Raw genomic sequence first — 288,358 nt, forward strand, 5'->3', positions numbered from 1 at the left:
ACCCTGATGAGACGCCGCATCATGCGGCGTCTCATCTGGGTCTACTTTGTTTGCCAAGGCCTTTTTTCTAGACGCTAGGCATAAATGGGTTAAGATAATTATAACGTTATTTCAATACACAACAGGCGTCTTTATGAGGTTTTTTATGTAATTATATGCTCATAATTTATTTAAATAGCGATTTAGATGTCCCAATCTTTAATTATGTTTGGCATAGGCATGACTGGAACTGATGTTGCCAATTGTCTGTTCTGATTTTGAGATTTATTTTAAAGGGGCCTTTTCACGTTTGGGTTAATTGTCAAAATTGAAAATAGTTGTTTCAGATTCTCAAATTTTCGTTTTAGTTATGATATTTGTGAGGAAACAGTAATACTGAACATTTACCATGCTCTAAAATAGCCACTATATGCATCTTTTAACGATTTAAAACCCTGAAAATTATAAAGCGTTGCAACGCGAAACGAATGAATAATTTGGAGAATTCTGTTGTTGTCGTTATATATTGTGATACTACGAGGATTGCTTATATGAAGTATAAAATACATCTTTCATTGTATCAGGAAGTATGGCCGAGTGGTCTAAGTGGTAGGCTTTTTAATCCGGGACTCCAGGGGTCAGTGGTTCGAGCCCTGCTGAGGGTTACTTTTTTCTTTTTTTCTTTTTATTCTTGATATTTTACTGGAGCCTTTTAGATCTAATGTTTACATTTATCAATATAAAGCATTTAATGACAAACTTCAAAACATGCCAAAATCTGTGAAAAGGCTCCTGTAACAAAAAGTTTCTACGAGCAACTTAAACAGTCTGATATCTCGTGATTGTTTGGTTTTCATACATGTACGAGATTCATACATTTGCAGTTATGAGAGTGATAACATCGTTTATAGTTTTGTTATGGTTAGTCTCATGGGTTTTTTAATTGGTGTTAACCTGATTTAAGGTTATAGGTAAGGTTCAATTAAACAACACTTTCATATTCCACAATTTGATGAATCGATGAACCTGTAAATGTAAACATTGATGTTTATTAGCAATACTCATAATGTGTTTATTAAAATGAATTTCAAACAATACAAACAGGCCAATGCTACTGGCGAAGATTTATGACATACCAACATTTAAAGTATACAATTTGTTAAACTTGTATGTGTACGTTTCAAACAATACTTTATTTTTCTTGCGACAAAGTTTATAAACCTAAATTATATAGAAAATACAACATTTGTGTATGTTCTTTTGCACATTTTATTTCAGTTAGTGTTTTAGAATAAATCATGAGCTCAATTTATTTAACCCATTTATGCCCAGTGGACTCTCCCATCCTTCTAAGTTGGATCAATTTATTTCCAAAATTAGGGATGTCAAGTATATTTATTTCTATATTTAGAATATTTCATAAAGAAATTCATTTAAGCAAACAGCGCAGACCCAGATGAGATGCCGCATTATGCGGCGTCTCATCTGGATCTACGCTGTTTGCAATGTCCTTTTTTCAGGACGCTAGGCATGTATGGGTTAAAATTTAGTTTGCTAAGGCAACCTATATTTGCTTCAACTTTGAAGTACTCGTATTGAGTTTATGCAAAACATATGATCATATTTCATGATCGTGCATCGTACACACTGGATTAGCAAACGAGAACAACGCATTGAAACGTATGTTTCCATTGAAATAAATTGATTTGTAAATACAATTTATTAAAAATTTAAAATGTGTTACTGTTGCTATGTTGGAAAGGGCAAACAAACGATATGTATAGGAAAAATACGAATTATCAAAGTAACTGATTCAACAACACAAAAAGCACAATGGCAACGGTATAAAACATAACAACAATAGAAACAATATAGAACGTTATAAAATATAGCAACAATAGAAACAATATAATCGCATCGTCAACAAATATCAACAGTGCAAATATAAATACTGATTACAATTTCTTTTCGGTTGATGCACAGTTGTAAGATAAAAAAAAATGACAACTGTATTAATTTAAGTTTCAAAAACAAATGTACTTGCCACTAATCAATAAGTAAATTTTTGTCAAAACAATTATTGGGATGAAAAAGTATCGACATTTTACCTGTAATAACTAGCGCATTGTTATTCAATGCAATCAACTGTCTCAAATACATCCGAAAAAAGCCTTCCAAACAGAAACGCGTAAATATAAACAGTTTTGCTATTGGTTAGTGGATATAACAAGATTTGCAATGCAAGTGTTTGCCCGCAAAATTTCAGCGTTATCCATTCTGGACCTTAAATAAATGTCACACTGTGCTTACATAGGAAGAATTCTTTACGGAGCTTCGGAGCTACAGTCACTTGTACACGTAAAAACTCGAGCCCAAGATTCATATCTGTTCCTTATTAAGGACAAACCCCCATCCTTTGTATGTATCAATACGTCAAAACTCTCATGTAACGTGCTGTACACCGGCCTGAAATACTCGTGATGGTGCAAACACTACACTGCATGTGTCTGACACAATCACGTAGTCAGAAGATAGCGTCGCTAATCACGTATTCGATAGATCTTGTCACTATTCACGTGGTAAGTAGTTCACGTCGCTAACCACGTGATCAATAGATCATGTCGCTGTCGTTTGAGCTAGTCTGCGACACGGTTGTCGTCTCCTTCAGGGACATCTGCTTCGCACGCTGGTCGTCAAACCGCCGCATGCTGAAATCAGAGCCAAACTGAAGGTGAAATCCCTGCGTTCATGCATACTATATACCAGAATCATCTTTTACTGCCTTTTCATAGTGAAAAGTGGGCGTTCGATGCAAGCAATAATATTTATCAATGAATTGTTCTGTAGGATAATATTATAGTGGATTTTCATTTGGCGCCCGATTCGCCTAGTTGTCTGCCATGATTCCTCACACGATACCGTGAGTATGTGTGGTAAATGTAAACACTTCACTTCTAGTGGTTTCCCCTACTTTTTTATCAGGAATCAAATATAACATGTTAATAAATGTTTGTGCAGCAGAAATGAGAACTAAATTAAACATTTTATGTCGTTATATTTAGGACTAATGCGGTTCTGTGTTCGTGAATAAAACTTTTATAAATAGGTAGTTTAGCGAGTGCTTATAGAATAGAAAGTATCGTTATATACATTATCCAGTTAGTTCCCCTTATTTGTTTCACGCATAACGCGTTACAGAGCAAGTTCCTATTCGATATTGTACTGTATAGAGATGTTATTTATCATCATGAGCCCATACTTTCGTCTCGCAAACCAGATGTACTCAGTGTAAGAGCTTTTAATATAACGTTCATATTTCTCCTCCCCTCACCCGGTCTACCCTAACTCCTTATAATGATATACCTGGTATATCGTTCTGTCTTGTATTTGCTGAGGATGTCCATGTAGCTCTTTGAAACCTGCACGGCGTTGTTGTTTGACGTCATCAGCTCCATGGCGCGCTTCCGCGTCCAATAAGCCGACTGCTTGGTCAGACTGGAGCCTGAATACAAAGAGGTTTTGGGTATATCTGATTTTGATGGTGGCATATCTTCAGCCGACTTTAACATTTACTCCCTCCCACCGATCACTGGGATATAAACCCTCCTTTAACGTTTACACTCGGAGCCGAAAGCAGCCACGGCACATTAGTTAATTTCCCTGATATGGAAACATTTATACTCCTATGTGGAGAGGATCAAGCGTGAGATTAATTTTTTGCCCAGAAAAAAATCAAGTGGTCCTTTATGGCGGGGATCAAGCGTGTAATTATTTGTTTGCTTAGACAAAATTCCAGTGGCCTGAGCGGGATTCGAACCAGGGACCTTCCGATTCATAGACCAAAGTCCAATCAATAGACCACTCTTCACATATACATGTAACATGTGAGCAGTAAGTGTCAGGAATATTCTGGTTGTCCATAATAGTTGGAAGGCTAGTCGTCTACATTATTTCATAAATTAATAAAATGTAAGCAAGACTGAAACCTAGGTACAGTCGACCGGGTTGTCTGTTGTTCAGTCACGTTTTCGGGTACGTGCATTTGCTATATTTTTTTGATTATTAAATATCATGTTATATGTTCTTACGGAGCTTTTTTGTCATTACCTACCCAAATGCATATAGTGCACACACAACGAACTATCCATCGTTTGCTGTGTTTTCCATCAAAGTACGATACTGTCGCGTAAGCTCACATCAGCGGCCTCGTGCATATCATGTAAGTTGTTTGATTAATTTAGTGCAAGTATGATTTTAATGGGCATATGCTTATATCTGTCCTGTTGTCTCTTTTCGGAACAAAGGTATGTCGTTTTTTTAATACTAGGGCTTGCTTGTTTCTTTATTATAAAAACCATGTTTGTGGATTATACGAACCTTGTTTCGTAATTATACAAACCCTTTGATTATACGATTCGTCTTTCTTGATTATACGATTCATCTTTCTTGATTATACGATTCGTGTTTCTTTATTATTCGATTCGTGTTTCTTGATTATATAAACCTTGCTGATTATACGAGCCTTGTTTAAGTGTCTCTTACGAACCGTGTTTCTATAATGTGGATATATTCTGAATTATGCTAACTGAATTTCTGAATAAAACGAACCGTTTTTCTGAATTAAACGAACCGTGTTTCTGAATTAAACGAACCGTATTTCGAGATTAAATGAACGATTTTTAAAATAAAACATATAACGTTTAGGCGGCTCCTAAAGGGTTCTTGGTGATCCATGGAAACTGCGATATTTGCGACATCAACATTCAGGCTTTCATGTCGATATCAAACTTTGACTTAACGATATTTCATTTCAATGGAACCAAATACTTGAATAAAAACATGTCATAATAGCGGACTATGACAAACGTGCATACCTAGAGTATTAACCTCCTGTTGATATGGAATGCCATACAAAATCGGTTTTGCGATAATATTGTGTATTTCTTCAAAAACGCTTACATTTTATTAGAGCAAAACAATGAACAATACGGTATAGTTGACTGAAAGCGTGAAACATGAGTCGCGCTCTGCAAAAACTGGGCTTAATTCATCATCGAAATGTATCATCCTAGATTAGCCTGTATACAGTCCGCACTTGCTAAGCAGTGACGACACTTCCGCTTTTATTGTATTTTTCGTGTAAATGATGTTATTCTTATTGAAAATCCAGTTTAAGAGGAAACTGCACAAGCTTATCTGTCACGGCAGTTTCCTGGCATGCATTAAGCCTCGTTTTCTGATAGTGCGACTCATATCAGTACCGAGCGGGTTCATGTCTCGCTGCACGGAGGGAGGCCGCTGTCGGGGCGGGGCCTGGTACTTCTCGCTGGACATGTCCAGGGGGTTCAGGCAGATGTTGTCGTGCATAGACAGGAACAGGGGTATGTAGCACATGTAGTCCAGGAACGAAATCTGAATAATAGTTAGTCAGGCATTCTCAGGGAACTTTTTGACTTATACAATGTAATAATCCTTATGAACATACTAGTATTACATTCTGTCTTTTTATTTGTATGGCTATACAAAAACTTAATGTGTAGCTTCGGGGTTTTCCTTATTGTGTAAACATAATACATGATGTTTTACTATCCCTACAATTAGGAATTAAATATATGTATATAAATTATGGACCTCGCTCTGTGAAAAGGAGGTTTAATGCATGTGCGTAAAGTGTCGTCCTTGATTAGCCTGTTCAGTCCTCACAAGCTAATCAGGGGCGACTTTGACCGCCTCTACTGGATTTTCATCAAGAAGACACTGCATAGGCAAATCTCGGACGACACTGTACGCACATGCATTAAACCCCCTTTTCATAGAGCGAGGCTGATAAATATATTTCTATCAGCGACTTGCTACTGGTTACCAATGTGTTAACATCTTAACAGATACCAGCAAAATGTTTGTGTATCACGTTGAGAATTGCGAATTTAATTTTGAATCAAAAACATTACATAAAGCCAAAAAATGCATATTTAACATGTATATAAACCAGGCTCTGTGAAAAAACGTGGTTTAACGCATCTGTTTAAAGAGTCGTCTCTTATGTAGCCCGTGAAGGCCGCACATGCTATTCACAATTTTAAGATAAGTTTCGTGCAACGAAAATCTCTTCTTATCGTTAATCCAGTTTAGGCGAAAAGTGTCGTCTCTCATTAGCCAGTGCGGACTTCACAGGCTAATCAGCGACGACAATTTACGCACATGCAGTGAGCCCCATTATCCAAGAGCGTGACTCATATATTAACGGGAATGCCAATGATTCGATAGCCTGCTCAGACGTTCCCACAATACGTCCGTTTTTCAAGCGGCGTATTATAATTATGGACAGGAATACTTAACAGTAGCTCTTTGTAGGGAAATACTAATTTGCCTTACATAAAAGACAATATAGTAAACATAACCGGATCTTTTTTTAAATATAATGAAACAAACTAACTGTTAAATGGTGTAATTCCGTTGTATAGGGCAGAATTGATGGTACCCATCGTTTTTAATGCAAATAGTACACCAGACAAGAGCTTGTCAAATAATACACACCCTACAATAATGAAAACCTTAGAAAACCACATTACTATTAAATACTACATAAACGCTCGTTCGGCATCATAAACATACGTCTCTGAAGTCGTTGGGCTCCATTTTCTCCATGATGTAATGTTGCTGCTTCCAGTTCAGGCCGCCAGCGATCAGCTCAATCTTGAGCGACTCGGAGGTGATGAAGTTGGCGTCCCGGTCCGACTGCGTGTTCGTGTAGAACATCGCCTTGTACAGGTCCAACTTCCGCTCGATGTCGGCGAGGTTACAGATCTCCAGCAGGCGCTGACTCAGGGAGCTGCAGCAAATAGGACGGCGGTGGTTAGAATGATTATTAGGCTTATAAATATAATGTGTAGCTTTGGGGTTTTCCTGATTAGACGAACCATGCGTCACTATCCCGACAATAAGTAATTAAATACATGTATAAAAATATGAGCCTCGCTCTGTGAAAAGGGGTCTAATGCATGAACGTAAAAAGTCGTCCGCACAGGCTAATCTGGGATGATACTTTCCGCCTAAACTGTATTTTTTTAAGAAAAGACTTTCTGTAAGATAAAAAATACCATACAAAGTGTGGTCGCTGATTAACCTGTGCGGACTGCACCGGCTAATATGGGACGACACTTCACGCACATGCATTAAAGTGTCATGTAGTTGTATTCACCTCCATATATAACAAATTGTACTGTTAGTTTACAAGTCATGTAAGTATGTAATATGGGTTCTGTAACAAATCAGTCAACTTGCAGACACAATCACACATTTTAAACACAAGGAAACAATAAATGTTATGATAAAATACAACGCCGTCACGAAATGTGCGTGACGCGTAATCTCAACGTCGACACAAAATACAACATGTGCGTGACGCACCCATACAACACCGTCACGAAATACTCACTCTATGTTCGTGAGGCGCCCACACAACCTCGTCACGAAATACACACTTCGTGTACGTGACAGCCCATACAACGTCGTTGCGGTCTAACGACCGTAAGGTCAAGGGCTGATCCCAAACGTAGGAACGTTTTTTAAATTTCCCCCAAAGACACAAAGTTCTGGTTCTACCCAGGAAACGGACTAAGGGGCGTTTCAATAAGACTTTGGCTTTATATGCAATCAAACTTATATATAAATTGGTTTAATTAAATACTCACTCCATGTGTGTGACGCGCTCACACAACGCCGTCACGACGGCGAACATTCTGAAGGTCAGTCGCGTCGCCTCGTCAATCTTGAGCACGCGCAGCACGTAGTCCATCTGCTTGGTGGTCATATGCTGGATGGACGGAACGCCGTCTAAAGCGATCTTGGCCTCCTGTGGGTATATATGAGCTGCGTTCTGAGAAAACTGGGCTTAATGCATGTGCGTAAAGTGTCGTCCTAGATTAGCCTGTGCAGTCCGCACAGGCTAATCAGGGACGACACTTTCCGTCTAAACGTGATTTTCAGGAAGGAGGGACTTCCTTGAAACTAAAAATACCATAAAAGCGGAAAGTGTCGTCCCTGATTAGCCTTTGCGGACTGCACAGGATAATCTGGGACGACACTTTACGCACATGCATTAAGCCCAGTTTTCCCAGAACACGACTCATATAATGTGTGTGTTGGTTGAAATTTATGAGGTCCTCTCGCGCCTGAGGCTGCATTATTAGGGCCAGGAGTGTGTCCCCTGCACTCCTACCTAATTAAATACTTGACTCACGAACGTTGGGACGATTTTGTAATTAAAGTTTCTTTAGTTTCATCGATTCCTATTAATTCGGTATCCCGCTTATTTAGAAAAGTATGATATATTTCTGATAAAAATTGAGTTACTTGTATTGATTTAGAAAATTCTTTGGCATGGAAGTTGTTGTTTTTTGGTTCAAAACATGTGAATTTAAGATATTGTTCGGAAAAAACTATAATTTAGCTCAAATTTTATTAAAATTTGCTACATATGTTCAATCTCTTGCACGACGGTTACATTACATTCACCTCTGTGTTGGGCTCAGAACGGACTATTGTTATGAAAGCGTCTCATTCATGTCATTATCATTCCAAGCGTTCATCATTGGGGTTACAGTATACTTAACAATTGCTTGCATGACGGTTACATTGCATTCACTGCATTAAAGAAAACCATCTCATACCATGATATCTTATATCAGTCTTAATTCATTATTATAAAATTGATATGGTTTTTTGATGTTAAGAAACCAACATACATACACACGTCGAAGCAATTCCTAACGTCACTCAATAAAAATTATGTTCAATTGTTTACATTTGTGAAGTGCGTGGAATGATTCCATCTGCGTAAATGAGGCAATAAAATAGTTCCAAAGAGTTGCCTTAAAACTCGCAAGTTTTTGCACGATTTATCGTACAGTTAAAAGTCATATTTCTTAATTTAATGCATGCGATCTTAAATATCCAATCAAATATACATTGAATGCGTTTGTTCGGTTTTACCTATTTTATAAGCAAAATGGCAAGCTGAGCATTTCGCAGAGTTGTATGTGAGAGCAAGGAACGACAACTTTGCGTGGAGATTGACATATGTTGTGTGAATGCGAATATATTTTTTAATATTCTCTGTTCAACATTGATGTTTGTAAGTCTATTAGACTATTGATTTTGATGATTTATATCAAAATCATTACATAAAATAGTGTTTTCCTATAACAACGATGACTTTATACATTGACAGGAAAGATATGAACACATAGGAGTTGCTAGAGTTCCTGGCTAGAATCGGAATGTTATTAAGGAAATGCTTGTATAAATTTTTGTGCCTTTATTTTTTGTTAAGTTGACGGTGACGGTATAACTTAACGCTACTGACGTGTTGGTTGAGGACGGTATAACTTAACGCTACTGACGTGTTGGTTGATGACGATATAACTAAACGCTACTGACGTGTTGGTTGATGACGGTATAACTTAACGCTACTGACGTGTTGGTTGATGACGGTATAACTTAACGCTATTGACGTGTTGGTTGATGACGGTATAATTTAACGCTACTGACGTGTTGGTTGATGACGGTATAACTTAACGCTACTGACTTGTTGGTTGATGACGGTATAACTTAACACTACTGACGTGTTGGCTGATGACGGTATAACTTAACGCTACTGACGTGTTAGTTAATGACGGTATAACAAAACGCTACTGACGTGGTGGTTGATGACGGTATAACTTAACGCTACTGACGTGTTGGTTGATGACGGTATAACTTAACACTACTGACGTGTTGGTTTATGACGGTATAACTTAACACTACTGACGTGTTGGCTGATGAGGTATAACTTAACGCTACTGACGTGTTGGTTAATGACGGTATAACTTAACGCTACTGACGTGTTGGTTGATGACGGTATAACAAAACGTTACTGACGTGTGGGTTGATGACGGTATACAAAACGCTACTGACGTGTTGGTTGATAACGTTATAACTTAACGCTACTGACGTGTTGGTTGATGACGGTATAACTAAACGCTACTGACGTGTTGGATGATAACGGTATAACTTAACGCTACTGACTTGTTGGTTGATGACGGTAAAACTTGACTCTACTGACCTGTTGGTTGATGACGGTATAACAAAACGCTACTGACGTGTTGGTTGATGACGGTAAAACAAAACGTTACTGACGTGTGGTTGACTGACGTGTTGGTTGATGACGGTATAACTTAACGCTACTGACGTGTTGGTTGATGACGGTATAACAAAACGCTACTGACGTGTTGGTTGATGACGGTATAACTTAACGTTACTGACGTGTTGGTTGATGACGGTATAACTTAACGCTACTGACATGTTGGTTAATGACGGTATAACTTAACGCTACTGACGTGTTGGTTGATGACGGTATAACAAAACGCTACTGACGTGTTGGTTGATGACGGTGTCGAGATCTCCGTCCTCAACGACGAACGCCCGGGCGTACGTGTCAATCTTGGAGGGGTCCACCAGGCGGTAGTGGGACAGGAAGTCGATATCCGCTGGAAATAACATATAAGCTGCGCTCTGGGAAAACCGGGCTTAATTCATGAGCGCAAGGTGTCGTCCCAGATTAGATTGTGCAGTCCGCACAGGCCAATCAGGGACGACACTTTTCGCTTTCATGATATCTTTCATGTAAAAGAAGTCTCTTCTTAGCGGAAATCCAGTTTAGGCGAAAAGTGTCGTCTCTGGTGAGCCCGCGCGGACTTCACAGGCTAATCTGAGACGGCATTTTAGGCACATGCATTAAACCCCGTTTTATCAGAGAGCGGCTTATATTTAAGTATGAGCCTGCACATTCATAACCTCTAGACCGTAACTTTAGCTAAAATATTCATTTAACGAAATGTTGCATCACTCGGATTAACGAGACAACAAAGCGCGAAGTCGTTTTTCAATGTAGTCAATTTAACAATTATCTCACACCGAAAACAGAAATCTTGGATACAGAAAACGACACAAAACAAAACACACTGTAAAAATAAAACTTTGCGTCAAGATACTTACTACCGACCGGACATCGGACTAGCCAGCGCCGACAAGTAAAACCTCATAAATTACCTATACGGGCGTTAACATCACCCACTGTTGGTCGCCTGACGTATTGGATATGGTGTCCGCTTAGCGACCGGTAGGTTAAGGGTTCGACCGACCCTCACTGTGGGAGCGTTCTAAAGATCTCCCCAAAAGACACCAAGTACTGGTTCTATCCAGATAACGAACTCGAGAACGTTTCAACGAGCCTATAGCTTTCGATGCAATCGAGCCAAAATAAATAGGTTTAAACTAACACCACCTCTGCGGGCGGTAAGATGACTCACCTCGCTCATCGAGGTCCTTGGCGTACTCGTCGACAAGGCGACTCAGCTTGATGACCTTTTCGAGATGCTCCTGCAAGGCCTGCCCTCCCCGCCTCATGATCACATTCACTCGCCGCAGGCCCGTCACTGGTCACATGGAGGTAAAGGTAAATGCAGGGGTTTATAGTATGATAATGATGGCATATTACATTATTCTTCGATAAACACCACGTTCAAAAAATTCATTTTACACGATTTTGGTTTTAGCGTTTGAATAAAAAGATCCTATTTCATGTGACGTCACCACAGAGTTATGTGAATTGCATTTCATTTTGTGTATGTATATTTGTTACACACTTCGTTACAAAACATACACATTCTTTTAAATTTTTCGTTCAATATAATTATGCTAGGATATTCCGACGTTTTTAAATTTAAATCCGTGCTTAACCGAAAATCTCTAAATAACATGTCTAGTATTTGAATATCTCAAGCGCATAGGTTCTTGACCTGAGCTAAAATTCCCCATTCTAATCTGGTTTTACCTGTTATAGTTACTTATCCCTGTACGTTGACTTAATTATGGATTGGTCTATCTTGGTTTCACTGTTTGACATGCTATACGAATACGTTGACGCAGAGAAATCAATTTGGTTAATACAAAATTTTATTCAAGAAAATCATCAAATGATTGCTATTGGGCACAATTAATTAATACGTTGTTGTCATACGTTCACTATTCAAGCTACTGTTTACTGAAATATATTGTTGCTTCGATATGTCAAGGACAATAATTTCAACTGAGACACCATGATGTCAATGGACTTTAAACTTATGACGTGTTTATTTGTTCCACATAGTTTTAAACGTAATCATTACCGTTTATCAATTATCATTTGCTATGTTTATTAATTCAGTTGAAATTGTGTTCACCTATTTAAACTATAACCAACAAAGCTAAAGCCCGTAATATGTCAAAAGATTTCATACACAAATGATATAATAACGTGGTAAAAAAATAGGATCTGGTTCAAAATATTTTTTGTCAATTACACTTACGTGAATCAACGTCCAGATTGGGATCCCTTGCTAAAGTGTCGTCGCTAACGGTTCGGCTATACTCGTGGACACCTTTCGTTCCTATGGTTACGCCGTCCTTGGTAATAACGAGGTCATTGCCAAATATTTCCTGAAATGAACAACCAGCAAATGCGTTATTAAATCAGATCATTCACATTTTAGGCATCCCATATACAGATATATCTGTTCTTCTTAAACTGTGGTCCCGTCTGGGACATATGCCGCCGGCCTGCTTACTTAAGGCGTCTCGGTTATGGACGAGTCTCCCAGCGATTCCCGCGTATTTTCTAACTGCTTTGCCCCTTTTTATATGACAAAAAGAATACAATGTCAGATGTTACGATTAAGAATTTCGATGAAAATGCGAAAGATAAACCACAGTGTATGTCTATGTCAGCACTAAGCAAGTGATTTCCGGACGGATTGAAAAGAATAATGTATATCAAGGACAAATTTGCCATACATAATGTGTGTGCGGTCGAATAGCATTAAGCTTTTTGGGAGAAAAGGTCTCCAAGTAGAGCATATATGTGAAAACATCAATACAACTCACCTCTTTTGGCTACATTTTGACAGTTTTCCTGTCAATGTATGTTTACCCTGAAGTACAACTTATTATTTCAATTGCATCCATATTAGGGATTCATAAATTGGTTTAGCGAGTGTGTATTAGAGTATGTCATAATTTTATTGCAACATCCTTAAGAGAACAATGTCAGGCAGTATCAAGGAAAAGGGTTAAATTCAGAAGTTATAAAGTTTTTGATGAAACCAAGTTTAATGAAGACCTATCAAATGTCCCATTTCATATTGCCCATGTATTTGATGATATAGATGATATTTACTGGACTCATGAACACTTGCTAAAACAGGTTAACACGCTCCGATTAAAGAAAAGGTCCCCAAGAAACACCCCCCACCATACATGAACTCCCAATCCCGAAAAATTATATACAAGACCCGGGAAGCAAAAAATAAGTATCAGGAAAATAAGTCAAGCGAAAACTGGTTACAGTACAAAAAACTCAAATCCAGGTCAAAACGAGAATCAATTTCAATCTATTTCAAAGAAAGATGTGATGGGTGACCCAAATCCAAAGACTTCTGGCCCACTATAAAACCCTTCTTATCCCAAAAGCCAACACAGAAATCAGACAGTCAAATTATTCTTAAAAACACTGAAAATAATACACTGATTTCTGATCAACACCAGGTAGCAGAAAAATTAAACACATTTTACATCAACATTGCTAAAAATATAGGTATAGAAAACAAAGTCCCAGTAAATGAAGAACACCCTAGCATTAATACAATAAACAGTAAAACTAAGGTCAAAACTTTCGAATTTAATAAGGTTACGGAAAAGTGTATTAGTGAATGTATAAAAAATCTAAACCCCAAAAAGGCCACTGGTGTTGACTCAATTCCTCCTAAAATTATCATAGCAGGTCAAAATAGCCTCAAAACCCCATTTACAAATATAGCAAACGCCATTATAAATAAAGGTCAATTTCCCGCTAAACTTAGGCAAGCGCAGGTTACACCAATATACAAAAAAGAAGATCCTTTCAGTGAAACAAACTATAGACCAGTTAGCATCCTGCCCACAATGTCAAAGATATATGAAAAAATCATTAGCAACCAACTCACTGAGCATTTTAATGATAATGTCTTCCATTCTTATCTATCAGCATTCAGGTCATCTTATGGATGTCAAACAACTTTATTAAAACTAGTAGAAGATTGGAAACAAGCCCTAGATGAAAACAATAATGTAGGAGCTGTTTTAATGGACCTGTCTAAAGCGTTCGATTGCTTACCTCACAATCTAATTGTACTAAAACTCAAGGCCTATGGATTAACCGAGCATGCATGTAAATTAATGTTAAACTATCTATCAAACAGGTCTCAAAGGGTTAAAATAAACAATTGTACTAGTAAATGGCAAGAAATCATTAAGGGAGTGCCTCAAGGCTCTATACTCGGTCCGTTGATCTTTAATATCTTTATCAATGATATTTTTTATGTTATAGATAAGTCAACCCTGTATAACTATGCAGACGACAATACCCTTTCCTTCAGTCACAAAAACTTAAATAGCTTTAAGGAAACTATTGAATCAGAAAGTAAATCCCTGATACACTGGTTCAATATTAACCAAATGCAAGCAAACCCCGATAAATTCCAGGCAATATGTGTAGGTAATAAGACTAATATAGAAGTTAAATCATTTACTATAGGTCAAAATGAAATTAAATGTGAACAAAAAGTAAAACTCTTAGGAGTGGAACTTGATTACAAATTAAACTTTGATCCACAGGTTACAAATGTATGCAAAAAGGCAGCCAAACAATTAAATGTTCTCCAAAGACTAAGCAAATTCCTGAATGTAAGCACTAGGTTAATAATCTTTTATCCGATCAAATTTTAATTTTTGTCCCCTTATATGGCATTTTTGTAGTAAATCCAACACAGAAAAACTTGAAAAGATACAGTTCAGAGCCCTTAGAGTTGTTTTTAATTACTATGAATCTAGTTATGATACACTACTAAAAAAGGTTAACAGTACTACTCTTCACTTAAACAGGTTACGCTTCATTGCGTCAGAAACATTTAAATGTATACACAATCTTTCCCCAGAATATCTTCAATCCTTGGTTAAAGTTAAATCCTCTGCCTATAATTTCAGATATTCAAACATCCTTGAAACACCACAAGTAAGAACAACAAGGTATGGCAAAAATTCCTTTCGTTTTGAGGCTGTACAGGTGTGGAACAGCCTCCCAGAGGATATTCGCACAGTCGACAAATATAAAGACTTTGTACGGCTGATCCGCACCTGGACAGGTTCAAAATGTAAATGCGCCATGTGTGAGTAACCTGCTTCTCACATTTTTTGCTTGCTTGCTTGTCTTTTGCTGTCCTGCTTATATTATTTATTTATATGTCAGTTAACCCCTTGTTTATTATCCATGTATATAGTGTATATGAGTTTCTTGTGTGTTTAAAAAAAAATAATAATAAATAAAAGTAAATATGTATATATGTGTATATATGTGCTATGTAGATGTTTTTCATGTGATTAAATAAGCTTTTTTATACTCCCTTCTTGTGTGTTTTTAAAATGTTATAAACATGTATATATGTGTATATATGTGCTATTTATTTGTTGTACTATGTAGTTATTGTGCATGTGCTTGTATATGCTTTTAAACATGAATTGTGTGCTATACTTGTTGAATATTTTAAATCTTAATATAGGTCTGCAATGCTTTGTTTGTACAACTTATAAGTGTATAACATATGTTTTAATTATGAACTATGTAAAAACAGCTCCAATATAGTTCTTAGGTATATTTCCCTTTGTCATATCTATGTGTAACTTCAAAATATTATACTTTTTAATGAACAATTTTTACTAAATTTTGTGTTTTATATGCTCTAAATATGTCCTTGTAGTATAAATGCTTATATAATATGCTTAATCTTTCTTTCTTTCAGCTCATTATACACTTGTTATATATATACAATTGTTTTGTCGGGAAATAGCTCATGAGCTAATGTTTATTGTTATTCACATCCGACGTTAAATAAAGATTCTTGTATCTTGTATCTTGTATGTAAGCTATCCATTACTCTCATAGTATCGGCCCTGCTCATAGTACCGTGCCATTTAACGGAAAGCCTTCGAGAAGTGCTGACAAGTTTTTGTTTTGTTTTTTCAATTTTTAGAAGTTGTAATTTATTTCATAGTTATCCATGACTATTACGACGATCATTCTCATGATTTCCGGTGTTCATTGGAAAGTGGGTCATGTTTATTCCAGGGTGATGCTATGATTTTAAATTACGAAACAAACAATTATGTTAGTTTGTTTATGGATTAATAGTAGCTTTATCAAATGTTTTATACGCCGCTTATTTTTTTAATAAAATGTAAAAATATTTTAAGACCAACATGAGCAAGTGTTTCGTCTTTCCATTAAGTTACTTTTTTAGAACAAGCACATGCGCATAGAAACAAATCTTAGCAACCAATCAGAAGGGTCGATACTATGAAACAATTGTACATGAAACAGATTACTACAGGGAGCTAAGTCTAGCCGGTATTTTGTTAAAACATTGCCGATATAAATGCATGTTTCGTTGTTATGTCCAAGAATACACATTTAACTATAGATTGACATATAACACATGCGTGTTTTTGTATAAATTCACTTCCAAAATGCGTATGTATTCATTAAGAGGGCCGATACAACGGATAGACATGCTATACCGCATATTATACCGAGCATGTCATAAATAGTGTCACTGGTCACGGCAACTTACCTTAAGACGTTTGGCAATCTCTTTCTCTGACAAATTCGGATCTATACCAAGAGCAAGCAACTCCTCTCTGGTAATTTTACTCAAGTCTATTTTCTTCGTGTTATTTCTCAAAGTTATTTTGCCGTCCGCTCCAATTTCAAAAATCTCTGTTCCACCTGAAAAATAAAATCTTTACTATTTACAGAATCCACCTTCTAATCTTAGTGATATTATATTCGTTTTGCATAAACACGAGTTATTATAAGAAACTTTTAAAGGACCGTACTTGTTTTGTATTAAATTACAAAAATTGCAGATTTTTACTTCAGATGTTATTTTCGAAATATTACACTTCAAACAATAACGCAATCAAATACCCCGTAAAGCTTTATTTATGTCATTCAAATTTGTCATTTTTCTACACATGTTACATTTCGTAATCCTAACCTTAACATGGGGGAAAGAAACAAGAACAATGGTAACTGAGGACAATTGGATCAATAGCAGAATAAAGACATTGACGAACCTGTTACTGGTTTTGGAGGCTCCTCCACTTTCGTCTTTTCCTTCACATCTTCCTCGTTACTCTCATCCTAAAAGAATGTGCGTTAATAATGAAATGTATGCACATTTATACCTAAAAGAATAAATCCTTTTCATTTCTTTTTGTTTGGAGTGCTTATAGCCAATATATTAACATTAACATTTTTAAAACCACTTTTTGTGTTATTGTTGTTTTTTAATGAAATAAAGTTTTCTTTCACTAAAGGCTGTTAGATTTAAGCTTAAAATTCATAAGTAATGAATTTTATTCTTATGTGATGACCTAATTAATTTGTTGTTACCTCTGAATAATTCTTGCATCTCTCCCTCTCAATTTCTTCGTCTGAAATAAACACCACACATAATTTTATAAATAAAATGAAACTTGTTTCGAAGAATTTGTATTTTACCCTAGTTAATAGTTTTGATAAAAATCACATCGTGTTATGCAAATTAAATTGATATTGTATTTGTCGGACTGCTTTTTTCAGTAAATTTTCAATTAGTAATTAACACTTATAGTAACGAGATGAGCGTTATGTCCAAACGTAATGCATGTGCTCACATGCAATTTATTATGCAAGATTCGACTTGAAACAGCGAATGGAATATGACAGATAGGCAATCCGAAACCGCATCATAAACTCATATATACTTCTAATGAAGTTGTTTGTGATACATAAGGTCGATAAATGGAAGGTTAACAGTCGACAGGTGCCACACTTGTATCGCCGTGGATTAAAACCGTATTGCACGACGACTGTGTAGGACACTCGGAAATCAGTCCTGTGCCTATTTACCCACAAGTAACCGACCCTGTGGCATTTTCGGAATAGGCTTGAATACAGATATGAACCCGAATTTACCAACAATTCTTTAGCAATTCTTAGACTTGAGAATAAAGAAAGTTAATATTTTGTCTAAGAAAAACTTCTTAAGTCTAATTCAGGAAGAAATATTGCTAAAGAAATTTCTCAAGAATAAAGAAATTTCTTTGGAATTCAAAGAATACTTCGGGTTTCATGAATACGGACCCTGTTATACAGTAACCATTTTACTATTTTGAATCCCTTCTTACGACCGAAGCTTTATATCTGCAAGCAGAGGTCGATGTTTTGTGCATATCCCTCGTTCCTACTCAACATAAGGCGTAGTGAATATGGTGTCCGTCTAGCGACCGGCAGGGCACGACGTCTATACCCACTGTGGGAGCGTTCTCGCGATATCCCTCAAAGACACCAAGTACTGGTTCCACCCAGGAAACGGACACAATAGCGTTTAAATAATCGTTGACGGCTGTCGATGCAATCGAACTTATATAAATTGATTTCACTCTTTAACAGACTCACCTTCAAGTACGCGGCCCTGTGGTATGGTCGGGAGGGGCTTTAACATGGTCGTCTCTCGGTGCAGCTTCGGGGCTGTCTCGCTGACATCACTGGCTGCATATCGAACAGACAGAACTCATTGATGTAATATTAATATAAATAACGTCATTGGCTACAAACGGTACATACAGAACTCCAATACATGTTACCGGTCAATGCTTTTATAAGTTATTATCATACGCATGACGTCACTGGCTTCATAGGGTACGTGTAGAACTAATTGTTGTTGTAATCATTAAAATGATGTCACTGGCTGCCTCGGACACATACGGGACTCATTTATGTTGTAATCATAAAAAATGACGTCACTGGCTGCATATGGAACATACGGAACTCCTTGATGTTGTAATCATAAAAATGACGTCACTGGCTGCATAGGGAACATATGGAGCTCATTGGTGTTGTAAATAATAAAAATGACGTCACTGGCTGCATAAGGAACATACGGGACTCATTTATGTTGTAATAATAAAAATGACGTCACTGGCTGCATAGGGCACATACGGGACTCATTGATGTTGTAATAATAAAAATGACGTCACTGGCTGCATAGGGCACATACGGGACTCATTTATGTTGTAATCATAAAATATGACGTCACTGGCTGCATAGGGAACATACGGAACTCATTGATGTTGTAATAATAAAAATGACGTCACTGGCTGCATATGCAACACACGGAACTCATTGATGTTGTAATCATAATACGGACGTCACTGGCTGCATACGGTACGTGCAGAACGTATCGTTGTTGTAATCATAACAATGACGTCACTGGCTGCATAGGGAACATTGATGCTGTAATCGTATTATCACTCTTTACCAGTCAAAACTTAACATTGTTGTTATTTTATTATGTAGCAAATAATATGATTTTTTCAAAACATAATAGAATTACATTGAATTACAACTGCGGTCATTTTTAACTTCATTCGAATCAATTATTAGAGAAGATATGTAAATAAACCTACCTACTTTAAATCTATCTAAAAAATAACATGATTATTTTTTAGTTGCTCGCAAATAGAGAAGATTCACTTTTTACATGGGCTTGTTCATATATTTCTTAATAGTGTCATAAAATTATTATGTACTATAACATTATAACCCAACCAAGAAGATTGACGAAACACTATTTCTAATTTATGTCTTAGGTATTGGCGTTATGTTGCATGTTTGTTCTAAATGATTGCTTTATTGTAATTTTGCCACTCTGTTGACCGGTCCTAAAATTGTTTACATGAATAATACTTACCATCACTTCCTTTTCTTTGCCTTTTATCGCGCGGGCCCCATCTGAAAATATTCAAAACAGTTTTTTATACATGCAGAAAAAATACCATGTGAGCAGCGTTCAAAACCTTTTATATTCAATAGTAAATACTAAATCTTTATACATGGTCTAGCAACAACTTTTGTTCTGTTTATTGATAGGCATATTGAAAATCACTAATTTTCAGATATATTGTCTACTTTTTGTTAGCAAAATTCAACTTTAATATTCTTTAAACGTATATATTAATTGAGTAAGTGTTAACAATATAGTAATGTTTTATGCGATTAGATTTTTAGTAAACTTAAATCCGTTTCTTGTTAAATGATTTCCGAACATTAGTTTGTAAACTACTGTGAAACCATTATTATTCGTCAGGCATTAATTTTCGTCTATTTCGTAAGTGGAACGATTGACAAATTAAGATCCTAACGAATAAACATGTCCAAAGTTTTTACAAAACTATGACTGAATTACCGTAGGTATGAAAGGTATATTAACCTCAATTTTAAAATGCCTAGTTGACCATGCTTATATACAACTTTAAATGCAAATATTTAACACTTGAAGTATCCAAATCAGACAATCCCGCTGCGTACTCGTTGTGAGCGAGCCCTATCTCCCGCTTGTCCTCCTTGTTGGGGCCAAGGTCACGTGGTGGACCCTTGTCATACGTAACCATGGATTTAGGACGCCCGCCTTGACCACCCTCTGAAAAAACGCAAATTCAGAACGGTCCTGGGAACTAAAAGTGATACGCGCTCTGGGGAAACGACGCTTAAAGCACGTGCTATCGTGCTTTCCCAGGTGAGCCCATGCATTTCTCACAGGCTAATAGGGTACGACACTTTCCGCTTTTACAGAATATTTCGTTTTAAGTATTTTTTCGAAAAACCAATCTAGGCGGAAAGTGTTGTCCCTAATTAGCCTGTGCGGACTCGACTCACATGCATTAAACCCCGTTGTCCCAGAGCGAAACTTAAATACAATTGATCAAAGTCTCGTCAAACGCATTAACTCGTCTACACGACATTGTACCAATCACGGTTGGTAGGAAGCTACGTACTGACGCTGGACGCGAGGCTAGGGCGACGGCTGGTGGGCGGCTTCTCGCGCTGCTCCTTCTCCTTGCGTTCCTTCTCCTCCGCCTCCCTCTCCTCGATCTTCTTCCTTAACTCGTCGTACTTTTTGCTGATTCGAATCAGAATGAGTGGTCGAATTATTTCACCCATTTATGCCAAGTGGACTCTCCCATCCTTCTAAATTGGATCAATTTATTTCCAAAATAAAGGATGTCTAGTATATTAATTTCTATATTTATAAAATTACTTACAGAAATTCCTTAAAGCAAACCGCGCAGACCCTGATGAGACGCCGCATGATGCGGCGCCTCATCAGGGTCTACGCTGTTTGCCAAGGCCTTTTTTCTAGATGCTTGGCATAAATGGGTTAAACAATTACATTACTATCAGTGTGTGTGTGTGTATTTTTTTTTTTTATAGATTTGGCACGCATTATTCTAACATGACTGCATCTTCTTACTATCCTAGGAATGTAAATGGCTAATGTGCGTTGGCGAATAAAAAATAAACATTTCTATTATGATGTAACACTTCTTACTGTTGAAAAGTATTTTAACACGTTAACCATGAAAAACTATTTAATCAAATGTTTCATATTTTCAAGTCTGAATACACGCTCTATTTTTAATTTGTGTAAGATGAATACATAGTTTTAATTTGAGAGAAGACGCCGACTTGTCTCTCTCATGGTCTTTTAACGAGGAAAAATGACTAGTTAATATTTAAGACTAAAATCATAAAAGGCTTTGACGTTACCTATTCTTTTTCTTCATGATTTCGTCATATTTATCGCCATACTTTTCCCGACGTCTCTCCTCGCGTTCTTTACGTCGGCGTTCTTTCTCCGCCAGATACTGACGTCGTTGCGCCGGCGTCAACTTGGAAAGGTCTATATCGTCCTCTGTGGTAGCGTCACTGAAGTCTGACGGAATTTTCGCCTCTTCCTCGTCCAGGATCTTTTTCTCTGTGTCTGCCAAACCCTCGCCTGAAACACGAAAAACATGCTGAGAATTGCGCCTTGTGTCATGGCTCGGTGGTGGATATAAAATTAAAGTTACATCTACAAGACAGTACATATGAATATGAGTTTGAAGCCTCCAAAAATTTACACCGAATAAAGTGGAATAAACGACCTGGATTAGAAGTTGTTCACCGACGCTGCGCTTTTGTGGTTGTTTGGATCAAAATGCCGTGTGTGTGAGTTTTTTGTGCAAACAAATAAATAAGCTTTTGATGTCTGTTACTTTGAATGAAAATGACCAACCAATCGTCTTAAAATTGGTCACCTGATCTATTATATTATCAACTTTGATAGAACGACTTGTGTTTAATAAAATCATTCAAAATCTGCGTCCACTTTGCAAAAAAAGAACAAGACGGTTTAAAACAAATTCAAACAATTAGCTAAAGTCAATTTCGAAAGCGTTTCCATTCATACCGGGCCATTCCGGATTAGGCGGTACCAGCGTCTCGCCCTCTTGTCGCAGGTTGCTCAAGCTGTCTGTAGTTGCCTCCCTTAGCAGCTCTCCGTTGCGCTTCTGCTGGAGGCTGGTAAGAGCCTCGTTCTTGTCCCTTTGAAGAGTCAAATGCATTCCGGGAATCAATTTATTTTAGAGTCTATTTTTTAAATAAATAAAAGTGTTTTGTGTGTTTTTTTTTAACATAAACACCAACAGTCTAAAAAGCAATAAACTCCTTGATTGTCTATATTTCTTTTTTTTTAATGCATGTCCGTGATAAGATTGTCGGAACCAGTCTAAAAATATTAATATTTCTTGCAATCTTGCATTGATATATTAACGATGAGTTTAGCTTAAATTAAGCACGTTTCAATGATAAAGCTGGATATTACAAAATAAAAAATACGAAATGAAGACAGACTTTGTGCAAATGGGATCAATGTGATTATGGAAGGTATATTTAATAATAATGCAGATTAATAATGTAATTCAGCGTTAGAACGGTTATGATCCTATATTTGAACACGTTCCACTAGATTGGGTGTTTTATTCAAGCGATTTCCCAATAGTATTTTTAGCTTTATAAAAAGTAAAGAAAATGTTAAGCAACAAGTTGTTATTGTTAGTGGAAAGTGCAAAGAGGCATGTCTAATGACAATTAGTTTAATGACTACCTGTCTGATCCTAAAACAGAAATATGAAGAAACGCATCATTGACAGTTCATCTCAGAGGGGCTAATCACGTGGCAGTAAGGATGGCGACGTCCATGCCGAGACAGGTAATGTTCGCCTTTTATTCCCTCTATTACTTTTTTTTAAATGCCGCTCACTTTCCAACATTATCAGCAAGAAAGTAACTCATTTCGTATTGATATTCACTCTATATATCACTTTACTCACTGCGAAATTCCTTAGCGGGATGACCTAGATACAGCTCAACTAAGACAATTCGCATCGAGTAAAGTCGAGATATAAAATTAATTTTAATACGAAATAAACGCTAATCACTTTCTTACTTATAAAGCTGAAAAGTTAGCGTAAATCAAAACATTAAACCAAGTAATAAAGGGTATAAAACGGCAAAAAATACCTGTGTCGGAATGGACGTCGCCATATTGACTATCACGTGATTACCACCTTTAATCTAGGCTACGGAGTTTGATTAAAGCGTATTGCTCCCGAAATATTATAACGACAAACTCGAAAATATAAGATTATAACGATTATGTTTTATGAGTTGTGTAGGACAAACGTTTGCAAACCAGAACATTCTCAATACATCCAAATTATTCATGCTCTTAATACTTTTGATACTTTTATAGCATATACAGTTGTGTAACGTAATGCTTTACATAAATGTAGGCACATTTGCTGAAACAATGCAATTGAAGGAGTAAGCTCTTTACACACAAAAACTGCATGTTTCCAATAAGTTTCTTAAAATTGCTCTTTGGTTGCCATTTTTGTTATCGGAACCAATCTATACACCAACTCAAACATGTTTTTTTATCATAAATACCCCATTCGGCCGTTGGCTAATTGATTCCAGATTTAAAAAAAAAACAATTATTAAAATTTACTCAAAAACTAACCAACATCTGCAGTGTTACTTTTTCTTTAAAAAAAACACACTTCGACCAGTTGATCATTGGTCGGATACCTTAAGACAAGATGAAATTAATAAAAAATGAATAAATACATTTCAAAAACTAACCAGCATCCCCAGCGTTTGAGGTTTTCCTCTTGGCCGGTTCCGCTTCACCGTAGCCTATGACGTTGCCGTCGGCGTCCCTGATGCGCTTCTTCTGCATCTCATGGCGGGTCCCTCCCTCGCTTACCACGCTGAATATACTGACATCCGAGTCCCCTGAAATGCATTGTTCCTGCAGTCATTAACCAGACTAAAGATATAACCATGCTAGTAACTTGAGTCGTTTGTGCGGGAAAATGTGTGCAACTGACAGGTCTGTTGAAATGAAGGAGTTTCATTTTAACAAGACAGATGAAGAATTTAAAGTATGAAATACTGCTTGTATGGCATTACACACTACTATTTCTTAGTTTACATGCATTCCTATTTTATTTCAAATTGTATCAATCTATTAATGATACTGATCCCTTTTTTAATTGACGCATCTTTTCCTGTTTCGCAAACAAATCCTTCTGCTAGTTACATACCAAACAGCATTGAATTGAAAAGTTACGTACCTTCACTGACATCATCTTTGTCATCTTTGTCATCGCGTTCACTATGGTAACTCTCACTTCGGCTGTACGTGCCGTCCTCATGACGTTTACGGCGTCTGACGTGCCGTGTCCCACCTTCACTTACTACACTGTAGTAGCTGTGAGCGCTGTCGGCTCCGTGTTCCCTGTCCCGACGGCGACGGCGTCGGCGTTCTTCGCCGCCTTCATCCTGGCTCATGATAATGTTTACTTGACTTTCCATGAACCAAGTGTTATAAACGTAACAATATGTGTCGTGTTCTGTGAAAATTGGGCAAAATGCATGTGCGTAAAGTGTCGTCCCAGATTAGCCTGTGCAGTCCGCACAGGCTAATCAGGGTCGACACTTTCCGCCTTAATTGGATTTTTGCTAAGAAGAGTCTTCATTTAAACGAAAAATGTCATCAAAGCGGAAAGTGTCTTCCCTGATTAACCAGTGCGGACTGCACAGGCTAATCTGGGACGACACTTTACGCACATGCATTATGTCCAGTTTTCTCATAACGCGACTCATATAACTATGTTTCATGGTTATATAGTTCGTTTAAGTACATGGACTTGAAGGAAAATGTTTTTCGCATAGGTTGTATAATTGCTATTTTGCTTCGTCTTGCCGAAATTAAGGAACTGATTATTAATTCAAATAAAGAATGTTTTTATGCAAGAAAACATCATGTCTTACAAACATAATGTATTACTATTAAGGGATTGTCAATATAATTTAGTCTTGCCCCTATGGTAACTCTTATTAGGTGTACGGTGAGTTTCTTTGCAATCTTTTCGAGCTGGAGTAATTATCCTGAGCTCACATTTTGTTCGGATCATAAGGCTTTGGTTACATTTAAATTGACAAAAGAAGTGATCGTTTTATATAACAATTTAAAAAATAAATAATTCATTTTATCCTCGCTCTGAGAAAACGGTGTTTAATCCATGTGCGTAAATTGTCGTCCCATATAAGCCTGTACATTCCGCGCAGGCTTTTCAAGGACGCAACTTTCCGCCTTAACTTGAATTTCGTTAAGAAGAGACTTAATTCAAACGAAACATTCGAAAGAAGCGGACTGCACAGGCTTATCTGGAACGACACTTTACGCACATACATTAAGTCCCATTTTCCCAGAGCGAGGCTTGTTAATTGAGTGGCTGGATACAAGCCCTACCTGACTGCTGTGGTAGGAGTGCTCCGCGCTGTACGTGCCGTCCTCCCTCTTCCTTTTCCTAGCAACGTGACGGGTCCCGCCGTCGCTCACGTAACTTCTGTAGCTGAACTCGCTCTCGCTGTCTGGGTCCCGCTTCCCCTTCCGGTACTGCTCTTTCTCTCCCTTCGTCATCTTGCTCAGTTTTTTTGCGGCAGCGGCTTTTTTAGCCGCAGCGGCCTTTTTAGCCGCACTTCCGATCTTCTCCGTTTTCCCGGCTCCTCCCTTTTTCTTACCCCTTAGACGATTGGGAAAGGATTGTTTGGTATGTTGTTTGAATGGTGATAATATTTTAGGTTTTATAAAGACATTTTTTTAAACACTAGCAACCTATCGTTGAACAGTTGTGTATTGATTATGCATTTTCTCACAAAATGTTTGCAGTAACATGGCGAAACAGTTATACTTAACTTCATAACTTCGCGATGTGAATTACTGCTTTATTTCTTTTCCACGTTATTAAATGGTATGCTGTTAGATCTTATTATGTTAAAAGTGTGTACTTGGGCCACTGCAAAGTGAACCATTAGTTATCGGGTTATTCTTTTAAAATAATGGATATTGTGATGCGAGTGTTTACTTATAATAAGTTCACTTATATTAATGTTTGTTTTTTTTTCCTTGAGCTTCATCTTAAAATAATATATATAATTCAATAGTTAACAATATGGCAAAACGGACATAAATCGCGTATCTGTGTAATAGAGCCTAGACAATTTTAAAACCAAGGGAGGGAATTTCATCAATATTTACAAACGGTTATACCGTGATGTCAAATACCAAATCTCAAAGGTGTGTGCTTGTGAGTTTCAGGAAAAAAAGACCCAAATTATTCAATATTTCCAGTTCACAGTTTCACACCCACGACCCCTTTTGCGGGACCAGTTTTGACCCAGGGACCTTTATTTGAACATATCTTAATCAAGAACAACTAGACGATGTAACAAAACCAAATATTAAAGCTATGGCACTGCGGTCATCATGGGAGGTTTTACAAGTTATTTACCATATAAGTGTATATTCCTCAAGTGACCATTGAACATGGCCAGTTTTGAACCAAACCGCATGATTTTAACAAACTTAGTACATTACCACTGTACGATGTTTCACGCTAATTTATACTTCTCTTGGTCAGTTTTAACAGTAGTGCCCCTAAAAGAACAATCATAGAAGAAGGAAAGTGGACAAAGTAACGCATTAAACGTCAAAGCCATGACCCCTATGGTTTCAGAGAACATATTTTAGGTTATATACTTCATAGCTCTCTATATACCATGGTGACTGATCATTTTTGACCCAATGGGTAAGATTTGAACAAACTGACATAAGAACCAGTAGACAGAGTTTCACACCCAATAGTTAACCTCTGACCATTGTGTTGCCAGAGAATATGTGTATAGTTATTTACTTAATAAATCTATATAAATCATGTGACCACTCGGGCGCGGCCAGTTTTGACCCCAGGAGCATGGTATGCACGAACGTTGAAGATGACAACTACACGATAGTTCACATCATGAATTAAACCATTGGCCCATGCGGTATAAACGATTTGTATTATTATTTACTACATAGGTCTATATAAATCATGTGGCAAGTTTTGCATCATCTGAGCAAATTTGTAACAAAAACTCTTTCGTATGTTCCATTCTAAATATAAAAGCTCTAAGACTTGTGGTTTCAAAGATGTTTACAATTTAAGTCTACACAAATAATGTGATCGCTATGGCGTGGCCTGTTATGAGCCCCAGGGGTTTGGTTTGAACAATGTTAGTACAGGAAGGTAAGTTAAACAACAATTTACACTAGTTATGTGGGCCTAAGGATATTGAAAATAGTCATCTAAGTCAACAATTATTTACTAAATAAAATAAATAGAATAAAGCTTTAAAAATGTTCATGTCATTTTGATATTTAGTATGTTTAAAGTAAATGTCTTGCTCCAAAAAATAGTTAACTACGTTTGGTCTTAAAGCGAGCTCTAAACGTTCGGGTTGTTGTTGTTGTTTTTTTATTTAAGAAACCAGCAGCTCGCGTACCGATTACACAACAATTACGTGTGGCCTATGGCATATATTTATCGTGATTTCACAGGTACTGGTTTGATTAAAGAACTTGAAGAACGCTACATAATTATTAAACACTTCGGATTTCCAAGAGGACCAATGTGCAATTCAGATGACATAAAAAAGCGCAAACAGCCAAAACAAAACCAGTTGTGAGACACTATTCGGGTTTACAATAATTTTGATATAGATGCTTATTAAAATTGACAACACTGTGGCTATTATTTAGATGAGCTCGTTCTTAGACGACTACTTTGGAAGTCAAACACAGGAATTTGAAGCAAACATTATGACTGTGCGTTTTCGAAACGCGCGGGAAAATAAAGCAATATTTGCTGTTCTCCATCGGAACCAACGCAACTGTTGTTAGTGGTTAAATTGTGAAAGGAAACATTGTGATTATTCGATACGTGTTAATTGTATATCACTGAAAAGGATAGGTTGGTGGGAAATCTCAAACCAAACTCTATAATACAATAGTGTGCTCATTCTGTTACTTAAAACGACATTAATGGCTATATGTGATGGGTTACACTGATACGTACTTTTGGTTTGGGTTTTCTGTAAAACAATCGGAAATAATGCAGTTCGTTTAATCACATCCGTTCGTTGCGTAAATGCTTCAGTAGCCCGTTCACCGTACACTGCCATTGCGTCCATGAATGGGCATAACGAGTCACTAGTTGATTAGATACCGTTCCACTTAACTTACACAATAAAAACATTAACCCATTTATGCCTAGTGGTCTCTCCCATCCGTCTAAATTGGATAAATTTATTCCCAAAATTAGGGATGTCTAGTATATTTATTTTTATATTTAGAATATTTCTTACAGAAATTCCTTAAAGCAAACAGCGTAGACCCTGATGAGACGCCGCATCATGCGGCGTCTCATCTGGGTCTACGCTGTTTGCCAAGGCCTTTTTTTCTAGACGCTGGGCATAAATGTGTTAAAATACACCTAACTACAACTTACAATATACATTCCACACTGAAGGGTCAAATATTACGATTGTCATACGAAACGTCAACAAAACAGACGTATATGCTTTATTTTCGCCCAAACAAGCTTAATTTACATTATCAACTATAGCTATCTAACAATCAATGACTACACTTGGCACATTATGGAATCATAAGGACCTAAAGACCCTTTAATCATGAATATGAACTGAAAATGTTATAAATCCATCACAGGAAGTCTTTAAGTACATATATACAGTCATACGCGCCTTTCTCACCAAAACAATCACATTTTTGCACCAAACATGTACTCAAAAGTATAAAATGATTTAATATATATTCGTTGTATATTTTAAATAGAGTATGCCGATAATTATTAAAATAATTATATAATTGGTTAAACAATAAATAAAAAATGATCGGTATCTTATGATATCTTATTTTCACATACTAGTATGTAAACTAGAAGTATAATTGAAATTATTCAGCATGTGGTAAACAGTAAATACGATTTAAGTTTCATTAATCTTTGAAAAAATCCATTATTTACTGTTTTGCAGATCAGTGATTGGTTTTAAAATCGTTTCTTATGTTGTTTACTCGATAATCCGTTTATAAGTGCGGAATTAAATCATTTTAACAGATTCCACCTCTACCACCTGCGAAATTAATTTATATTCAATCAAACGATTGATAGAATCAAACAAATATTATGCCCTTTGTTAAAGATGTTAGATTTGATGCATGGATATTTCCACATGTCATTTACACATGTTAACCTTGAATACTGGTAACAAATAACAAACCAAAGCTAAGTATCCTATTTCACACATGAAGTTACGAAACATAAAGACTATTTACAATACGTATATAAGAACAGTAAACACATCTTCGTATAAGTTTGCATCATACAACAATTATTTTTTCATTTGCGTATCAGTATAAGTATGCAGCACTCAACAATTATTTCCAATACATAAATCCAATCTTTAGTTAAGTAACTGCTCTCCATAGGCTTTTAGTCGGTTTCTACGTGTGTGGTTCTGTATAACAAAGTCTTCTATCGAATGGTCACCGTCAAGACCAAATCATCGGAGGGGGACTGTCTGATTTGATCTCAATCTTCTCGTCTTCTATTAGTTTCGGTAACCTAAATATAAAAGATATGTGTTGGATTCGGTGGAATATCCATTTTAAATTACGTAGTAAAAGAGTTAAACTGGAGAATTTCGATGGAATAATGACGTCATTTCGTCAAAAAATGACGTCATTTCACATTACATCAGTGAAAATTATCGATATTTTTCAGTGTTATTTACACTGTTTATCGGTGAAATTTAGTGAAATATCAGTTTTAAAGGGGCCTTTTCACAGATTTTGGCGTTTTTTTAACTTATTCATTAAATGCTTTATATTGATAAATGTAAACATTGGATCGTAAAAGCTCCAGTAAAAAATCAAGAAAAAAGATTAAAAAAGGAAAAGAACATTGCCCGGAGCAGGTTTCGAACCAGTGACCCCTGGAGTCCTGCCAGAGTCCTGAAGTAAAAACGCTTTAGCCTACTGAGCTATTCCGCCGAGTACACATTCTAGTCGTATTTTATACCTTATATAAGCAATCTTCGTAGTTTCACAAAATTTAACGACAAAAACAGAACTCTTCAAATTATTCAATCGTTTCGCGTTGCAACGCTTTATAATTTTTAGGTTTTAAAATCGTCAAAAGATGCATATAATGGCTATATTAGAGCATGGTTAATGTTCAGTATTACTGTTTCCTCACAAATATCATAACTAAAACGAAAACTTACGAATCTGAAACAACTTTTTTCAATTTTGTCAATTTACCAAAGCGTGAAAAGATCCCTTTAATTCACTGATATTTCTCTTTAAACCACCGGAAAGTATAAAATTAGAAAGTTATATGAACTACCAACACTACAATAAATCAACATGTATTGATAACAGCAGCGTTCAACATCGCTTAGCCGAGAGTCAAATGATGAAAAATGCTATGCTCTCATTCAAATTTTTAACAAATACCAAATATTGTTTACACACTATGTTCAGTACAGTTTGTGGCATGAACTAAACTTGCTTAAGTTCAATATATATATAAAATATTAATATTCAAGCGTTGTTCAGTTTTGATTCCATTTAACAAACATATTACGTTGCAACTTTTTCCAACAGTTTTCGCTGGTCGTCCTTCAAGTCCTTTGGGTCTATTTTACCGTCCAGGAGATCTTGTGCTTGACTTCTTAACTGGAAGACGGACGCTTTCTTCAAATGGTGTCCTGAAATAACTCAGCGTTCAGTCATACACGGTATGTGCGCAATCGTGATACATCGGCTATCTCCGGACTCCTCCGTAAGATAGATTGAGTTATGGAATAAATCGTCTGCTGATCCAGAGTGGGTATGTGCAGCGTTTGTATAACAGTTAGCACTGGTACACGATAGCGTTAACCCATTTATGCCTAGTGGACTCTCCCATCCTTCTAAATTGGATCAATTTATTTCCAAAATAAGGGATGATAGTATATTTATTTCTATATTAACAATAATTTTTTACAGAATTTCCTTTAAGCAAAAAGCGCAGACCGAGATGAGACGCCGCATCATGCGGCGTCTCATCTGGGTCTACGCTGTTTGCCAAGACCTTTTTTTCTAGACGCTAGGCATAAATGGGTTTATCAATATTTTGCAATAAGACACAATCCGATAACGCAGTGTAATATATGTTATATTTAACACTTTTTCGCCTTAAATCTAATGAATTAACTACAAAATGATGCAAATATCACTTGGATGTATATGTAGCGTTTATACAGATGTACAACCAAAAATAAACCACCGTATATCGTAAGGTCAATGCCATACGACCGCAGCATGAGTCTCGCTATGGGAAAACGGGGCTTAATGCTTGTTCTTTAAGAATCGTCCAAGATTAGCCTGTGTAGTCCTTACACGCTCATAAGGGACGACTCATAACTTAATATAATTTTTCGTTTAAGGGAAACTCTTTATAGCGAAAATCCACTTTAGGTAGAAAATGCTATCCCTGATTTGCCGGTGCGGAATACATGGGCTGATCTGGGACGACATTTAACGCGCAAGAATTAAGCCCCGTTTCCCTAAAGCAAGGTTCTTATATACTTAATTGTAACCCCAACATTTCATTGACTGGCGCATTTTTTTCAAAATCAGAAATTGGCAAATTTAAGTGCTGAAGAAATAGTCTGTTTTTAAATGACGAAATTTCGTGCTGACGAAAATAAATGGTTTCACAGTATCTATTTTAAGCCCCTTACCTAACGGATTCATGTCCCTCTGCCGGTGACCGCCGGACGGTTTCCGCAGCATGCGATCGTACTTGTCATCGCGCATATCCAGCGGGTTCTCCACGATATTCTCGTGCATGGACAAGAACAATGGCACGTAACACAAGTAGTCCAAGAAGGATATCTGCGAAAATACATAAAATATTAACGAGAAGCGTTCTGAGAAAACTGGGCTTATTGCATGTGCGTAAAGAGTCGTCCCAGATTAGCCTGTGCAGTCAGCACAGGCTAATCAGGGACGACACTTTCCGCTTAAACAAGATTTTCGGTAAGAAGGGACTTCCTTTAAACAAAAAATACCATGAAAGCGGAAAGTGTCGTCCCTGATTAGCCTGTGCGGACTGCACAGGCTAATCTGGGACGACACTTAACGCACATGCATTAAGCCCAGTTTTATCAGAACGCGACTCAAATAATGTATTACTGTTTATGTTTATGTTAACTTTTGAAAATTTAACGTTTGTCATTCACCGGAAATCCACGAGGAGCAAAGAAACTTTACACATGTAATCCAAAAAGGATATCTGCGAATATACATAAGCTATAATTTATTTTTGTTTATTTTAACTTTTGAACTTACTTACGTTTGTCATTGATACAAAATGAATGAGGATCAAAGGAACGTAACACAGGTAATCCAAGAAGGATTTCTACGCACATACATTATAAATAAAAAATAATAATATTGACTTATGTTAAACCTATGGTAAACCATCAGAAAGTGTGCCGTTTTCGTAAAATCGCTGTCTAACAACCAGACCGAACGAAAATAAAAAAAAATGGCGAAGGTAAACAAAGTTATGTGAAAATAGCAATGCATTATTCAACATATGATATCATTACCTCCATGAAAGCATTTGGTTGCAGCCTGTCCATGATAAAGTCTTGCTGTCTCCAGTTTAGACCGCCAGCGATAAGCTCTATTCTCAGGGACTCTGCCTTGATGAAGTTCGAGTCCCTGTCCGACTCCGTGTTACAGTAAAACATCGCCCTGTACAGCTCCATTTTTCTCTGTATGTCAAGGAGGTCACTGATTTCTAGAAGGTATTTGCTGAGAGGGCTGAAGTAGAGGGCATTTCTTTCAAAATAAAGTCGATGATGTACACAATAAAAATGAGACATTCAGTGATTTGTTAAATTGAAAGGTAACAGCAGCATAAAACAATGCGAAATATCATTTGAATCTCAACTTAAATACTTGTGTATTGAATTTCAATTTCGAAAAAAACGTGTCAAAAGCAAAATATCAGGTAGTATGATCCCTTATTTATTGCATTACTGATCAATTTTATAATTAAAAACTTACAATAATTAACACGCACACCACGCATAATCTCTGTTCTCGCAGAAAAAATAACTCAAACAATTAGAAGAAATCTTACTCCATTTTGGTGACTCTCTCACAAAGCGCCGTTATGACAGCAAACATCCGGAAGGTCACCTGAGACGCGTCGTCAATCTTCAGTACCTGAAACAAGCATTTGTGTTAAAATTAAGTCATGAATACATACCTTATTGATAGTTTATCCTTACTGCTTTTTTAAGTATTATGGTTCTTCTTTTTAAAATCGAGGTTACTCTCTGCTATTATATTGTTTCGAAAATTCACTGAATTTACAAACAAATATATATTGCATCATCGACTGAAGTTATAATTGTTTGTATTAAAGACGATGTGCATATGTGTAAGTATTAATAAACAGTCTGTTCTGTTCAGTGCCTGAAACACGCATGTGGCCAGCATGTTTAAATACAACTTGAATCTTTAAAAAGATCTTTGCAAAAATACATTTGTTTCACTTAAAATTCAATATGTATGTAACAACTAAACTTCAAAACAGATATTGTCCGATCAAGATTTTTGTGTACATTTCAACAATAAGGTTTACTTACTTTAAATACGTATTCAAATTGCTTAGGTGTCAACAATAAGGTTTACTTACTTTAAATACGTATTCATATTGCTTTGGTGTCAACAATAAGGTTTGCTTACTTTAAAGACGTATTCAAATTGCTTTGGTGTCAACAATAAGGCTTACTCACTTTAAATACGTATTCAAATTGCTTTGGTACCAAAAAAAAAGGTTTACTCACTTTAAATACATATTCAAATTGCTTTGGTGTCAACAATAAGGTTTACTTACTTTAAATACGTATTCAAATTGATTTGGTGTCAACAATAAGGTTTACTTACTTTAAATACATATTCAAATTGCTTTGGTGTCAACATTAAGGTTTACTTACTTTAAATACATATTCAAATTGCTTTGGTGTCAACAATAAGGTTAACTTACTTTAAATACGTATTCAAATTGCGTTGGTGTCAACAATAAGGTTTACTTACTTTAAATACATATTCAAATTGCTTTGGTGTCAACTGTTGAACGCTGGGAACCCCTTCCAGGGCTTGACGTGTTTCCTGAATTCAAAGTTAAACTTAGTTTCGAAGTCGTAGAAATCGTTTGTCATTCGCTGATAGATATCACATGATTATCAGTGTTCTAATCATTTGGTTTAATTTAGTTTCGTAAACACAAAAGAAGAATACAAAACACATTAAGTTGCTTGTAATTCACACGCTCAGAAAATGGATAAGCTCGGAAGAAGTAAAAAAAGATCTTCTGCATAACCAATATTTTCATGAAGTTTTTGTAACTTTAATATTAAGGGCAAACATGTGTTTGGATACACCTAGAAAAAATAAATAAGCAGTAGATTATGGTTTAAACATAGAACCTACAGACGACGTGGGAAGGTTTGATGGACGATATTGCGAGACATGTTGTAGAGAACAAATAGAATGAAGGAGAAGTGGGGGAAGAAGGGACAGTTAATACCAAAAGAGCTGTTTTGTAAACATAACAATCAAAATTAAAGCTGTTGTTGTATTGTTGTTGTCTTTTTAACCCAGTCATTGAATGTAAACGTATGGTTTATATCAAGGTGTCAAATCAATATTCTATTGTAAATACGGTTATGTGGTCAGTCCCCCGTCAACTGTTCTCCTATAAATTCGCTGTGCAGATCTTAATAAAACTTCACAGGAATGGTACTTGTGTTGCTTTCTTTGAAAGTTGTTTAAACCGTTCTGCATATGTAGATTATCAGAGCTAAAAATGTATGTTTTATTTGTTCGACCATGTTTACCTTAGCTGATATGACTGTGTCAAAGTCGTTATCCTCAACTACGAAGGCCCTTGCGTAGGACTCTATCAACCCTGGGTCGACCAGCTTGTAGTGAGTTAGGAAGTCGATGTCGGCATCTAAAGAAGCAAATGTTTTAATATTTATGACTAAATTTTCAATTCATTTAAAAAAAATCAGATTATGCCGTTATTTGCATAATGTAATTACAATATTTTAACAGTTCCTTTTCATTTAATAAATCTTTAATTTATTTAATGTCGTTCAACAAATAATTCATCAATAAATACCTTTTTCATCCAGATCTTTTGCGTAGTCATCTTCCTTTAATTTGCTTTGCTCTAAGATTTTTTTCATATGTATTTGTAGCTCAGTCCCTTTTTTCTTCCATAGAACGTTTACCTTTTTGACGCCCCTCACTGAAAATTTACAAAGTCAAATGTCAAAAGTAAATTAAAAGGCATCACAAATTAAACATGTTATGGGTGGGATGGGGTCACTTTTTTCAATAATATGAGTACTCTTAAACCTATTTGAATCTCGTGTTGTTTAATTAACGTATAATGAATGTTCATGTATGTAAAATAGTCCTTTACGTACTAAAACACTCGCATGTGCCGTCCTCAAAATAACTTAACATATCCATAGCTGATTTTATTTCGTCCAAACGGTTTAGGTTGTGTTTTAAAAATACAGCTGCGTGTGGTTTTATTCAGTCTGTTGTGCTGCACGATTGTAAGTTTCTTATCAGTTAAAATGATCAATAGCTACAGCGAAAAGATACACCTCCTGAACCGACATTAATATCATTCTCCTTTGCTGACAGCTATTGCAAACAATCCAATCTTATGTTGATTGTTCAATTCGATTCCAATTCAAAACGATAGAACCCAAACTCTTATTTTAGAAGAATAATTATGGACCAGTGCAAATTGAAATTAAATTGATTATTTTAAGGGACACGTTGACATTGGTAATATTAAGGGACATGTTCGCATATTGATGACATCACATTTCTCCGTCATACATTTCCAGCATTCAATAAGTGCATATAAATAAGCCCAATTATATTACGAACAAACTATAAATATTGTAGTGTAAATGAGTATTAATCACTTGTAGTACACTTACTCGGGAAAGGACTATATTTTTATTCCATTAACCTACGGGGAACAACAGCACTAAGCCTGCTTCTTGGCCAAACATTAGATTTGTAACGCATTCATGTACACGGGTATGCTGCACGCAACGTGAAATTTTGGCACCAGTTTCAGACGTATTCAATTATTTATTCTTAAATCTTAAGATATCGACACAAGCTGCAAGAAAAGCTGTCTTTTATGCACTAAAGATTTTTTTACAAATGTAACTTGAGATATTTGTAAAAAATAAAGTCCTCTACGGTGCGTTTACATTCTGTCCAGCACGTGTGTAACCCATGTGAACCCCGTTGATCCTGCACCCTGCTAATGCTAAAGTTATAAAGAGTTTGCAAAGCGGAACGATGCAATAATTTGGAGTGCTTCGTATGTTTTAATTTTCGTTGCAGACAACACGTTAATCACTTACATGAAGTAAACCTAGTAAATATAGAGTTTTATTAGTACCTTTTTTATAGCAAAGTTGTCAAAGAGTTAATTGTCTTTATTTTGTTCTGGATGATCCGATCGGATTTTGGTAAAGACATTCTGTTCTTATTTATATTTTCCGGTTATTATACTTGATCTTATCAGTTCCTATGCTTAAATCTGTTTATTTAAAATTCTAAATGGCATACACCAACATATGACAAAATCCTTCATTCAGACTAGTTTAGAATGAAAGGGCTATATAATACACATCTACCATGTCTTCCGGGTCATACATTATTCAATGTCGAACATGCTTACATGAATAAACGTCTAACATGACTTACTAAATGAATGTCTAACATGACTAACATGAATCAATCTCTTACATGACTAACATTAATCAATGTGTAACATTCCATACATGAATACATGTCTAACATGACTTACATTAATCAAGTCCTACACGACTTACATTAATCAATGTTTAAAATAACTGATATGAATCAATGTCTAACATGACTAACATTAATCAATCTCTTACATGACTAATATTAAACAATGTGTAACCTCCCAAACATAAATCAATGTCTAACATGACATGCATTAATCAATGTCTTACATGACTTACATTAATCAATGTCTTACATGACTCACATGGATCAATGTCTAACATGACTTACATGAATGAATGTCTAACATAACTTACATGAATCAATGTATAACATGAATAACATGAATCAATGCCAAACATGACTTTCATGAATCTATGTCTAACATGACTTACATGACGCCATGTATAACATACCGTACATAAAAATAAGTCTCACGTGACTTACATGAATCAATGCGAAACATACCCTGCATTTATTTATGTCTAACATGACTAACATGAATCAATGCGAAACATACCCTGCATTTATTTATGTCTAACATGACTAACATGAATAAATGCCCAACATGACTTACACGAATCTATGTCTAACATGACTTACATGAATCAATATCTAAGTCCTCAGCATCGGCAAGATCATCTGTGTTGGCATCGCTCCCAAAGTCGCTTGCACGTCGAGTGGGAATGATCTTGTCACCCTCCGTGATGTGAATGTCGTCTCCAAACTTTTCTTTCAGCAAACGCGCGATTTCCTTCTTATCAAGGGTCGGATCAATGCCCAGTTTTCTTAAATCATCGTCAGTAAGCTTGGAAAGATCTATTTTCTTCTTTCCGTCTCTCAGACGGATCTTGCCGTCTGCTCCTACTTCGAATTGGGCGTCGTCTTCTTGACCTGAAATGCCCGAAGATTTTTATAGTTACTAATTAATCCCCTGTAATGTTTAAATAACTATTTTACTAATTAATCACCTCTTATATTTGTTTCATGAAACGCGATATACACATATGACTGCATACGTTATATCCTGTATAGGTTATGTTATACTATATTTGGACATTTTATTTGTTTATATCGCGTAAATATATACATAAGGCGTTTATTAAATAAAGTAGTACAATACTCCTTACAACAAACGGGACTCATGTGACTTATAACACATATAACATATTTAGTAAAGATCTTAATTCAGTTAGTTTTTATGAATAATTTTAATTGAAATATGTAAATTGTATAAGAATAATCAACTAAAAACACACTTACCTCCAAACTTTTTGGCACTTTTTTGTTTCTTGACTACTCGCACATTACCATCAGCATCTGTATTAAAAATACATCCAAAATAGTATGTAGTTTGCTAACACATATGTTTAATAAATCGCACAGACGAACTATACACTGTGACATGTTAAAATACAATTTTATATTTCAGGCGTGACACTGAAATCAATTGATTTTCACTTGCTTAACGCCAATAACTTAACCAGCCATAAAATGCATACCATATTCGTACCCGTATTCTTACCATATTCATACTCGTATTCTTACCATATTCGTACTCGTTTTTTTACCATATTCGTACTCGTATTCTTACCATATTCGTACTCGTATTCCGAGCCACTGTCGTCATCCTGGAAGTAATTAAATTCAGAGTGTATGTTATAGTTTAAGCAATATAAAATTAAAATTAAAATATAATTCCTAAAACTATAATTATTTTGTCAGAATCAAAGATAACTTACTTATTTTGTAAAAGTATTACAATTTGAACAATATTTAGCTCGTTTCGTATTTAAGCGTATGCAAAAAAGTGCTTGGAAACATTCAAGGCATAGATTACCATCATCCAAAGGCTTTTTTATTTTAAAATAATTTTTATACTTAAATATTACTATTTTAATTTATTGTTCTCATACTTATTGTTCTCATTTTGCTTTGAAATAAATTGTTATGAAAACATATATGTTTACCTTTCCACCAATCTTTTTCTTTTTTATCACGCGGCCTTGATCGTCGTATTCCTAAAATTTGTATGCACACATTTTTTTCAGAATACTTCCGAAATATCGTAAGTCAAATTGTAAGTATATATTATATAGAACCTTTTTGACATATATGCAGCGGTAAACATTAGATCTAAACTGATGTTCATTCAATTAAATGCATTTTATTGGAGCATCCGACCAACCATTAAGCAATATTGATATGTTTTATGTTGTTTTAAGCTTAAAACTTATGTTTTAATAAAAACATTGGTGATACGCCTTCTTGCCTGATCAAACCTGTAGTTGACATGGTAAAACATTAATGTATATTATCTTGCTAAACGATTCCTCATCTTCATCATAAAATAAGCCTCGTTCTGGGAAAACATGGCTTAATGCATGTGATCTAAGTGTCGTTCACGATTAGCCTGTGTAGTCCGCACATGCTAATCATGGACGACACTTTCCGTGTTTATGGGATTTATCGTTTATAGGAAGTACTTTCTAAACGAAAAATCCAGTTTTAAGCGGAAAACGGCGTCACTGATAAGCCTGTGCGCACTTCACAGGCTAATCTGAAACGACACTTAACGTTTTCTCAAAAGATCGGTATTTCACGTGACCGCGGTACTCACATATTCATAGCCTTCCGGTCCCTCCTGGCCAGGGCGATGTGTTTTGTTCTTATCCTTCTTAGTGATTTTTTTGCCCGTAACAGGGTCGTATTCGCCTGAAAAATAGGTACCTTTACATACATGCATATGTTAAGTCTAACCAAGTATATTCACCGAAACAAATATCCGTGGTAAAAGTGAAAAAATAGCGGTTGGCAGTGCTTTAGTGATATTCAACATTTTTTTTAACTGGCATATGCGGAGGGTAAACTGTTACATAAAAAAGCATAAATGCCGCTTGCGATCAATTGTTATTCAAATAAATAACACATTACATACATAGCAATTCGTTATATTCTTTATTAAATACATCTACGCTACATATGTATTTTAGTGCCATCAAAAAAACTAAAATAAAACTAGGGAAGAACAACTTACCAAATGACAAATTGCATGCAGCATCAACTATTAGCGAAAAAGCCTCGTTTAGAAATAGCCCAACACCAATTGCGCGAAACCCAGTCTTACAAAAAACCAAGCGGTAGCTATGGTTAATGCAATTCAATAAATGCACGAACGACACAAATAGAAATAAACTATGTTTGATTTTAACCCATTATGCCTAGTGGACTCTCCCATCCTTCTAAATTGGATCAATTTATTTCCAAAATTAGGGATGTCTAGTATATTTATTTCTATATTTAGAATATTTCTTACAGAAATTCCTTTAAGCAAACAGCGCATGATGCGGCGTCTCATCTGGGTCTACGCTGTTTGCCAAGGCCTTTTGTCTAGACGCTAGGCATGAATGGGTTAATTCAGTGAGAGCAATTGATAAAATAATCTCTTGTTTGTGTGTACGTTTTTTCTTGCTCTTTAACATTACTTGATTTCACCTCTTCTTTAAAAGTTAAATACTGATAATTATTTGGTGTATTATTTATACAATACCAGGTAAGACATCAATACATTGAGCATATCTCAAAACTTAACTAAAACTAGGGAATTAAGGCTTACCATATGCCAAACGTGCATGCAGCATCAACTAATAGCGAAAAAGCTCGTTTAGTCATTCCCAACACCAAAAACGAGACACCTAGTCTAATACAAAGCAAGCGCTAGCTACGGTTATTGATATGAAATAAATGCGCAAACAACAACAGAAAAATACAACAACAAATAAACAAACTTTGTTTGATATTTAAAAAGTGCAAGCATCAAAACAATAATTTCTCGTTGTTTCTTTTTTTAATAGCTTCACTTTTTTTAACCCTTGAATTTTGATTGACAATGAGCTATTATTATCGAGTCTTTGATGGGTAAATTTGTTATGAAGAGCTGACGTCATGTACAGTGAAACCTCGCTTTTAATGCCACTTTAAAAAGAACCACAGGTGGTCTTAATAGCGAGGTTTCACTGTACATGATGTAAGCTCTTAATAAAAAGTTAAATTAGTGATAATCGATCGATGAAGTATTTATAATCAAGCAGACAAAGACATCAATAAAATGAGTTGCTTGTTTCCACTAAACCGACTGACCATAATTATTCATGCAGGACTAATACTTTTTTTAGTACTTCCGGTTGAGTTTTAAACCATTTTATATTGTCTATTCGATCATATTCGCATTATTAACTTTTACATATGAAACAAGAAATTTTGCAAACATGTTTGGAAGATTTCTGTTATTGAACAAACATATGATATGTGGAAATTTCTCGTGTGATGAATGAACAAAACACGTTTTTTGACCTTATATAAATGAGCTTTTAACACACTAATACACGTACTGAATTTAAAAAAATAGCTGAGACAATGGGAAATAAATCTTTATAATTATCATATTCAATTTGTGATCCAGTTTTTAAAACCAAAACTCAATTGATGCAGATATCGGTTGTGGCAATGATAGAAACTACATTTGGCTTTTTTCTAAGCATACAAAATTAAGGGATTATACAAGATACAATGAAACATGCACAAATGTTAACAGATAGACTTACTCTCGTCGCTTTCGTCATCTGCCTCGTGTCCGTCCTTTGGCTTCCGTTTACCTTGTTTCCTGCAAGGATCATTTGTACACATTATTAACATGTGATGTATTACTCTTGTAACCATGAACCGCTATTATAACAATTATTGTAAAAAATGAAATAACAATTATTAAATGTTAAACCTCATACATAATATTGACATTAGTAGAGACTTAACACCGTTAATCAATTTGATTTAGGTTGCAACCGCTATGACAGCACATCATATATGAAGACCGTCATTAAGAAAAATAATCTTTAATCATTATTATTTTTTCTCACAATAACTGTATCTTATTATTCTAAGGGACTTTTTAATTAAGATTTCACTATAGCCACAAACTCACAGTAATACAAATCCATACATGTGCAGATTGCATAGTTCATATGTATACTTAATTTTAAAGAAACATTATTAACCCTTTTAGCGCTGGAACCGAATTGTAAAGGCCTTTGCAAACAGTTTGGATCCGGATGAGACGCCACAAAACGTGGCGTCTCATCAGGATCCAAACTGTTTGCTATTCTGATAGTATTCTTTGGAAAAAAATCAAAGAAAATACTAATTTTAGAAATTCAGCAGACAACATTTTAGCAGACGACAAATTTCCCAGCATGCAAAGGGTTAATCGAAATGGCTCAAGTCCTGATTACTCACACAAGCTCACTGATTCGCACTGGGTTGCCCTCCGAGTCCACGGTCCAGTCACTGGACGGGCTGATCAAGCCTTTCTCTCGGAGCTCTGCGAGGATCTTCTGTTTCTTTTCCCTTTGATTTGAGGGCATTATATGAGCCGCGTTCTGAGAAAACTGGGCATTATGCATGTGCGTAAAGTGTCGTCCCAGATTAGCCTGTGCAGTCCGCACAGGCTAATCAGGGACGACACTTTTCGCCTAACTTGGATTTTTGCTAGGAAGAGACTTCATTTAAACGAAAAGCGTCATAAAAGCGGAAAGTGTCGTCCCTAATTAGCCTGTGCGAACTGCACATGCTAATCTGGGACGACACTTTACGCACATGCATTATGCCAGTTTACTCAGAACACGACTCATATTATCATCGGTATATATTTTTGTATAACATAAAATACTTATATATATATATAAGAGACTGATCATCTGATGTTTCATTTTTCTCAAACATTTTTTTAAAGAAAGAAAGGAAAACGTAGAAATGCATCTCATACGAGTAAAACTTGCTGAATGAAATGATCAAAATAATAAAACGCGTATACCCGATTATTTCTGTCAAGACTTGTAAACAAATTGAACATTGCAAATGCAAACATTCATAATTAGATAATACATGTTATGGTTTCTTGAATCTATCTATCTTGAATATGAGCTAGTGATTAAATCATAATAACAAACATTTTGCTTCAAAATCCAGTATAACAGATAATGACTACACTCTAATGCAACTACACACATTTTGCTTCAAAATCCAGTATAACAGCTTGTGATTAAACCCTTATGCAATTACACCCATTTTGCTTCAAAATCAAGTATAAGAGCTTGTGATTATGGCATGATGCAATTACACTCATTTTGCTTCAACATCTAGTATAAAAGCTTGTGATTATAGCCTGATGCAATTACACTCATTTTGCTTCAACATCTAGTATAAAAGCTTGTAATTAAACCCTTATGCAATTACACCCATTTTGCTTCAAAATCCAGTATAACAGATAATGACTACACCCTAATGCAACTTCACACATTTTGCTTCAAAATCAATTATAAGAGCTTGTGATTAAAGCCTGATGCAATTACCCTCATTTTGCTTCAACACCTAGTATAAAACAATGCTCACTCTTTCTTTTTCGACTTCCTAACGGGTTCCCCGGTATCGGAGTCGATGGACCAGTCACTGGAGGGACTTATAAGACCTTTCTCTCTCATCTCCTGCAGTTTCTGCAGCTTCTTCAACCTATCATGCACCACAATTAACCCATTTATGCCTTGTGGACTCTCCCATCCTTCTAAATTGGATCAATTTATTTCCAAAATTAGGGATGTCTAGTATATTTATTTCTATATTTAGAATATTTCTTACAGAAATTCCTTTAAGCAAAACAGCGCAGACCCTGATGAGACGCCGCAACATGCGGCGTCTCATCTGGGTCTACGCTGTTTGCCAAGGCCTTTTTGCTAGACGCTAGGCATAAATGGGTTTAGTGATCTAATTAACACGAATACATCATACATATATAGGTAAATGTTGAGTTTGGATGCAGCAAACTTCACGCATTTCGACATAAAATTAGAAACAAGCAAATTCATGTAATAATTATGATAATGGGCTATTTGACAATAGTGACTGTATTAAAGTTACGTCATAAAAACAAAACATAAATACCAATTCATTTGGGATGATAAATCAATATGTATATTTTTGCTTCTCATTAATATTAATAATATACGTATTACGTATACGTGAAAATGTTAAAGATGCTAGAGCGAAAGTTAATCGTATATTTAATTAAAATTGTATCTTTCTACCCGAAAATTGTTTTCAATGCACGGTTTTCTTGAACGTCTAGCACACACGCTACACTAGCATAAGGGATACAACGGCGACATGCTTTTTACTGTTTTTACACTCACGTTCGTTCTACATTAAAGAGAATTGTTCACAGTTTTTCATATTTATTTTTAAATGTCATGAACTATGTTTACTTACGAATATGTATTGATTGAATAGTACCAAATTATTATAATACCAACCAAAATGTATAGTTAACAAAGTGCATTATACGGGTTTCGAACCCGGAATGTTTTGAAGTAAAAACTAGTAAGCTACCACTGAGCAACGAATGCTTTAGTATTTAGCACCGATGAAAAACGTTAAAAACGCTTTATTATTTTTCCATGAATGAACCAATATCTATAACATTTTGTTTGCTAATTCATGCATTCGAATGTGAATTTTTTTTATTTTGCTAAACTGTGAACAAGTCCGTTTAAGTAATGCTGCTTTTTGTCAAAAATTAAAAGCGAGCATAAGAAAACAAAATACTGTAATACATTAATTTGATGAATTTTTTTGACTCCGACGTACCATACTTAACATAAATTATTTTTCTTGTATTGACCGGGTACATTTCTAAGAACGTCAAATGTTCATGTATACCTTCTAACATTATAACAATCTATAGACTGTGTTTCAAACGTTGCTCGTTACTCAACAACAACCTTTCAGTGAAATGTGTGAGTATTCATTAACTTTATGCCTAGTGGACTCTCCCATCCTTCTAAATGGGATCAATTTATTTCTAAAATTATGGATGTCTAGTACATTTATTTCTATATTTAGAATATTTCTTACAGAAATTCCTTTATGCAAACATCGAAGACCCTGATGTGACGCCGAATCATGCGGCGTCTCATCTGGGTCTACGCTGTCTGCCAAGGCCTTTTTTCTAGACGCTAGGCATAAATGGGTTAAATAAGACTAAATAAGGTACAGGTTTTGTTATGGTTGTCTAGTTGGGTTTTTGGCGTTTTTAAAAGTATGTCTGTCATATCACCGCTAACAGTTAACCCATTTATGCCTAGCGTCTAGAAAAAAGGCCTTGGCAAACAGCGTAGACCCAGATGAGACGCCGCATGATGCGGCGTGTCATCAGGGTCTGCGCTGTTTCATTAAAGGAATTTCTGTACAAAATATTCTAAAAATAGAAATAAATATACTAGACATCCCTAATTTTGGAGATAAATTTATCCAATTTAGAAGGATGGGAGAGTCCACAAGGCATAAAAGGGTTCATCTACTCACACTTTTCCTGGGAAAGCTGTCAGTAACTGACAACTACCCTAGTTGATTTAGAAGAAGGGATACATTTCCGTAAAAAATAATCACCCTTACAAGTTATGTGGCCGGGAAGGGGTTTCAAAACCGCGATAAAAAGGGGTAGGAATTTACGCGTGAGAACACAAAACATAGGAAGTCACATTACAACAACATAGGTAAGTTATACGTTTGATTATAACATCGCAAGCTAATTGAATTAATTTAAAAACTGTTAAACTTAATTTACTAATATCCTATCAATTGCGTTACCATTATGCATTTTACATTGGTCAAATCTGTGCTACCCGTTCTAAGGCGATTTCAACGATACAAAAACAGTGAACTATGAGTACAAACTCTTTTTTCTTTTCCACCATGAGGTCGTATTTGTCGCCATATTTCTCACGGCGCTTGGCCTCTCTTGCCGCCTTTCTTTCTTCTTTCGCCTTAAAGTAGGCCTCCCTCTCTTCCTCTGTCATATTTTCGAGATCCACATCATCCGACACGGTGGAATCACTAAAATCGCCCACGTCTTTGAATTTGCCTCCCTTTATTTGCTCGATCTGTTCTTTGGCTTTCTTTTCAGCTTTAGCTTTAATCTTAGCCTCCTGTTTTTCTTTGCTTGTTAGTTTAGGTTTTTTGACCAGCACCTTTCCACCTTTTCCATCCGACACCTCGGTGTAAACGCTAAATAAAGGGTTCGAATACGTTGGGAATTAATAGTTACGCACCTTTTATCATTAACGGGAGGATCTGATAAGCAATCGGGGTATTCACACATTTGTTACGACTCTATGGGAAAATGGGACACATCTATAAATAAACATGCATCTAATTCTCGCTTAATCACTAGCATCTAAGACTATATGAACTTAGCCTTAAAGAATTAGCCGTCATATATACACAATTTATGCAAACTATACAAACACAAACTTAGCCAATAAAAACAATATTTAAATAGTAACATAAATCAACAAGAATGACTGAATATGTGTACCTTTCGTCATCTGTCTCGGAGAAAACTTCTTTTTCACCGTATCCTATGACATTACCCTGTGCGTCTCGAATCTTCTTCTTTCTTACAACTGTTCGTGTACCGCCTTCACTGACTTCGCTCTCGTAGCTGTAGTCACTTCCACTACCTCCACGCTTCTTTTTACTTTTCTTCCCCTCTTTCGCCGCCTTTTCTTTCGCCTCTTTCGCCGCTTGTTCTTTCTTTTTCTTTTCCGCTAAACGTCCACCCGGTTTATCACTGTCAGCGCTGTGGTAACTTTCACTATCGCTGTACGTTCCATCCGCACGCTTACGACGTCTGCGAACGTGCCGAGTACCACCCGCACTGACCACACTAAAATAGCTGTGTGCGCTGTTAAGGTGCTCTCGTTCACGACGTCGCTGACGTCGACGCTTCGCACCTTCTTCATCCTGACTGCTGTGGTACGATTCAGCGGCACTGTAAGTCCCGTCGGCGCGTTTACGACGTCTCTGAACGTGACGCGTACCTCCCTCGCTAACGAAACTTTTGTAGCTGTATTCACTATCACTGTCAGCGTTACGTTTGCCCTCCTTTCGTCGTTTACGATCGTCAGCAGTCTCTTCTTCTATACCGGCTTTCTCTCCCTTCTTGCCGCCCTTCTTACCCTTTTGCATGGAAGCTATTCCACTGTCTATATCGGACTCTTGGCCAATCTTTCTGCAAAAGCAAAGACAAATGCTTTTCGGTAAAAACAAAGCTTAACTCCAAGAATGTAGTCTTGTGCTTGCAACCGTAACCCTTTGCGAGATATCTATTAAATACGATTCAAGAGAGTCTTCAAAGAGAATGTTTGACAAATCAGTTGCTCTACTTTTCTTTTACTTTCTACAAGACAAACAATTCATCTTAGATACGAAAAGTTGACATACTTTTTGTATTTCTTGCCAGTAAGAGGATCTACAACTACTTCATACACTGTACCGTCTTTGCCAACAATACGTTGTCCCGCCTTGGCTGTCACATAAAAAAAAATATAAAAAATAAACATGTCTTGTAATATATGCTATAAGTTAACATGATTGTAGCTATATAGTTTGATATATGAGATTTAATATTTTGATACACATAGGTGTAACAAATATAATCTTGAATACAGAAATATATTTTTGTTCGAGATGTTCATAATATTATGATAGTAAAATAATAATTATACAATCTATACATTAAACTAGCTTTGTCATTAATGATATGTGTTGTAAATTCTACCTTATCGTGTTTTTATAACGAGAACACAATCGGATATTAATGTTCATCATCCTTATGACAGTAGTTGTTTAATTAAAACACTAGAAATACGTATTCTGCTGTAAACTTACTATAAGGACTTAACATCGAGTTAATTTAATAAAGGTTGCATAATATACCTATTGAACAAAACCGTCTGGGCTACCTGAAACCACATTATAACTGTGCTAAAACCTAATTAAACTACCGGTACGTCAACAAATATCACTCATATAATATATTTTATTACCTAATTCCAATTCCGGATCATCGTCGTCGAACACAGTGGAAGCTTTCTCCCAGTCTTCGATTTTCTCTCCTTTTCCCAGCTTCATGAACTTTTCTAAGAATTTCGGGTCCCCTCCCGCAGCTTGAAACGCTGCATATTCCTCTTCAGTTAATAGCACCGTCTTTTCAATTAGTCTTCCACTCTTCGTTCGCACAAGCGTTTTGATTACTTTCATCGGTTTACCTTCTGCCTTCTCCCAGCTTTCGACTGTACCGCCTTCCTCGCCGAGGTATTTACTTAGCAGTTCATTGGCATCAGCACCACCGGCCATGAGTCTATCATACTCATCTGCTCGGACCATAATAGTCTTTTCTATTAGTCTTCCACTCTTTGTCCGCACCATCATCTTGATTGCCTTCATTGGTTCCTGACTCTCCCATCCCTCCACTGTCTCGCCTTCACCAAGCGGCAAATATTTCTTTATAATATCAGCTGGGTTTATGCCTTCCTTAATCATTTTATCGTAATCCTCTTGTGATATCATTATTGTCTTTTCAATTAACCGACCGCTTTTCGTTCTCACGTAAGTCTTTATTGTCTTCATCTTAGCTTCGCCCCAATCTTCCACGGTCTCCCCCTCTTTCACGTACTTCTTGAGAAGCTCTTTAGCGTCAACCTTCCCTTGAGTAATGGCGTCATAATCCTCTTTCGATACATACATAATCTTCTCAATAAGTCTGCCACTTTTCGTTCTAACATATGTTTTAATAGCCTTCACTTCGTCCTTGTCCCATGACTCAAGTCCTTCAGCCTCCTCCTTCGTGAGGTATTTCTTTAGGATGTCGGCCCCTTTCCCCGCCTTGAACGCCTCATAATCCTCATCAGAGAGGAATATAATACGCTCCACCAAGCGTCCACTCTTTGTACGGATATACGTTTTGATGGCCTTTACCTCTGCAAAAAAGCATATTTATTTATTTATTTATTTATTTATTTATTTATTTATTTAGTTATTTAGTTAGTTAGTTAGTTATGTATTTATTTATTCATTTATTTATTTATCTATCGATCTACTAGTATCTTTTTATTTATCTATTTATGTATATATTTATTTATATAATTATTTTTTTTTAATATCAAAGAGCAGTCTGAAATCCCTGCGTTAGCTATAATGTAGAGTTTCCTCCAAAATAGCAAATTTAAAACATGTCCTTTATTTTCGCGACATATCTTAATCATTTAAACAACAATTAAAGTACAAGTGCTACTTCTCAAACTCTCGCAGCTTACGTTTTTCTGTGATAGCTTCCAGCCTCTTCTGAGCAATCAGTTCCCTTTGACGCTGGAAACAATTAAAAATTACATTCATTTAGCATTCAGAAGTAATTTTATTTCTAAATTATTTTTTTTTATTTATTGTGTCATATAAGTACATACACAGGTTCAGGTTTGCTTTTGTGACGGTTAAAACAATATTGAGACATTAAGTCCGGTGTTTTTAAATCTTTAAGAATATATATAAGGAAACATGTCATATATTTTATTATCTTTTTGTCAGTTCCAAATAACTATGAATAAGGTTACCATTTCAATTGAAGTTGTAGCATGACAGTGTATAACACGCACGATCACATGCTCACGTACCTGTAATTCCAGCTCCTCCAGCAGACACTTCACGTACCAGTAACCATGGCGATAGCCTCCACCCACTCGGATATACTTGTGCTGAAATAACAATATGGGTTGAACATAATTATGGACTAATAAATATTTTTTGTGTAAGTTTCAGCCATACAAGAATATTTTAAATATAACCAACTCAGCTCCATTAGTTTACATTACATTCTACACATACAAATAAAACAAGATGTGTTTGTCAGAAACAATATGTCCCCTTCTGCGCCGCTTTGAAGCTATATATTTGACCTTTGACCTTGAAGGATGACCTTTCACCACTCAAAATGTGCAGCTCCGTGAGATACACATGCATGCCAAATATGAAGTTGCTATCTTCAATATTGCAAACGTTATGGCAAAATGTTAAAGTTGGAGCAAACAAACACACAAACCAACCAACCAACAGTCAGGGCAAAAACAATATGTCCCCCACTATAGTGGTGGGGGACATAAAAATACTACGATAATCAGTCAGTAACTATTTTATTGTACGCCGCGTATGGTCGTCTTTTAATAAACATATATGGGCTATATTGGAAAACATTAAGATAAAATCAGGTGCTGATTTACTTTTAATTTTTTTTTTTACATAACAATGATAATACATGGCAATCGCACGAGATAAAAATTGACCAAACAGACTCGTGTGGGTCAATCAGTGTGCTTTGTTCATCTCTGTGCAAAATGACTTGAAATGTAAACTTCATTCTTTTATGTACGTAAATTTTCAGACATTCACGTATCAAGTTTACATGTTACGTATACCATACGCACTTTACGCATATGAAAGACAAACGAAATACCAGACGTATCCTTACCGACTCGCATTTCTTGTGTGGTATTTTCAACAAACACTTGAGGCAGTCTTCTGTCGCAGCCTATAATGTAATAATACTGATTCGACGAGACAGTAATACACATACAAACTATAAATGGCATACGTTAGCTGGGCACGTCTGCATAGACCTTGATAAGTTCCAGACATGTCTATAACATGCATTTGAATGCAGAACAAGACATATGTAATTCACTTCAAATATATTTATCTGGCCTATATGCTAGAAAATGATGTTTTCTATAATTTATTCGACAACGACAAAGCAACATTTGTCATCACTTTGACAAAAAAATATGATACAATATATATGAACGTTCATATATATTTTATCATATTTTTTTTTCAAAGTGATGACAAATGTTGTTTAATTACATATTGATAGTGTTTCAGTGAATTGGCCACGCGTCCAACACCTGTGGTTTGTATGGTTTGTTAGCAAATGGCACAGTGAACAAAAGAAATCATACTGAGTCTATTCGCCCCTACAGGCGAAAAAGTTCATATTTTATACTTTGGCGACGTATTGACCTATTGCGCCATTAAACCGCAGTGAAATAAATGTGTGTCGTAAAATTTAAGCGTGTAAAATTAAATATGTCTTTTTAACCACAGGCACTCGGCGTTAGTTGATATCCCCCCCCCCCCCCTTATATAAGTTAAAAAATGACTAACTTTTGTGTTTTGATATTTTGTATAACAAATGGACAATTTTGAAGATTTATGGAGGGGGTAGCAGCTGGGGGAGAGGGGGAGCAGTGGCGATTGGGGGGGGGGGGGTATCTACAGGCACTCGGCGTTATTTGATATCCCCCCCCTATATATAAGTTTAAAAAATGACTAACTGTTTGTATGATATTTTGTATAAAAACGGACAATTTTGAAGGTTTGGGGAGGGGGTAGCAGCTGGGGAGAGGGAGAGCAGTGGCGAGGGGAGGGGGGGGGGGGGGGTTAGCAACTAATGCCGCGTGTCTGTGTGTTTAACTGTTTAACGAACCAATATTTCTTTTATTGAATGGAACGTTAAATACATGTAAATTTTTAAATTGCATTCATCTGACCTTGGGCAGGAAGGGCGAGTTGGCGCTGAGCCTCGTCCTGAGATCTGGAGTGCTCCTGTATTTAGCAGAATACTTGGTGTGGATCTCTGAATGTGCTCGCGACTGAAAATACATCAAAATATATATGAGCCGCGTTCTGAGAAAACTGGGCATAATGCATGTGCGTAAAGTGTCGTTCCAGATTAGCCTGTGCAATCCGCACAGGCTAATCAGGGACGACACTTTCCGCTTTTATGACATTTTTCGTTTAAATGAAGTCTCTTCTTAGCAAAAATCCAATTTAGGCGTAAAGTGTCGTTCATGATTAACCTGTGCGGACTTTACGCACAAGCATTATGCCCAGTTTTCTCAGAACAAGGCTCATATATGAACGCATACATTTTAAAGTTGGAATATGGGTTAATTGTCAACTTTAATCATCATTTGATCTCTGATGAAATGTCTTCATAGAATCGCAAGATAAGAAATTAAATTTTGCATGGCAACTTGTATCTTAATTGATCGGCAACGCTCGTTAATCGTCAAAAATCGGACACGTTCGGAAAATCTTTGCGTCAACAATTGCTTTTATTTGAATATGCGAGCGTTCAGTCAAGAGGCTACGGAACAGCTATAGGAATAGACATCCTAAATGACCGATGTTGAAACAAAAAGCTATAGTATGTTTAAATACTACAAAACCCGACAAGGAACTCAAAAAAATACAAATTAATATTAGACAGATTTAAAATAGTAAAGCATAACGGCTATATCCGTTTTGAAATATTCATGGTAGCAAATACATGATAGCAACCATTTCACATTCGTGTTGTAAGCTACAACAACGAAGTCAAACACAGAATTACAAACAGACATTCTAGCATTTAAGTGTACCTCATTCTGAACAATTAGGTTCAAAACAGAAAATCCTACCTAATAACATAGGGAGAAAATACCACTCCTAAACCCGCCCCGTTGCAGCCTTACCCATGTTGTAACATAAAAAATAAGTTTAAAACTGAATATAATACAGCTATTGCAAAAGCACGATCATATTTAAGTAAAGACATAAGAGTGTGCTAGGTCATTCACGTCGTTAGGTCAGGGCAGACCTATGCTAAGTCTATGTTAATATTCATATTCTATAGCATGGTATATAGCTCGATGTATGTTTTCACCTGCCAAACATAATATATATGTCATAAATATGTCATATTGTATTCTAACCACGTTCTCTAGGCCGACCAACTCCCGTGCCGCTTGTTCTAGAAACCTCTTGTCTAGCGTACGACTCCCCCAACCGGGGGCGGACAACTCTGCTGGCACCGTAAAATCCGGTTTCCATGACGTTTTCTCCTTTGCTGAAACGGGTCTCAATTTCTCGCTGAAATATTTCTCTCGTCTACGCTTCCTTTGCTTAGATTTAGGCGAATCTGACTTCACAGAATCGTTAGTTGTTGATGGAAGATCGATGGTGATTGACATAGTTTTCTCAACGGTACTTGTTTCTTCGGGCACCGATTCCACATCCGTTCTGTTACTGCGGAGAGGCTGTAGTGTCAAGTTGGACCTCCCGTCGTCGCTTTGTAATTCTAAACTATGAAAGCGTCTAAACGTTTTTCTGTTAAGCGGCGCGGGCGTGTTAGGCGGGACCGGTGTTTTTTCTATAGGTGCGACGTCCCAGTGGCGTCTTTTCCAGTCTGTTATCTCGGAAAGGGGTCTCTCTCTTAGTACACTTGGTCCTTTATTTTCACGTGGCTCAATTATTTTCAAGCGATTGTTCCCTTGGCGTTTGAAAATGACGTCCGATGAAAATTCTCTATCCTCGTATGCCTTTTTCCTTTTCGTTATTATTCTGCTCAGCTCTGACATCGACAATTCTGACGCCCGAAACCTTGGACTGTCACGTACAATATTACTGCCTTGCTTGTCTAATTTCGTCTGCGTCGCACTAATCAGTCTGCTCATAATTTGCTCACTTATCTCGCTTCTTGTCATATCCTCCAGTTTCGCCATGGTGCGTTCAGAACAGGATGAATTACTCTATAAAATCTTACAATCACATCCAATTGTAAAGTCATAAATTAGTAATTAATGAGTATTCTTTCAATACAACCTCTCAAAACATTATCTATATTGTAATGAGTTCTCCATCGTCACATTCATGATTGTATACTTTGCGTTAAATCGCCCATTTTAACGAGGAAAAGCACATTCTTCCTTTATGCAACACTATTTTACTATTGACAAATTTGATTTAAAATTTAATTACTTCGCTTTAAAACCAGTCTGTAATTTCGATAAAACGCGATCTTAATTGTTATTGGCATTTATGTTAAAGTAACGTAAGATGTCTTTTGGCGGTTCGCGTTTCAAGCAAACACAACCATGTTGTGTTTATCTAATCATATGTCCCGTGATAATGTATTATGTAGGTATCCGATAGACAAAAGATAAGTTCAAACTATGAATATTGATGGAAACTTTATCTGTGTAGATCTAATAATGGTATTTAATTCAGTTAATTAGTTATTGATTTAAAGTCAATGTATTTCGGATATATTACCCATTTGAATATGTGGCGGCAACACCCGTGGTAGTTATTATATAATGCACCCATTGGATCCAGTTGCAAAAAATGGCTTATTACATTCAAGCATGTGAAGAATCTCAAATTTGTGGACGTTGCCATATACTAGTACATACAAGTTTAGTCTTCGATTATTGCCGTGTACACCGTGACGTCATTTCATAATTGCCAGTATGAGCCGGTGCGAAATTTTGCGTAACCAAAACATAGTGCGCCGTAAATATGTCTGTTTTTCGAGCAAACTTAAAAAGCAAAGAATTGTTCTTGCAATTATATTGTAAATGTTGTTTTTTGAATAGCAGCCAATTATTTCAAACGGTTATTCCGTGATTGCGGATGCTGTCATTGACCTAAGTATTCGGGTATTCACTGTTTCGCGCTCATAGCTTCCTAACTAGTCATTTAGTCCTCTTCCACCCAAACGTGATTAATAACTTTGTTTATAATGTGTGTCGTTTACCTTGTTTATTCAAATAAAAGATTCACACAAAAACTATTCAATACTTTTTGCTAGGCAGGTTTTTTCTTTAGTACGACTCCCCTTTCCGCTATTTAGTCATACAATTCAAAAACAATCAAGATGGCTGACATAAAAAACCGAGGGGGTAATCACGTGATAGTCAAGATGGCGACGTCCATGCTGAGACATTTATTTTTTCGCCGTTTTATACCCTCTATTACTTTTGTTAATTTTTTTAATTACGCTCACTTTCCAGCCATATCAGTAAAAAGGTGATAAGCGTTTATTTCGTATTTTAATACGATTTATATCTCGACTAAACTCCCAGCAAATTTCCTTAGTGGAGCCCTAATTAAGTCATCCCGCTAAGAAATTTCGCAGCGAATAAAGTCGAGATATAGAGCGAATATAACTATGAAATAAACACAAGTAACTTTCTTGCTAATATGACTTGAAAGTGAGCCGAATTTAAACAATTAATACAATTAATAAAGGGTATACAACGGCGAAAAATACCTGCCTCGGTATGGTAGTCAACATCTTGATAATCACGTGATTACCCCTTCTGAAAATATTCTAAAGAATCATTTGATAGTATTTATCAAATAATATTGGCAAAACTGATTTTATACATATAACATTAAGTCATTTTGTAAAACTGTATACCCTACTGCAAAACAACGACAATCGACAATTACATTTCAATAAGAACAATAATCGATAGATTTGTGTATAATTAACATCGACGAAGTATTGGCTATTTTACGTATCAGTCAAAAATGGACATCTTACTTGAATTACTGACATAACGATTAATTTGCTATTGTTTCGTTTTGAAGGGCTCCAAGACACTTGCACATGTTGATTGCTGGATAATTAACTGGTGCAGTGTTGTCTTCTTGAAAGGGAAACAATGTGTTTTACAGCCTGACTCAGATGCAGATGATCTTATTTCCTTACAGTTAAAACGAGTACTACAAGAAATGTCAATTTAAATTTGTTTTGTCTCACATTATCAACTAAACACTTAATTTGTATAAAGGGCTCATTTATGGGCAGCGCAGTACAAGAATAATAACTCTCGCGTCCATTTTGAGAGTTGTTGCCCTTATTGATTGTTATATTTAAAATGTGGGCATATTATCAGTTTTCAACCTGCACCGATATACCTTATTGAACAAAAATGCTGAGCAAATAAACGATATGTTCTTCCATATGTTTAAGTGTGTGTTATTAGTGTGGTCAAATTTACCTTTATATTTTATCTCGAGCATATCACGAAAACAGTAAGATTTTAAGTGGTATGAACATTTCACAAGAGTTATGACTATTTCTTCAGTATCGTTACAGTTGTTCTTTGGTTAATTTTACGAATATTGCTTGTCCGGGGAAAATCTTTTAAACTATGAGTGATATCATCTTCAAAGGTCATGGGTATACGTATTGCATTGAAGGGAAGTGCAGTTCACTTCTGCATTCATAATTTCATAGTCATTGCACTTTGTTGACTTTCATGATAACATTTCGTCTTGGCATATCTAAAAATAAATTCAAGAGGTATAAACATAATAACTTTTTAGTTATGAAGCTCGCATGAAGGAGGATTATTGTTCTAATGAACCGAACTTATGCATCAATACATTCAAGGATTTGCTCTTTGCTGATTTCATAATGAACTTTTTTCATCGGATTTAAGTCTTTCTTACACATACAAGATTTGATTCACACATTTCCCCATCTTAATCTCATTAAAACAGCAATAATTTAAAACCAAAGAAAAAAAATTCTCTGAAAAAAAGTTGCTTGTTTAGAGTATGTCATGCACTGTAGTAGTATATTATTAACAACAATTATTCTATTGTAATATGTGTAATAAGTTAACATATTGTATTTTGATGAAATTTGGTATCACATTTGGAAGGTTTTTTTACATTGACAACTTTACAAGTACACTAGTATTCTTGCCATCCTTTGTTTAAATCAGCTGTTTTATGTGTTCTTCATATGATAAATGTGATGGGGAATACTAATGTTTCTCTTTGGTATAACGGAACCAATAGTAAATGAAAATGGAAACCAAGATCGTTTCAATAATCACAATGTATAATATATACTCCGTGTCAATATCAAAATTATACATCAACATAAAACACAAACTTATGTTTAGATTTGTTTCATCACGCATATACCAAACACATTGTAGAATAATAAGTACAAACTAAAAATGTTAATTGTGGCCATATGGCTCAATTTTGCGCCCCTGTCACAATATCAATTAATGTGTGCATTGATTTTTAAGTGGTTAACACCAAAACTGCAACGGTATAACTCGACTTTAAAAGCATGTTGTAGTACTTGGACAAAATAAAATAAATTATTGAAAAGAGGTGGTTGTGTCATAAGGTACAATTGTAGATAGATTTTCAACATAGGTGCATTTCAATATGATTATCATCAACTAGGTGTAGCGATTGTACTATATTTTACAATATAAGTAGCGTTAACAAACAAAACGCGCAAAACTGATGTTATTTTGAAGTTAAAGTTCTTCCGTCTCTACATGTATAATTTATCAGCACATCGGCGGGAAAAGGAAATTCATTATATGAATTTAAATAATTTGCGAATATTTGAATGATAACGTTCTTTACTACCTTGTACTAATATTTCAAAAGATGCGTGTTTGATAACGTTATTTACTACCTTGTACTAATATTTACAAAGATGCGTGTTTCATAACGGTGGATTAAACAAAACGACCGTTATGAACAAAGTGTGAAATTAAAGTTCATCCTAGACTTCATCTAGTATTATTGCTTAGTCTTATTTCTCGCTTACAGTCTTTCTACGCTTTCAGTGTCTTTATTTGCAGACTGTTAGAGAAATATATTGTCTATTGTTGCATGCATTCAAAGTGTGGGAACAAGAATAAACAAACATATATCCCTATGTAGAGAGTTTCAAATATGGATAACTATTTTTTCATGAACTATTTAGCGAGCAGTGCGTCTGAGACATAAAGCACCTCGTAACTAGTATTTATGCCACCAAGGCATTATAAAACTTAAATTTGAGGATACAGCGTTGAACCGAATTAAATCGAAACAAAATATATATGCTGTAAATTAAATAGTGCTTGTGATTATATCTTTTGTCTGTATTTACCTTTTGTCCGCAGATTTAATGTTATTAGCCAGTTCATAATGTTATGCGAAGACAATTGGATTATGATCTAAAGTTGATCAGGTGAGCGCACTTATTACAGGGTTAAACGGGTATCTATTGAAGCCGATATACATGTACTATCCAAAGTGACCAAGGTGTTTAAAGGGGCCTTTTTGGTAAATTGACAAAATAAAAAAAATAAAAAAAAATGTTTCAGATTGGCAAATGTTCGTTGTAGTTATGATATTTGTGAGGAAACAGTAATGCTGAACATTTACCATGCTCTAAAATATCCATTATATGCATGTTTTGACGATTTAAAACCATGAACTTTATAAAGCGTTGCAACGCGAAACAATTGAATAATTTTGAGAGTTCTGTTGTTGTCGTTATATTTTGTGATACTACAAGGGTCGCTGATATAAAGTATAAAATTCATCACTTTATGTATGAGCACGGATGGCCGAGTGGTCTAAGCGATAGACTTTTACTCCAGGTCTCTAGGGTCAGTGGTTCGAGCCTAGTTCATGGTAAAAAAAAATTCTTTCTTTAATTTCATTCTTGTCTTTTACTGGTGCTTTTAAGATCAAATGTTTACATTTATCAATATATAACATTTAATGACAAACTTCAATGCATAACAAAATCTGTGAAAATGCCCCTTTAATGGAAAATTGTTGAAAAACTGGTATGTGCACTTTGATTTATGTAATGTTACAGCGTCATTTAAATAAAAAAGCACTAATACTAAATGGGAACGACACATGACATGAACTGAAAATGGTATTTTACATGAATGTCTTTGTAAATGTTGTGTCCGTTTAATTATTTTACAGATATGTAGTATCTTGTCCCCGTTACAATTAATCAAGAAAATCTACCTTCTCAATAGCTGACATCTTACGTTATAACTATGGATCAATAAAAGCTGGCAACTATCCTTAATATTGTGTAAAGTCTTTAAAGTCTTTAAACCATTAGTTCACGAACCTAATATCTTATTTTCTTTTGTCTATTCTAAAAAACAGAGTAGATCCGTAGTTTGTGTTCATTCGAATCTAGTACGCGCACATTGGGTAGAAATCCCATGTTTATCTGGAAAGGACAATGTCAGTTTTCATCTGGTTTTGAAAGCATAAGCCGATCAAATTCTATTTAATCTGAGAGTTTTCAGTTAAAAAAGACGCTAGCATAAACTAAGATTAACAAATAAGATACGCGTTTGCTAAAATTCGTAAACATTGCATGTATGCGCCAAATGGTTAGGCTATCAAGATTACATGACAAAATGTCGGTTCAACATGTTAGTGGGTACCACAAACGATGAATCTTTACGGTGATGTATACATGCATTTATCCAATTCGCCATTGTAACCAATGATAAATAAGTTCGCATATTGTCATGGGAATACATTGTTTATATTAAGTAATTAATTATGTAAAATGCGAAGCATAAAGCGTTTAAGAATTTCTTTAAAAAAACGTACAGCTTCAAATTGAAAAAGAATTTTTACATCTGGAATACGCCTATGTCGGCAGCGTTATAATGCAAAGAAAGTATCAAAATACTTGGTAAAGGAATTAAGTTGGCTTCCTTTTCAAGCTTATAAAGGCAGACGTTTTAGATTTGATATTTCAAATACGGTTGATATATGACTCCCTTTTATTCTGATTCCCTTCTTATGAAACTGATTGCATCAATATACAGGTATTCATGGAAATTGTTTCGTTATAGTAACGAAGAGTTAGAGGCATTAGAAGACGTTATGATGTAAATAAAATCCAGTTAAGAATCCAAGTCCAAGTGTGTATATCATTGGTTCTTTTGTAAACAGTTTGGAGGCAATAATTATCAGCTAAATTTGACGTACATGCATAGATGTATGTATGTGTTAATACAAACTCTGTCTATCATGTTTCTTTATCCGTTGTATTTGAGCGTTGCAAAATGTGTCTTACGCCATATATTTTAACACAAACACCGTCTATCATGTTTCTTTATCCTTTGTATTTGAGCTTTGCAAAATGTGTCTTACGCCATGTGTGACTAGCGCAGCTCCAGACCAACCTGCGCGTTTCCGCAGTCTAGTAAAGAGCTACCTTATCCGCTAATGATACCACGTAACTTTGCATGACTTTATAGCGGACGTGGTAACTCAAGGTCAGGCTGTGCACTCTGGCCGGATATTACATAAGACCCATTTTAAAAAGAGGATTGTGCATACCTTTCCCTGGCGACCAATGGCTGGAAGTCTAGCGAAGCTGCGAGGGGTGTTGATACTGCGCGAGGTGGCGAATGTGCAGCCATCTGAAAACATAATTACATTATAAATGATTGCATTTATTTTTATTCTAAAACAAAAAAAATGAGTCCGGACGACCATAAGTACTTGCTGAACTGTTAACAAGTTAAGTTGACAAAGATATAAAGGCTCGAACGTGCGAAGCAAGTGTAGTTTTAGAAATTATTTCGAGAAAAGGTAAGCATATACGTCAATCTGAGAACATTCTAAATAGCGTTAACCTATTGTAAAATAACACATTAAAATATTAGCAAGTTTGGAAAATGATGACTATTTAGAAATGTGTATAATTATCCGAACTTCCATTTAAGACCGCAACCTTTAAACGGAGTCCTTGACAATGCATATGTTTGCTTATTTATTTATGTAATGAATTAAAGTCTTGCTGTCATTTGCTTTGTCGACAAACACTTGTGTTAAAGGCCGAAAACATGTGTGCATGACCCATTATTATAGTTCGGAAATGCTGAAAATAATTTCTTTCAGACAGCCCGCGTGACCTTTACAAATTAGGAATTACCCAATCAGCAACTTTTGATGGTTGTATAAACACATACTTGTTGATAGATAGGCCGATATACAAGGTAAACAAACTTTTCCACTTTGGGATTTCTTTAACGTTTTATTACCTCAATGTTTATGGGCTTATTTAATTGGGTAATTAATCTATACACGTTCACACTGAATGCTACACTTGCTAGGGGGTCTGATACGTTAACCAATTAATTTAGTTGGTAAACATGTTCTTTTTTCAAAGTTACCACAAGCTCTTACTCCTTGACAATGTGGACTCGTAAATGGTTCTTCTATACCATTGATCCTTCTTAACTCTGAACAGATGTCAACAGTGCAATATTCCAGACGATGCAACAACAAGAATGTGTTATCTTTAGTGTGGACAACACATTGGTTCTGTTGCATGTTTTATCAATGCATTTTCATATACAGTCTGTATAGTAAAATAAACCATCTCATCGTTATTACATGGGAGACTAGAGATTATGTTCATTATGCTGCGATTAAAATCCCATTCACAAAATAAGCTGAACAGTTGTAGATTGATTTAATTGACCCACTTTAAAACAATAAAACATGAACATTTACGCGCTGATATATCCCATATTAACATGCCACAAAGCGCGCGGAATGCTAGCCTTTGTCTCCTAGGTTGACGACCAGATACCCTTGCTAGTAACTGAAACCGGAGAGTCATTCTAGCAAGCGCGCGTGCCAATCCAATTAAAGATTCTCAAGTTATATTGTGTTAATTTTAATGTGTTACCCACTGTAGATTCTTTATTTATACTGTGTTAATTGTAATGATACGCCAACATAATTCGGTCATCACTCAATGAGCAACGTTATGCCGAAGACTTTCAACAAAACAGTAGCTGTAACAGAAGAAGCAGCGTTAGGTTTTATATAATGCGCAAACACAATTAAGTATTTTCTCAATTAGCAACGTTTTGCAATGATATCAGTATTAGACGAAGAGGTTATTGGTGCCATTGCATCAGTGGTAGTTGATTAAGGCTGGTGCGGTCGCCATATACCGAATGTCTGTTGTTCCTGCTATAAAATGTATGTATAATACAGATTTTATCTTACTCATGACAGTAGGTCTCCCGAGTAAAACAACAACAACGTTATCTCCAAATAAAACTACCATACTAATTTTCAAGACATCATCGTACTACTGGTAGTAGAAGTGTAAATAACTAGAGATAGTAGGGGATGTGGCGATACAAACGCTCTGGATGCGAATTTTTCATTTGAATAATATAACAAAATTTATAATCTTTTTTAATGTTGGAAATATCTTGAGCTATGGATAATGCTGTAATGAGGCAACAGGAAGTTCGTCCGGTTTTCATTTAGTCATAAGTTTTGTAACGTATATAGTTGTGATTCAGTATTTAATAGTAACTTTCTCTGCAGTTGGACGAATTTTTCGAAAGATATCAACCATTTTTTGTTTTATTTACTACCTCACTTACGCAATAAAGGAAACTCAAAGGGACATGACCCATCACTATCAGTTCGCAGAGGGATCTTTCAATACTAATGTATTGATTGCTCTCGATATCGCCTGACATGTGGTAATACAAGAATGCATGACCTCTCTGAATCCAATTAATATTCATTACTAAGCCGTACTTATTTCCTTCAAAAACAAAGAATTAATCCATAGAATTAGTAATTTAATTAATTTCACATAGTATTTTCTCATTACAAGAGGGGTTAAGTTCTTATACTTGGTCGCATTGCAGAAAAGAAGAAAAATCACAGAGTAGTTAAATAAGTATCCTCACATAACGAATATCATTTTGGAAAAAATCTATGTTCATATATTATTCTTTCTGCCTTTGTATATGTTCACATGAATGTGTTTCTTTGATAGGATCAGTTGTCTAAAGGCAAAGTGAAGGCGCTCGTTGAATCTTCTATTGACCTAGCAACGGGTAAAACACAATAATGCGCGTGGGTAGATTAAAGGGGCCTTTTCACAGATTTTTGCATATATTGAAGCTTGTCATTAAATGCTTTTAATTGATAAATTTAAACATTGGACCTAGAAATCTCCAGTAAAAACACAAGAATACAATTAAAAAAGGAAAAAAGTAACCATCAACTGGGCTCAAACAACTGACCCCTGGAATCCTGTAGTAAAAAGTCTCCCGCTTAGACCACTCGACCATCCCTACTCATGTTATCAGTGGTTGTATGTTTTACTTATATAAGCAATCCTCGTAGTTTCCCAAAATATAACGACAACAACAGAACTTTCCAAATTATTCAATCGTTTATAATGTTCAGGTGTTCAAATCGTCAAAAGATGCATATAATGGATATTTTAGAGCATGGTAAATGTTCAGTATTACTATTTCCTCACAAATATCATAACTAAAACGAAAATTTGCGAATCTGAAACAACTTTTTTTAATTTTGTCAATTTACCAAAACGTGAAAATGTCCCTTTAATCGTTTAGAGAAGAAAATAGCAACCAACAAGTGTCCGTTTTTAATTAAGCTTGCTCATTTAAAAGCTACAGTAACGTATTAAATGCTGATCGATTCCAAATCAAAAGACGGCAAATGTCCTTTGTTCGGACAGTGTGTCACTCTTGCCTTTATTAGCCAGGTAACATCATGAAAATATCGCAAATGAATTTTGGTAAATATGATTACAAATTGATATAAATGTTTCAGGAAATCGTTTCTTGTTAGTTCTGTCGCATTCAGTCAAGTTTCAATAACGCCTTACAGCCACCAAAGATCTGCAAAAATTATGCCAACAGCACAGCATAAAAATATGCTTTAAAGGGTATCGTTCACAATTTGTCAAATGACAATTTTCTATAAAAAATAAATCGATTCAAAATAGAATGAATGCATGATAATCAAAGAAGCAAAATAACGCTCCTGACTTAAAAATGTAAAACATATATGTGCTTTGTTCTGAGAAAACTGGGCTTAATGCACGTGCGTAAAGTGTCCTCCCAGATTAGCATGTGCATTCCGCACAGGCTAATCAGGGACGAAACTTTCCGCGTAAAATTGATTTTCGGTAAGGAGGGACTTCCTTGAAACTAAAAATATCATAAAAGCGGAAAGTGTCGTCCCTGATTAACCTGTGCGGACTGCACGGGCTAATCTGGGAGGACACTTTACGCACATGCATTAAGCCCAGTTTTCACAGAACGCGGCTCAAATGTGCTTTTATGGAAAATCATCAATCAAACATATGGAACAAAATAAAGTGTTGGTGACGCTTGTTGTCAAAAACGTGTATTACCGACAAAGCCTTATGCTACGATCGAAATTTCACCGGGGTAGTGATAGCCCGTTAGGTTTTGCTTTTAAATGCCCCAGGTTCAATCCGCAGGACAAGCATTTTTCGTATATTGTTCCTTGCTATTACAATTATTTAAACAATACAGATATTACAGTTTGGGTAGGAAATTCATTTATGATTAATGTAAAGAATAATATTTTCTTCTAAACTGAATATTTCTTCTGTCATATACACGTATAAATTTTTATGTCATATCTTTTAAATACATTTCGTCTCCTACATAGTGTTTTCCTTCATGCAATAGTCCATCTTAATAAGTCCTACACAAGTGAAAGTTGAAAGTAAATATAAGAAAAAGTCTTATTTTTAAACGCTTTTAAATGCAGATGGGAACAGATCTACTTTTGGTAACATTCGACTTTTTTACTATTCTGTTTTTTTGTTAGGATTTATGAAAACATTTTATGTTTAATGCCTTAATTATAAGAAATACGCAAAACGATGATATTCATTGCAATTATTTATAGTGAAAATAGTGATATTTTATTTATAGTGATAGTGAATATTTATAGTGATTACATTTCATGCCACATAGTAAACGGCATTTATGAAGTTCTCAAATGAAGTGTATTACTGTTTGTCGTAGCATGTTTTTAAATGATAAATTCTTTAAATGTACATAAATATTGTTGTTCTTTATAAACATAATGCACTTTTCGACGTTGGTATTTACACAAAAATAGACATGCACGACGTGCGCCTGGTCATGTGTCTGTAATGAATAAACCATAATGTATTTGAATACGTGTAGCCTTTCTTAACCTCTAGTTTATCATCGATACAATTTTTTTTTTCAAATAGATAGTTCAGTAAAATATCAATATGCGTCTATACCCATTTGAATAACACATTCAGTAATTGATTCCATTAATTTTATTGATAAAATCAGATTTGATTTTGTGTACCCCGTTTGCAGTTAAATTGGCCACTTGTGGTTTGAATACTGGCTTACGGTGTGCATAGTTTTCTCACTTATGGCACTTCATGCAAAAATATATAACCATTCAGTGCGCATTAATGAGCTTTTGAAGAACATAAATATCTTTTGAAATTAGACCATAGGATGAAACGATTCGCCGTTGACAGTTGCAAGTCTTTAGCGCTCAGGGGTTTGAATAGTTTAAGTTCGAGGCCACTAACGCTGCGACAAACTCTCTAACATGTTTGTTCAATTGACAATCTTGTCAAATACCGTGCACTTGACTGTTTCAATGTTTGTTTGATAGTGCACGTCTGATTATCTTTTGCTTCAAGATCTTCGGTGTTTGGTCGAGTTTTTTTAAGTGTATAATTAAATTTCAATGCCCTTCTTTCAGTTAGTTGTTGCAGTTAATGAAGTTGAAGAGTCGAAGTATGTGTCTATGTGTCTGTGTGTCTATGTATCTGTGTGTCTATGTTTCTGTTTTTCTGTGTATCTGCCTATGCGTCTGTCTGTATGTGTGCCTGTGTGTCTGTGTGTATGTATGGTTGTCTGTCAGTGTGTCTGTCTGTGTGTCTGTCTGTCTGTCCGTATTCGTTAATTTCCATCAATAAGTGAATAACCTCATATGACAGCTTTCACATTAATAAACAATTTCAACAACTAACTACAAAAGTTAAGGACGCACTTGAAAACTTTAACGTCGAATTCAATCGAAGATTGTCAAAATAAACATAAGGACATTTCGTTCACGTTCGAACGATCAAAGCATGGAACTAAGGACATTCACAAAATAGTAATCAATACAAATTACATCGGCATTAATGGAGAAATACACGTAGCGCGTGCATTGAGTGCACATTTGTCGTGGACTGTTCTTCTTCAATTCTCACACTAATCGCTTAGTTTTTCTTTAAAGAAAGTTATACGGAACAGTTTCCCAGGTTTTATTTTCATTTCAAAATGCAGATGGGCGCTTAAAGTTAATCTTAACATGTTCATTCATTTATGAATTCTGAATGTACTCTACTTGTATTGGTATTTTATGAATTTTATGAAAAATAAAATAAAATATACAATCCCCCAGTCATTTATCAAACTGTTGCTGTTTAACCCTTTGCATGCTGGGAAATTTGTCGTCTGCTAAAATGTCGTCTGCAGAATTTCTAAAATTAGCATTTTCTTCGATTTTTTTCAAAGAATACTATCAGGATAGCAAACAGTTTGGATCCTGATGAGACGCCACGTTCTGTGGCGTCTCATCTGGATCCAAACTGTTTGCAAAGGCCTTCAAAATCCGGTTCCCGCACTGAAAGGGTTAACAAGATAACAAATATCATGTGCTCATTAATGATTCGAAAGGAAAACACTGTACGCATATCAGGGTCTAATAAACTAAGGATTTATTTGCCTTTTATATCGTTGTATATCGGTCAATATACAACGGCGGGTAGGCTTTAAAGCACGAGAGAGTTGTGTGGCGTTGTGTAAAACCACGAATCAGAACGAACAATTCTTGCTTGGACCAAACATTGACAATAATGCTACCATTCAGAACATCGTATCATAAAATAACTATGTTTGCAATGTGTGTATTTGAAATGAGTACTCTATTTGACAATGTTCTTACCAAAATCGGAACTTCTTTCTGCGTTGTTAATGAGTAGTTTTACAACGCTGATTTTGTTTTGCACAGTATCTAATGAAAAAGGTGAACTATCATGTTGAAATACATGTTTAATGATAATATAGTGTTTTTATTTTATACTTTGATATTTTGTACGATTTAAACTTCTTTCAAAATTCTCTCAAAAGCTGTGTTTGATACGAGTTTCATGGTTATTTTTATCAAAAAAAGAATTATCTTAACCCATTTATGCCTAGCGTCTAGAAAAAGACCTCGTTAAACAGCGTACACCCAGATGAGACGCCGCAATGATGCGGCGTCTCATCTGGGTCTGCGCTCTTTGCTTAAAGGAATTTCTGTAAAAAATATTCTAAATATAGAAATTAATATACTAGACATCCCTAATTTTGGAAATAAATTGATCCGATTAAGAAGAATGGGAGAGTCCTCTAGGCATAAATGGGTTAAGAGAAATGGCATCGAAATAACATCGGTCATTTCATTCAGCTGAACATATTTGCATTATATTGCAAAATAATGTTTTAACAGCATTTGCGCCTTTGTAAATACTTGAGAATCCTATGTAAATAAAACACAAAAAAGTATATTTGTTTTTTATTTAAATGATATGAAGCATTGTCTATTTTAAGTGTCCAATTAAATCATATAGACGGAACAGTCTCTGACAGTGTCATCCTGTGCAGACACACAGACATAGACTTCATTTTATATAACCACAAAACATGGAAAACAAATGCGTTATGTTAAATTTACAACACAAATAATATTTAATAGCTGTAGCATTTAACGTCTTTATTTGTCTTTTCGTTTAAAACAACATTATCCAACGATTAACTTCGGGCTTTTTAAACTCGATTATTTATTTAAGAAAAGCTAACGCATTAGGCAAACTTTCGTAACAAAAACCTTAGATAAAATAAAAATCATTTTTATATTGAATGTTGAAGCTTAAATTAAACAATTTAAAGAGCAATGTACTTGTTGCTTGTTTGAGGTAAGTGACTGCTCGCTAAAGTCAAAGGCCTTATTCTTCCGAATATAATCAAATATTTACAAATACAATAATGCATATTTTCATTTTAGATGTTGCTGTTGTGTGAAAATTAAACTCTTGCTTGAAACAACCCACTACCTTAACTATTGCGTGTCTTGTAACGTGACCCAAAAAGTACCACTCTTGGTGTGTCATTCCTCATGCTATTTGTCTGGATTGTGTTACAGCTAACTTGTGCCTGCACCCAGTCACCTATGTTTCTGACCTGTACAGTATAACTTAGAAATTTGAACATATGTTCATGTCTTATTGGCGTTACATATAATAGAATAAATGATTCGTAACTCCTTCTCCTGTGAATCAGTATTTGTTCTTAAAAAGTTTTAATCACGCGCACACACGTGCTGTTCGAAAATAACAGGTTGAATAATAGAATTTTTTATTTGACTTTAATTTACGGAAAACATTTTAACAGCTTTAATAGCTGTTCAAGATACGTACAACCAATTATCATATGTGCCATTTGAAAACAAAATGGAAAATGAAGGACTCAGTCAACATCCTGTTTACATCTCTATTATTCCAATACACGTTTCCTAAATCGTCCCCAAATAGTGATATATTTATGCATATTAAGCTGTGCTATATCTGTTTTCTTTAAATCCAATAATACTTTTCCAACATGAGTTAATTTTTTCAGTAGTTTACATCATTAATGTATCATCAATTTTGTGAAGTGTCAATGTATTGATGTTTTTATCTTGAAAATCATTGATAGCGCATGTTCATTTTGCGGGGCCAATAAAGTGCCCATTCCGGGTAGCGGGCCAACGTGTCCTGTTACCCGAAATGTTTCTTGTAGACAGCAGGATTTCTCCCCCGCCGTCGAACCTAGTTAAAAGAGCGATTGATGCATTCTTAATACGCTGTCGGCAAAAAATATTGAATTAGAGTGAATTAATACTTCTAGATTCCTCTATTGATATCTAGAAATATGTCTTTAAAGAAGCACGTTTTTTTTCTATTCTCGAATAGATAAAGTAACGATTGCTTTAAAATCAAATACAGTACTTGAGCACCTATCGCCTATGCGTGGATATATTTTATATAAATGATATTCATTCTAAAGCGGAATTAATTCTAAACTTATCTCAGCATGACATGTTGTGATTTTTTTCCAAGTAATTTGCGTACACGTTTGTAATTGATGTGATGTGTTATTATAAAAAATACGCACACACACTATAAATATTTTTTTAATTATATAAGTTAACCAATGGTTGTTTATTAGAAAATATAAATCTTATAAATACTAAATAAACTTGTCACATCTGATTTAAGCATTACGGGACATAACATAACGCACACTTCACGTTAACACTATAAGAAAACTGTTAAAATGGTATATACAATCATAGCATCGCTGCATTTAATCAGTTTTAGTTACCGTTATGCAATTACTCGTCTTAAGTTATGAGCCTAAAACTACCTAGCCCCCCCCCCCCCGTATGTCTTAAATAAATGTGTATACAGGTAACTGTAATACAAATTGAAATTTCCCTGCGCGCGCGTCTTATTTATTGGTTCGACATTATATAGAGATAATTGGGAAGAACGTGAATTCATGGTAAAATTATTGAATGTAAGTAAACGAAAAATGGGCAAACGTTTTGCTTCTATGGCACATTCACCAAGCTGTTACAAAAAATACAAATATCATGCAATCGATACATTGAATCAGTTTGAACTCATTTCATCCAACAAACTCCCCCCCCCCTTCAAGAGATTAAATTAATAAATAAACAAAAACAAAATAAAACGGACTATCCTCAAATGAAATTTTAGAGAAACGTGACAAAATGGAAACACCTGGGGAGGCACCTGTAGAAAACTCGGCACAATAGATTGTGACATGAAAGTGATCCGCGTCCCTTTTCTTAACTTAATAAATCTAAAGCAAAAAGAACTTACCGTAATACATCTGCGGCAGGAACGTGGATGCCGTGGAGCCTGCGTCGCTACTTCCGCTGTTGGGTCGCGACCGATGCATGTTTTGCATATTTGGCATGCTGTGTACCTTGGGCATAGCGCCCCGGACGGGCGGGAGCGACAGTCCGCTCATGGGCATAGCGCCCCGGACGGGCGGGAGCGACAGTCCGCTCATGGCGGCGACCACCACAAATATCTCTCAACGATATTTTTTGCCCGAAGTATTTAAACACCTTGATCGGTCATGATCGTTTCCGTTGTATGTTTTAAATAATTTATTTTAACACGAAAACAAGTATACCATTTTCCCAACGTATTGAACAAATTCAAAACTTCGCTGGTATTTTCTTGCAAATATTTAAATCTCAAATGGTGTTAAACTGTTAGAGGATGTATTACTTTGGCTAAACGTCCAATTAGTATCCAATTTCCCGAAACAATAGTCCAATGTAACACAAACGCCGACCAGCGAGCCTTTTAAACAGCGCTCTGTTTTCTTTTTAAATGATCTCGCTGCATATTGATTACATCTATTAGCAAATATGATACCCGCAAACTAGCATAGCATCGAGGTGTCAATCAGGAAACAATACAGCCATGCTATCGGCGTAGCTTTGGTTGGACTGTACGATGTCTACAAAGGCGTGTTTAAAACATCTTATCGGTTCTCTAACAAACCGATCTTATCGAAGTTAAAGCTCTTTTGGCAAGCATTCCGTGGTGTTACTGAGATTTAAAGTCACTTCGCTATTAAACATTACATCGCATTGGGTAAGAATTCTCCAGTTCAATTGTCGATAAATACCAAATAAAGCTTTAATAGTTTATGTATTATAATAAACGTTTACCAGCGTATTAATGGAATTAAGGTTATTAAAAGGCTGTTCATGTACATGAGTTTATCGAACTTTCAAGCTCGGTTTAAGTTGACAATGTAATAAATATCAAAAGACTTTGAAGACATTGTTTTTTTCCACTTCGATTTGATAAACGTGTTGTTATGAAAGGTTTTACAGTATTAAAGGCCCGTGATAATAAAAAACAACATTAATGCAATTGACAGCTAAAAAGCATTTTATTTTATATGAGTATGTATGTGTCGCAAGTCATATCTCTTGTTTTTGTTTCTATAAGTTTTACTAAGTTTTACATCGTTATAATATATTATCATACAGGTATTCCCTAAAATTTATACCATCTGTTTATTGCCATTTTACTCATAGACTCATATCGCAAATCTTTAAGTTGAGATTACGACTTAACACACTAACTTGTTCGCCCGTTTCCTTCAGCGATATCATCATCATCATCATCATCATTATCATCATCATCATCATCATCATCATCATCATCATCATCATCATCATCATCATCATCATCATCATCATCATCATCATCATCACCACCACCACCACTTAATTAATAATACAACATGCTGTGAATACTTTGGTCCTACATATTTTTGGCATAAACAATAAAATACAAAGGCACAGTCAACGGCAGCCACCAAGCCAATGGCACAATAATAAATCACTGCATTTCTTCTAGCGGACTGCTTATAGCACTAGCTACATGAGAACCTATGGTCCTAAGTGTATAATAGTTGCTTTAACTATAAATTGAAATACGCACTGTAATCTTTATCGAATTGAATCCGTTTTAATACAAATTTGTAAAGCGATTGAATTGAAGTGATTATGATTAAGGTTTATTGAAACTAATGGAAGCTATGGTAGATTTGAATTCTGATTCGGGCTGTTAAAGGCAAATTAACATTGCGGTATATAAATCATATTGTTCGCGTGACTTCTATGTGTTTCAAATGCTTGGCTCGTTGCTTATCTAAACAAATAATCAAAGTTGAACAGGATAGTATTGAAATTGGACACAGCGCCTTCTTAATAAGCGGTTTTAACCCTTTGCATGCTGGGAAATTTGTCGTCTGCTAAAATGTCGTCTGCTGAATTTCTAAAATTAGCATTTTCTTCGATTTTTTTTTAAAGAATACTATCAGAATAGCAAAAAGTTTGGATCCTGATGAGACGCCACGTTCTGTGGCGTCTCATCTGGATCCAAACTGTTTGCAAAAGCCTTCAAATTTCGGTTCCAGCACTGAAAGTGTTAATCACAACCCAGAATGCTAACAGTATTTTTATTGAAAAATTGTCTCATCACAAACACGTCGCTGAATGATACATCGCAAAATTTACATTTATGAATATAACTTATGTACAAAACAAATGTTTGAATAAACCACTTCAGAGATATTGCAATAAATCTATAACACCCGGTTGAATTCGATCTTGATTTATAAACACTTCAGATGAAACATTGACACTTCTCCAGAGTGATATCAATACTGAAGAATTTTGTACGCAAGTTTTTGTTTGCATTTCCTTGTTTCTGTTAACTTTAATTGTTGATGCTGCCGTTTGTTGGACGTGAGTTTGCTCTTTGCTCCGATGTTGCTCAAGTTGTGTGAGTGACATGCATATGAAATGCGTTCTGGGAAAACGGGTCTTAATGCATGTGCGTATCGTCCGAGATTAGCCTCTATAGTTCACACGGGCTAACTAGGGACGACATTATACGCCTGTATGGTATTTTTAGTTGAAAGGAAGTCTGTTGTTAAAGAAAATCCGATTTTTCGGAAAGTTTCGTCCATGATTAGCCTGTGCGGACTGCATAGGCTTATCTGGGTTAACGCTTTACGCGCATGCAATAAGCCCCGTTTTTCCAGAACGCGGCTCACATGGTTTACTCTAAGTAAAAAAGGGACATGCCCTAGTATTTTTCAAAAATACTATTATATAGTTCTAAATGTATTCCCATCTTTACATCTTCAGGCGACTGAAGTGGGATATACAGGTTGTTGCCTCTTATTCGAGTTAAAATAAGCTGGATAGAGTTTTAAGTCCGAGGACTTTTAAAGCACGCACAATTAACGGAATGTTTGCTTCACGACAAGTATGAAATACATTTATTAGTCATTTATGAGATAGTTATATTATTTCACGACTGTTCTCTCGTAGAACTTTATGTTAACGCCATACAATAAAATTAAAAATAAACAAGTCAGATCTTTTAACAAGATGAAAAAGGGTTTCCATTTATTATTTTATTATATTTATATTTAATTCTTTTAATTAGGACATTTAAAAAGCTCATTTTGTCTTCAATATTAGCTGTCGTAAAGATAAATGTCTTTTATATTACACCCATTTCTTGTTATACAGCCTTTTAATGTTTTCCATTCTTATAATTATGTGTTTGTAGAAAGTGATTCTTACTGACAATTACTTGACAAAATTAAAACTAATTAAGTGTATGGGTCGATCTAACGTCGTATTTAATTCGTCTGATGAATTCTAATTTGAAGGTAATGGCCGAATTACAAAATGTTTAGAACTTAAAATAAATGTATCATTTTTTTACATTATGTTGTTATTGTATGCTATATTTGGATCTCCTGCCACTAACACTTCAACTTATTCTGCCGCTACCACTACCTATACTACTACCACTTCTTCTGCCTCTACCACACTTTATATACTACTGCCTCTACTTTTGCCACTACCAAATACATCTACTACTTCCACTACTTCTGCCACTACCCGATTACCTCTACTTCTACCACTACTTCTGCCATTACCACACTACCTCCACTACTACCACTACTTCTGCCACTACCCGATTTCCTCTACTACTAACACTTCTTCTGCCACTACCACACTACCTCTACTTTTACCACTACTTCTGCCACTACCATACTACCCCTTTTAGTAACCCTTCTTCTGCCACTACCACACTACCTCAACTACTACCACTACTTTTGCCACTACCACTTCTGCTGCAACTTCCAGTACTTCTACCACTACCACTTTCCCTAAAATAAATTACTTTCTTCATTTTATTAATTTTTTAACGCGTGTCCCTTTGCCCAGCATATTTTTCAGATTCAAATATAAAAAAAGATCGAGAAGCTTCGAGAAAGAGCCATTTGTTTTGTCTCCGATGATTACGCTTATTCGTATAACGATCTTTTTAGACAACGCAGACTCCGTCCCCAATCACTGTAAATAAGACGCATTGGAGCTATGGCCATAGTGACTTTAAAGATTATTAATGTACTCACAACTGACGTCCTTTTCAAGAGGATCAGATACTGATTTTCGTTGTATAAATATATTGCAGGGTCCACAAGTCCACAGATGTACAAGGAAGTCCCGGATCGTTCCGGATCACCCCGGATCATTATCCGGGACGAGCAGTGGTCTTTTAGGATGTTAGAGCTTCGACGGTCTTTAAAAACCATCACACCGATGACAACACGGCATCCACACGGACCATCCTGGCAGAAACACACAATCCACACGTCGCTTACACGGACTGTCCCGAACTGTTACGACAGAGGTACGGGCCTACACGGCAGAGACACGGATAAACAAGGACCAACACGGCATCTACACGGACCATCCCGCACATACACGACAGCGACACGGACAAACACGGCAGCGATACGGACCAAACACGATCTGCCCCTGACCGACAATAACTTGTATAAAAGAAGGTTCATTTTCGGTGATTCCATCATTCTGCAATAAAATCTAGAAGGTGTAACATCGTTTACATTGCTAAAGCGTCTAAATGCAACCTAAAATGAAACGTAATGTCAAAGTGGGTCTTCCAATTCCAAAAAGATCGTTACGAGCAGCATCCGCTACCGATGAAGAACAGCAGCAAGAACAAAAAACAAGCTCGAGGCCCAGATCAAGATTGCCATTACATTTACAAGTTTAGAAACAACCATCAGCATCACCCACAGAAACTGACGCCTGAAGAAAAAGAAGACGCCCCTCGTTCTTTCCGAGAAAATGGAGGTAATCATCGCCGATTGGCTCAATGAGAAACCTAATTTGAACACGAAAAGAATTGCTGCCTAGTTCCAACCAAATGAACTTGTAGTCGGCGTCGACCAAGATCCTGAGGATTATATAATGGCTATAGTTGTAGTGCAGGGAGCTACAAAACCGAGGAACATGTATGGTGATGTGCTCCCGTGCAATGCAGCCACACTGTTAGGCAACTGCTATAGATCACCAAACTGAATAACGATGCTCTTCTACGTATCTGGCGTTTCAGGACAAGACATTGGTTTCTCAGCAAATTCTACAAGAAACCCATCGCAGACCTGTCGGATGATCTTGAATATGGTGCTGTGTGCGGCCCGAAAGCCATACATCAGACAGTGTTAACTGTATCCAATGTTCAGTACCATTATGTTTTTGCAAACTTAATTCCAGCTGTCAGATGATTTGCTGCAGTTTTACTTCTTCGGTTTGATGCTTTGCTCAATACCTGTCAGGACCTCTTGATATATCTGAAAGCCCATGTGCATGATATTAAAGAAGCCCTTTGCGTCTTTTCCCTTGAGGTCGTAAATCAGCCGTACGTAATTACATAGGCCTGGTCGTCAAGCGAGCCATTGATTGATCCAGATGGGTTCCTTTTCATTCTATTCACTGGTTTAGATAAATCTTTTTCGCGAATAGTCTATGTCTCTGTCGTATTTTCGCTTTAGCTGAGCTTTTTGCAGTAGAAGCTTGCATCTCATCAGCATCAGCTTGTCCTCAGTCGTCGTCTCACCATCCATGCTGCATCGTCGTAACACAGGAGACATCCGTTCAACTGCTGTCACGGTCCTTACAGGACAGGGATCTGAAATGTGTTCCCGAAGAACGCAAATGGACAACAAATGCATAAATACGGCTGTTCCCGGACTGTATACGGTAACGACACGGTCAATTCAGAATGCTGCTATCTTCCCGAATAGTCACGGATCAACACGGCAATTGCGAACTTTCCAAAACTGTCGTGTTGGCCTCCTGGAGCGTCCTATGACCTTTACGGATCGACACGGAGCTACATGGAGGCTACACGGTTTACTTGTCGGATCATCCCGGATATGATCCTTGTTCCGTTATACGTATGGTACTGGGGCTATTGGGTGTTAGCTTATACGTTTAATATATGCCAACCCAACAGTCTTTCATCATTATACACATATGTTATCCATATTGGTCATGTTTTACTTTCGGTTATGCAAGCATTCGAGCTTATGTTGTTTGTTCTTTTCTTCGACATACCCCGTCGCCTTCCCATTTTATAAAGGTTACATTATACTACTAATAATAATATTCTATTTTTTTACATAGTTTACTTGAAGGTATGTTTTTATCTGTTGGAGATATTGATAGGGCATAAATAGGTGTTCACTACTAAATCCCTGAAATATGATAATGTTAGAGACTATTATAAACACAAATGCGCTGAAAAAGGTTACATTCCACTAGAACACGTCCGAAAAAAGAAGGTGCAAAAACAGTCGATTTTGATTTGTGTCAAGATCTTTCTTGGTGTGTGCATGGCACATCTATTTTATTGCTCAATTCGACTGAAATTAGAATGCAGTTTAAGAAAAGGTAGGGTTATTGCGGTCTCTTTGTGCAAAATGTTGCATTTATTTTCGCTGAAAGTTGTCGCTTTTACATTGACATAATATGGAAAAATACTTAGTATATTGTGACCTGAAGCTGTCTCGCTCAAATACTTTCAGTGTTTTACAAAAGTTACGCCCCTTAGTTAAGCAATCCATGTTTTCGAAATCCATGCGTCCCGCTGAAATTGCAATGAATGAAAACGAAATTGAAATGCAAATATTAAAAACTGTAGTTATACGACATCAATGAAAGTCTTCTGCAAATAAAACACGAAGGTATAACCCTGACAAACGCATTTGATCAATACTGCTTTGGTTTGCTCAAGTGCAAGATTCGTCCTAGTTGCAATAATTCAACTCTCAGCTTTATAACCCAATGCCAATGGTTAGCTGATTGTTGCAATGCGCCGGCTCTTGCCCATGGGTGCAAAATTTAAACAAAAATGCAATGGTTAAGGAACACTGAAACTGCAAGGTCTTATCAACGTTTACCTGTTTAAACCACAAACTCATACGAATGGTACCATTTAGATAATAAATAATTGCTTTTTATTGACTTAGTTTTGCTTTCGTAGGCTGTATCCGCCATATTGGAAAATTGACCCAATATTGGTTAGGTCGCAGTACACCAATATTTTGCACGTCGGGTTATGTGTTGGGGCCTACAAAGTCGATAACGATTTGATACAGAATACACTGTTTCAAATTTAAACATAAAACATGTCAGCGAGGAAAGTGTGTTGAAACATCGTCGTGTTTTTATAGGGTGCATGCAAAGGATAACATCCGTAGGTTGGCATTCAGGTAAATTTAACATGTTTATGAAGTTTATTCATTATTTTCCTCAATTTGTCTCGAACGACATCTGTTTCGTGAAGCGCACGGATTCTCTGCGCTGAACTACACCCATGTTTATGAAGGGGTGCATATGGACTGCCAGAGCCGCCATAGCAAAAATTATCAAAGGCTCTGGCAGTCCGTTTATATCGACTAGATTCGTACCCGCGATAGTTCATTAATTATTTAATATGCGTTTTGTTGTGTAACAAATTAAGCTTTGTTTTAAACTGTTGTACAAGACAGAGAGTAGATCAATTTCATATGTGGTCTGGTGATAATCAGTGTTTCAGATTGGCCCCAATTTTCTCAGGACAGGTGTCCTAAATGGTAAATATTTTTCTGGACATTTGTCCTAAATCATGAAAAAACTGTCAAACAGTTTTGTTATCATACAGTTAATAAAAAAAAAACAAGTCAAAACTAAATCCAATAAAAGTTTACTTCAAATAACACTTAACTATAGACTTCATTATTCATGGTCAAAACAATTTCCTAAGTACAGCTCTTTTGGATCCATGCCTCTAAGGCCAGGCTTGGTGATATTGCCGGTCCGCTAGTCCTGACCGGCAGATTTCCATTTGGTCCGGCAGGTTTAACAAGAATGTCAGTCCTGGTGACTGGCAAAATGTGAAATGAATGCAAACAAATATTTTTTTTAATCAAAGTTGAAAATTCAAAGAGCAAACCCCTTACTACATTATGAAAATGAAATCACTCATTGTTTTGATGTTTGCAATAACTTTGTAACGTACAATTAGCAAATCCAACTGGTTACACAACACCAGTCTACTTCAAACACGGTCGCAAAATCGGCAACTGTGTTTAAACAAAAAAAAGATTTTGATAGCTTTGACATATTTTTCGAGTAGATAAGGAAATTTAAAATATGAATTTCTTTATGAAGAATGGCTTTAAAAAGGTTGTTTATTAAATATAAACAATGTTCTAGTGATATCTTTATAACATGTACTCGTCATACATGTAGGTCTCCAAGAATGTTATCGTTTTACATTGTACAAGGTAGTGTCCGTTAACCGCATTTGTATTTTCGATACTTCTTGTTACTTAAGTTTACGTTGTTATAATCCCTTACTGCAAAAAGGAGATTGATAATATTTGTGACACCGAAGAAGATATGGAAATTGAAGAATATTGTCCAGACTATGAAGACCAATTGATTAACACCGAAAAACTGTTATCTTATTAGGATAAAGCACTGGCAGTGGCTTGTTGAGCTAAAATAAAGGGTACTACATAGTTGTTTTGTTGTTTTTTTCGGTCCGGCTAGATTTTCTCCCGACCGGCACATTTTCTGAAATGCCTGTCCGGATGACCGGCAGGTTTTTTCCAATTTCGCCAAGCCTGTAAAGGCCGCTTTAAAAAAGGTCCTTTGGCCATTTGGGCTTGCCATTAATATTTATCCATATCCTGAGTGTATGGGTTTAGCCTGTTTCTCAAGGCTTTAGAGTTGTTGTTTTTTTAACCGAAAATCCCCATTCACAGCCTGTTTACTGGACATGTAATAGCAAAACTGACCAATTTAAGAGGTTAGGAAATTTATCAATATGAAACTTTATTATCAAGTGCCAAAATGTAAAGTTAGTTGCAATTATCCAAGTCCCAGCTATTAACCTTCTGGATGAGCTGTACGTGTGCACTCATAAAAGCTCAAAGCATTCGAGGAAAACTAAATGTAAAGAGAGAATTTCAAGGATACAATTAATAATGAGGTCTCTCTCCTGATGTGTAAGAGTTTTCTATTCAAAACTCCAACAGAAATTAACTAATACTTATACGTAGATAAATATAACCCTATCGTACATATTGATCGATGGATGCATGCATGTTCCAACTCTATCCATAACCCATCAGGGCTTTTTTGGCCCGATTTTATAGCCGAAATTTGGCTATATTCCCAATCACAAAAAGTATACTTTTTCCCCAAAATTTGCTAAGAAATTCCCAATTGGATAAAAACCGTTAATGACATCGGCTTTTTCGCTTTTTAACAAAGATCCGGTCTCGTACGGGTTTAAGACTAAACCTCGATTTTGATAACGACGGCATTATTCGTGTGCATGATATGTTCCGTGTTGTTCAGGCGCTTATTATATTTGCGATGAAATTCAAGCGTTTTGTGATTCAGCTGAATAGAAAACAAAGATGTTGCGCAATTCAAAATATTACATGAAAAAGATTCCTAAGCCAAAAACCTGGCGGCAAAACAAAAACTGTTGATTTTTTTAAGCAAGCGTGATTAAAAAAAAACATCATCAAGAAGTACAAGTCTTCCCATTGAAACTCCTTTTTCTATTGTTAATGATAGTTATTTAATAACAAGTGACTCTTTTGCATCGTCATAGTTGATTTCCGAAAGCAAAGTGCTGACTGATATTCAACATGTTGATAGCAGTAGTTCTTCAGAAGAAGATGAAACGCCTCCTAATAAAATGGTTCCTGATGTTACTGAAGACTTTGTGTGAGCTTATTATGTGGAAAACTGTTGATCATGATGGTGTTTGTGATTAAAGACGCTGAACTCATTCATTTACCGGTAGTTTTAAATCCCAATTTATTTCCCAATTTCTTGAAAATGTTGATAAAATAATCAATTTCAAAGCCATGGGCTATCTTCTTCCCAAAAAGCTGGAAAGAAGCCCTGCTCATAATCCAGTCGCGTTTACATTAAACGTCGAACATTAAAATTCGGAAGATTTTTCAAATTACTAATTTTATTATGCCCATTTGCGAATTAAACAAAACGTTTACATTTATGTGAAATCAATTCAAAGATAATTTGTTAAAATGCTTTACGCCTCGAATAAATGTTTTCACAATATTACGCATGAAATGCACAATTTTCACGAGGATTACACCTGGTTGCCATCATCAGTTTTCTAAGTAACTAGCCACGATTTCATCGTGGGGTTGTACAACGTAGTGTCAGATAAGAATGGTAGGACTAACAAAGCCAACAAACTGCCACAAAACCAAACATTTATGTCAATTACGTCACGCGTCGTCTGTATAATTTTAATGCAGTGATTGACTGCCTACGAGTGCTGTCGCTCACTCAAAGCGTGCGCTCTCATTGGTCAGTATGGACTTTTCAACACAATGACGCTCCGCCTTAAGGCGGGCTTAAGTTGGGTAAATAGATACATGTTATTGACAGACAATCGTAAATCGGCTCTTTAAATTTTTCGGCAAAGTCAATATCACTTTGATCTTTACAAATATTCGTGCATATCGAACAAAGAATTTCTCGCACACATGCTGCAAATGATGCAGAAAAAAAGTGCGATTCGCGTAATCGCGCGGTCTAGAATGCACACTGATATTTGATCGTCCAAAAGACTTGACTTATTCCTACAGAAATGTACCGGTCACATTGTCTGAAGAACAGTTTATTTGTCGTCCTGATCGTCCCACTGAATGAAATTTCTTCGGTCATTTGAAAATTTTATCGGCCAAAAGCCAAAGGGCCAACCAATCTGAAATATTATCTGGATAATACATAGTCTTCACAATCCAGTGACATGAAGTTTGATTTTCTGGTACTTGTAACATACTTAAATTCATAATAGTACCTTTCACATGAGATGTTTACCCAGATGCAGTTTACCAGGTGAACCACACCTGGCCCTAAAAGACCTGGATAGGTTCTAATAGGGTGCATATTTGTTATCCCTAGTAATCACAATGTAATTTTCTTTGGAAAGGGGCCATATGGGAGAGAATTGTTTATTTTGTGACCACATTTAAAAATGTCATGTTAGTGAATGCACCAGGTTAAAGCTGAAATGCAGTAAAAACAACTTAATTTGAGTTTCTTTAAAATAGAAAATGTGAAGCGTTTTACCTTTTGGATACTTATATAATTTGAAATATCAATGTGGGATAATTTTTTTGTTTCTAAACAACCCAGAGCCTCCAACTTCACAGGGCATCCACAACTTAAAGACAAATTAGTAATACTTCTAGTGTTTTTTCCAGTGTTTTATGAATGGGCCTGGCGCCCTTTGGATTTGTAAAAATCGCGTCCTTTCTACTAAAATTCAGAATTTGCTGTTGTGTTTGTTTTTGCTAATAAGTAATTGAGAATAAAAGTATTTTAATATTATATTTACTAAGATTCCACTAAAATGGCTGAATAAGGAAATGAACCAGGGATTTTTCCCATTTTTGTGAAGCGGCCTTGGTCCCCTCAATTTGTTAAAAAAAATGAGTTGCAAACTGTACACAATTGTGAAAAAATGGGCCGCGAAGTGTTCAAAATTGTGAAAATTTGCGTCGCAAACTGATTTCAATTGTGAAAATTTGAGTCGCATATTCAAAAATTTGTTAAAAAGGGCTATTCTCTTAAAAGGAAAAAAGCCCTGTGGACTAAATGTTGCAATTGATTAATGTTGCAATTGATTAATTTGTTTACTTGTCGTCATAATGCCCTTGTGGAATACTCTACCATGGTTCATGGGTGCATTATGTCAGTAGTTCAGACAGTATGTTAGTTAGTAGTCATGTCAGGCTTTTGGTCTGTCCAAAACTTGTACAGACTGAAACTTTACCATGCATTTTTATGCCCACTTAAAGGAGGACATATAGTGATCGCACTGTCCGTCCGTCCGTCTGTCCGTCACACTTTGAATTTAGGTTTCGAAAAATGCTCATAACTTCTATGTCCCTTGAAATATAAGCTTCATATTTGGTATGCATGTGTATATGGACAAGGCCTTTTCATACTCACAAAATTTTGACCCCTGTGACCTTGACCTTTAACTTAGGGTTCGTGTTTAGGTATCGAAATCTGCGTTTAGGTTTCGAAAAAAGCTCATAACTTCTATCAAGCGTTTATTTGGGGCATAAGTCATCCTATGGTGACAGCTCTTGTTTAATGTTGAAATAACATGTCCCTAAGGTTCACCTTAGTAAGACAGTTTTTTGAGTGAAACCATATTGCTATATTGAAGGTAAAAAATTAAGGTCAAACACTTATCATAATACTGGATTTGTAAAAAAAGTTATAGTCCACTCTATCACTTGAACTTGCAGTGAAGGATTTTGAAGCAATTAAACAATTGTCTTTTGTTGAGAAATTGTTGTGTAAATGGATATTATTCATTAATAATTAAATAATGGAAGTGTCTTGTGGCTGTGTGTATATTGTTAGTGACTAGATAGCTTGGTTATTTTTGTTTTTGAATGTAAACTTTCTGTTTGTAACAGATACTCAACAACTTGTGACTGATCTTTTCAACATTTTACAGACTTGATTGTACAAAAAACAGTCTGCAATTAAATCCAGAGCAGACAACTCCTGTAAAACATTGAGCACAGCAATGTCCACAAAAATGAATGCCAAGCAGCGAGCAGTGCAGAAAGTGAAGGAACGGCTGCGTAACAAGCTAGACAACCTGCTGTTTCAAAAGAAAACCCTCTACTCAATGGTTGACTCCCTTGTATCTGAGGTAAGACTCAAATGGTTCAGTGGTAAGATTTGTTTGGTTAACTTCTTTGTGTCAGAGGTAAGATCCATCTGAAAGTTCTGCTTGTATTTGAGTTGAATTAAATGTCATTCTTTTTATGACCCCATTTTATATGGCAGACATGTAGTCTGTCAGTCAGTCTGTCCTATTTAAAGGGATCTTTTCACGTTTTGGTAAATTGACAAAATTGAAAAAAGTTGTTTCAGATTCGCAAATTTTCGTTTTAGTTATGATACTTGTGAGGAAACAGTAATACTGAATATTTACCATGGTCTAATATAGCCATTATATGCATCTTTTGACGATTTAAAAACCTGAAAATTATAAAGCGTTGCAATGCAAAACGATTGAATAATTTGGAGAGTTCTGTTGTTGTCGTTTAAATTTTTGAAACTACGAAGATTGCTTATATAAAGTATAAAATACGTTTCTGTTAAGTAGTTGGCAGGATGGCCGAGCGGTCTAATTGGTTTTTACTCCAGGACTCTGGGGGTCACTGGTTCGAGCCCTGATGCGGTCTCCTTTGTTTTTCCTGTTATAAATTTTATTCTTGATTTTTTACTGGAGCTTTTTAGATCCAATGTTTACATTTATCAATATAAAGCATTTAATGACAAGCTTCAAAACATGCCAAAATCTGTGAAAAGGCCCCTTTAAGGTGCTTAAACCAGTTTATCATCATCAGAGCCAGTCAATAATCACAAGTATTTATGTGTCAGAATTCTAAAGAGCCAAATCAATGTAATCACTTTTTTGAAAATGTACAGATCATTGAGAATAAGCAATGTGAATTATAATTAATATGGAAAAGTCAATAATAACTGTTTGTTTTAATTCATCACCCAATCAAACTGGACCATTGACTAGTCATTGAATATCTTACATGTATGTATGAAATTGTGTGCCATTCAATGAAAATTTAGCAATTAAGTCATGTAGATTTCTCTTATTCTGAAGTTAAAGGCCTCAATGGTATATTATCTGCCATGCGACCATAAGGTCCTGGGTTCAATCTTTGATTGAGGAGCAAATTTTGACTATTGAAATTTTACCGATTTTCGTCTTTAAAAAATTGCCCCGTCTTATAAGCGAGTCTACGCAAAATACAGCCAATCTGGACCTAAAGTTGGGGTCTCGTCTTATAGTCAATCCGTCTTATAATCGAGGAAATACGGTAGATCATTCATAACACAGCAATTACGGTTCTTTTTAGAAAACAGACTCTATAAGCCCAGAAATTTCCATGCAATCAAGCTAAAATTATTAGGTTTAAAATACTTACCGTAGTGTAATTATCTCTTTGTAGCAAATTGGTGCAGATTTATAAATGAACCTAACTCTTGGAAAACTGGTTGTAATGCGTTTGTGTAAAGTGCAGAGTCTGCAGACTGCACAGGCTAATCTGGGACACCAATTTACACACAAGCATAAAACCCTGTTTTCCTAGAGATGGGGGGTCAAATTATTGCAGGTTTATAAAAAGTTTCACAGATTTTTAACCCCCTTGTCCCCTGTTACAGGCTAGAGAGCAGACAGAGGCTATTCTGTCGGTGAAGGACACTGGTAATTTCTTGCAGCGGTACAGCGGAGTGGAGCAACATCTAGACATGGTCTATAACACATGCGAGCTCCTTGTCATCTCTGCAGAGGACTTGATGGGTGGGATTTACATTTACCCATTTTATCTACCAATGGAAGTTTTTATGCTCCCCCAAAATTTATTTTGGTGGGAGCATATAGTCGCCGCTTCATCTGTCCGTGTGTCTGTCCTTGCACAATTTTTGTCCGGGTTATTTCTCAGCAACAAATGACCGGAATTCAATGAAACTTTATGGGAAGCTTCACTACCAAGAGGAGATGTGCATATTATCAGCAGGTTCTGGTCGGATTATTTTTCACAGAGTTATGGCCCTTTGAAATTCTCTATAAAAAAATTATTGTCCCCCCAACTACTGTGCCCTCAAGACGTTTCCTTTTATCTGAATATATAGTGCAATATTGTGACAAAAAAAACCTTTGGGGAGCATCACCCGTCTCTGACGGTTTCTTGTTTATATGAGCCTTGCTCCAGTGTGTCTTAGATAAGCCCCTTTTTGAATCTCCTGTGTCAAAGATAAAAATAATGGGGCCTTTTTGCTCCCCTGTGTCAATTATAATCATTTTGAGGCCTGTTTTAAGCTCACCTGAGCACAATGTGCTCATGGTGAGCTTTTGTGATCGCCTTTTGTCCGTCGTGCGTCGGCCGTCATGCCTTGTGCGGCGTCATTTGCCTTGTTAACACTCTAGAGGCCACATTAAATGTCCAATCTTCATGAAATTTGCTCAGAAGATTGGTCTCAATAATATCTTGGATGAGTTCGAAAATGGTTACGTTTGCTTGAAAAACATGGCTGCCAAGGGGCGGGGCATTTTTCCTTATATGGCTATATATGGCTATAGTAAAATCTTGTTAACAATCTAGAGGCCACATTTATTGTCCGATCTTCATGAAACTTGGTCAGAAGATTCATCCCAATAATATATTGCATGAGTTCAAAAATGATGCCAGTTGGTTGACAAACATGGCCGCCAGGGGGCGGGGCATTGTTCCTTATATGGCTAAAGTAAAACCTTGTTAACACTCTAGAGGCCACATTTATTTTCCGATCTTCATGAAACTTGGTCAGAAGATTTGTCCCAATTGTATCTTGGATGAGTTAAAAAATGGTTTCGGTTGCGTTAAAAACATGGCCACCAGGGGGCGGGGCATTTTTCCTTATATGGCTATATATGGCTTTAGTAAAACCTTGTTAACACTCTAGAGGCCACATTTATTTTCCGATCTCCATGGAACTTTGTAAGAAGATTCATTCCAATAATATCTTGGACAAGTTCAAAAATGATGCCGTTTGGTTGAAAAATATGGCCACCTGGGGGCGGGGCATTTTTTCTTATATGGCTTTAGTAAAACCTTGTCAACACTCTAGAGGCCACATTTTTTTTTCCGATCTTCATGAAACTTGGTCACAAGATTTGTACCAATGACATCTTGGATGAGTTTGATAATGGTTCTGGTTGGTGGAAAAACATGGCCGCCAAGGGGGCGTGGCATTTTCCTCATATAGCTATAGTAAAACCTTGTTAACGCTCTAGAAGCCATATTTATTGACCAATCATCATGAAACACTGTCAGAAGATTTGTCCCAATGATATCTTGGACAAGTTCGAAAATCGTTCCAGTTGCTTGAATAACATGGTCACCAGGGGGCAGGGCATTTTTCCTTATATTGCTTCATGAATCTTCATGAAACTTTGTCAGAATATTTGTTTAAATGATAATTATCTTAGGTGTATATGAAAATGGTTCTGGTCTGTTCAAAAACACGGTTGCCAGGGTGTTCACTACTCATGAAAGTTGGTAAGAACACTTTGTTCTAATGACATCTTGGGCTGCACAGAACAGGTCAGTTCCTTTGAATCTCAGGTGAGCGACTTTGGGCCTTTCAGGCCCTCTTGTTATGATAATCATACTGGGGTCGTTTGGCCCTCTTGTGTAAAAGATTAGCATCCTTGCCCTTTTGGCCTTTCTGTGTCTAAGATATAAGACCCAGGGGCTCTTCCATTGTGTGTTAGATAAGCCTCCTAGGCTCCTTGGACCTTTTAGTCCTTATGTGTCAAAGAATAGCACGCTTGAACTATCTGGCCTTTCTATGTGCTTAAAATAAGCATCCTGGGTCCTTTGGCACTTCATGTTTCCAAGTTCTCTCGCAGGAGACCACCTGACTTTCAAAAAAGAATATTGTTATAAATCAAACTATTATAATAATTTTCAGAACCAGATGTCGGTGACCCAGGTGAACTTTCCTCTAGCAGTTGTAAAGATATTTGCAAAGGTTTGGCAGGAAAATTGCAAAACAGATAGATGTTGACTTTGTTTGACTCGTAAAAAGTATACAGTTAAAACTGGGAACAGCGGTCAGTCAAGAAAAATGGCCAAAGTGACGGTTGTTGACGAGTGATCGCTATTCTCGGATCACCACTTTTTAGATGGTTGGTCAGTTGGTAGTACTGTCACTTAGTTACCCCACCCAGTTGTTTGTGCACAGTGTAAAACAAAGGCTTGTTGCTGATAACTAGGCCTAAGCATTATAAGTCCCCTTACCGTTGTCGACAATTGACCGTTATTCTCAAGTGACCGTTAGGTCAGTTTTGACTGTAGTTGTTAAATAATAATCTGATATCTGGTTACTTGGTTAGTATTCAGATATAATTCAGTATCCAAATATTCGTATAAACACAGCAAAAAACTCACACAATATTCCTCATATATTACGCATTCTAATACCTTGTTGTTCATGTTTATTTACTAAATATTAAGGCTTTTGCAGTTTGTCATAAACATGCTTGATTGATATGCAGTTTAAGTATTTACAAAACAATTTGGTTTCACACCACAGATGCGTTTACACGGCTGTTAAAAACAATATGTCACAATTTATTTGCCAATTAGGTGCATACTTTGTGAAAATGATTGTAGGACAATCGGCACACTGACAATTGGAAACTTTTATTTGGTGCCCATTGTCCAAGTTCACAATTTAATCGCGTGCCAATTGTCCTTTTCAACAAATTTACAGGATACTGATTATCCAGGAATGCAAAAAAATGCAGGGAGCCGATTTTCTGGATGCCGTTTGTCTGAATACTTGTCATAATAGCTGGTTCTCTACCATAATTACAAATAAGTTAGAAAAACACAATCCTTCAAATAATTATTATGCCCCCCTTCGAAGAAGAGGGGGTATATTGCTTTGCTCATGTCGGTCTGTCGGTCCGTCCACCAGGTGGTTGTCAGACGATAACTCAAGAACGCTTGGGCCTAGGATCATGAAACTTCATAGGTACATTGATCATGACTCGCAGATGACCCCTATTAATTTTGAGGTCACTAGGTCAAAGGTCAAGGTCACGGTGACCTGAAATAGTAAAATGGTTTTTGAATGATTACTCAAGAACGCATACGCCTAGGATCATGAAACTTCATGGGTAGATTGATCATGACTTGCAGATGACCCCTGTTGATTTTGAGGTCACTAGGTCAAAGGTCAAGGTCACGGTGACCCGAAATAGTAAAATGGTTTCCGGATGATAACTCAAGAACGCATACGCCTAGGATCATGAAACTTCATGGGTAGATTGATCATGACTCGCAGATGACCTCTATTTATTTTGAGGTCACTAGGTCAAAGGTCAAGGTCACGGTGACCCGAAATAGTAAAATGGTTTTCGGATGATAACTCAAGAACGCATACGCCTAGGATCATGAAACTTCATAGGTAGATTGATCATGACTTGCAGATGACCCCTATTGATTTTGAGGTCACAAGGTCAAAGGTCAAGGTCACAGTGACCCGAAATAGTAAAATGATTTTCGGATGATAACTCAAGAACGCTTTTGCCTAGGATCATGACACTTCATAGGTACATTGATCGTGACCCGCAGATGACCCCTATTGATTTTCAGGTCACTAGGTCAAAGGTCAAGGTCACAGTGACAAAAATCGTATTCACACAATGGCTGCCACTACAACGGACAGCCCATATGGGGGGCATGCATGTTTTACAAACAGCCCTTGTTCTTTTAGTTCTGCATCCATAAAAACAACAACATTTATTCGGCATGGGATATTAATTCAACCAATTTACCTGCTTTTATTTTAAGTTCAAGATGATGTGTCTGTGTAAAGTTTTTGGTCCCAAGATTCAAGTTCAAGGTTACACTGGAAGTTAAAATTCTTCACATAATTATGTGCAAATTTTGAACCCCAGACATAACAATAAAATCACTTTACGATTCTTAAATAATTGTGCACAATCACCAACCAATGTGTTGCACCAGCCCCACTTATTTAAAGGTCTATTTGTGTTTGTAAAATGTCTATTTGTGTTTGTAAAAATCTTCTCAATGCATAGAGAGAATTGAATTCAATTAGGAAAGACATACAATGTTCAAATTCGAAAACAAATATCTTGTTAACACATGGTTATCTTCATTTTTGTTTCCTTAATCGTTAACTTTACTAACACTTATTTCAGACACACATGAACACCTAGAATTGCCCCAACAAAAGCTTTCACCTTTAAATGACGTTGAAAGTGTGGAGTGTGAGGCATTCACTGAAGCGAAAACACCAACATCATTGAAGGTGATGGTGAATGAGGATACGCAGACATCAGATCAGGCCCATTCAGAAACTGGAGATTCAAACCTAAAAACAGGGAGAACGTCTGAAAACAAATCAGCAAGAGCGCTTGCCATACCAAAAGAAAACTGTGACGAGACACAAGAAAACCAGAAGTTAAATTCAACTCCCATGAAGTCTTTAGACCATACCCCACCAGATGCTTTGGACAGTGTTAATTTTTCACATAATATAGAAGCAAATTCAGGTGATGGAAAAACTGTGATTTTAGAGACTACAGACAAAAGTACAGAATCAAAGGACTTAAATGATAGCAAAAAAGATGTGTCTAGCAAGCAGAAGAAATCTCGACAGCAAAAACCCAACGAAGTGCCCAAAAACATTCGCGACATTTTTAATGAGATGCTTACTAGTCATCTGAATAAGGGTGCAGTGAAGGAGTACAAGGATGACAGTGGTGGAGTGGGGGATGTTGATACAACATCAACAGATGCAAGTGGTCTAGTGCCAGATATACAGAAGTTGAAAGTGCAAACAGACAGAGGTATTTCTGATTCAACCAGCTCTAGTCGGAGTGATAGCCCTAAAAAAAGTCCTCAGAAAGGCAAGCCCCAGAAAAAAGGGAAAATGAAATGGAAAACTTTGAAGCAATTTACAGATTCTATAGAAAACCAAACAAACATGAAATGTGAGGAAAATAAGTCTGAAGTACTTCAATCAAAACCTGTAGAGTCTCAGCCTAAGGAAACTGTGAAGACAAAATCTCTGGACAAGCCTGAACACAGTTTTGAAGCACAGTCTAAGGAAACAGCCAAGATGAAATCTGTTGACATATGTGAACAAAGGGTAGAATGTAAGCAAAAAGATACTGTGAAGGCAAAATCTCTAAGCCATGAACAAAATGAATCTTTTGATAAACCAGCATTAAACTCCACTGAAACAAGAAAGGAACAAAATGAAGCTTTCTCTCAACCATCCTCAAACTTCCTTGAAGCTAATCAGACTGTAAATACATCTGGAAGTCTTGTTGTTGAGGTCATGAAAGGTCAAGACTCTTCCAATGTCACCAGTCCAGTGTCCCCATTAGAAGGGGCATCTAAACATTGCCTGGTACCCGACACTCTGCTGTCAGGAAGGATAACTCATGCATCAAAGCCTTGCCTGGTACCAGACACTCTGCCATCAGGAAGGATCACTCCTGCATCAAAGCCTTGCCTGGTACCAGACACTCTGCCATCAGGAAGGATCACTCCTGTTGTTGTTAGCGAGATGGTCTCCCCTTGGTGCTTCTTCCTTAACAAGAACAGCTCCCAGCTGCCTGAGCTCATGGAACAAATCTGGCAAGTCTAGGCATTTCTTATCAATATTTTTGTGATCAATTTTTGTTCAAATTGTTCAAATTTTGGGCTTTTATTCAGCCTCATTTACAGTGTGAAAAAGTGAATATATTTCCCAAATATCTGCCTAAAATTCCCAATTGAAGGTTTCCAAATTAATTTTTCTTTTTTGTAAATAATTGTAAATAGTAAATATAACATTAACAGCACTTATTATCAATTTTAAAGTTTTTAATGGCAAAAAATAAAATACATTAATGTCCCAATTTGAGATAAAAACTCAATTTTTTATACGCCCGTTCAAAACGGGACAAGCAAGTAAATTTAGCTATGTTTCCCTGTTACAGCAAGTCCATGTAACTATGTTTGCCTGTTACAGAACATACATGTAGCTATGTTTCCCTGTTACAGTAAGTACATGCAGGGTGAGGGGGAGGCGACTGGGCCCCTACTGACCCACCCTGAGATTGGGACCATGTGTCTGGCCAGGTACAGCAAGGACCTCAACTACTACAGGGCTTACATCATGCAGACCTACACAGCTGGCAGGGGTACGACCATTCACTTGTGATTGTAGTTTTTATTTGTAATCATTTAATAATAATTAATGAACAACTGCATATGATATGGTCCTTGATCATGAACAACTGCATATTATACAGTCCCTGATCATGAACAACTGTATATGATGCGGTCATTGATCATGAACAACATGTTGTGGTCCTTGATCATGAACAACTGCATATTATACAGTCCCTGATCATGAACAACTGTATATGATGTGGTCATTGATCATGAACAACTGCATATGTTGTGGTCATTGATCATGAACAACTGTATATGATGTGGTCATTGATCATGAACAACTGCATATTATACAGTCCCTGATCATGAACAACTGTATATGATGTGGTCATTGATCATGAACAACTGCATATTATACAGTCTCTTACCATGATCAACTGTATATGATGTGGCCATTGATCTTGAACAACTGCATATTATGCAGTCTATTACCATGATCAACTGTATATGATGTGACCTTGGACGTTTTGGTATCATGATAAATAGTCAAGTAAAGTAGCAACTTGTACATTGTGTCATCCTGTTAGAACAAATTGTTAGAATATTTATTTTAATATATGCATTTTGTCATGTAGTTCATATTTATGCCCACCTTGGAAGAAGAGGGGGTATGTTGTTTTGCACTTGTCGGTCCGTCGGTCGGTTGGTCAGTCTGTCCACCAGATGGTTTCCGGATGATAACTCAAGAATGCTTAGGCCTAGGATCATGAAACTTCATAGGTACATTGATCATGACTGGCAGTTGACCCCTATTGATTTTCAGGTCACTAGGTCAAAGGTCAAGGTCACAGTGACTCGAAACAGTAAAATGGTTTCCGGATGATAAGAATGCTTACGCCTAGGATCATCAAACTTCATAGGTACATTGATCATGACTGGTAGATGATCCCTATTGATTTTCAGCTCACTAGGTCAAAGGTCAAGGTCACAGTGACTCAAAATAGTAAAATGTTTTCCGAATGATAACTCAAGAATGCTTACGCCTAGGATCATGAAACTTCATAGGTACATTGATCATGACTGGAAAATGACCCCTATTGATTTTCAGGTCACTAGGTCAAAGGTCAAGGTCACAGTGACTTGAAACAGTAAAATTGTTTCCGGATGATAAGAATGCTTATGCCTAGGATCATGAAACTTCATAGGAACATTGATCATGACTGGCAGATGATCCCTATTGATTTTTAGGTCACTAGGTCAAAGTTCAAGGTCACAGTGACTCGAAACAGTAAAATGGTTTCCGGACTATAACTCAAGAATGCTTACGCCTAGGATCATGAAACTTCATAGGAACATTGATCATGACTGGCAGATGACCGCTTTTTATTTTTCAGGTTACTAGGTCAAAGGTCAAGGTCACAGTGACTCGAAATAGTACAATGGTTTCCTGATGATAACTCAAGAATAATTTGGCCTAAGATCATGAAACTTCATAGGTACATTGATCATGACTGGCAGATGACCCCTATTGATTTTTAGGTCACTAGGTCAAAGGTCAAGGTCACAGTGACAAAAAATGTATTCACACAATGGCTGCCACTACAACTGACAGCCCATATGGGGGGCATGCATGTTTTACAAACAGCCTTTGTTTATAACGGATGTTGTTGAAACTTGCTCACTTTAATACTTGGGGTTTATCAAACATATAATCTTCTTTCAACTCAAAGGGCTTAATTGCCCCATATGAATTTAGTAGGTCACATTATGTGAAAGCCATAGGTTAGTTCGTCAAACTCTTTGACATTATAATAAATACATGTTTTATCGTATCAATCTTACAATTGTGATAAACAACAACAGATATGTGATTTTGTTGATTGTTTCTTTAACAGTATGATAATACTGGATTGTTTTTACGTTTTTATCCCACTATGATAATACTGGATATTTCTACACCCCTGTCCAGAGAGTGCTGTCATAGAGGTGGACGTTCTCTATGTGGACTATGGTAACCGGGAGCGACTCAAGATAACTGATCTACGACTTCTACCAGACAAGTTCTGCCGCCTTCCTTCACAGGCTATCTGCTGCGCTCTTGCTGAGGTAAGCATGTGGCTTCTTAAACCTTTCACGCTCAGAAGCAAAGTGAAAAAGGCTATATGCAGCTTGCAAAAACCAGAACTTTGAAAGTAACTTAATTTTTTATGCTGTTTGCTGTTCATCAGTATCTTAGGGTTGGAAATTCAGCCTTTAAAAATTGCCTTGTATAAAGAAATATCTTTGATTTAATTAGATTTGCTACTGGACTGCAAATGGATTAAATTGCACATTTGAGCGTGAATGGGTTAAGAAGACTGAGTTTCAAGCTCTTCTAAATAAAACTTAAATTCTTAGCAAGCTCCTTTCAATATTTACAAATAAGCAGCTTACAAGCTTCTGCAAATTTTTACCATTGTTGATGTGTATAATGACCAGTCATTTTGTTTACATTTATATTTGCTGACTTGAAAATATTACCATACAATGTTTCATTTTCAAAAAGCACTATCAACATTACATCGTACAGGTTATGCCGCGTAACAAGTACTGTGTTTGGACGGACAGCAGCCTGTTGCTGTTCCGCCAGTACGTGTTGACCAATCAGCTGCTGAACTGCACGGTGACCTGTCGAAGCAGCGACCCTCGGGTGCCAATGTTGGTTGACCTGGCTGTTAACTACCCCGTGCCCTCCAGCCAGTACGGGGGCTTTCTCAACAGCCAGATCAGCGTCTGTAAGTGGTTTAGGCTGGCATACACTAAATGAGCCTCGCTCGGGGAAAACCGCGCTAAAAGCATGTGCGTAAAACAGTGTTTTTTATGTCCCCCAGTCTATACTGGTGGATATATTGTTTTTGCCCTTTTTTGTTTGTTGGTTTGTTTGCGTCAAACTTTAACATTTGCCATAACTTTTGCAATATTGAGGATAGCAACTTGATATTTGGCATGCATGTGTATCTCATGGAGCTGCACATTTTGAGTGGTGAAAGGTCAAGGTCATCCTTCAAGGTCAAAGGTCAAATATATGGCGGGGACATAGTGTTTCACGAACACGTCTTGTTTTAATTAAAGATTGGGGCCGGTATTCAGATCCATTCCCAATTGAAAAAAGTATATATTTTTTCCAAATGGGACCTAAACATTCCCAAATGAAGGTTTAAAAAAAATTATTCAAATTCTGAGCTCTCATCAAGCACTATAAGTTGAACTTTAGTAAATATACTATTGAAAACATCAATCCCAATCCAAAGGAACCCAGTCCCATTCTTATAATGGTGAAAAAAACACTATAAGAAGACATGCTAAGGAAGTCTTCCAGTCCACACAGACTTATCAGGGACGGCACTTTCCACTTTTATTGTACCGCGTATTTTTTGCTTGCGAAATTCTTCTTAGCAAAATTGCTGACTTCATAGGCTGATCTTGATGGACAATTTACGAGCATGAAGCCAAATTTTGCAGAATAGGACTCAAAATTGTGATATTTTGTTCATCAATTGCCTAGTTCATTCCCTGATGCTAGTGCACACCTTGGAAGTTGCAGGAGTCAAACCGTTCTATTGGTTTAAAGTTACATTTGGGGTCAAAAGTAGAATTGTTAATAATATATCTTGAACAATGTTGTGTTATATTGCAGCTTTTAGTCATATCTGGGCAGTCAGTTAACCTACTCTTGGACTATGTAGGCTTAGCCAATATCTATGCAGGAAAATGTACACATACTGTTTCCAATACCTAACTGGTAACGTTTAACTGTTTTGACTGTGTCAGGTATATGTTTCACAATCCACTGATTTACTGTTGCTAGGCTTTACCATTAGAGCTGGCTAGTGATTCATACCCGTAGCCAGGGGGTGTGCAACTATAAGTTGCACCCAACTTTATTTGACGCAAAAACGGTTATTTATTTTTTGCAGGAACCCAGTCTTGGTATTTAAGCGTTAAAATAATGTTGTATTCAATATGCAACTGACAGGTCACCAAATAATTAATTTCTCGATTAATTTATTTCCAAGATAGCGCGTGATTTTTAGCTCATCATTTATTTTTTGAAAAAAAATTATGAGCTATTGTCATCACCTTGGCGTCGGCGTTGGCGTCCGGTTAAGTTTTGCGTTAAGGTCCACTTTTCTCAGAAAGTATCAATGCTATTGCATTCAAACTTGGTACACTTACTTACTATCATGAGGGGACTGGGCAGGCAAAGTTAGATAACTCTGGCGTGCATTTTGACAGAATTATGTGCCCTTTTTATACTTAGAAAATTGAAAATTTTGGTTAAGTTTTGTGTTTAGGTCCATTTTATTCCTTAAGTATAAAAGCTATTGCTTTCATACTTGCAACACTTACTAACTATCATAAGGGGACTGTGCAGGCAAAGTAATGTAACTCTGACTGGCATTTTGACAGAATTATGACAGCTTTTGTGTTTTTTTGCATTTTTTTTCGCATTTTTAGAAGATAATGTTATAAATGTCCACGCCCCCACACTATACACCCCTCTTCACTCCACCCCTCCCTCCTTTGTGATTGAAAATGAGAGTCCCTTCACCTTTAAAAAGAAAATAGATGAGCGGTCTGCACCCGCAAGGCGGTGCTCTTGTTATTTACAACTTTTAACTGTAGAATTTTCGAAATCAACAAGTTTTGACAGCAAAATTTGAGAAAATCTAAGAAGCCGGTCTCCGCAAAATGAAATTGGAATCTTTCTTATAAATGGATATGTGTTTTTTGTATAATGAAAATTATTAACCTGGCACTCTAAGCCATATTAAATGGATACTTATTTATAGATATTTGATACTAAATGATTGTTTTGTAACTTTTGTCATCGTTATTAATGTCTGTTAAAGCTATAACTTAAAAAGATATCATAACAAAATGATGAAGCCTACTTATTGTGGGTTGAAATCCCAGTCCAATAACCTTTTTCGACTATTATCTAAATGGCTTGAAAATAAATTTGATTCACTTAAATAAATAATCTTATAAAAAAGAAAATCCATCTAAGATGATTATTTCCGGAATGTTATGTCAGCTTCCGAAAATGACTGAAATCAAAGGCCACCCTTCGACTATTGCCGAAGACTAATGAGTCGCTGGTTAATAACTTCGCATAACACCAAGATTTATAACAATTACACAATGTGCACAGCATTTTCGACCGACTGCATTGTCCTTGTATTACATCCCCATACAACCATTTTCGGATCCCCTAAAGGGTTTTCCAGCAACAAAAATATCATCTATTCTCAAGACAGGATAATTTTTTTGTTGAATGACAATAAAACATATCATTTCTTCAAAGCAATGTAGCTTTTTAGCTCACCTGATTGCTCAGGTGAGCTTTTGTGACCGGTCTTTGTCCGTCGTATGTCTGTCCGTCCCTCCGTTAACATTTGCTCGTAAACACTCTAGAGGCCACATTTCTTGTCCCATCTTCATGAAACTTGGTCAGAAGCTTTGTCCCAATGAAATCTCGGCCGAGTTCGAAACTGGGTTGTGCCGGGTCAAAAACTAGGTCATTAGGTCAAAAAAAAAGAAAAACCTTGTAAACACTGAACAAGTCACATTTCATGCCCAATCTTCATGTAACGTTGTCAAAATGTTTGTCTTAATGATATCTTGGTTGAGTTCAAAAGTGGTTCCCATCCGTTGAAAAACATGGCCGCCAGTGGGCGGGGCAGTTTTCCTTATTTGGCTATAGAGAAACCTTGTAAACACTCTAGAAGTCACAATTTTTGCCCAATCATCATGAAAGTTGGTCAAAACATTGGTTCAATTGATGTCTCGAACGAGTTCGAAAATGGTCGAGATTGGTGAAAAAACATGGCCGCCAGTGGGCGGGGCATTTTTCTCTATATGTATATAGTGGCAGTTTTCCCTATTTGGCTATAGAGAAACCTTGTAAACACTCTAGAAGTCACAATTTGTGCCCAATCATCATGAAAGTTGGTCAAAACATTAGTTTTATTGATATCTCGGATGAGTTTGAAAATGGTTGGGATCGGTGAAAAAACATGGCCGCCAGTGGGCGGGACATTCTTTCTCTATATGTATACATATAGTGAAAAATATGAACACAGTAGAAGTCACATTTTTTGCCCAATTTTCATGAAATTTGCTCAGAACATTTGTTGCCTTGATACGAGAGTTGAGTTAAAAAATGGTTCCGGTCAGTTGAATAACATGGCTGCTGGGAGGGGGGCAGTTTTCTCATTATGCCCCTCCCCCCCCCCTTTCGAAGAAGAGGGGGTATATTGTTTTGCTCATGTCGGTCCGTCCGTCCACCAGATGGTTTCCGGATGATAACTCAAGAGCCCTTATGCCAAGGATCATGAAACTTCATAGGTACATTGATCATGACTCGCAGATGACCCCTATTGATTTTCAGGTCACTAGGTCAAAGGTCACGATGACCCGAAATAGTAAAATGGTTTCCGGATGATAACTCAAGAACACTTATGCCTAGGATCATGAAACTTCATAGATACATTGATCATGACTCGCAGATGACCCCTATTGATTTTCAGGTCACTAGGTTAAAGGTCAAGGTCACGGTGACCCAAAGTAGTAAAATGGTGTCCGGATGATAACTCAAGAACGCTTATGCTTAGGATCATGAAACTTCCTAGGTAAATTGATCATGACTTGTAGATGACCCCTATTGATTTTCAGGTCACTAGGTCAAAGGTCAAGGTCACGGTGACCTGAAATAGTAAAATGGTTTCCAGATAATAACTCAATAATGCTTATGCTTAGGATCATGAAACTTCATAGGTACATTGATCATGACTCGAAGATGACCCCTATTGATTTTCAGGTCACTAGGTCAAAGGTCAAGGTCACAGTGACCTGAAATAGTAAAATGGTTTCTGGATGATAACTGAAGAACGCTTATGCCTAGGATCATGAAACTTCATAGGTACAATGATCATGACTCGCAGATGACCCCTATTGGTTTTCAGATCACTAGGTCAAAGGTCAAGGTCACAGTGACCTGAAATAGTAAAATGGTTTCTGGATGATAACTCAAGAGCGCTTATGCCTAGGTTCATGAAACTTCATAGGTATATTGATAATAACTCGCAGATGACCCTTATTGATTATCAGGTCACTAGGTCAAAGGTCAAGGTCACAATGCCAAAAAACGTATTCACACAATGGCTGTCAAGGTCACGGTGACTCAACTTAGAAAAATGGTTTCCGGATGATAACTCAAGAATGCTTACGCCTAGGATCATGAAACTTCATAGGTACATTGATCATGACTCGCAGATGAAATAATGATGAAACTTGACCAGGATGTTTGTCTGGACTTTATCTAGGTCAAGTTTGACACTTGGTAAAGATTGAATGAACCGACTCCTCTCAGGTGAGTGATCTAGGGCCATCTTGGCCCTCTTGTTTGTGGTTTACCAACACTTTATGGCATATGTTCTGCTCCACATACATAACTTTCATTAATGTTTTTATTATGTGAAACTTGACACTAGGAATGTCCTACACTTAAACAGTTGTTATAATGAATTTAAAATGTTATAACATATGATCAGATGGACGTTAATGTTTAATGGTCATCAACTGTTACGTGTCTTTCTAATGGGCAAAAAATTACATCTTTTTTCTTCAACGTCCTGGTATACATTATTAAGGACTTTGAGACCATAGGGCCAATAGTTTGTGGTTACATGGTCTTAATGAAGCCTTAAGTGTTATATGTTTCTGAAATTCGTTTATAAAAAGGTAACTAATTTGTTAAAAATAGTTTCAAAAAATTGAAGTAACCAGTTATACCATTTTGATTTCTTTTTAGTATTGATGCAGATTAGAGAAGATCCAGTTTTGTTAATCAGTGTTTGTTGTACAATACAATATTAGCATCTTTAGAGCAATGCTAGGCCTCTGATGCTATCCATAGTAGCAGACAAACAATTGTTTTGAAAAAAAGTCAAATATTTCCATTTAATTTGCTTGATTTATATATTGTAGAATGTTGGAATGGTAAAACACACCAATTGTATAAAGATTCCAATAAATAATGATATTTTATACCGTTTTTATTGTTGATTTTACATTCTATAAATTTGTTGTTGCATACATGTAAGTAAACAAAGTGTGTGCGTGCATACCAGTGTCGAGTTAAACACCGTATAAAATGATGTATATCCGTGATGGATCAAAAAAGGTGGTTGTTGAAAAACGTGGTGGGGAATACATGTATGTTATATCATATTTATGTCGATCAGTCACTGAGTATAGTCAATGAAAGTGAAATTTCATATACAAATGCTCTATAACTTCAGTCTCTAAATACAATAAAAAAGTTACCAGAATGCAGGAGTTTACGTTTTATTTTCAAAATTTTCTACGGGGAGGACCTCCAAAGCCCCAGATTGCAGGAGGGGGACATTCCCTGAAAGATTTGCCAAAAATTGTGCAGTGTTTGAAGCATGTTTAGGGAAAGGCTATGCTCAAATTTATTGAAAATATTCAGAAAGTCAAATGTATAGTTTCTTTGAGACATATTGTATCAGATGAAAAAAGATTTTTAGCCAAGTACTGTTTTTATGTCCCCCACCACTATAGTGGGAGACATATTGTTTTTGCCCTGTCTGTCAGTTTGTTGCTTTGTTTGTGTGTTTGTTTGTTTGTTTGCGCCAACTTTAACATTTGCAATAACTTTTGAAATATTGAAGATAGCAACTTGATATTTGGCATGCATGTGTATTTCATGGAGCTGCACAGTTTGAGTGGTGAAAGGTCAAGGTCAAGGTCATCCTTCAAGGTCAAAGGTCAAATTTATGGCTTAAAAGCGGCACAATATTGGGCATTGTGTTTCTGACAAACACATCTCTTGTTTTCATTCAGCTTTTTTCTATAGTATCAAAATGACCTTGCTTTATTGAAAATATACAGAAAGTCAAATGTAAAGGTTCTTTGAGACATTGTATTAGATAAACACATTTTTTTAGCCAAGTACTGGTATTTCTTTTCTTTTTTTTTGCTCAGTCGTGTATTTTTAGCTCACCTGTCACAAAGTGACATGGTGAGCCTATGTGACCGTGTGGTGTCCGGCGTCCGTTGTGTGTGTGTGCCTGCGTGCGTGCGTCAACAATTTGTTTGTATAGACAGTAGAGGTCACAGTTTTCATTCAATCTTTATGAAATTTGGTCAGAATGTTCATCTTGATGAAATCTGGGTTGGGATTGTATTTGGGTCATCTGGGGTCAAAAACTAGGTCACTAGGTCAAAAACTAGGTCACAATAGGTCAAATAATAGAAAAACCTTGTGTAGACAATAGAGGTCGCAGTTTTCCTCCAATCTTTATGAAATTTGATCAGAATGTTAATCTTGGTGACTGACTGACTAATGGGGTTATTTACCCTCGGGACTTCGGTTAAAAACCATTGCCCGAGCACACTGCTTAACATAGAACTCTGCATAAAAAGCCGAAAACGGCCATAAAATGGACAGCCCGATTTTACTGGGCTGTACCATTGGTATAAATATAAAACTTTGCAGTGTTGGTGCGATGCCTTAATAAAAATCTATTGGTTTAAAAATATATAACCTTTATATGAAGCGTTAAAAAGACGCAGTGCTTTACAGTGGATAGGCCTAACGCGGTTAAAAAGCGGCGTTTTAATTGGTTGATGCGCTTATATAACGATGGCGCTGATTGGCCGAAATTTCTTATTAAGGATTGCCAGTAGGTCAATCCGTTTAAAAATAGATTTTCCCACAGCTGACTTTGTACTTTAAGAAAAAGTAAACAATAATGGTTTATATGCAAAAATATAAATGAAAGAAAAAGAATGAGTTAATCCAAAAGAACTTGGAGTTGTTTTATAGTATTAGATTACTATGTTTTTGTTATGTTACTGTACTTATTATTAATTATTATCATTCATATGATGTTGTTATTGTATGTTATTGTTTGTATTGTTTTTTAAGGAGGAGAGAGAGAAAGAATGAATAGCCCAATTTTTATAAGTAAAGATGGTGAAAACACACATACTGTTGTATGTGGCATCATCATTACCAGACCCACTGTTCAGTATATACTGCAATGGGTTTGTTGGAGTCTTTAGACTTTGTGATCTGTGTTTTAAATGTTTGAATCAAAATAGGACTATTTTAATATAATAATTATAAAAAAAGGAATACACAGATGTGTAATATGTTTGTGTAACAAAATAATAATATTTGAGGGTTTTCCAGATCACAAAGTGGTTGAACATTGCCACAATAACTATCTTGGTGAAATCTTCGTTGGGATGTTATTTGGGTCATCTGGGGTCAAAAACTAGGTCACTAGGTCAAATAATTGAAAAATCATCAACAATTTGTTTGTGTAGACAGTAGAGGTTGCAGTTTTCATCCAATGTTTATGAAATTTGGTCAGAATGTTTATCTTGATGAAATCTGGGTTGGGATTGTATTTAGGTCATCTGGGGTAAAAAAACTAGGTCACTAGGTCAAAAACTAGGTCAAATAATAGAAAAACCTTGTGTAGACAATAGAGGTCGCAGTTTTCATCCAATCTTTATGAAAATTGGTCAGAATGTTTATCTTAATGAAATCTGGGTTGGGATTGTATTCGGGTCAGCTGAGGTCAAAAACTAGGTCACTAGGTCAAATAATACAAAACCCGTCAACAATTTGTTTGTGTAGACAGTAGAGGTCACAGTTTTCATCCAATCTTTATGAAATTTGGTCAGAATGTTTATCTTGATGAAATCTGGGTTGGGATTGTATTTAGGTCATCTTGGGTCAAAAACTAGGTCACTAGGTAAAAAACTAGGTCACTAGGTGAAATAATAGAAAAACCTTGTATAGACAATAGAGGTCGCAGTTTTCATCCAATCTTTATGAAATTTGGTCAGAATGTTTATCTTGATGAAATCTGGGTTGGGATTGTATTTGGGTCATCTTGGGTCAAAAACTAGGTCACTAGGTCAAATAATAGAAAAACCTTGTGTACACAATAGAGGTCACAGTTTTTATTAAAAGAAAGGACGAGGCTGTCTAGTAACCCGGGTATGTTGGCTGCATTGCACCCTCTTTCTTCCCCTCTGACACCCCCCTTCTCCTTCAAACTCGAAGAACCTTGTCGGACAGGAGTGCACGGTGCAGGGTCATATACACCCTGCAAACCCATTTTAGCTTTTAAGGGTATTTCCAACTTTTGGGATTATTGTAAATCTCCCTATAAGCGGTATATTAACAATCATAGCAAATAAAGTACTGTTGTACAATTTTTATCTTTATTTTGATAAACTTGCTAATTTCGTATAGTTAGTAAATAAGGTGTTCTTGTACCTTTTCTTTTTAACTTGCATCATCCCCTATATATTAATTTCTATAGTATGGATGCTAGCTTTTTGTGGGTTATTTCCTGCATTGTTGTATGAGCTGGTCCTTACCAATCCCATATATTACTAGAATATTTTAGTATATTAAACATTATATTGTCTTAATTCTTTCTTTTTATTTATTAATTACCATGTGTAGTTCTCATAATTCCATTTACCGTGCACTCCCACTGGTCTAGGGGACAAAACCATCAGTACTTCTCCATACAAAATTATCTCCCCTACACAAACCCAAGTTGATTTGCCCCTGCTGGAAACCCCCCACCCCACCACACTTCCAAACTCCTTCTTTTAACCCCCCGGGGTGGCAACTTGTTTTTTACCTATTAATAAGTGCATATAATATTGTACATTCTGTACATAATCTGCTTTTATGTATAAACATTGTTTGTTTTGTCCAATTTTTAACTGTAAAGTACATTGTTTTACCTCTGATTTTTATGTGGCCCTAAAGAGGTAACCGTTTGGCGACACATAAGTCATTACCTTTAAATATATAAATATTATTATTAAATTTCTTTTAAATATTGTCTAAACGCCACTCTGGGGGGACGTCTTCCTTCATAGCCCAATCCTCTATAAGTTCCATACAGACAGGGTCATAGGTTGGAGCATCACGGCTATATTCCCTGTCTGCAAGTGTTCAAATTGTGTCACACTTACAAATACATGCTAATTTTAATACTAAATATAATTTAGAACTATATTACCTTACCAATTTCAATTGTTTGTTATAATTCTATATAATTACATGTTTACATGCAAACCCCCTTTTTTTTCTTATGAGGGCTATTAAATCAGGCTCTTCCTTCCCTATTAATTAAGGTTTATAAATCTTTATATCTTCCCATCACTTAGAGTTCCTAGCATAACATATAACTCAAACAACAAATTACACCTATCTATAGGTTTATTATGTATGTAGACATATAGTGGCAATGTTAAACCACTTTGTGATCTGAAAAAACCTAAAGTATTAATAATTTTTGCTTATTTTATACATATTACACATTCGTGTAATCCTTTTTCTCCCTAGAAACATAAAATTAAAAGTATTATTAGCTCATCTTTTTTTTGAAAAAAAAAAAAGAGCTATTGTAATCACCTTGGCGTCGGCGTCGGCGTCTGGTTAAGTTTTGCGTTTAGGTCCACTTTTCTCATAAAGTATCAATGATATTGCATTCAAACTTGGTACACTTACTTACTATCATGAAGGGACTGGGCAGGCTAAGTTATGTAACTCTTGCTTGCATTTTGACAGAATTATGTGCCCTTTTTATACTTAGAAAATTGAAAATTTTGGTTAAGTTTTGTGTTTAGGTCCATTTTATTCCTTAAGTATCAAAGCTATTGCTTTCATACTTGCAACACTTACTAACTATCATAAGGGGACTGTGCAGGCAAATTTATGTAACTCTGACTGGCATTTTGACAGAATTATGTGCCCTTTTTATATTTAGAAAATTGAAAATTTGGTTAAGTTTTGTGTTTAGTTCAACTTTTTTCCTAAAGTATCAAAGCTATTGCTTTCATACTTGCAACACTTACTAACTATCGTAAGGGGACTGTGCAGGCAAAGTTATGTAACTCTGACTGGCATTTTGACGGAATTATGGGCCCTTTATACTTGAAAATTTGGTTAAGTTTTGTGTTTTGGTCCACTTTACCCCTAAAGTATCATAGATATTGCTTTCATACTTGGAACACTCGCAAACTATCATAAGGGGACAGTAAAGGACAAGTTGCATAACTCTGGTTGTCATTTTTACGGAATTATGGCCCTTTTTTGACTTAGTAACTTTGAATATATGGTTACATTTTGTGTTTAGATCCACTTTACTTCTAAAGTATCAAGGCTATTGCTTTAAAACTTCAAATACTTTCATGCTATCATGAGGGTACTGTACCTGGCAAGTTGAATTTTATCTTGACCTGTGAATGACCTTGACTCTCAAGGTCAAATTATTAAATTTTGCTAAAATTGCCATAACTTCTTTATTTATGATTAGATTCGATTGATACTTTGGCAAAACAACTCCTACCTGACATACCACAATTGACTCCACCCAAACCATCCCCCCCGAATCCCCCCTTAATCCCCCCCATTTTTTTTTTAATTAAAGATCATCTAATAAATGACCACCACACTCTCACACTATACCCCCTCCCCACCCCAAAAAAATAATTTTTTGCCTCGGGTAGGGTGGCATATAGCAGTTGAACAGTATGTCAGTCAGTCTGTCTGTCCGTCCGAAAATAACTTTAACATTGGCCATAACTTTTTCACTTTTGAAGATAGCAACTTGATATTTGGCATGCATGTGTATCTCATGGAGCTGCACATTTTGAGTGGTGAAAGGTCAAGGTCATCCTTCAAGGTCAAATGTCAAATTTATGGTGTCTGTCCATCTGAAAACTTTAACATTGGCCATAACTTTTCAATATTGAAGATAGCAACTTGATTTTTTGCATGCATGTGTATCTCGTGGAGCTGAACATTTTGAGTGGTGAAAGGTGAAGATGAAGGTCATCCTTCAAGGTCAAATGTCAAATATATGGCATCTGTCCGTCCGAAAACTTTAACATTGGCCATAACTTTTTTGATATTGAAGATAGCAACTTGATATTTGGCATGCATGTGTATCTCATGAAGCTGCACATTTTGAGTGGTGGAAGTTCAAGGTCAAGGTAAACAAAAATTAATTCAAAGCAGCATTCTCATGAAGCACCACATTTTGAGTGGTGGAAGTTCATGGTCATCCTTCAAGGTCAAGGTCATCCTTCAAGGTCAAAGGTAAAAAAACAAATAAAAAATTTCAAAGCGGCATTATCATGAAGCTGCACATTTTGAGTGGTGGAAGTTTAAGGTCAAGGTCATTATTCAAGGTCAAGGTCATCCTTCAAGGTCAAAGGTAAAAAAAATAAATTCAAAGCGGTGTTATCATGAAGCTGAAAACTTTGAGTGGTGGAAGTTCAAGGTTAAGGTCATCCTTCAAGGTCAGGTCATCCTTCAAGGGCAGGTCAAAAAAATAATTCAAAGTGGCGTTATCATGAAGCTGCACATTTTGAGTGGTAGAAGTTCAAGGTCAAGGTCATCCTTCAAGGTTATTTTTTTTTTTTTTAATTCAAAGCAGCGTTCTCATGAAGCTGCACATTTTGAGTGGTGGAAGATCAAGGTCAAGGTCATCCTTCAAGGTCAAGGTCATCCTTCATGGTCAAAGGTCAAAAAAACAAACCAAAGTGGCATCCTCATGAAGCTGCACATTTAGAGTGGTGGAAGTTCAAGGTCAAGGTCATTCTTCAAGGTCAATGTCATCCTTCAAGGTCAAAGGTAAAAAAAAATTCAAAGTGGCGTTATCATGAAGCGGCACATTTTGAGTGGTGGAAGTTCAAAGTAAAGTTCATCCTTCAAGGTCAAGGTCATCCTTCAAGGTCAAAGGTAAAAAAAAATGATAAAAAATTCAAAGCGGCGTTCTCATAAAGCTTCACATTTCGAGTGGTGGAAGTTCAAGGTCAAGGTCATCCTTCAAGGTCAAAGATAAAAAAACAACAACAAAAATAATTTTCAAAGCGGCGCAATAGGGGGCATTGGGTTTCTGACAAACACATCTCTTGTTTTTTTCAAACATGGTTAAAAAACACAAATATTTTTATTATTATTTTATTTTTGAAATACCGTCAAACCGTCCCACCCAAGAATCCCCCCCCCAAATTTTTTTATTTGTTTTTGCATTTTTTTGGCATTTTTGGAAGATAATGTCATAAATGACCACACCCCCACACAATATACCCCTCTCCACTCCACCCCTCCCTCCTTTGTGATTGAAATTGAGATAGGTCCCTACACCTTTAAAAAGAAAAATAGATGAGTGGTCTGCACCCGCAAGGCGTTGCTCTTGTTATGTTAATTTTAACAATTAAATCACAGATCACAAAGTCTAAAGACTCCAACAAACCCGTTGCAGTATATACTGAACAGTGGGTATAGTAATGATGATGCCACATACAACAGTATGTGTTTTCACCATCTTTACTTATAAAAATTGGGCTATTCTCTCTCTCTCCTTTTAAAAACATCCAATAACAATATCATATTAATAATAATAATAATAAGAAGAAGTATAACAACATAACATCAACATAGTAATTTATTACTATAAAACAAGTCATGTATTTCTTTAAAATTCAAGTTCTTTTGGATGTAATTATCCTTTTTCTTTCATTTCATACATTTTCTGCATAGAAATTCTTATTGTTTACATTCTGTAAAGTGCAATGTCAAGGTCGTCCGCTGTGGGAAAATTTATATTTTAAAACGGATTGACCTACTTGTAATTTTAAATAAGAAATTTCGGCCAATCAGCACCATCGTTATATAAGCCTATAACCAATACAAACGCCGCTTTTTAACAGCGTTAGGCTCAGCCAATATGCAGTTTATAATGAGTATTGCATTTATATCCCATCTTATTTAATTATAAGTAAAGCTATTTTTTAAATTACTAGATTTTTATTAAGGCACCGCACCAACACTGCAAAGTTTTCTATTTTTATAAATGGTACAGCCCAGTAAAATCGGTCTGTCCATTTTATGGCCGTTTTCGACCTTTTAATGCAGAGATTTATGTTAAGCAGTGTGCTCGGGCAATGGTTTATTAACCGAAGTCCCGAGGGTATACAACCCCATTAGTCACATAGAGGTCACAGTTTTGATCCAATCTTCATGAAATTTGGTCAGAATGTTTGTCTTGATGAAATCTGGGTTGGGATTGTATTTGGGTCACCTGGGGTCAAAAACTAGATCAATAGGTCAAATATAAGAAAAACCTTGTGTAGACAATATTGGTCACAGTTTTCGTCCAATTTTTATGAAATTTGGTCAGAATGTTTATCTTGATGAAAACTAGGTTGGGATTGTATTTGGTTAGTCAGGTGAGCGATTCAGGGCCATCATGGCCCTCTTGTTTTATATTTAATAGAAAACATACAATGTATAGATGTATATAATAACAAAACAAAGTGATACAATGAAGTAGCAATAAAGTTAAAAACACATAATACAAGATATGCTAAATATATATACATATTTTTTACCTTGACTGTGTTTTCTGTTAGATTAAAAAATGGCATTTTTTTACTTTGGTTGTTTGTGATAGATGCTTTTAAAAAAACCAACTCCAATTTTTAGCAATTTAAAGGCAAACAATAACTAGCTTGAAGCCTGTGTTTAACTCCTTTCAGCCACCTTGCTGATTAATGCTGGCCTTGCCAAGCAAGTTGCGGTCTCAGAGCAGATAAGCCTTCTAGCAAAATCTGGAGAGGCGGCAGAGATGGCAGCCATCTTGTCCTCTAATGTTTCCACGACAACCAGTCTGGCCATCACAGAGTTACCTCCAGATGGGGAACAAAGTTCACGGGGATCAAGAAAGTCGGAGGATGGAAAGAAAGGGCAAACTGTACGCAAGGTATTTGAGATTAAAAATCCAACTTGCTTTAAAGCTTAAAAAATGTATTAGTTTTTTTAACCTAATTCTCTGAACATGAATGTGTTAGGCGTATTAAGCCTGTTTCCTGGGTAGAACCAGTACTTTATGTCTTCAGATAAGGTTGAGCTATCATTTTCAGAACTCGGGACCATTTGACAGAGACCTTAAATACTTTGTCTTTACAGCTGCGTGCAAAATTAATCTTTATTTAAAACTAAAAAATTGATTAAAAACTGGCTTTTTTTTTGCTATCGTGATCACCCTGTTACCTGCATCAGTGGGTTGTATGGCGAGTGATTGTCTTTGCAGTGGTTTTTTGCACCATTTTGGGAATGGGGCCAGGTCCCTTTGGATTGGGAAAAATTGTGGCGTTTTGACTAAAATCTGGAAATTAGCGTTGTTGTTGTTTTGCTGACAAATGCTTCATTGATAAATATACCTTTTTCAATAGGAATGAAAAAACAACACCACTGCTTTGTCATCTTTAGCTTGTTACCAGATGCTACATTTCATGTGCAATGTTGATGTAACATGGTCATAGCGTACATTTTAACAAGGCCAAGTTTTAGGATTAGTCAAGTTTGTCCAAAACTTAGGTAATTTATGTATAGAAAAACCTTTTAAACATAAAGATGCTAATGACTAAATTTGTATGAAACTTGGTCAGAGTCTTTATCTTGACAATATTTTAGGCCATGTATGAATAAGTCATGGGGTCCAAAACTTAATCGCCATTATGGCCCTCTTGTCTTTATAACTTGATAAACAGAATATGTGCGAAGGTACAATTTCAATCAACTGTATTTAATACGGGCAAAAGCCCGCGAAGCGGGCGTTGACCGTTCATACATATGGGAATTTAGACATAAAATTACATAAGAATACCACATATGGATACGTCTCAAAAAAATTTGCCACGCGACATATATTTTCGCGATGCTATTTATGAACTTGAACAAATCAAAAACACTTTGACATATGCTAAATCACATGTAAATACATACCTCAGAAAAAGTTATATCAATGACATCATAATTGTGTAGCGAATCGCACTAAATATTCTCGCATTATTTGTTTTTCTTTGCAACCGTTCCAGAATTAGGTCATTACTCAATTATCTCCCCTGAATGCTCTTCTTCAGTGAGTATAAGCCGAAGACTGGTTCACTACATATAGTGACAGTCTTCACCGAACACAATTTAGGGGAACATAACCCGTCTTTAATATATTGCCGAATCTCCGATTTTTGTCGAATTTATTTGCTTTGATCTTTTCGATATCTTATTGTTATTATTATCCTGACAAATCACAAACTTTGTTAAAAAACTATTTGTTTTAAACACTATAGTTGGCATCTCTATTCTTCAAGTATTCTCGCGGTATTTCAATAACGACACCCTACTGTTTATGTATCAGAATTTGTGACGCATTTTCCATTCGCTCTCAAAAAGAAGTTTTACGTTTGATCATGAGCAATATTCTGGTAAGTTGTCGTTGTTACCCACCAGAAACACATTTATTCACAAATTTTTAAGATATTCAGATCTAACTTTTAGGTCTTTTAGCTTTAATTTTTAAAGAATTTTCACCTCGTCTGCTCGCACTTTACCGATATCCCAAAAGGTTACATATCACTATAAATAGTTTAGGCCTAAAACCACAAAATCCGATACCGTTGGAATTTTCGTACCACAATCTTACATAAAAAATCTTCCAGATTCGAAATCAACAAAAAACAAGACATTTATTAATTGTCTGCATTATTGATCAAATTTAAAGATATTTGTTGGTTTTCCGTTTTTAGAAGCTGTTCTGCCAAGGCAAGAGCTGGGCATTATACAAGCCATTATATCCAGCAAAACTGACAGTTTTGGTTTACAGAAATCAACAAAGGAGGGATTCCCGAACTATCAAAATTTCCAAGCTATACACACAGTTATTATCTGTGGTGATCTTTATTGGTTCTGTTTGTTTACTTGGATGGAACATGTGTGAACTTTTATAGAACTTTGAAAAGTCTATATATGTCTATCTATAAACAAAAATCAGCTATGGTATAATAAGATCAGATGTGCAAACAATGTCAAAGGGTTGTTAAATTAACAATTTTAAGGCCATTATGCTGAAAAAATATGGAAAGTTTCCATGCAAATTTTGTCTGTATATCGACAAGTGTCTGCCGATTATTGTCAAACTAGTAATACAAAACTTACCACAAGTATGTAAAAGCACTAAGTACCAGTGATCATTTTTAGTAAGATAGCGTAATTCTAAACAGTAGCAAATAGCTTGTTTAGTAAATGCATAATGCAATTTATATGATTTCCGTTCTATTGTGTAATTAATAAATTGGTTGTTACTTGCTAATCCATGATAAATGTTTTTTGGCTAGTGCAAAACCAGCAATGTTAATTTTGTAAAAGGTAATACAATAACACCACTTTGTAATTTCATATACGTAAATATTCTTGAAATGTAGGTTGATGAGTTTTACTTATTTTGTAACTTTTATTTTATGTGCAAATAAATGATGTGAAGTGTTTTGTATATCCACACAATACCACATATCTTTTTATATATGTACTGTATTATGTGTTATTTGAATGTTTAAATAAAAAAATATGGATGATATAACATGATGCATTCTAATATTTGCATTCAAATTGTAACTGTAGAGCTAAGTGTATGCAGTTTAGACTGTGATTTTAGAATTGCTAAAAAATGGCTAGTTTTTTAGTGGCGACACAATTTAAACTATTCAACAATAGTTTGCGAAAGAAAATTAGAAACCTGCAAGGTACCTGTATTTATTAAATATTTTAATTGCGAAACAAGTATGTTGTTATAATGCTGTTACACATAATTATACATTGATAATAAATAAGAAGACAATTAGTGGTGTTAACGTTTCCCAACAGTAAAAATCATTCTTCTGATGAAGTCAGTGGTATACAGACGAAAGCTCCAGGTATGGCTTTCAATACGTAGTGTGTGTTATTTGGCAGTCTAAAACTTATTGGATTAAAAAAAATCCTTTCAAATTTGTCAATCAAAATTGATTTGACAGATCACATGTACTGTATGCTAAATGCAACTGCATTAGCAAGCTGTCAAGTTGAATTGAGACATTTGATGAAACAAACTGGTTCATGGGTAGGACCAGTACTTAGTGTCTATATGACGTACCATGACGTCGAAAGTCTACAAGACCTACTAGGTAGAACGAGAAATGTACTTCGATGTACAGTTTTCACCGACCCTTGAGTGTTAGCCAATCAGAAGACACCTTACATCTGTTGCTTTTAGAGATATTTGACATTGAACATAAGTATTATTATTATTTATACCAAATTATGCGACTATCGACCGCTTACTCATAGATATTGTGCGTATTTATTAAACATTATTATTATTATAATTTATACCAAATTATGCGACTATCGAGCGCTAACTCATAGATATTGTGCGTATTTATTGACCTGGCGTGGCGGAATTAACCTCTGACTTATGCAAGTTATGGTTATCACAAAATACGACCAACGGAGAGGTTATAATACATTATTTATCCCGTTAATGCTTGGTAACTGTTTGGTTACCGTTGGGAATTTCCTACACAGTAATGCACTGGACGGTCGTGATACTCCGCCCCGCATGATCAATAAATACTCACAATATGCTGAATAATTTTAATTTTAAAAAGGTAACAATTGAATCTTCTTCAAATTTGTATATAATCTATTTCAATGCATTAAATACTTGAAACTTCTATGTGTTGTTTTTTTGCCATTCTGATATTTTTATTCATTTTGTCCTCAATTAAAAAAGAGATTTTAAACATTTATTATGAATAAATCTTAAGGAAAAGCGGCTCAAGAGACTAGTGTTTTGATTGGCTGTTCAAAAAATGTGTACGTCGAAGTACAAACATGTATGTCGAAGTACAAATTGTACTTTGACGTACAAATATATACTTCGAAGTGTATTTTATATTTATGTCGACGTACAATTATTGTACTTTGACGTACATTTCTCTTTTTAACTTGTAGGTCTTCTTGACTTTCAACCCAAATGGTACGCCATAGTATGTCTTTAGGGTTATCTAAATAATGCTCCCACTTAAGAGATCAATACAGAGACCTCCCAGTGACTAAGCCAGTTAGCAGACACCCCATCCACTATACCACAGACACCAAACCAGCTATAAATTCCTGTGGCTAGAAAACAAAAAAATATAAGATGCTAGATCTTTAAGCTTGGAACATGTAACTTGTTTTAAGATTGATTTTTTTGGATGCATTACTTAATTATTGCAACAATTATAATATTTTGAACACAATCATGTCAATATATTTATTAAAAATACATAGTTATCAAAAAAACTTAAAAAGCTTTTGCCCGTAAATTAGGTAGCACCTATAATCATATTAGTTTGTTCAATAATTTATTGAAATCATTTGACTTTCTTCCAATATTTACCTTTCATCACTTAATCTGTTTATTATAATGCTGTTTCATTGCCCTTTGAATTTTTAAGTATTCAGAAGATTTTATCTCACATCTGTTTTTGTTTAATAACAAATGTAATAATTTGCATAATTTTCAGGATGCAAGAAACAAAGCTAAAGAACAATCAAAGACTGAGGCAGATCACAAGAATATTGAAATCGCCATAGCAACTACTGAACATGTCCTGAAAGTTGATTCAGATGGTAAAGGTCAAAAGGTTGAAGACCCTTTAGAGGCCATGGTCACACCAAGGTCAGAGAATTCAGAGACTGAGTCACAGGAGGGTGAGGTCAAGGTCAAGGTCACTGATGTCAAGTCTCAGCTGGGACGAATTAAGGAAGAACTTGATGATGCAGAAGGAAGAAAAGATGGAAATGATGGAAAGGTAAATTAAATTTTCATCTTGATCTTACAAGGGACATTTTAAAAAAAGACAACGCGCTTATATGCAACAAACACAAAAATTGAATTAAGCTTTATTATAAACAACACTTCTGTTACCCTAATTTACATTAAGATTTTTTTTTATTATTTTTTTTTACATAACATTCTATTTCTGAAAACATACATTTTTAAGTCATACAAACTATCATATATGTTTGAGAATGTAATCTCTTACAATTGTAACTGAAAAAAGTGGTTTCAGAATATTATGGTGTGGAGAAAAGAAAGGAGTAGGCGGTCTAGATTCAGTTGAGACTATTTAAAGTTTTATATTAAGAAGAGATTGGCGTGTTCATACGGCTGTATTTTCCAAGAATAAGCTCCATCGTTGAATTAACAATTCATATGTGTGTTTTATGTGTGATATTGTTTCCTCTATTTTTAGCCTATGGGTTTAGTAGCTCATATATTGCGTGAATTTAGGGGCGGTGCTTTCGCATTTACATTTAAAGATAAAGCATTCGGCTAAAAGAATGATACAATTAATTGCATTATTTTTTTGTACCTGTGTGCACTTAAGATTACAAAGGGAAATAATTTCAAAGGTAATGTGCGTGTTATGTTCCAAACCAAATTTGTTTTGTATCATGAGTGTTGCTTCTGACCAGAAATGTTGAATTTCATTACATTCCCAAAACATTTGTTTTAGAGAATCGGAACTTGCCGAACAGAAATAGCACATGTTCGACTCTACAAGTTTACATTTAAACAGATAGGAATTATTTGGTATATTGTGTGTGATGTATTTGTACTGGAAAGTTCTGAGTTTAGTATCTTCAGTAAGTAATGGGGTTTGACAGAAGAGTTGTGTTTTGTCAATTGTGTTTGTATTAAAAAGATCTATCCACTTTGTTACACATTTAATTTGTGTAGGTTCGCGTTTAGAAGACGTTTGAGCATTACTTTGCACAATTTAGTCTTAACAGTAATATCATCAAAAAAGTATTTTGGTGGTGTATATGATATATACTTGGATGTTCTTTACAAGTGAGTAAAAGTTTAATACTGTCTGTCTGTCGGTTGGTCCGTCCTCCAGGTGGTTGTCAGATGATAACTCAAGAACGCTTGGGCCTAGGATCATGAAACTTCATAGGTACATTGATCATGACTGGCAGATGACCCCTATTGATTTTGAGGTCACTAGGTCAAAGGTCAAGGTCACTGTGACTCGAAATAGTAAAATGGTTTTTGAATGATAACTCAAGAATGCATATGCGGCCAACAGGGCACACTCTGAACAATATTACTGAAGCAACTGGTCTGTAATCCTAAATCTATAATTATCAGTCCAATGAAACATCATCCTTTTAGTATAATACAGTGGATCAGTAAAAATATTATCAGAATATGAGTTTTTTTGTATATTTTGTATATTAAATATTGTGTTAATGTTTAATTTTGTTGATTAATATAAATATAAGCAGGACAGGGGAGGTAATACACTATTATATTTTTCTTATACATGTATACAGGGGAAACAAATGCAATAAGTTTTTGTTACAGCATTTGCCTCCCTTGTAATATATTTAAATTTTACCAAATGTAAGGCTAACTGCAGTTTTGTAATGCATTGTATCAATCACCACCACCGCCACCGCCGCCGCCGCCGCCGCCGTTGTTCACAGTGACAAAAAACGTATTCACACAATGGCTGCTACTACAACTTATAGCCCATATAGGGGGGCATGCATGTTTTACAAACAGCCCTTGTTTGTTTTGAAATGATATCTATATTTTCGTTATATGTTGTTTTAGACCAGGCTTTTAAAATTTGTTGCAAAAATATTGACAGAACTTTGAGTTTGGCAACATCTGTTCGACTTATATTGCATTTGAAAACTGTGTTTCCCCCATGCGGTGTAAGCATCGAGCTATATAATTTAATTATCAATGAATCTTTTTTACCCAACTAGCTTTTAATGCATCTAAAAATAATTCAACGTCGAGCATTTTTAATCCGCCTTTGTTATATTCCTGTATTATTTGATTCCTTGCAATTTTGTCGGGCTTTCTGTCCCAAAGAAAGTTGAAAAACATGGTTTTCAGTTGATTCATCACATGTGAGGGTGGGTTTTGGAGAATGGTTAGAGGATACACAAGCTTTGGAAATGCAAATGTTTTTAGTACTGTGATTTTGCCAATCAACGAAAGATTCAATTTTTTTATTGGTTGGATTTTATTCATTATATTACATGCTATAGTTTCGTTGGGATTATTACAGAAAGTTATACCTAATGATGTCGCTTGGGTTGAGTTCCAATGAAATTGTTTCTTTTTGCAAAATTCAATTTCAGTTTTCCTTAAAGATCCTAAGCGCAATATGGTACATTTCGTTCTATTTAATGTAAGGCCGGATATTTTTCCAAAGTTATTCAACGTTGAAATAAGTTTTTCAAAACTGTTTTGTGAACCATTTGTTAGAAAACAAGCGTCGTCAGCAAAACGTGTCTGTTTTGTTTCTATATTTCCTATTTTTATCCCACTTATGTTTTGATCATTGTGTATAGCGATTGATAAAATTTCAATGCAAATTATAAATAGATAAGGTGATAATGGACAGCCTTGTCGAACACCTCTTTTAATTTGGAACAGTTCTGAGAAGTAGCCATTATTAGTAATGCGTGATTTTGCATTGTTATAGAATAGTTTGACCCAATTAATAATGTAGTCACTGAAGCCAAAGTGACGAAGGCATTTGAATATGAAGGTGTGGTCTAAGTTGTCGAAAGCTTTATTGAAATCTGAGAAGAAAATTAAACCAGGGTCATTTTTTTCATTTACTGTATGTATCACCTCTTCTAATAATCTAACGTTTTCACCCATATATCGACCTTTCAGGAAGCCAGTTTGTGCATTGCTAAAGTTATTATTTAAAGGCTTTTAATTTGATTTGCTATGCTTTTTGATGTGATTTTGTAGTCAACATTAAGGAGTGAGACAGGTCTCCAGTTATTTAAGGATAATGTATCGTTCCCTTTTTTTGGTAAAAGAGTAATGATGCTTTGTTGCTGTAGATCTGTTAGGCATTATTATCAAGAGAGAAGTTTAGAGAATTAAGTAAAAAAGGTTTTATATCGCTCCAGAATATCTTATAAAATTCTACTGACAAACCATCAGACCCAGGACTTTTGTTATTATTCATTTCCTTTAATGCAATTGCACATTCGTATTCTGTTAGATGTACGTTTAAGTTGTTAGGGTTATCAGTATCAATTTCATTGCATTCTTTGTTGAAAAAGGAAGGATGTTCTGAAATATCGATTTTGTGATCTGCTTTATACAATTTTTTGTAATAACCTGCAATATGTTTTAGAACTTTGTTTTGGTGGTTTAAAATTTTCCCTTGTTCGTTTTTTATTTGGTAAATAGTTTTTTCCTCAGCCCTTTTTTTCTCTAAATTAGCAAGAAAATTTGGTATTCTTTTCGGCCCCTTCCATCAATTCTGACTTTGACCTTAATAATATTCCTGTTATTTTATCTTCCATTAAGTAATCATACTGTTTTTTCGTTTTGTTTAATGCATTGATTTTATCTTCGTTTAATGGATTTTCGGAAATATATATTTCAAGTGCAGTGATTTTAAATTCTTAATTTGTTTCCTCGTGTAATTTGTTTCTTTTTAATTTCCTTGCATATTTGATTGTGTCATCTCGTATTCGACCTTTAATTACATCCCACAGTTTGTAAGGGTTAGCTTTTTTATTAATATTTGCTATTTCTGTAAAAGACTCTTTCATTATGTTTTGATATTCTCTCTCTTAAATAATCAAATTGTTTATTTTAAAATATCCTTGCCCTCTCGTATTTTGTGTGCAGTTAAAGGTGAAAGAGACTATTGAGTGTTCTGTAGTGCGTTCAGTTACAGCGAACGTTCGCCAATGATCGTTCGTTTCCGATTCGGTCTTATTGAACAATAAGTTTGGCGTGAACGTTTCAAGATGGCGGCTCCCAGAAATTTGTAGCGATTTTGATGGCGGAAATCGCTAATAACACAGAAAGTACTTAACTCACAGATATTTAAAAAAAAAAAACCTATAATAATTTGATTATAATTATAAGTGGTGTGGATGTGATAGTGTTATTTTTCATTAGCGATCGAAATTAAGTGCAAGAGGTGCATTGAATCAGTTATAAAACAAAGCCCTAAAATAGCGCAATACATTATAATCTTCAAATGTAGTTGTAATTTTCTTTTACATTGAATGAATTTTCGTTTCATTTACATTTAATGAAAATATTAATAAATTTTAGCATTCACGTGGAAAACAACAACACCTGCATATTTTGCGAATTGAACTGTCTTTGAATGCACATGTATATTGAAAACTCTAATGTAGTGATTATGAGCGATACCAATCTGGCATATTATTATACCATAAATCTATACATTTATTTTACCCAAGTTTTTTATATCGATATTATGATCAAACGCGATTGCTTGTTTTCACGATGATGTTTCGAACACTGCAAAAACGCACGATCTTTACACGTTATTATATCGGTTTACATTTGCAGGTACCCGTTAAATACGATAATTGTGAAGCAGTAAATTTCTACACTATTTTAAATGTATTGTCATTATAAAACACTTAAGTGTTATGTTTAAACTGGCTTATATATATACTTATTAGTTCCTGTTAATCCATTTCGAACAAATGTACGTCTATTTTTTAAATATGTTCAAATGTTTTATTAGAGCAACTGTTAAGTTTTTGGCTTAATATGCCCAGAGATGACACGGAGGTATCATAAATTGTGTTTAATGACCAGACACATGTGGTTAATGACCCCATACTGAGTCATACAAATATGGGTCCCTGGGTTTATGACACCCTGTTTTCTTAGTTATTGTCTGGACAGTATCCGATCATATCGAGATAATCGGTTTGTGATGAGCAAAGGGGCAATTAAACAATGGGTGGTTAAAAATGCTGAAATAAGGAGTGTCAAAATTGGTGTGAACAATTAAATACAAACATTTACATGTATCAAGAGGATTTAGTTAATCTGTAACAAGGTAAGTCTTTACGGACATATAGGTTGAAATAGTTTCTTTATGTTGATAACATAAAATCAACCAATTTGTTGTTTGTTTTCGTCCTTTTTTGTGTTCATTCATTGGATTCTATTTAATATGGAAGAATTTCAATTTCTGAATATTTTGTTGTTCTTAAAATGGGTCCCGAATATGATTGAAATCTTATCACGATGCGGATCATCAAATGCAAACAATAGCAGAATGCAGACCTGTTTACTTCTACGGATTCGCCGTAGTTACTACGGATTATTTGGCTAAACTACGCACTACGGATTTGTACTGAAAAACTACGGATCCATCGATCAAAATGGTCAAATTTCAGATTTTAATCGTACTTTCGCTTATTTTCGGTCTGAACGGGTAATTTATCAATCATAATAATTTTGGCGCTTGCGTAGTAAAAAACGTTGAAATTCAAGCCTCCCGGGGAACGAGTGATGATCGAGCTTGTCAAGTCGTCACCGAACTGACTTGCGCATTGGTTCGCAAATTTAGCTGAATATATACGATTTTACGTTGCTATCCAGTATACACATCTCTATTTCTATTGCGGAGAAAACGGACGATAGTCGATGTATCGGGATTGAGCACGCCTGTTTTAACACACATCCAAGATGGAGGCAAGCAGACAAGAATTTGCGATTAACGGCGAAAATAATAAATACCATTCAAATTAACAACGGATAGTATCATATGGTCATCAGGGAATAATGTAATGCGTGTTTCAATTAACGCAACATACTACGTTTGAGATTTAAAAAAACAAATATTTATCAGAAATCTGCGCAGTGAATGTGCGTCACGGAAACGAGTGTTGGAAAATTGGAGTTTAGTATACTCACAAAGCAAGAGCATTTATTATTATAAGATGAGTATTGTTCGAAAGTGGAAAGAAACAAACATGATTTGATTTATATGTTAGTGGATCTGTGTATAATCAGATTCATATGCATATTCTGCTTGATTATGTTTGTTACGCTGTACAGTTCAATGAAATAGCATTAAACTGAGGTTGTCAAGTGCAAGATATTGAAAGGTAAACAAATAAAATATATTATTCTAACTCCATTTAATACATCATTAAATCAACAAGAACACTAAAGGATGTTTGTCAATATTTGTTTATGTTTTCCCCTCATGATATTTAATTTTAAAAAATACTGAATTAAATTAATAGCTAATCTTAAAGAGCTTATAATCAAATGGTGTATTTAAGAATCTATAGATTATTGCAAGTTTAATATGCATGTGGATGGATATTATCTAAATATTGTCTTCATTTTAAGAAGACATTGAAGCAGCACTTTATAATATAAAATGCTGTCAAACATGCACTAACAATTTTAATTTTGTTACTTATATTCATATGTATAATGCTTAATGTCTACAAATTTCATGGTTTATCGCGTTTTTTTCCAATTTCATGGTTTATCGCGCTAATTTTCCCAATCCAAATGGCACAGGCTGTAAAACATTGAGGCAAAAAAATATCACCTAACAGATGTTATTATTAACAAGTAAATTCATCTAATGCTTTATGTACCGTTAAACTGATATGTGACCCAGTCATGGTGTTTCAATGCTCAAAATGATTGAAAAGTTTAAAACTACTGACAACAGCCCCAAACTACTGAGAGATGCCCTCCATACTACTGAGAAGCAATCGGTATGGTAAACAGGTCTGAGACTGGCCGCAGTGTTGGCGGCCAAAATTTGAGGATGCGCAAACGTTACGTTATTATCGAAATCCCCAAAACCTCCTATACACTTTGTTTATTGTTCAATTCACTTTATGTACTACAAAAAAAGGAAAAAATATCGAAGTAACACTAAACAAATACAACATATTTATTTGTCCGCCATCTTGGTTTCGCTAGCGAACTACCTCCCGAGCGTTCAATAGCGACCGTTCGCGAACTATAGCGAATGTTCGCTGTAACTGAACGCACTACTGATTTAAAGCCTGGACAAATTTTACAATCTGTAACGTGGTTTAATAAGTTAGAAGACAAAATGAAATAGTCAAGTCTACAAAAATTAACGGGTTTTGTATTTGAGTGCCATGTGTACTGTTTATTGGTAGGGTTTAATAATCTCCAAATGTCATGAACATCATGACTTTCTATAATTGCATTTATCATTTTGTTACATTTTAAGTTTGTATCGTGTTTACCATTAAGTTTGTCTATTTTATAGTTTATTACCGTGTTAAAGTCTACACCAATAATTAAAGATTCATGGTTGTATTCTAATGGAAGATTTTCTAAAGTCTGAAATATTGATGTGTTGTCTTTGTTTGGACATAATTAATTAGACTGATGTTATTGTTTTGAATTTTTATTCTCAACAATTGAATACGCCCTCCTATTGGTTCTATATGTTCTATTACCTCGTAGCGTATTTTTGAGGTGATTATGCTTCCAACTCCTTATGAGTTTGAACAATTTCCACTTAAAAACATTTCGCCATCCCATTGTTTGTGCCAAATATCTTTAAGTTTTGTAAAATGAGTTTCTTGGAGAAAGCATATAACAAATTTGTTATTTAACCATTTAAACGCATGCTGACGTTTTTTTTTATGATAGGCCTTTTACATTAAAACTGCATATAAGAAATAGTTTTACCCAGTGTTCTCCGGAAGCACCGGCGGCCGGCGATTTCGCTGGTTACTAACAATCTTTGCGCCGGCTACTTTTCCAAAAAATACCAATAAAAAACGGCGAAAAAAAGGCCAGCGTTCGTGTTTATACCAAGTTTGACGCGATACTTTTGCTTTCGTGTGTCAACAAACTAGCTGGACGAAAGTATTCTAATGCGCATTATATTCGCGCAGTAACAAGCACGAATAAACAAACGATCGATATTTCGTATCTTTACGTGACAGTTTACACCCGCTTTTTTAACCGCTCGTTTATGACGAAGATTGCCGAACACAAGGGTATTTTTAGCTAACTTCGGAAAGTTTATGGCTAGCTTATTTAATTACTTTCCGTACGTCAACAAAACGTTGCACATGTCCGCCATCATGAAATATTCTAAGTGATGGATAAGCAAATTAAAGCATTTCAATAGCATATTGTAAAGCAATATATTAACCAAATTATATATTGATTACGAATTTTCTAGGTAAATGGTTTCATTTTTCGAAATTTAATCGATAAGCACATTTTATTTAGTGCAAAACTCGTACATTTTTCGGATTGTCGTTTTCAGAAACAGCATTTGTCGCCGATTTAATTTATGTATGACTTCCTCAATAAACAAACATAGAAAGAGGATTACACATGCGGTGATACGGACGGTTTGATTTATAATATTACGCATAGTATTCACCAGAAATAGCAGTTAGAAAGAGTAGAACATAGTACAATTAGTGAGGGGGAGGGGGGGGGGCACTGTCCTTAATCTCCGTTCTTCCCCAAACATTCCGGCCTAATTTTCCGGAATTTAAATTTGGGTACAATCGACACCCCTGGATTTAGGTAATGATTATTTTATTTGATAACACATTCTCATTTTATTTACACATTTTAAATGCCATTGATTGTGTTATCAACCAAAATATAACTCAGCACCTTGCATATAACCGGTAGATTGTATAAACGATGCCCTTCTGCATTTATTGACAGCTGCAACATGGGCTGCAAGAATCTGTGGAATTGTGTTTTTTTTACCGGTACAAAATCTATCGAATTTCTAAATATTATTGGATCAGATACGTTTGTTTGACGTGTCGTGTTGTATATATCAAATGGTATGTTTAATACTCTGCATAAGCCATAAGTAGTTTAACAGGTCTTTGTTTTAAAGTAAACGATGTGTCAATTCCGTATTTTAAAACAGATGTCACCACAGGGAATATCCCTGGAAAAGGAGGACCTGCAACTGCTTCAAAATGCCCAATTGCAGACAACCCTGCAATCTGGAGAGGCCGAATATCAGCTTGCAATCCAAGTCCTTGAGTTAGACTTAAAGCTAGACTCTGACTCTGATTCAGATTATTAAAGTTTAAAACAGTTGCAATTAACATGTTTTTGTTTTATATTTAAGTTTGAGAGATTTCAAATAAATATTGTATATTCTATGAAAAATGCTGTATTATTTCAATCTTAAAAGCTTTCTTGAATGCGCAAGATTGCACCATTTCACTCTATCAATTCGAACATTTTCTAGGAGTAGGTCCCCCAAACCTGCATGACTTGAGGGGATACCCCTCCCGATTCTATACCCCACTCGCCGCTTCGAGGCTCGAACACGCAACAAGCCTCGCGCTAAATCGCCTGCTACTCAAATGATAAAGCTGGCTACTCTGTTTTTTATGGGGAACACTGTTTACCTCAGAAATTATTTTAAAGATGCAATTTTAAATATTCTCAATAAATTTTACAGTGAAACCACAATTAAAGTTTAAATTGATAAATACATTAATTAAATGCTTTTTTATAAACACAGCTGCACAATTTTTAATAGATAGTAGCTGTCTTTTTGGAGTCTTTCACTCTACATGATGAATTTATTCAGTGGTTGGTAAGACATTTTCAAAGTGCAATACTATTTGCACACAATTATGAAAGGACATATAAACTTGATTAAATTTTATGATATATTTTTTCGCTCTTTATTTGAAAACAGACAATATATCTAGCATTATTGTCCCCTACTGGTTTCACCGGAGGGGACTTATGGTTTGCGTTTGTGTGTCCATGGGTCCGTCAGTCTGTCAGTCTGTCACACTTTTCTGGATCCTGCTATAACTTTAAAAGTTCTTCATATTTTACTATGAAACTTGAATTATGGACAGATGGCAATATGGAGATTATGCAAGTCATTTCATTTTGTTCCTACGTCAAGAATTCTGGTTGCTATGGCAATTAATAGGCTAGAAATGCTGCTGAAAATGGTGAATCCTGCTTACTTTTCTGGATCCTGCGATAACTCTCAAAGATCTTCATATTTGTTCATGAAACTTGAAATATGGACAGATGGCAATATGGCGATTATGCACGTCATTTCATTTTGTTCCTACATCAAGAATTCTGATTGCTATGGCAACAAATAGATTAGAAATACTGCTGAAAATGGTGGATCCTGCACACTTTTCTGGATCCTGCTATAACTTTAAAAGATCTTCATATTTTTTCATGAAACTTGAAACATAGATAGATGGCAATATGGACATTATGAACGTCATTTCATTTTCTTCCTACATCAACAATTCTGGTTGCTATGGCAAAAAAATAATAATCTGACAATGGTGGAGCCTGTAGGGGACATGTATTGTTTGGCAATAGTCTTGTTAATTTATCATTTTTACAATAAACCATAAAGAGACGTGACACATTGAAAATACTTACTATTTCCTAGCTCCTAAGCTGTAAATTGAACTATTAAAATTACTGAGACTGTTAAGTTTTTGTTTGCTTAACCCTTTGCATGCTGGGAAAGTTGTCGTCTGCTAAAATGTCATCTGCTGAATTTCTAAAATCAGCATTTTTTTTCGATTTTTTTCAAAGAATACTATCAGAATAGCAAACAGTTTGGATCCTGATGAGACGCCACAGAACGTGGCGTCTCATCTGGATCCAAACTGTTTGCAAAGGCCTTCAAAATTCGGTTCCCGCACTGAAAGGGTTAATAAAATAGTTACAAATTCAATTATTAATTATATATTATTAATAAATACATTTTATTTGTTGTAAGTTTGCATTCTCTTTAATAAAAAAAAAGTGCACAATTCTAATGGTTGTGCCCCCCTCAATAAAATATAATCACAATAAATCTTTGTTAAATCCATCATAGACATGCAGCTAAGTTCAGAAAAATGCATGATGTATGTAATATCATTTGTACCTTGTTCTTAATTTTTTCTCTATAAACTCAATTCAGCACCTAATGCTGTCATGGCACAGTATAATAAACATTCTCAGTTGTTCAGCTCAACTCAGAAGATCAGATTTGAGTTTCCAATCAGCTCAGTTCTGAAAATGTCAGTCAACTAAAATCTCAGCTATAAGAATATTAACATATTCATGCTGAAATTTAGGGTTTAGTCAGACTCAAATCTAAAACAAGCATCTGTGAACATCTGTAAACACCAAACTCATCTCTAAAATTGAGAAAAAACTCAAGTTGAGTCAGAATATTGACCAAGTATGTCCTTGATACTACTTCATTTTTGCCAACATGTACATTCTTCTTTTGCAGGCGGCCATTAAAGCTGACACGGGGTCAGTCTCAAGCATGTCTGACCTTGATCTCACATCTTTGGCCGACCTTCCGCTAGACGACATGACCTTTGACCTGGATAACCTTCACCTGGGCTCTCAAGGTCAGGAGGTGATGCTGGCCCACATTCGGTCGCCGGGGGAGTTTTACGTGCACATCATCTCGCAGAAGAGCGGCCAGACGCTGGACCTCCTGATGAAGAACCTCAATGCAAGGTTCGAGGAGGCGAACAGACGTAAGCTGATGAACCTGAGCAAGACTTTTGTCTGCGAGGTTGGCAAGCTGTGCTGCGCTCAGTTCACGCAGGATGACAACTTCTACAGGTCAGTTGGGTATTGTGGTCAAATTTTGGCCCGAAGTTCAGCCTCATTCAAGGGTGGTATTCCAGAAGCATCTTAAGTTAAATATTATTTTTATCCTTAAATTGGGAATTTTTTTTAAGTGTTTTATTTCATACTGCAATAGTTAGGCGTCGAAAATTACATCAAAATAACATCATTATGTCAATGTTATTTGAGGAATACCAAAAAAACATGCATGTCTTTATTGAGTAAAGAAATACATTTTTTTTTTAACTTAAGTGAAAATATTTAAGAAATGACTTAAGATGCTTCTGGAATACTACCCCTGATCTCAAAATGGGTATATTTTTCCCACATTGCTGCCTAAAATTCCCATTTGCTGGTTTCCTTTCCAATTTTTTTGTAGATTTCTTTTTAAACTAAATTTATTTCATCATCCCATCCAGCTCTATAAGTTGAACCTTTGTATATATTAAATTTAAAGCACAATTACTTTTTAAAGCAATTTGTTAGCGAACAGAAACAACAGCACTAATGTACCAATTTTAGTCGAAGCAATACAGATTAGTCCCAATCTAAAGGGCCGTGGTGCCATTCCCAAAATGGTGAAAAAACAACACTGCAGTTTTTCCTATGAAAGCCTTTTTAAAATCATTGAGAATTTTATCTTGAAGCAGGATCTTGAAGCAGCTGAACTTATCAGGATGTTCAAACCCAGATTATTTTTGTACATCATATTTAATTATGCCTCCACAATGGTAAAGAAGGGCTTTTTCAGCATTATGTCACACATATTTCTTGTGCTTATCAATAATGGTCAAGATTACAATTCAAGAATTGATGTACAATATGTTAGAATAATTCCACTTGTAATCCTTTGGTTTTTAAGAGCATGTTTCCTGTTATAGATGTCATTGTTTCAGTCAGTATATTGTTGTGTGGCTCGACTCATATCTGTTTCAAGAGGATACGTTAAGGTGCCTTAAATACCCATGCATAAAGCAAGATTTTTTTATGCCCCCTTTTGAAGAAAAGGGGGCATATAGTGATCGGACTGTCCGTCTGTCTGTCGGTCCGTCTTTCCGTAACACTTTGCGTTTAGGTTTCGAAAATGCTCATAACTTCTATGTCCCTTGAGATATAACCTTCATATTTGGTATGCATGTGTATATGGACAAGGCCTTTCCATACGCACAAATTTGTTTAACCTTGTGACCTTGACCTTGAAGTAAGGGTCCATGTTTAGGTTTCGAAATCTGCTTTTAGGTTTCGAAAAATGCTCATAACTTCTATGTCCCTTGAAATATAACCTTTATACTTGGTATGCATGTGTATATGGACAAGGCCTTTCCATACACACACACATTTTGACCCCTGTGACCTTGACCTTAAACTTAGGGTTCGCGTTTAGGTTTTGAAACCTGCGTTTAGGTTTCGAAAAAAGCTCATAACTTCTATCAAGCGTTTATAGGGGGCATAAGTCATCCTATGGTGACAGCTCTTGTTCTTTTAAAAAATGTTTTTAAATTATCATCTCATTTTTGCAGTAATCATTCTTTATTTCATTTGCTGGAACATATTACCTATTTGCATTGCAACCTAAAAACACAAATGACTTTAGGTTTGTGAAAATTAATTCAGGCCAATATTGATGATAAATGTATTTAAGAACTTTATTCACAATAATATGCCATTTTCGGAAGTAAACATGCAGGTGCACTGTGTATGTGACATCAAACAGTGAATTGTGGGATATGCCTCTTATTGATACCAAATCTAGAAGATATTTAATATTGTTAAGCGATGTGCCCGCACAGGAGTAATGTTGTCGTTCAATTGACATCTTGCCTGGACGATGATCACTCCGCCTTTTTAATCACATGGCTCAGCAGTTAGAAAACCTAGACAAGCTTACACCAAAGTGGCTTTTTTGCCTATAGATTGACTGTATATAATTATACCCCCACAAACGGAAGTTTAGGGAGTATATAGGAGTGAACCTGTCGGTCGGTCTTTCGGTCTGTCTGTTGGTCCGTATTAAGTGTCCGCTCTCTAATTCAAATACCGGTAGTTTTCATTCGATCTTCACCTAACTTGGTCAGAAGTTGTATCTACATGATGTCTAGGCCAAGTTGGAACATTGGTCTTGCCGGGTCAAAAACTAGGTCACGGGGTCACTTAGTGCGTTTTAAACATTCAGCATGTTGTCTGCTCTCTAATTAAAGTAGTTTCATCCGATCTTCACCTAACTTGGTCAGAAGTTGTATCTAGTTGATCTTTAGGTCAAGTTTGAACATGGGCCTTGCCGGGTCAAAAACTAGGTCACAGGCTCACTTAGTGCATTTTTTAACATTCAGCATGGTGTCCTCTATCTGAAGGCCAAGTTAGGACATGGGCCATGCCAGATCAAAAACTAGGTCACAGGGTCACTTAGTACGTTTTACACATTGAGCATGGTGTCCACTGTCTATTTCAAGTAGTTTAAAACCAATCTTCACCACACTTGGTCAGAAGTTGTAACTAGATGATGTGTAGGTCAAGTTAAAACATGGGCCATGCCGGGTCAAAAAGATGATGTCTAGGTCAAGTTTGAATATGGGTCATGCCGGGTGAAAAACTAGGTCACGGATATCTTAGTGCGTTTTAAACCTCACCATGTTGTCCGCTCTCTAATTCAAGTAGTTTTTATCAAATCCTCACCAAACTTGGTCACAAGTTTTATCTAAATGATCTCTAAGACAAGTTTGAACATGGGCCATTCCGGGCCTAAAACTAGGTCACGGGGTCACATAGTGGGTTTTTTAATATTCAGCATGGTGTCCGCTCTCTAATTCAAGTAGTTTACATCCGATCTTCACCAAACTTGGTCAGAAGTTTTATGGAGATGATCTTAAGGCCAAGTTACAAAATGGGCCTTTCTGGGTCAAAAACAAGGTAAAGGGGTCACTAAGTGTGTTTAAAAAATTGAGCATGGTGTCCGCTGTTTTTTGTGAAGACGACATGCAAAATATTATGTGTCAATGCGGCATGTGGGGTTATTTGTCACGTCTGTGACAAAGCTCTAGTTATGGACTTTTTTTACCACCTATTATGGCCAATAACACTGGTAAAAAGTTGTTTGTGTCATTTATTTCTTATGCAAATGCAAAAAATATTAGTTTTTTAATGAACATAAGTTATCTTTAACGTGTGTTTTGGTTTGTTAAACACTTCAAACACTTGTGCGCTTACCCAAATCTGACCTGATACTTCGTGTAATGGCGGTATTAGTAATACATTAACACTTCTACACTAGTGTTTTTTTCACTAGTATTTCCACTTAAATTGAGGAAAAGGAAGTAAGTGTATACAATTTAGGTACAACTTATTCTGGATTATGTTTCAGAGGGGTCATCAAAAGTGTTAAGCCGGAGAATCAGATAGCCTCAGGCCGAGTGCTCGTACATTATATCGACTTTGGGGACCAAGAATGGCTTCCAAAGAGGCGCATCTACCCACTTCCCGCTCAGTTTGCGTCCATCCCTAGAATGGCACTGAAGTGTAGCCTTTCCTACATCGTACCCATGGAAACTGAAAACGATGGGGTGGTTGCCAGGGTTACTGAGGGCGGTGCTGCGGCAGGGACAGGGGTTGCTGAGGCTAAATCGGTAATACAGTCAATCTTGAGGATGCGACCACTTGTATTAAGCAACCTTTGTCTTATGCAACCATTTTGAAATCCCACGGAGCCTTTTCGCTATATAATGATATTGTATTAAGTGACTTTTGTCTTACGCCACCAGCGACCGCTGATTTTTGTGTATTTTGATGTCCGAATCTTGAATTAAGCGACCACTAGGAGGTAAAAGTGGTTAATCTATTGATCTTTCAGGGACAAATCCGTGTTAATTGTTTATCTAAGCCGATAAGATGTACTGTAACATCTCTGCTTTGTTTTTACACCAACCATTATGATTATGCTTTGCAGGGGACAAAAATATTCCTAAACTGCACTCGTCCTGCAGGACGAGTGCATTAAAATTTTCACTCGTCCTGCAAACACACGCACTCGTCCTTCAAATATGTGTGAAATAAAGATTGCAAAGGGCTAATATGACTAATAAAGTTTCCTAAAGTATATCACTGCTAAGCAGTGAAATAAGTTACTTTATTTATGAGGAACACAATATAAATAATTTTTTCTAATGCTCGCGTGCTTTCCGTTTCGGACGTTTGAACATCGCCCTCGCCCCCTTTAAAGAACGCTTTAGACATTTTTCAAACGAAATTCAGACTCGTTTTAAACCGTACTTCGCGCTTAAATAATAACAGTGACTGCAGTCGCATGGTTCCCTGTCAACATGTACGCGCAAAGCTTACAATAAAAAGCCAATATTTACTCGGGACACAAGTCTCGCATAACAACGCGCACCTGCTGTATGAAATTTACAATAACAATTTCCGGTTCATTCGCATTCTACTTTCGGAATAGATATGCTTTTAGAAAATGATTTTATTTAATGAAAAATAGTCATACTGGTCAGAAAATTCATTTTTGAACATCAGCTTATCTTCACTCGTCCTGTAGGACGAGAGCTTTAGGGAAATTCACTCGTCCTATCAAGATTTCACTCGTCAATACGAGCGGACGAGTGGAATTTTTGTCCCCTGCTTTGTCTCGTTGACCGGTTCTGACCGGTATTGTTGTAGACTGCGTATCAATTTATTGAGTTGAATAATAGAGGAACTTATTAAGCACAGTCTACAGCTTAAAAAGTTTACTATGTGGAACGTTAAGAGACAACGCCAATTTTTCTCGAGTATAGTTAACAGGTGCAGAAACAATGCACACTACGCGACAAACATTTCCTGAGAAGTGCGGAAAATATTTTATAAATCGGCAACATCTGTCGAAATCCGTACATTACCAATTTGTAATTATGCTTATTAGTAGATATTTGTTAGCCATTCACATTGTTATTTACTTAATAAATTTTCCAATCAGGTCTGTTTGTTTGTTTTCAATTGACGTGTTTTAATTTTTTCAGCTCATTATGTATCATAATCAAGTCAGATTTCCTTAAGCGTACATGCAGAAATTAAAATGTCAAAACGAAAAGTGTTAACGTTGAACGAAAAAATTCGGGTTTTGGAATTGTCAAAGAGTAAAAGTGCACATAAAATCGCAGATGAGTTTGGAGTCGGTAAAACTCAAATTCAGAACATTCTTAAGCGTAAAGCCGAGGTGCTTGAAGACGTGGAAAATAATGTGTCAGGTGAAGAAAATGCTAAAAAATATTTCCTTGTCTATGTTGTTTTTGCAAATAAATATGTACACACAATTCATTTATAATAAATGATAATTTGTAATAAGTGAAAAAATAAGCACATAATAAGTAAAACATTGTTTATGTATTGTGTTTATATTCATTTTATTATAATAGTTAAAATCATTGTTGACAAAAGAGATTATCCTTCATATAGATTAAAATTGAGGGTAAGCATTCTTCCAGAATGGCCTTTTTTATTTAAAGACCATTTTATTAAGAGACCGCTTTTGATTACTCCCTTGAGTGGTCTCTTAATACAAGATTGACTGTCATTCCAAAATTGGTCATTTAAGCTTTGTAAATGGATTTTGGAGATTGTAGATAAATGTAAAGATTCAATTTGGTAAAATCTGTCTCGAAATATTAACAATTTTCAGGAGGACTTGCTAGTCAGTCATATGGCAAAATCTAATTAAATTTGTTTGAATAAAGTCATATTCATTTTGGAGCAATGTTTGTGTTGTATCTTCATTTTGTAAATCACCAAGGGCATTGCTGCTGTTGCGGATGGCGCAGGCTGGTCCGAGAAGGCCATAGAGGAGTTTATTAAGCTGGGAGGGATGGAGAAGACTCTGACTATGCACATAGTGCAGGGAACCGTTGCTGACCAGAAAGACAGGTCAGTGCTGGTGTCCACTTTGTAAATAGTGCAGGGAAACGTTGCTGACCAGAAAGACAGGTCAGTGCTGGTGTCCAATTTGTAAATAGTGCAGGGAAACGTTGCTGACCAGAAAGACAGGTCAGTGCTGGTGTCCAATTTGTAAATAGTGCAGGGAAACGTTGCTGACCAGAAAGACAGGTCAGTGCTGGTGTCCAATTTGTAAATAGTGCAGGGAAACGTTGCTGACCAGAAAAACAGGTCAGTGCTGGTGTCCAATTTGTAAATAGTGCAGGGAAACGTTGCTGACCAGAAAGACAGGTCAGTGCTGGTGTCCAATTTGTAAATAGTGCAGGGAAACGTTTCTGACCAGAAAGACAGGTCAGTGCTGGTGTCCAATTTGTAAATAGTGCAGGGAAACGTTGCTGACCAGAAAGACAGGTCAGTGCTGGTGTCCAATTTGTAAATAGTGCAGGGAAACGTTGCTGACCAGAAAGACAGGTCAGTGCTGGTGTCCAATTTGTAAATAGTGCAGGGAAACGTTGCTGACCAGAAAGACAGGTCAGTGCTGGTGTCCAATTTGTAAATAGTGCAGGGAAACGATGCTGACCAGAAAGACAGGTCAGTGCTGGTGTCCAATTTGTAAATAGTGCAGGGAAACGATGCTGACCAGAAAGACAGGTCAGTGCTGGTGTCCAATTTGTAAATAGTGCAGGGAAACGATGCTGACCAGAAAGACAGGTCAGTGCTGGTGTCCAATTTGTAAATAGTGCAGGGAAACGTTGCTGACCAGAAAGACAGGTCAGTGCTGGTGTCCAATTTGTAAATAGTGCAGGGAAACGTTGCTGACCAGAAAGACAGGTCAGTGCTGGTGTTCAATTTGTAAATAGTGCAGGGAAACGATGCTGACCAGAAAGACAGGTCAGTGCTGGTGTCCACTTTGTAAATAGTGCAGGGAAACGTTGCTGACCAGAAAGACAGGTCAGTGCTGGTGTCCACTTTGTAAATAGTGCAGGGAAACGTTGCTGACCAGAAAGACAGGTCAGTGCTGGTGTCCAATTTGTAAATAGTGCAGGGAAACGTTGCTGACCAGAAAGACAGGTCAGTGCTGGTGTCCACTTTGTAAATAGTGCAGGGAAACGTTGCTGACCAGAAAGACAGCTCAGTGCTGGTGTCCAATTTGTAAATAGTGCAGGGAAACGTTGCTGACCAGAAAGACAGGTCAGTGCTGGTGTCCAATTTGTAAATAGTGCAGGGAAACGATGCTGACCAGAAAGACAGGTCAGTGCTGGTGTCCAATTTGTAAATAGTGCAGGGAAACGATGCTGACCAGAAAGACAGGTCAGTGCTGGTGTCCAATTTGTAAATAGTGCAGGGAAACGTTGCTGACCAGAAAGACAGGTCAGTGCTGGTGTCCAATTTGTAAATAGTGCAGAGAATCGTTGCTGACCAGAAAGACAGGTCAGTGCTGGTGTCCAATTTGTAAATAGTGCAGGGAAACGATGCTGACCAGAAAGACAGGTCAGTGCTGGTGTCCACTTTGTAAATAGTGCAGGGAAACGTTGCTGACCAGAAAGACAGGTCAGTGCTGGTGTCCAATTTGTAAATAGTGCAGGGAAACGTTGCTGACCAGAAAGACAGGTCAGTGCTGGTGTCCAATTTGTAAATAGTGCAGGGAAACGTTGCTGACCAGAAAGACAGGTCAGTGCTGGTGTCCAATTTGTAAATAGTGCAGGGAAACGTTGCTGACCAGAAAGACAGGTCAGTGCTGCTGTCCAATTTGTAAATAGTGCAGGAAAACGATGCTGACCAGATAGACAGGTCAGTGCTGGTGTCCAATTTGTAAATAGTGCAGGGAAACGATGCTGACCAGAAAGACAGGTCAGTGCTGGTGTCCAATTTGTAAATAGTGCAGGGAAACGATGCTGACCAGAAAGACAGGTCAGTGCGGGTGTCCAATTTGTAAATAGTGCAGGGAAACGTTGCTGACCAGAAAGACAGGTCAGTGCTGGTGTCCAATTTGTAAATAGTGCAGGGAAACGATGCTGACCAGAAAGACAGGTCAGTGCTGGTGTCCAATTTGTAAATAGTGCAGGGAAACGTTGCTGACCAGAAAGACAGGTCAGTGCTGGTGTCCAATTTGTAAATAGTGCAGGGAAACGTTGCTTACCAGAAAGACAGGTCAGTGCTGGTGTCCAATTTGTAAATAGTGCAGGGAAACGATGCTGACCAGAAAGACAGGTCAGTGCTGGTGTCCACTTTGTAAATAGTGCAGGGAAACGTTGCTGACCAGAAAGACAGGTCAGTGCTGGTGTCCAATTTGTAAATAGTGCAGGGAAACGATGCTGACCAGAAAGACAGGTCAGTGCTGGTGTCCACTTTGTAAATAGTGCAGGGAAACGTTGCTGACCAGAAAGACAGGTCAGTGCTGGTGTCCAATTTGTAAATAGTGCAGGGAAACGTTGCTGACCAGAAAGACAGGTCAGTGCTGGTGTCCAATTTGTAAATAGTGAAGGGAAACGTTGCTGACCAGAAAGACAGGTCAGTGCTGGTGTCCAATTTGTAAATAGTGCAGGGAAACGTTGCTGACCAGAAAGACAGGTCAGTGCTGGTGTCCACTTTGTAAATAGTGCAGGGAAACGTTGCTGACCAGAAAGACAGGTCAGTGCTGGTGTCCAATTTGTAAATAGTGCAGGGAAACGTTGCTGACCAGAAAGACAGGTCAGTGCTGGTGTCCAATTTGTAAATAGTGCAGGGAAACGTTGCTGACCAGAAAGACAGTCAGTGCTGGTGTCCACTTTGTAAATAGTGCAGGGAAACGTTGCTGACCAGAAAGACAGGTCAGTGCTGGTGTCCAATTTGTAAATAGTGCAGGGAAACGATGCTGACCAGAAAGACAGGTCAGTGCTGGTGTCCACTTTGTAAATAGTGCAGGGAAACGTTGCTGACCAGAAAGACAGGTCAGTGCTGGTGTCCAATTTGTAAATAGTGCAGGGAAACGTTGCTGACCAGAAAGACAGGTCAGTGCTGGTGTCCAATTTGTAAATAGTGAAGGGAAACGTTGCTGACCAGAAAGACAGGTCAGTGCTGGTGTCCAATTTGTAAATAGTGCAGGGAAACGTTGCTGACCAGAAAGACAGGTCAGTGCTGGTGTCCAATTTGTAAATAGTGCAGGGAAACGTTGCTTACCAGAAAGACAGGTCAGTGCTGGTGTCCAATTTGTAAATAGTGCAGGGAAACGATGCTGACCAGAAAGACAGGTCAGTGCTGGTGTCCACTTTGTAAATAGTGCAGGGAAACGTTGCTGACCAGAAAGACAGGTCAGTGCTGGTGTCCAATTTGTAAATAGTGCAGGGAAACGATGCTGACCAGAAAGACAGGTCAGTGCTGGTGTCCACTTTGTAAATAGTGCAGGGAAACGTTGCTGACCAGAAAGACAGGTCAGTGCTGGTGTCCAATTTGTAAATAGTGCAGGGAAACGTTGCTGACCAGAAAGACAGGTCAGTGCTGGTGTCCAATTTGTAAATAGTGAAGGGAAACGTTGCTGACCAGAAAGACAGGTCAGTGCTGGTGTCCAATTTGTAAATAGTGCAGGGAAACGTTGCTGACCAGAAAGACAGGTCAGTGCTGGTGTCCACTTTGTAAATAGTGCAGGGAAACGTTGCTGACCAGAAAGACAGGTCAGTGCTGGTGTCCAATTTGTAAATAGTGCAGGGAAACGTTGCTGACCAGAAAGACAGGTCAGTGCTGGTGTCCAATTTGTAAATAGTGCAGGGAAACGTTGCTGACCAGAAAGACAGTCAGTGCTGGTGTCCACTTTGTAAATAGTGCAGGGAAACGTTGCTGACCAGAAAGACAGGTCAGTGCTGGTGTCCAATTTGTAAATAGTGCAGGGAAACGATGCTGACCAGAAAGACAGGTCAGTGCTGGTGTCCACTTTGTAAATAGTGCAGGGAAACGTTGCTGACCAGAAAGACAGGTCAGTGCTGGTGTCCAATTTGTAAATAGTGCAGGGAAACGTTGCTGACCAGAAAGACAGGTCAGTGCTGGTGTCCAATTTGTAAATAGTGAAGGGAAACGTTGCTGACCAGAAAGACAGGTCAGTGCTGGTGTCCAATTTGTAAATAGTGCAGGGAAACGTTGCTGACCAGAAAGACAGGTCAGTGCTGGTGTCCACTTTGTAAATAGTGCAGGGAAACGTTGCTGACCAGAAAGACAGGTCAGTGCTGGTGTCCAATTTGTAAATAGTGCAGGGAAACGTTGCTGACCAGAAAGACAGGTCAGTGCTGGTGTCCAATTTGTAAATAGTGCAGGGAAACGTTGCTGACCAGAAAGACAGTCAGTGCTGGTGTCCACTTTGTAAATAGTGCAGGGAAACGTTGCTGACCAGAAAGACAGGTCAGTGCTGGTGTCCAATTTGTAAATAGTGCAGGGAAACGTTGCTGACCAGAAAGACAGGTCAGTGCTGGTGTCAAATTTGTAAATAGTGCAGGGAAACGTTGCTGATCAGAAAGACAGGTCAGTGCTGGTGTCCAATTTGTAAATAGTGCAGGGAAATGTGGCCTGCCAGAAAGACAGGTCAGTGCTGGTGTCCAATTTGTAAATAGTGCAGGGAAACGTTGCTGACCAAAAAGACAGGTCAGTGCTGGTGTCCAATTTGTAAATAGTGCAGGGAAATGTGGCCTGCCAGAAAGACAGGTCAGTGATGGTGTCCAATTTGTAAATAGTGCAGGGAAATGTGGCCTGCCAGAAAGACAGGTCAGTGCTGGTGTCCAATTTGTAAATAGTGCAGGGAAACGATGCTGACCAGAAAGACAGGTCAGTGCTGGTGTCCAATTTGTAAATAGTGCAGGGAAACGTTGCTGACCAGCATGACAGGTCAGTGCTGGTGTCCAATTTGTAAATAGTGCAGGGAAACGTTGCTGACCAGAAAGACAGGTCAGTGCTGGTGTCCAATTTGTAAATAATGCAGGGAAATGTGGCCTGCCAGAAAGACAGGTCAGTGATGGTGTCCAATTTGTAAATAGTGCAGGGAAATGTGTCCTGCCAGAAAGACAGGTCATGGCAGTTGTAGGTACCTTGAAGTGTTCCTTGGAAAATGAGAAAATAAAACGTTTTTAAATGCACTGTTTATAATAGCAGTTCCAATGTTATGAATATATCACATCAGGCAAAATAATAACATCACAATATTTAGATTTAAACATGTTTTGGTCAGGATCTGTTGATATTCCTCAGTAAGTGTGGAACATTAATCAATTAATTGTAACTTGATTCATAGATTATTATATTTAACCCTTTACCACTTAGAAACCTATTTTGACATATTTGTAGTCCCTTAAATTTTTTAGCTCACCTGATTGCTGAGGTGAGCTTTTGTGACCGGTCTTTGTCTGTCGTCCGTCCGTCCATCTGTTGTCCGTCCACATTTGTTCGTAAACACTGTAGAGGCTACATTTATTGTCCGATCTTCATGAAACTTGGTCAGAAGCTTTGTCCCAATGAAATCTCGGTTGAGTTCGAAACTGGATCGTGCCGGGTCAAAAACAAGGTTACTAGGTAAAAAAAAAGAAAATACTTGTAAACACTGTAGAAGTCACATTTCATGCCCAATCTTCATGTTAGTTTGTCAAAATGTTTGTCTTAATGATATGTTGGTTGAGTTCAAAAGTTGATCCAGTCCGTTTAAAAACATGGCCGCCAGTGGGCGGGGCAGTTTTCCTTATTTGGCTATAGAGAAACCTTGTAAACACTCTAGAAGTCACAATTTTTGCCCAATCATCAATAAAGTCAAAACATTGGTTTTATTGATATCTCGGACGAGTTCAAAAATGGTCCAGATCGCTGAAAAAACATGGCCGCCAGTGGGTGGGGCATTTTTCTCTATATGTTTATTGTGAAAACATGTGAACACTCTAGAATTCAAATTTTTGCCCAATTTTCATGAAATTTAATCAAAACATTTGTTTCCTTGATATGAGAATTGAGTTCAAAAATGGTTCCGGTCAGTGGAATAACATGGCTGCCGGGGGGGGGGCAGTTTTCCTTATTTGGCTATAGAGAAACCTTGTAAACACTCTAAAGTCAAAATTTTTGCCCAATCATCATGAAAATTGGTCAAAACATTGGTTTTATTGATATCTCGGACGAGTTCGAAATTGGTCCAGATCGGTGAAAAACATGGCCGCCATTGGGCGGGGCATTTTTTCTCTATATGTATATTGTGAAAACATGTGAACACTCTAGAAGTCACATTTTTGGCCCAATTTTCATGAAATTTGGTAAGAACATTTGTTTCCTTTATATGAGAGTTGAGTTCGAAAATGGTTCCGGTCAGTTGAATAACATGGCTGCCGGGGGGGGGGGGGGGGGGCAGTTTTCCTTATTTGGCTTTAGAGAGACCTTGTAAACACTCTAGAAGTCACAATATTTGCCCAATCATCATGAAAGTTGGTTAAAACATTGGTTTTATTGATAACTCGGATGAGTTCGAAAATGGTCCAGATCAGTGATAAACAGTGATGCCAGTGGGTGGGGCATTTTTTCTCTATATGTATATTGTGAAAACATGTGAACACTCTAGAAGTCACATTTTTGGCCTAATTTTCATGAAATTTGATCAGAACATTTGTTTACTTGATATGAGAGTTGAGTTTGAAAATGGTTCTGGTCAGTTGAATAACATGGCTGCCAGGGGGGGGGGGGGGGCAGTTTTCCTTATTTGGCCATAGAGAAACCTTGAAAACACTCTAGAAGTCACAATTTTTGCCCAATCATCATACAATTTGGTCAAAATATTGGTTTTATTGATATCTCGGACGAGTTTGAAAATGGTCCAAATCGGTGAAAAAAAAAACATTGCCGTCTGTGAGCGGGGCATTTTTCTCTATATGTATATAATGAAAACATGTGAACACTCTAGAAGTCACATTTTTGGTGAAATTTGGTCAGAACATTTGTTTCCTTGATATGAGAGTTGAGTTTGAAAATGGTTCCGGTCAGTTGAATATCATGGCTGCCAGAGGTGGGGGGGGGGGGGGGGCGTTTTCTCATATTTAAGTAGTAGAAAAAGCTTATGAACACTCTAGAAGTCACATTTTTTTCCCAATGATCATGAAACTTGGTGAAAAGATTGGTTTTATATTTATCACATAATTAATGCCATAATTATTGCCTTTAGATTGTCCAAGTTTTCATTATATTATACAAAATCCTTGTAAACACTCTAGAGGACACAATTGTGTTTCAGATTTTATGAATCTTGGTCATAATATTTATTTTTGTAAGCAAAGTTTGATATTTGGTAAGGGTGGTCAACTCAAAATAAAGGTCACCAGGTCAAATCTTACAAAAACAAAATCACCCCATAAGTGCCAGAGTTTTAGTTCAATAATGATGAAACTTTACCAGGATGTTTGTCTGGACAATATCTAGGTCAAGTTTGACGTTTTGTAAAGATTGAATTAACCTACTCCTCTCAGGTGAGCGAACTAGAGCCATCTTGGCCCTCTTGTTTATTTAATTTAAGACCTTTCTTACTAGATTCAAGTTGTAAAGGCTTGATTTCCAACCCTTGGATACTGATGAGCAGCAAACAGCATAAAACCTGAACAGACTCAAAGTTACAAGTTACTCACAGGCTGTTCTGGTTGTATGCTGTTTGCAAATAGCCATTTTTACTTTGCTTTTCCAAGATTATCGTACGATTACCGTAAGTCGACCATGACCTAATTTCGACCACTTTGTTTACATTAAGAACGCGGCCATTTGGATGACGTCACACACATGCGCTCCGAGTATTTCGATGAAGTGACATAACTACGCTTATAGACAAAAACAAATAAAAACAAAATGAGGAAAAAACAGGTAAAATTGCATTTCAAAATAAAAATTTAACTAAAATTACACAAATTTAACTATATCCCATACATTTTATTGGTCCTATTTATTAAATTCCCACAAAAATTTAAATGTAAAGCAGACGATCTTAACTTAACACTTTCATTGACAGCGCTTCATATCGGAAATAGTAGTAAATCGTAGTAAATTTAAGGCAAAGCTTTTTTTATTAAATTGGTTTTCAGACCTCTTCTTAATGGTGATTTTTCACTTGTTTTCTTTTAAGGCTTATCCAAAACGACTTTTGTAAAATGGGCACAGTGTGACAATAAAGCCTGCAACCACTGGGTACACCTGTCATTTTGTACAGAAATTAAAGTCATCAGAAGAGGTGCAACATTTATGTGCCCATGCTGTGCTAAAGAAGAGTGACAATTGTTCTTAAGAAAAGTGAAAGAAACTTGTTCAATTGTATTTATAAAATATTGAAAACATATTAAATGTATATTTACTGTTTTAGTTCTTGTTAAAATTGTTCAAAAAAACGAAGTTTTAAGTTAAGTTGGCCTAATCCATTACCACTAGAGTGCTGTCCCTTTCCCAGATGTGACGTATCGACTTAAGGTAAACAACGCGCGGAGTTAATGTTCTTGTAGTGTGTATGGGACTATCGGCTTTGCGTAGTAAAACATGCTGTAAATAATCATTTTTGACATTGATTTAACGGGAATTAAATAAATCTCTGAAGGTAAATAGTATATTGCTGCATTTTATTGCGTAAATTCAGAAATTCTTTTACTTGTTTCCTTAACCGGTCGACTTACAGTAATTGGAGGATATATTAACTAAGGTTCAACCTATAAAACTGAACAGGGAAATAAACTTAATGTTGCATTTTATTTACAAACAATGTTTGTTTAACCTTCAATTGGGAATTTTAGGCAATCTTTTAATGAAAAATGTATACTTTTTGATTTTGGGAAAGGGGCCCAAAAACAGTCCCTTATTTGACAAAAAAAAGCAATATTTGTCATAATGTTTCAGTTACCATGACAGCAGTTGCAGTTTGAAGGTGATGCTTGTGGACAACACGGGGCCTGAGGAAGTGTGCATCAACCTTGACCTGATACGAGCAAACCTCGCCAAGCTTTGTCCAGATAAAGGTCAGCATATCTTAGAACCAGTAACAATGTGACCTTTAGAAAGATCAACCTAGCTTGTATATCTTATAACCAGTTATGACTTGACCACGAGGAAGGTCAACTAGCGTGTTGTATTTGTTGGTATCCTTAATTATGTGGCCTTGAAAAAGGTCATCTTGCTTGTCTTATTTTTAACACCATGTTGATGCGTAACCCTTTCAGTGCGGGAACCGAATTTTGAAGGCCTTTGCAAAACAGTTTGGATCCAGGTGAGACGCCACAAAACGTGGCGTCTCATCAGGATCCAAACTGTTTGCTATTCGGATAGTATTCTTTGAAAAAAATGAAGAAAATGCTAATTTTAGAAATTCAGCAGACAACATTTTAGCAGAAGACAAATTTCCCAGCATGCAAAGCGTTAAGCCTGTAAAAGTTCTGAATTATCATTGTATTTCATTTAGCCTGTTACTGCTTGATCCAGAAAGAGGTCAGCTCGCTTGAATTTACACCATGTTGATGCTTATGCCTGTAAAAGGTCTGCAATATCGTTGTTTTTCATTTAGCCTGTTACTGCTTGATCCAGAAAGCTATCTTACCTTATTTTGTTAGAAATTCGTAACACTTAAAGAGCTCTGTTATTTTGACTTATTTCTAGTACATGAATATTTCGACTGTTTACCTTGTCTGCTTCCCAATTCTTGTGGGTTAAAATGTTAAACATTCTTATATAGTTAAGTGCTAGCCAGAACCATGTATCCTTGTTATGGGAATATGGCTTCTACTTAAAAGGAATCAAAGAACAGTACTGAATTTAACAGTAGATTAGTTTGTCATTGTTAAACAATAACTATTAAATGAAATAGACTGATGTCATATGAATACGCTGCAGATCCACTACCTCTCAATATCTTGCAAGTCAAATTTGGACGAGATTTTTTTTTCACTTAGATTAATTTTCTGTATTATTCAACTTAAACAACTAAATTCAGTCAGGTCTAGGTTTGTGCGCCTTCATTGTACGTAACATTCAAGCTTGTGTAGTGCAACAAACAATAAACACACTTGAGAAACATCGATGAATAACAGATTTACATCATTGCGCCTGCCACCCGTTTTATTATATATTTTTTATTAATGTCAGCTGTCAATCATATTCTTCTTGGTAATGGTATTGACCAATCAGCAATAAGCTGAATCTGGGACCTTACTTTACATACATGCAAATCTGGGACCTTACTTTACATACATGCAAATCTGGGACCTTACTTTACATACATGCAAATCTGGGACCTTACTTTACATACTGTGAAACCATTAATTTTCGACAGCACAAAATTTCGTCATTTTTATAAAAATGACGATTTCGTCAGCACTTAAATTCACCGATTTCTGATTTTAAATTTTAAAAAAATGCGTCAGTCAATATTCGATTTGTGTGTAATACATATTCGCGATCAATCGCAGTTGCGAAAAATCGTTCGAATGCGGGAACACACTTGAGAATCACTGCAGGAGGTGTGGCCTGTTTGTCACATGCCAATTAACTAGTCTTTTGTTATCAAGGGACAGTAATGGACCCTCTTAATGTATGCCATTCACATGTTCATTGTTATGATTAGCGGACAAGTGGGATCGAATAACCGTTAACGAGTGTTTGTAACAACGAAGCCAATTGCCCATAGTCTTTTTCTATTATTATAATTGCCATACTGATAACAATCGTAATTCTAGTTGGTGTGATTTTTATTAAAATGCTGTCAATACCGTTTTAAAACTGTTTGTGTTATACGAAAGAGGTTCCAGTTTGTTAAGGTTTTTTTTTTTCAAATAAAATGCTTTTTTATTCTGATATCAACATTAAAATTATAAACTCTATGTGTGTGTTTAATTTAAAAATAAAAAATTGATACATTTAAAATAGTAATAAGTGTGGTTAAACGCAAACAATCAAACAACAAACAGCAATTAAAATATTCTTTATTAATTTGTGATAAATACGCATGTTGATCACACATCGTCATCTTTTCATTTGGTTTATTGTCTTTCATCGGCATTCGCTGCGTGATGGCTAATATGCAACACCCCTGAAAAACACAATGCACCTATTGGGTTATAAAGTTATAAACAATTAGCGCTAATTCATTACCATTCTACATAAAAGAAGTCAACGCATTCGATACAGCTGTACTTCACACGCGTTGTAAAGAAGTGTAACGTGTCAGTTAAGTACCTTGTGTAATCTATACATCCCTTTGTGTCAAAACCGGATTAATCTTGATTACGAAACAGCAGTGAATGTGTGCATGGATTATGTTGGAATTTAATGCCTCATGTCTACGGTAAAGGTTTAAAATATTGTTCAACTCAGTGTTTGTTTTTGTTCAAACAAAGAGCATGATTGTTCGTTAGGATCTTAAATTCGCCGATCGGTCGACTGACAAAATTTATGAAAATTAATGCCTGACGATTAATAATGGTTTCACAGTACATGCAAATCTGGGACCTTACTTTACATACATGCAAATCTGGGACCTTACTTTACATACATGCAAATCTGGGACCTTACTTTACATACATGCAAATCTGGGACCTTACTTTACATACATGCAAATCTGGGACCTTACTTTACATACATGCAAATCTGGGACCTTTCTTTACATACATGCATTCAACCAGGTTTTCCCTAAACGCTGCTCAAACATATGCATTAATGACGTAACAAGTTATATTGTGATCATGATATATGGTGATTTGTTGATTCAGCTAACTGGCATATAACTGAATCAGAGTGTCTTATAGATTATATATGATTTTAATCATTTTCTTATCCACTGGCATAGACGGAGGGATATACCGTCGAAAAATACAAGAGAAAGACAATTAAGAGACAGAGAAGTTATGTTTGTTTTGTCAATTATTATATTGAAATAAAATCTTTAATTCAATGTGCAATTACTTTAGTGTGTTATACTCTTTTTCTGTGTTGAAATAAATACAACTTCACATCTTTGCAATAACTTACCTGAAATTAAACATTAAAAATAAAAACATTAAAATTATTGCTTTCTTAATGCAATATCATTTCAAGCGCTGTCAGAAGAAACCATTGTTTATACCCAATAATGCAAATTTAATGGTATATGGCCCTCAGGCATTCATCTGCCAGGTTTTATGACCTTAATATGGTTGAAAAAACACATGATCGTAGGTCACCAGATATACGAAAAACAGATCCAAAATCTGGTTAAATAGTGCTTTAAAATTGACTGTCCGAATCTCTATATCACTGTATCTCTTTATCACTCTATCTCTATATCACTGTATCTCTTTATCACTGTATCTCTTTATCATTGTATAGCTATATAACTGTATCTCTATATCATTGTATCACTATATCACTGTATCTCTATATCATTGTATCTCTATATCACTGTATCTCTATATCACTGTATCTCTATATCATTGTATCTCTATATCACTGTATCTCTATATCATTGTATCTCTATATCACTGTATCTCTATATCACTGTATCTGTATATCACTGTATCTCTATATCACTGTATCTCTATATCACTGTATCACTATATCACTCTATCTCTATATCACTGTATCTCTATATCACTGTATCTGTATATCACTGTATCTCTATATCACTGTATCTCTATATCACTGTATCACTATATCACTCTATCTCTACATCACTGTATCTCTATATCATTGTATCTCTATATTACTGTATCTCTATATCACTGTATCTGTATATCACTGTATCTCTATATCACTGTGTCTATTACAGGTATTCAATTGTAACTGCATACGTGCATTCAGCTTCATTGTGCGAGGTGCAATGACCAATGGGAGTCACTGACAAATGCGATGTCACTGACCTATGCGAGGTCACTTACCTATGCGAGGTCACTGACAAATGCGAGGCCACTGACCTATGCGAGGTCACTGACCTATGCGAGGTCACTGACCTATGCGAGGTCACTGACAAATGCGAGGTCACTGACCTAAGCGAGGTCACTGACCTATGCGAGGTCACTTACCTATGCGAGGTCACTGACAAATGCGAGGCCACTGACCTATGCGAGGTCACTGACCTATGCGAGGTCACTTACCTATGCGAGGTCACTGACAAATGCGAGGTCACTGACCTAAGCGAGGTCACTGACCTATGCGAGTTCACTTACCTATGCGAGGTCACTGACAAATGCGAGGCCATTGACCTATGCGAGGTCACTGACCTATGGGAGGTCACTGACCTATGCGAGGTCACTGACAAATGCGAGGACACTGGCCTATGTGGGGTCACTGACAAATGTGTGGTCACTGTCCAATCCAACGTCACTGACCAATTAAGTTTCATAGCTCTGACCTGCAATTTATAAGAAATATGCCTCTTTTTGTACTTTGGTTAAGATTAAAGTGCAACATCATCATATCACTGTTTCTACTACAGATTGATACTTCACACATTTGTTTAAGGCGAAAATTTGAGGTCAAGTTCTATTACTTGGACCTGCAGCTTAGCAGAATTATGCCCATTTTTGCCCCATTTTGGAAATGGAGCAAGAGACATTTGGATTGGGGAATTGGGTGTTGTTTTTTTTGCTAACAAATATTTTAACTTAAGAATAAGTGTTTTTAACCAGGTTTTTAAACCAGGTTTTTAACCAGGTTTTCCGAAGGAAAATTAACCAGCTTTTCCGAAGGAAAAAACTGGTTATTAGATTGGCGAATGCGGGCGGGCTGGCTGGCTGGCTGGCGGGCTGGCTTGCTGGCGGGCAGGCGGAACAAGCTTGGCCGGGCCATAACTTTGTTGTTCATTGTGAGATTTTAAAATCATTTGGCACATTTGTTAACCATCATTAGATGGTGTGTCGCGCGAAAAAATTACGTCAATATCTCAAGGTCAAGGTCACACTTTGAGTTCAAAGGTAAAAAATAGCCATAAATGAGCTTGTCTGGGCTATAACTATGTCATTCATTATGAGATTTTAAAATCATTTGGCACATTTGTTCACCATCATGGTACGGTGTGTCGCACGAAAGAATCACGTCAATATCTCCAATGTCAAGGTCGCCACGACTAAAAATAGATTTATTTTAAAACAACTTACAAAGGGGGTTAATTTTGTTTGTTCATTTCAAAAGTTCAGTTTGAGTTGTCTCAGATTTTTTTTCACAATGAAAACCTGGTTTTGTGACAATTTTGTCCCTTGTTAATATTATATTTACCAAGGTTTAACCCATAGAACTTCTTGAGCTTTATGCTTAATGTTGAATTTAATTTAAAAAAGAAAATCTTCAATTGAAAATTTTATCCCGTTATTTAGGGGAAAAATATGTACTATTTGACATTAATGGGAATGATGTCCAAAAACGGCCACAAATTTGAACAAAAGACCACTGATGCCTGTTTTGTGTAGGGTCCGCCCTGGAGGTGGAAGCAGACATCCCACAGGCTGCAGTACAGGAGCAGGATGAGCTTCAAGACTGGAACCCAATGGAGGAGGACTTTCTGTCCAGCAGGAACAAGTATGACTGGGACAGGGATGACGTCGGTGTGGCAACCACCGGACACAGTAAGTGTTGAATGAACCGTGCTCTGGGAAATGGGGCTTAATGTATTTGTGTAAAGTGCTGTCCCAAATAGGCCTGTGCAGTTTGCACAGACTTATCAGGGACGACACTTTCTGCTTTTTATGGATGTTTGTTTTGAGGAAGTCTCCTCTGAGCCAAAGTCACGTTTAGGTGGAAAGTGTGGTCCCTGATTAGCCTGTGCAGATGACAAAGGCCAATCTGGGATGAGACTACTCAAATGTATAAATCCCAGTTTTCTCAGAATGCAACAGAAGTTTTAGTGTTGGAAGTTATTTTGTAGATTAGAAGGGAAGCAATTCATTAAGGCTGTTTTTACCTTTGGTGCAAGAGTTGTTGCCCTTAAAATATAGTAACATTGTATCAAAGTATCTGAACATAACATGTGTGATACTCAAGTTGCCATATACAGTTAAACATGAGAACAGCGGTCAGTCAAGGCAAATGACCAAAGTGACCATTGTCCACAGGTGACTGTTGAATTCGGATTGCTATTTTAAGATGGTTTGTCAGTTGGTAGTATTGCTACGTCGTTACCCCACCCAGTCGTTTGCATACAGTGTAAAACAAAAGCTCATTGCCGTTAAGTAAGCATAATAACAGAAATAACTTACGTGTGTTCATTGAATAATACAGAATTATATCTTATAGATTGATTTAATTTTATATTGTTAAACTAAAGCATTGACTTTATCAACGCTGATATAATTGTTAACTCATGCATCTCGTTCATTCAGTAAATAAAGTTTGTCACATGACGTTGACGTCACATCCAGACAAGTCTAAAAAGCGGATTCGCTGTCATAAATCGATAGTACGGCTTAATTGTACCGTTCTAATTCAAAGAAAAAGACGCAAAAAGTTTGTTAAAATTTATTCGTACGCAAACATCACACAAAAAGCATTTTAATTCAACAACCTCATGCAAAATACAAACGTTCATTCATTCTTTACCCAAAAAAACATTGCACATCATGCACAAAAAAAAAAAGATAACTTTTCCAGATTCAAACAGTTTCAAACAATTTACTCCCTCCTCTAATGTGAGGTACTTTCGTTTACCACTCATTGTTATTCTGTGTTTTTTTTATTCCAATTGCTTTTTAAAGTGTTGTGTACTCTAGAAAGCTCTTTTAAATAATGATCCGAAAATTGTCAAATGGATACTTAATGTTGTAAGTACAATGTACTAATTAGCGGTAATTTACTAAGCGATAATTAATTTAAACGTGTCACAAACTCTGACATATTTTCTTGTGAAGAAACCCCTACAATTATCCCCGAAAACAATTATCCCTCTGATTATTTGTTTACTCGCAGCAGGCCGCTTTTATAATATCAAAGAAAATTACCGCTAACAGACGCTTTAACCGCAAAATAGATGGACAAATGATGTGCTGTGTTTTTAATTTAACACTGTCAAGCACTCGAATAGTTGAGCACGCTGTCCTCTGACAGCTCTTGTTTTTACGTGCGAGTCCTGCGTCCTGGACTCACAAAAATGTTTGGGGATGCAAAGTTTTGAATAACATGAGTCCAAAAAATGCATTGACATTTCTAAATAAGTAATATAGTTAAATATTTGGACTCGTTCTTTCAATTCGGGGACACATAGATTTGCAAGTTATCGAGTCCCAGGACTCAGATGAGAAAATTTGTAAAAGTATTACTGCAATCCATTTCTTTTTATCCCCCCAGATTGAATGATCAGGGGTGTATTGTTTTTGGTCTGTCTGTCATTGTATGTGTCAGTCAGAAACTTTAACCTTGGTTAAAGTTTTGCAATAACTTTTGCACGTTGAAGATAGCAACTTGATATTTGGCATGCATGTGTATCATATGGAACTGCACATTTTGAGTGGTGAAAGGTCAAGGTCATCCTTCAAGGTCAAAGGTCAAATACATGTGTATATGGCTTCAAAGGAGAGCAGTAGAGGGCATTGTTTTTCTGACAAACACATCTCTTGTGCACTTTAATGTGCTCTATTTCTTTAATCATCATTAGAAAATGCCATTTCTAAATTAAGTTCTAATGAAATTAGTTACTTTCCATAACGTGAGTCATAAATAAAACGAATGCAACAATTTAAATTTGGTGCATTATAACTTATGTAAAGAGTATTTGAGACCAATGATGCTATGGTCATCAAAGGCACTGACCAGTTGTCTTTGTAACACTGATGTAGCAATATTGTTCAAAAGGAAGGGTGGAAAGGAATGCCCTTCATCCATCTGTCTGTCCATGACTTTTTTATTTTTACTTCAAATATTCTTTACCGATTGAAGGTTTTTTATACTTGGCTCAAGTGTTCAGGTCATTTAGACAATTTTTAAAAGGATTTTGACAAAATTTGAAAGATGTACAGAAGGCATGAGTCAGTCATGCCGGCTCCCAGTCAAATGTCAAGGTCACACTTTAAGGTCAAATATCAAATGTGTTTTCATGTCACTTTTATACATTATGCTCTTTAAAGCATTTTATTGGAACTTGGTTCGTATGTGTATGAAATTGAGGAGATGTGCAATAGGCTGTTATTCCACCTCAATGTCAAGGTCACCTCTTCAAAGAAAAAAACAAATTGCAGCTATAGCTGTAATATGGACTGCATTGTTATACCCCCACAAACGAAGTTTAGGGGGGTATATAGAAGTGAACTTGTTGATCGGTCGGTCTGTCTGTCGGTCCGTATTAAGTGTCTGCTCTCTAATTCAAGTAGTTTTCATCCGATCTTCACCAAACTTGGTCAGAAGTTGTATCTACACGATGTCTAGGCCAAGTTGGAACATGGGCCTTGCTGGTTCAAAAACTAGGTCACGGGGTCACTTAGTGCGTTTTAAACATTCAGCATGTTGTCCGCTCTCTAATTCAAGAAGTTTTCATCCGATCTTCATCAAACTTGGCCAGAAGTTGTATATAGATACTCTTAAGGCCAAGTTCGAACATGGGCCTTGCCGGATCAAAAACTAAGTCACGGGGTCACTTTGTGCGTTTTAAACATTCAGCATGTTGTCTGCTCTCTAATTCAAATAGTTTTCATTCGATCTTCATCAAACTTGGTCAGAAGTTGTATCTAGATGATCTTAAGGCCAAGTTGGAACATGGGCATTGCCGGGTCAAAAACTAGGTCACGGGGTCACTTTGTGCGTGTTTTAACATTCAGCATGGTGTCCTCTCTCTTTTTCAAGTAGTTTTCATCAGATCTTCACCAAACTTGGTCAGAGGTTTTATCTAGATGATCTGAAGGCCAAGTTCGAACATGGGCCATGCCAGATCAAAAACTAGGTCACAGGGTCACTTAGTACGTTTTAAACATTGAGCATGGTGTCAGCTCTCCTATTTCAAGTAGTTTAAATCCGATCTTCACCAAACTTGGTCAGAAGTTGTAACTAGATGATGTGTAGGTCAAGTTCGAACATGGGCCATGCCGGGTCAAAAACTAGGTCACAGGGTCACTTAGTGTGATTTTAACCTCACCATGTTGTCCGCACTCTAATTCAAGTAGTTTTAGATGATGTGTAGGTCAAGTTCGAACATGGGCCATGCCGGGTCAAAAACTAGGTCACGGGGTCACTTAGTGTGTTTTTAACCTCACCATGTTGTCCGCTCTCTAATTCAAGTAGTTTTTATCAAATCTTTACCAAAATTGGTCAGAAGTTGTATCTTCAAAATGTCTAGGGCAAGTTTGAATATGGGTCATGCGGGGTCAAAAACAAGGTCACGGGGTCACTTAGTGCGATTTAAACATCACAATGTTGTCCGCTCTCTTATTCAAGTAGTTTTCATCCAATCTTCACTAAACTTGGTCAGAAGTTGTTTCTAGATGATGTCTAGGTCAAGTTTGAATATGGGTCATGCTGGGTCAAAAACTAGGTCACGGGGTATCTTAGTGCGTTTTAAACCTCACCATGTTGTCCGCTATCTAATTCAAGTAGTTTTCATCCAATCCTAACCAAACTTGGTCACAAGTTTTATCTAAATGATCTCTAGGATAAGTTTGAACATGGGCCATTCCGGGCCTAAAACTAGGTCACGGGGGTCACTTAGTGCGTTTTTTAACATTCAGCATGGTGTAGGCTCTCTAAATCAAGTAGTTTACATCTGATCTTCACCAAACTTGGTCAGAAGTTTTATGGAGATGATCTTAAGGCTAAGTTAGAACATGGGCCTTTCTGGGTCAAAAACAAGGTCAAGGGGTCACTAAGTGCGTTTTAAAAATTGAGCATGGTGTCCGCTGTTTTTTTGTGAAGACGACATGCAAAATATTATGTGTCAATACGGCATGTGGGGGTATTCGTCACGTCTGTGACAAAGCTCTAGTTTTTATGGTTATCATTATTTTAACAGAAAAAAAAGTTATTTGAAAAAAAAAGATTAAACAGGATAATTATTGTTACATGTTGTTGTAAAAACAAGTAGTTTTACTATATAATTATTTAATAAAACCAAAACAAGAAAAACTTAAATCATAATTTTACTTTAGTATTGATAAAGCAAATTACAAGTGAAGGTTACAGTTTTGTGAAAACCCAGGTGTTATAAAGCATACTACATGTACATATGAATGTCACAGTTTTGAATGATAAATCAAATGGTATAAATCATAATGTTTATTAAATGAATCCGTTTTATATTGTTAAACCACATGATTTAAAGCATTATATGAATGATTGTCACAGATTTATATTGATAAACCACGTGGTATTAAGCATAATATGAATAAATGTCACAGTTTTGTGAAAGTGATCCGAATTTTAAGTCTAGTTTTATTTTGATAACCCACATGGTTTTAAGCATAATCTGAAAAAATGTTACTTTTTCATATTCATAATCCACATGGTTTAAGGCAAAAATATGAATGAATGTCACAGTTTTGTGAAGGAGATCTCATGGATGCATATGATTGAATGTCACAGATTTGTGAAGGTGATCTCATGGTTGTCTGTAAATGGATGTCACAGTTGTGTGAAACTAATCTCATGGTTGTCTGTAAATGGATGTCAAAGTTGTGTGAAGCTGATCTCATGGTTGTCTGTAAATGGATGTCACAGTTGTGTGAAGATGAACTCATGGTTGTCTGTAAATGGATGTCACAGATTTGTGAAGCTGATCTCATGGATGTCTGTAAATGGATGTCACAGTTTTGTGAAACTGATCTCATGGTTGTCTGTAAATGAATGTCACAGTTGTGTGAAGCTGATCTCTTGGCTGTCTGTAAATGGATGTCACAGTTGTGTGAAACTGATCTCATGGTTGTCTGTAAATGGATGTCACAGTTGTGTGAAACTGATCTCATGGTTGTCTGTAAATGGATGTCAAAGTTGTGTGAAGCTGATCTCATGGTTGTCTGTTAATGGATGTCACAGTTGTGTGAAGATGAACTCATGGTTGTCTGTAAATGGATGTCACAGATTTGTGAAGCTGATCTCATGGATGTCTGTAAATGGATGTCACAGTTTTGTGAAACTGATCTCATGGTTGTCTGTAAATGGATGTCACAGTTGTGTGGAGCTGATCTCATGGTTATCTGAAAATGGATGTCACAGTTGTGTGTAGCTGAACTCATGAATGTCTGTAAATGGATGTCACAGTTGTGTGAAGCTGATCTCATGGTTGTCTGTAAATGGATGTCACAGTTTTGTGAAACTGATCTCATGGTTGTCTGTAAATGGATGTCACAGTTGTGTGAAACTGATCTCATGATTGTCTGTAAATGGATGTCACAGTTTTGTGAAGCTGATCTCATGGTTGTCGGTAAATGGATGTCACAGTTTTTTTAAGCTGATCTCATGGTCGTCTATAAATGGATATCACGTTTTTTTTTAGCTGATCTCATGGTTGTCTTTAAATGGATGTCACAGTTTTGTGAAACTGATCTCATGGTTGTCTGTAATGGATGTCACAGTTTGGTGAAGCTGATCTCATGATTGTCTGTAATAGATGTCACAGTTTTGTGTAGCTGATCTCATGGTTGTCTGTAAATGGATGTCACAGATTTGTGAAGCAGATCTCATGGTTGTTAGTAAATGGATGTCACAGTTTTGTGAAGCTGATCGCATGGTTGTTAGTAAATGGATGTCAGAGCTTTGTGAAGCTGATCTCATGGCTGTCTGTAAATGCATGTCACAGTTTTGTGAAGCTGGTCTGATGGTTGTCTGTAAATGGATGTCACAATTTTGTTAAGCTGACCTCATGGTTGTCTGTAAATGGATGTCACAATTTTGTGAAGCTGATCTCATGGTTGTCAGTCTCAGAGTCTTCCTCCATAATAATGGTGACAAGCGAGCTTGTCTGACACAAGTTACGGTGCGGTGTAACCCCGGCATGCTGTGTTCCATTGGCGTCAAGGTTGACTATGCTGTTCAGGCGCGACTGGGAGGCGGATGCTGGCCCCTCAGAACTCGTGTCATAAGATGGACGATTACACATTGAAATGCCAATGTTTTTGGAAACGTTGTGCATTATTCGTTGAATTTTTATTGTTCTATAACTGTGTACGAATGCACTTATGAAAGAGCGTGTGAGAAACACTGGAAGGAAGAATATCATATTATCGTTTGCCTTAGAATAATTGTTTTGCGTTTGGTTAATAGAATAGTGAAAAATGTAACTCAGTAATGGCAGGTAACATATTGTTAGTAAAAAGATGTCATTTCGTATGGTTGCAACAAGTTGTTGGTTCTTCAAAAACTCCATACTCCTTGGTGAGATAAAAGCACTATTTTGTTGTATTCTACGACTTGCACGGTGCAGCAGCACTTGAGTGATACAGCTGCCAGAAATGCACACAATCCACAGGGTGCTGACGAATATTACGTAAGCTATTTTGTAAAACTCGAAAAAGTTGCATCGATATTCATATTGGATCCATTGCATTAACGGTAAAAATCCAAGGATCAGAGCGAAATTCCACAGAAGGATAGTTGTTATGATGACATTATGCTTATTCATGTTTAGGATATATCCTAACGGCTTTGTGAGGCGTAAGTATGAGTCCAGGTTCATCCATAGGAGTGTGAGACATATTGCTGTCGATGCCGAGATAAAGACACTTTCCGGTAGAAAACAGCTGATCATCATGTCAGTTTGGCGCAAGAGGGCGTATTTAAGCATTCCAAACATCCCAATAAGCATGTCAGAAATGCACAAACTTCGTATGAAAATGAGTGTCGAGCTTTTCCCGCCGGTTGTGAATTTTGATGCAGCGAGAACAACAAAGTTTACGACAACTACCAGTCCTGCAAAGATGAAAAGTCCGATCAGAAAGTTCTGAAATGAGGAGCTTAGAGGTTCTTCTGAAGTTTCTGTTGTTAGAGACGACTGATTTCCCGGTTTAACCGTGTTTTCCAAACTAGTTGGATTTGGAAAAAAAATTGTTGTAAAATTCCCATTTCTGTGTTGGGAAGTCATGTTGTGGGAGAGTGATATGGTTGTCCACAGTCCATGATTTGTCCCATTGGCAGAATAACTGAAGTTAAAGCTTAGTGGTGGGGTTTCTGTAGAAGTTTCCAGGAGCCCAGGGGCAAATGTCTGGTCAATGGCAGTCTGGTTTACAACAGGAAGTAATGTCCTGTTTTCAAAATGAGGCACGGAATTCCATTCATCTTGTTCTTCTTTTTGATTAATCATGAGCGATGTTGAGAGGTCCTTCCCGCTATAATATGCGCTAGAAACATTCTGACTGGGAGCCGGTGTATATATTGGCGTCGTTGAAATGGGCGCCCCATGTGTTGTGGGCATCAGTGAAGTTGACAGCATACTAGACATAGCGTATATACAAGGGTCATATTCAGATAAGTTTATACGGTGTTGTGGTCAGGCAGTCCTCTGAAAATAAACAAAACAGTTTGTATCAGTATTAACACACAGGAATCACTATTACACTTTAGCCTTTCTCTTGAAAACAGAACTAAATACATATGCGTAAAGTTATGTTTCAGAATAGCCTATGCAGTATGCACAGGCTAATTGGGGACAATACAGTATGCTTAAACTGGATTTTTGCTTAGAAGAGATTTCCTTTTAACGAAAAATACAATATTAGTGGAAAGTGATGTCCCTGAATTCCCTTGCAAATTTCAGAGTCTAAAATGAGACAACACTATATGATCATGCAGTAGGCCCCATTGTACAGTTCATCTGTTTTGTATGTTTGTGATATTTTTCCGTAACGCTATAAAGATACCCGGGGGGGGTATATTTAAGCCAGCGTCATTGTGTTGTTAATTGGTTTGTATGCATGCAATGTTATCAGTTAATGAAGTGAACTACCTTTATCTTAAGCAATTCAATTGAGACTTAAAATACATGATCACAATGAAATAATCTACTTATTCCTTAGTTTTTTGCCCCTGAACTTGGCTGATGAAGCGGTGTGAGATATTTAAGTCATGTTAGTGATAAGCAATATTTTGTTATTGAACAAACACTATTATAATAAAGAATACAAATAGGATAACTTGATTGTTTCCTGTAAAATAAAATCACTATAATAAAGAATGTGATAACTTATTTGTTTCCAGTTAAAAACAAACAAACAAATATCACTATAATAAAGAATAGGATAACTTAATTGTTTCCTGTAAAAACAAAAACAAATTCACCCTAATAAAGAATATAATAACTTAATTGTTTCCTGTTAAAACAACAAACAAATATCACTATAATAAAGAATAGGATAACAATTGTTTCCTGTTACAAACAAACAAATATCACCATAATAAAGAATAGGATAACTTAATTGTTTCCTGTTCAAACACAAATCTTAAATTGAAAGCAAGCAATTGCCTTGAATTATTACAGATACTGTACTGCTCTTTACATGTGAGAACAACCTGAAAACAAACAGTTGGGTATCAAGAGTGAATTCAATTATTGTCTATTTATTGTGCACACTTATGAAAATTTGATGATATAAACAGAAACAGTTAAAACGGAATGAAAAGAATCCAAGTTATGTCTTTAGAGAATCATAAACCTGCCATAGACAGAAAGCATGTGGAGCTACATGTAGGTATAGGTAACTATTGTTGTTCTTAGAAGATATGCGGCCAATATTTTGTGGTTTTTAACAAACTGGTATTGTTCTTGGCAGTAGCTTTCATGCTTTTGACTGCAGTTGTACTATAGCTTTAATCTTCTGTGCATAATGTACCGGTATTATAGAAGCATTTTTAAAGATTTAAGTGTTACTCAACTCCCTAGTATGCTGATTTAGTTTTGTGCAAACTGAACAGAAATTGAGTTTTCTTTGTTTTGCTAAGAGTTTAGATTAATAATTGTGGGCATGCTTTCATTTTTATGCCCCCGGTAGGGTGGCATATAGCAGTTGAACTGTCCGTCAGTCAGTGTGTCTGTCCGTCCGTCCGGAAAAAACTTTAACATTGGCCATAACTTTTTGAATATTGAAGATAGCACCTTGATATTTGGCATGCATGTGTATCTCATGGAGCTGCACATTTTGAGTGGTAAAATTTCAAGGTGAACATCATCCTTCAAGGTCTAGGGTCGAAAAAACAAAGTCAAGGGAAGTAATAAGCTTTAAATGGACATAGTTATCTGACCTGCCCACGTATTTTTTGTTGTTAAATAAATCAAAGCGGCGCTGTAGGCGGCATTGTGTTTCTGACAAACACATTGTGGTAAAAGGTAAAGGTCAAGGTCATCCTTTACGGTCTACGGTAAAAAATACAGATTTAAGGGAAGTAATAAGCTTTAAAAAGGGAGAAAATTATTCAATATTGAACATAGCCACTTTATATATTTGGCATGCATGTGTATCTCATGGAGCTGCACATTTTGAGTGGTGAATCTACAGACACGGTAGTGGCTTTTAATTATTTGCTACTAAAAATAGACATTTGTTACAGACAATTATTTTCAAGGGAAGTAATTGATAAAATTATAAATCTCATATTATATATTTCCTTACCAAGAATTGAAGTGCTTTTCACAGTTACTGTACAGATTTATTATTTTGATTATTTATAACCCAAATGATTGATTTGTCAAAGTTTTTGTTTAAATGATATAATTATAATTTTTTGGATGTTCATTACATACCTGTGGACTTATGTCCATAGATACATGATCAAGTCTGGCTATGATCTCTTTTATATCACAGGCCTTGGTTGTCAGTGATGTCTGACATAGTCATAATTGACTGTGGGACCCTCCCCATCCCCCACCCCCGGTTGGATTGGACAAAATTCAAGGGAAGTAATAACCTTTAAAGGGAGATGATTTCTATACCTGCCAAATGATAAATAGACATTTTATTTCAATGCGGCGCAGTAGAGGGCATTGTGTTTCTGACAAACACATCTCTTGTTTATCATAATTTTATCATAGTTTTGTATGGGATGGAACTCATAATTATTTTTTTAAACCTTAGTAACCTTTAGTAAGTTTTGTTCTGATGTTTGCATTAAAGGTTTACCACAAAAAAACTGTCATGTCCATTAATTATCTAGGCACTCTGAACAATGCTTATGGAACATGTTGGATTGACTGTGGAAACTTTAATGCAAAGTTGATCCTTGTTGTGTTGCTAATGTAGGAGTTCATGCAATTTTAATCAGTATGTATATGATGCCGATCATATTTTGATATACTGCAAGTATATTGTTATATTGAAAATCACAACTCTGAAATATTTATAATTGTTGTACATAAAACAATGTAATATGTACCCAGGTCTAAGCACACACATTGTCCATGGTGGGAATTTTCCAGAGAAATATAGTGAAAACCAATGGGCTAAATTGTTTATTATTCAGGAATCAGACATGAAAGCTGTGAAAAGAGCTTTTGATAATTGCAGGTTAATTCAAAGATTATATTCGATAAAATCTGCTTTTGATATCAGCCTGGGAAAATAAAAACATTTTTAAGTTAAGGAGGATTGACATGCAGGATTTATTGTATGACATAATTAGTTTGTAGAATGACATGACTATTTTGTTGAATGACATGACTATTTTCTAGAATGACATGACTATTTTCTAGAATGACATAACTATTTTGTAATATGACATGACTTTTTTGTATAATGCCATAACTATTTTGTAGAATGTCAGAACTATTTTGTAGTGTGATATAACCATTTTGTAATTTGACTTAACTATTTTGTAGTATGACATAACTATTTACTAGGATGGCATGACTTTTTATGCTCCCCCAAAATTTATTTTTTGGGGAACATATAGTTGCCGCTTTGTCTGTCCGTGCGTGTGTGCGTCCGTCTGTCCGTCCATGCACAATTTCTGTCCGAGCTATTTCTCAGCAACTAATGACCGGTTCTGGGTTCTTGTCGGATAATTTTTCACAGAGTTATGGCCCTTTGAAATTTTCTATAAAAAAATTCTTGTCCCCCCAACTACTGTGCCCTCAAGACTTTTCCTTTTATCTGAATATATAGTGCAATATTGTGACAAAGAAATACCTTTGGGGAGCATCACCAGTCTCCGACGGTTTCTTGTTTGTAGATTGATGTAACTATTTTGTAGAATGACACAACTATTTTGTAAAATGACATAACTATTTTGTAGAATGACATGACTATTTTGTAGAATAACATTACTCTTTTGTAGAATGACATGACTATTTTGTAGAATGACATGACTATTTTGTAGAATGACATAACTATTTTGTAGAATGACATGACTATTTTGTAGAATGACATAACTATTTTGTAGAATTACATACCGTAATCGGTTGTGTATAACGCGCATTTGTGTATAACGCGCATCAACTTTTTGAAGCAAAAAATCGGGAAAAAAAGTTTTTGATGCAAAAAAACTGGGAAAAATTCGGTTCCATACTCCATGGGCTAACAGAAAATCGTTTTATTTACATTGCCGGTCTCGCGCGTTATTTCGAGCGTCTATGCGATATAGATGGTAAGGTTACATTACACAAATATATTTGTGTTTGACAATTTGCAAAATATTCTTTCCAGAATATGCGCGGTCCTGAAAAGGACCTTTGTTGTTGTCTTTGATCGTCTTTATAAGGGTCGTCCGTCTATGTCCGAAACGTCAATATTGTGACTGACAATTAAAAAATTCTGACAATTCAAAGACAATTTCAAGATTCTTTCTCTGTCGATCGCAGTGCTATTCAAGATACGGTAAGTCTAATGACAATTTTTATAATGATTAAAAATGGCAAATGTGCAGTTTTTATTCATGTTGAAGAGTGTTGTTTATTGCTCATTCAGTTGCTCAGTATAATTGACAGGTGACTTTAACGACTCAAACTTCTCAACACCATTACTGACATTACACGCGATAATTAAACAGTGGAGGTGTGATGCCGTCTGCCGGTTCGCATGTTTTGATAATAGCCCAGCTACACAAAACTTGACAGGTGACTCAAATCTTGACAAGACGTATGAAAACGTGTGAACAAACACAACATCAATTTTATTAACACATTTGAAAAGCAATAAAAATAATCATCAATATCGGGAAAGGCCTTGCCGACATACTATTGTAAATCGACAAGTGCCCCAATTAAATTGTGTAACCCTAGTACAGTAGGGTATAATATTGTGGGAATAAACAATAAAATTTAAATAAAAATGGCTTCCTTGTTTTTCATTATCTCCTTCAAATTTATTTGATTTCGATGCTCTGTACGTACCTGAAAAAGATAGAAAATATTAATTTTAACTTTATAACGTTTGTTAATCTATATTCAGATCGTAAATATAATACAATTATTAACATAGTGACAGTTAAATCGACTGGGAACAGAATGGTCCGAGTTACCGTAACTGGGTAACTGACAGGGAAAAAATGTTTTGGCATGCCTGTTGTTGTGCATAACGCGCATCAAGTTTTTTAAATCAAATTTGGGGGTAAAAAAGTGCGCCTTATACACAACCGATTACGGTAACTATTTTGTAGAATTACATAGCTATTTGTTTGTAGATTATGATATATCTATTTTGTAGAATTAACTGACTATTTTGTAGAATGACATTTCTATTTTATAGAATGACATAACTATTTTGCAGAATGACATGACTATTTTGTAGAATGACATAACAATTTTGTAGAATGATATAACTATTTTGTAGAATAACATTACTATTTTGTATAATGACATTACTTTTTTGTAGAATGACATTACTATTTTGTAGAATGACATAACTTTTTTGTTGTGTGACATAGCTTTTTTGTTGTGTGACATAGCTTTTTTGTTGTGTGACATAGCTTTTTTGTTGTGTGACATAGCTTTTTTGTTGTGTGACATAGCTTTTTAATACTTTTCTTGAACTAGACTGACCAATCTTATGTCCAGCATTCACATGCATTCATCTTTTTGTTTTTAATAAAAATATTAAAAAAATGTTGATAACTTGTGGCACTTTGTCTAGAAAGTAAATGCTGTATTATAATAGTGTAGTTAGTAACACACTTCATAGACCAGAAATCTGTGGTCATTAATTTTCTATCTAAAGTGAGACTTTTCTGTTCAATTACTTTTTGTTTTATATATATATATTTTGTGTGATGTAGTTATTTGTTGATAGCGTGTGGCTATTCCTCTAGATAGTTATTGCTGAATTATAATGTTGTAGTTAATATCATATTCCACAGACCAGCAATATGTGTTCATTAATTTCCTTTCTAAATTTAATAACTGCCAATGTGTAATTATATTTTCTCAGCAATCTGTGTTCATTAATTACCTTTCTAAAGTTAATAACTTCTAATGTGAAATTATTTTTCCTTTTATATCTTATTTATTGCTGGTGATGTTGTTGTCAATGGATAATTTCTCTGTAATTGTCGCTAGTTATGATATTAACCCTTTCCCACTCAGAAGCAAAGTGAAAATGGCTAGGCACAAACAGCATAAAACCATAACAGGCTGCAATGAACTTGCAGTCTGTTCAGGTTTTATGCTGTATGCTGCTCATCAATATCTAAGTGTTGGAACTGAAACCTTTTAACTTGGATCTAGTAAGAAAGAACTTTAATTAAATTTAACTTTTTGAGGGACTAGAAATGTGTGAAAATAGTAAAGGGTTAATATATTAATGGAAACTATAGTATGATGCCACTGATATTAGCCAAATTAAAGTGTTCACCTTTTGCCCTTGGCTGCAATCTGGATGATGGACATTTTATCATGGACAGTTGCTAAGTAACTGCTGTTGGGTGTTGTTGCTATGATCTGATAAGTTATCAGGAAATAGCATAGTTATAACTAAGCAAAGTGATAGCTTATTCAGGTGCTGACTGTTTTATTGCTAATTTATGACTTTAGAAATATGGGATCGAAAGTGTTCTCAATAGAAGATGATTAATTTGTCCTTTACCACTTAGATATGTATTTTGACACATTTGTAGTCAAATAGAAAGTTAAATTTAATTAAATACCTTTCTTACTAAATTTTAAGTGTTGAAGGCTTCATTTCCAACCCTTAGTTACTGATGAGCAGCAAACAGCAGCTGCATAAAACCTGAACAGACTGCGAGTTACTCGCAGGCTTTTCTGGTTTTATGCTGGTTGCAAAAGCCTTTTTTACTTTGCTTCTGATGGGGAAAGGGTGAATTGGAGTTTATCATTTGGTTTATTTCGGTGCATGATTACTTCATTCTGCAGTTTGCTTTACGTAACAGATGAGAATGACTTGACCCTTGTCAAAAAAGTGAGCAAAATCCGGTTATAACCCAGTTTTAAACTGGGTTTAACCCTGCGGTATTGGCACCGAGCTAAAAGCGAGTCTTTTAAACACACTTTTTGCTTACCGACTTGGTTTTATCTGAGTTGAATCTTGGTTTAACTCGCTTAAAGCCAACATAGTGGTTTTTTTAACCGTCTTAAGTGGGTTTAAAGTGAGTTTTTTCAGGCATCTGTGTTTAACTCTGTGGTATTTGCACTGTGCTAAAAGCGGGTTTTTCAGACACGCTTTTAGCTTACCGACTGGGTTTTTTAGCTTACCGACTTGGTTTTTTCTGAGTTAAATCTTGGTTTAACTCGCTTTAAACCAACATAGTGGGTTTTTTAACCATCTTAAGTGGGTTTAAAGTGAGTATGATTTTCTACAAGTTGGTTTTTTGAGGTTTTTTAAACATGCTTAGACCAACTTCTGTCTGTGGAGTTGGTTTTAAGTGGGTAAAAAGTGTGTTTTTTATGTGAGCTATAAGCAGGCTAAACACGGTTTTTAAGTGAGCGAAAAGTGAGCTGAAAGCAAGCCTTTGTTAGTTTTTTTCACAGTGAAAACATGCTTTTAACTCGCTTTAAACCTAGTTATTAACAGTATTTTATCTGTGAAAAAAACAAAAGCAATTTGTGGGTTTGGGTAAGTTGATTTTTGTGGGTTTTAACAGTGTTTTAGTGAGTTTTTTTAAGAAAGTAGTTTTTTTGTGAGCCTTTTGTGGGATTTTGCAGTGTGAAAAAAAATATTTTGGACTGATATGTTCTAGAAAAATGGTTTTTGTGAAGCAATTACAACAGTTCATTATAAGCCCAATGTGGTTAAAAGGGAAAAAAACACAATGTGTACGAAAATTATGTTTATATGACAAAAATAGTACACCGCAAATTAATACTAACAGATTATTTTTACAATACATTATAAATAATAGACATTTATGAAAGATTTTAAAGCAAAAGTTTGACCGCAATGGACCACTGCGGGTGGAGTATTTAGACCGCAGCTGCTGCAGAGACCTGGATCTCAGCTGTTGGAGGTACCTGAACCGCAGTGGAATGAGGAACCTGGATTTCAGCTTAAGGAGGGACCTTGACGGCATACGGTGTTGGGACCTGCACAGCAGCTACTGGAGAGACCTTGACCGCTAGGGGACCTGGAAAGCAGCCAGTGCAGGGACCTAGACCTGATCTTGGCGGGTGGAGGGACCTGGAAAGCAGCTGGTAGAGACCTGGAAAGCGGGCGCTGGAGCGACATGTAGTTGTTCCATTGATGCTGCTTGTGTCCTTCTCCTCTTGAGCATCTCTTATGCCAGTTGATCTGCAAAGGATTAATACCATATCACTTTCAAAAGGGCAAGGCATTCTTCAAACATGTTGATTGGTTATGTTTTTGTTCCACTTAACTATGAAATATTGCTGTTATGGTAATCTTGTTGCTTTAATAATAATAAATTTAAGTTATTTGCTTGTTGTTTTTGTTTGTTTATTTTTGAAATTTTAATCCCGTGATCACATGTGACTTAACACTTTTCATCAATTATTAAAAGAAATTGCGTTTGGTAGAAAATGCAGTTTGAAAATGTACCAAGATGCGTGGTCTCATTTGGCTGTGTGGTCTGGTGGCATTGTAAATGCAATAACCTGTATAGTTTACCTCTCAACAAATCGAGCTTTCTTGGTCAAGGACAGGGCGAGGTTTTCCCACTCTTGTTCCCCTCAAGTTTGCCAGCTTGTGCAGGGTAAAAACCAGGTTTAAAAGTCCATACATCAGGCAGGCGATGATGCACATTTTTTCCAAAGGATCTTCCCAACGATGTCAATTTTGCCGGGTGGCAGACGTTTCTCCCCCAAGACGTTTCCTCCCCAGACGTTTCCTCCCCAGACGTTTCACCCCCAAAATGGGGGTGAAACGTCTGCATAATATGTAAATGTATATTAGCAATAGTTATTTGTAATAAAGTGAAAATAAAGTATTAGTATTTTAATTGAGTGCATTTTATGTGTAAAAAAATGATGTTAGTTGAGTCCTGACTAATTGAAATATTATTTAATGATTTTATATGGTTGTTTAGGGAAGCCTCTAACAAATTTAACAATTAAATAGATCTAATTATACTTGATTTTATAAGTGCCTTAAATTGTTCTTGCATTAATTAAGCTCATTGAAAAATTGAGTAAAATCAAAGCTTTGATGTTCTTTGATGGTCATTTTAAATGGAAAAGTATGTTACAAATTAAAATAATTATAACTATTGTATTAATCAATTGGGTAAAAGCACACCTTTGATGTTCTTTGATGGTCATTGATGGTCATTGTAAGTGGAATGGTATGCTACAAATTAAACAATTATAACTATTGTATAAATCAATTGAGTAAACAAACACCTTTTTTTTGATGATCATTTTAAGTGGAATGGTATGTTACAAAGTAAAGAATTACTATTATTGAATTAATGAATTCATGTTGCTACAAACAAATCTATAATTTAAGTTTAATAAGATATTTTCCATTACTTGTTCATTAACAGTGATTGAATTTTTTTCATTTAAAGTGCATTTTTGCACGGCATGGACACAGTTTCATTTTATGAGGATTTTTTTTTAATTAATAAAAAATCCAGTTTTGAAGTAAAATCAATTTAAATAATGCTATTATAATCAGAAAATTTGAATACGGAAAAATGTTTATTATTTTAATAAAACATCTTTGTGCTTCTCGTGAAAATTTAACAAAATGTCACTTACGCTACTTTTTACATTCAGAAAATGACATGCGTTTGTTATGTCAATTTCGAAAATTGGTTGACTTAATATTTTATCAGTTGATGTATGTCACCTTAAAAAACACAAAATTGGAAAAAAGTAAAAATGTATAAAAATGTCAGTTACATGACTTATTACATTCAGTAGGCGATATGTTTTAATTATAATTTGTAAAACTAGATAAATACAACATATAAAACTGCATATTATGCACTTTTGATATAACACAATTTATTCCCAAATTGATGTCTTATTCCCAATTCACATAATGCAGTGTTAAAATGAAAATAAGCCATAAGTTATGATTTTTAAGAATGAATAATAACTATAACATATTTTTATTTTTATTTTGAGTAAATAAAGTTGTTATATGACATTAAAATTATAATTTATTACAGCCAGTATTGAATTGTTGTTCTCAAAAATAATTTTGATAAATAACTATCAGTGTGTCATAGATCTTTATTAATACCATTTACCTTCCAATTTAAAAATTAATTTAATTTGAAGCCAAAAAAATGTGACAGCATTTTCATCATTTGGCTAATATTAAATAACAACCACACCTACCATTATACAAGATATTAGGCACTTAGGGTGCAACAAACAAGCATTGATTAGATAAGCAAGTGTAGTACAACAGATAACAGCTAGATTATTGGTGCAATATACAGGCCCTTTAATCAGCATTGATGAGATTAGGTGACAGGGGGATAAGATGAGATTAGAACATTATTATGCAAAAAAAAACGTTTTTAAATAGTTTATCACTGTATTAAATATTATTAATGAATAGATTTGATTTGACTTAATTGATAGTTTTATATATGGAACAGAACAGAACAGATAGTTTATTCATATAACTTGAACATTTACAGTTCATCGTTACATATACAAAAGTGACAATATAATAAGCAATAAGCACATGCATAGTAATGCGAAAGTGACCAAACTAGTACATTAAAAGGTGTTATATATAATATACAATTAGTTTGTTTAACAGTATACAATTTATGAAATATTTTATTATTCGTACATAGCGATTTATATATAATGGGTATCGCCCTAGTTCCCCGTATACAGCTGAATTAGCGGTACTCATTTTGACACCCAGTATTCGTTTCAAAAATCTTCTGTGAACTCTGCGCAATTAAAGAAATCCGACAACGTCCCTATATGTCTTACACATAATTTCACTTCATCATACATAGACCGAATAATTTTTAACAATCTACCGTTTATTTCGCTCTTAATAAGCTTGTACCATAGTCCGTTTCAATATATTGAATCATAACATTTCATAAGGTCGATATAGCAACAGTATAGTTTCTTTTTAGAACTAAATGTTTATCTATAAAAGCCTTTAGTAGGAAAATAGCATCCACAGTGCTATAATTGGTTTTGAATCCAAACTATGGTAGTCATAGACGCATCTGTTGTATTTCACAGTGACATCCAATCATTTTATTATATACATACATATAAATGCATGAAAAATATAATTGTTGACAATTATATAGTTTATTTATTTATCATATTTAACTGTTACAAGGAGAACAGTTTTGAAATTTATATAAATGTGATTTAACCATTTAATCAATTCACCAATTGACCCTATTTAATTGGATTAATTGGATTAAAAACAACAAACAACTACAGTTCCTCAACACTTATGATTTACATGCATTCCATTCACAGTTAAACCAAACAAATAATCAAACAAGCTGCTTCATAAATAAAGTTAATTGAAAACTTCATAAACAAAATAATTATTTTGATAATAAATGAAGAATAAACTTCAACCAAACAATCATACATTTATTGGGGGGGGGGGGAAACGTCTGCACTTAAACCAAAGTGGGGGAGAAACGTCTGGGGAGGAAACGTCTTGGGGGAGAAACGTCTAGGGGAGGAAACGTCTTGGGGGTGAAACGTCCGGAAACCAATTTTGCCTTGTGGCAAGAGTTTAACCTTCAAAATTAAAATATATAAGTTCTAATTAAGTAAGAGGGAAAGAAATCCGTTCAGTAATAACCAGAAATAGATATAAATAAAATTTTAGATGACAATAACCATGAAACACAACCATAATTATTCACTGTACACAACATTTACACTTTTTCATGTGTAAGTTTATCTATTTTTGCTTCAAAATGTGTTGTTTATCCTTTAAATTGCAATACAATAACTTATCCATTTACATTTCCCAGTGACAATACATAAATATGATAATGATCATAATTAATTCAATAAACTAAATAAAAAAAGGGGTGAAGAAATGACAATACAAACCTGTTAAAACTGTTCTTCAGTATTCCAAAAACAACAACAGGCAGTTCAACCTCCTTTCCAACCAACTTATTATTGATTTCCACATTGCAGTAAAAAACACATTGTTTTCATCACACAATACTTCATGCTGACAGAATTTCAAGACATTTTACACTACCATTATAAGTCTTTCACTTCTTTATATTAATGTTGCTGAATTAAATTTAGCTCAATATTCAGTTGCTGACACCAGCTTGTTTTTCAAAAGTTGTTGTTTTCAAAAAGATAACTTCCTCAGTGCAATAGCCAATCAAAAGCCTTATATCTTATTCCACACAGCCTTATCTCTAGGACCCCATCAGTAGCCTTATCTACCCCTAGATAATCAGTACCCTGTTTAGCTCTGAATGCCTGACAGATTGTTAACTGTTTATTGTTAGTGGTGTGAAATAAGGGTGTTTTAAGGTATTGTCTTGTTATTTTGTTGACAGTTTATGTAACACAGGTAATGTTTGGCATTTTATTATTTTATTCCAAATTAAGAAAATGGATATGATGGTATCATATGCAAATATCAAAATCTTGCATAACTTATGTACAAAAATAAGTAGATTATTTCCAAAATAATGTTTCCAATACCATAATTATTTAAATATGCAGATTTTACAAGTAAATACTGTTTTAAACAAATATAAACAATCATATGAGATTGTTTAAAAAAAAATAAAAAATTAAGACATAAAACAATCATAAGATATTGTTTATAATAAAAACAAACATAAAGAAAAAATTCAAAGTGAAACACAAACTCTTTCATTTTCATGTATACAACTAAGCTTGACCATTGTTAGTTTTTGTCAGTGATACTTGTTGTCCATCTGTGAACCTGTGATGTTCTGAAAGAGCCATTTTCATCCAATATTCCCTAAAAATTATGGGGAGCACACAAATGTACAATAGGGACAATGGCAAACAAGCTGTAAAAAAAGCCCCTTTACAATTGACTTGTTTTATTTATGGCTATAAACATCAAACAAAGACCCAGTTGAAGAATTATTGTTTCATTGATGAGTTATATTAATAAACAAAAGACCAACTTGTTGAAAAGTGTGTTAAAGTGAGTCTTTAAGCCTCGTTGCAGCTCTCAACTTATTTACAAAAAGACCAAGTTAAACTCGCTTAAACCCACTTCTGTTTAAAAAAAGACCAACTTCTGTTGTAAAAGACTCGCTTATAAAACAAAAAGACACACTTAAACACACATAAACCAACTCATAAATAAAAAGGCTCACTTTTGACACACAAAAAACCGACTTCTTACTGAAAAAAACTCGCTTAAACACACATCTTCTTAAAATAACCAACTTTAAACTCAGTTAAGCACAGTTTAGCGCACATAAAACTCACTTTTATTAGCAAAAACCAACTTCCGCTAAGAAAAACTCAGAAAAAACACAGTTTTATGTTGGTTTAAGTGTGTTTTGGTATGAAAGTGGGTTATTTTTTGACAAGGGGAATAACCTAGAAATTATTGTAGATATATTGTATAGACACTATATTATGTGAATTGGGAATAAGACATCAAACTGGGAATGGACATCATTTTGGTGATTTTCTCTAACAAAACTATTCATTTCATGATCTACATTTATTTTTGTAATATACTATCAATGATTTAAGCTTAATAAGCAATTTTCCATGACTTTTTCATAAACAGTGATTGTATTTTTATCATTTAAAGTGTATTTTTAAACCGTGTCCATGCGCGGCATGGACACAGTTTCATTTCATGAGGATTTTTTGTTAAATTAATAAAAAATTCAGTTTTGAAGTAAAATCAATTTAAATGATACTATTATATGCAAGTATCTGTTTTAATTATAAATTGTCAAAGTAGATAAATACAACATATAAAACTGCATATTATGCACTTTTGATAAAACACAATTTATTCCCAATTTGATGTCTTATTCCCAATTCACATAATACAGTGTTTATAGTTCTTTTACCTTTAATCAAACTCTTATGTGTTGTATATTAATAAGAATTTTCTATTAAAATAGTAGAGAAAAAAACACTTACCAATTATAATTATGATAATAATGACCTTATATCAAGATTATAATTATGATCATACTTGGAAGAGTATTTTTTGCAGACAATATAATTAATTAATTCATGAAGTCGAACATTTTACCAAAATCAGGGATGGAATTTACAGTGAAAGCGATAATGTGCCAGATACCAACGAGGTATTCGGCCCAACAGGAATCAGAAAAAGCGAATGTCTGCTCACCTTTCTGTATACTCAGGCTATTCAAGTACATATCAGAAAAATATCAACATAATCTTTTACATATTTTATAGTAAGGTATTTATTTAAAATAATGATGATTATTGTTATTAAAAAAATAACCATTATTATTATTATTAAAATTATTTTTAAATTTATAGGATTTTCAAGGCTTTTTAAGAGCTTAGAGAAAGATAAAATAATGAGTACATATGTAAGAAAGTGTAAAAAATAATACCTTGAAAGTGTTCACTGTGCTACATTCTCCATGCCAAGAGTGCCTGAATCCAGAGGCGTTGCTGTAAATGTTGACTATGCAATGTCTGACAGATATTGGCATCCAGGTAACTACTCACTCTCTACAGGAAAAGTATTGTGCAGGTAATATAGGAGTGTTAACGTATAATTGTTTGCTTTTTATCACTTTATTAGGTGACCATGGCAATTTGATCAGATTTTATCCCCAGGTGTTTTTATTGATTCCTGATCTTTATTTTTGTCCTCTGAGACTAAAACACTTTAGGAGTTTTAATGTAGACAACAATATAGGTGCAGCACTGATACCAATTGTTGATTGAGCTGTTCCCACTTCTATTGTTATACTTTTACGCCTACCAGTCAAATATCACTATTTACCTTGATTTGCGTGCAATAATTAATGCAACCTTACTGCAATTAATCTGTTTCCTAAAAGGGGATTTCTTTGAACACAATGTTTACCACATTTAAACTCATTCTGTTAATATTTAAATCTGACTAGAACTTTCACTCACGAAACCTTTATGGCTTAGATATGTTTTTTGATGCATTTGTAGCCCCTAGAAAGTTATCTTTAATTTAAGACCTTCTTACTAGATTCACGTTTTTAAGGCTTCATTTCCAACCCTTAGATACTGATGAGCAGCAAACAGCATAAAACCTGAACAGATTGCGAGTTACCCGCAGGCTTTTCTGGTTTTATACTGTTTGCACATAGCTATTTTCAATTTGCTTCTAAGTGGGAAAGGGTTAATGATTTAGTTTGATTAACTGCAGACTCCTGCATGGTATATTATTAAGCATATGAACCTCCCTTTGGACAAACTGGGCTTTATACATGTGTGTTAAGTGTTATCTTAGATGAGCCTGTGCAGTCCAGACAGGCTAATAATGGATGACTCTTTCCCCTTAGACAGGCTTTTCATTGAGAAGAGACTGCTTTTTTAAACGAAAAATTGCATGAAAGTGGTGTGTCTACCCTGTTTAGCCTGTGGGATGACAATTTACGCTCATTAATTATCTGAGTAATTGTAATATATCAATAATTGGTATGCAAGCAATTTCATAATACATAGTGAAATATATAATTGCATGTTGACATTTTCACGAAGAATTGTGAGTACATGTATTTTGAGCCATAGTGATTTAAATGAATTTATAGCAACCTATTGAATGTCTGCAAAAGTTATTGGCGAGCAAACCTTTGATAATAGAACATTGTTTTGATTTTTACCTGACCTGACAAAATATTTTGGTGTTGAAGCAATATTTAGTATTCATATCTTAAAGTCAGGATTTCTTTGTGTTTTGTTTGAAAAAAAGTAACAATTCAGAATAACTTATGCTTTAAATTACAGCTGTCATGGCAGTTTCAATTGCAATCTGAATATTTGATGATATAATTTCGCTGAGGGATTGTTTGCCCATTGTGCATATTAATTATATGCTCAGAACAATCCCAGGTTGCAGTTTTATCCCTGATTGTTATATTCTCTGAGGTAAATTTCAAGTTAGTGCTCATTTGATCTGTTAAGCAAAAGTAATGTTTTTTCATATTAAATGCAAAATACTGTGCCATAAATAATCTAGTTCAGAGGAATAATTTGTGTGTGTTTGAGTTTACCAAAAATTGTTATGTACAAATCCAACAACTTGTGTACAACTTGTAGCAAACAGTGGTTGTCTCTGTTTGACTTAGCTTGTCTATTAGCCACAGTCTTGGAGACTTTTCTAACGCATCACTTAATCATATCAATATAGCTGCCTTGTTTTTCAACGGATTGTGTTGAAATATGGATCAGGAATAATTCAACACATATCTGATAATTCCTGAAAATTTAATTGAAATTGAAAAAAAACAAAATATAAAACTTAACAATTAAAAACGTCACTTCAAAAGTCAAATTCGCAAACTCGTACAACGTTAAATAATAACTATGTGAAAAGTAAAAGGCATAAACTAACACGTCTTAATAACTGACCAGCTTGCAACATGCCAATTGAGCCGTTTTGCTCCCGAAAATTTATACGAGCCATATTGTTTTTTCTTTAATTAATGTTATATTTTTCTTGTGTAAAAACTTACCTAGAATTATGAAATTGAACTTAAATTCAAATAACATGTAAATCGCCTTTTACTTCACTTGGTGATTTTTCTAACGCAACACTTTTAAAACTTACATATCTCAGTAATGAGTAAATATTTTTATTTAAAATTGCACATGTGATCATTTGACTACAATATGTGCAAGCTAACGATAAAATCATTCATCCGCGATGATCGGACGCTTTAGCGAGTAGGTAAGGTAGCTTGTAAAATGCGAAGTGCGCGATTGCGCTCCTGAATATTCATACGAGCTATATTGTTTTGTAAATTAATTTTATGTTTTCCTTGTGTAAGAACCCACCAAAAATAATTAAATTTAAATAAAACTAGAATTTAATTGCGTTTGAACATTTCCATGTGCAAAAACATGGAACCACACCTACCCCACGTGTTAAAGCGTCCAATCCTTACGGACGAATGATTTTATCGTGAGCTTGCAAATAATGTAGTCAAATGATCGTATGTAAAATTTTTAATCAATATCTTTACTCATAACTGAGATATTCAAGTCTGAAAAGTGATGCGTTAGAAAAGTCCCCAAGTGAATATTGACTGAGTTGGTCTATTAGCCACAGTCTATGTTGACTTAGCTGGTCTATAAGTCACAGCCTATATTGACTGAGTTGGTCTATTAGTCACAGTCTATATTGACTGAGTTGGTCTATTAGTCACAGCCTATATTGACTGAGTTGGTCTATTAGTCACAGTCTATGTTGACCGAGTTGGTCTATTAGTCACAGTCTATGTTGACTGACTTGGTCTATTAGTCATAATCTATGTTGACTGAGCTGGTCTATAAGTCACAGTCTATGTTGATTGAGTTGGTCTATTAGTTGCAGTCTATGTTGACCGAGTTGGTCTATAAGTCACAGTCTATGTTGACTGAGTTGGTCTATAAGTCTTAGTCTATTTTGATGGATTTGGTCTATAAGTCACATTCTATGTTGAGTGAGTTGGTCTATTAGTCAGAGTCCACGTTGACTGATCTGGTCTATTAGTGACAGTCTATGTTGACTGAGTTGGTCTAAAAGTCACAGCCTATATTGACTGAGTTGGTGTATTTGTCACAGTCTATGTTGACTGAGGTTGTCTATGAGTCACAGTCTATGTTGACTGAGTTGGTCTATTACTCACAGTCACTGTCTATGTTTAACTGAGCTGGTCTGTTAGTCACAGTCTATGTTTACTGAGTTGGTCTATTAGTGACAGCCTATGTTGACTGAGCTGGTCTATCAGTCACAGTCTATGTTGACTGAGCTGGTCTATTAGTCACAGTCTATGTTGACTGAGCTGGTCTATAAGTCGCAGTCTATGTTGACTGAGCTGGTCTGTAAGTCACAGTCTATGTTGACTCAGTTGGTCTATTAGTCACAGCCTATGTTGACTGACCTGGTCTATAAGTCCCAGTCTATGTTGACTGAGCTGGTCTTTAAGTCAAAGTCTATATTGACTGACTTGGTCTATAAGTCACAGCCTATGTTGAAGTGAATGTTGACTGAGCTGGTCTATTAGTCACAGTCTGTGTTGACTGAGCTTGTCTATTAGTCACAGTCTATGTTGACTGAGCTGGTCTTTTAGTCGCAGTCTATGTTGACTGAGCTGGTCTATTACTCACAGTCTATGTTGACTAAGCTGGTCTATAAGTAACAGTCTATGTTGACTGAGCTGGTCTATTAGTCACAGTTTATGTTGACTTAGTTGGTCTATTAGTCACAGCCTATGTTGACTGAGCTGGTCTATGAGTGACTGTCTATGTTGACTGAGCTGGTCTATAAGTCACAGTCTATTGACTGACTTGGTCTATTAGTCACAGCCTATGTTGACTAAGCTGGTCTATTAGTCGCAGTCTATGTTGACTTAGTTGGTCTAATAGTCACAGTCTATGTTGACTGAGCTGGTCTATTAGTCAAATTCTATGTTGACTGACTTGGTCTATTAGTGACATTCTATGTTTACTGAGCTGCTCTATTAGTCACAGTCTATATTGACTGAGTTGGTCTATTAGTCACAGTTTATGCTGACTGACTTGGTCTATTAGTCACAGCCTATGTTGACTGAGCTGGTCTATTAGTCAAAGTCTATGTTGACTGAGTTGGTCTATTAATCACAGTCTATGTTGACCGAGTTGGTTTATAAGTCACAGTCTATGTTGACTTAGTTGGTCTATAAGTCACAGTCTATGTTTATTGACTTGGTCTATAAGTCACAGTCTATGTTGACTGAACTGGTCTGTTAGTCATAGTATATGTTGACTGAGCTGGTCTATTAGTCACAGTGTATGTTAACTGAGCTGGTCTATTAGTCACAGTCTATATTGACTTAGTTGGTCTATTAGTCACAGTCTATATTCACTGACTTGGTCTATTTCTCACGGTCTATGTTGACTGAGTTGGTCTATTAGTGACACTCTATGTTGACTTAGTTGGTCTATTAGTCACAGTCTTTATTGACTGACTTGGTCTATTAGTCACAGCATATGTTGACTGAGCTGGTCTTTTAGTCACATTCTATGTTGACTTAGTTGGTCTATTAGTCACAGTCTATAATGCGAGGGCTGAACGGAAAACTGTCATATCTCCTTCTTTATTTAATATGAGTTACAACAGTCTTCCATTCACCCCTCGATTGACTGACTTGGTCTATTAGTCACAGTCTATGTTGACTGAGCTTGTCTATTAGTGACAGTCAATGTTGACTTTGTTGGTCTATTAGTCACAGTCTATATTGACTGACTTGGTCTATTAGTCACAGCTTATGTTGACTGAGCTGGTCTTTTAGTCACAGTTCATGTTGACTAATTATGCCCCCCTTCGAAGAAGAGGGGGTATATTGCTTTGCTCATGTCGGTCTGTCGGTCGGTTGGTCGGTCTGTCGGTCCGTCCACCAGGTGGTTGTCAGACGATAACTCAAGAACGCTTGGGCCTAGGATCATGAAACTTCATAGGTACATTGATCTTGACTCGCAGATGATCACTAGGTCAAAGGTCAAGGTCACGGTGACCCGAAATAGTAAAATGGTTTCCGGATAATAACTCAAGAACGCTTAGGCCTAGGATCATGAAACTTGATAGGTAGATTGATCATGACTCGCAGATGACCCCTATTGATTTTCAGGTCACTAGGTCAAAGGTCAAGGTCACAGTGACCCGAAATAGTAAAATGGTTTCCGGATGATAACTCAAGAACGCTTAGGCCTAGGATCATGAAACTTGATAGGTTGATTGATCAGGACTCGCAGATGACCCCTATTGATTTTCAGGTCACTAGGTCAAAGGTCAAGGTCACGATGACCCGAAATAGTAAAATGGTTTCCGGATGATAACTGAAGAACGCTTATTCCTAGGATCATGAAACTTGATAGGTAGATTGATCATGACTCGCAGATGACCCCTATTGATTTTCAGGGCACTAGGTCAAAGGTCAAGGTCACGGTGACCCGAAATAGTAAAATGGTGTCCGGATGATAACTCAAGAATGCTTATGGCTAGGATCATGAAACTTCATAGGTACATTGATCATGACTGGCAGATGACCCCTATTGATTTTCAGGTCACTAGGTCAAAGGTCAAGGTCACAGTGACAAAAAACATATTCACACAATGGCTCTCACTACAACGGAGAGCCCATATGGGGGGCATGCATGTTTTACAAACAGCCCTTGTTATATAAGTAATAGTCTATGTTGATTGTGTTGGTCTATTATTCACAGTCTATGTTGATAGAGTTGGTCTATAAGTCACAGTCTATGTTTGACTGAGTAGGTCTATAAGTCAAAGTCTATATTTGTATTCCCCTGAAGGTGGGCATATAGTGATCGCATTTCCGTCAGTCTGTTTGTCTGAAAGTCTGTCACACTTAGCGTTTAGGTTTCGAAAAATGCTCATAACTTCTATGTGGCTTCAGATGTAACCTTCATATTTGGTATGCATGTGTATATGGACAAGGCCTTTCCATACGCACACACATTTTGACCCCTTTCACCATGACCTTGAACTAAGGGTTCGCGTTTAGGTTCCGAAATCTGCGTTTAGGTTTTGAAAGAGCGTTTTTCGGGGGCATATGTCATCCTATGGTGACAGCTCTTGTTTTGAATCTTTTGGTTTACTTTCATAATATAACTTGAACATGATTTGCAGCATTTGTCAGTCTGTCTGTCTGAAAGTCTGTCACACTTTGCGTTTAGGTTTCGAAAAATGCTCATAACTTCTATGTGGCTTCAGATGTAACCTTCATATTTGGTATGCATGTGTATATGGACAAGGCCTTTCCATACGCACACACATTTTGACCCCTTTCACCATGACCTTGAACTAAGGGTTCGCGTTTAGGTTCCGAAATCTGTGTTTAGGTTTTAAAAGAGCGTTTTTCGGGGGCATATGTCATCCTATGGTGACAGCTCTTGTTTTGAATCTTTTGGTTTACTTTCATAATATAACTTGAACATGATTTGCAGCATATACAAAGATATATGAACACAATCAAACATGTTTCTAACAAATTACTGAAAGCAAAAAATGGTTGACATAATAATTAAAAAAAATATTGGCAAGTGGAATGTTTTGCTATGTTTTTGCTTTGAAATTAGATGTGCTTTAATTTGTAAGCAATGAAGAAGCTAATTATAATCATAATTGGTAAGCTCCGTTGTATTTTGTTTCTTTTCTGAATGTTTTCATGTTTCAACTTTAATGGATATGCAGTAATGGATTGTGGAAGCTTCTTAAATGCCATATTTAACTTATGTATATTATACTAGGCCCTTTTATAGAGAGGCCTTGATTGGTACAGACACTTTCTGCTTAATATCACGATTATTATTATAGGTTTATTATTTAAGATTCATATAATGATTCAACATAATATTTTTAGACCATGTTTGAAATTGCAATCCAATTGCTTGGAATCTAGGATAGGCGTTACTCAAAATAGAAAGATTATTTCTACTCAGTTAATTTTAAAACTAATTAAGGGTTTTGGACAGAAGTGAACGTTAGTTCCCATACTTTGATGCCGGTAATTTCCTTTTATACCACATCTTCTGCGTGTGTGAAGTTAATGTAAATCACATGTTAGCATCAGGCTAGGGACGTTCTCCATGTTGTCTTAATCATCCATGTTTGCATCAGTATTCCTGGGCTAATGAAGCAACAATGAAGTCATGTTTCCACTGTTATGTGGACGGTCGCTTAAGGAGTTTTCTAAAGATTGCAAGCAGAAATCTATTGATTGGTTGTAAAATGTAAAATCACTGTAATATAAACCTAAGCTATACAAAAATGCTGCGATATTACTTCGACAACGTTATTAAATGATATCTTAATAATTTTCTAACACGATGGCGTCACAAAATTTTCATGTCGATACACTGGTGTTGATTGATGCGTTTTTCTTGTCACAAGTTAATAAACTAAAATGCCTCTGTAATTAAAGGCAGGCAAACTTGGTGACATTACCACACAGACATCGATTGGAAATGAAAATCATGTGAAAAGGTTGCACAGAAATTGCACTTTATGACGTGCATTTAAATACCTTTGATAATTTTTTAACAGTTTTTAGCTCATCTATTTTTTGAAAAAAAATTATGAGCTATTGTCATCACCTTGGCGTCGGCGTCGGCGTTGGCGTTGGCGTCGGCGTCCGGTTAAATTTTGCGTTTAGGTCCACTTTTCTCAGAAAGTATCAATTCTATTGCATTCAAACTTGGTACACTTACTTACTATCATGAGGGGACTGGGCAGGCAAAGTTAGATAACTCTGGCGTGCATTTTGACAGAATTATGTGCCCTTTTTATACTTAAAAAATTGAAAATTTTGGTTAAGTTTTGCGTTTAGTTCCACTTTTCTCAGTAAGTATCAATGCTATTGCATTCAAACTTGGTACACTTACTTACTATCATGAGGGGACTGGGCAGGCAAAGTTAGATAACTCTGGCATGCATTTTGACAGAATTATGTGCCCTTTTTATACTTAGAAAATTGACAATTTTGGTTAAGTTTTGTGTTTAGGTCCATTTTATTCCTTAAGCATCAAAGCTATTGCTTTCATACTTGCAACACTTACTAACTATCATAAGGGGACTGTGCAGGCAAAGTAATGTAACTCTGACTGGCATTTTGACAGAATTATGTGCCCTTTTTATACTTAGAAAATTGAAAATTTGATTAAGTTTTGTGTTTAGGTCCACTTTATTCCTACAGTATCAAAGCTATTGCTTTCATACTTGCAAGATTTATGAACTATCATAAGGGGACGGTGCAGGCAAAGTTATGTAACTCTGACTGGCATTTGGACGGAATTATGGGCCCTTTATACTTAGAAAATTGAAAATTTGGTTAAGATTTATGTTTTGGTCCACTTTACCCCTAAAGTATCATAGATATTGCTTTCATACTTGGAACACTCACAAACTATCATAAGGGTACAGTAAAAGGACAAGTTGCATAACTCTGGTTGTCATTGTTACGGAATTATGGCCCTTTTTTGACTTAGTAACTTTTAATATATGGTTAAATTTTGTGTTTCGATCCACTCGAAGTATCAAGGCTATTGCTTTCAAACTTCAAATACTTACATGCTATCATGAGGTTACTGTACCTGGCAACTTGAATTTTACTTTGACCTTTGAATGACCTTGACTCTCAAGGTCATATTATTAAATTTTGCTAAAATTGCCATAACTTCTTTATTTTTGATTAGATTTGATTGATACTTTGATGAAACTACTCTTACCTGACAAACCACAATAGACTTCACCCAAACCATCCCCCGTGCCCTCCCCCCCCTCCCCCCCCCCAATTTTTTTTTTTGATTTTTTTTTTTTTTTTTTTTTAAGATAATCTCACAAATGACCACCACACCCTCACACTATACCCCCCCCCCCCATTTTTTTTAAAACGGTTATGTTTGAAATACCGTCCAACCATCGCACCCAAACCCCCCCCCCCCCCCCCCCCCCCCCCGATTTTTTTTTTTTTTTTTTTTTTTTCGCTTTTTTGGAAGATAATGTAATAAATGTCCACAACCCCACACTATACACCCCTCTTCACTCCACTCCTCCCTCCTTTGTGATTGAAAATGAGAGTCCCTTCACCTTTAAAAAGAAAATAGATGAGCGGTCTGCACCCGCAAGGCGGTGCTCTTGTTTTATTAGGAATTACCAAAAAATCTGTTTTTACTGAGTTTTTATCATTAAAAAGATAATTGAATTATTTACATTTCCTTGAAAATAAAAAAAACAATATTCATCATCATTGTTGGTGAATGTTAACATTATAGTTTTATGACCGATTGTGTGTCATCATAAACTTTGTGTTGTTTATGATTATAACAATCACTTTTTATAATATTTTCTAGGCATAATCTAATGATGTTAACACAAATTTATTAAAATTTTATCAATCATATATATCATTATAATTAACTATGACACCAAATCAATTAAGTACACATAACATGTTTTTAATCTCAATGAAGAATAAACTTGATGAAATTTGTAAGAAAATTTATCTCGACCTGATCTAAGTCAAGGTAAAATCTAGTCATATGCATCCAAAATCTAGGTGCAATCTTTTAAAAAAAAACTTGTTACCATGCTGGAAGCCACATCATCAGAATGGCTCAATCATGATAAAACTTTATTAGAATTGTCATCTTGATAATAGCACAAGTTTTAATCTGGGTCACATGCAAAAAAAATATCACCTGGTCAAAAAATGATATTAATTCTCAATAACACCCATATTATAAAAAAAATATCTTTAAAAAAAAAACTTGTTACCACTATAGAAGTCACAATCAATTTGGATGAAACTTTGTCCGTTTGTTGTCTTGAAGATATCTAGGCAAAGTTTGGATCTGAGTAACAAAGTTCAAAAACTAGGGTAACAGGCTAAACCTTAGATAAACCATATTAGCACTCTAGAAGCTACATTTATGACTCGATGTTTATAAAACTTGGTAAAAATGTTTTTTTGACAATAGCTACGCAAAGGTCAAATGTGTTTTACATGCATATAAAAAACTAGGTCACTAGGTCAAGACCTAAAAAGGGCAACTCTAAAAGCCACATTTATGACACAATCTTGATTGAACATTGTCAGAATGTGGGAGCGATGGTCTAATAGTAGGATGCTGGCTTAGGGATCGAGAGGTCCTGGGTTCGAATCCTGTCCTGACCACTGGAATTTCCTTGAGCAAGAAATTTATCACACATCTCCTCTCCACCCAGGTGTATAAATGGGTACCTGTGATCAGGGAAAAAATGTAAAGCGCCTTTGAACGTACATACGGTATGAAAAGGGCGCTTAATATAATATAAATGTGGTATAAAAAAAGAAAAGAAAAAGAAGAATGTCATTCTTGACAATGTTTAGGCTATCTTTGAATATGGGTCAAGTTTGTTAAAATAAAATAAAGTCAATATTTGCACTCAGGTGAGTGCTTATGGGCCATCATGGTCCTCTTGTTTGGAGATGCATTAATTAACCCATCTATGCCTAGTGGACTCTCCCATCCTTCTAAATTGGATCAATTTATTTCCAAAATTAGGGATGTCTTGTATACTTATTTTTATATTAAGAATATTTCTTACAGAAATTCCTTTAAGCAAACATCGCAGACCCTAATGAGACGCCGCATGATGCGGCGTATCATCTGAGTCTACGCTGTTTGCCAAGGCCATTTTTCTAGACGCTAGGCATAAATGGGTTAACACGCCAACAATACTTCTTAGGTGGCGCTAATGACTGGAAATCTTAAGAAATATAACAGAAATTTAGAATGTGATTATGGTATTAATGATATTTGACTAGGTAATTCATTGTGTTAAAATAAGGCAATGTAATGCTGTAAAAGACTATTATGTCCCCCACTATAGTAGTGGGGGACATATTGTTTTTGACCTGTCTGTTGGTTGGTCTGTTGGTTGGTTGGTTGGTTTGCGCCAACTTTAACATTTTGCAATAACTTTTGCTATATTGAAGATAGATATATGGCATGCATGTGTATCTCATGAAGCTGCACATTTTGAGTGGTGAAAGGTCAAGGTCATCCTTCAAGGTCAGAGGTCAAATATATGTGGCCAAAATCGCTCATTTTATGAATACTTTTGCAATATTGAAGATAGCAACTTTATATTTGGCATGCATGCGTATCTCATGGAGCTGCACATTTTGAGTGGTGAAAGGTCAAGGTCAAGGTCATCCTTCAAGGTCAGAGGTCAAATATATGTGGCCCAAATCGCTTATTTTATGAAAACTTTTGCAATATTGAAGATAGCAACTTGATATTTGGCATGCATGTGTATCTCATGGAGCTGCACATTTTGAGTGGTAAAAGGTCAAGGTCAAGGTCATCCTTCAAGGTCAGAGGTCAAATATATGTGGCCCAAATCGCTTATTTTATGAATACTTTTGCAATACTGAAGATAGCAACTTGATATTTGGCATGCATGTGTATCTCATGGAGCTGAACATTTTGAGTGGTGAAAGGTCAAGGTCATCCTTCAAGGTCAAATATATGGGTCAAAATTGCTCATGTAATGTCACTTCTGCAATATTGAAGCTAGCAATTTTATATTTGAAATGCGTGTGTATCTCAAGGAGCTGCACATTTTGAGTGGTGAAGGGTCAAGGTCAAGGTCATCCTTCAAGGTCAAACGTCATATAGGGGGACATTGTGTTTCACAAACACATCTTGTTTTTTTCCTAAAATGAATAGAAACATACTTTCACAGCCCAATTTAAAATGAAAGAACCTTTGTATGCTGTGAAATGGTAGAATTTCTTACTGCTAATGGATGATTTTGTCAGTTTCAAGAGGCAAATACGACACCATGTAGACACAGACCTCTACTGACTAAAAGCTTTTGATCTTTAGATTGCACCTTGGTAAAGTGCACCACTTTGAAGGTGTTTTATTGGGATGGAAAAGACTATTATTTTTGTATTTTCTTGAATTACTTGTGGCAATATGTGCTATGACTATATCATGTTGTTAACGTGTTTGAAAATTCCTGTGCAACTTATTGGATTTATGTGGTAATACTTTTTCTGGTTTTATGTGAAAATTTGATTGTTCCATGAAAGACAGTTATATTCTGGTAATGATTGTATAAAGTGACATTACCTCTTTCAAACTGAACATCAGAATATTAGAAGTAAAGATCTCAATCAACAAATGTGAGAATGAACAGTTGTTACACTTGAGCCCTCTGATTGCCCTACTGATTCTGTATTTATGTGAGAAACTTGCCTCTTGGAATATTGAAGTGATTCCTGGTGAAAGTGCCCTACTGATTCTGTATTTATGTGAGAAACTTACCTCTTGGAATATTGAATATTGGGATTCCTGGTGAAAACAGATGTCAGCATGAGTTACTAATTTTGAATTTGATTTCAAAATTGTATCAATTATACATATTTTCAGACGTTTTACAAGTTGTCGGTTTGTCAATTTTAAACATTCTGCATTTGAGTTGTATTATGTACAGTTGAAAACATTATGCAAATAGTTGAATACTGTTTGAATAATGTAAATCAAATTTAAACAGTAATAACAGAGTTAACTAGATCATGTTGTCTGCTTGTAAATAGTAAACATGTTAAACAGTTTGTTCCTATTGAAAGAATATTGCATTCTGTCTTCAGCTTGATAAACTGAACACCCCTGAAAATGGATACTTGGCCAGGTCCCAACAATGGTTGCTTTATATTGGTTTAAATTTATTTGAGCCTAGCTTTGTAAAAAGGGGGTTTAATGCATGTGCATAAAGTGTCGTCCCATATTAGCCTGTGCAGTTCGCACAGGCTAATCAGGGATGACACTTTCCGCCTAAACTGGATTTTCATTAATAACAGTCTTCCTTTATAAGAACAAATAAATAAAAGCAGAAAGTGTCGTCCCTGATTAGCCAGTGCGGACTGCACAGTCTAATCTGGGACGACACTTTACGCACATGCATTAAACCCCCTTTTCACAGAGCCCAGCTTGTTTGTAACCTTACTGTTGAAAGTCTCATGATGCATACACTTATTGTTATCATCATCAAAGGTATACTGGAATAAAATTCTCAGTATTCCCTTGAATTTTTTAATTGTTTGAATTGTTTGTGTTTTCATTGTTGTCAGCATAATTAACATTTCATAGGTCTCATATTTCACTTAAGAAACATGATCTGTTAATCCAAAGTTTCTTTTTTACTCAATTCAAGAAAACATGAAGGGAACTCTGATGATGATTAAAAAATTTACTTTTCTTTGTTTGGGCAAAGTACAGTAAAACCTTTCTTGCTCAGAAGAAAAATGAAAATGACTATATGCCACCAGCATAAAACCAGAAGAGCCTGCAAAAAATTGGCAATCTGTTCAAGTTTTATGCTTCTTGCTACTCATCAGTATTTTTCAGTTGAAAATGACGCCGTTCAAACTTGTTTCTATTAAAAAAGGTTTTTAATTTGATTTGATTTTCTAGTGGACTACAAACAAGTCAAATTGCATATCTGAACAGTAAAGGGTTAAAAAACAACTGAGAATACATTTATCAGAGTAAAGTCTTACCTACTTTCAGAGGCTCGTGATGATCGGATCTGCAAGTTCTACAGTCGAGGTCGGAATTGTTATAGAGGGGAGGCATGTCCATACAGGCACATTGATCCCAACTCAGGTGAATTTGCAGTTACTTAATGGGCTCGATTGGTCATCATCAGCCCGGGTACTACTTACCTGTACCCCGGGTACTCTTAAGTATACTTAAATGTACCCTGGGTGTGGAAAATATACTAACACGTACCCAGCCAATTTATACTCTACCCAAGATTTATTCCCGCCTAAAATCTGATGTCTTAAAACGCGCTACGGAATACAAAACACAATTCTCTATAAAAAAAATCTTCAAAATAATTTTTGAGCACGAGTTTCGATAATATAGAGGCCATTGAACAGAATATTGACTAAATATGAAGATAATTAATTTGGAAAAAAAGCCAACATCGACCAATTTGGCATTAGAATTCCCGGGTACATTTCAGTATATTTTCCTTACCCGGGGTACATTTAAGTATAACTACGAGTACCTGGGGAACATGTAAGTAGTACCCGAGCCGACAATAACGTATCGAGTGTTACTTGGGAGCAGTTTAGTAATATTGACCTAGGAAACTAAGTCTGTTTAAACCATGTTTGTGGGGTCAACACTGACCATGCTCCATAGGTCCCTTGATTTATAAAGACTTATATAGTAAATTACTTAAAAATATTGTCCTTTCTCAAACCACTAGTCACTGAGATTTGAAATTTTTAGCTCACCTGATTGCTCAGGTGAGCTTTTGTGACCGGTCTTTGTAAACACTGTAGAAGTCACATTTCATGCCCAATCTTCATGTTATTGTGTCAAAATGTTTGCCTTAATGATATGTTGTTTGAGTTCAAAAGTGGTTCCGGTCCGTTGAAAAACATGGCCGCCAGTGGGCGGGGCAGTTTTCTTTATTTGGCTATAGAGAAACCTTGTAAACTCTCTAGAAGTCACAATTTTTGCCCAATCATCATGAAAGATGGTCAAAACATTGGTTTTATTGATATCTCAGACGAGTTCCAAAATGGTCCAAATCGGTGAAAAAACATGGTTGCCAGTGGGCAGGGCATTTTTCTTTATATGTATGTGAAAACATTTCAACACTCTAGAAGTCACATTTTTGGCCCAATTGTCATGAAATTTGGTCAAAATGTTTGCCTAAATGATATGTTGGTTGAGTTAAAAAATTGTCTCGGTCCGATAAAAAAAAACATGGCCGCCAGTGGGCGGGGCAGTTTTCCTTATTTGGCTATAGAGAAACCTTGTAAACACTCTAGAAGTCACAATTTTTGTCCAATCATCATGAAACTTGGTGAAAAGATTGGTTTTATATATATCTCTGATGAGTTTGCAAATGGTCCCGATCGGTAAAAAAACATGGCCACCAGGGGGGTGGGGCAGTTTTCCTTATGTGACTAGAGAGAAACCTTTAAAACACTTTAGAAGTCACATTTTTTGCCTAATCATTCTGAAACTGAGTCAATACATTGGTTTAATTGATTTCTCGGACAAGTTGGAAAATGGCTCAGATCGGTGAAACACACTTTTTAGCTCACCTGATTGCTCAGGTGAGGTTTTAGGAATGGTCTTTGTCCGCCGTCCGTAAACACTCTAGCATTCACATTTCTCAAGCATTCTTTTTCAAAGTTGCTGAAAGATCTCCGTCAAGTTTGATAATGAGCAAAATCAATTAATTAATGCCATAATTATTTCCCTTAGATTGTTCAAATTTTCATTATAATATACAAAATCCTTGTAAACACTCTAGGGCCACAACAAATTGATTACATGTTCGTTGGATTTCCGGCACCTAAAAATCTTAAAACCAAATAAAAATATATTTATTTTTATTTTGCGCCCCCAGCAACAATGTGTGCTCTGCACATATTCGTTCAATGATTTAGTTTAATTTAGCCTACGTATTTTACGATATAGACTGTTATAAGGCTTTCTGATATTGATTGGTTAATGGTATATAAAGAATGGCGGCGTCCGTCTGCCTCGTTGTTTCAGGGAAAAAAATAACGGAAAACGTAATTTTTCCGCCAGTTGCAAGCAATCATTGCATTACTGATGATTTCCATGCTTTGTTCCTTGCAGCAGCATCTGCATAGGGACGCGAAATATCACCATGATGCGTCAATGCGGTAAAAATTTGTGGTAAACTACATTGGAATTTTTTTTGTAAGCTTTATAAAAGACACCAGATTTTTTGCTGTTGAAATAGTGAGAATTATGATGACTGTTAATTTTGGGAAAAAGGTCCATAACATTTCTCTTTCTTGGAGGAGAAATACTTGCAGAACATCAAGACATGTCAGTCGTATTTTCTGTGTAGATCAGTTAGAAGATGCACCTTGCCTGTATGTTCGGAGATGCACGACCTGCAACTCTAAGGTGGAAACAGCTTATTACTCAGCCAAGTGTCGGCATTACCTACTGCCAGTGTGCATCCACTGTGGAACTCCTGACAGTTTGTTAGATGACAACGATGCATATGTTCGAATTTGTATTCAAAATATTCCATAGTCAGAACAATTTTTGTGTCTTGTCGACATTCTGGAAAAGAGGCAAAAACTTGGGGCGCCAAGGAGTTTGTTAAAACGCAAAAAGTCAAGTGAACTCATTCAGGCCTTCAACCATTCCTACTTTGTTTTGGTTTGAAAATGACACCAAAGCAAAATTATGTTCATATGATGTATAAGTGTTGACATGTTGTGATTGAAAATGAAAAATCCTGGATTTTATTTAACAGCAAATGCTGATTTTAGTCATTCGTGATTGCATGTTTCTTGGAAAAGTTATGTTGTTTTTTTATCCCCCGCCATAGGTGGAGGGATATTGTTTTGGCGTTGTCCGTCTGTCCGTTTTTCTGTCCTTCCGTCCAACGCTTTTGTGTCCTTAGCCATATCTTGGAGGTGCTTTGGCGGATTTAATTGACGCTTGGTATGAGTACACTGTAACTCCAATATAGTGCGGTCCGTTATAATGCTGTATCCAATATAACGCGGGGGGTCCTTGGATCCCGTTTTTTCTCCAACCTTCCATTTCTGATTCAAATCCATGTTATGCAACTTCATGTATTTTCAGAAAATTCAAAGAAGCCGGCGATCACAGTTTGATTGCTTTATCCGTCCGATTAAATAATTTTAATCGATTAGAGGTTTAACGACACTTGACAGCTAATTGGTGTTATTATGTTGTGTAATGCCAATAAAGGTGTGAAAACTCGCGAGTCCGTGTTTATTACATGTATTCCCTAACAGAGCGGTTTGGTGTGCTAATATCAATAAGTGCAAGCGGAATAATTATCAAATTAAAATTAAAGTTATTTAAAACGATTTCCTGTTTATGTTTTGTATTTATCGCGTATTGTATTTTATTGTATAAACTTATATGGCTGTGTAAGTGTGTTATCGTTTATTATATGCTACACATGCTTGATAAATAAAAATATCTGTGTGTGTGTTTAATGTTTCAGTACGTATACGAAAAATAAATTTAAAAATCCTGACGATTTATTTACATGCTTACGCCACAGGTGGTTAGCGTGTGGCTATGATATTAATTAGTGAAAACATCATTTGGAATGATAAATAATCATATTATATCGAAAAATTAACTTTTCTGGAAAAAAAAATTCACTATCAAATATATATATTACAAGGTATCCAACTCGAAATCATCCGAAAACGGGGTGCATCGTTTTGAACAGGCATTACTTTATCAATTTTGCAGCTATTTTCACGATCTCAGTCTTATTCAACGTAGAAATGAATTTCCTTTCTGGAAATGTATATGTCTTGCAATATTTTTACAAATGCTGGGTCAACTTTTAAGAAATAACACGATACACAACTTGCATGACCCAGCTGTGTCTCATAATGCACTGTACTAATTTTTCTGAAAAATGGCGTAGGCATATGACTTTGTTTACGAAATTCGTAAACATATTTCTTGTCATAAATGTTTAACATTATTGTTCGTAAGTGATGTTGTAATTATATTGGATTATCGGATAAATGTGCACATTAGACAAGCGGTATGTATACTGTTATCGTTTGATTCGGTTTATATGCATGTATTTGCGGATGACAACACAGCATGACAATACACAAGAGTGACAGGACCTATATTATAGGCTATACTATACCTGTTTTTATAGCCCCCTTAAATTAATAAGCTCAAAACTTATAACGCTGTCCGTTTATAACGCTGTTGCGTGGCTTGGACCCCGTCATCCGCGTTATATTGGAGTTACAGTGTATATATATGGATAAGAGAATGATGCACGTTGGCGTTGTCCATCTGTCCAGAAAACTTTTGTGTCCAGAAGTATATTGGCGGGGGATATCGATTCAAAAATTTGCTTTTTTAAATTGATTTGATTAAAAAATTGTTCCCTCTTATTGTTGTACTGCTATTGTTATAAATATATATAATAGTACTTGTCATTATACTAGAATGTATACTAGTCTTTTTTGCACTCAAATTAGACCAATATTGTGCTATGTTAAAATATAGTATCAGTATCAATTTATATAAACAATATTTTTATGCCCCCCTTCGAAGAAGAAGGGGTATATTGCTTTGCTCATGTCGGTCTGTTGGTCGGTCGGTCGGTCTGTCGGTCCGTCCACCAGGTGGTTGTCAGACGATAACTCAAGAACGCTTGGGCCTAGGATCATGAAACTTCATAGGTACATTGATCATGACTCGCAGATGACCCCTATTGATTTTGAGGTCACTAGGTCAAAGGTCAAGGTCACGGTGACCCGAAATAGTAAAATGGTTTTTGGATGATAACTCAAGAACGCTTAGGCCTAGGATCATGAAACTTGATAGGTAGATTGATCATGACTAGCAGCTGACCTCTATTGATTTTCAGGTCACTAGGTCAAAGGTCAAGGTCACGGTGACCCGAAATAGTACAATGGTTTCCGGATGATAATTCAAGAACGCTTATGCCTAGGATCATGAAACTTGATAGGTAGATTGATCATGACTAGCAGATGACCCCTATTGATTTTCAGGTCACTAGATCAAAGGTCAAGGTCACGGTGACCCGAAATAGTAAAATGGTTTCCGGATGATAACTCAAGAACGCTTATGCCTAGGATCATGAAACTTGATAGGTAGATTGATCATGACTAGCAGATGACCCCTATTGATTTTCAGGTCACTAGATCAAAGGTCAAGGTCACGGTGACCCGAAATAGTAAAATGGTTTCCGGATGATAACTCAAGAACGCTTATGCCTAGGATCATGAAACTTGATAGGTACATTGATCATGACTCGCAGATGACCCCTATTGATTTTGAGGTCACTAGATCAAAGGTCAAGGTCACTGTGACCCGAAATAGTAAAATGGTTTCCGGATGATAACTTAAGAAAGCTTATGCCTAGGATCATGAAACTTGATTCGTACATTGATCACGACTGGCAGATGACCCCTATTGATTTTCAGGTCACTAGGTCAAAGGTCAAGGTCACAGTGACCCGAAATAGTAAAATGGTTTCCTGATGATAACTCAAGAAAGCTTATGGCTAGGATCATGAAACTTCATAGGTACATTGATCATGACTCGCAGATGACCCCTATTGATTTTCAGGTCACTAGGTCAAAGGTCAAGGTCACAGTGACAAAAAACATATTTACAAAATGGCTGTCACTACAACTGAGAGCCCATATGGGGGGTATGCATGTTTTACAAACAGCCCTTGTTTTTATTTTTTTTTGCTTTTCGCTAGCCTGCGATTTTTAAAAAATCGAATAAAAATAAATACATTTTTATTTCGCTCGCTCGCTCAACTTCTGGTTGGCTAAAATCTGTAGAACACATCATCAATTTGTTGTGGCCTAGAGGTCACAATTTTGTTTCAGATTTTATGAATCTTGGTCATAATATTTATTTTTGTAAGCAAATTTTGATGTTTCGTAATGGGGGTCAACTCAAAAACTTGACCAGGATGTTTGTCTGGACACTATCTAGGTAAAGTTTGACATTTGGTAAAGATTGAATAAACCGACTCCTCTCAGGTGAGCGAACTAGGGCCATCTTGGCCCTCTTGTTGTTATGTAACATCAGTAGTGCGTCTGTACAAAGTTTGTTCAAATCATGCTCAAAACTGGCCTTATCTGTGGGGTCACATGATGGAAATAGACTTATAGTAAATAACAAAAATCTCAAACTACTAGTCTCATTACCTGCAAGGTCATGTTGGCTACCTTGAACACAATTTGACTGCAATATCTCCATCAAAACTCCAGCTATTAAGCTGGAACTGTTTTCTATTTTTAGTTAAAGTGACTTGACCTTGACCAGACATGCCCCAAATACAGTCCAACGCTAGGGTTTCAAGCAAGCTAGCTACATGTATATGCAATGTTTCTTCAAGATTGGTAACTGTTAACTCAATGAGCCTTGTTCTGAGAAAACTGGGCTTAATGCATGTTCGTAAAGTGTCATCGCAGATTAGCCAGTGCAGTCCACACAGGCAAATCAGGGACAACACTTTCCGCGTAAACTTGATTTGTGGTAAGGAGGGACTTCCTTAAAACTAAAACTACCATAAAAGCGGAAAGTGTTGTCCCTGATTAGCCTGTGCGGACTGCACAGGCTAATCTGGGATGACACTTTACGCACATGACTTAAGCCCAGTTTTCTCAGAACGCTGCTCAAATGTATTAGGTGGAAACCACCTGTTTGACACAGTCTGTAAAAATACCCCAATCTAATAACCAGGACTTTGTACTAATTTGAAAATCCTGGATAAAAATGACCATCAAATCAACTTTATTTCACACTTTATTTCACAAGAACTTTGTCCCAAAACTAGCCTTCTGTAAAAAAAAGTTTGTTATGGGCAAATCTGCTTTTATGGTATTTTTAGTTTTAAGGAAGTCCCTCCTTACCGCAAATCAAGTTTACACGGAGAGTGTCGTCCCTGATTAGCCTGTGTGGACTGCACAGGCTTATCTGGGATGACACTTTACGCACATGCATTAAGCCCAGTTTTCTCAGAACAAGGCTCATTTAGTTGACAGTTACCAATCTTGATGAAACATTGCATATACAAGTAGCTAGCTTGCTTGAAACCCAAGCGTGGGACTGTATTTGGGGCATTACTGGTCAAGGTCAAGTCACTTTAGCTAAAAATAGAAAACAGTTCCAGCTTAATAGCTGGAGTTTTGATGGAGATATTGCAGTCAAATTGTGTTAAAGGTAGCTAACATGAAACATTACCGTAATTACTCTATGTTTTCGGACACTCTAAGTTTTCGGACACCCCTGTTTTTAGCAAAAATAATTATTTTCCGTGACTCTTAATTTTCGGACACACGAGTTTTCGTCCATAATTAATGTCTCTAAGTTTTCGGACAGTATATTTTACAGCCCTATTTTACTAAATTTCGGTCCTGTTTTCGATATCTTATGACACTTCGATCATGGGGTTTTACAACCAGATTAACATCATCAAATATGGCAGGTGCATGCCTGAGGGCAACGGACCATTACATTTGCGTTATTGGGTAAATAACCTTGTAAACCGGTATTAAACAATGGTTTCGCCCGATAGCATAAGCGTTATGACAATTACCAGGGGTAGTGTCAATTAACAGTTCAATTATCTACCGCAATGTTACGACCCCTTCTCAGTAAAATAACTTTGACAAATACTAAACGCTTCTAAGTGTGATGCACCCTATTGTATGTTTTACGAACAATGGAAGGTATTAGACAACAACTATCGGAAATGAACAAACGAAGAATTCATAGTTTGCTTTTTTTTATTGCTTTAATTACAGGTTCATACTAGTGAGTATCGGTACATCACATGCTCATTTCTGAACTCGTTGGTCAAAGTACAACCTTGTTGTAACTTTCTGTTAAATAAATTAAGCATTTAAAATTATTTAAAATGCAGTGCAAACATATATAACTGTAATTTTTACTATACGGCATGGTATTTTACAAGCGCGTTCTATTACCGGTAGTCATTGATACAATTGACGCTATTTTCGGACACTTCAATTTTCGACTCTAAGTTTTCGGACACCTGTATTTTGTGAATATTTTTCGTATCTAAGTTTTCGGACAAGATAAAAATTAATTATTTTTAAGTGTCCGAAAACATAGAGTTATTACGGTAGCTATGGATTGATTTATGGGCCTGTGTCAAAGTCAAGGTCAATGTTGCTTAAAATAGAAACACAGCAAATAGGTTGTTTCAGATAAATAACTTTAGTTTGTATTGACAAACCTTGAAGAAACTTTGGATAAAGAGAGCAAGGGTTGAAATACCCTTGTGGCAAGACATTAGCATGTACAGAACTATTTGACATAAAGCCTTACCTGGATTTCTTTAATAATTCATCTTCCAAGTGGAAGACCCATTTCAAGAAGCCCTGTAACAAGCAAGTGTTGAAATACCCTTTTGGAAAGACATTAGCATGTACAGAACTATTTGACATAAAACCTAACCTGGATTCCTGTAATTATTCATCTTCCAAGTGGAAGACTCATTTCAAGAAGTCCTGTAACATTCTCTCTCGATCCAGTGATGCGTAAAATACCCTTTGATTCATGAAATTAGTTTTTATATTGCGTTTTAACATAAAAACTCATATTGATTGTTGTAGTACCTTCTTTTTCTAGCGGAGCCAGTGATGCGTGGCGAGGCGTACGCGATCTGTGACAACCAGGAAGGCCTGATTCCCGCCCCGGGCAGCTGGGTTGCCATGGAGATCTCCACCATCCTCACCCCAGCACGCTTCTACAGCCTCCTGCCCATGGGCGTCAAGTCTCTTGACAACCTGGACTCGGAGTCCTCCTCAAAAAAATCCAAGAGTGAGTGCAGAAAGGTTATGTGAACCCAGTATCAGAATCTTTCGTGTTTTTTTTGCTTGACTCAAAAGACAAGATTTGAGTATCCACTCAGCTGAGTATGTTGAATGTGAGTCTGCTCACAAACTATTTCAGCTATAAGAATATGCTTATATTCTTCCTCAAAGTCAGTGTTGAGCTTAATTCAAAACTCACGAAAGCTTTTATTATTGAGCATGATGGCCCAAGTAACTTCAAAAATTGGGAAAACACTCAAATTTGAGTCAGAATATTGACTTAAGTATGTTCATGATACTAGGTCATGGACCCATATCTATATGCGACAATGTAATGTGTATGATGATTCACATGCAGCAATTTTAAAAGGATTATTCAGTCATGTTGGAATATTGTATGTATTCACATCAGGCAATCTTATATGGACCCATATTAACAAGTGGCAATGTTACATGTTGTATATTTAGACAATAACACTCGCAGAGCTTGGCGGGATGTATATAATTGGCATGCTGCCAGGGCTGATTATAGATGTCCGGCCCAGCTCTGTCGTTTCTTCTCGTTTATATTACAAATCTTCCTATTGTGTTTCTTCACTAAAATTGATAACAGAACCAGCTTTCTGTACTTTTATTTCCATTAAATTGATTATGCAATTAATGATGTTTCTCATGTGACGTAATTTTCTGTGATGAAACCAGTTTTAGCAAGACTCTCTGGATTTTAGGGACAACAATTTGGAAGTGGAGGGGTTTTATTAAATATTTTTTAAGCTATGAAGTGTGTTTTTCATGCATAATTTTAAGCTTCGATAGGAATAAAATAATTGTAATCTCTCAAACTATGCATTCTATGTTGTAAATCGTGTTTTTGGTGACATCATTTAACATTAGATACAATCCTTTAAATAAGTGTCATTTAAACTCAATATAGAAAATGAAATAGCACATCGTTGTTATTTTATTTATTATATAAGCAGCGTATTAAAGTTGTCTTGTCGTGTTGCTGTTTGATGAATCCTGTTAAAGCTTAAATAGAGGTATCAATCAAATGTACAGAAGAGTTTCAGTTTCAACCAATATTTGTATTATCAAAATTGTGTGCTATGTGTCATTAATTAAATTCGATTCTTTTGTTGAGATGTGGTTTAATTTTATTGATCACCGTTGGCTATAAGACTGAATGTGGACACCATTTTGTTCAGCTGAAACCGCGTGATCCGATTATTTTCATGTATAAAAAATAGGCCCGGCTAAGAGGGCAGATATAATTTATATTTTTCCGCCAGAAACAAATAATGTCCCGCTTGCAACATCATTTTGTTACTATTTATAAAAACGATATGTAATATAGACCCATATTTACATGCGGCTATGTCAAATGGACCTGTGTTTACTTATATCAATGTTATATGGACCCGAATTCACATGTGGCAATGTTAATTGACCCCTATTTACATATTGAACTGTTATATATATATTTATATGGAAATGACTATAATTTACAGTCATAATGATCATCAAAGCATTTGTTATTGTTAAGATTTAACTGTCATTGTGTATTTTCAGGCGTGTTTGACCAACAAGACTGTGATGAGACGCTAGATGATCTACAGGACGCTCTCAAGTAAGAATCTGGAATTCTGTTGCTTACATGTGAGCTTGTCTCTCGGCAAAACGGACTAAATGCATATGTGTAAAGTTTTGTCTCAGATTAGCCTGTGCAGTCTGCACAGGCTAATCAGGGACAACACTTTCTGCTTTCATGGCAATATTTGTTTAAAGGTCAAAGTCTCTACTGAAAGAAAATCAAGTTCATTGGGAAAGTGTCATCCCAGATTAGCCTAGGCGAACTTCACAGGCTAATCTGGGACAGCTTTTTACGCACATGGATTAACGTTTTCTCGGATTTAGTCTCATATGGACAATATACAGCCTTGTTTTACCTTGTTTAAGCCAATTAAGCAAGAGGCTGGAGGATCATTTTCGCATTAGATTTTATCTGTGCGATGACTTCAAATGAGAAACGAGACCATAGGCTATAAAATGATTTGATGTCTTTGAAAACTCAAAGGTTAAGGTCGCCATGGCGTCGTGGATATGGTGTCCGCCTAGCGACTGGGAGATCACGGGTACCATCCTCACTGTGGTCTCCTTCTTTAGGTCTACGCCGTATTCACCAAGTATTGTTTCTAGTCCCAGGAAATGGACTCCAGAGTGTTTCAATTGAGAAGTTAGTTCTTTAAATGCAATTGAGCTAAAATAATTAGGTTTTAAATAAAGGTTAACAGGATTTCGAGTATTTTGAACACAGGCAGTTGCTTGACAATATTTCACACATAAGGGTCATAGGAATAAATCTTGTCATACATGTTCATTAAACATTGGCATTTTATGCTTATGTGATTTGTTATCATTGGTCACCACATGGGCTACAAGGTCATGTAATGGTAGCTAAAATGAGTGCATAAATTAATTGTAGCTATAATCTCATAAAAAATGGGGCCTGTTATGTGAACATCTGCAGCAGTCAGTGTGCGGCTGTGTCCAGAGGAACAAAGTCTTTTGAAAAGTTAAAATCAGATCATCATGAAACTTGGTGATAATGTTAGAGGGCATAATATTTAAGTGATGTTGGACAACCAGCCATATTGCCCAAAGCACTTCAGCATTATGGCCCTTGAATTGTATAAACACTGGCCTAATAAAGCTTGTCTGCTTTCAATGTTTATGGGCGTAATATCTAAACTAAATTCAATAACCAGCCAGAATGTGCCAACATTTATGAATTATCTCAATTTCTGACATAGCTTGGGAATTAAATATTTGCCAGTCTGATCAAGTTCAAGGTAACTGCTACTTAAAAATAAAAACTGTTTCTGCTAAAAAATTTGTAATTAGATGGAGGTTTTGAGCTGACATGTTGTATGTAGGCAGGGTACCTGCAGACCTTAATTATATTTTGGCCGTGCTCTTTGAAAAGAGGGTTTAATGCATGTGCGTAAAGTGTCGTCTGAGATTAGCTTGTGCAGTCCACACAGGCTAATCAGGGACGACACTTTCCGCTTTTATGATATTTTCTGTTTAAACAAAGTCTCTTCTTAGCAAAAATCCAGTTTAGACGGAAAGTGTTGTCCCTGCGGACTGCACAGGCTAATACTTTACGCACATGCATTAAACCCCCTTTTCACAGAGCACGGCTCATTTATATTTTAAATGTTGTTGAACTTGTTGAATTGCCTTATTTTGTTTAATGTTGTCTCTATTATTTTCCTTTACCCTCATTTGTACATCAAATTAATACATCCTTTTATGATCAATATTATCCACACCTTTAAACGGGCGTAATTAGTTACAAGTTATAGCTCTCTAGACTGGGAAATATGTCTTTTCTGAACGCATTCATGCTTTATCTTATCCCAGTGCCACTTCATTGATTGAGATTGACCACAAAATATCTATTCATTGACATGTACCAAATATTTCTTAATTAAACAAGACCAAATCTATTCATTAACCTTGACCCCAAGGTCCTTCAAAGGTCAAAGGTCACACATGGTGTTGACACATTTTACCCTACTGTTGCACAATTTAACCACATTCGAGCTATAGCCCAGATCTCCACATATGGCTCTGCCAAATCATGCCTAATTTTTGTTAAACATGGCCTGTTTGGTTACTGTTTAAAAAATTTGCCAAGAAACTTCAAGAATTCCTGCCAAGCTGGTGTTGTGCATAATTAAGAATGGTTGGAATTTACATGCTCATTTAATTACCTCACTGCATGAAGTTTGTTACTGGATGAGAGAATCTTGAAATAAATCAGAGCCCATTACCTGAACAAGTGGGTGTCGTTAGGCAAGTGCTTGTGAGTATTAAATATTGAATGTTTTATTCATTATGGATTGAATTGAAATTACACACCTGAGGCTAAAGATGAGCATAGCTGCTGTCTGCATTGAAATGCAGAACTGCATTGCATGAAAGGATTGTATACTCTGCTTTGTAGACAATATCTGAATTTCATGGATATGAAAATAAGACTATATCCCCTCATCATGCTTTGATGTTTAAAGAATGTTATCAGATGCAGTTAACTCTGCAATCAAATCACTATTTCCATGTTTCATTAATGATATTATTATCATGCATCTTGCAGTTCAACAGTTTCAATATTCTGGTATGTTTAAATGATGTGGGAGTTTTCACTGAAGTGTTTTGTTGTTGATTTATTTGAGAAATCATGCAATCCATCAGTTGTAATGCTCACTACAATGTATATTTAAAATGTAATCCTGACTTGTTTCCCCTTAACAGTAAACATTGCATACTTATAAAGACTTGTTTAGTTTAAGTAATTAACTTGTTATAATTACAACATTATCAAAATTTTGTGGCCTTGCAAATGGGTCTCAAGCTGGCACTTTACAATGTAATTCAGTCTGGCTTTGAGGGCATAATGCATGTGCGTTTAGTGTCGTACCAGATTAGCCTATGAAGTCTTAACATTATTAGCATATTGAAGCCTGTGCAGACTTCATAGGCTAATCAGGGACAACACTTAATGCACATGTATTAAGCCCCATTTTCCTAGAGAAAGGCTAATTTGTATGTAAACCTTCCAATTACCGTTACTTCCGTCCATTTTCATTCCAATAACAAACAGTCCTTTGCCATTTGTAGATTTACACCAAACTTCACAGGAATGCTCTTTGGATGATCTTCTTTTAGAATGGTCCAATTAGTTTCTTCTGTGTTCATTTAACAATATTAATCAAATTTTATCATTTTGATACTGTAAAATCATTTATAGTAGTCTTCATGAAATTTAATTGTTTTTGAAAAAAATATTTTTATGTCCCCCACCACTTATAGTGGGGGACATATTGTTTTTGCCCTGTCTGTTGGTTTGTGTGTTTGTTTGTTTGTGTGTTTGTGTGTTTGTTTGCGTCAAACTTTAACATTTGCCATAACTTTTGCAATATTGAAGATAGCAACTTGATATTTGGCATTCATGTGTATCTCATGGAGCTGCACATTTTGAGTGGTGAAAGGTCAAGGTCATAGGTAAAAAATAAATGTTTAAAAATCAAAGCGGCGCAAAAGGAGACATAGTGTTTCTGACAAACACATTTCTTGTTTGTAGATACTACGATTTTTGGATTAATGATTTTAGATTAAAATATTAATTTGTGTAGCTTATTTTCCAATGTGTTTTTGTTTAACCCTTTCCCACTTAAAAGCAAAAAGAAAATAGATATGTGCAAACAGCATAAAGCCAGAATAGAGAGTATCTTACAGTCTGTTCAGGTTTTATGTTGTTTGCTGCTCATCAGTATCTAAGGGTTGGAAATGAAGCCTTAAAAACTTGAATCTAGTAAGAAAGGTCTAAAATTAAATGCAACTTTCTAAGAGACTACAAATGCGTCAAAATATATATCTAAGTGTTAAAGGGTTGAATACGTATCTAAGTGGTAAACAGTTAGTTACATATCTAAGTGGTGAAGTGTTAAAGTTGTGGATCTGTCAACCTATGAAATCAACAAAAAATGTAGGCCAAACAAATAATAATGATGTTACAGTTTTTTAAAGATAGGTAGGGTATACTATAGGCTGCAAACCTTAACTTCGAACAGGCTTGTTAGCTTTGTTTGCAAAGCACTGAACCCATTTTCACAATATCTTTCATGATGTCTTAGACGTCTTAGACTCAATAACAAATACCTCAGCGTCTGCATATATACAGACTGAAATTGATGCTTACATCATTAGCATAATATTCTTTACAAAGAATGAGTATTATTAACCCTTTCAGCGCTGGAACCGAATTTTGAAGGCCTTTGCAAACAGTTTGGATCCAGATGAGACGCCACAGAACATGGCGTCTCATCAGGATCCAAACTGTTTGCTATTCTGATAGTATTCTTTGAAAAAAATCGAAGAAAATGCTAATTTTAGAAATCAAGCAGACGACATTTAAGCAGACGACAAATTTCCCAGCATGCAAAGGGTTAGAGGTGCTAACTGCCATGCTAGACTTGACTATCAAGTCGTTTTAGAATATTAAAGTTGTAAAAATATTCTTTATGTTTAGACTTAGTCTAAGCATAGGCAGGTGAGTACGGGCCATGGACTACAAATTAGAGGATTTCACATTTAGTTTCAGGCCGAGCCACATAAATTGGACATGTGGATGGGGATAATCATTCAATTAAATCAACAGCCATTCTTCCCTGTTTTTTTATTGAAGTAGATCAATTGGCAGTTACTGGCATTAGTATATGCACACATAATGATAAATAAACGAACTATTAACCCAGGAGGGATTATGTGTTGGCATTACTTTTGTGCTAATGAGCAGCGTTCTGTGAAGACCTGGTTATATGCATGTGCGTAAAGTGTTGGCCCAGATTGGCCTAACAGTTTGCACAGGCTAATCAGAGTGCACAGGCTAATCAGAGATGACACTTTCAGCCTAAACTTGATTTTTGCTAAGAAAAGACTTCCTATTTACGTTAACCCTTTCCCACTTAGAGGCAAAGTGAAAATGGCTATGTGCAAAGAGCATAAAACCAGAACATCCTGCGAGTAACTCGCAGTCTGTTCTGGTTTTTACTGTTTGCTGCTCATCAGTTACTCAGGGATGGAAATGAAGCCTTAAAAACTTAAATCTAGTAAGAAAGGTCTTACATTAAATGTCACTTTCTAAGGGACTACAAAGACGTCAAAATACGTATCTAAGTGGTAAAGGGTTAAATACAATAAAAGTGCAGACTGCACAGGCTAATCTGGGATGGCACTTTACGCAAATGCATTTAGCCCTGTTTTCCCAGAGCAGGGGTCAACAGGGCTCAAACAAAACCTCTTTCATTGCAGTGTTGAGTACAGCAAGAGAGCTAGCAGTGGAGGCAGCGAGTTCCTGCGAGCTCTAGGGGAGATTGTGGCGGCGAGGTTCTCACAAGACCGACAGTGGTACCGGGCACGTGTCATAGAGGTCGATGATTCCAAAGTCAGGGTCAGTGTCATGAGGGTCAAGGCCAGTGTCATGTGAAGGGTCTTAGCTTGTTCACAGTGCTTTTCACCTACTGGGGACAGGGCTCATTTTTGGGGGGAAATTTTTGTTTTTTGCATTTAAAGCACGTGTCAGAGAGGTGGATGGTACCAGGGTCATGGTAAGTTACGGTTTAGTTTGTCCAATGCTTTTTTCATCTACATGTATTGGGGATCGAGGTCTTTTGCCCTTTTTGGGGGAAAGTGATAATGGGGTCAGTGTGATGTGAAGGACCTTAGTTTTTCGCCTGTTGTGATTTTTTTGTGATTTTCGCCTGTTGGGAATGGGGCTCTTTTGTCCTTATCTTTGGGGTGAGTTTTTAGCATTTAAATAGCATGGGAATGATAAGGAGCTCTTTTGCCCTTGTTTTGCGGGAAAGTAGTGTTGTTGTTTTTTTTCCATTTAAATAGCATTGGGATTATAAATTATGGGGTAAAATGTGTTTTAAGGAAATCCAGATGTTTGTTTTTTGTGAAAGTGGATTGGGATGAATGGCCTCTGATTTAAGAGAAAAATCTCTTATAATTGATGTTATTTGTTATGTTATTTATTTTGTATGCTTTCTCATTCTTGTTTTTAGCTAGGTATTTTCCGAGAAAATCCGAGGTATTGTCATAGCCAGCTCGTCGTGTTGTCCGCCGTCTGATGTCCGTCGTCTGCATCGTGCTAAAACCTTAACATTGGCTCTGAAATCAAAGTGCTTACACCTACAACATTGAAACTTCAAATGTAGATGCACCTTGATGAGTTCTACACGCCACACCCATTTTGGGGTCACTAGGTCAAAGGTCAAGGTCACTGTGACCTCTTAAAAAAAAAAAAAAAATCTGACAAGCTTTCATTTATTATGCTCCCCCCAAAAATTTTGGGGGGAGCATATAGACGCCGCTTCGTCTGTCCGTCCGTGTGTCCGTCACTTCGTGCACAATTTTTGTCTGGGCTATTTCTCAGCAATTAATGACAGGAATTCAATGAAACTTTATGGGAAGCTTCACTACCAAGAGGAGATGTGCATATTATCAGCCGGTTCTGGTCGGATGATTTTTCACAGAGTAATGGTCCTTTGAAATTTTCCATTAACTGTACATATAGTGCAATTCTTGTCCGGGCTATTTCTGCGCAACTAATGACTGGAATTCAATGAAACTTTATGGGAAGCTTCACCACAAAGAGATGTGCATTTTATCAGCGGGTTCTGGTTAGATGATTTTTCACAGAGTTAAGGCCCTTTGAAATTTTCTATGAAAAAATTCTTGTCCCCCCAACTACTGTGCCCTCAAGACGTTTCCTTTTATCTGAATTTATAGTAATATTGTGCAATATTGTGACAAAAAAAACCTTTGGGGAGCATCACCCGTCTCTGACGGTTTCTTGTTCAAAACTGCACCCGTAGCCAAGCGTGGCACCCGTTATGCGGTGCTCTTGTTTTTAGCTGATACAGATACGCAATGATGTTACCATATTACATATTGAAGTTTGAATAAAACAAGTTTGTTTATGGGGCATGGAAGTTTTGACCAGTCTTTCAATTAGTGAATGCTATTGTCTGCGGTCTACTCATGACTGTGTTGATAGCTCATATCTTGTATCTTATTTTCTAATAAAAACTACTTAGCTTATATATTTGCAAGATTGACTGCAAATATTGAACCCTGGATTATGAATAATGGATAATTAACTAGAATCACATTGGGCATCTATCAAACCTGTATATAGAAGTTTTTAATACATAATTTAACCTCGATGCATTATTCCTTTTGATTTAAATTTGTACTTGCTGCATATAACAACATATTGTTGTTGGGTGGGCATTTGTCACTAATGTGACAAGTTATAGCAGCTTTTTTGTCAAATTATTTCAGCCCCATTGCCAATCTAAAAAAAAAATACCCCTAAAATTTTCAATTGAAAGTTTCCAAAAAGAAATTATAATATTTATTTTTTAGTTTGTGTAATCTCTCTATCCAGCTCTATGAGATAAACATTAGCAAATATATAATTTTACAAGCACTTGTATTTTATATGTTTAAACATTTGTTGTAAGCAAGAAAAACACAATTTCTCAACTTTGGTAAAAATGGCATGATTTTTCCCAATCCAAAGGGCCCTGACAACATTCCCAAAATGTTGAAAAAAAACTACAACTGTATATTTCCTGTTATATTTGTAAGTCCCATTTCAAACAAATATCACCGGTTCCTCTATTTCAAGGTTTTCTACCTGGACTTTGGCAACACAGAATGGCTGCCCGAGACGGAGCTGTGTGACATCCTGCCAGAGTTCCTACACCTGCCCTTCCAGGCACTCGAGTGTTTCCTTGACAACATCCACCCCACCCCACCAGCCGCCTGGTCAAAAGACGCAGTGTAATGGCAAAAGATATCGCTTTATGTGCCTTTGTGTGTGTGTGCATTCCAAAGCTGATGAGGTCTTTCTGCACCTTATCAGTCCATCAGACGCTCCAAAGATGAGACAAATTTAGAACCATAGCTGTTATGTCCAGCTTTTTAGCTCACCTGATTGCTCAAGTGAGCTTTTGTGACCGGTCTTTGTCCATCGTCTGTCCGTCCGTCCACATTTGTTAGTAAACACTCTAGAGGCCACATTTATTGTCTGATCTTCATGAAACTTGGTCAGAAGCTATATGAAATCTTGGTCGAGTTTGAAACTGGGTCGTGCCGGGTCAAAAACTAGGTCACTAGGTCAAAAAAAAGAAAGAAAAATGTAAACACTGTAGAGTCACATTTCATGCCCAATCTTCATGTAACTTTGTCAAAATGTTTGTCTTAATGATATGGTGGTTGAGTTCAAAAGTGGTTCTGGTCCGTTGAAAAACATGGCCGCCAGTGGGCGGGGCAGTTTTCCTTATTTGGCTATAGAGAAACCTTGTAAACACTCTAGAAGTCACAATTTTTGCCCAATCATCATGAAAATTGGTCAAAAGATTGATTTTATTGATATCTTGGACGAATTCGAAAATGGTCCAGATCGGTGAAAAAACATGGCCGCCAGTGGGCGGGGCATTTTTCTCTATATGTATATAGCGAAAACATGTGAACACTCTAGAGGTCACATTTTTGGCCCAATTTTCATGTAATTTGGTCAGAACATTTGTTTCCTTGATATGAGAGTTGAGTTCGAAAATGGTTCCAGTCAATTGAATAACATGGCTGCCGGGGGGGGGGGGGGGCAGTTTTCTTGTATTTATAAAGTAAAAAAAGCTTGTGAACACTCTATAAGTCACATTTTTTGCCCAATCATCATGAAACTTGGTGAAAAGATTGGTTTTATATATATCTCAGATGAGTTCGCAAATGGTCCCAATCGGTCAAAAAGCATGGCTGCCAGGGTGGGTGGGGCAGTTTTCCTAATGTGACTAGAGAGAAACCTTGTGATCGAGCACTATAGAAGTCACATTTTTTGCCTAATCATCGTGAAACTTAGTAATACATTGGTTTTATTTATTTCTTGGACAAGTTGGAAAATGACTCAGATAGGTGAAACACACTTTTTTAGCTCACCTGATTGCTCAGGTGAGGTTTTAGGATTGGTCTTTGTCCGCCGTCCGCCCGTCCACATTTGGTTTGTAAACACTCTAGCATTCACATTTCTCAAGCATTCTTTATCAAAGTTGCTCAAAGATCTCAGTCAAGTTTGATAATGAGCAAAATCACATAATTAATGCCCTAATTATTGCCCTTCGATTGTCCAAATTTTCATTATATTATACAAAATCCTTGTAAACACTCTAAAGGTCACAAATTTGTTTCAGATTTTATGAATCTTGGTCATAATATTTATTTTTGTAAGCAAAGTTTGATGTTTGGTAAGGGGGGTCAACTCAAAATATTGGTCACCAGGTCAAATCTTACAAAAACAAAAACACTCCATATGCCAGAGTTTGGTTCAATAAAGATGAAACTTGCCCAGGATGTTTGTCGTTTGGTAAAGATTGAATGAACCAACTCCTCTCAGGTGAGCGAACTAGGGCCATCTTGGCCCTCTTGTTTTTATGACCCGGTAGGGTGGCATATAGCAGTTGAACTGTCCGTAAGTATGTCAGTATGTGTGTATGTCAGTCAGTCTGTCCGTCCATCCGAAACTTTAATGGCCATAACTTTTTCAATATTGAAGATAGCAACTTGATATTTGGCATGCATGTGCATCTCACAGAGCTGCACATTTTGAGTGGTGAAAGGTGAAGGTCAAGGTCATTCTTCAAGGTCAAATGTCTAATATATGGCGTCTGTTCGTCTGTCCAAAAACTTTAACATTGGCCATAACTTTTTCACTATTGACGTTAGCAACTTGATATTTGGCATGCATGTGTATCTCATGGAGCTGAACATTTTGACTGGTGAAAGGTGAAGGTCAAGGTCATCCTTCAAGGTGAAATGTCAAATATAGGCGTCTGTCCGTCCGAAAACTTTAACATTGGCCATAACTTTTTCAATATTGAAGATAGCAACTTGATATTTGGCATGCATGTGTATCTCATGAAGCTGCATATTTTGAGAGGTGGAAGTTCAAGGTCAAGGTCATCCTTCAAGGTCAAAGGTCAAAAAAATAAATATTTAAATTCAAAGCGGCATTCTCATGAAGCTGCACATTTTGAGTGGTGGAAGTTCAAGGTCAAGGTCATCCTTCAAGGTCGAAGGTCAAAAAGCGGCGTTCTAACGAAGCTGCACATTTTGAGTGGTGGAAGTTCAAGGTCAAGGTCATCCTTCAAGGTCAAAGGTAAAAAAAAAAATGTTATTTTTTTTCAAAGTTGCGCAATAGGGGGCATTGTGTTTCTGACGAACACATCTCTTGTTGTTACTGAAAGATTTTTAATTTTCGTGTGGTTTGTCCTTAAGAAATTGCACCTGTCCAGTATGGCAACCACCAACCAAAATCCCATGCTTCTGGGACCAATTTATTGCTGACTGAACAGCCTTTTATGCGCCTTTTTAAAAAAGAAGGAGCCCTAGCTTCATGGGTTTGGATAACAGAACGATTTTAGCTCATTATTTCTTAAAGTTAAAAACGGATAATCATTCAACTTGGGTACAATATTTGTTGGTAAAAATCTCCAACATTTTGTTAACCAGCTAGATCGCCTTAATCACTTCTGGATAATGTCCCTTGGATTATCCAAAATCTGCCAAATTTACCGTTTCCTTCCTTAAACTGAAAAAGTTTTAATAATGTCACCAACAAAATTGGTCACAATGTTTGTGGCCATTAAATCTCAGGAAGGTAAGGTAACCAGCCAGATGGCCTGAACTACATCTGAATTATGGCCCTTGAATTGGACAAAATCTGCAAAATTACTGTTGTCCGCTATCAATATCATGTAAATCATACCTTTAACAGGGCATATTGTTTGGTTAATTGGCACGCTTGTTTAAAGAATCTTCCTGATTGTTTGAAACTGATGTTCCAGATGTTAGTATTAAGTTGCCATTGTAATTGTGCATTAACATCGTTTCAAAACCCACAATTTTTGTCGTTGTCAAATCATAGGTTAAACTTTATCTACCTCTTTGTTTATTTTTATTGGAAAAACATTCTGATATAATTAAACACAGTTATTTAAGGGCAAATTCTTTTATTTGAAACAATTATTTGATGTGTACTACTAACTGGATAATTGCTATTGCTTAAAACTCTGTTTTGTTTGCATTTCAGCTTATTTATTCCTGGTGAACTTTATCAATGAAAACAAAAACCCGACAAAAAAATTATTGTTGATAGAAATAAACATAAAATGCTAGCAACTTATACAAAAACCGATGAAAAAGTTCAGGTTTTCGTAAATGTTTTCGGCAAAGCACAAAACAATTATGTTGATAAACTGTTAAACTTTAGTCCTTTAAAAGTAATAAGAAGTACAATTTCAAATTAATTTTTGCTTATATTGACTTTCTTTTCCAGGCAATACTTCAGAGAACTTGTGGATGGTAAAACATTGGTGGCTCACATAAAAGCAAGGTATCATAGAAGTTTTTTCTTAATTTTGGTTAAAAAAAATGGACTCTTGTGCTCCCTGAAAGGAGACAGCATATAGAGGCCACTTTGCCCATCCTAATTTAAATTTTCATTTTTGATATAATTGAGTTTTCTGGAGTGCAAAGTACATGGCCTGAAAATTTAATCTGTCATATAAGATAAAAGGTTGTTCATGCGGTTCATTATACCGCCATTACCATTGGTAATTGGGGCTATAAAGGAGTCACTTTGTTGGTCGTTCTGTCAGTCTGTCCCGAAATTTCATCCGATCTTCACCAAACTTGGTCACAAGTTGTATCTAGATGATGTCTAGGTCAAGTTTGAATATGGGTCATGCCGGGTCAAAAACTAGGTCACGGGGTCACTTAGTGTGTTTTTAACCTAAAGTTTGTCCGGCCCATAACTATGTCATTTATCGTTACATTTTAAAATGACTTGGTACACAATCATTGGACGATGTGTCGTATGAAAAAAGTATGTTGATATCTTCAAGGTCAAGGTCACACTTGGAGTTCAAAGGTCAAATGCTTGTTCGGGCCATAACTTTGTCATTTATTGTGAGATTTTAAAATCCTTTGGCAAATTTGTTCACCATCATTGGACGGTGTGTCGCGCAAAGAATTACCTCGATATCTCCAAGGTCAAGGTCACACTTTGAGTTCAAAGATAAAAAATGGCCATAAATGAGCTTGTCCGGGCCATAACTATGTCATTAATTGTGAGATTTGAAAATCATTGGGCACATTTGTTCACCATCATTGGACAGTGTGTCGCGTGAAAGAAATACCAAATCTCCAAGGTCAAGGTCACAGTTTGAGTTCAAAGGTAAAAAATGGCCATAAATGAGCTTGTCCTGGCCATAACTATCTCGTTCATTGTGAGATTTTAAAATCATTTGGCACATTAGTTCACCATCATTGGACAGTGTGTCACACGAAAGAATTACGTCGATATCTCCAAGGTCAAGGTCACACTTTGAGTTCAAAGGTGAAAAATGGCCATAAATGAGCTTGTCTGGGCCATAACTATGTTCTTCATTGTGAGATTTAAAAATCATTTGGCAAAAATGTTCACCATCATTGGTCGGTGTGTCGCGTGAAAAATTACGTCGATATCTCCAAGGTCAAGGTCACACTTTGAGTTCAAAGGTCAAAAATGGCTATAAATGAGCTTGTCCGGGCCATAACTATATCGTTCATTGTGAGATTTTAAAATCACTTGGCACATTTGTTCACCATCATTGGGCGGTGTGTCGCGCGAAAGAATTACGTCGATATCTCCAAGGTCAAGGTCACACTTTTAGTTCAAAGGTAAAAATGGCATTAAATGGGCTTGTCCGAGCCATAACTATGTCGTTTATTGTGAGATTTTAAAATCATTTGGATCTTTTGTTCACCATCATTGGACGGTGTCGCACGTAAGAATTACGTCCATATCTCCAAGGTCAAAGTCACACTTTTAGTTCAAAGGTCAAAAATGGCAATAAATGATCTTGTCCGGGACATAACTATGTCATTCATTATGAGATTTTAAAATGACTCTGTACATTAATTTTGTTCACAGTCATTGGACGGCGTGTCATGTGAAAAATTCAAGAGTTAAAAGGTCAAAATGGCTGTAAATGATAATAGCATAATAATTCTTAAACATTGCCATAAATTAGATACTCTTGTTTTGTGAAGACAGCATGCAAAATAGTCTGTGTCAATGCGGCATGTGGGGTTATACGTCACGTCTGTGACAAAGCTCTAGTTATTTGTGTGGAAGATCTCGGAACTCTTGCTCTTAAATTTGTAAACACTTTATAGCATCACCATAGGGTTGAACTGCACATATTGCCAGGTTGTTCCATTCAAATGGTATTTTTACCTTTGTAATCATTGCCAGGTTGTTCTATTCAAATGGTATTTGTACCTTTGTAATCATTGCCAGGTTGTTCCATTCAAATGGTATTTGTACCTTTGTAATCATTGCCAGGTTGTTCCATTCAAATGGTATTTGTACCTTTGTAATCATTGCCAGGTTGTTCCATTCAAATGGTATGTGTACCTTTGTAATCATTGCCAGGTTGTTCCATTCAAATGGTATTTGTACCTTTGTAATCATTGCCAGGTTGTTCCATTCAAATGGTATTTGTACCTTTGTAATCATTGCCAGGTTGTTCCATTCAAATGGTATTTGTACCTTTGTAATCATTGCCAGGTTGTTCCATTCAAATGGTATTTGAACCTTTGTAATCATTGCCAGGTTGTTCCATTCAAATGGTATTTGTACCTTTGTAATCATTGCCAGGTTGTTCCATTCAAATGGTATTTGTACCTTTGTAATCATTGCCAGGTTGTTCCATTCAAATGGTATTTTTACCTTTGTAATCATTGCCAGGTTGTTCCATTCAAATGGTATTTGTACCTTTGTAATCATTGCCAGGTTGTTCCATTCAAATGGTATTTGTACCTTTGTAATCATTGCCAGGTTGTTCCATTCAAATGGTATTTGTACCTTTGTAATCATTGCCAGGTTGTTCCATTCAAATGGTATGTGTACCTTTGTAATCATTGCCAGGTTGTTCCATTCAAATGGTATTTGTACCTTTGTAATCATTGCCAGGTTGTTCCATTCAAATGGTATTTGTACCTTTGTAATCATTGCCAGGTTGTTCCATTCAAATGGTATTTGTACCTTTGTAATCATTGCCAGGTTGTTCCATTCAAATGGTATTTGAACCTTTGTAATCATTGCCAGGTTGTTCCATTCAAATGGTATTTGTACCTTTGTAATCATTGCCAGGTTGTTCCATTCAAATGGTATTTGTACCTTTGTAATCATTGCCAGGTTGTTCCATTCAAATGGTATTTGTACCTTTGTAATTATTGCCAGGTTGTTCCATTCAAAAGGTATTTGTACCTTTGTAATCATTGCCAGATTGTTCCATTCAAATGGTATTTGTACCTTTGTAATCAGGGAGTATCCGTCAGTTTTACTAATAATATTGTTTGACTTTATGACCTTGACCTTTGGTTCTTTTGTCTGCGACTCCACCTCATGATACTTTTAAGCTGCATCTAAATAATCTCTGTTTTGACTTAATGCGCAGAGGTCTGTCCTTGTTCGATATCCTGCCCTGCCTGGTCTTTATCACTTCTTCCAAGTTCTTTGAAAATGTTATGATGGTGGAGGAATTAATTCTATGACAAAAGTCTGTCCTGCCCTCTCTGCCCCGCCCCCCCCCAAACTGCTTTTCCATTTACATCATACACATAAAACAGCTAGTTTTCAAATCAGACGAATAAAAAAAGAAGTCTTCAAGTAACTTGTTTTCCTTTCCATATCTCAATTGACCACATGTATAAGAGTTGGGCTCTTGGTAAAAGGTGTATTGTGTATGTAAAATGTCCCAGATAGCTTGTTTAGTTTAAACCTATTTATTTTAGCTCGATTGCATCGAAAGCCTCAGGCTTATTGAAACGCTCTCGAGTCCGTTTCCTGGGCCTAGAACCAGTACTTGGCGATATCTGGGTGACACTTTATGCTAATGTAATAAGCCCCATTGTCACTGAGTGGGGCTCATATTATTGTGAAACTATTATATGTTATTCTAACACGGCACGTGACTTGTTTTCTATAGACAAAGAAGGAAATCAAGTGTGGGTTATTCTGCAATAACTTACGGGCGGAGCTTAATGTTTCGAAAATAGTTCCGAATAAATAAAGAAAATATTGCAGTAAAATGCACGCGCTAAAACCCGCCCTAAAAGAAATGTAATAAATGCAGCATGTATATAAATGTAATGAAACAACAAATTGTATATTTGGTGATAAGTGGCATAACCACACCTACAAAGAATGTTATTGGTTAGGAAGCGTAATTCAGAAAACATTTATAGCATGTCAGCTTTTCAGTAGCATCAATAAACGTGACGTCATTAAGTTTCTACGATTGTTGTTTTCAATGAAAGTGACGTCATTTGCAAATTATTTATGAATGAAAACGACGTCATATGTTTGTACAATTCAATGACGTCACTAAATAGTGAAATTTGTACTAAGAAGGGCGGAGTATTGAAAAATATAGTTCACGTCCTAAAGCTTGAACCAAATCAATCAGAATCGTGTTAGAATCAAAATAATATTTTTCTATGATGGTTTGTTGTCGAATAACCCACAGTAAGTTGTATAGATGCGTAGAAATCAAATCATGAGTGCGAAGCAATCTACACTGTGTAAAGATGATGCATAAAATGTTAATGAAATACTTCCAGCTCTTGGAGTGGTCGATTGACCATCGAGTTGTACGACACTTCAGGGGAAAATGATGTCAACATCAGAGACAAGATGGTCGAGAAGGGCTTCGCAGTCTTGTCCGAGTCCACTACAGAGACATCGGCAAATCCCAGTGACACCACCAGCCTGTGCTCAACTAACACTGGGGAGATTTGTTTTGTTCCTGGTTGAACTTGTGTAGAATATAATACCATTTGTAATTGTGATATCACCCTTGTGTTCAAAACTTCAAGGCATTTTATTATTTTCAGTGCTTTTATTCTTGTTTTAGTTTATAGTCCCGATATGCAAGTAGCAGATTTTGTTGTTCGCTAAGGTTTTGTGTGTGTAAAACTTGGAATCCATGGAGAAAAGAATTCCACTGCACATGTTTTGTCAGTTATTGTTTCATTATGGTTCTGTATGGTTCTGTATAACATAATTAAGAACGGTTTATTAGTATATTCCCTTCACAGCCGTGGAGCCTTAACAACCATCAACAAACATGAAAGGCCAAGGTCAAAGGTTATAAATATACCAAGCAAGGATTTTGTCTAGCTCCATTAATTATTGAAATATTGCTTCCCTGACAATAATATTTGTTCTGTAGGTATATATCACTTCCTTTGTTGCTCTTTTCTGAATTTTTCTTGAATAAATTATCATGATTGAATGCTGTGATACCAGTTTACATTTACCAACATTACCAAGTTCAGTGTTTATTGGTGAGAAAACTACTAGTCATTTCAAAAGTTGATTTTGTTTTCATTTTTTTAATGTTAATTTTTTATTTCTTTTTTATGGTTTAAAGAAATATTGTCAGAGATTATTGACAAGAGTTTCTTGCATTTGTATTTTTTTTATAGCAAGTAAGTAAACGCATAACATGTTGATGTATTTTTAGCTCCACTGGCGAGAGGCCAGCGGGGCTTATGTCATGGTCCTGTGTCCGTCGTGTGTGCGTCCGTGCGTAAACTTATTCTTTAAACATCTTCTTCTCCTAAACTACTGGTCTAATTCTGATGAAATTTCTCAGGAATGTTCATCTTATAGTCCTCTTTCAAATTTGTTCAAATTATAATTTGACCCTGCCCCGGGGATCACAAAATTCAAAATTTGCTTATATAAGGCCTATTTTGTGAAAACTTTCAAAATCCTTACGTCCATAACCATTGGGCATATGGCTATCAAATTTGGTATGTAGAGACATCTAATAGTCCTCTACCAAATTTGTTCAAACTATGCCACTGGAGTCAAATTTGACCCTGCCTCGTGGGTCACAAAATTGCACATATGCTTATATAGGGTTTACTTTGTGAAAACTTTACAAATCTACTCGTCCATAACCATTGGGCCTAGGGCTACCAAATTTGGTATGTAGTGGCATCTTATAGTCCTCTACCAAGTTTGTTCAAATTATGTCCCTGGGGTCAAGTTTGACCCTGCCCCGAGGGTCACACAATTGAACATATGCTTATATAAAGCCTTTGTTGTGAAAACTTTAAAAATCTTATTGTCCATAACCGTATGGCATAGGGCTATCAAATTTGGTATGTAGTGACATGTAATAGTTCTCTTCTTAGTTTGTTCAAATTATGCCCCTGGGGTCCAATTTGAAACTTCCACGGGGGTCACAAAATTGAATATATGCTTATAAAGTGCTTATTTTGTGAAAACTTAAACAATTTTCTTGTCCATATCCATTGGGGATAGGGCTATCAAATTTAGTATGTAGTGACAACTTATAGTCCTCTACCAAATTTGTTCAAATTATGCCCCTGCCAGGGGTCAAGTTTGACCCTGCCCGAGGGTCACAAAATTGAACATATGCTTATATAAGGCCTATTTTGTGAAAACTTTAAAAATCTTTTTGTCCATAACTGTATGGCATAGGGCTACCAAATTTGGTATGTAGTGACATGTAAAAGTTTTCTCGTTAGTTTGTTCAAATTATGCCCCTGGGGTCTAATTTGAAACTGCCCCGGGGGTCACAAAATTGTATATATGCTTATAAAGGGCTTATTTTGTAAAAATTTAAAAATCTTTCTGTCCATAACCATTTGGCCTAGGGCTACCAAATTTGGTATGTATTGACATCTTATAGTCCTCTACCAAGTTTGACCCTGCCCCGAGGGTCACAAAATTGAACAAATGCTTATATAAGGCCTATTGTGTGAAAACTTTTAAAATATTCTTGTCCTTAACTCTGGGACCTAGGGCTACCACATTTTGTATGTAGTGAGATATAGTAGTCCTCTACAAAGTTTTCTCAAATTATGCCCCGGGGTTAAATTTAACCCGACCCAGGTGTCAAAAAGTGTACATGTGCTTAAATAGGGCCTATATTTAAGTATTTGCACATGCCGGGAATATTTGTTTCAGCCTTTTTTTTCAGCAGTGGAGCGATACAGGGCCATCATGGCCCTCTTGTTTTCCTTTTAGATGAATTTTGTGTTATTTTGTGTACTACAAATAAGTATATAAAATGTATGTTTCTTTTTGCTATTTTTTAACACCACTTTATTAAAGGGCCATATGGTATTTCCAATTGTCTGTCCTGTATCTCAAACTTGTTTGTGTATTACTATAATACTCAAAGACTCATGGTGCTATAGAGTTGAAACTTTGCAAACATATCAACCAGCATGCGAACTTGCACACCTTCATGTTTTGGTGTTTGGATATTTAAAAAGAAAGGAGTTATGACAACTACAATTACATTTTTTATGCCCCCAGTAGGAGGGCATATAGTGATTGGACTGTTCGTCCGTCTGTCTGTCACACTTTGCGTTTAGGTTTCGAAAAATGCTCAAAACTTCTATGTCCCTTGAGATATAACCTTCATATTTGGTATGCATGTGTATATGGACAAGGCCTTTCCATATGCACAAAAATTTTGACCCCTGTGACCTTGACCTTGAACTTAGGGTCCACGTTTAGGTTTCGAAATCTGCGTTTAGGTTTCCAAAAATGCTCATAACTTCTATGTCCCTTGAGATATAACCTTCATATTTGGTATGCATGTGTATATGGAGAAGGCCTTTCCATACGTACAAAAATGTTGACCCCTGTGACCTTGACGTTGAACTGAGGGTCCGCATTCAGGTTTCGAAATCTGCGTTTAGGTTTCAAAAAATGCTCATAACTTCTATGTCCCTTGAGATATAACCTTGGTATTTGGTATGCATGTGTATATGGACAAGGCCTTTCCATACGCACACAAATTTTGACCCCTGTGACCTTGACCTTGAACTAAGGGTCCGTGTTTAGGTTTCAAAATATGCGTTTAGGTTTCGAAAAAAGCTCATAACTTCTATCAAGCGTTTATAGGGGGCATAAGTCATCCTATGGTGACACTCTTGGAAATTTCTCTGAAGTGTTTTTGAGCTTATCTGAGCCCTTTTAGGATACTTTGTTGTTCATTTTATGTCAGTCTGTGTTCGAGTGCCTTAAGTTTGTGTTCAACTTATCCTAATATGCAAAGCAGATTTTGAAGAAACTTCAGAGGAATGATCCTTTTAAGTTGTTCACATGATAATTGTTCAGGTCCATTGCATATGTAGGTCACCAAAACTAAAAATAGATTTGTAAAATGATCATCTAATAAAATCTCCTTGGAAATCACAAAGCTCAGGGCTTCAATACTTGGTGTGAAACATCGTCAAGAGGTCCTCTAATGAATTCGTTTAAGACATGCCCCTGGGGTTAAAATGGTCACACTTTAGGGATCACATGATTTATAAAGACTTGTGTTGAAAAGTTACTTATAAATCTTCCCTAAAACGATTTGACACAGAGGTGAAAGTATTGGCCTGTCACATCATACGGTGGTCCTCTACCAAATTTATTCAAATCATGCCCATTGGAATAAAATTGACCCAGCTCTTGAGCTATCTTGTTTTCCTAAAATGTATACAGTGATAACTTTAAAAATCACTTCTGAAGCCACAAGGCACAGAGGTTTTGTATTTGGCATGTAACTAACATCGTGCAGTTTTGTTTAACCAAGTTTGTTTAAATCATGCACATGGGGTCAAAATTGACTCCACTTTAGGGATTACTTGTTTCTCTTAGATGTATATGGTAAAACATGTTCTCATAAAAAAGCTACAAGGCTCAAAGGTTTGGTATTTGGTCTTGGGGTCAAAGCTCAGGGGTACTTGTTTCTTTGATATGCATATAGTGAAAACTTGAAAAATCTGACATTGCAAGGCAAAGGGGTTTTGTTTTTTGCATATAACATCACCTGGTGCTCCCCCACCAAATGTTCTCAAACATGCTCCTGGAGTCACACTTGACCTCATCCTGTGGGTCACTTGCTTCCCAATATTTATATAATATGAACGTTTTCAGAAATCTTTTAAACCGCAAGAGAAAGAGGTTTAGTATTTTGCATGAAATATCAGATGTTGGTCCTTAACAAAGTTTGTTTGAATCATCCCCATGGGGTTGACATTGACCCCACCCTGGGGTTTACGTGTTTTCCTTAAATATACATGGTAAAATCTTGAAAAATAAATCCTGAAATTGAAATACCCAGAGTGTATTTGGCATGTAATATTTTTAATTGGTTCTCTTTCAAGTTTGTTAAAATCATGTCCAAGGGATAAAAATTGCCCCCACCTTGTTGGAAACTTATTTTCATGAAATTGTTTGAAAATTGTGGTCGATTAAAAGACTTGGCCACCAAGGGGTGCAAATTTCCTTTCAACAATGTACAAAAATGTTAATTTGAGCAGCTCCATATTTTGATAAAGTTTTCTTGCGACTTTTAAGTGGACTTTTCAGATTTAATCTGAATATGGCGGCATCCATGTCTGTGAAGAACATTTTTACTGTTTTTCTTTTAGAGAGCTAGTAGGTATTAATATTTTATATTTTTTACTGGGCATCAATTTTGTAATGTTATTTTATAATACCATCTGTGGCTCTTATAAAGTGACAGTCATTGATGCTTAATTCAAGGGTAATTTTCTCACAAGTTATAATGAAATCCTGAACATGTATTGCTGTCATGGTACCAAAAGTTTGAAATTCAGGTTATAATTTATCATTGATCAATAATATAAAAAGGAATATTTTGATATTTATTGAGAAGTATTATTTTTCAATTGACACGTAACCATACACACTTTTGACCAGGACAGCTATGAGTCAATATTGTGCTTTTAATCTAAGAAGCTAAAAGCAATTTGTTTTGTTACTTTCTGTTTATTACTTTAATAGCCATTTCCTTTTGATTTATTATTAAAATAAAGAACCAAATAACACCTTTTTGTAAAATGACTGCCAATGTATATGCAAACTGTCGAGGCATACACAATCTGTTAAGTTTTAGCTCTCCTGAGCACTGTGTCTTGAAAGCTATTGGTATTGAAGATGTTCCTGATGTCAGTGGTCTGGTATAAAGATCTAGTTCATATTTCCAAATGGTGTATTTTGTACATGTTTGACATCAATTTATCTGAAAGTTATTAACACCAGAGGTATTTCCTCTTTTCTTTTGAAAAATACTTATTTAATTTTATGATGAGTCTACAATTTTACCACGGTATATAAACATTTTGGGACTTAAGTCACTCTTCAAGGGTTTACATAACACATAAAAACCTGAGATCTTTTGAGAATTTAAAATTGGACCTTGAGGCATGACTTTTTTAGGCAAGGTGTTGAAAAAAAAATTATTTTAGCGATTGGAAAATACTTTCCGTTACCTGGATCTATTGGCTTTAGAAAAGGTTTTTCAAGATTAACAACTTCAAAATGGTTCATCCAAGGATAATTCCTATGACCATCTGGATTGCCGTTACACTTGGACTCTGGAGGCAATGATGAAACTGGTGGTCTTCAGCTCTGATGATGCTGTTAATTTTTCAAGTCTGCCTATATTCCCTTCCTTGTCTTTTTCCGCTCATAGCTTTACCTGTCTTCTGTATGCCTCATCATTGCTGGTCATATTCCGCAATGAGAGGGGAGGGGATCCACCGGAGTACATTTCTACAGATATTGTTTAATAGTGCTGCTGTGAGGTTTGGCAGTGTGATACCTGTTGCTGTTTCCTTGACTGAAAAAGCATCTGTTTTTTAGGAAGACGATTTGAGAGCATTGGGAATTGGGATCTACTTTGCTGTTGGTTGTGTTTGCAGCATATGATTGTGTTTGCAGCATAGTTCAAGGCTTCCACATCAGCTCTGTAGAATGTGTATTGGAAGCCTGTTGGCATTGCCTCTGTCTGACTGGTATCATGTGGTTCATGAATATAATGAACAGGTTGGGTAACAAAACTCTTCCTCATGGGACTCCTTGGTGCAACACTACTTTTTGCCCACAAAGATATGGGCTCTGCAAATGTTCAGGTACGGCTTGGTCTACATGTATATGTTGCCTTGGGTACCACAGCATGAAAGACAAGAAACCAATCCTTCAACAACTTGTCAAAGTAATTCTGTTGGCCATGCTCTGGCGATATGATGGTCTGGGTCTACAGGGATCACTGAATGGGCCGTTCTGATGCAACTCATCAGGCTGATAAGTTAGTAGCTCTCTGGAGTTTGACTTATTATTCTTAAATATCTTCAGGACAGATACAATCCTGACATGCTTCCAGCCCTGGGGTATCTTGCCCTGCTACCAACTGACGTTGAGCATGTCCAACAGCTTCTGAAGGACTTTATTACCTAAAAGTTGTATCATTTTGTTGGTCATGTGTCAGGGTCTGGAGGTTTCTTTTCTTCGTTTGTTTGACGGCCTTCTTCATTTCTTTTAGTGTAATATTTTCCCTCATGGCTTCATGCGTGTTGTTGTCTCTTCCTGATCAACTTCTTTCTCTAGTGACCTTGGTACTGTGGTGTAGCTCTTCTTTCGGTATGATTGAGCCAAAGCATTTTTGCCACCCTCCCTGTCAAGGTTCTTCCTTCTTTTAGGTTATCTTCTGATCCATTTTGCTCTCGTTATTTTAGGCATTGTATGGTCTCCGCAGCATAATGGTGTCTCTTTCCATTTTTAGTTTTTATATATCTTCAGCACTTTTTTTTAACTTTCCAGCTTGAATGAACTTTGATGGTCTCTTGGCTGTTTTTTTACTGTGTTCTCTCTGGTCTGGGTCAGGTTGTTGTGCGTATTATGTAATTCCTGTGTCCAGTATTGAGAGTAGTAATACCCCCCCCCCCATTAAAAAGCTACATGCTACAGAGGAAACCTACAAGCTGCATCAAGCCAAGGTGCAGCGACAGATGCAGCATCTCCATAAGGAGTTCTCCGACGTGCAGAAACAGGAGATGAAGCTACTCTGTCAAGTATCAAGTTAAAAATCAATAAATGCATATGCGATGGCTTAAGGTGATTCCGTGCTTGTTCAAGCATTCCTGAAAATATAAATGAAACATCAACACATACATCCATAAAGTGTACAATTGTATTGGATAACCAATTTCAAACAGGTTACTTGTTACCTTACATATTAAATGTTGAATATATTATGCTGCGATACATTCCTTACTGAGCATTTGTGATATTTGACCCCGAACTTCCATACTTCTGACAAAAAGTCAATTGTGCACGTGTAGTTTCATCACATCAGAGCATTTTCTTTAGTATTACATCAGGACAGAACGTTCGAGAACTTGCATTGTTGCATGGACGTAATCATGGCGCAGAATCAACGGGGTATCAGGAGTTTACACACGGGCTGGACAGAATGTAAACACACCGTTAAGAACTTAATTTTTGCAAATATATTAAGGTTCATGGGGGGGATAAAATTCATTAAAACTTCGCTTTGGTTTTTCTTCATTGAATGTGGTACAATATGGTCAAATTATATATCATTTTAAAGCTAAAGACGGATAGAATAACATAAACACATTTTTGACAATCAATATTTTTGTGCTTTATTCATATTTTGGTTTAAAACCAATATATTTTTACACTAATTTACAAAATCTCAATCTAAAGTCAGGAAGGATATGCACTACCTTAAGTTGAATAAATACAAAGCTATATACATATACAAGGTCAAGTTAGCAACATTTCAAAGAAAATTATTGTCATAAAACAACAAATGAGTTTTTATTCAACTGTCTTTTTTGGATAAATATCCTAAACAAAGTTCTAAAAATAACTAAAACGTAACTACTTTTTAAAAATCCAGGTATGGTGGATAATAAGAGTCACAATTCTATTTCAAAGGCTTAACAATTGTGTTATTTACCTCTCAACCAAATTGCAAATTTCAAACCATCTCAAATTGAAATAGATTGCAGACGACATATAAAATTGTAAAGGAATAAAAAGAAATTGGCAAAACGATTGATTTTATATTTCTATTCCTTCTACCCATTTTGAAAGCGTGGCATCGCTGTGATCCGTAGAAAAACGTGCAAAACAAATCGGTCGAAACCACGTGCAGTGGTGAGAAAAACGGGTATGTGTATACACATACCTGAGAAAACACAATACTTATTTTGACAGTTGGGTGGCAACTAGTAAAACAACTTTTAACATTAATCAGCAAGAGATCGCACTAAATAATATAAATGACCACGTAGAGATATCATCACTTACCTTATTACAAATATTATCCAGCTGAAAATTGTCCCCCACACGTCTTTTTTGGTTTATTTGTATTGTTTTTCTGGAGCCGAAGTGCATATCCATCCAACTTCCGTTGTTTTCACTTTCGTTATTAAAAACTCCGTTTAAAAGAATTATTTCTACTTTTAGATTGTTAAAGCGATGTATTATTATATATTATCTATAGAATTGAATACCGTGATGAATTGAACAGAGTTACGTATCGATCTTTCTATCAGTCTGTGAGCGTACTATTTTATGCGCAATAATATATGTCGTGTGATTCGACAACGATTGTAAACATTGGTGAAATGCTTCTTACATAGTTATTCTTTTGAGTGTTTATGAGGTCTGATCGTGCAGTTTGCAAACATCAACGGAAAGATTACAATCCAATGCATTTGTCATCGTCAACCGTTTGGAATGTCAATTAGGCGATGAGTGAGTTTTTAGCATGTTTCCTTCTATTTTATTAATTTAAAAATGGCTGCCCCCATGGTGATGAAATGACATGTGTTCGAGTTTTGATATTTCTAGATATGTAAACTTTTTTTACTATTTAAGCGTAACTTGCCCTCGTCAATGTCGATATTATTCACTAGTTATATAATTTTCCGCCGAAATACGTGGAATAAACATGATTCAGATTTTTGAAAATAATGTTTATTTTAGTGTTAAAATCGCTTTGTATTTTGATTGATTTTGTGGATGTTATGATACGTTGATGTACAAAATTGGTAGCAGTTTGAAGCAAAAACATCCTTTAAAGCATATATGTATACATTTTCAAGGTGGCACTCTTCCTTTAGTCAAATTTGAGTTCAAATCTAGGGGTCCCACATTTTTCAAAATGAAGCCTCTACATGAACCTTAAGATATTAAAATTCATTCGCAAAAATCTTTAGTGCATTAAAGACAGCTTTTCTTGCAGTTTGTGCCGATATCATAAGGTATAACAATAAATCCCTATTTACGTCTGAAATCGGTGACAAAATTTCACGTTGCGTGAAGCATAACCGTATTAATGAATGCAGTTCACATAGATTTTTTTTAACAAGAACACATGCTTATTAAATGAAGTAATTGTGATTTATTTCACACTGTCATAAGCAGCATTAAAATCTGTATTTTATGCACAAGTTCAAATTCTTAAGAAAAATTATTTAAAAAAGTTATTCGAAAAAAAGCACCTTACCGGTTCCAACAAAGTCACGTGATCTTGCAGCCTGGCAATGCCGAGCGTTAGATACTTAATGAAGACCTGCGGCGATTCATAAGACTTACATGCTATGGAAGTGTGAATAGCATGCAAGCAACTCGAATCTTCGGAGGGTATGGGCCATTTTGGCATATATGACAGTAAGTGGCAATATGACGAATTCCATAGATAGGCGCTCTTGTCGCGTCCTCACATTTTCTGCGTTATAAGTAGTAGGTAATCACAGCGATTCAGTTGTGAAAATCATTTCGTTCATTCCATGTATGTTTGACAAGTGGTAATACTTTGGTATGGTGAGATATGTTTGCATCAATGTTTTTATGGTAAGCTAATATCATCCAATGTTTCATTTGCTTTTGTTATGCAGTTAAGAAGGAGACATGCAAACAGAGAAAGGCTAGCAACATTTTTCTCCGCGCCTGGGTGAATATGGACAGCAGATTTAAATGGTAATGGAACCAGTGGAGAGTTCAAACTTTCTTCACCAGAGAGCAGAATGTCGATCGGACGTAGTAGTTGGGCAATGTTTACGTAGCGTCTACTTGATGGACGCGGTAGTTAACAAATATGTGTGTATGCAAAACGAACCGGTAAGACGTAAATAGAGTATGGTTATATGCGACTAAATTAGCACTTATTTAACTTTGTATCCACGTAGATCGTATCTACACGGGGTTGTGCCATTATTTTGTGCCATTTTGTCACGTTCAAACCACATCCTCCCAATACTCGGAATATAACGATTACTTCGCGAACCTAAACGGACTTTTGTGTATATTTTATAATTAGATTTTATGCCACCCAAAAGGGGCTGGGGTCCGTCCTTTTGGATTTCAATTCGTTATCAGTTCGGTAATGTAGCCCATAAATGTCCAACCTATTAATTTTGATGAGACGGGGTTTATAGTAAAACTTCGGTGCCTTTGTGTGCGAAAAAGGAGTATATCAAAACTTTTTTGGTCAATATCTAATGTGGCCATAAAACAGCTCCCCGGACTGTAACTTTCTAATTTAAGCAGGCTTTATGAAGATAACTTGTTACAAATGAATGCTGGGTTGAGAGGGCGCTTCGGCACTGAAATACAGCCTTAACAACCGATGCTGCATTTTGACTTGATCCCAAAGTATGACCTTCAAGGTAGCGCTTTATGGTTGTTGTACATGTAGTTTATTTTGAAATCTCTAAATTCAGGCTTAAATGCGTGGTTAAGTTACTGAGCAGATCTGATTTCGTCTGATTGTTGACCTCTTAGTTGAAATCTGTAATGCAACTTAATTGCCAAGCGCTCGTTACTCATTTTCAAACATTTGTATTTTTTCAAAATTTTACAGATATACCGCTGCACTTAATATACTATATTTATCTGTTGGACCCCTATAGCCGTATTGGTAGCGTGCTGGGCGTACTATCCATATCGTGAGTTAGATTCTTAGCCAGACAACTAAATATATGCGGGGAGCGATCATGACATTAGTTGTAAGCTATCGGCAAAACAATTTTCGCTGAGACGCTGAGGTCAGCTAGGCTTGCACTAGGACATCCAAGAAAAAGTTAGGGTAGTTCGACTGACAATAACAATCAGGCGATTCTACAAAATCAGGCGATACTTCAATTTTAGACGTGACTACAATTATCAGGCAAGTCACGATAATCATACGACTACTATAATCATACGAGATTACAATTTTCAGATTAAACCTAGACAACGAACACGAGAGTCTCTGTAAACTTTGTTTTTGAATGTTATTGAGCTGAAACTAATAGGTTTTTACTATATCTATTCGCTTATCAATATTTATTGAAAATACAACCATGAATTTCAAAGATACCTGTACATGTTATATTTCTATTTGGAAAAAATACTCACGGTAGATAATAAAGCGAACTCTAATAAGGACATGAAAGCATCCACATTGGATGAATGGTTGAAAAAGAGACACAAGTGTCCCAACACGACTGTACATGATCAGGAAAAAACTGTATGTTATTTCAGTTTTCGCAGATAGACATGCGGACAGTGTTCTTTCTCTTAATATTTTTAATATGCAACTGTAAGTGCATTGTTCGCTAAGCTGAACCATATGTTGTGTTAAGTAGAGTATTTTTATGCCCCCGAAGGAGGGCATATAGTGATCGGACCGTCCGTCTGTAATTCCGTCACACTTTGCGTTTAGGCTTCTGCGTTTAGGTTTCGAAAAATGCCCATAACTTCTATGTCCCTTCAGATAGCAACTTGATATTTGGCATGAATGTGTATGTCATAGAGCTACACATTTTGAGTGGTGAAAAGTCAAGGTCATCCTTCAAGGTCAAAGGTAAAAAACGAATAATCCAAGGGAAGTTATAAACTTCAAATGCAGATAACTATCTGTACCTGCCAAATGATAAAAAAAACAATTAATACAAAGCGGCATAGTAGGGGGCCTTGTGTTTCTGACAAACACATCTCTTGTTTCCATAAATATTTAAAAATTCTGGATCAGTTGCCGGCCATTGTTGATACTCTAGTACGCTTTGTCATTCAAGGTTTGAAGCAAACTGATTTCTACTAACCTGCATACTATTTTTGTTAAGATTTAAACGATTTAAAAGTCGGTTAAAACTTTTTTATAGCTGGTTTTATTGTGTGTTATCTATTTGAACTGTAAACATGATATACGAGTACATTTTTTTTGAGCGATGAGAATCCACGGTATCTGTACGGTATCTAATTCTATAATAGTTACGTGGATACGTTTTGCAAGATATTTATTGAATGATTTGATGCAAATGACTCATTTCAAACTTTAATGGTTTTATGTCTTTATTCCATTTGCACGCAAACTTGAAAATACATTGAGATAACGCTCCATGTGTGTACTGAGACCATATCTTAAGTATCCATTTCCCCAATTGTACCGACACCTCACTGCGTACATCGTGCTCGTTCGTAATATGATCATAAGGATCAAAGAGTATGGTACAGCGATCATTGATTTTAATCACGATTGAGAGGAAAAACTACATTTTGCAATACATCTAGTTAAACACAGCTGTTCCTAGTTGTGGCTCCATTTTAGGCCTTGCTTATTCGACGAGACAGCAATTGTCAGCCGAGACTACAGTGATCAGGTGAGAGTACGAGTTTTCGAAACGATTGCGATACTTATCCCAGAAAAGAATATGGCTTTAAATAACGGCTACCATTGAATATTCAGAAGGAATTATAATAAGCAAACTGCAATCAGTCAAGACAACAGTTATTAGGTCTGACTTCAACTCAATAATAAGCAGTTGGTAAGTGGTTTCGTAAATCGAGCCAAAATAATACATCGGTAGAGTACATTTTTTTTTTTGGGGGGGGGGAACAAAAGACACAATTGAAAAAACAAAATCGTGCTTGCACGCCTGCGTCCGCTAACGTTCTCCTCCTAAACCGCTGGTCAGATTTTATCGATACATTAGAAGAATGATCCTTGGGTGACTCTCTATTTAAGTTGCTTAAATCGTTCTTGTGTTTTGCATATGTCTGGAGCAAAAGCTACAAAATAGATTTTACACATAAACAATTAAAAAACCGTTTTGAAACCACAACGACCAGGGTTTCATATTGGGAAGGCAATACTGTATAGTAGTAATTTATCTGGCATTTACTGAAGAGAGCTTTAGGAATGCAAAAGATTAACTAAAGTGTGTTAAAACACTGACTGCACGCTACATAAACTGTCGTTCTGTAAACATAACACATATTGATATACTGTCGTTCTGTAAACATAACACACGCACACACAACGATCATGAAAAGCACGATGCCAGTGATTAAATTATACAAAATTAAACCAGACATTTGACGTTTGAGCCTTTCACTGATAACTGTCATCACAATAGTGTTGGTTGCTTGGTATACAGAACTGACAGAGTGACTAATTGGGGTGTTGAAGTATTTATTGCCGGCGTATACTAATTCATCACTGTGGAACCCGATTTACACATTGACTCTAATATAATCTGGTCTAAAATATTTATATCTGGCATTAACGAAATAATCATAGAAGAATGCAAGAAGAATGTAACAGCTTATCATCTGATCAACTACAATACATTTGATTCTAGAAAAAGGGCCATTTACCAGCGTGGTCAAACACAGTATGAAACAGATTTGCACACGCAGGAGAATACACAAAACATTTGATCCAGTATACGAACATATATGAAATAAAAAAGTTAAAAATTTATATTCATCCATATAAAAAAGATAAAAAATATATCTTGGTGTAATTGTGATAAGTGAGTTTCTCTATGTAAATATTTGCAAATCAATTTACCCACGGGGGGCGCCCAGTTTTGACTCCTGGGCATAATGTAAACATGCAAATATATAGTATCTCTAGAAATTGCTGCATACACACATGCAAGGCTTGTTATTTGCGGTTTCAGACAAGAATTTTTATAAATGTTTTCCCTTTGTATGTCTATGTAAAACCGGTCTTCGATAGGGTTCTTATTCGTTCTAGAGTACCCTAGGGATCTGTTATTGTTCTATGCTGTACTTATGATTTTCTCGTTGACTTTTTAGTGTAAGGGAATTTCTCCGTCTGTTTTCAAGCGACCGCATAGGCTACCTCACACTAATTTAGTCCCATATTTAGCATACATGGATCAACATGAATTGCAGCTTTGTTAAGGAAAACATATATTTTGTAAAGGCGTTCTTTGTTTGCGATAGTTTTGAGAATACCGTTTCAACCATCTGTTTTTCATATCTTTAAACGTAAGAACAGCATATGGCCCCATTGTTTTATTAATATCCATGAACAGGTGAAATAAATTTAAAATTATTAAACCTCCGGCTGCTGGGAAAATCATCGGTCACTTTTTACAATTGAACATGTTAACAACTTTTTTTATCTATTACTTTTGTATCACGTTATCAATCTTTAAAATCGATGCAGGTGCATGCCGTGTATCATAATCGCCCATGTTATGCTTCGTTTGATATTATCCAGTTCTCTTTTGCATTTGTTAAGTATTTACGTGATGTCTTTTTTCATTTGTATCAACTTGTGACACCGTGTTGAAAAAAAGTTGTGAGGGAGACATTTACTGTACTGTTTATGTAGATAAGGTATATATTCGTAAATTTTATCCTTTATTGTGCACCAAAAAATGGGCAAACCAGGACAGAAACGGACATTACAAAAAGACAAGGAGCGCACGACGGCATAGTCATTGCAAAATAATGGTCATGGCGGTCATGATCTCATATTGATGTTAAACTAATCTGGAAATCTCGGATATCTTTTATTCGAAAAGTTTTATACCGATAGCTCTAAATAGCAGTTATATTGACAACGCATACAGGACCCGTATATGTTCTTCCATACACCAGAAACAACACATTTCTTTGCAGTGTACGCAGTGTTGTTTTAGCAGCAAAGCCTCATGTTTCAACGCATTGTCAATTCTACGTTCTTAAACATTTTTTTTCCATTGAAGCAAAACAAGATTTTGTGAAATTGATGCAAAGGAGTTTTGCTTTAAACAATGTTTATGCTTATGAATTGTGTAACTGCTGACTGTCTCATTTGCATCGCGTGGCCTTTTTACTGAATACTATGAGTATGGATTACAGGACAGTTGTGCAAAATTTAAACCACACTAGATGCTTATTTATTGCGGGCATATGAATGTGCTTGTCACTTTAAGATTTTGTTTATAATTTAACTTCTCTATAACAATATAACAAACGCATGGCTGTCGATATGTTTGGGAATATTTTAGCAATACAACTATATATATTTCGGTAACGTTTTTGAGAAATGAAAACACAATCATACATCAGTAGAGGATGGCTTAGATATAAACTGAATACATGTACATAAACAACACAATTCCAATGGTAACTTTTATTGTGCTTTCACGATCGTCGTTTATGAGATCCTTTAACAAAGTTATTGACTTAACACGTTATTCACATTCTATTATCATAATTGTTTTAGAATAATCTTATTTTGCATTCAGAAAATGCATGAACGTTCTTGAGTTTATTGAACTATTTCCGTTTTTTATGTTCTTATTTTTCAACGAAAATCATTGACTTACATGTATACACACCATTGGTTTTAATGGTTATAATAATTTACACAGCAAACAAAAATATATCACAGATACTTCAACTATAAAACGGGGACTGCGTGTGTCCAACTTCTCTCATGACACAACGACAAATTTAAAAATGAAAAGACAATTTTTGGTCTAAATGTTATACCTCTGTTATGGCATGTTTTATCAGATGTTCATACTAGTAATTCCTTGTTGAAAGGACAATATAGACATTGTTATCATCAAAGTCATTTGTGATGCCTACTACCTATTTTGGTATTGTACAGTTAATTTTTTTTAATGTGCACACATTTTATGATTTTCACTAAATTAGAGTTTCAAGAATTTTTAGTAATGTTGACAGAAATATATTATATGTTTTAATGTTGATTTTCAGTTGAAAGAAATGTACATGTCCGTTAATTATTAGCACATGGTAATCAGACATGCGCATTGGGTAGCCGGGACCACATGACTGAGTTTATCAAACACGTCTTTATTGCCTAAAAATTGTCGTGGTATGTTGAGAGAAAAGTGGACACAAACACCATCCGAACACAAGAACTATTATCAACGACAGTCATGAAACACATATCATTTCAAGCAAAACAATGTGCGTTTAATGAAGTCGGACAAACAGGTTCTTGAAATATACATTTAATTAAATAACAAAAATAAAACTTGTTCTGAAAAAATAAAATAAAAACTTTCTCTAAGATTTTTTTTTATAAAATAAAGCGAATTTTCCAGATGATCTCGGAAGCTTAACAGGAGACTCTTTGCCATATTTTAATTGCAATCCATTAAACATATTTTTTTTGTTAAGCTATCATTTTGTCGTGCTCTTGAAGGTGTTACATCAAAAACGCCGTCATCAAGTTTGCAGCTAGCAGCAACATGGATGTGACCACCTTAAGTGCTCCAGAAGTAGCGCCTGAAACGAAATCAGATACAAACGATAAACATGGAAGTTCGGTATGATTGTGTGTTTCTGTTTAAGGTTCTTCTTCCGTGTCTTCCCACGAAATATATTGAATCATTTTAAACAATTGTGTTATATTAACGCATACACCATGTTGACAGCTTCAGATCATTTTGAAACAAACGGACTAACGTTCAAAAAGTAAAAACAGTGCTTTCAAGTTCCGTAAATTAAGAATTAAATTCAATTAAAAGAAACATATTTGATAAGGATTTTGATGTGTTGTGATGTAATTTATTGGATATTAAGGAAATTGTATAAATAGTTAACAATGGTCATGCTAACGAACATATTGTTAAGAACAGTGTTGTAACATCAAAACACAAATACATTTCAACTTGTGTTCAATTAAAAGCACTTATTTACGACTTAAATGTCAACATTTTACCATTGAGATCTTTATGATTTACGAACATAAAATTAATTAAATATCTGTATATTGTACCTTCTATCCAATCCGGTTTAATTAAGTGAAATTTTTAAGGAGAAAGATCACGCCGATAGCAGGACGTGTATTCATTTTTGTTTGCAGAATCAAAATAGTGTCTATGTGTCCTATTAACGAATCAGCACATACTTAAGGGGGTTTCCTAATAGAATTTATGTCTTGTGGACATGAAGGCGTTTTCTGCACAGCAGAAAATTATTTGAACTTGAAAAAAAACGTTTCTTTTGTTTATTTTTTTGGTACTACTTCTTTTGTATTGTTATTCTAGTTTTGCATTCATCAACGTTTAATCTGTTTTGAAAAAAGAAATTAATTAGATCGTATAAGCTCGCCGTAATCCACTCAATTGATAATTATAATCTTAACTCATTTACGAGATATTCTTCCCATTAATAAAATACCATGTTTGGTTGAATATAACTCTGTTATATTATACTCATCTCAATCATATGTAGAATCAACGCTTAATGTACGTCGGTCATACAGTACCTTTGTTTAAAAATCACTAGAATGATAATACTCAACATATAATAGACGCATCATTTGAAGAGGGATACAGTGTTGCCTTATACTGTGCACTTTACAGATAGAACACCTTTTTACAAAAAGCAAGTACATGGTTAGGCAAAACACTCATTAATTGATAACACATACAAGCGGCACAAAGATCAAATAAAGAATCTTACTTGAACAAATATCTTGTACAGAGACACTGTCATCTTAAAGGGACTGTCCAATGGATTATGGTTAGTCCAAATAATAAGACGTAAGCTACCCCGCTTACGATGTAAATCGACCTCATATTTATAGGAGTAGATTATGGTTTGAACAAAACATAAAATTATTGTTTTAGATATTAAAAACGATTATCGCCTTTGATTTAAGGATATAAAAACTCAAAGCAGACAAAAGGAATTATAACACAGCGGCTGGGAATTCCATATTATATTTCAAAAACGCCGTTCGACGTTTTTGACCTAAAAATAAATGTAGCTGAAAATCAGCTGACAAGTCACGTGGTACATGGTACCGTCATTTATTTTTGGCATAGAAATTACATTATTTCTAAAGAAAGAGATTTAGCTTGTTGAGCAAATAATTAATTTTCATTGAATATTTTTGATCAACCAATAAAATATACTTCATATTTAAATCAATATTTTTATTGGAAAATCACTTTTCACAAATACGAATATGCGGTCGAAAACTGAAAGCCATCAGAATTCAAGATGGTTCAGACAAAAACCAGTGCTAGCGCTAAAAAAAGACTAAAAAAACAAGAGATGCAAGGTACAGGTGTAATAAAAGGGAAAGGATACTAGACATTGGTATTCATTGTGAACGATGGAGAAGAGTTAAAGAAGCTACTGGGATTGAAAAGGACGATAAAATGATGGAAATATTGATCGATGCGTAAGTCTTCTTCATTTTCAGTTTGTGTGTCAAAGCAACTTTTCTATAAATTCCCGTTATTATTTTGCTACATAATGAACACGATATGACTTAAACACACACACAAACCCTTTAAGTATAAAAGATTTGTTTTAGAAATGAAATATGCTTTTAAATTTCAGAACTACTTCTGAACTAGAGAGCTTCAACATTTATATTTTGATGTATGCTCCAAAGAGAAATGCTTTCAGGTAAATAAAAAGTTCAATATTTAAAGTGTTTCTTTTTTATTTCATGAACACATGCTCATTGAAAAAAGGAATTTATGCTCTTTCTTTTTGAGAATTTACATTTTAATAATGTAAAAATGATGTACCCTCTGTGATAAGTCTCGTAATACACTGCCTGAATGACTCAAATATGAATATTTTTTAGCTCTGCTGTTTTCGGAGACAACCTGAGGTATTGTCATAGCCAGCTCGTTGTTGTCGTGTTGTCTGCCTGCGTCGTGCTAAAACTTTGACATTTTGCTCTACAATCAAAGTGCTTCCACCTGCAACTTTGAAACTTCATATGTAGATGCTCCTTGATGAGTTCTACACGCCACACCCATTTTTGGGTCACTAGGTCAATGTCACTGTGGCCTTTAAAAAAAAAAATCTGACAAGCTTTTGAAGCCTAGCATGGCACCCATTATGCGGTGCTCTTGTTTCATCATGTGATAGTTAAATTATTTGTGAACAGGATTTTTGTATATGTTCACAGGATGTTTAAACAACTAGTAGTAAATCAAGAAATGAAGTCTGATTATGAATATGTCAAGTCATTGGTGTTGCATTAGTTCATGTCTAGTGTAACATCATCAAAGTCCTAAAGGCAGAGTTATATTTTCTGAGTTTCATTTCTAAAATCATTTTTTTTCAGCTATGCTGTTTATAGATGCAGGTGTCAGTTAGCAGCAATAGATTATTCAAAACACTTGAATCGTCCTGTTTTGTTGGACAAAGAAGGAAATTAGAGGTATTTATATTATTGTTTTTGCCCTGTATGTTTGTTTGTGTGTTTGTTTGCGTCAAACTTTAACATTTTGCCATAACTTTTGCAATATTGAAGATAGTAACTTCATATTTGGCATGCATGTGTATCTCATGGAGCTACACATTTTGAGTGGTGAAAGGTCAAGGTCAAGATCATCCTTCAAGGTCAAAGGTAAAAAAAAACAAATTCAAGAGAAGTAATAAGCTTTAAAGAGTTCATCTGAACCTGTCAAATGATAAAAAAAAAATCAAAGTGGCGCAGTAGGGGAGATAGTGTTTGTCAGAAACACATTTCCTGTTTTTATTAAATTTTGAATTGTAAGGATTAATTTACAGATTTATGTTTACTTATTGAAAGTTTTTATTATTAACAATTCAACTGAATTTACAAACATGATGTATTTAAGCTAAAATTTGACACATTCATGTGATATGAATAATAAGTATACATTTTGCAAACAATGCTCCTGGCATAAAATAACTACTGTAGCATGGTATGCACTGAATCAGTAAATTTATATTTTGGCATATATATTGTCTATAGATCTTAATTCTCGGCTTTGATTTAGCAATTGTCATTTCATTTTTCCAAACATCATGTCAGTTATAAAACAATCTTTCAGGGGAAAGAGTGCACTCAAAAGCTGCTGGTAATTGGAGCACAAGACCTATGAAAAAACCCAAGGAGTATACATACATAACCGGTTTGATCACTGAAGTTACAAATGAATTCACCATAGGCAAGAAAAGAATAAGTGGCAAATGTGAACAGCTGTCTTGACCCCAAAAGAATTAGGTCAACTATAGTCCTTGTCACACCTCCACCTTCATCGATACTTAGTGATCAGCATGTCTCTAGATTGAGAAAAGCGAAAAAAAAGAATTGTTGCCCAAGACGTGTTTGATGTTCATTTGAAGTTGACGCAGAAGTTATCTTTGTTAGATAACTATTAAGTTTCACATCTTTAGTGTTAATATAATTTTAGAAGTGTTTTGAAAATGTACAATCTTACATAATGTTATAAATAATGAATGCTCTTGGTTGTACAATGCAATGACATTTTTCAGGAAGTTTTAATATTGAATTTAGCATGAAATATTTTTATGTCCCCCACTATAGTAGAGGGGGACATATTGTTTTTGCCCTGTCTGTTGGTCTGTCTGTCTGTCTGTTTGCGCCAACTTTAACATTTTGCAATAACTTTTGCCATATTGAAGATAGCAACTTGATATTTGGCATGCATATGTATCTCATGGAGCTGCACATTTTGAGTGGTGAAAGATCAAGGTCAAGGTCATCCTTCAAGGTCAAAGGTCAAATAAATGGGTCAAAATCGCTAATTTAATGTACACTTTTGCAGTATTTTAATTTTCAAGATAGCAACTTGATATTTGGCATGCATGTGTATCTCATGGAGCTGCACATTTTGAGTGGTGAAAGGTCAAGGTCATCCTTCAAGGTCAGAGGTCAAATATATGTGGCCAAAATCGCTTATTTTATGAATACTTTTGCAATATTGAAGATAGCAACTTGATATTTGGCATGCATGTGTATCTCATGGAGCTGCACATTTTGAGTGGTGAAAGGTCAAGGTCAGAGGTCAAATATATTTGGCCCAAATCGGTTATTTTATGAATACTTTTGCAATATGGAAGATAGCAACTTGATATTTGGCATGCATGTGTATCTCATTGAGCTGCACATTTTGAGTGGTGAAAGGTCAAGGTCATCCTTCAAGGTCAAGTATATGGGTCAAAATTGCGCATGTAAGGTCTCTTCTGCAATATTGAAGCTAGCAATTTTATATTTGAAATGCATGTGTATCTCAAGGAGCTGCACATTTTGAGTGGTGAAGGGTCAAGGTCAAGGTCATCCTACGAGGTCAACATCATATACGGGGACATTGTGTTTCTCAAACACATCTTGTTTTATTTTTAATATATTTTGTGCGATTTTTATCAATACATTTTTACACATATAAAGAACACAATTTTTCTTACAAAAAGTTTCGTTTTTTGTTTGATTATCGATACGTGTTTTTCATTGTTTTCTTTATAGCCTGTATTTAATAAACCATTGTAGTCAATGTCTCTAAGCCTCTTATAATTGACCTTGAGAGTAGTTTCTTCTTTAATTATCGATACTATGAATGTGATAGTGTATCCAGATATGCCTCAGTGTTCTATTTACACATTAACATTTAATACTTTTTAATGGCCATACTCATTTGAAATGCAAATCACCTAAATAATTAATTGCCATCATCATACACTCGAACCAACTCCTGTCACATTTCTATGTGCATGTATTGAGTTCGATCCATTTTTCAGATGAATATAATACAAAATAAAAAAAAATATTCAAACTTCCATGCATGGGCCAACAAGTTCTTATCACACTGAATAAAATACCTCAATTGTATATCAATTTAATAGATATGAAATACTCGGCTGAGCTAAAATGTAGACGGTCTGCACAGGTTACTACATAAAGAAAGCACACAAGATACAAAACATGGTTGAACAATAACAAGATACTATTTTTTAAATTTTCAACAGCAACTTGTTGCTTTTTTATTGATTTCGAAATGTTTATTCATGCATTAGCATATGTCATAGTTTGAAATGTTATTTAAGAAACCTAATCTAACAAAATATCAAGTGTGAAACAAAATGACTGGAAATAAGAATAAACAATGGCTGTTTGTAAAACTTGCATGCCCCCCATATGGGCTGTCAGTTGTAGTGGCAGCCATTGTGTGAATACGTTTTTTGTCACTGACCTTGACCTAGTGACCTGAATATCAATAGGGGTCATCTGCCAGTCATTATCAATGTACCTATAAAGTTTCATGATCCTAGGCGTAAGCACTTGAGCTATCATCCGGAAACCATTTTACTGGTTTTAGTCACCTTGACCTTTGACCAAGTGACCTGAAAATCAATAGGGGTCATCTGCGAGTCATGATCAATGTACCTATGAAGTTTCATGATCCTAGGCGTAAGCGTTCTTGAGTTATCATCCGGAAACCATTTAGTGGACGGACGGACCGACATGAGCAAAATAACATACCCCCTCTTCTTCGAAGGGGGGCATAATAAAAAAATCAAAATGCAAACTTAAAATTGAATACAAGCAAAAGATATAAAAAATCAGAATACAAACAGGTAATACACTATTGACTGTTTTTTATGAACGGTCTTTTCAAGCAAACGTTACCATTTTCAAACTCATCCAAAATATCATTGAGACCAATCTTTTGACCAAATTTCATGAAGATTGGACAATAAATGTGGCCTGTAGAGTTTTAACTAGGCAAATGTAGACGCTGCACGACGGACAAAAGGCGATCACAAAAGCTCACCATGCGCACATTGTGCTCAGGTGAGCTAAAAAGTGTAAAAATCAAACTATTAAGTTCAAACAAGAAAATAAAAATAAGTATACAAGAAATGAATTTTGATATTCAATTAGTTTATTTACATAGTATTCTTAAGAAATATGTCATTGCTTCTTTTATTTCTTTCATCTTACAATCCAGAGTACTCATGGCATTTCATTCCAAATGACACGCAAGTAACGTACAAATGTAAAAACTGCTGTGCAAGTTTTAATAATAAACTAGCACATTTCACACAAATTGGTATTTCAAAACAAAATGCATAGAACTGAAAAATTCAAATGATTAAGCATAATTCAAATGCTTTGCATAAATATAAATGTTTCAAAAAAGAGGCGAGAACAAAAAATATTCAAAACTAAGAAAGTTCTATGTCTGATAAATGAAAAAGAATAGCAACTAGGCTTTTTGTAAAACATGCATGCCCCCCCATATGGGCTGTCAGTTGTAGTTGCAGCCATTGTGTGAATACGTTTTTTGTCACTCTGACCTTGACCTTTGACATAGTGACCTGAAAATTAGTAGGGGCCATCTGTCAGTCATGATCAATGTACCCATGAAGTTTCATGATCCTAAGCCTCATTATTCTTGAGTTATCATCAGGAAACCATTTTACTATTTCGAGTCACTGTGAGCTTGACCTAGTGACCTGAAAATCAATAGGGGTCATCTGCCAGTCATTATCAATGTACCTATGAAGTTGCATGATCCTAGGCGTAAGCATTCTAGAGATATCATCCGGAAACCATTTTATTGTTTCGAGTCATTGTGTCCTTGACCTAGTGACCTGAAAATCTAAAGAGGTCATCTGCCTGTTATGATCAATTTACCTATTAAGTTTAAAGATCATAGGCGTTAGCATTCTTGAGTTATCATCCGGAAACCGTTTTACTGTTTCTAGTCACTGACCATTGACCTAGTGACCTGAAAATCAATAGGGGTCATTTGCCAGTCATGATCACCAGTCATGATCAATGTACCTATGAAGTTTCATGATCCTAGCCCTTAACGTTCCTAAGTTATCATCTGGAAACCATCTGGTGGACGGACCGACATGTGCAAAACAATAAACCCCCTCTTCTTTGAAGGGGGGCATAAATATGCAAAATTGTTAGAACACTGGGCCTTCACCTGGTATGAAGCCTGTATACTGGCCTGAAAGACTAGGAAACTTCTCCCTTATTAATTTAACACAACATGCTGGTACAGTTCTTCTGTCTCCAGCAGTCAGTTTCCCATGCATTAAGATGGTAAATTGTCTGTATGCAGCATGTCTGAACGATTTATTTACATCTTCTAGTGTCTCTGCATAAAAGGAAAACACATCTTGTCGATACTGCTGCTGACTGTAGAGGGTCATCCTATCCAGCACCGATAGAGTCATCTCCTACAAAGAAATTATTGCAGATTTTACTATAAATTTCTTGCAAATGTAACTCCAATCAGCAGTCAGTGAGACAGCACACTAGACTATATGAGTGTCATCCCAGAGTAGCCTGTGCAGTCCACACAGGCTCATCACGGGCAACACCTTCCGCTTTTATGACATTTTTTGTTAAAATGTCTCTTCTTAGCAAAAATCCAATTTAGGCGGAAAGTGTCGTCCCTGATTAGCCTGTACAGACTGCACAGGCTAAGTTGCACGACACTTTACGCACATGCATTATGCCCAGTTTTCTAAGAACGCGACTCATATAAAGGGGTGGAAAGGTGTTGATGGTATCAATGCAATGGATCAATGGAGTACAAAATATTGAAATGGTATGCAAACTTAACAATTTTTAAGCAAAAAAGAGAGTTCCTTCCTTTACTCATGTAAAAACATAAATTGTATTGAATAAAATAGCAAGATGAGAAACAACTACACAATGTCTTAGAACTTAGCATCTTTGTTGGCATTAGCTGAAATTCATTTTAATAAGCCAATAATGATTCAGTAAATGATTTTCCCACATGACAAAATTGCCTTTATAGCAGGATTAATTTTAAAGATGGGATATTTAATAGGTTTGCATGGTGGAACATTATTGACCCATTACTTAGTCCTTGTTATAAACCAATATGACGCTGCAAAACTTCAGATATTCAGTTACAGAAACTCATAATACATGAATCTTACTCACAGGTCTTTGACTTGAGCATAATTCTGGGACCATCCCACAGCAAACTCGATCTTCCACTCTCTCGTATTGTGGGCATCTGTGACAAGAGCACCACTCCGGACTGGACACAGGTCTTGTTCCTTTTTCTCTTTCCTTTTTGATAAAATTCTAGCAATATCTAAATTCTTTCCTTTCGGTGACTGTAAGACTTTCAATTATTCCCTGAAATTACACAGTTAAACTCAGTACCAAATTCAAGAATCAGTATAACACAAAAGTAATCAATTAACCCTAAACATTAACTGATCTTGAGAGATTGGATATTAATAACTAGTGCATAACTGTCACTGAAATTCAATTATAAAATCCTCAGGGTAAAAATATGACCACATGAAATAAACTTATGATTATTTCAGAACTTACCCTCAATTAAGTATTGACTTGATATCAAAATTAAAAAACAGCACTAAATGATATTAAAGCAAATTCTAGTGAGTTGGTGCAAAAAAGCTTTGTTTTTGACAATGTTTAAATAAAAATCTACATTGCCACAGAAAATTTTAGGGAAGTGAACACAACAATAACTTGCAGTTTTTTTGTGAAAAAATAAGTCTCCCTCACAAAGTTCTTCATGAGCAAAATGGCCAGTTTTCTATTAGAGTCTCAAACAAACTAGGTGTAAGGAGCAGAATTTATGGTGAACAAATAACTATTTGGCATATAACATTATTGGAAATGACTTCAGTGATACTGAAATTATACTTAATACAGTGCTACCTTTCCAAAGTAGCCCTTACTTGAGGGCAAGAATGGGGAGACATAATGATCAAATGATTGTTTAATTATGTATTGTTATTATTCCAATCTACATGCATGCTTATTAATCTGATATAAGCTTTAAACTAGAATTCTTCTGTCTATATTTTCAACAAACACAAAAAACAAACCTTAGATTTTTTTTCTTGTTCTTCATGGACATAACAGCGCCCTTTCACTTTCTTACTTCCTCTTTTCCTTCCCTTTCATTTGGTTCTTAAATCATCCTAAAAAAGATTTAACATGACATGTTTGAAAATAATACATGATTAAATTTCAATTAGCAGTCTTCGAATTAGACTATAAGCCCGAAGCCCGAGTCGATTCTTGGGACGGTCGGTCGATAATAAATGCATTTTAAATAGCCCGATCGGTCGATTAAATATTTGAGCTTAAAATTGTCAACAAAGTGAAAAAAATACATCAACACCGGTCAGCCACTTTGTGTTAAAAAAATAATCAATGGAAGAAGTCGGTACAAGTCGTTAGCCAATCAACACGTCTGTGTTCCACTCTTACATAGACTCCGGACATGGACGATTTTATTGGCAGTTTTTGAGTGGTTAGCGGATAGCGCGGACATGATCGGTAACTGACACAAAATCTTCGCTACTTTTCGAAAATCGTACGAGTCAGCGAAAGGTTGCAAATGAAAAATTGATCGATTAGCAAAATAAAGCACTGCAGTTGCATATAGTTAAGCAATATGTTAACAAAATTATATATTTATTACGTATTTCCTAGGTAAATGGTTTTCATTTTTTGGAATCTAACGATATGCACATTTTATTTTATGTGCAAAACACATACATTTTTTCGGACTGTCGTGTTCGGATACAGTATTGTTGTCGACTATTTTCAACGTTCTTTATGAACATTTCTATTGTATGACGAATACACATGCGGTGATACAAATGGTATGATATATAAAATTTCGCATTGTATTCACCAGAAATTGCAACTAGAAAGACTAAAAAATACAATTAGTTAGGGCTCGGGGCGCTTACAACTCTCTTAGATTTTTTTTTTATGATTAAGGACAAATGTCCTGAAAAAATGACCATTTAGGACACCTGTCCAGAGGAAATTGTGACCAATGATGCAATCTGAAACACTGAGATATGGAGATGTCAGCGGAGCATGCCTTTGCTGTTGCTTTCAAACACGAATAATACATGTTGTACTCATTAGAAGTAGTTGTTTCTGATTGGAAAAGGAATTTTTTTTGTTCCTGGCCAAAAAAGTCATAACTTTTATGTTGACCTTTTCGGGCTATTGAAAATGTTTTCGGGCTATTATTTTTTTTATCTGATAAGCCCGAAGGGCTATTGGTCTTTAATATTTAGCGTGAAGACTGATTAGCATGTCCAAACATATACAAAGTTGTAAGGTATGCATTTCAGGTACGTTGTTGTTTCAAGTTTATCTTACGAGTAACTTCATATCATATGGACTGCATAGAATGTGTTTTCATATAATACTGTAAATGAATGAACGGACAAACGCAGGAGCGAAAAAAATGAAAGATGCATTTTAAACAGCACTGACACTTATGAGTATGCATGAACTGACTTTTTAGGATTTAAAACAGCAATACCACTCTATTGATTATTCGACAAGAAACATTTTCAGTACTATGTATATATGTTTCTCTAAAACACAGAGAGGAAACAGTAAAATTATGATTTTATAAATAATTGTAATTCAAATTATTTAAGTTACCTCTCTCTCACTGAGTGGTTCTCCTTCAGACTCATCAGAACTTGAAGGAACAAAAGCCAGTACAGGTTCCTAAATATAAATAAACATCCAGGAGTTACATATTGCAATGCAACAAATATAAATAGCCAAGTAAGAAGATAGAAATAAATAACACCTCATCAGAAAAAGATATAGAAGTTTGGACTTCCAACTTTATCAGGTAGTGAAAGTTTGTTACAAGTTTGTATTTCCAAGAAAACCTTATAAAGATATGAAGTATAATTAGTGCAAATATTCTGCTGTGATCATTTATAAAAGTGTTATGTTGGAATAAACAAAAATTTTATCTAAGCACCCACTTAGTTCCAGGTGAATCACTTAAAAGATGAGGTTAAATTTTAGAATGAGAAGTATAAAATATAACTCACTACCTGCACTTAATCATCAAATAAAAGCAATCTTACATTGTCAGACGTGCTATGGTGTTCCAGTGTCCCCTTAGTTGTTGTTGCTAATGTATCAACTTTCTGGCAGGATGTTTTCCTTTACCCTTCTGTAGACTTGAATCCTGAGTGTAACAAATAAAACATCATGCATTTGATAAAAACCAAGTAATGCAGAAAATCTAATAAATAAGAGCAAAAAGAGTAACCCTAAAATGACAAAAACATGATGTCAATGTCATGACCTAATCACATGAGTTATAGTGCATTTCTTGATTTACTACATGTTATTTGCAACCACAGCCTACATCCACAGATTTCAGACCTAAATATTGTGAAGAAAAGCAAAAAATCCTACAATACTAAGCCAAGGTTGCTGTTCAACTCTCAGGCCTTTACAATAATAGTTCTAACTTGTAAATCATAATGGGTTATAGTCAAACCTGCATTTATAAACACAGAGCGGACAAGGGTGATATTATTATTTCTTCTTAGTTTGGCTGGTCACAAATAGATATACATAACTTACTATACCCCTCCGGTTGACCAGGTGGGAGATTTTATCAAATAACTGGCATATAATTAAAATGTGTACACACAACAGCATTAAAATTAACTTACTGAATCTGTGTCCTGAAAATACAACAACATTCTCTTAGATGGCTGTCTCACGCGTTTACTTCTTCTCATCTCTCCCTCTGTTTTTGCCTAAATAAAAAAACATAAACACAAATACACTGACTTATTTGTGCTTTAGGATCTGGGTACGAATTTACTTTGGAAGAATCCACTGGCTTCTATTAGCAAAATTTAAAAGTTAATGAAAAACGTACATTGCAAAATAAACTACACACAATTCAAAAGTCACAACGAGAAATTCATAAAATCAAAATACGTTAAATTGATTCTCATGTTCATGCATTCGAGTCGTCTACTAAGTACTATCGTCTAATTTGGAAACCAGCGACATTTACTAGATTTAGCATCGAATTGCAAGGTAAAGACCAACAATTCGCTACCATTCAACGACAGATAAACTCATCTTGTTGAATTAAATAAAATCAGATCGGAATCTTAATAAATTATATTTTATTAAATCAATAAAACAATATTTTCTTACTGGTTCGCTCATTGTAGATTTTGAAGCCTCCGCCATTTTGTTTGTTTGTGTCTGAATCACGTGACACGAAGCGCGAAATAGAAATAGAAAGGGATTTCCTAAGGTAGACGCAAACGTCGTAATACAATTTGGCTGTTGCTCTTTAGTTTTGTAGTTTTTAGCAAAAGGTTGAGTTGCATATGGTTCAAATTAACGAATGTTATTAATTAATCTCAAAATAATAGCCTTCTAAATTCAGTAAACTAATCCATTGGACAGTCCCTTTAAACTGGTTATTATTTTGTGATTATAGAAGTAAAAAGCATTACATTTTCCAGCCTTGCCCATTGTAGTCCCCGATTTGCAGACACAGTATCCTTTGCCACATTCGGAGTTGGCATCCGAATCTGAGCAGGTGGTAGAGCCCGGTTCGCACGCTGAAAAGGAAATGTTTACTCAAAACAATCACATCTAATATAAAATATGAGCATTTACTAACATCGTCTGTCAATAAACACCCTCTTGATAGGTACAGGTCATTACTAGGATACATCTTATGATCTTGAAAACACAAGGAGATAATAATGATCTTATTGTGTAGATCCTGGTAATGTCCTTAACAGGGTTATATGTTAGATTTAATCATCTTAAAGCCGAAAACAAAATGAACGTCAAGTTCTTACATTTTGGAGCGCACGACGAGAGTGCTCCAGCAGTGTAGATCGCCCCACATGCGCACACAGGAGCTGCTACAGCAGTATTGCAGTAGCCACCGGGTAGGTTCGCACATTCACCACCGCTTGCAGTGCAGACAGCACCCACACCTGGTTACATAAAGATCATCGAAGCAAAAAAATGTAATGGTTCTCTTCACCCTCACTTAAGTATACTCAAAGTAACTTAATATTTCAATAAATGAGGATATCATTTTATTTTTAATGAAACATAATTGAATCATGCAGTTGAGCGGGTCCTACTACTATAACTTTTCTCTAATTTATAACCTTTGCCAATTGTTACCCTCCTTTTATCATAAAAGAGCCCTAAAATGCATACTTTTTATTATTGTGCTATTAAAAAGGTATGATTATTGGCAAGCCTCTCATTTGTATAGTTTACCTCAAGCTGTAATTTACTATCCGACTTACCGCAAGATTGGTGTCTCTAAGGTAGACCTAAGTAATAGACTGTTTCAGTGATTTTGTTTCCGATCTGTTGCTAAGGTGAACTGATTACTCGTACGCAGAACTACTAATCAATAACACCCAAGCCTATTAGCATTATGCTGAATTACTGTGGGTGTCTATTTGCCGTCCATTGTTTGAGACTCAACTAAATTAGGCTAAAGCACTTAGGGAGCTATTGGTACGGCGTATTTAGGTTACATATACTTCAATTCTAATATATCTAAATCAAATCTCATTATTTGTGAATGACCATACCAATTTCAGCTAAGTTTGGTATTGGGTTTGATACCATTAGTAAAACTAACAGCTTTGCCTCTTTTCATGCAAACAATTCATATTTGCCCGTTTCGCAACGCATAGACTTAACTATTCATTGCATAATTCCCAAACTTTCATAGTTTGTGTATAAACATCATATTTCAGCGAAAGCTAAACAAACGCCGAATTGTGATACACACATGGGGCTATTGACCTTTGTATGCACAAGAAATACAAAAGATGAGTATTATTTAGGATATTTGAATGTTATTTTCATCAGATCTTGACCAATATTGCAGTGTGTGTATGTGACATTACTATTAAAGGTTAGGTCAAATGCAGCATTGTAGCATATGTAAAAGAGCTCTTGCCTTTTTTGAGAAAAAAAGCAAAAATTCAACATTATTGAAGATAGGGACTTTATCAAATTTACACCAATCTTGCACAATATGTCAATAACCATAGTAACAAATATGCAACAAGTGAGTCACGATGCCCTTTAAAGGGACCTTTTCGCAGATTTTGGCAGATATTGAAGTGTGTCATTAAATTCTTTATTTAGATAAATATAAGCATCGGATCTAAAAAGTGCCAGTAAAAAGCAAGAATACACTTAAAAAAAGAAAAACAGTAACCCTCAACTGGGCTCGAACCCATGACCCCTGGAGTGAAAGTCTAAAGCTTAGACCACTCGGCCATCCGTATTTATACAATTAGTCATGCTTTTTGTACTTTATATGAGCAATCCTCGTAGAATCACAAAATATTACGACAACAAGAGAACTCTCCAAATTATTAAATCGTTTCTCGTTGAAACGTTTATCATTTCAGGTTTTTAAATCGTCAGGAGATGCATATAATGGATATTTTAGAGCATGGTAAATGTTCAGTATTACTGCGTCCTCACAAATATCATAACCACACCGAAAATTTGCGAATCTGAAACAATATTTTAAAATTGTGTCAATTTACCAAAACGTGAAAAGGTCTCTTTAAGCGCTAACTTTAGTTAACGACGCACGGCGATTTAAACGATAGCTCTTCATAAAACCATATACTATCTTCCCCATCAGAAGATCAAAAATACTCAGGTGAGAACTAAGGGTATGACTCTTTTGTTATATACTTTTTGTTGTAACAACGGTATGAAAACCCGTTATTTCCTTCTATTGAGAGCCAAAATCGCGGCTTTTGCTATACTATTTCTCAGATGGTCGTAAGTCATCCTGTATAGGCGTGCGCAGGTGAATGTGTGTTTTAACTTTGTAATTCCTATGTGTGTTGTGAAATTACTTCTTAATTACAATCTGTGCAATGCAGCATGCAAGGTACCAACCTGGCTGACACGTAGCCTTTGTTCCAGATGAGAAGATTCCGTAGTTTGCTTTACAGGCACATGCAAGACTTGTACACACCGTATTGGCATCAACGCTGGAGCATTCACTTCCGCCGACTGTACAGACTGCATTCACAATTAAATATGAATAACTTATTACTTGTGTTTGATTTAAAATGGTTTCAAATCTTTAATGTATTAAATTAATGATACAAATTAAAATATTGAAACCACGTACCATTTTACATGTTGTTTTACTTATGCCTCTGTTACGATGTTAAATATGTATACTTTAAGGAGATCAATAATTATATTAATTACAAAAGGGTGAATACATTCTATAATAAACTGAACTTACCTTTAGCCGTGCAACTGGCGCCTGTGGGAAAAATCGTAGCGCACGTACACACCGAGGGGGTCACTCCAATGTTGCAGTAAGAATTAGACAATGCGCTGCACTCTCCACCACTAGCAGTGCAAGTGCCAGTAATCACTGCAAAAAATAAACACCGACATAAAACGTTTTACCTCAGTAATATTACCACCAGGATAACATATTCAAGTACCAACGACACAAATGCTAAAACTGCTAATTACGTTGCTATTTTTCCAACAAAAAACACCGCCATCAACAACACGATCACGGTGTCTGTTACTACCTTTACCGCCACCACCAACTTCTACTACTAATAATACTAATACCACTTCTACTAATACTAGTACTACTTGCACAATCGCCACTTTTAATACAATAATTATGAAAACTACAACACCACATCTACTGCCATCCGCAACGGCAATCTACACCAGAAGAATCACTAACGCCAGCGCCACAATAAACAAAACGAAAACACACACTTAAGCCACAGCCACTACCTACAACCACATCACTACTGCCTCGTGTCATCAAGATAGCCATCGTAACATATTTAGGCATATATGCCCGCATGCTGATCTTACCTATTGCTGTGCAGGAATTCGCCCCGGATGCCCCTTTGTGGGTTGGACGGCATGCGCACTTTTTATCGGACCCACAATAACCGTTTGTGAGACATTCTGCATTGGCAGCACATGTACTTCCAACGTCTATTTAAGACAATCGATTGTTATAAGATTCCGTCAAACCAATGGCAACAATAAATGAAAAATTATAAAGAAAGACTTGGAAAATAATCATGCAATCTTTATTGGCGATGTATACAACAGTCTGATCGTTCATTTAGAAGAAAAAAGTTCTAAATATTATAATTGTTCCAAGATTTAAGTATTACACAAATATTTATAACTTATTTTGTGTTCTTTCTGGTGGGAAAGGTGATCCAGTGACTTAAATTGTGCATGGCCTTTTTAATTATACTGCAAATGTTAATAAGTGGCTACTTACTGCCTATACAAATGGATGGGCCCGTGTAGCCGGTCATACATTCACATGTGTCTGTGTTCGAGGCCTTAACCATGTATTTGCTGCTATCGCAAATGCACTTCAAACCGCTACCTGCTGTTTGCTCTTTGCATACTGTCCCAGCAACGGTGCAAGTGTCGTCAATTGTGCAAGTTAATCCAAATCCCACTGTAGCAGAGAGGTTAAATAAAACATTTACTATGTGTCATTCAACCACATCACGAAACATAGTTCATAATCATTCGATACTTAATAAAGTTTTATAAAATCGTGTGTTTTCCCACTTACCAGTTTTACTCCATGGACATAACTTGAACATACTAAATATAACAGCTTATTGCATTGTGGTTTCAAAAAAGAATATTTTTTAAGTGTTTTGCCATATAAATTAAATAAATCTAAGTAAACAATTGTACCCGTGGGGCGTGGCCAGCGACATCATTAGAACAAACTTGGTAAAAAGCCCTTTTACGATGTTGCATATCAAATCATATACATCTGATCCTTGTGGTTGCAGAGGAGTTATTTCTATGTTGCTTTACAAATAAAGGCTATATATTCTGACCATTGTGCCTTGGTCAATTCGATGCCGTAGCCATGATCTGAACATAATTTGTACATGTGCAACACATTTTGTATGGACAACTATCTGATGACACATGCCAAATATCAAAGTCGTGTTAATGCAGAGAATAATATGTCAAACTTTATTTTTATGTATATTTCTAACGTGACCAGCATTGGGTGGAATATTTTGAACATAGACGCTTAAAAATTCACAATGAGGCCCGTGATACGATGTTATTCCTTTGGGTATTGCAGTTTCGTAAGAGAAGTGTGTTTTATCGTTTGATAATTTTAATTATAATTTTGCAGCAAACCGGGACGATGGGACCTCTTTGAAATAGGGCCATCCAATAATGATTCCTGTAAATTATGGCGGAAAAGAGCGGTATAGGAGATGTCGTGACGATAGGTGCGATCACCACTGACTCAGGTTAACTTAACTAAACTATTCTAATACGTTACCAGCGGCTGCGTTTGTGTACTGTACACAAGTCAAAGCAAACACCGCACACCAAGTCTGGATGGCAACCTCAAACAAGCATTTACAGAAATTTAAAAGTTCAATATTTTGAATAGTTCATTTATTCAATACATATTTCATTTGAAACCTTTAAGTTACGTTGTTGGAAGCTGACTGATAACTATTGCTATTCAAACAAAACACTTAATATTATTAAAAGATACATTATTTTCAAAATTGAAAACTTTTGTAAACTTTATTCATTCAATCATTCTAACAAACGAGAATATGTGCACGTGTGATATATTTGCTTGACATGTGCATCAACTAAATGATAATGTGCATAGAATTTCAATAGGATACAATATAGGTTGGTATCGTTTTATATAATTATGCATTTCACACTCGAACGTGTATTATTTCGCTCTTAGTTTATACGCGGTGATTCATATAATCGATTATCAGATACAATTAGTTTTCCATGGTAACAGCCTTTATTTTCTTATAATTGCACGAACATTATACAAAACTAAAAACTTAAGACTATTTATTATTTTCATAATATCGGCATGAACACTGAAACTTAAAAAAAAAGTGTTTATCAGAGACATCTTTTATTATATTCTATGAATATGATTAAAACAAGTTTTTGTTTATTTCATAATGGTCATTACGTATCTAAACAATGCTTGTAAAATAAATCCTAAAACTGATATTCCTAAACGACCACAACATGTCATTTAAAATGATAACGCAAATCCGACCGATAACACCAAATGATAATGAGGTTGAGACTACAAAAATCGACTTTTTTTAAACAGGTCGTTTAATCCCATCTTATGTTGTTTTTTCAATGAACCGCTACCCAATGTAGTATAACAAAATATATTTTACATGGCTTTCATAAATGTTCTTTTATGTCCCATTAGGAGGGCAAGAAAAAAACTTGGTAGAAGACAACCATATGATATTAAACACCATCTTTCAAATCCCTGACCCTGGGGGTTTCAGGGAAGATTTCAAAAGTTGTTGAATATATAAGTCGATACAAATCTCATGACCCTTGGGCGTGGCCAATTTTAATCCCAGAGGCATGATTTGAATATACCACCATACAACAATACATGTCATATACAAAACCTCTCCGCCTGGCGGTTTAAGAGAAATTCTTAAAGTGATTAACTAACTAATTAGTTAATTGATTAATTAATTAATTAATTAATTAATTTATTTATTTATAGACTTTTCGTAACTTTTTACTCTGATGTGTTTTTCACATTGGAAATTGTCTTTACTGCTTATTGTAAATATATCATGATTAATGTCAAATTTATTTAACTTTTAAAGACATATAACACATTGTTTGATTGTTTTTTCCCTATATTGTATATACAATAGCAGTAAAAGTAACAACATAACCCATTTGGAGAATTATAAGTTGTAACGGCGTAAAAACAGTTTGCTTAATGCAGAAAAAATTCCATGCGGATTTTTACATATAATTATACAAGATAGAAATTGTACAAATTCATTTCGATTAAACAAACAAAATGTTTTAAAACTTCGAAATTTCGTCTTGAACGAAAGAAAATGGCTTCGCGCTTTGCGTTACGATAAGACTATTGGTGACAGTCGAATCTCGCCCGTTCTATACTTGAATGTAAAAGTGTGTTTTTTCAAATTTTCTTATAAATACTGCACACTATTCTATATCTTCATTTATGATCGGCTATGGATTTTAGCGAAATATGCAGGTTAAATATAGCGTATATATCACAATGAAGCGTACACAAATCAAAACATTAGAAGATGTAGGTACTTTGGATTAAGCGATAGTATTACATATTTAAGTACTGTAATGTATACGAGTTTACCGCTCAGGTCTTATCAAAGATGTTTTAATGCATGGTATTCTGTTTTTTCGTTGTAAATTAGTCGTCGCCATTTTTTGTATATTTAATGAGACCCGTTTAACATTAAACAACAGCACAGAGCCATCTAATATAAAAAAGTCATGTATACAAAACTCAATAATAACGAACTAGTAAGCCAAACATGACTTATCAATATAATATCGTATATAGGTATGTCAATAAAAGACCAATGGTTGACGTATGTCATCATAGGCATTTTTGATTGGCATTGAATTTCTTTAATTTCATTTGAATAGCATTATTTATGTGTTGTACTAAATAAGTACAACAATGTCCATGAACACGATAGGGTACAAAAATGATATAAATATGTTTCTTCCAAACAAATAGTGTAAAACTCGCAAATCTATAACGTGATCTACAAACATTGACAACAAACAACAAAATATATTTTTTACAGCTCAGTGATCGTATGTCGCTTGTAAACAGATTGTTTGGGTTAATTAACAATCAAAGTTCAGTTAATTTGAAAAAAAAAGCTTTATCAATGGTGCTTCATAATACATGAAATGAATACTTTACAAAACTTTTGTTTGAAGATGATATCAAAAAGCAGTTAACAGTCATGCTTATGGAGATTTTTTGTTATTTTTCTATGATAACTCTCTGGTTTATACACTACACCAGACCTGTCATTAAATAGTCGCTAATATTTCAATGCAAAAATGTACTGCTTCGCAAAAATTGAGGTTTGATCTAAGGTTGTTCAAATTACATGATTTATTTGCGAGTCTTGGCTCCAAATAAGTTACACTATAGTAATGATTAATGTGATCAACATGTATACTTACATTAAATAACTTATTTTGCACAGACAATGTATCTCTTCGTCATTTTCATTGATATCTTATGAGCATATGAATGCAAAATAAATCCTCAGGAACTTAACTTACAAATATAGAATGGTCCACATAATAATAAATGTTATTAATAATACTGAATATCAGTAGGTAACCGGTGAAGAAATATTTCAACATTTTAAACTGATCTTAACTTCTATGATTTAAAACCACCAAAGGCATCTATCATCTTACTGTATAATGCATGTGCCAATTATTAGCGATAAATAACTCAAGAGTACGGCTTTTCTAACATTTGTTGCAAGTGATTTCTTGCCATTTCGATACAAAATCCTAATTGGTGTAAATTGTCAAATGATCATGAAAACAATATTGACTTTCCAGTAAAACACTAATTGCTACGCAATTTAATTTGTGCGGAAGCATGAACTTAAGAAAACACTGTCATATTCTAAAGCTGCTTTATTTGAATGATTTTTTATGTCCGAAAAGGTCAAGATGCGTGAGATGCTATGCTTACAATGCACACTTTATTTTTATTTTATTGTATTTCCCGTTTCAATCAGCTGCAACATTATGCGAATAAAAGTGTCATCATTTAAACTTTTTTTCGATCCTTGTCAATAAAACATTGTAAACAAATTACATTAAATACAAAATAATAAAAAATCATAAACTTAAACGAACTCTTCACAAAGCATTAATTAAAAGCATACATTGGTAAAACAAGAGGAACATAATAATGAATTGTAAGTCCCACAGGAACCATAGCTAATTTTGTTTATAAAAATAATATAAGTATTTAGAACTTGCCATTATCCGTTCTCTGTACACCAACGCCTGTGACACAGTGATGATAGAGAATAAAGCAAAGCTTCTTTCAACTGCCTCTTTATCCCTTATATAGAAATATTAGGCTAACGAGTCGGGTCTTGAAGCTCGTTGTCAAAACAAAAGGGGCAAACATGACATTCAATGTCTGAATGCATGTTTAAACTTGAATTATTTTGTCTCTATATCAAGATTGTGAGTCAGTGCGCATACAATTAATTACAAAACATGAACAGATCGATGATGATAAAGACACGCAACTTTTGAACGGTGCTTCAATTCAAGTTACTTTAAAGGGACTTTTTCACAGATCGTCGAAATGAAAAGTTTCCAACATTTCCAATAATTAAAAAAATAAAAGAATGCTGTAAACCACAGATCAAAAAGCCACTTATTACTTAGGCTCAATCTGAAAAACAGATTTGTTTATGATTACATTTATATTTTAATTGATAAGAGTGTTACACACGCGAAACATTTGATCAATCTAGACTGATTGTGTTCGTTTCCTAAAATGGTCACATCTCGTGGATCACTTTTATTAATATCAAATACATTTTTAACTGTCAGGATGTCCGATTGGTAAAGAAACTAGCCTTTTGATCCAAATGACACTGATGCCAGCCACGCTAGGGACCAACTTTTTTTTTTTTTAAAGTAGACACAATTGTTTTCTGGATGTAATCGTTTGTTGAACTTTCTAAATATGCCTTTCTGTATACTTGGACGTGCAAATACAAATGGTACCATGAACTTAACATTTGTTGTGATCAAAATATTTATTTATGATTGTAAAAAGAGAACAACTAGACCAACTCTTAAAGTAGAAAAATCGTACCTGTCCTTGCATTCACATACGATCACACATCAAAAGAGTAGAAAATGAAAGCAATCTGGATTAAGCGTTAGTAATACAAACTGCTAAATTGTTATTTATACGAGTTTACCTCTCAGGTCTTATCAAAGACATATCTTTAAGCTAGTTAATTTCATTAAAGCAATGTATAGAAGTATTTTATGCGCGGTGCAAACGAAGAGGTTGCAGAAGAGTCGTATTTGACATGCCAATAACGCTGTGTCGTCGTTGATCCTCGCACTGCGAACGCCTATGGGTCGCAGTGAAATTCTTAATGCTTTGGTCAAAACTATTGACTTTGCTGGTAAAATACTATAGATAATTTAATGATTATTGCTCACGTTTCTTTATATTACAAAGTTACAATGAGGAAAAGGCATAATGTAGTCTTACTGAACATGATGTAATTACAGCGATATTTACATAAACAATATGACAAATACCCATTGTGAACATTGTGTACAATGACAAGGTATTAGTTTAAACATATTTATTTCAAACAAGCATGTTTATACATACGATTTCATACAACATTTATAATAAATATTAACATGTTTGAATGGGATGAGAACGGAAGACAAGGTCTTATAGTGTTCTTCTCCCTCGCCTCAGTATATATACAGTTGCATGGGTTAGTACGAACATAATTGGATTCAAAGTTATTGGTCAAGAAAAACACTAGGCAAAAAAAAAAAAAGAAACTCAGATTACAGAGTGTCAATTGTTATACATGTAGGTAATAGTATGACAGTAGGAGATGAGGTGGTAGAAGTTTGGGAAACAAAAGAAAGAAGAAGGAGGTTTTGAAGACTTTGGGGGAAAAGGCGTAAGGGAGCCGTTCTGTAGCATATTTACGTATCGAATCGCTTACTATTAATTATAAATTTATGAACTGCATCAGCTATTTTAGTATTGATTAAGTAGTCACGAGTGTCGTCTCCATATAAAATAGTTTCAATGCATGGGGCGGAATATATAGATATCGTATTGATAAGTTCGCCGCGAATATGTGCATACTGGGTGCATTCGAGAAAGAAATGTGAAGTCGTTTCGCGGAGTCCACTGAGACACAAAGGGGATGTTACGATGTTGCGTCTGAATAGATGTTCATTTAAGGAGCTACAATGTGTTCTTAAGCGCGTATGTAGCGTTTGAGAGCGTCTTTCGCCGTATGCAAATAAAGGATTTGGAGTCAGTCTATCACTGTTTATGCGCCGTTTAAATGAAAGGATCGATTCAGCGTTTTTGACATCATCAGGAAGATTATTCCATTCCGATACAGTAGATGGAAGGAACGAGTTTGAATATAGTGATGTGCGGGCTTGAATTGTTTGTAAATGTGAAGAATTTCTAAGAGAATAATTGTTACCCGACCCCACTGTTGCGGGCAAAAGAGATTGTAAGTAAGTTGGAACATTGCTAGAATTCATTTTATACATTAATATTAATTTATGTTTACGTCTACGTTGACTAATAGATTCCCATCTTAACGCATTATAAAGATCATCTAATGAGACTAAGCGTGTGCATCCAGATGTTATTCTCGCGGCTTCGGTTTCGATTTTTTCTAGTTCGTCTTTTTCATATTGCGTGCAATTATCAAAAACAACATCTGAATACTCAAGAAGTGGTCTAATAAACGAAAAGTATATTTTCTCTAGGGATTTTCGATCAAGCATCGTTTTTAAACGACGCATTATATGAACTCGTTTCCATGCATTTGTCTTTATAAAAGAAATATGCGCATGCCAAGTACAGTCATTGGACATAAGTACGCCTAAATGCTTGTGAACATTAACACTCGGTATAATAATGTTTGACATAGTCAGTAATGGATGCGATGGTTTATTAATTTTTCGAGATATAAGCATGGATTCTGACTTTGACGGGCTAAAAGAAACTAACCATTTATCGGCCCAGCTGGAAATTTTATCAATATCTTCTTGCAATACGGCTGCAGTTTCATTTGGTGAATTTACGACCATGAAAAGACTGGTATCATCAGCAAACATATGTATATGTGCTTGAATGTCGGCGATAATATCATTAATATATACTAAAAACATAAGTGGGCCTAGAATAGAGCCTTGGGGGACACCGGCGATAATTTCCATAGGACTTGAATGTGCTCCCGGTAAGATTACTTTTTGTTTACGATCAGTAAGATAATTGGATAAAAATGATAATAGATTACCTCGAATGCCTGCTTGTTGTAATTTATATAATACACCTCTGTGCCATACTTTATCAAAAGCTTTACTAATATCAAAAAATACAACTCTGACCTTAAGGCCATTGTCTAGGGCTCTACAAAATGTATCGTAAATATATGTTAGCTGATTAACTGTGGAATCACCAGGCAAGAAGCCAGACTGCGTGGGCGCAAAAAATGAATTTGCACGTAGAAAGTTAAAAATGTGTTTATGTAATATTCTCTCAAAGACCTTCTCAATAGTATTTAGCAATGATATAGGTCGATAATTAGACGCTAGAGATGGATCACCCTTTTTAAAAATCGGACAGACATTAGCAATTTTCCAACAAGAAGGCATTTTTTGAGTATTAAGACAAGAGTTAAACAGATCACACAATGGATAGCTTAATTGATGCATGGCTTCTTTTAGGATTCGATTATCAATTCCATCAGGACCGGATGCTTTACCTAGCTTGAGATATTTGATTGAGTCAATGACTTCTTCCTGGTTAATATGAATATACTGAAGACTGTTATCGTTTGAATTGTTCATAGGTGGAAGATCGTGATTGCTTTCGTCAATTGAACATTGGCTTGCGAAATACCTGTTTAGCATATCAGCTTTACATGAGTTATTTGCAACAAGGTTACGTGTTTGTTCATCAAGGAGAGGAGGAATTGAAGAACTTGTGTTGGTAGGAATAAATGTTCGAAGTGTTTTCCACCAGTCTTTAGCGCAAAGGTCGGATGACTTAAGCTTACATGCAATATTGTTAAAATATTCGTTTTTTGAATTACGTAAAAGTAATACGACATCATTCCTGACACGACGAAAATTTGACCAATGAGTATAACTATTTAGCTGTTTAGCTTTTCGGTATAGACGTTTTCGTTGTCGAATCTTTTTCTTTATGTTATTATTTAGCCAGGGCAGATCACGAGAACGTATACAAACATTTTTGTTTGGAATACACAATCCTGCAATTTCTACAATTGTTTTGGTAATATTTTCTGCATAAATATCAACATTATCACATTTAAGAAGATCCCAACTAGTGTCTGTCATTAATTGTCTTAGTTTTGAATAATCCCCAATGTCGTAACGCCAGATATGTCGATAAAAAGTTTTACATATGGGTTTTGTAAATGTTAATGTGACAAAGACAGGGCAGTGGTACCGAATAGATTGGTCTAAAAATGGTTCGCCTGTTCCAGAAAGTAATACAGTATTCGGATTACTCACAAAGATTAGATCAATAATTGAACATGTTTGTTCAGTAAAGTTTGTTGGCTCATGAATAAGTTGCGTTAAGTCGTATTGTAGACATAATTCATTAATTTTACGTGCCGATAATTCGGCAAGAGCGTTTATATTAAAATCACCTGTAATAATTATATCATCTATTCGTGTTTCTCTGGCTAGTCCTATAGAATCTTCGATGTATTGCATATACAATCTATCCGCACTAGGCGGTCTGTAAAACACGCCAAAAAGAATGGATTTATGTTTTGAGGCGAAAACTTCAATCCATATACATTCAACATTATTTAATTCGAGATCGTGTCTTCGTTTGAAAGCAATAGTTTCATTAACGTATATTGCAACGCCCCCATGAGGGTCGGATGGGCGATCCTTGCGGATTGGCTGGTGGAAGCCTTCAAAGAGGAGATCGGTCGATGGAATAGAACTATTTAACCATGTTTCAGTAAAACCAATTATATCATATTCACATAGACCTGTGTAAAGAACATCTAGTTTTTGCATAAGACTTTGAATGTTGTAATGAACAAAACTTAATTTGTTTGTTGCTGATGCATTGGAAATTGATGTAGAACTGTTTGCCTCTGTATTAAGAGATTGATCAAGCGAGGTAGGTCCTGGATTTGGATGAATATCACCTGATCGTAATAGGACTATAGAGATCCAGCAACATGTTAAGACAATCAAGAGACATTTAAGAAGCGTTTTGAAAAATAGAATATCCGCATGCATGTTTTTTCCTATCAGGACACATTTTCGTGGGTGTTCAACACTCAATGATATGTTCATAGACAAGTATATATTAATTTGCAATGAGAAGAGGCTAATAATATTTAGCCATAATTGACATGCATAAAAAGAGTGTAAGAATAGCGGAAAATTAGCTGATGCTTTATAAGCAATCATGACCGCGTTACCAGGTCTCTTTTTACTGTGCATTATAATGATATGCCCCAAGGAAGACAAGATGAGCCTGAAACGCTGTCATGATACGTTTGTTGCATTTGACAATGCGATCTTTCGACGAGACTAAAGTTAACATTCGATTACGCTGTTTGCGACAGAACGGCGTCACATAGGAGTATAAGATATGGAGGAGAGTAGAAAATAGAGAGGCAAAGAGACAGATGATAAAGGATGATGATATATTTGGTATCATTATCATGATATGTAAGATTATGTTGGGTTTATACATGAGCTCATGATAACAACCTAGGATTAACAGCTAAGCATGGAATAAGTACAATTGAAAGTAGTGTACTTTTGAAAGGGACAGTTACAAACTGCATGCAAGTCATTGTAGTAAGCGTCTGCATAGCGATAATAATTTAAGAAAGCGTACACATATACATATATGAAAATGTGCAAGCACTTCACAACTTGCAAAAATATTGTTATAACATAATATACAGCAATATATAATGTTATACGGAACAAGCATAACTAAAGTGACATCTCAAACGAAAAATAAAAGGACACACAATAATTTGATAATGACAACGGATGTATATTGTATTATGCACTTTACCCATGCTTTCGTAGCTAACAATGGTGCAAACCAACGTGCGCACATGCACAGGCAACACGCACGCACACACACACAAACACATGCAATACACGTTACCATCAATTTGAGTGCATCGTTGCACAAGTCGTTTAGATCTTATACTTATATGATGCAGTACCCGTTTATACTTATTACATATTTAGCACACATTGTATTGACAGTTAAACGGAGACCTTTACACTATAAAAGGACGACAAACGCAGAAAAAAAAGCACGAAAAAGTTAAAGTCCCAACGTGTTATTAACACATCTATTGCCGCAAAAATACAAGTGTTTGCAAACAGATGCAGTACACGTTACCATAAATTTAGGTGCATCATTGCACAAGTGTTTTAGATCTTATAATTAAATGATGCAGTATACACAGTTACACTATAAAAAAGACCACAAGCGCAGGAAAAAAACGAGAGAATGGAGTCCCACCGTGTAATTAACACATCTATTGACACAAAAATACAAGCGATTGCTCGAGAAACATTTAGTTTTGATAAATAAACAAACAAATGCAATACACGTTACCATCAATTTTAGATCTTATAATTAAACAAGGTATTAGAAAAACACGCCGCAACAAAAACATTAAAAACTACATAGTTTTAAGCAGTTGTAGTTCAAACAGCATACATTACTATTTTATTTTCATACACACTGTTCCGTCATGGAAAAGTCTTAACAATCTTTTGTTACAAATCACCGAAACGCACACATATAGCTGGTTATACAATCACAATTTTGACGCAGTAAGGTACTTACCATTATTTTATCATTACATACAACTATATGCAGTAAATGTCAAGCATCGTATTGACTCGTGTGTACATTTATAAATGGATAGTTTAATGAATGTTTGTTTCATGTTTTTAGTATCTATTAAACGAAGCAGTAAAATATCTGAACCACAGAGTGTGGACATTCTTTTAAACGGCAAATACAAATTAAGTGTTTTTAATTACAATGCACCAAAAAGAACATAATAAGCGTATACCAGGACCTTGATGTGGAGCCAAAAATACAACAAAGGGTCAATAACAACTAGAAATGGGTTAAGTGGATCATTAACAAACCCCACAAAGCTTTACAATTAACCAAAAAACATATTTCCAAAGAGCAACGATAAATTAGATAGATATGTTTTAAGTTAACATATTTGGCGTGCAGATCTCGAGGCTGATTGGTTGAGCGACCCACATAACGGTAGTGGCGTAATTGATATTCAGAGGTTTTTTTACGTTTGAACCAGATTCGGCTTACAAAACCTGCGTTGTTTCAAGTCATCTGGATACCATTAAGGCATGCAAAGTCAGCAGGTGTTTACAAATTGATCTGTATGATGTTTTAATTAGACATCCGTGCAAATGTTGGTATAATATACGGTTTTCCGTATAAGTCATTCGTTGTTTCGGATAGTCGGCCTCTACATTATAAAGACAATAACTCGCATCGTAACCTCGCGCCTTTTCTTGCAATCTCCCAACATCGTATCGAGATTTTGATCTATAAATATTTGCATTACAAGGGCGAAAACACGTAAACAAGATAGCAAGGCACGATATTACGATGCAAAATAGCGAATCAACGATGCGAGATCATAATTATCAATAACGCGATCTTGCATCGTGGTTTCGTGATCGACTGATTATAGGCCGAGAACGCGATGTGCTATATATCTCACCTACATGTAATAAAAAAGTGAAACGGTGTTCGCCCTTTAATTGTGTGATGTACGATGATGCTTACCACAACATCACAAGACCTGCACTGGTGATCACCATATTACCGTGAGATGTACAAGAGTGCTCATCTTAGAATAACGTGATGCAAAATGGTGTTCGTAAGGTACAATGGATATCTCACACGAGTGAACAAAATGAAAATGTAGAATGGCTCACTTTAGAGCGACTGATGTACACGGCGGGCAATCCTTAAACCTAATCACTAGATAAACGTGATGCCTCATGTTGTTCAATCTAGATTCTAATTCCGACCATATAATCTTGCGATGTACAGATGTGTTCACTCCAGAATCAATCTAGTGATGCTGCTTATTCTACTATCTCGTTATTTCAAATGGTAACCACTTTAGAATATGTAAAATAGTGCTAACCGTTAAATCTTGTCATGTATGATGATGCGCCTAACTTGCATTGCAGAAATTGTGCTCACCTTAGAATCTCGTATTTACCAAGGGTGCTCCACCGCTTTTGCACGTGATGAGCAATCGTTCTTTAGAAACTCGAGATGTACAATGTTGTTCACTCTGGAATCTCGTAATGTACAGTGGTGGACACCATAGCTTCTTTGATGTTCAATGGCACTTGACCCAGATTCATGTGATGTATAATGTTGCTCACACTTGAATCATGATAAGAACACTGTTTCTGACCGTAGAAAATATGAGATGTACAATGATCGAATTACATGACGTACACTGTTGAATATTATGATATCCCATGCTCAATGGATTTCAAACTTGAATTAGGTGATGTACAATGGTTTTCATTCTATAACCACATCGTGTACAAAAGTGCTCACCCTAGAATAGCGTGATGAACCTTGTGTTTACTTTAGACTTCTGATGTTCAACTGTGCTCAACTTAAGAACTTTTGAAGTTCAATGGTGAGAACCTCGGTATCTCTTTGTGGACCATGATTCTCAAATTGGAATGTCGCAATGTAGTAGCATTTTGTGATGCACATCGTGCTCACACTAGATTATCGTGATGTACAATGGGGCATACATTAGACTCACATGATGCACGATGGGGCTCACATTAGACTCACATGATGTACAATGGGGCTCACATTAGACTCACATGATGTACAATGGGGCTCACATTAGACTAACACAATGGACTATGGGGCTCACATTAGACTCACATGATGTACAATGGGACTCACATTAGACTCACATGATTTACAATGGGGCTCACATTAGACTCACATGATGTACACTGGGGCTCACATTAGACTCACATAATGTTCAATGGGGCTCACATTAGACTCACATGATGATCAATGGAGCTCACATTAGACTCACATGATGTACAATGGGGCTAACATTAGACTCACATAATGGACTATGGGGCTCACATTAGACTAACATGATGTACAATGGGGCTCACATCAGACTCACATAATGTACAATCGGGCTCACATTAGACTCACATGATGTACAATGGGGCTCACATTAGACTCACATAATGTACAATGTGGCTCACATAAGACTCACATGATGTACAATGGGGCTCACATTAGACTAACATGATGTACAATGGGGCTCACATAAGACTCACATGATGTACAATGTGGCTAACATTAGACTCGCATAATGGACAATGGGGCTCACATTAAACTAACATGATGTACAATGGGGCTCACATTAGACTCACATGATGTACAATGGGGCTCACATTAGACTCACATGATGTACAATGGGGCTCACATTCGACTCACATGATGTACAATGGGGCTCACATTAGACTCACATGATGTACAATTGGGCTCACATTAGACTCACATGATGTACAATGGGGCTCACATTAGACTCACATGATGTACAATGGGGCTCACATTAGACTCACATGATGTACAATGGGGTTCACATTAGACTCACATGATGTACAATGGGGCTCACATTAGACTCACATGATGTACAATTGGGCTCACATTAGACTCACATGATGTACAATGGGGCTCACATTCGACTCGCATAATGGACAATGAGGCTTACATTAGACTCACTTGATGTACAATTGGGCTCACATTAGACTCACATGATGTAAAAGGGGCTAACATTAGACTCGCATAATGGACAATGGGGCTCACATTAAACTAACATGATGTACAATGGGACTCACATTAGACTTACATGATGTACAATGAGGCTCACATTAGACTCACATGATGTACAATGGGGCTCACATTAGACTCACATGATGTACAATGGGGCTCACCAAAGAATAAAATAATGTACAATGGTGCTCATCGTATAATCATGTAATGAACAATTGCGCTTACCTTCGAATAACATGATTAACAATGGTGCTCACCTATGAATGACATAATGTACAATGGCGCTCATGTTAGAATAACATGATGTACAATAAAACTCATCTTAAAGTTACAGAATGTACAATGGTGCCCATCTTAAATTTACATGATATACAATTGTGCTTTTCTTTGAATCATGTGATGTACAATGGTGCTCATCTGAAAATCATGTAATATACAATGGTGCTCATATTTGAATCATGTGTGGTGCAATGGCGCTCATCTTAGAATCATGTAATATGCAATGGTGCTCATCGTTGAATCATGTAATATACAATGGTGCTCATCTTTGAATCATGTAATATACAATGGTGCTCATCTCTGAACCATGTAATGTACAGCGGTGCTCATCTTTGAATCATGTGATGTACAATGATGCTCATCTTAGAATAATGGGATGTACAATTTTGTTCAACTTAGAATCTTAAATTTTCAATTGTGTTCACCTTAGAATTAAGTGCTGTTCAATGGAGCGCTTTCTAGAATAACGTGAAGTAAAATGAGGCTTATCCTAGAATCACGTGATGTACAATTGAGTTCATCTTTGAATCATTTCATGTACAATTGTGCTCATCTAAGAATAATGCGATGTTCAATGGTATTCACCTTAGAATCATATATGTCCAATGGTGCTCACCTTAGAAAAACGTAATGTACAATTCTGCACATCCAAGAATTTCTTAATGTACAATAATGATCATCCTAGAATCATGTTATGTACAATGATGCTCCATCTTCAATCACGGATAAACAATTGTGCCCATCCTAGAATCATGTGATGTACACTGATGCTTCTTCTTGAATCTCGTGATATACAATTGTGCCCATCCTAGAATCATGTGATGTAGAATAATTCTCAATCTAGAATCACGTGATACACAATGATGCTCATCCTTGAATCACATGGTGTATACTTATGCTCATCCCAGTATCATGTGATGTACAATAATTGTGATCGCCATACAAGCACGTGGTGTACAAAGGTTCTCAACTTAAAAGCAGGTAATATACACTTGTGTCCGCCTTGGAATCACGCGTTGTACAATGTTGTTTATCCTAGAATTACATGATGTAAAATATTGCTCATCCTAGAATCATGTGGTGAACAATTGTGTTCACCTTGGAATCACATGATGTACAATAGAATTACGATAAATAAAGTGGTACTCACTTTAGAATCGAGTGATGTGCAATGGTTTTCTGTTTATAATATTTTTATGTACTATGGTGCTCACGTTAGGAGCTTGTCATACAAATTGATGAATTCCCTAGTATACCGTATAGTGCAAGTTGTTCAACTTAAAATCTAATGATGAAGATGTTGCTCCCTATAGAATCACGTGATATTCATAGTGCTTACCTTGGAATCTCGTGATGTGCAACAGTGCTCACCTAAGAAACTCTTGATGTTCAATCGTCTTCACCATAGAGCTTGACGTGATGTCGCTCACTTTTGAGTCACTATCTGAACAAATATACTCGCTGTAAAAACACGTTATGTTCATGATGCTCACCATTGAATCTTTTCATGTACCATGGTGCAATATAATAGGCATAACAGTTGAGCCTAATAATTCCCTATAAGGTATCATGTATGATATATTGCAAAGTCGAGTTTACTTCATACAGTTCAAACACATATGGACAGTTAATTAAGGTCATTGAAAACAAAATTCAACATTGAAATTACTCGTGTTCTTATCCAAACTATGATTTTAACGCCTAAACAACTAATTAATTATTCTCAGTAGTATATGTACCGATCTAATATATCGCTTTTCACACAATCAATTGTTATTGCTGTAATATCATACATAATAAGAATAGTTCTTAATATGCATGTGAAATTAGTTTAGCATTAACGATGCAAAATGGCGTAAGCATGATATTAATTGCGATAATATACAACAGGGACGTGTTGTTTGTATTTATACATTAATCCGCAATATAATGAGTCTCATTGCTTTTATTATATGCCAAACTAGATTTCGGTCCAAACTCCGCTTAGTTCACATTTTATACCGCAGTAGGGTTAACAGTTTTAAATAAATTCAGTATTTTTTTTATACAAGCGTTACTTCAAAAGATCTTTGTAAAACATACTTGATTTTGTGCAAAAGGCTCACAAAAAGTCGCAATCAAAAAGGACAAAAGGATCAGTCAACAACTTTAAGCAGACCAAAAAATCATTGTCTTGGTTTGTGATCTATATTGTAGCTGATAAGCAAGAACAGCAATCGCACAAAAGTTATATCCAACTCGTATTGCCGTTGCTGTTTGTGTTTGCGAGGACCACGAAGGGGACTACACGTCGACAATGTACACTAAACATAATACATTTAGAAAGAAATGTAACAAACAAAAACATCAAGCCTTGAGGTAAACGTATCCGATGACAATACAAATTATTCTGATTAGTTTGTATCAGATATGGTCTGTCATATCATCTGATATAATTTTCAACTACATTCCGTCGGTTTGTATAGTGAGAAGCGCAAATAGATTTCAAGGACAAACGAGAGACACGGCGTCTTTGCGTGATTAGTACGTTGTTTACTTAAGTATTGTTACCTAGTTTTATTTCCTGTACTATTCCTATAAAAAGTGTGCCTAACCAGATTACAGCACTGACTTTGCGAAAAAATATCATTTCATAGATAAGTTTCATTACCAAATTTCTGCAATAGATTCGCTAAGCTTTTTTCTTCAGTGCGATCGCCATTATCAGTAATAAATCCCTTTGAACAATCCTTAAAAAATGGTATTTACTATAAATTGATTACATATTAACAAATGCGATCTGCAAAATAAATTCTCAATACCCTTCGCAAAATTCAAAACAAGTGCAAAAACATACATGATCTCCTTTTAAAAGTAACCCGAAAATCATACGTAAATCATGTTCTGGAACAATTATATTATTGTTTAGAATGTTTTTAAACACGATATGGTATAAGAGGCGAACAATCTGTCATTGATTTAACAAAGTGATTCTATACTTGAAAAAACGCACTTTGGTAATTATCTTTAAGTAAGGCTAAAATTCGATTTACATAAACAAATTATTTTGAAACTAAAATAACAAAATATGTGCTTACTAAAACCTTGACATGGAGCCAAACACACAACAAAGAATAACTGATTATCTTTCGCTATCCCTAACAAAGCCTTTATAAAAAAAAAACTAACTCATATATCCATAGAGCCACTATTCATTCGGCAGGTGTGTCCCCTATGAACAGATCTCGTGTTTGGATCTTTTGGCAGCTCGATTTGGAGACACGCATAGAAATGTCATCGTGATTGCCGTTCATGATTTCGGAGATTCTTTATTACATTTGATAAAGTTTCCATTTACGAAATCCCCGGAGCTTCTTTACAACCTCTGGGTATCTGTAATGGCATGCAAAGTCAGTGGTTAATTACAAAGCAATCTGTATGAAATCAGACAATCATAATTATAAATCAACTACTTTGGACTTGTTGGCAGATTAATCTGTTGGCAGATTATGTCGATTTGTTGTGTTTTAACTTGTTTTGCTGAGCAGCAAATTAACTTCAAGGTTGTAACATGAACAATCAAAGTTTAGCTATGAAAAAATAAGTTCTTGATCTTTAAATGTATGTTCAACCATAACGACAGATTGTTTTGAAGACTATTTTATTTTGTTTTAACTAAGGAAGTTTGGAAAAAGGAAATACTTGACAGCATAGTTTGGAACAATTAAGGCCCAGGGTGTATGCTATGCCGGTGAAGATATTAAATGTACTTTTCATTGCTTAGTTGCCGTAAAATGCCTAAGGAATGTCTATGCCAAGTACCAAGCTGTAGCCCGCTTTGATTAAAAATAAGAGAGTTTCGTATTACAAATTGAAATTTGCAAAGGTAATTAGATTTGTAAATCTTTAAATGGTAAGAATCAAGATAATATATCCGGCGATGATTCTGCTTGTGTATTTTGTCATTATGTTATGGGATACGGGTAAATTGCCCACTCCAAATATAGCATAAAATACTTATCTCATTCTCAAACTAACGCGCAATGTTGTTATTCCAGCTGTCTAAGGACAAAATGCGATTGGTGGAATCGCATTTAAACCATATGGTCATACATAAATGTCTTTATTTATTGTATCTTTATTATTATCGTAAATTAAATGCAATAAATATGAACTATGAAGACGAAGATATCCATGATTATGTACAGTCATCTTTGACGAGCTTACGTATTAAGAGAAACTTACTTCACGTTAGTGTTGCTAGCTTTAAGAAAAATATTCTCCAATAATTAAGTATTATTATCATTATTTTTTTAATGCGAAAAGTTGTATTTCGCTGATCCGGCACGTAAAATTTTGTGTCTAATTGTTTGATATATTTTTCTGAATATATATTTTTTAAGTATTTATTTATTTTCATAATATCCTCATCCAATAATGAATTTGGTCATAACTGATATGTGTTCAATATTCATTCAGTTTAAGTTGACAATGTCCTAAATTAAACACGGCAGCTGTCTTCCTTTATAGTTTTTCGTGATACCTGACGCAAACATTTAACGTTTGGTAAACGACTGACAAGTTTATGGTTGTCTAACAAAATAAAGTGATCGCTTAAAGTGGGGACTTTTCAAGTTTTGGTCGTGACAAGAGTCTAGCGGCGGCTTCACGCTGCTCACCTTAATACGTATTCGTAGTGGGATGTATGGTCAATTCATGAGACACATATTTACTAACGTAAATTATTGAACATAGATTTAAATCAAATAACCAAGTTTACATTAAAATGACTTTATATTGAAAGTGAATCACTCATGATGTAGTACTGTTGATCCCACATTAACATGATAGACCTGCTTCCAGTGGATTCCGTTTTTGAAACAAGAAGTTTACTAAAAATTCAAGCAAAACCACAACTTAATCACTAAGTTAAAGTTTAAGATCTGGAGATTATGCATGCCACTTTGTCGTATCTTAACGGTAAACCATACGGTAAAATTAAACAGGTGTAACATATTCCGATAGTATGATAATATTTAATTGACTCGTACAGCCGCTAGAAGTTTAGATTTGAAACACGCTAGAACTACAAAAATGGCGAAAAACTACTGTCGTGTTTGCGCAATTTCTGTCGTTTCGGTGGGTGTATGTGTCGTTACTTGAAATTACTTGCTTGTTTGCGTGTTGACGAAAAATTAATCATGTCAGAACAACAAAAGGACGACAAATAGAATAAGTGTTAGCGCCATTTTTGTAATTTTTTGGCGTATATGTGTCTTTCTCTAGCGTTGGCGTGTTTACGTGTTTGAAGGTGGCCAGCATTTTAAAACACTTAAACGACAAATATACCCGCCAGAATAACAGAAATGACGACAAACCCGCCAACACGCCAGAACAAATGTGCATATTCCAGCCATCTAAGCACCATGACTTAAAGGCACGCTTAAAGCTTTACAAATAAACAAATTAAATCTTCAAATGTAAAAATTTGTATATTATTTAATTAAGCAATTGCGTAATTGGTTGAGTTTGGCACCACCATGTATACCTTTAATATGACAAAGCCATGAGCCTCTGCTAGATCAAACTGAAATATACTTCAAAGCATGAAAATGCCTGCGGTGCTACTCGAACATGTTAAACCTCTCGACACAAGTTTATTAGTTTAAAAAAAATTGTTAGCCGCGACAAATGCTTGAAACTGAATAGATATCGATTGAAACACATGGTTCTTCAAACGGCAGCATTCATTTAAATGTTTGATTTTCGTTAGGGTTGGTTGGTAAGGCTTGACGCTAGATGCCACATTCTATTGGTAAGGCCTTAAATATGTAAGTATGGAAACATAATTATATAAGGTAATACAAACCTTAGGATAGGTTCAATGAAAATATCCAGATATATTGGGATTTCCTTCTGAAAGAACCACCTGACACAATCGTTATTGAAAGTACACGCATCAGGGTTAGATGCATATTCTTTCTAATTCAGAAACATGGATTTCTCAACGTTGGCAGCAGGATATTATCAAAATGAACTTGGAGCAGATTCCCACTGCAGGAAATGAAGCATTAATTAAGGCATCTAACAATCTAACAAATATTGTATTTTTAGAGATACAGTGTATATAAAAATAAACATGCACAGTATTTGACGCATCACATAGAACAAAATTGTTTATTTCATGAACATCATTAAATGTTACAAATGCGTGTACAGATCAGCTCCAGTTTCTAATAGCGTCAAGCAATCTGACTTCAGTTCGTACTATTTTCATCCCATATCAGGGGAAACTCTCATCAAACAAAATTAAGAGTTCGACACGTAGAGGAATATTTTCCGAGAAATGCTTTGGTGAAATAGTGTTGATGTATATCCTTAACATATTCACAGTTATAAAGTTATGTAACTAACACTTTTATAACGATGTTGCTGATGGATAATACTTTCACTGATATTGACTTTTCTTTCACCAATAAAAGTATAAATTTCATCATAAAGCAAATGATTGAAATCAGTGTTATAAATTTCGTGCTCAGGTGAGCAAAACATCGGTTTTGTCACGATCCGTTATTCTTTAAAATAAGTAAAGACGAAGTATTTGCTGAAGTGCGGATGGCCTCCCTTTAGCTTTTAAACACACACAAGAATCTGTTAAATAAGACGGTTTAGAAAATTATTGTAAGCACACTATAAAGTTATATTTATATCAGTGTAAATGCTGTAGAATACTATGCTCAATCTTTGAATAAGTAACATCTAAATATACCAAAATGCGTTATTTTACATATCGAGATATATTAGCAGAGTTAATGACGATGAAATATCAAAAATAGTATTTTTCTTGTTTTTAATGTATTTTTGTTCACATGTTTTATACGATGCTGTGTTGTTTTATTGTTATTTTTGTAATCCTATAGTTCAGTCCTTTAAACAATGGATTCAAGCAATCGATATACACCAATAATTTGCTTAATATTTCCTGCTGTATTTAATATAGATTGTGAAATAGCCAGATCAGAAAAAAAGACATGTTTGGAGGGAAATAACTCACAGTGCTTTTAAGTAAATCTATGTGAATTGCTCGTCCTTGAAACACGTATAATAGGTATATTAATAGTGTTACACATAAAATAAATGCTATTTGATAAGACCTATAGGATCAACAAATTTTAATTTTGAATAATTATACAATATAAAGAAGTGAAACTCCAGTTGCTGGAGCAGTATTGAATTTTCATTAAAAACAAAAAATAATAAAAACACAATACCGCCACCAGCCTCTGAAGGCTGAAAATATAACAACATCGAAGATTTGTACGGGGATACAAGTCATTTTTATAAAAGAATTAATTTTGCAACAAATAAATTGTGAAACAAACGTATCGACATCGGGTGCTTGTATAATGATGCATTTCTTCTCGGGAAGTATACTTTTTAACACGAACAGTGGTGTCACTTTGTCATTTGAATATATTTTTTTCCAAATATAAACATTTACAACCAAGTTTACTTTACACTAATGTGTTACCATATAAAAAAATGTATGAGAACCAGACGCATATGCCCTAGTTTAATACAGATATTTTTGCGATGGTTTACATGAGTGGGTTTAAACACCATTTATTAAAATTGTTAGCCTGAATTCATACGAATTGGGGAGTTAAACTAATAGAATGACTTCAACGTGAATAAAAAAGGTAAAACTTGTTTTAAAAGGGCCGTCCAACAGATAGGTAAATTGACACAATAAAAAAATGTTTCAGATTCGCATATTTTCGTTTATGTTATGATATTTTTTAGGAAATAGTAATACTGACCATTTACCATGCTCTTAAATATCCATTATATGCATCTCTTATCGATTTGAAAACTTGAACATTATATAGCGTCATGCGACGCGAAACTATTGAATAATTTGGATAGTTTTATTGTTGTTCTTATATTTTTAAAAAACTACGAGGATTGCTTATATAGGTAAAAAATACATCCGCTCTGAGTATGATCATGGGTGGTCGAGTGGTCTAGGCGGGATACTTTTTACCCCAGGACTCCAGGGGTCAGTGATTCGAGCCCTGTTTAGGGTAACTTTTTTTCCTTTAAAAAAATGGTCTTCTTTTTTTTTACTGGAGATTTTTAGGTCAAATGTTTAAATGTATCAATATAAAGCATTTAATTACATGCTTCAATACATGCCAAAATCTGTTGGACGGCCCCTTTAAGAGGTATTGTATTAACGCACATATTTTCATTATCACATTAGAATAAAAAATATATAATTTTGCAAATAAAATATAAGAAAAAACATTTTTTTTATTTACTAAATATATTAGAATTATTCTGAATTTTTCTTTCAAAGTAGGTGTTAATGGTGCACAGTTTGGTTGTTACTGGGCGTTTTTAATAAAATATCTGCAAATTACATATTTCACAAATCTTTTACAGTATTCAATATAGTATTTGGAATACCGTATCTGCTTTTTGGCGTACAGACGGAGAGATATTGACTATTCATAATAATGAATTTTTTTTACAGTCTACTAATTTCATCGCAATCAACCAATCTCACTGTTTAACAATGTCATTATTGCTACTTGTTCAACCCCTTACAAGCTTTGTTAGATCCAGAAAATCTGCGCGAGTGAGTATGAAACACGTAGTCAGATTGTACTCTCTGTCAAAGGCTTAGAGTAACAGCTTCTAAAACATAAGACAAAATAAAAATAAATATAGTAAACATATCAGTTAATTTACACTGTTTATTTAAGCACAATATTTGGTTTTGACCAGTTTGAAAGAACTGTACGAAAATAATCATTACTGTTAATAAAAAAGGAAACGTTATTTAATTAGTTTGACTGAATAACATAACATAAAACTATTCTTTAACAATGCATTCATATTTTATGTGACCAAACACTATTATTTTATTGCATATATTCTTATCAATCAATTCTTATTTCATTACTATATTCCAACATTGGTAACATACAACAGACATTCAGTTTAATCGTTTTAACTACTTTGATTAATGGGGCTTCGAAGCTTCATAGTTGTTTGACCGAATCAGTTCCATATAAACATATAAATATTTTTACTTATCTGGCTTATGAAAAGCGCAAATAGCATTTCATATGAATTATTTTCTTGACCATTTTTTTTCCTATCGGAACAATTCCTTAATATGACTTATTACAGTGAAATATTGATGACAGTGTGTTTAATATATAGTTTTCGGCTAATACTTTAAAGAGATGAGTGAACAGCTAGCAAAAAAAAACAAAATAGGATATATGGCAACCATTATGTGAAATTTGTTTGCATATAATAATTTGGATGGTTTTAATCGTCCCATTATTGTGTAAAAAATATTATGCAGAAATGATGGCTAGATATCAATAAAATATGCACTACTTGGAATCTTTTTACTTGAAGGTGTGAAGTGAATAATCAATCAGGATGTTTTTCTTCGATGATCTTTCTAAGAGTTATTGAACTCGAGACTTTTTTAATTTGTGTAAATTGCATACGAAAGGTTTCAACAGGGAGAGAAGCTATAACATTCAATAGTGTTTTTTTAATCTATGAACTTGTTTTAACTTATACATAGAGCACAACTCTTCATCTGTCCATCTCTTCACATCAATATACTCTGCAATCCGATTTCACGTAATTTTTTATGACGATGAGCTTTACATGCTTAAGTCGGACTAAACTATTCTGTTCATAATAATGTGTTAATCTTATTTCAATTTCACATTTGCTAAAGTTAAAATGCATGCATCAAAAGGTTGGGGCTGAAAATTGATGTATGTGAGGAGTGTACCATTTTAAAATATCTAGTCATAAGTACCTTAACATTTGTTTTTGTACATTTATAGATGTTTACTTTGTTCAAATCATTTCCTTACTTTAAAGTTGTATAACCTCAAAGTAGAAATTAGTTGAAAATTAAATACTTCCTTGACTAAACCTTTAAGGTTAGGGTCAAACGACTCACAAAATATGTTCATTTTGGATGCTTTAAAACTTGAAAAAAGTTATTTAAATGACTGTTTTGCAATCATTACATAAGTGTTTTAGTGATTAAACTCATAAAAAAATGCTCTTTTTGTGATATGTTGCAGTAAACTTATGTTTTGAAATAATAGAATCTTAACATTTTGACAAAACCTGTACCATGTGTTTATTAACAATACATTCTTGTAAATTATGCTTTGTTATAAACAACACGATAGTCTAAGTTGGTATATGCATCATTTCCAATGTTTTATATCGGTACTGAAGACAAACATAACACATTGTCAAACACTTAATGATGCAATATGGTATTTCAATAAAAAGGGGTGATGTGTTAATATGGTATTCGCATAAAAGGGGTGATGTGTTAAGAAAACATTCGATTCAATATTTGAAACAAATATGTCATTGGATTTGAACATATTAATTTTGAACCTATTGAAAGCAAAAAACAGTTATTGGCTATCAAATTTTTGTCAAAATGTTGTTGTCTATTATACTTGTTTCTGACGAGTTATTGACGCACTCTGTTCCATTTGCTGTTTTTTGTGTGTTTAGCTTCACGTTACAAGTTTATAAAGTTAGTTAAATTAAATGAAACACAACTGTATTGATCTAGGCAACCAAAAGAATACTCGCCGTCTTTAAACTGCTTATTGGATGGGGTGGAAGATGTATGATAGTAGTGGAATTAGACGCTGAACGAGTAATCATGAAACATAAATTGTTAAGCTAACTGTATTACTTTTTGTGATTACTTAATTAAAGTCAATAATAGTCTATTTCTTCTATGAAGGAAGAGAGGACTCAAATGGGCAGCTGATTTGTCAGCTGCTTATGAGAGATAATGTGTGTTATAAATTGAGTGTAAACATTCTTCAATATGTACATGATACTTTGTGACTTAGGTTTTAATATCACTTATGCAGCCGAGAACTAGAACTACAAAGTACAAGTACTTCCAGAATTTTTAGCTGGAAAATTATGTAAATTTTAATTACATATTTCAATTATATTTTTTTATTTATAGGGAATCCATTTGGAACAAGAGATGTGTTCGTCAGAAACACAATGCCCCCTATTGCGCCGCTTTGAAATTATTTTTTTTTTGACCTTTGACCTTGAAGGATGACCTTGACCTTCCACAACTCAAAATGTGCAGCTTCATGAGAACGCCGCTTTGAATATTTTTTTTACCTTTGACCTTGAAGGATGACCTTGACCTTGAACTTTTACCACTCAAAATGTGCAACTTCATGAGATACACATGCATGCCAAATATCAAAACGCAGGCCCGTAGCCAGGGGTTTGAAAAGGAGGGTGCGAATTATCCCATCAACGATTATTATTGAGCAACGAAGTGGCGAAAGGGGTAGTTGCGGGAGGGAAAATTGTTTGTCTGCTACTATGGATAGTATCAGAGGAATAGCATTGCTCTAAACGTGCTAATAGTGTATTAGTACAACAAACACTGATAAACAAAACTGGGCCTTCTCTAATCTGCATCAATACTTAACATAAATCAGAACGATATAACTGGTTACTTTAATTTTTTAAAAACTATTTTTAACAAATTAGTTATCTTTTTCTAAACGAATTTCAGAAACATATAACAATTAAGGCTTCGTAAAGACCGTACAACCACAAACTACTGGCTCTATGGTCTCAAGTCAATTATATACGTACATATATGGTGACGTCGATACGTTGTTGTCAGTAAGACCGATGTGTACACAATGCTCAAAGTCCTTAACACTGTATACCAGGACGTTGAAGAAAAATGATGGACTTATTTGCCCATTATGCTCAAGATCCGTCACAGTTAATGCACATTAAACGTTAACGACCACCTGATCATATGTTATAACTTTTTAACCTTGATTTTGACCTCATGCAACCCAGTTAAGAACTCAGCCAAGATATCATTAGGACAATCGTTCAGTGGCAAAATTAATGAAGATTGGGCCTGAAATGGGATCTAGAGTGGTCAGAATATTTTTATTATAGCCCTATGAGGAAAACTGCCTCACCTCCTTGCGGCAATGTTTTCCAAAGAACTCTAACCATGTTTGAACTCGGCCAAGATATCATCATAGTAAATGTTATGATATGTAAATAAAGAGTTCTAGAGTGCTGTCCCGTTTAACTGAGTTCTAAAGTTTTATCAAGTTGCTATCTTCAATATTGAAAAAGTTATGGCCACTGTTAAAGTTTTCGGACGGACAGTCGCCATATATTTGACATTTGACCTTGATGGATGACATTGACCTTCACCTTTCACCACTCAAACTGTTCAGCTCCATGAGATACACATGCCTGCCAAATATCAAGTTGCTATCTTCAATAGTGAAAAAGTTATGGCCAATGTTAAAGTTTTTGGACAGACGGACAGACGCCATATATTAGACATTTGAACTTGAAGGATGACCTTGACCTTCATTTTTCACCACTCAAAATGTGCAGCTCCGTGAGATGCACATGCATGTCAAATATTAAGTTGCTATCTTTAATATTGAAAAAGTTATGGCCAATGTTAAAGTTTTCGGACAGACTGACGCATATATTTGACATTTGACCTTAAAGGATGACATTGACCTTCACCTTTTACCACTCAAAATGTTCAGCTCTATGAGATACACATGCATGCCAATTATCAAGTTGCTCCCTTCAATAGTAAAAAAGTTTTGGTCAATGTTAAAGTTTTTGGACGGACGGACAGACGCCATATATTAGACATTTGACCTTGAAGAATTACCTTGACCTTCACCTTTCACCACTCAAAATGTGCAGCTCTGTGAGATGCACATGCATGCCGAATATCAAGTTTCTATCTTTAATTTTGAAAAAAATATGGCTAATCTTAAAGTTTTCGGACGGACAGACGCCGTTGATTTGACATTTGACCTTGGAGGATGACCTTGACCGTCACCTTTTACCACTCAAAATGTTCAGCTCCATGAGATACACATGCATGCCAAATATCAAGTTGCTATCTTCAATAGTGAAAAAGTAATGGCCAATGTTAAAGTTTTTGTACGGACGGGCAGACGCCATATATTAGACATTTGACCTTGAAAGATGACCTTGACCTTCACGTTTCACCACTCAAAATGTGCAGCTCCGTGAGATGCACAAGCATGCCAAATATCAAGTTGCTATCTTCAATATTGAAAAAATTATGGCCCTTAAAGTTTTCGGACGGACGGACAGACTGACATACACACATACACACATACTGACATACTGACATACTGACACACTGACGGATAGCTCAACTGCTATATGCCACCCTACCGGGGGCATGAAAAAGGCACAATATACCACAATAAAAATATGTGACTAAACTTGTCTTTAATTATAGTAAGTATTACAGAGGTGTCATTAAAAAGCAAGCAGCCGGCAAAATTGACCGTTTCAAATACAAAATGGATTGCTTAAATTGACATAGAAAATAAAATTTACATAGCCTTTACGCTATTATTATAATAAATCTTTCACCATATAACTTAAACAATGTTAAAGTTACAAAAAAAAGAAGAGTTTATTGATTGTAATAATTGTTTGTAATTCAGAGAATCTGCATTCGTCAAATTAAACAAAAGATGAACAAGGATTGTAATTTTGTTTTCATGTTCTTACAATTAGTAACCACATAAAATTGGTATCAAATCATGACATATAGCATATTTAGTACTTCCAACAAGTGATGCATTAATATTGTATGATTGATAATTTAACACCAAACATATGATGTTTTTCTATTGGTTTTCGTGGTTTTAAAATGAAAATATTCAAATATTTTAAAGGGGTTAATTTTAAACTATATGACGTGTTATGTGCATAATGCGATGTCTATAACAATTTCAATAGTTCATATATGACCGTGGTATTTGACAGTACCATTCTATCTTCTGTTATTTGTTCATCACACATTTTACCACAAACCCGTCACGTTATTGTCTTCATGCAAAATTTAAAGGCATGTCGCAATGTTCGACATCGTGTGGTTTAAAAAATATGTTAACAAAACAAAGATTTGACTATTTGAACAACGTCAAGTCGCAATTTTAATAAAGGGTTCATAATTTAAAAGAGAGCATTTTTGCTATTTTGGAGTCATGATTTAATACACCGGAACAATCTTATATGCCGTATAAAAGCTCTGTCCTAACAAACCTTTCAATGATATCATAGTATAATTTGCTTATTAAATACGAACGTTTAATTTAAAATGCTTCTGCTTACTTACTTTGACACAGGAATGGAACGCTGAAAACTCAGAATTCTTGAAGTTATCATTTCCCTTTGTGTTTGAGCTCTTATGTCGGTATATAATAATTGGTTGGTTTCTTTCCATAGTTTTAAATAATTTGATTTAATTTGAATAAATTGAGTGAGCATCTTTGGACTAGCAAATCGTAGGTATTAAACTGCTTTAATGTATTATACCAATGTTTGGTTTTCATTTGGATAATTTATAAATTGTATTTCAAAAAGGCGATTTCACACGCCGCGACCTTTGCCCGAATTCGAAAAGTTCAGCTATTCATCAACCTTTCTTTGCAAACAGAACTATAAACACGTTAACTGATGTTAACTCATTTATTTTCAGAAATACTATTGTCTTGGCTGTTGTTATAAAGTTTATTTTGTGTATGTATTGCTTTTGGAAGCGATTGTTACTTTTTTTGTACATTCAATTGTTTCGTACCTGGGATTTTCGACATTTTATCGTTAGTATGTATTTATAGTATATAAAGCGTATTTTTGTCAAAGGTCCATGTGGAAATTTCCAACAAAGTCAGTGCCTCTTTCTATTCATTTCGCAATGTGACGGAGACGAAAGATGCGCTAAAGTCTAAATCAATTCTTGCACAAAATAGTTTTCCGGCATTCCGCAACTTTTGGCGCATAATATACCTCGCAATCATTATACTATTGATATAGTGTATGCATTATTTTATAGACAACACAAGGTGTTATTTTAGTTTACACCATTTTGTTATTGCTCTATTAAAAAAAATATAGTTATATGTTACTCAAGAATAGTAGACATAATATATATTTTTTGTATGTTTTGTCTTATTATTATTTTGTGTTTTAATAATATGAAAGTAATGGGAAATGGTGAGAAATGCGAGATATGTTTTACGACTGACAGGAAAAACACCCGATAGTTTAGAAATATAAATCCTTGATACAATGAAAAACACGCATTTATTCGGGATAATTTCTTGTACTTCTGCGTCCAAAACCACTTAGGGCATGTCGCCAGCAATTTAAAAACAATATTTATTAATAAAAAAGATAATTTAATACCTCAATTTGCTTATATCCTTACCTTCTGACATAACATGTAATGTACTAAGAATGTATTAAAATACTCTAACACTTTATTCCACATTTTTACACAAATCCCTGAAACATTATGTAAACCAATGTTTTAACTTTTTCGTTAAATGCACAAAGCACAAAGCAGAGCAAAAAGTCTATATTGCCCAGCAAGAGTTCGATGTTAATTATATCCATTTATTAAGTTTTTGTTTTCGTTTCAAACAAAATGGATTCCATCCGATATTGTCCATCATAGAAAACACACTGATAAACGCATACGCACGTAAACAAATATGTTTCCAAAGCTGATGCATGTTTTGGAAGAGTTCATTTTTTTTTTATGTAATTACATTATACAAATTGAATGCGTTTAACTTAATGCTTTTTTGGTTGGTAAGATTTTGATATTGGTACCTTCTTTTGTACAATTTTATCGTACATAAATACCTACGTTTTAATAAATAAAACGTTGTTTATAAATGTTTAAATGTGCATGCAGATTCGTTTTGACTTTCACCACGACTCATAAATGAATTGTCCTCATTTTGCAAGTGCAAATGAGGCTCTCATAAGGTAACGCATATTATGTTTCTATTTTTACCTTGAAACAAATTAGTCCATCTCTTTTTAAAACTTGTGTGTTTTGATTTCCAAATTAGACTTAATAAATTATGAAGGGGAATTTGATGTGGCATGGTTAATTCCCGACGAGTTTGTAAATGTTTATCATAGTATTTTGTCGACGTTGAAGTAACAATTATTTCTTTTAAACAGCCAAATATTTAGTTATGTAACATAAGAACATGTCATATACTAGATTTACCGACATATCGACTGCATGTATTTGTGTCTGAGTAGTATGTACTTTACATATAAAAAATTAAACAGCATCAACTATAAACGTGTAATACAAGTTGTCTTCTTGAATTGTTTAAATTGTAAGTCCATTTTATGGCAATAAATAAATATTGAGACATTTGATTGAAGTTAATCAGTGAAACAATCTGAAAACAATTTAAACCCCAAGTGGATATCGAACTCATGACATTATATATATGACAGTAGAATTCGATATACCCAACTGCGTTGTCATGTATAGCTATGAATCTTGACCAATCTTTGAATATGTAGATTACTCACATTAATGAAGCCAACATGTAAACATGAAAAAGGGCCAAACAAACAAGCCCTGTATTATGAAATTATTTTTTCTCAGATTGCATAAACTGGCTTCTTATAACACATACATCAAGTTGTATCCGTTCTTATTTTTTTATTTTTGTCTAATTCAGATTTTTTAGAAGTTGTACCCGTGCGGCCCTTTTAAATTACAAATTGTATTGAATGTAACAGATTTTAAGACTATGTAAGGATGCTACTGTTTATAGACGAGCACTTTAACATCATGAAAACCAATGCCCTTTCGAGGCGCATTTAAGCCTAGTTGTAACTCAGTTAATTGATATCGCGACTTATTTAAATTATAATTTATATACCCTGGTGAATTATCTGTGTCTGGTCTTCAATACATTTAAGATAAATATGAATCATATCAATTTAATCAAACATATGACTCTTAATTGACGGAGTATCCTTCTCAAGCTAAGCATATTTTTCTGTTAAATGAATCTAAGAGAACGTGTAAAGGTCATAGGTACAATAAAAAAAGTAACGTATTAATAATCTGCAGATATGCACCTTTAATCCACTGAGTAGGGTATATGGACCAATTTGTTTCTCTAGATTTCAAGCAGCTGCTTTTAGTCAAGACCTAAGAATATGTGCGTATAAAATCTTCGTAATTTTCTTCGTAAACATTATATGTAATATCAAGCGCTTCCGTATTTTATTACTGACACGTTTCAACGTTGTTACAATTAGCAAAATACGAATTCAAAATGTTGGTTCAGTAAAATATCGCCGATAAGTAATGCAGTTTCATCATGCAGTTAAAACTATATTGGTATTTTGTGATTTCTCATTAGGCAGTTTCATGACTTTAAATAAACAGCATTCAATCAAACATGGATTTATAAACGTTATAATTTATTCGTTTTAGGTTCCACTTAAATACGGTCGCCACGCTTTTTAATATGTCCATATATATGTACTCTGGGCTAGGACATATACCAATGCAAATCCATAATATGTTTGTACTTAGAGCATTTTTTATACCGTAGATTATTAACCATAACATCGGTCTTATGAAGGAAGGATGTGTTGGTTTTTCAAATAGAATAAGCAATTAACAAATAATAAAACTCTGAGCGTAGAATATACACGCTTTGAAGTTTAAAGCGTTTTTTTAAGCTATAAGATGTGTTCTTTATATAGATTATAAACCCACTTTTATCCATCAGGCTGAGAATGAGCTTCGGGTGGTCTTTAAAATGATGTATACCACGCCATGTTTGCAAGGATCATTTAAAATCGATGCCGTTTATACAGAGCTCCAGATAAGGATTTAGTCTAAAGGGTATTTCACCCCCTGATATTATTGTAAATGCGTATTTTACTCCTTTGTTTCAGCCATAAAGGGTTAGGAATATTTAGGGGTATTTTCCATTTCCATAGAAAACGGAAAAGTAAAAGGCGTGATTAATCTAGAAATAGTATTATCACTTGTTATTTATATTTTTAAATGCAAACAGAATATATTTAAAAGACGATATGAACAGACTTTCTTTAAAAATATTCCCGCAAGTTGCTTAAAACGTCCCTTTTCGATCCAAAAACATGATGGGCCGCCATTTTTATTACAAGCTTATTTTGATTGACTTACTTTTGATTCAAAGGTTACCTTACACTAAAAACTTAACTGGATTATTGTTAAACCGGTTACGCACTTTAATCGATTTAAAATACGTACCAAGATTTGTAAAGCGTTTTGTTACTTACTGGGCCGATTTTTAATGCGTTTTTTTACGCAGATACGCCTCTTATCTGGAGTTCTGCGTTTATATTGTCTCTTTTCTTAAAAAGATTGTTAATTAAGAGTGAAACAATTGAATTCTTTCAATCAGTCAACACATTATATTGTAAATCTAGAAAGGAGTTGGTCGTTTAACAACTGTTTTGAGTGCGCGCTGTATATCACTACGTTCTCTATTATTAAGCTAAAATTAAGTAGCAAATATACAATCCTTAATAGCAATCGGTTTTGGATTAAATTTATTTTGAAATACATTTAAACTTTTTATAAGTAACACAAAATGTTTTGGAAACTATTATAATTCCTTTGTAAAATTGGTGAACAGAATTACATCATGTTTATCAAATTACTGTTATACAATGGTATTGACGTGTTAACGTCATTTCAGAGTTTTTCACGCTCCATGCAACTGTAAAAGCAAATTTATAGGAAAGCAATATTATTTTATATAAAATTCATTGAGCATTTTAACTTCCAATTATGTCTTATTTTTCTACATACTTTAAATGACATATATGATCACATATATTGATGGCCTTTTATAAGTACGTTAAACATGATTATTTATTTTGTAGCCTTAAGGCATGCTTTACCAAGAACATTCAATTTATAAATTTCAAGAGACAACTTTCTATTCAATGAAATTAAAAGTAACCATATATCTTTTTGTATTACACTTATTACATTCATCTTAAAACTAGAATGTGATGTCTGATACACACGTTGCATTGAGATATTGTATATGTGTGCATATACCTTTAATTTATAAAAGGAACTGTGTTTAATTAAGAAGTTTACTGAAACAACAATAATAACAGGCAGATGTGTTCATATATAATGCGAGAACTTCATATTAAAATGCAAGTCGGACAAGTGCGACTTTACAACATAAACAATTGAACACAAATATATAAAAACTTGCACAGAATTTGAAATAAAATTTTGCTCTGTACCTGAATATATCTGGGAAGGTGTGAACAACTATACATTTGTTTGCATTTGTTTTTAAACTCGCTATCTGCAATAGTTAATATCAGCCATCCAAGCACTTCAGAAACTAAAAAGAACACCCAGTTCGTGTGTTTTCACCTTACAACTCAACTAAAATGCATTAATGCTCGGTAGCGCTTCGTATCTACAGGTAACTGTTTCAACTCAATTATGTGCAATATTTTATCTATATGATCAACGGCATATCTATGTATGCGATATTAATTAACAATATTGTTCAGAAGGTAGATGGCAAGCTCATTCTATTATATTGTTTAGAATGATTAATTATTAAATTAATTATCAATATTGTTTGGGATGGTCCATGGTAAGCTGAATATAAATATTGGCCAGAATGGTATTCCAACTCATACAAAAGGTATGAACAACTTTTTTCCTTGCATATCCATGTGGACTTGCCATTAGTGATATATATAAATATTTTTGCACATTACAATCTTTTGATAGCTATCTATCTTTCGCAATAAAAACTAGTTTTGACGTTATTGAATTATTTTTTCCCGTGATAAATCAAAACATGTACTCTAAAACCTGTATGAACAATGCATACACATCTTTTCAAATGACAATTTCACGAGATCCACTGCTATTTACTTCTTTCGCCTCGTGTAGCTCCTTGTTTTAACTGGTCTCACACAATTAAACTACAATAGCCAAAAGCTAAGATGAAGACAAAGATAACTCGCTTTTACGTTTTTAATGCATTATATTTTATGGTGTATTGCATAATCTCCAGCCCTAAAACATCACTATTGGGTATAACTATTATTTAACGTTGCAGGCAAATTCATAATTGGGGCGATTATTTTAAAATTCTGGTTGCTATGACAACAAATAGACTACAAATAATGCTGAAAATGTTAGTTTTCTGGATCTTGCGATAACTTTAAAAGTTCTTAATATTTTTTCATGAAACTTGCAACATAAATAGATGGCAATATGGACATTAAGCTGGTCATTTTTTTTGTTCCTACGTCTACAATTATGGTTGCTATGGCAACAAATAGACTAGAAATACTGCTGAAAATGGTGTTTTTCTGGATCCTGCGATAATGATCTTTTGAAAGAGGTGCATCGGCCTGAAAACTGTGAGGCTCTTGTTAAAACTCGTGCTAATCAAGGGATATGGCGTTTGCTGCGAGCTCAGGTTCAATATGATGATAATTAGATGCAAAGTGTTCAAGCACTTTTGGTGAAAGCAGCATCTAACATTACAAAATCTGTTGACATATTAGCAAATTCCACAGAAACCCCATCAGTTGCATGTAGTAAGGCCATTGATCTTTCAACCAATGCTATAGCGCTTTTAGGCCAGACCTTCAGAACCATTAACATAAGAAAAAAATAGCTCCACAAAAGCAGTTTTGACCCCAAATACCATTATCTTGCCTCTCCATCATTGCTATGTATATATTTTTGTATGGTGATAACAAAGAAGTTAATAGAAATGTTCGTGAGATAAACGACAAAATTGGCCGCATTGGGCAGCAGTTTGGCAGAGGACGTGACTTTCGTCGTCCCAAACCATACAGATTGGGGTTTAGAGGTCGAGGCCGATTTCGTGGTCGAGGCCGTGGTGATGCTGGCTTTTCAAAAAAACGGCCGAGCATTGGCACCGAGGAAATAAACAAGGTTAGTACCTTTGAAGCTGGTAGATTCAGGGGTTTCGCTGTCGATTGCCATTGGCGCCAAAGGCGCTAAATTTTTAAAAGTGGCTCCAATTTTTCAAAAGTGGCGAATTAAAAAAAATCGGTAAAATCCTATCCGAAAATATACTGCGATTCGAAAGCACGCGACCGAGCATTAGCGGCCAGCGTCTGTCAGTTGTAATTTTCAGTTCTGTGCGTTACGGAGTATAGCACAGAACGTATGTATAATTATAACGCACCGCACAAAACAGGTATATGTGCGGTTCGTTCATGCGTGTGATTGTCGCGTGAGTGATGGTCACTCAGGTGGACATAGGCGGGAATTTGCACGGGGTGTTCATTGTTTGGTCAGTTCTACGCTAGACTTCGATCAGTAAACTTGTGTTCGTGTACAAATCCTACATCGTGTTGTCGACTTTAGCAGAACACAGGGTGTCCATGCTGCAAGATTTGGAACGCATCATAGAAAAGATAAGTTCTAAAAGATACGTAAATCTGTTAAATCCGATTTACTGAATCTCGAGCATAGTATCGAGTGTTAAGAAGTAGTAACAGAGTTGAAACGATGTATATTTCAAGTAACAATTTCAGCACTAGAGAAAGCCGATCAATTTACAAATAGAAATACTGATGGCACGTGACCGAAATTTCACAGGTCATTAATGGTAGAACACGACAAAAGCTTTCGAACTTACTGGGGAATAAATTGCTATTCTTTGTGGTGTTGTATACATTCTATATGTATATGTGTAAATGTTTTACGAGTCTGATGACGTAATGTTATTTGCAGAAAAATGCAAGGTAGAGGCGATGGCATATAAAAAGGCGGAAACATAACGCCACGCGGCGCTCTTGACGGGTCATATCAGAACCCGGAAGCTTCATCTAACATCGCAACACAAGGGGCTGAAACTCAATTACCATTGAGACGCACAGGACTATGTTTCGCATGTGGCGAACCGGGTCATCGGAAAGGAGCAGCTGGATGTTCAGCAAACAGCTCGACCAATAAGTAAATGATGTATAGAACCCCGTTATCAGAAAATGGGTAGTTTCGTGTACGTCGGAAAACGTAACGTATAGAAAGTTCCTAAAGTCGAACGTGATCAAAAGGATCCAAGTATAGTTCGTCGGTAAGTTGAAGGAAGGCCCACGCGGTTAAGTAGCAGGAGACTACTGATAGTAAGTACATTTTCGATGTAGTAAATGGTGGTTATAAGTTTATTTGTTCCGTCGGAAAACGGTAACGTACAAAAAGATCTGTCTCAATGTATCAAAAGGATCTTAGTATAAAACTGGATCAAAAGGATCATAGTATAGAAATTGATGCTAGAAGCTCGCCGGTAAAAAGAACGAAAGCCCATGTAGCCAAGCTGTAGCAGGCTACGGATGGTTGTTACATTTTAGATGTAGTAAATTGCGGTTATATGTTTCCTTTTCCGTCGGAAAACGGTAACGTACAGAAAGAGTTAAAAGGAGCAATTGATCAAAAGGATCATAGTATAGAAATTTATCAAAAAGAAAAAAATTCATAGAATAAAAAAAAATTGTAACCGGAAGTTTGTCGGTAAGTAGACTGAAAACCCACGTGACACTAATCATGTTGTTAATACGCCCGTTAATACGTTTATAGTCGTATTTAATAAGAATGGGAGGCCTCGATATATTTAAAATTATTATTTATTTATTTGTTCTACTTTCGATATTAGAGGAGCGTATCATGATATTGATACATTCACGAACGGTGTGGTTTGAGCTATCAAGAGAATAGCAGGCAGTGTTAGGTTGTTATAAGCTTATATTTGGCACGATAACGACCGATCATATATTTACTAAACCTCGTTAAAACTAAAATGAGGTGTACTAGCATTCTAACGTCAAATTGACTTAAAATAGTTATTTGCTTTTGTGATGATGGCATACATCACAGTGTAGAATATGAAAAAAAAACATTATATGCTTGTGACTAGACAAGTTTGGATGTTAACTGGCTGAAGAAACAGTGTTTTGATTCTTTCTCAGAGAGAAGAATGGCTCGGGCATGTGATCGATATGCATAAAATGCAGTTTTTCATAATTAAAAATTGAGTAGCTAGGCTAGAAAAAAGTATTGATTCAATGATCTATCTAATTTATCAAACGAAAGAAAAAGTAGTACCAGAAGATAAATATTAATAGCTAGTCTTGTAGGGCAGATAATTTCCTTTCAGAGGGTGATTGTAAATAAAGTTTGGTGATAACAATGCATATATACAATTGCATAAATACCAGAGCTAGTTGGAAAGCTCCCGTTATTGTAACGTTGCAAGCTATTTCCAAACTTAGATAAGCGCAAGAAAGCACTAGGCAGTTAATCAACGGTGGAAAATATTTCAAACACAATCAGTTGTTTGTGTAATATATTTGCTGATGCAAGTACCACAATTTATGGTTTATGGAGGTTTTATAGAAAGTTGTAGCTTTAATGTAGATATAGGCGAAATGACTGTCAAGCTAACGATTTTCAAAAAATAAAAAAGCAAATTTATTTTCAATTTGTTTTATTCAATTGACGAAGAGAGTAAAGGTATGTACTCGTGGTCTTTGAGACCCGAAAATGAGAAAATTGGAATGTACATGATCTTAATAAAAAGAGCAACCTGTTCCCGGAAGTGAACAGATTATTGACGAAAAGAGAAAAGTTATTCATGGAAGTGATTACTATATTACACTGTTAAAATCAAGGAGGTACACTGCCAGTGTTTCTATAAACGAAACAGGTAATGCATATTGTGATTTAATATGAAGTCAATACATTATGCCACCGGAAGTTGGTTTTCAAGATAAACCGGATAAGTATTCCGTCGTTCAACATGACGTAAGTAAAATTTCTTATGATCAAGAAAATGCCTTGCATACGGCTAGAAAAGGTATGTTATTGCTCCCGGAAGTGAGCAGAAAGAGTTTGCTATGGTCCCCGGAAGTGGACATAGAGCCCAGTAGATTGCTCCCGGAAGTGAGCAGAAATTGTAGGCTATGGTCCCCGGAAGTGGACATAGAGCCCAGCAGATTGCTGCCGGAAGTGAGCAGAGATGCTCCACGAAGAGAGCAGAGAGTATGCTATGGTCCCCGGATGTTATGTTATATGATATGTTTTAAATGCTTTGCAAAATTCGTACATCAAAGTGTATTCAGACAATAAAATGTAAAAATATATTATTGAATGGTAGTCAAAAGAAATAGCTTTAGATTTAAATATGTTGTGTGGATACTGGATTCAATGAAAAGAGGCAGTGGGTGCCTTAGTTCAATATGGGGAAACAATGTAAACTGGTTAGTTCAGAAACTAGGTTGGTATCAATCTGTATCAATAAGATGATATCGGAGTAAGCAAAATGCATCCTTGTTGTTCCAAAAAGGGGCAGTTCGCCTTATTGGCTAATGTTGATTTGTCATACGGAAATTTTAGAGATATTGTGAAATATTGCAAAAAGTTTGGTAGAGACTGTATGATTCCATGTTGTTTTGGTAACAGTAGATTATCATTAAATAAGATAGCGTTAAGATGCATATCACAATACAGTTATTGATGTATAGTACATATGTTTGACAGGAAATGTTTTGAGAGGTACTCTGAAGGAGCGATTAGAGGGCTCGGGCTTGCATGGGCTTCGAAGAGATTAGATGGCGGACAGAATTGCTAAGTAAATACTTAAAACAATCAAGAGCAGACAATACGGTGAAGAAAAGAATTCTTCATGTGCACATTTCAAATACTGTGAAGAAAATGTAGTCACCATGCCAGCCTTACATATATCAGTAGTAATGTACATGGCTCAATTGATGGATTGAGGAAATCTAATAACGTTTTTTACATCTGTGTTTTACAGTATTAAATGGATCCATGCTATTAATAGTGTACATGATCCAAAGAAAGATTTAACAAACTATTATAAGAAGCTTCAAAACGTGTGTGTTTCAAACCATCTTACAAGAAAGATGTATCATGGACATGTGCATTCATTAGAGATGATATAAACATTGTGTTTGATATAAGGAGATTCCATTGTTTTCATTGATAGATCATTTTTGGGTTATGCATGTACATGTATCATGCATATTATCAAATTAAGTGAGTTTCATTGTAATGACCTACAATTGAAATCTGATCACTTTGTTATTAATGTACGCCATTATAATACTGGCATGTATACGAATGGTTCGGATATTATAATTGCAAAATGTACAACTTCCCATATGGCGTTTTATTAACAAATATGTAATTAGCAAATTGGTCAGATGAATCAAATGATTTTTTGTTCTAACCAGTTATTGGTTATATATATGTAATTATTTAAACTAGCTAACGCCGAGGGCGTGTTTTAGAGATGTTTAAAGCGACATGGTCGATGGAAGTCTGATAGGGCTAAAGATGGGTACATTGATGATTCTCTAGACAAAAAGCTTTTTATCACTAGACAATTGAAATTATAATTGATTTGCGGTTCGAATTTAAAACTTTACTAACCTTTGTTTTTATTCTATCGCAAGCCTTGCCCAATGCAAAACGTGTTGTGTTTTGTGCTTAGTTGTATGAAGACTTTTCAGTTCTGTGCGTTACGGAGGTTTTTTTTGTGCATTTTTTCCGTTTTTTTGGAAGATAATGTAATAAATGTCCACACCCCCACACTATACACCCCTCTTCACTCCACCCCTCCCTCCTTTGTGATTGAAATTGAGCGTCCCTTCACCTTAAAAAAGAATATAGATGAGCGGTCTGCACCCGCAAGGCGGTGCTCTTGTTTGTTTTTCATGATAAATAATAAATATTTCATTAATATAATAATGTATTTTACAGTGTTATTAATTTCTGGTATTTTAAAAGTATTTAAACCGAAACTGATATTTAAGAGGGACAGTTTTATTTTTAATTGTTGTTTCTCTAGAAAAGTTGTCAATTGGTTCCATATAGTTTGAATATGTTTACATTCCCTGTAAAGGTGTTCTATTGTTTCAATATGTTCACTGTATATATCACAATAATTTGTGTTGGATAGGTTGCACTTAAAAAGATATTTATTTGTAGCTATGATTATATGGACATATTTATATTGAAGATTTCTCAGTGTGCTATCTATAGTTATTTTATATGGCATGATAAATATTTGTTTCCAATATAATTCATGTTCTCGAAGAAGGATTTGCCATTTACTTTGAATTTTGGAGTTTTCTACAGGTTTTTTAATTTGTAGTGTGTATAATATTTTGTTCGTTTTGTTTTGTTTTGCAAGTATGTTTTTTTACGAATGATGTTTGAGCGCATGGTGTGTTATTTGTATCGGTTATAGATTTAACATGTATGGGTATGCTTTTGATTAATGTGTAATACATAAGGAAATTGCTTGAAGGTATTCCGTATATGTAACATATATAATCAAAAGAATAGAAGTCCTTAATTCTGTAATAGTACAATCGGTCGACATATTTAATGTTTCGTTCAAACCAATGTTTATAGAAAAACGTCTTATTATTTAAAGTTATGTCTTTATTGTTCCATAAAATAGTTCGAGGGTTTGGCGCAAAACTATTGTAACTCTGATTTTTTCTCAAAACCACTTTCCACTTAAATTGTACATATTTTCATACCCTGCATCCATAAAAAAATATGACAGTTATATAATAAACATGTATAATTTTATAGTGATCCAGCAAAAATGTTGTATCTAAAATATGTAAAAAATGTATTGCAACACTATTGTATTTCAAGATACATTAGTGTTGCAATAACATATTTGAATCCAAACAAAAAGTCAATTTGCAATACTATGGTAGTTATATTTTCCTTTTTATTGCAACACTATTGTTACTCAAGATACAATAGTTTTGCAAATTAATTTGCATGTATTTTCATATAAATATATTTTGTGCAAAACTATTGTAACTTGAGTTACAATAGTACTGAACCAAGTTTTACTGCATTTCCAATATATTTTCAGTGTAAATAACATTACGGATGTTTGAATTTACACAGGTACATAAGTTTAAGTATGGCATTTCTGACTATGATAAGTAACATTTTGGATGTTTTAATGTATACCGGTACATTAGGATAGGTATGGTATTCCTGACAGTGGTAGAAAACATTAAGGATGTTTGAATTTACACGGGTACATTATTCAAGGTATGGTATATCTGACTATGGTAACTTACATTAAGAATGTTTAAATTTACACGGGTACATTAGTCAAGGTATGGTATTTCTTACTATGATAAATAACATTAAGGATGTTTGAATTTACACGGGAATATTATTCAAGGTATACCGGTACATTAGGCTAGGTATGGTATTCCTGACTATAATAAATTACATTATTAGGATGTTTGAATTTACACGGGTACATTAGTCGAGGAATGGTATTCCTGACAGTGGTAGAATACATTTAGGATGTTTGAATTTACACGGGTACATTATACATTATTCAAGGTATGGTATATCTGACTATGGTAAATAACATTAAGAATGTTTAAATTTACACGGGTATATTAGTCAAGGTATGGTATTTCTTACTATGATAAATAACATTAAGGATGTTGGAATTTACACGGGTATATTATTCAAGGTATGGTATTTCTGACTATGGTAAATAATATTCAGGATGTTTGAATTAACACCTGTACATTAGTCAAGGTATGGTACTCCTGACTATGATAAATAGCATTTAAGATGTTTGAATTTACACGGGTACATTAGTAAAGGTATGGTATTTCTGACCATGATTAATAACATTTAGGATGTTTGAATTGACACGGGTACATTAGACAAGGTAAAGTATTTCTGACAATGATAAATAACATTTAGGATGTTTGAATTTGCACGGGTACATTAGTCAAGGTATGGTATATTATTAGGATGTTTGAATTTACACGGGTACATTAGTCGAGGAATGGTATTCCTGACAGTGGTAGAAAACATTTAGGATGTTTGAATTTACAAGGGTACATTATTCAAGGTATGGTATATCTGACTATGGTAAATAACATTAAGAATGTTTAAATTTACACGGGTACATTAGTCAAGGTATGGTATTTCTTACTATGATAAATAACATTTTGGATGTTTGAATTTACACGGGTATATTATTCAAGGTATGGTATTTCTGACAATGATAAATAATATTCAGGATGTTTGAATTAACACCTGTACATTAGTCAAGGTATGGTACTCCTGACTATGATAAATAGCATTTAAGATGTTTGAATTTACACGGGTACATTAGTCAAGGTATGGTATTTATGACCATGATAAATAACATTTAGGATGTTTGAATTGACACGGGTACATTAGTTAAGGTATGGTATTCCGGACTATGGTAAATAATATTTAGGATGTTTGAAATTACACAGGAACATTATTGAAGGTAGAGTATTTCTGACTGTGGTAATTTGCATTAAGGGTGTTTGAATTTACATGGGTACATCTGAGTATGATAAATAACATTTAGGATGTCTGTATTTACACCGGTACATTAGTCAAGGTATGGAATTTCTGATTATGGTATAAATAGCTATGGTTGCAAGAGGTTACAAATATCATTAACTGGTTAACCTTTTTCCGTAACCGGTTATTAACCATATTTTTTAGGGATGGCAACGAATACCGATTTTGGTATTCGAATATTCGGTCATCCTTCCGAACGAATATTCGGATATTCGGTCAACATCTGTTGGAAAAAATGTCAACTTTGTTTACCGTACCATTACTCCATGAATTCTACTTTCGTTTTACCGGAAGTGCACCGGAAGTGACTAAATATTGACACAGCGTTGCCGTCGATAATTCGAAGCTGATTTTGTTGATTACTTTTTATTGTTAAAATTGAATGACAAAAACTGTTTTTAAACTATTAATATTGTACATCAACAATAGAACGAGAAACATAATATTACATGACGACAAAATAATTACATGACAAAACAGAACTTAAACGAATTATGTACATAGCCACAACACACTTTGAACCTGATTAACAGACTAAACAGTCAGTCTTTTAAAGTTGCCACGTTTAAAAGTCACTTGGATCGGCGACTTCTTATCGGATGATGTCGTGAAATACTTCCAAGCAGCGGAAGGCGTAGGTGGAATTTTGCTTGGACAGAGATTTACTTTATGCGTGTAGCAATTATAATACTTTCAATTAAATGAGGGCGAACTACCAAAAACATTTCTTTAAGTATAATACCTGATTGAATATTGAGTAATTAATTAAAGTTTGGACCAAACGATACGCAAATACTCATTAGAGGTTGAGTAAATTATTTTCTAAAAGCTTTTTTGATTGGACAACGTGATTATAACCATACGATCTTTTTTGTTTTTCACACAAAGCCGGCTCTTCTTTAACTCATTTAATCTTTGATCATTTTAAATGTAATTTGAGTTATTAGATCGAGACGGGTCGGTGGTTTATATGCCATACGGTCTTATTTGTTTTTTACACCAAGTTGGCTTTTCCTTTGCTCATTTTATCTTTGCTAATTTTAAATGTAATTCGAGTCATTGGATCAAGTTCAGGTCGGTGTTTTGATTGCCGACGCGATTTGCACCTATCATAATTTTGACACAAAGTGTCTATCTTTGTTAGGCAATTAGCGGGATTTATGACCGGTATACTGTCATCACCATAGCGACGCATTATCGCGCGTAGCAGGAATAAACATTATGACACGAGGAACAACTTTTTTTTACAAAGTTTGAAGCAAATTTCACGGATACAAAGTCTTTGAAATTACTCGATTTTTGTATTTTTTCTTTCGAATATTCGATTCGGAAAACTGTATCCGAATATTCGGTCCGGGACCTAATATTCGGATATTCGGATATTCGTTGACATCCCTAATATTTTTTAAAGATTTTTTGGTAGAATAATTTCCATTTACTCGTGTTTGTGTTATCTAGGTATCTTTTAACCCAGCCGCATTTTATTGCATTTAAGAATGAGTCAATGTCTGTTAATTTGGTATCTTCATTATATACAGATTGAATTAACTGAGTTCGTTTAATTTTATCAGGTTTACCGTCCCATATGAAATAAAATATTTCTGATTTTATATCGTTAATAATATCATTTGGTGGATTTGGGAGAACTGTTTGTACATAAACTAATTAAGGGAGTGCAAACGTTTCCAATACTGTGTTTTTCCGATTAATATAAGTTTACGGTGATGCCAGCATTTTAAGCAGTTTTTTAATTTCTGTAATTTAGGTAGTACGTGGTGGCTTCATCTGATGTCCAATTGAATTTCTTTTTTTTTATGATGGACATTACTTTGTTTTAATTTACCTACTCGTAGCACAGTTCATTAACTTTTGTTTAGTTTAAGACCCGATGTCGTTTCGAAAAGGGTTAGCGACTCTATTAGGTTAATGAATGAGTCACTATTGTCATTTAAGATATAAGTTGCATCGTCAGCAAATAGGGACTGTTTAATTTCGGCGTCACGTTCTATGCAGACTTTTAATTACATATCAATTGCTAATTATTTCATAAGTTTTGCAATCAAATAACTGTATATCTGTATACATAGTTTGATATAACAATTGCATTTTAGTATAATGACATGCAATGGGAATACAACAAATCTTTGATCAATTAAAAAAAGATAAAGGAAATAACATACCGGTTTTTCAATGTTATATTACTTAAGGTAAATCTACTTTTGTAAATATTAAAGATACATGTCATGTCAAGACTTCAGTGTTCATTTTCACTTGCAACTGGAATGTGACATTGTATCAATGATAACATTATTGTAATACAATCATTTATTTTATGCTTACTGTTGTCAAGCAAATAGCATTAAATAAAAAGAAAATTTGTTTATTTTGATGGAAGCTTTAAATTAATTAAATCTGATGAGCACCAGACATGACATTTTCACCCATGGCTTCGTCCCTCATATAAATATTGCATCTGGTGCTCACTTGATGACATAAATTTCATCTTCCGCTCAAAAACAAATATCCCTTATGTACAAAGCTAATGATTTCATGAAATCATGTTATTGTTCCAATGTCCTTCATGATATAGGATTATCAAGCTAGTTTGCATAATAAATATGATAATTGCTCTATTTAATGTGGCTGAACTTCAGATTTATGCCAAAAATACTTTAGTTTGGATTAAAGATCAGCCCTGAAATGGCTATATTAGACAAAAAAAGAGAAAAGGAAAAAACAAGTTTTAAGCTGGATTCAAACTTGGACTGCACAACAGATGCAATTATGTTTGCTGTTACTTGTTTCAATGATAAAGTAAATGTAATAAACTGTGGCAAATCAGGTTACTTTATGACAAATGGTATAGAATTCCTATTGATATGAATGCATCAAGCTTACCAGTTTAATTTGCTTCTGTGACAAAAATATAGTAATTCACTAAGTTTTGAAATAATAGTTTAAAACTTTATAATAGTTTGTTTGCCTTGGACAATCGAGAGTTAACTTAAAGCTTCTGCAACACATATAAGGTCTTAAAGTTAACAGCATGGATCCTTGTGAGATTGAGCGGATGCGCAGGCTCATCTTGACCCATGCTGGTCGCAAACACCAAAGGTTGGTTTCCGCATAGCAAGGCTCAGTAATTCCTTACTATTTTAGTTACACGTACTTCTGATGACTGCCAGTTCCTAGGTCTAGTTTTATTATAAGACATAAGGCTTTGTGAAAGTGATCCCTGGTAGTAACATGAAACACTATCCTAATACTGTTTACATTATATCAGCTCAATAAACTGTTGATTGAAGTTAAATGTCTTTTTGCTTGGGATTCCAGTACCCTGATTATGGACACCTGTGTTATTTTGTAAGGTACCAGTCTTGTCAGTTGTAAGTACCTGGCCAGTCATGGTTTGCGTTTTCTAAAGTTGAAATGAAACCAACCGCCCCATTGAAGTATACTTAATTTAATGTTATTGAAAGATTTCTTTTCTTCTTTATAATTAAATTATACAATTAAGGTTATAAACAAAAGGACATGACCATGTTAAATCATCCCTTTATTACAATGTTTCTTGGATATTGCAAAACCATCAAATTTTGATTCAAGTTACAATAGTTTTGCACCAAAGTATTTTGGCTAAAGGAATAAATTTTAACGCAACAGTATTGTATCTTGATATTCATCTAATACATTTAAATGAATCAATAACTAAACAATTAAAGTGTTAACTGTAATGTTTAAATTCAGTTTTAAATACAGTTATTTACTACCTGTTCTAGTCTGGTTTTAATCAGGACGTGAAAATTAGGGAAACAAGGATGTTTTTTCCATCTCCTCTAAAATTCTCAAAATCTGAGTTACAATAGTTTTGCGCCAAACCCTCGAATTGTCATTTGTTTGCGCCACATGAAGTTATCGTCATATTGATTTGTCACAAAGGAAACTGTGCTGAAAATGTCAAAATTATCATTAAGCCACGCTCTCTGAAAATGGGGTTTACTGCATGTGCATAAAGTGTCATCCCAGATGAGCCCGTGCTGTCCGCAATGGCTAATCAGGGACGACACTTTCCGCCTAAACTGGATATTTGCGATGAAGAGATTTTCTTTAAAAGAAAAATGTAATAAAAGTAGAAAGTGTCGTTCCTGATAAGCCTATGCGGACTGGCTTTTCACAGACCACGGCCCATATGTAAAACGTCTATGCTGTGGGAGATGTACAATAAACAGTAAACATATGTGAAGTCGATATGTGTCCATTATTGCCCATAGGTAATTTGTCCAGTAAAATATCCATACAAAATAAAGTATTATTCTTCCCTAAGAAATCACAGAAAGTCGGAACTTACAGGAATGGTGTGCGTACGCTAAAAAAGCGCGACTTTCGTATGTCTTTATGATATAACTTTCAAAACACCTGTGGCCACATCGTTGTAACCCAATTCATTTGTTATGTAACAAAGTTCACGATTTGACGTAGGCATTTTGCAAAAAATGTTTATGGCATCACGTTTTCTGCGTTTATGTACACTCCATTTCATTCGAATGCTAGCGTATTTTGTATGTCCCCGAAGGAGAACATATTGTGATCGCGCTGTTCGTCCGTCTGTCTGTCCTTCCGTCACACGTTTGCGTTTAGGTTTAGAAAAATGCTAATAACTTCTCTGTCGCTTCAGATGTAACCTCCATATTTAGTATGCATGTGTATATGGACAAGGCCTTTCCATGCGCACACAAATGTTGACCTCTGTGACCTTGACCTTAGGGTCCGCGATTTCAAATCTGCGTTTAGGTTTCGAAAAATGCTCATAACTTCTATCAAAGCGTTTATAAATAGGGGGCATATGTCATCCTATGGTGACAGTTCTTGTTTATTATAGCCAGGAAGTAAATGCGTTATATGATGGTTGTTTTTTTGCTTTTAGATGTTATTTTGTGTACTACGAATAAGTATATAACATGTATGTTTCTTTTTGCCATTTGTATAACACCAGTTTATTAATGGGCCATACGGGATTGCCGATTGTCTATCCTGTATCTCAAACGTGTTTGTGTAAAATTGCTTTACTCAAAGACTAACGGTGCTATAGAGTTGTAACTTTCGCAAACCAGCATGCAAACTTGCACAACTTCATATTTTGGATTTCAGATATTTAAAAAAATGAAATTATGACACCTTTTTTTTAACTATCCACGTCACCTATTTTCGCCGTTCTCCTATTTTTGCTGATAACATTTGGTGGAATATAACCTATATATCGTCACGCGAGATTTCACAGTTGACCTAGTCCTAAAATAAAAAACATTGTCACGGATGAATACACTATGATTTCTTTTT

At 35.5% G+C, this 288,358-nt stretch overlaps 2 protein-coding genes and 3 long non-coding RNA genes across 7 annotated transcripts; 3 read left to right on the top strand and 2 right to left on the bottom strand.

Moving 5' to 3' along the window:
• Positions 1–1,111: 1,111 nt before the first annotated feature.
• LOC127831166 (uncharacterized) lies at positions 1,112–70,419 on the bottom strand. The gene is made up of 47 exons (XM_052356160.1): positions 69,721–70,419; positions 60,255–60,337; positions 51,836–51,937; positions 50,758–50,817; positions 49,907–49,987; positions 49,553–49,604; positions 48,284–49,216; positions 47,679–47,763; positions 46,771–47,466; positions 46,131–46,460; positions 43,794–43,910; positions 42,639–42,749; positions 41,951–42,009; positions 39,967–40,061; positions 39,317–39,367; positions 38,941–38,977; positions 38,610–38,666; positions 37,950–38,240; positions 35,677–35,805; positions 35,390–35,505; positions 34,587–34,661; positions 33,625–33,710; positions 33,086–33,302; positions 32,213–32,366; positions 31,072–31,195; positions 29,983–30,048; positions 25,833–26,106; positions 24,652–24,859; positions 24,158–24,310; positions 23,118–23,127; positions 22,422–22,555; positions 21,740–21,968; positions 20,968–21,092; positions 20,501–20,612; positions 19,884–19,924; positions 18,590–18,682; positions 17,543–17,583; positions 17,224–17,290; positions 16,719–16,873; positions 12,369–12,498; positions 11,331–11,456; positions 10,396–10,508; positions 7,674–7,834; positions 6,595–6,811; positions 5,241–5,391; positions 3,343–3,481; positions 1,112–2,687 (listed from the first exon to the last, which is right to left on the bottom strand). The coding sequence occupies exons 1-47, from the start codon at positions 69,911–69,913 to the stop codon at positions 2,588–2,590; spliced, it is 7,179 nt and encodes a 2,392-aa protein (XP_052212120.1). The 5' UTR covers positions 69,914–70,419; the 3' UTR covers positions 1,112–2,587.
• Positions 70,420–76,373: 5,954 nt separating this feature from the next.
• Positions 76,374–209,143, top strand: LOC127881601 (uncharacterized). Of its 2 annotated transcripts, none has more exons than XM_052429605.1 (22): positions 76,374–76,513; positions 82,345–82,545; positions 84,084–84,222; positions 86,376–86,435; positions 88,639–90,089; positions 90,498–90,633; positions 92,577–92,713; positions 93,177–93,381; positions 107,267–107,490; positions 112,115–112,402; positions 123,704–124,047; positions 127,412–127,673; positions 129,824–129,954; positions 138,817–138,935; positions 144,348–144,503; positions 180,452–180,547; positions 189,116–189,307; positions 190,870–190,927; positions 196,177–196,315; positions 198,563–198,717; positions 202,268–202,324; positions 206,602–209,143. In XM_052429605.1, the coding sequence occupies exons 2-22, from the start codon at positions 82,417–82,419 to the stop codon at positions 206,792–206,794; spliced, it is 4,671 nt and encodes a 1,556-aa protein (XP_052285565.1). In that variant the 5' UTR covers positions 76,374–76,513; positions 82,345–82,416; the 3' UTR covers positions 206,795–209,143. The 2 variants fall into 2 exon arrangements, with proteins under 2 accessions (XP_052285565.1, XP_052285566.1); XM_052429606.1 differs by having other exon boundaries at positions 206,646–206,780.
• A 15,784-nt stretch (positions 209,144–224,927) lies between these two features.
• On the top strand, positions 224,928–228,420 carry LOC127881255 (uncharacterized). The gene is made up of 4 exons (XR_008049980.1): positions 224,928–225,317; positions 225,479–225,547; positions 226,221–226,316; positions 226,957–228,420. It is a non-coding gene; the product is annotated as an uncharacterized LOC127881255 (long non-coding RNA).
• A 1,342-nt stretch (positions 228,421–229,762) lies between these two features.
• On the bottom strand, positions 229,763–240,205 carry LOC127881254 (uncharacterized). Its single transcript, XR_008049979.1, has 12 exons — positions 240,061–240,205; positions 239,637–239,762; positions 239,035–239,169; positions 238,677–238,802; positions 236,579–236,719; positions 235,917–236,332; positions 235,418–235,504; positions 234,818–234,921; positions 234,375–234,443; positions 232,784–232,879; positions 231,858–232,058; positions 229,763–231,121 (listed from the first exon to the last, which is right to left on the bottom strand). It is a non-coding gene; the product is annotated as an uncharacterized LOC127881254 (long non-coding RNA).
• Positions 240,206–275,867: 35,662 nt separating this feature from the next.
• On the top strand, positions 275,868–287,258 carry LOC127881257 (uncharacterized). 2 transcript variants are annotated; one of them, XR_008049984.1, is made up of 3 exons: positions 275,873–276,556; positions 279,137–281,704; positions 282,008–287,258. It is a non-coding gene; the product is annotated as an uncharacterized LOC127881257 (long non-coding RNA). The 2 variants fall into 2 exon arrangements; XR_008049983.1 differs by having other exon boundaries at positions 275,868–276,556; positions 279,137–287,258.
• Positions 287,259–288,358: the final 1,100 nt, after the last annotated feature.

The sequence above is a fragment of the Dreissena polymorpha genome, chromosome 5, assembly GCF_020536995.1.
Source record: "Dreissena polymorpha isolate Duluth1 chromosome 5, UMN_Dpol_1.0, whole genome shotgun sequence".
NCBI lineage: Eukaryota > Metazoa > Mollusca > Bivalvia > Myida > Dreissenidae > Dreissena > Dreissena polymorpha.

Coding starts and splice junctions, on each gene's coding strand:
- LOC127831166 (XM_052356160.1), bottom strand. CDS start 69,913: ATGAGCGGACTGTCGCTCCCGCCCGTCCGGGGCGCTATGCCCATGAGC. Junction 33,303..33,624: donor GAGAGAGTCACCAAAATGGA/GTAAGATTTCTT, acceptor CCTCTACTTCAG/CCCTCTCAGCAAATACCTTC. Junction 21,093..21,739: donor ATCATGAAGAAAAAGAATAG/GTAACGTCAAAG, acceptor GATTCGAATCAG/CAAAAAGTACGACGAGTTAA.
- LOC127881601 (XM_052429605.1), top strand. CDS start 82,417: ATGTCCACAAAAATGAATGCCAAGCAGCGAGCAGTGCAGAAAGTGAAG. Junction 82,546..84,083: donor TTGACTCCCTTGTATCTGAG/GTAAGACTCAAA, acceptor CCCCTGTTACAG/GCTAGAGAGCAGACAGAGGC. Junction 127,674..129,823: donor GGGTTGCTGAGGCTAAATCG/GTAATACAGTCA, acceptor TAAATCACCAAG/GGCATTGCTGCTGTTGCGGA.